At 37.4% G+C, this 288,358-nt stretch overlaps 1 protein-coding gene across 10 annotated transcripts; it reads left to right on the top strand.

Annotated features, from left to right (window-relative positions):
- Nucleotides 1-167,592: 167,592 nt before the first annotated feature.
- On the top strand, nt 167,593-285,988 carry MEF2C (myocyte enhancer factor 2C). 10 transcript variants are annotated; one of them, XM_039383671.1, is made up of 12 exons: nt 168,536-169,026; nt 212,436-212,633; nt 225,176-225,379; nt 252,630-252,773; nt 252,835-252,972; nt 259,368-259,554; nt 260,739-260,786; nt 274,770-274,942; nt 276,159-276,182; nt 277,104-277,233; nt 278,071-278,206; nt 285,020-285,988. In XM_039383671.1, the coding sequence occupies exons 2-12, from the start codon at nt 212,580-212,582 to the stop codon at nt 285,339-285,341; spliced, it is 1,560 nt and encodes a 519-aa protein (XP_039239605.1). In that variant the 5' UTR covers nt 168,536-169,026; nt 212,436-212,579; the 3' UTR covers nt 285,342-285,988. The 10 variants fall into 10 exon arrangements, with proteins under 10 accessions (XP_039239597.1, XP_039239605.1, XP_039239600.1 ...); XM_039383663.1 differs by lacking the exons at nt 168,536-169,026; nt 252,835-252,972 and adding an exon at nt 167,593-167,721; XM_039383666.1 differs by lacking the exon at nt 252,835-252,972 and having other exon boundaries at nt 168,538-169,026; nt 259,368-259,545.
- Nucleotides 285,989-288,358: the final 2,370 nt, after the last annotated feature.

Below are 288,358 nucleotides of genomic sequence, written 5' to 3'. Positions count from 1 at the left end.
CAGGGTGTGTATCAGTCCATAGCTAGGAACATCTGAAAAGGGAGAAAAAAAGCCAGATTTCCAAGATGCTGTATCTTCTTTCAGGGCATGAAAGGATGAAAAAAGAGAGTCCACTCCAAGCCATGGGGGTACTAGGTCCTGCAAACACCCTGCCTCTTCTCTTCTTCATCCTGCCACACCATGGCGATGTGCTTTGTCTGCCATCAGCTCCATTCCCTGCGTACAAAGGATGGCTGTCTGAGCATGGTACCCTAAGGGATTTCACACCATGTTAGCCGGATTAGGTACAGGAGACCATTAGGGGCACCTGGAGACAGCTGAAGTATGCAGGAAGGCTCCATGCTTTGCAGAACTGCATCCTCCATATATTAGCTGTTCCTAAGCATAGCTGTTAAAAAGTGACAATAATATTGAAAAATTGCACTGATGCCTTTTGGACAAAAAGGTGCAGTTATGTTATAGTACCCGCCCTCTAAATGACACCTTTTGTTTTATATTTCAAAACCACTGCAAAAATAATAACACTATCATCCTCACAGGTTATTACTGTGCTAAACAGCGTCCCAAATTTACTTAGGGTAGAAGCTCTTTACTTTTATTTGGGCTTAACAAAAAAAGGTGCTAGAAAATAACACCTTCCATATCTTTGTGCTGAGTGTTTTAGGTGTGCTTTAATTAGAACTTTGTTTTTTAAGGTTTGTAAGATTCCTCTCTGCTCTTCCCCAATAAAATGCACATAGCAATACTTATATTTACATCAGCTGCAAAAAGCTTAGCAGTGGTTGCTCAACACTACTTCAGCCTCCACTTATCATAACAAGCAAACAACCCTTTCCAACAAGATCTGCTGTATGCTAATACAAGGGTTAGAAACTTTCTATTTGTGGGTATGAGTGTTATTTTGTTCAGTAGAATACAAACTAATTTATTGCCTATGGGAAATTCAGTAGGAAATGTACAAAAGTCTGTACAGGTATCATACTCATCTTTATGTGTTTCAGATATGCATGTTTAGGTTTGCATGATGCTGTGCCCCAAAATTGGCTCCTGATACTTTTTCGAGGTGCACAAAGCTGCGTTAAGGCAAAGTGTTATTTAAAATCACCCCAGCATAGTACTCACCACAGGTATTTACAGTCACCTCCAGGCCATTCCTTACCATTTCTATTGGTCCTTAGAAAACCTCTTACTGAGGAAAAACAGAGAAAAGAAAGAAGACACTTAAATCAACACCTGATATCACAACTTTCTGCTTATGTAACAGGCCAATAATAATTAAAAAAAATTCTAAAACCAACATGGTCTAGTCATCCTGACATCCTGAAAGTCATATTTGCTGATTTTTTGTAAGGTTTATGAGGTGAGTACTTAGTGAAAAGATAAACTTCAAACTAAGAAGTAATTCCTGTTTCTGGGAGCTTTCCAAAGACCTGTGAATCTAGTAGAAACAACTCAACTCATCACAAAGCTTTTGAAACATATCAAGAAAGTTAATCACGCTATAGCTTCAGTGCCTTCCTCTGCACAAATATTACATTTAAGCTCCAGCATGAATTATTAAATCTTCTTATGATGGTTGTGATTAATCTTCTACCAGCTAACCACTTTCAAGCCATACCTCCTCACTACCTGTATTATTTTAAGAATGGCTCCTCTTTGCATCCTATCCTATCACTACAATCTGTGTATCAAATAAACTCACAACTTTAGGAACATTGTATAAATGTTAAGTTGTTTTCCTAACAAAAATAGCTTTTTTTCCTCTGCAGCATAAGCTGGGGTTCATCAACTTCAGCTTGTGGCTCTTGACGCAAAAAGGAATACTGCGACCAGCCATGTAAAAGGACATGAGTGTTGGTGGCAGTGGCTGGAAGGGCAGTGCAGTAACTGTCAAGCCCTTCAAACTGAAGATGGTAAACCATTTGATGAACTTTTACCCACCAGGTCTAAGGCTGGCTGAACTTCTCTTTTGTTCCCTACTGCATTTAATTCACATTTTGTTTTGCCCAGCTCTAGGCACAATGAGTGAGTTATCTTACTGTTCCCTCATCATATTATTTGGCTGCACAGATGTCTCATGACTCTTATCTGATGTATAGCAAAGTTCCCTCTCATTATGATCCCAGTCTAATTTTGCAGAGGAGACAGCTCACTCATCAAAAGTCTGGAAAACCAAAGATTTCTGTGCCTGTGGGGATGCTCAGAGCCTTGCACCAGTGGCTATGAGAGCCTACAGCTACTGTGCTACCCTTAGCCTCCAAAACTGGTGAAAGCTGAATGTGCTACACTTTATAGGATCTTTCCACAGCAGAGACAGAGCCATCATCCAGGAGGGCACTAGCCAATGTTTTGTTCTGGAAAATATTTCTAATTACTTCAAAGAGACTTTGGTTCAGTCCTCAACTCCCAGCTTCTGTAGATTTATCTCTTCAATGGGTTTAGGACTTAAATGTGGCTGACATATGGATTTTCTTCCTTTTTATTCTTTTTGTTTTAAGTGAGTGGTTTCTAGTAAAATATTTTTATTGGTTTTTTTTATGTAATGTTTATATTGTACAGCAACACACCAGATCCCAATGGGGAGTATTTTGTATGTTCAAGCTTATTAGCAATACTTATTATTATTTCAAAAGGTTTGATTGGCTCATTTGTAAGCTAAAGGCACAAAAGTATTATGTGCTATGTTTTGCCTAAACTTTAGATTAAGAGAACAGAAGCGAAATAGGGTACTGGATCCTGAGAAGTCAGCCTTAGTAGTATTATGCATAAATAGCAGTGTTATGCAAAAAGTGCTGTAATTATGTATAAATAAATAAAATCTGCCCTGAAATGAATGCCATCAATAGCATTATAATAAGGACAACCTTGAAACAGCCAAACAGAGAACACATTCCTTGTTCCTGAAAGGTCTGAGGAGTTTGGAGAGACAAATGGCAGTTGGTCAAGGAGGAGAAAGGAACAGATCATCCTCTGTGTTTTCCAACAGGGAGAGTCAGACAGAGATGAAATGGCTTAGAAGAGGCAACAGTAGAACCGTAAGATATTGATTCCAGGTCTTTCTAATCCCTTTGGCACGTGACCTGGCACAGGCCTGTTCCATGAATTCTGCTTCATGAATTTGGGTTATGTTTCATACTTATTTGTGGCAAAGGATGCTGAGCGTTGGGGAGGAGGAAAGAACTGTTGGTTTGATATATTGGATCTCCTCATAAATATGGTCTCTGCATTCAAAGAGCAAAGAAATTTTCTTATAATCATAGAATTATCACAGAATATGCTGGATTGGAAGAGATCCATCAGGATCATTGAGTCCAATTCAGAGGGCTCTGCATACCCCAAGAATCACACCATGTGCCCGAGAGTGTTATCCAAATGCTTCTTGAACTCAGACAGGCTTGGTGCTGTGACCACTTCCTTTTATGGGGAGCCTGTTCCAGTGGTCAACCACCCTCTGAGTGAAAAACCTTTTACAGATATCTACACTGGTCCTCCCCTACCTCAGCTTCATGCTGTTTCCTCGAGTCCTGTCACTGATCACCAGAGAGAAGAGGTCGGTACCTGCCCCTCCAATTGCTCTCATGAGGATGTTGAAGACCACAATAAGGTCTTCCCTCAGTCTCCTCATCTCCAGGCTGAACACACCAAGTCACCTCAGCTGCTCCTCATACGGCTTTGCCTTCTAACCCTTCACCATCCTCATGGCTCTCCTTTGGATGCTCTCTAATATCTTAATATCTTTCTTACACTGTGGTGCCCAAAACTACCACAATATTTGAGGTGAGGTTGCCCCAGTGCAGAGCAGAGTAGGACAATCCTCTCCCTCAACCGACTGTTGATGCTTTGCCTGATGCCCTTAAGGACATAGTTGGCCCTCCTGGCTGCCAGGGCACTGCTGACTCATATTGAACTGGCCATTGGCCAGGAACCTTTGCTCTGGTGTGGCCTCACCTTGAATATTGTGGCATTTTTGGGCACCACAATATAATATTAAGCTATTAGGAAGTGTCCGAAAGAGATGGTGAAGGGTCTTGAGGGGAAGTTGTATGAGGAGCTGTAATGGTTTGAGAGCCCCAAAATCCAGTTCCCTAGTCCAAACCCCCTCCCACATCTCAGCCCAATGTGAGATGGGTTTTCCAGACACCACACGAGGCTCAAAATGGGGGGAAGGGAATATATATTACAATGACTGTACAAAAGAAATACTACAATACATTATATACAATCTTAACTATCTCTAACCATGACAAAACAGTATTTACAATGGATCAAATCTCTTCTCCCTTCCAAATAAAAGTCCAGGAGGGAAGAAGGAAAAGATCCTTTCTACTTTCGGAGCAGCAGTGTCTCTAAGGCAGCAGGCTCTCTCTTACCCCAAAACTCTGTCTCTGTAGAGCTTAGTTCTCTCTCTCGGCTGCTGGCTCTTGTCTCTCAGACAACTCTGTGTCTTCCTGCTCGGCTGCATGCTTGTTGCTGCTTCTCTCTTATCTTCTGGCTCTCTGCCACCGTTTCTCTGTCCACTGCTGCTGTGCTGTCGCTCCGTCTGCCCACTCACGGTGGAGAAACATCCCCCGGCTCATTAGCTACAGACACTTAACCCAGTTTAACACTGTTCCAAGTCCCTGTAGCTCCCCAACCGGGGCTGGGGAGGCTCAGAGCCCCCAAGGGGCTCCTGCCCCTTCTCCTTGTGGCCCTACAACATGGCTACTTCTTCAACAACTACAACTACTTTTCTTCTCTTCTGGTCTGCTTGTGATATGTTTATATTTTGCAGAAGTGCTCATTGGCTCAAACCTCAAGGGTCACCACCCCCTGGGGATTTACCATTTTATAGCTTCAGGGGGAAAACTGTTTTCCCCCACCACAGGAGCAGCTGAGGTCACTTGGTCCCAAGCATGGTTGGGCAGTGGAACAGGCTCCCCAGAGAAGTGGTCACAGCACTACGCCTGACAGAGTTCAGGAAGTGTTCGGATGATACTCTCGGGAAGATGTATGACTCTTGGGGATGATCCTGTGCAAGGCTAAGAGTTGGACTCGATGATCGTTGTAGGTCCCTTCCAGCTCGGCATATTCTGTGATTCTGATATTCTGTGATCTTATCCAATCTCTCATTCCTCAGTCTATGCACACAGCCAGTGTTGCCCTGTCCTAGGTGCAGAATCCAACACTTGCCCTTGTTAAACTTCATATGCTTGGTGATTTCCCAGTCCTCTAATTTTTCGAGGTCTCTCTGCTGGGCCTCTCTGTCCTTGAGGGCAGCTTCTCCCAATTTAGTGTCATCAGAGAACTTACTTAGTATTCCTTCCAGTCCCTCATCCAAGTCATTTAGGAAGAAGTTGAAGAGAACTAGGCTGAGGATTGAACCCTGTAGAATCCCACTGATGACAGGTCACCAGGCTGATGTCACCCTACCCCTTGTAACTCTTGTGCCTGACCTGTGAGCCAGTGTCTGAGCTGGTGTCTCAGGCGTGATCATTTCCACAAAGGGACAAAGGAGATCTGGGTCCTCAAGTGGACTCTTGATATTATGCAGTTTTAAGCCTTTCATCAATTATCATTTAGCTGGTTTGTTGAAACCCTTTGTGGTCTTAATTTTCCTTCTCTTTTTAGGACATGTAGCCAGCCATGGAAAGGCAGAGCCTCCTCTATGCAGGATGAGAGTGCTGTTTTCTACAACTCCTGAAGCAGTGATTGTGTTATCAATCATAATAATAAGAACACTTAATTTGGTGACCCTTAACAGAAATCCCTGACTTCACTGAAAGCCAAACCTAGACCAAAACATGAAAAAACAAACCCTGCATGAACTCACTAGAAGAAAATGCCAGCTACTCAGCCTTTCTTTTGTTGATCATTTTCCTTAATTGCCAAATCCTCAAGTGTCTCTGCAGGCAAAAATTATTAGTATTCTATTCTTAGGATGAAAGGAGTCTAACTGACAAAGTACTAGGCTTTCATGAAGTTTAACAGCAGCTTTTTTGTTGACCTATGCATAGTGTATGATCTTAAAAGATGAAATTAATTTCTAAGTTTTGTTTAAATCAAATGATTATCCAAAATTGTATAATAATAGTTCAATTAATAAAAAAGTCTATGTTGCAGGGGATTTATAGAGACACTTGTTCTGACATGGTGACAATCAAGCTTAGGTGGAAAATAGGTGCCATACTTGCCCCATCATACCATGACATGGCTCACATTTTATCCTAGATATGGTAAACAGTCATCGGTAAAAACATTGCATAATAATCTAAAACACCAACGTGCTGAGTGAGTCTCCCTGTGTATTTTTGTTTTGTTAACTCATCGATATTAATAAAGAAGGGTATATGACTGAACTCCATGTTGGTTTTTTTAACTTAAATTTGCCATTTTTTAGTTTTTGAGTGCAAATTCTAGAGGACAAATCCTATTCAGATAGTCTAGTCGAATTCGAGAAAGCAGTAACTTCCCTGAACAATCTTAGTTATCTGTTTTTTGAAAAACAAGCTGAAAACTTGACATGAATAATTTTTTTTTGCAATATCATCTATATTGTGGGATCATTCTGTGCCATCTTATGATGAGGCTTGAGAGTCCTTCTGAGACACAGAAATGAAGACAAGGGGAAAAAAAGATGGACAAAACATTTTGAACTTAAAAGACAAAATGGACTTCATGTAAAAGTTTGCATCAGCTCTTAATTTACCTTTTGCTGATCCACATTACAGATATTAAAAAATATTCATGCATTGAAGATACCATAAGTCACTTATTGCACTGTGTCTGTATTTGATTGAATCAGAAGGAAGTACAGAATAAACGTCCCTCAGCCCAATCTACATAAAGAGCTAAGGAAACTGTAGTGAAAGTAGAAAAAAATAAATAACTGCTACCTCCGGACTGCCTTACCACAAAGTTGTAAGAAAAATGGACCAGGTAGAAGGTTTAACAGGAAATAGTAAGAAAGGAATAAAATGGGCCCAATAAAATGGGCCCAAATAAATTAGACTAGCAGCAAGTACTGAGGGCATTGACTGAGACATTCCAGTGGATATCCTCTGGGATGAATTTCCTCAACTGAGGAATCTCAAGCAAGAAGTATCTGCATTGGGGCTAAGTCTGAATGAACCCAAAGATGGCATTGGACATTGGTCTCAGCTGATCAGAACTGCTGCCTGCAGTTCAAAAATGTTATAAAATAAAAACTCTTAGAGCCCCTGGCTAGAACGATTTTCCAGCTTAATGTTTGTTCTTGGCATTCAAAAACTTTTGTGCCTTTTTTCCCTTCTTCCAAGGGATTCCTCTTGCTGCACTTGAAGATCTTGCTCCCACTGAAATCAGTGGCAAAATTCCTGCTGGCTTTAATGGGAGTGGAATCAATATGACAACTTTTCTGTCTCTGACACACTAATCAGATCCTTTTCCTCTTCTGTTAAACAGTATCTGCACTCATTAGTAACTCTACTTAAGGAAGGTACTTTCAGAAGAAAATATCTTTTTTCTGAGGATAGCAGAGTCAGTTCCAAATCAACCTCCTAATTTCAAAAGGGTTTTGGCTTTTTTTTCCTTTAAGGATTTGTTGGAATGAATCCATATTCTGGGAGGTGGGAGAAGACAAGCCCTCGTTTCTGTCCATTTGCCTTTATGCCCCTGCATTTCTCTTTTCTTGAAACCCTTTCAGGTTCCTATCTACTAAATCAGGCCTAGTTCCATTTATCACAGCATCATTATTATTCCTCATATATTACTCCTCATTCTTCTTTTAAAGGCTCAGAATTTTTACAAACTCTTTGCTGGGTTTTCTTGTTGTGTTACTCCTGGCAAGTATCTCAGAAGTCACTTAGTCCCAGAGACAGGTATTTAGGAGTCTACCTCCACTTTTACACTAAATCCTGTTGAAATCAAATGTAAATTAGCTGTTTGCATCTTTTTTTCAGATCAGATTCTTATCTCAAATTATAAGGTAAACTCTTTCCTATCATACTTACTAGCAAGCTTCATGTTAGCTGTTTAAAAAAATGCATGTGTCTGATGGAAAAGGAGTGTAATGGATGGCTTAGGAAGACTTTGGCATAGTATCAAGTAAGGTAGGGTCACAATCCTTCAGAGACGAACCAAACAGGAAGAAGAAAACATTATGTAGTCAGATGTCTTTTCTAGTCTCCAAGTAAAGCCTCTTTCAGCTAGGAAAAATCCATCTGGTCCTGAGAGACTTTCAAGAGTGGGGAAAAAGGCCTTCTCAGCGCCATTAATTCATTTCTCCAGGTTTCATGCCCCTCAAGAGTTGGGATGCTCAGGCAGGAGCCAAGAGGCAATGAAGCCACTCTCTACTCCCTAACATGCTCCTTGGCTCTGGGCAGGTCAAAGGAAGGCATATCTGTGGACCAGACATCCTCTTCTTCCTCATCTGCACTCAGGTGGCCCTGAACCTCAGAACAGGTTTACTTTTTGGCTAACCACTAGCTTCAATACTCTGTATGTTTTGTTCCAGCTTCCAAGCTCTGTGCTATTCAGTGTTCTCAGTTAATTAAGCCTGAATCTCTTACAGACATTGTGTTGGCAGGTTTTTTTAGGTACGGTAGCATTTAGTAAAAAAAGAAGAAGAATATAAATGCTTAGTAAAAAAATATTTTGGAACACATATTTAGTAAAATTTAGTAATTTTTGAGTGAGAATCACAGAAATGCATGGCTTAGAGTACCAGTTATAAAGAGAAAATCCAGATCCACTTGGTAAGCAAGTGACCACTCTGTTGCCTCTGGGAGCACTGGAAACCATGTCCACCTTCCAAAGCCCCATCTTTGTGCACCGCGATTTTCATAAATCACATATTTCTCCTGTTCCTTTTCTACAGGTTACAAAGGCTGTGTTTTTTCTATGTGGTGATAGCTGCTTGTGGAATACGGTGCAATGAAACATGAGCGAGGCTGGCATAACTGTTTCGTCAGTGAAGAGAGTGAAAGCGAAGCTTGTAGGCTCTGTGCCTCAGGACAGGGAGACAAAGCCAGAGTTTTGCCTTTCTGTATTTAGCTCCAGGGCAGCTATACTATCTGCATGCCACTACTGAGAGGTAGGATTGTATCTGTCCAGTTTTCTCCATATGGTTTCTTTCATCATCCCCATTTGTAAGGGTTCTGAAGTAGGTAAATAGGAAAACTGGCGACATACACTCATCCCAAGAAGGAATGGTCTGACATCAATTGTGGTGTTGCTCCTCCAAGGGGCATATTTCCTGTTCACAAACATGATGACAGATCCTGACTTGTTTTCTGCCTGGCTCACTTTTGGATGCTAAAGATCACATGCCAGGGAGACAGTGAATTTGCACCAGCTGAGAGCAGCCCTTGCTGCAGGAGCATCTCAGCAGTCTCTGTAACAGCCATGAAGGACAGAGTCCGCTGCTGTGAGTAGATTTTTATGTGAGATTTGTGAAGAGAAAGAGAGTTTCTCATTTCTCCCTCCATCCTGGCAACTGCAAGGCTGGAAACCAGCCAAGCAGAGCTTTCTGGGGAGCAAGGGGTCTGCTCCTGCAATTTCAGTCCTAAGCGACAATACCCATATGAACAAATTAAAAAGTAATAAGTTCAATGACTTTGACACAATCTATGGATTCAAAAGTAATTAACGAGGATAATTAACTTTAAAAGGGAAACCAGATGATTTGTAAGGAAAAAGTGGAGAAGCAATTCAACGTTTTTTATCCAACTAATTCTTTTAAATACATAAGCTTACACATCTGTAACCAAGATACAGTACCAACATCAAGAATATCTTCATATTCTCTGTCCTGTCTCTGTGGTTTTAGAAAATGCTTCTAACTCCACGATTTTAGGAAAGCACCTGAAAATTTCCAAAAAATCAATCATTTGTTAAACAAATATTAACTGGACCTGTAGCTGAAGTAACTGATGCATAGGTTCACTGAAGAAATCATATAACATTGTAATTGTTGATCCAGTCATTACCTTAACTTTACACTGGCTGACAAGATCTTAGTATCTGAAATGCATGTTCAAATAGAGATTTTCCTTCTTTTCATACTATTTTCATATGTATGATGGCTGTATGGATGGATGCCTGTTATGGACCAGCATTCATCTGTGTTTGTGTTTATATCCCACCTCTAAGCTTCTGAAAAGGTAACATTGTCCTACATGCCTTTTTTTGCCACACAAGAAATCCTCTTAAGCTCCTTGCAGTGGTCCTACTAGTTTCCCCATTGAATACTAAGAATATATGGCAGCACAAAATTAAAAAAAAAAATCTAGAATCTCTTTTTCTGACAAAATCCTGTCTGTTTCTACATCCAACATTTTCTGAATGAGGTACATGCCTGAGATGAGATTTTGTGCAACCCATCTGCCAGCTTCACCAGAACCCTTATTTCCTGGATTTCTATTCACTTCAAAATATGTTTTAGATTTGGCATGTCTCTGCCCCTTCTCCACTCCAGTTTACTGCTATCTGCAGCCACTGCAGGACCTTCATTACAGAAAACCAGTATTTCTTCTAATTTTCATCTCTATTTGATTTCATTTTTTAAAGTCTTTTTATTTTGGTGAAAAGTAGCTTTTCAGAAATTTCTGCCCCAGTGGTTTTGGAGTTTTTTCCATAGTTGCCATCCAGTGTGGTTATGCTATGTAAGACGACTATGGTTTCAGAAATATTCATAAGAAATTTTCCTGAAATTACTGGGAGTTGTGAAGGAGGCAAAATATGATGATTTCCTCTTCTTAGGCTGTGATCATTAGGGCAGTTCACATTTTTTATGGTGTGCAGAGAATAAGACTGACAATATCAGATGGAAAATGAAGCAACTGCCAGATATTTTCCATCCCAGTTAAGAAGCCCCCCCACCCTCTGTCAGAATGAAACTTATACTGAGGGCAAAAAGGATTTTATTGCTGGAAATATATTTCTAGTGTTCTTAAAAAAAAAAAAATATGAGCAATTCAGTCTTCTCCTTTTTAATTCTTAAATTCTTTCAAAGGCTACAAGTGGCCCGGGACAGAGTGTCAAGCAATTACATAATATAAGTCCAGCCTGGAAAGAGTGCAGAAAAGCAAAACTATTTGGCTTTGGACCTTCTGTCACTACTTGGTGTAGTGACATTACATTGACTAACAGTTAAGGTACTGAAAGATGGCCAGCGCGGTAATTCAAGGTTTGAATAAGCATGTTACTTGTTAGGTGAAACTGTGGGTATTTCGTGCTGTGTTACACGACTGGTTTACATACAAAATAATGATATATATGCAAAACCTAAATCCCATGACAAAGTTTCTGACTCACTGAGTTTTACACTGTTTCCTATTAAGAAATTCTTCTTCTGTGCATGTCAACAGCGCTTTCAGTTATTATGTTGAGCTTGCTTTTACAGGATCCAAAAATAAGTTCCTCCTCCCCCCCCCCAGTTCTTCATATTCTTTCTTCATTTATTGATATGGTACTTACCTACTTTTCAAAACAATATGTAATAACATAAATTATTAATTTAGTTTGCCAGCAGTATCAGACATATGCTTTATTGCCGATTGGTCCAATTTGATATTCATCATATGGTATGTTAATAAAAATTATATATTAATAAAATTTATATTTCACAGGCTGGTATAAGTGCCTTTTATTCCTTGTTGTTGCAGACATTAGAGGCAAAAGCACTGCAAGACTCAGATAAAAATTTCAACAAGACTTTGGTTTTTTCATGACTTCTTTTCATTATGGCTTACTTTTCTGGTTTGGTTGCTTTTTTATGTTTTGTTTTGTTTTCGTTGTTTTATTTTTCTTTCACTATTTTTTACTCATTTACTACTCATGGAAAATGCTGGATTAGGTGCTTCAGTATGCCTATCTACTACTGTTCCCAGGGTCTCCACAGGAAAATACAGGAATCTAACTTTGGATATGCTAAATCCAGGCGTAAACTCTTTTCCATCATCACTTTTTTCCCCAGTGACAACTGTAAGAAGCTCCCTGTCTAGTTTCTGACAAGACTATAGCTTCCTACAGGTAGTTTTTTGAAAACAACGACGAACTATTTTTTTCATGTAGACTAGGACAGATCAGCTCCAGACAGTTGGATTATTTACAATTCTAGTTTTGCTGGGATAGAAAATTTTGAGAGGAGTATATTACAACTGGCATTACAAATAGTGCTGGCCACCTCCAAATATAAAGTGCATTTCTACAGATAATAAAGACATTTTCACCAAAATAGCTTTCTGATCCACTAAGGTGAACAAGGTCCTTTGATCTTTCCAGATTCTTAGGCCTGAATCTCTAATATGTAGATTTGGGGTGTTTGTGATTTTTTTTTTACTTTATTCCAGTGCTGAGTGCAAGAATGACAGTATTTGACTATGCTTACTTACACCAAGAAATATTAGAGTTTTTCACTCATACAAGTTCCCAGATATGAAATTCTTCCTTTCTGTTTGTGTTTTTAAAGGCTTCGATAGCTGAGATTTGCCAGATCCAGGATTTTGTGCAAGGGCCACAATTGTCACCTACTAAAAACAAGTCCAAGATGCAGACAGGCTAACTTTCATTTTAAGTTAATCTATAGTCCGTATCAGAAGGGCAAGACGGAAGATATCATTGTAGAGATGTACGTTGCATTTATTGTACAAAAGAACTTGTTGTAAAAGAGGACGTGACCTATGAACAACTGAAAAATTAATATTATTACAGAAGTAACAGCATGCAAGCTGAAGGTATACAGGCTGCCATCCTCCCAACCAAGCACACAATTTTCCTATTACCCAAACAACTTTGAGATTTCAGCTAAGAGTACACTAGGTATTCCGTCTACCTGCTTGCCAAAGTTCACATTACTTGGTAGTCCGGCTTAGCCCATGGCATTGTAATAGTTGATGGTGGTTGATGGTACCATAGTTGATGGTATGGATGAATGAATTTATTGAATTCTTCATTGCCTCTAATTAAGTTTGTCTACAAAGTTTTAATGTGGATTCATGAAATACGTCTTACAAAATCATCTTGGGACTTGAATGCTCTGTCGTAGTTTATCTTACACGGATGAATCTTATACAAAACAAAACCTTTTGCACTTTCATTTTTTATACATTAACTTTAAAGTAAGCAGCAGGAAAATGTCAAAGAAACTAAAGAGAGTAAAACAAGGTACTTAAGAAGTTAGCTTCTTTACAAAGTGATGCATGGGTGGTACTATGTAAATTCCTGTTTGTGAATAAGATTTATGTGTGTCTCATGTACCATTTTGAAAAGATACTCTCAGTCTTCTAACATTTATATTTGTCTTTCATTAAGAAAATGTAACACCACAAGTCATCTATTGAGAAGAGGGCTACAGAGCCACTAGTGTCAAAGTCCAGAATTGTTGTAAGAGGGACTGTGCATGTGAAATATCACATTTGTAAACTGTGGAAGCATGTTTCTTGCTTCCTGTCCCAATTCGAAATATATAATATATATGTTTAAGCACATATAGTTTAAACTCTTATCTCATCATTGATATTATTATTGTCAGTCTTACTGTTATTGTTTACTTATTTGTACTGCCCTGAAGCCTACTAGGTACTTTGTGTATGGGTAAAATGCACATTATCTGCCCATGAAGCACTGTCCCTAGATACTGCACACCATTAGATAAAATTTCAAATATCATAAACACGAAATTAGGATTTCAGTCAGGAAGAAGAAAAAGATATAAGATTGATTCGTAAAGTGCCTCTTTGCAGATAAACACCTTAATAAGTAGCACTTACACGAAAGAATAAATAAACTAGACTTTAATGTTTAATCACTTGTTATACACAAAATGCATTTTTTAAACTGAATTTTAAAAAGTGTTCATGTTTAAGGGTGAGGTGGATCCTTGCCCAACTCAACAAATTAAAATTCAAACTTTGGTATGTGTGCAGGTCCCAATGGCAAAAAAAAATTAATCAACAAAAGAAAGTGAGAAGACAGTGATCCTGCTGCCCAAAGCACCACTAAAACCGATGATGTGTCTCATAATGATACATAATTTGTGGACTGCTGCAATTCTCTTCTCATCAGTCCCAAATGGCACTTAACATCTGAATTATGCCTTGCTAGTAGCAAACTAGCTACTGCTGTGTTCTTCAGCAACAGGACCAAGTAGAGACCCTTACCTGAAACTCACAGAACAGACACCGTTCTGCCCAAGGTACAGAGAGAAACTCAACTCAGTTATTTTTACCAAATTATTTTTACCTCTGTGAGAAACTACTGAAATACAAGTGCATACCTGCTCAGCAGACTTGCTGCTAGGACCTATTTGTTAGTATCTATGGGATTTAACCTATAATTTTTAATTTTTTTCCCTCTAGTAGAGATTTGGCATTTTTTTCTATTTTGGTTTGGTTTTCTATTGACATAGTTTGTGATGTTTAAGTTATAATCAGTTATTTTGGTGCAACATATTTTAAAGACACCATAGTCGCAACACATATACTCAGTATTGGAATCTATATGCAAAGAAAGTTACTGTTGTAAAAATATTGCTCTTTTATGCTACTTTGAAATTTAAATTGCATTAGGAAAAAATATATAGCAAGCCTAAACAAATACATCCTAGGGAAAAACAAACAAACAAACAAACAAAAAGATCAGCTGTTTTATGGAAGTGATGTCTGGAAAGAAAAAAGCTCTATTAAAGTGACTCCATAGGAGTTATTTTCTAATCTAAGAGTTCTATGAGGGTTTTCAGAGCTACAGTCCAACTACATCACTTACAGGGGATGATAAGATCATTGCAGTTTAACATCTTTGATATAATGAGCTCACCTCACACCACAGCTCCCACGAAGATCTGTCCAGTTGCTGGCTGGTAAAGAGATGCTTGTGCAATCCTTGCACCCCATTTCACTTGAGACAGCCTGCAAGCTGAAGCAGCACAAGTCCCATCTTAAAAGCTGAGGAGATGCACAGCTCTCTAATCTCTGCTAGACACAACTCCCATCTCCTTGATTTGCAGTAGCTTCATGGGCATAGTCAGGGACAGATGAGCAACCAAACAATGAAGGTTCCACGCTTCACTGTTTTGTATTCTCTGCACATACCTGGAGACTCTATAGGCCAGTACAAGCAGACCTTTTCAGTCTTTTTCCTACTGAAAAGTTGCAAAAAATCCCGAGGGAAAAATAGCAGGTGTTTGTCCATAGTGATCCCTTGGAATGGCTCCTCAATATGTATGGCAGAACAGATTAAAATCTCACATATTTACTAGGTATAGAGATTTACTAGAAAATTTCTTTGTGGTGACTGAAAATAAAATATCTGCCTGTTGTACAGAAAGGTTTTCATTGGTAGACTTGAGTCAAATGGAAACACCCTTTGGAGCCTAACTTATTTCCACTACATGACTGTCTACCGTCTCATCATATATCATACATCAGTAGTCAGCCTTTTGAGCAGTGCAAGATAATATTCATGCACAGAAACAACATTTTAAAATAAGTAAATATAGTCCACAATAAAGCCCAAATTATGACAAAAAATTAAATTAAGGTAATATACTATTAGTGTGTTCCTACATACCAAAAGAACATTAAATCTATTTAAAAGTGAGAGATAGGGATCAAATATTGTCAAATATTTATGTCAAATGTTTAAAGGAGGAAAACCTCTCCTAATAGTTTTTAATGTATGTGTTTTCTTTTCACCGGTTCTTTAAAAATAGTAACCACAGAATTTGTCTGAATGCTAAAGATTTACTAGTACATATAAATGTGAAGAGGTTTCTATTACTATAGTCACTATTGCGTTTAGTTTTTTAAGTAAGACAGCTGTTCTACAGATCAGATCTCTCAGGAAAGGTAAATATTTTTGCCCACAGTTTCTCTGTTTTCAATAGTAATAGAAGTTTTTGTAGGATGGGAGAAAAGCAACTCTGCAAGACTTCCCATGGCTCAGTTCAGTTTCTCATGCACAGTCCCATAGTTCAGGGCAGTTGTTGGTCTTGAAGTGTAGTGGTAGACATTCTAAAGGGAGAATTTCTTTTGGGAAAGACTGTAGTTCACTATGCAGTGATATAACATAGTCTACCCAAACCATCTTCGTTATATACATTACATTTAAGTTATATCCTTGCAATCAATAAGTATATATAACCAGCCTTCAATTATTGTGGTAGAGGCCTGCTCTGTTCATAGTCCTCTGTACTGTGAGAAAAGAAATCATAAATCCTTTTTCTGACTTTTATAGGAGTTGGATTGGTTGGATTCAAATTGGTGATGTATTTGCAACTAAACTGATCTCATAGGACAGTAATGTTCTGCCAGAGGACTTTGCAATTGCTGTGTTCCTACATGTCAAAGTCATAATAAGGCAGGTCCCTTTGACCAGATGTCACAAATACCTTTTTCCAGGTGTCTGTATCACCTATTCTCCAAAACTTGTTTTAGAACAAAATTGTTTCTAAAAGTTTTATTGGCATAATAAAGGCAGTTTATCACATAATTCTGTAATTCATCATATGCACAGCACTGTTTGATGAATATATATTTTCTTGCCAAATACTTGTATACTTGCCAAAGTTTTACAGTTAATTAGATATTCGGCTTTATTCATTGGCTTCAATAAAGTTACCCCAAAGATGAAATTGGTGCAATGTTTATGAAATGCTAAATAAAGAACTAAGTAAAATGTTTCCCAGTTAGAGGGGATGTATCTTGTGGGCTAGGTTCTACTGTTAATTAGACAGAAAGTATCAAACCCGCTTTTGTATTACGACCTAATTCAGTATAAAACAGGGTTTGAGAAGCATTCCTTGATTTTCTGTGAGCTGCATCAGTTTTATTTTCATTTTCCAGACCAGAGCACATCACTTTTTAATTACATTTTTTTTCTTCTAATTCCCCATTTTTTAAATCTAATTTAAAAATCTATTCAAAATAGTAAAATGTTTGGAAAACTTAAGAGGCAAAGACTTGAAATGGAATGACTTGAACTGGCTGTTTTTCAAAAAAAAGCTAAATTAGAAAAGCAGATTCTGTTTTTGGAGCGGGCATAATGCTATTTGAGCAGAGCTTTGGAATAAGGAAATAAAATGGCAAAGGACAGGGGAAGAAAAAATTAAAAATCTCTGTATAGCAACCCTTGTTTACTTTAAATGCAAAGGATATTCTTTTGAACTGATTATTGTGTTAAGCCAAAACCAAAATTATGTGAATGGAAAGAAAGTAAAGACTTTAATTCCCTGATGAATTTTTTTAAATTCCTGTGGATGGTTTGATGGCCTCTCTTTCTCCTTATAAATAAACTATAATGGTTTTAAGACGTGTTGAGTCCTGATTCATTTAATTCAGAATATCTAGAAAAAAAACTGAACCAGTTGATACTACAAGGTATATGGACAGTTAAAGTAAACTGCAGCAACCGTAATACATCCAGCTTATGCTGGAGCGATAGAGATGTGTACATATTTCTACAGAAGAAGCTTGTATGTACATGGCATTTTTTCAGCAACTCGGGTGGCAATATGCCGTACGTTGTTTGGGGCTCCTACATCACAAAGGTGGCTCCCAGAAAGGAAAGATAGTCACGGCAGATCAAATCTGCTTTGTGTAGTTTGTTGGTTGCTGATTGGTTGTTTTTGCCTTGTCCCTTTATGTCTTTTCTCTTTAAATCATAAGGCTATTGAAGTCAAAGGCTATTGAAGTAAAAGGCAAAAATTGTCTTCATTTCAACATGGTCAAACTGCCGCATTGGTGTCAGCAGCTTTGGGGGCAGTGCAGAGTGAGCCACGTGCTTTGCAAGATAGAGATGACTCACAAAATGAGTTTCTCTTTTTTTTTTTTTTTTTACTTTTTAGAGTTAGGTGATATTTACCTACCTGTTCTACTACCCCACTCATTTTATTCTTTATTTGTACAGTGAGGGTCCTTCCTTTTATCTATTCTGTGTCTTTCCTGGCTGGTTGAAAATATTCTCTGATACTTTTAGTTGGCTGGAGCTTGGGGATGTTGAGTATTGTGTCAGAAAACGAATCCTGAAAAGAGGGTCTGCACATAACTCCTGTGGATAGATGAGTGGAAGTGAGGACTGTGGGATCAAGAAGAGGAGCTTTGACTCCAACATATCTTCTAGCAATGCTGCTCAACCCAGTTGAAATTGTCCTACCCAAAGCCTCTGAGGCTCCATGTGTATTCCTCCAACCCCCATACAGATCTGTGCAGCCACACAGTCATGCAGCTGAGCCAGTTCCTCAATCTGGCTCTGACACAGCTGCACAAACAGCTGCTGGGCCACAGGGGAGGCAGTGGCATGGGTCAGCGTGGGATGGTGGTCAGGACCATCAGCAGAAACATTCATATTTGGGAGGCAGGGTAGTTGATACAATATGCAGCCACCGGTGAAGTGGCCAAAAAAATGTCAGTTCTGGGGAAATTTATACATAACTTTGCTAAGGCTGTACATTTACTCCTATTTGAACTCTAGGGCCTTATCAGCTTCCTCCTAGCACATCTTGGCACCTTTAGTGTTGCTCCTTAAGCACAGCTACTACTGACCAGAAGATTTCCTTCATCATGCACTTTCTTGGAGAAGAAGATAGAATGATGTTGGAAATACAGCATGGAAACAGAAGACCTTTTATGTAAAGCAGCAACAAGAGTTTGGGACATAAGGGTTTTCTTCACTAGCAGGAGAAAAGTAGTGATGGAGAGGCTGTGGCTTCTCATTTTTGTCTGTTATTCACAGTATGTCTATAAACTTTACCTTCATTAAACTACTACTTTGGATGGACAACTCTGCTTTGATTATTCAGGGTGTACTGATTCTCCATCCTTCACTTTTCTGTTGGACTTTTTGTGCACCTTATCACAGCACAATGTTAGCTCCTTTTCCCACCACCTCTGGTGTTTCATAGGTGTATTTTACAATTTTACTGAAGACAATACACTTTTTCAGTGAGGCAGTGACTTTATGGAGTCTTGGGTTATGCAAAGTGTGTAACACCACTCATGCACCAAGACAGGTTTCCTTCCTTGTTCATCATGTACCACTGAACACCACCAAAGGCTGCTGCATGGACAGGGCTCTTTTCCCAAGTTTGCTAGGGAAAAATATCATTTAGATTCATGAAACTGGGTTTGGATTTCTGCGGAGGGAGAATATGACCTGTACCACACAGATGGCCCATAGGAGTGATCTCAGCTCCAGGGTCACAGCGGTGGCTTCAGAGTATGTCTGGAGGAAGCTTATTCCTCTTCCTTCCCTGCAGAGCAGATAGAGGTGAAAACAGATTGTGCTGGTGAATTTGCCCCTTAAAGCATCTAGCTCTTCTGTGATTGACAGTGATAGCATACATACTTTAAAAGCTCTAATGTGGATGATTAAGCCTTAATAAAAGCAAATAAGGTGGTGTCTATGTGTACCCCAGTCAACCAAGCAGATATCTACCTGGCATCTTGTAAATTAATCTGGGTGTTTATGCTGTAGAACATGATGAGTGGGTTGCTATAGCAACCTACATTTCTTCCATTTTTTTTTCTGCTAATTATCCTAACATCACCACCAGCTACTAAATCTGAATTCCTAATGAACGTGTGTGGAAGGCAGTTTCTTGATATATCTCTCGTACTACATCAGCCGAATGAGATAATTAGAGATTAGTGGATATTGATTATTTAGGGTTTATTGGAGCCTGTCATTCTGATACACATGAACTTGTGTACCCAGAAGATCTGCCTGATTGTGCTTGGCTCATTCTGCCAATCTGCTCCAATTGTTGGTGAAATTGTGCTAGGAGAGTGCGCTTTCTGTCAGATACTCAATGCCCTGCTCCCACAGGCTTCAAGGTTTTGCCAGCTTGGGATTCGGGGCCTTGAATTCAGCTCTCCTCACTAACAGCACTGTCACAACAACTTCATAGGTGTTGGTTTACTATCAGGTTGGGTTTTTTTGGTTTTTGGGGGTTTTTTGTTTGTTTGAGTTGTTTGGACTGGGGGATTTTTTGTTTGGTTTTGATTTATTTTAGTTTAGTTTTTATTGGAAGGGGGAGTTTGGGAAAAGGGGGGCGGGTATTGATTTTCTGGGGCTTCATCTTCTTTTGTTTTCTTAACTACCATGTATAAGCAAAATATTGTTACCATCCCGAATGGGTGAGTGTTCTCGGTCATCTCTCAGATACTGGATGTTGTCAAGGCTGTGAATGTTAGGGAAGATACTGGGCAAAAGCCCAGTCTCAGAGGCTGACGTGTCAGGCCACTAGCACACTCAAATACATCCTGATGTTACCATCTGATCTGCAAGCTTTCTTGGCAAGGTAGTATGAGAATCATGATGAGCCCTTAGTATTGGATCCTTCATCTGACCCTAGTGAACTCCCCTTTTCCTCTAGAAACCTAGTGTTGCTCCAAGGATTGCCATCTGTGCTTAATGTTGTTCAGAGTTGCTAAAATCATTGAAATCTGAAAATGTACATAGAAATATGGCGTTTGGTCTTTTCCCAAGGACATAGTTAAGGAAGAAAATTTTTTGTGTTTTTTTTTCTTTAATCTGATTTTTTCTTACAGCTGGACACTTTATAAATTTTACTTACTTTTTTACTTCAGACCAAACTGAGATACAGGTATGAAAAGTGCTTCTATGAGGTATTTGTGAATAAGAATCTAACTGACTGGAGGACTAAGAAGAGTTTGAAAAGGTGATGGCATCCGGAAAATCACAAATGCATCAATCTCTGTGTTTAGGGTTCTTTTTTCCTGTGTTACATCATATTTAAAACTCTACTATGTATACTGTGTGCTGTTTTTATTGTCTGGTTAATCTCTCTGTTTCACTGCTATGCATACACTTGATAGTCTGGAATTTGATTCTCACTGAAATTTGCATTGGTGTAAAATGTGATAAATTCCACTGAGACCTCTGAGGTTCAGATCAGAGTAGTAATTCCATATATTAAAAAGCTTTAAAATTTCTATAAAGTAGTGGTAAAGGAAAAAGTATTGCTGAAAAATAAAAGTTTTGAAGATAATTGCTTCCTAACCAAGACCTTGAATACCAGTTTCAGCAGCTTTTCAGATTTACCAAAGCTCAATAACATAGAAAACTTTTGTTCAGTTTTTGCTATGTGGATCCTGAAAGCAGCACAACAGTGATTCATGCCACAATTCTGGCTTAAAAATCCTTTATGCAAAATAAGAGAATGAAATTAGGTATTCCTTCTGTATTTTTTGCATATGGATTAAGGATGTGCATTGTGTAGTGGAGTTCCGAACAAAGGAAAAATTCCATTTCCTCAAAGTGAACAAAACAAGTTAGTGCCAATAATACATTTAGAATAGATGTGTTTTTTCCTCCATGTACAAGAAAATTCTGTCACATATGTATTGTTATGCTTAACAGCCATATTAGAAAAACACTGTGAAGCCACGCAAGTGAATTTTAGCCTTATATGGATGTTACCAGGTCGTTTATTGAGTATCTTCAGTCTAAAAAAAAAAAAATAAAAAACCAACAAATTAGGTTTGCCAAAAAGTTCTGTTGAACCTGAATGCTAAATCTAAGACAAATTTATTTCAAACCTGGAACAAGTTATTTTCGGTAAAACATAATGTCTGTCTCTGTTTTTGCATACCTTCCACCATAAACCAAGAAAAGAGTGTTCCAGCTGAGTTTTGCTTTGAGTTTCTTAGTTCATATAAAACTCAAAATGAAACTCACGATTATGTGAACTGAAACTGGAAAAAAATGTGCACAGCTTTAGACAGCATGTTGCTTGCAGAACAACTGTGTCATCACAAACGTTACGGGCAATGCTTTGGTTTACCTTCCACGGATATAGAAATGAAGAGGGGAAATTATTTTGATTCCTCTTACATTTTTGGTGAGTTCCTGTGCAAAAAAATAGGCAGAATTCCATTCACCTCCTAAGTTTAAGCTTTGTGCAGCTCATAAATACATCTTTGGGATTTATACATAAGGAAGACAACTCCGACTTGCTATGAAGCTAACAGTTTCACAATCTTGGAAGTGATATGCTACATAAAAGTGCAAGCCTGTTTCCCTCACGCACACTTCAAAGTATATCTAGAAGCTATTAGTCTTATATATTTTTCGTGGACATGTGAAAATTATGCGAAAGGTTGAATACCTGTAATAATAATTCCTCTCAGCACTCCATCAACCTTCATACATATCCCTAATTTCTCTCACTGGTTAGGGCACTAGCTATTCTTACTCTTCCCAACGTTTTCCTATTTAATTATGATTCATATTACAACAGCACCAAGAAGCCTGCAAGGGTTTGGGTTTGGTTAAATCATACATCAGTTGAAAACCTCTCTGTCTCTAATACTGAGCAGAAGTTGAGGAGAGGTGGACTGAACAGAGGGAAAGGCACAGCCCCAAGACTGTTAAAGCCAGAGGACAGCAGGGTTCCTCACGTGATAGTATACAAACCTATGGGAGTGACACTTCCTAGAGGTAATCTGCCTCCCCAAGCCTTTGCAGAGACAACATGTCTCCAAGTAAATCAACCTGTGCAGCACCTCTCTCTGCCCTCCAAAGCACTCTTCTCCCAAGCCCAGTGCTGGGCATCACATATTGTGTTTGCCTGTAAACATGTCAAACAAAGCAGACCCACCACTGGAAAAAAAAAAAAAAAAAGAAAAAAGGAAAAAAAAAAAAGGATGAGGGGAAGGAAAATAAAACAAAGGCTCATCCTTATAGATTCAAGACTTTATGTTAATTTTAATTGAAGAAACATTATAAACATTAATCCAGGCTTTCAAAAGTATGTATTAATCATTGACATATATTCTTCTACATGTGCTCAATATTTAGGCAATTTACTATTTTTATCTTAATTAAGATAGATCTTCTCAGCCAGCAACAAACTAAGTCATCTGTACTGTCATAGCAGTCAAGCCGCCGGGGCACTGAATTTTGAGATGTGTCTGCCTCAGTGGGAGGATTCCTAGAAGAAACATTCATTTCTGTGCTACTGTTATTTAGAAATGAACATACGTAAACCTGCGTTGTGAAGAAAGGCTGAAGAAGCTCAGTCTACCCAGCTTAGCAAATAGAAGGTTAAGGAGCAAAGTCCATACAAAAAAGTGTCAGGAAGGGCTTTTCAATCTAGCAAAGACGTGACAAGATGCCTGTCACCCTAATCTATTCAGCACAGAAGATGCATTTTCTTTTCCGGTTATTTAACCGTAGATACAACGAATGAAATGTTCACTGTCATATGATGTTTCTGAATCAAAATAGGTATATTTTGAAAGATATTCACTGTCTCTTTTGTGTGTTTTGGGAATACATTCTGTGGTGAAACTTCATCAGCTCTAGTCAGAATAGGTAGTCATGGTAGTCTTTTCTAGCTGAAACCATTATACAACCATGCACATTTGCAGCATCAGGTGTTACGTACTTTTGATATACAAACATTCTGACACCTAAAGATGTGATTTGTGCTCGATCTGAAGCATTTTCGTATAGTCTGGATAATACAATATGTAGAAACAAAGTTCATAGCTCATCTTTCAAGATCATTTTAGAGTCTCTAAAAATAAAAAAGGAAAGTTAAATTATGTTAAATTAAATGTCCATAGTAAATGTCCATGTTCATGGTAACAAACAATCAGTAGCCTAATAAAAATTAAACATTTTAATCTTATTTTTCAGAGTTTATTGTAACATGTCCACAGACTTTTGCTAGAGTTAAATCTAAAACTGTTTACCTGGTTCTGGCAAGTAAATTTCACAAGTTCTAGAAATTCCATTTTCTCAGACAAATACTTTGGGACTAATCAGAAGTGGTGGAGTTTGACAGGAATTCTTAGGTAATTGTTAATATTTCTAAACTTATGCAGGTCCCACTACTATAAAAAATCAATTTATGATAGCTTGCTAGTCCTCTTCCTGTTTCTAGTAGAAACAAAATAATACGGAAAGAAAAGAGGAGAAAGAAATGAAGAAAGATAGCTTTTCCTGAATATTAGAAGAAACACTGTGGGGGGAAATTATTTTTTTTAAATATTAAATAAATAATTTTTTATTTCATTCAGAGCAGTTCTAATTCTCTCTTCTTTTATTCATTAATGGTACAGAGTCTACTTGGAAAAATTCCCTGAGGTAAACCATCTAAATGCATATTTCCCCTTTAGTTCTCATTTTTCCATCAAGAAGGACACACAAGACAGGGAAGACCACAATGTCCTGTGGTTAATGGTGTGTTAGCAAGTATGGGAGGCATTTCCAGGATCAGACATTCTTCTCTTCTAGTCCACTCTCCATGCTTTTATGTGCAGTCCTGAAGTGTGTGGCAAACACAATTCCTGCACAGAATCTTGTACAATTACCATTTTCCCTTTTTAAAAGTCCAGTTGTCCTGTTACATCTGTCTTCCTTTAATCTGGATTTGCACCCTATGTTTAGCCACAATCCTTACCATCCGAAAGGAAGATGATGCACATAGCTAGACAAAACATATATAGTTATGTGTGCACATATGCATATAGACACACATATATATTTATATATCATACATATATACATTTTATATATATATATAATTTATTTCCAGTGATAACAAGTATAGTAGTTTGTTGGTTTTGGTTTTTTTTATTTCCTACTGTTGCTCACAAAGAAGACTACAGAGAAAAACAGCCTTGAAATTGCCAGAACGTAAGTTAAACAACACCATGTTTTGTTACAAAAATACAAATTGTTTACAGCAATTTATAATAAGCAGATATGTTTTAGATGGGTAAATTCTATCATTGCCTGCTTGAATTCCAGCAGCTAAGTATAATTCAGTACTACTTTAATTTTCTATTATATTCATGCTAAGTGATTTTCATGCACATCAGATTCACTATGCAGCCTAAAGTAACAGTGGCCAGAGAAAAATAAAATCCTTCTAGCTGGTACCGAGAGATAAAGAAACTAAGTTGGTTTTAACATTAGAAGAAGATTTATGGTAAAATTAGATGATGGACTAATCCCTAGACACTATCCACATTTCCCTCATAGAAAGAGCTCTTTTCACTACAGGCTTTGCCTATGTTCATTTCAAGTATTGTCTTGTCAACTTATCAGTCTCCGTCTAAGCAGAACTTGATCAACAGCAGGAAATATCATGAATTAACTACTGACACAGAATACCCAAGCACCTGTATCACACAGATTTGACTATATCCAGGCCCAAATTTGTGGTTTCATAGCAGATGTTACCATTAGGGTGTGTAAAGCATTCTTGTGCTCTCCATGCAAACCCAGAAAGCCCCACTGTTCTGGACATTGCATCATAAAAAGAGTTGAGTAAAGTCACAATAGTAAAAAGCACAAATATAAGGATTCTACCATTCTTCTGTTGGGATAAAGGATCCCTGGTGGTAAAAGTCTAATCTCACTGAAATCGGAAAAGGGAGACATTTACCCCATAAAGACATTTCAGTAGGACTGAAAAAAAGAGACATCTGTCTATCAATTACTTGATTTTGTTTGTATAGTTTAACTGTTGCTGTTACTAAAAGCCCTATTATTTCTGTCTTTCATCAATGACTGGGTACTGAGAAAAAAAAAATCACAAAGAACTTTGTCCCCAAAGTGCCTTACCACTAAACAAAATTAGATGAGGCTGCCCTTGAGAAACATCCAATCATACACTTATGGCTTCCAAAGGCAATTTTACTTTTGTCCTTCTTAGGGACCATGGAGAGGTTAATTTTCTGTGTAGTCTGTGGGACTACCAGCATCGCCACAGAGACCACTAGGGCAATCGCCCCAGTAACAGGTGCTATTGTGATCATAAAGGTATTGAAGTTTTATGTTAACCCCCAGTTTTAATGCATAAAAGGTATTTTGCCGCACTGTTCTGATCAAGATAGACTTGAACTCTCAGCTATGATAAGATCAAACCAGCTGTATGCACAGAATTTACATCTTTTTTTAATGTATGAATTTAACTGAAAAAAACCCAAAACATTTTTCTGGAGAGGCTATACTGTCATTTTCTGAACTTTTATTACAGGAGTTCTATACCTATCATTTTCATATGCTTCCTTAACCAGCAAATGATGTGGTAAAATTGTGGGTAGTGGCAGCATGAAGAACAGAACCATTTTAATTTGTCCCATCTGGCACATTAACATTAATAAAAGATGTTTAAAAAGAAATGCCTTGAAAGGCTTTCACCTACTGATTTAACAAGATAATAAGTAAAGCTTGCAATCTGCCACTAAATATAACTGATAAGAATAAGAGTGAGTTTAAAACAATGATAACAGAGATTAACCTCTGAAACACTGATATAAAAAGTTAAAAAAACCCTGCTGATTGCAACATATGAACATTAAAACTGGCAACAAAACTGTCTATTATTTTTGGCTAATGGGGTATATCCAAGTACAGACTATCACCAATTTAACAAACATTGCAAATCATCGAGGGACTTTACACCAATCAGGTCAACACAGAGATGGAGCATTCCTAACCCTGTAATTGCCCACTGAGGGTACCTCATGCTGGGGAATTAACTGCTCTTTGATTGTTCCATTAAAATTTAACCAATGAATCATCCTATTTTCAGGCTGCTCTAAGGGGGAAAGTAACATTTTTAATTTGTCTATAATAATTATACCATTACTTATTTTGGATATTACTTATTTTGGATATTACTTATTTAAATGCTCTGAGTGGTTTGTCAAAGGCAGAGATCTCAGGTTGGCCACAGAGACCAGTACTGACAATTCCTCCACTGCCCCACTTAGTACCAGATTTTAGTTTTTTGTGTCCAAATTTAAATTCAACAAAATAACTGGAATACTCAGTATTTTAGCAAGTGCAGTACACCCAAACCTACCAGAGTTCAAGAAGCATTTGGACGGTACTCTCGGGCACGTGGTGTGACTCTTGGGGATGGTTCTGTGCAGGCCTAAGTGTTAGACTCAATGATCATTGTGGGTCCCTTTCAACTCAGCCTATTCTGTGATTATGAAAATCCCTATTCCGATGCTGAAAATGGGTCCATTCCTCTATGTCTCCATCAGAGCCACCTTTTCATCCCTCCTTTGCTCTATTCATCATAGCAAAGCAATATTTTTTGCTTTCATTGTTCCCAAAGAGATTTATATATAAGTCTGCAAGAAGGTGTTTGCTCAATTTTTGTTCCCGGAAAAACAACAGTTGGTATATGCTATGTCTGATACTGCAAGGGCAAGATTCACCTTCTGTGTTCCCAGCTGGGATGAGAGATGCTGGTGACATTCAAGTATGACTTTTGAGGTCATGAAGGTGTATAGCAAAGCAGTATTTAGCAGCTCTGTACATTTCTGTGGTTCAGAAATGGACATTTGGATATGACTGATCAGGATGTCTTGCCAAACCCCACAATGCCCAATTAGGAATCTACAGATCAAGAAGCAGGAGAAAATCTTGTGAAAAATTACTGAAAATTATACAAATGTCAAAAAAAATTAAAATATAATAATTTCCATTATCTGTATATAAATATAACAGCAAGGGAAAAAATTACAATGGGTGTAACACACCTGTGACAGAGACAGTGAGAAGTAATATTATATATCACTATTTACAGAAATAATGGGTTTTACTTAGCATATATATTTTCAACCAGTGTATGTATTTCAATTTGCATGTCTCCAAACTGGGGAGCAGATTACAAAATGTAACAGGTGATGAATTAGACAAAAGTTTATTAAGAGGTTTAGAGCTCCTAAAACCACATTCAATCTAGACAAATTATGCCAATGAAGGCATGAGAAAGCTTCAGGAAAACTGCAGCTGAGAGAGGTTTTTAATGCTCTCTCAATGCAGGAAAAGGCTACCTGAGTTATAAAATGGCTGGCATTGCTGGTTATTTAACAAGAACCTGAAACACAAGGATTTTATGAACTTTTTCCTTCTGTTTTCTCTCTGATGGTAAATATCAAATATTGATGTAGATGAGAAGAAAATACTATAAGTGGCTCATGTCAAAGTAGAATTCCTAAAATCACTAAGCACTGTTGTAGTGGCTCAGATGTTTCTAACAGCACCTTACCAGTGAAGAACCAAGGCTGTAACTGTGTCTCTGTGGGAAGTATTTCAGGACATAATTCTTTTTACCGGTTTCTGTGATATTTCCTTTAGGGTTTTTTGTGTGTGTGGTTTTTTTTGTGTTTGGGGGTTTTTTTTTGTTTACTTTTTGGTTTTGGTTTTGGGGTTTGGAGGCTTTTTATTTGTTTGTTTGTATTTCTGTTGTTGTTTTTTGGGGTGTTGGGGGAATAGGAGTAGCGGGGAGGCAGGAGAGTGGGGCGTCTTCCACTGCTTCTGCATTCAAATGAGTAAATGTGGGCCTTGGATGCCTTTTTGCTCACCACACCAAATGTCTTAATTCACTGCTACCGGTGGTAACATTGTCACATGTTTCGCTTCATAGCAGATGTTACTATCTTCCTATATTTTTAGCACTCATGTCTAAACTTGTCTAAGCCTCGTTAAACTATGTGATAGCAGAACTCAAGCAGCCACCAGTATTTTGATTGTACTAATGTTCCCACCACCGCTACCACCAGAGAACTTAATTTGTTTGACAAGTCCAATGAATTAGAGAAGTGATTTGTCATATCGTGTCATATTCTTTCTCTGAGTATTTGTATCTTGCATAAAAAAAAGAGAATGTGGTCCAGTTCTAGGGCTCAGTCACCCACTCCCTCCTCCTCCTCAGCATCACCAGCACTACCCAACACCGTCATTCAAAAAGGTAAACACATTTTATTTCATAACATATTCCAATATGTTCAAAATGTATTTTGACATGTTCTTCTTCCCTAGCTATGCCTATTTTCTAAACACCCTGGCACGTTGTCAACACTGCTGATTCACTGTGGTCTTTCTTTGATTTTTGTGATATCAATTAAAATTGGAAAGATGTCACAAAGAACTGTAGGGGAGAGGAAGGAATTGCATTTATGTCCTACAACACAAACGTATGTGCACATCTGATTTTTCACAGGATTACAAATTTATAATGTAAATTTAACCAAGGCCTACATACTGACAGTTGCGTAACTGACAGCCAAACTCTTAAAAATGCTGCAAAGACTTGACTCACCTAAATGAGCATAGGTGAATAATCAAATATTGACACTTTGATCTGTCAGTTTCTTTCTTTCTTTCATATGAGCCTTTTTTGTTAAAGAAAGGGGAAATACTTGACTAGAACACACTTGTAACTGTCATCAATAAAATAAAATAAATACTTAAAGCACAAGTTAGAAAGCTCTCCCTCTAGTCTTTAAATAGAGATGAACTTCACATGGGAACTAGAGTGGACAAAGAATTCAGGAATCTCCGTCCTCCAATGGGATATAGAGGTTTTCTAGAGGCTTCCTCTGGACTTTCTGTTCATCCAAGCTTCTCTAGATCCAATGAAGTCAGAGTCACACGTATGATAAGCAGCTTACAACATAGCCCGCAATGTTTCTGTCTGTTGTAAGAACATTTTGCCACAGTAGTCTGATAATACCAGTTCAGCACAAATTTTTCCATCCTAAATCAGAATCACTGATAGAGTGGGTGTTAAGTGGTTTAAATGAGATTCACATTGCATTATCTAAGAATCTGCATGTGGGTGAAAAATGGGATGTTAAAGACCAAAGTTTATTAACTTTCCACCCATATACATGGTATTCCCTGTTTTCCCCAGGTAACTTTATCCACTGCAAACACTATTCATGCATAGTAAATTGTACGTGACCTTACTGAAGCACAGACAGAACAAGCTATGTTTAGAACTTCGTGGTGAATTTCAAGTTGGTGACTTGAAGTAGACAAATCTGTAATGCATGCAATTAACTTTACACAGAAGACTCAGACTGAATTAAACTTGGGGAGCTTGGGTCAGTGGAGGGTGTTTAATTCAGACCTTTAATTCAGACCAGGTTAAGCACATGGTTTTCTGCATGTGCTTAATATCGATACTATCACACAAAATTTGATCAGTGCATATTCACAACTCGCAAGAAAAATGCCCTAGAACACATGCTTAGAGGAAGCATTTGTAATGCAGTTATCCTCTAAGCACATTGCAACCTGAGCATGCCTAAATAGCTTGAAGACCTGGACCTGAGGCCTAGGACATAATCCAAGCTCACAGCCCTTAAAATTAATAGTTTTCTCTTATGGGCAGAGATAAGTTCCACACAGATGGTTGTTTGACTATTAAAATTCAACACCATAATTTCAGTCTAATGGGAAGGAAAGAGGTATAAAAATAATTTATATATAATTGTAGACTTTTCTAGATATCATAAAGAAACAGCTAAACCATCCATATTCTAAAGGAATATAGAAAAATCACACAAAGTTGCAAATGGCATAAAAATTCTTGTTTGAAGCTGGAAAAATTTAGTTCCAATGAAATCCTCAGCTTACTTCTTGAAATAAGCTTGAAAATGGAGGATGGAAAAGAACCTCGGAAAGAACAAATCATATTTCATCAGGATTTTGTAGTATTTTATTTTAGTTTAAAATTATACAGAATAGCCTTGATCAACTGTCTTTTCTCCCCCCTCCCATAAGGGGATAAATACTTTAAATACTTTAAGACCTCCATATGCTCAATTTTAATAATTTGCTTCCAAAACCCAGGAATGATTCCAAATATGAATTATGGAAATATTATGCTTTTTAATTAAAAAAAAAAAAAAAGAAAGAGAGAGAGAAATCCAAAGCCCAGATATAAAATAGTTGAAATACATGATGTGGAAATAATATTTTTAATCACATTTGCAGATTCTGTCCCCTTTCCTCTGGAAATTCTGTTTTCACTCCATAGCAATCTACCCCTCTAATAACATTGCCCTAAATGCTGTAGGGATATTTCCTCTTGTTACTGTGTAGGTTTGTGAGTTGCCTCAGTAAGTGCATTGGTAGTCATCACATGCCATGCAGCTGCCACTCATGTTTTTGCTATAAAAACGGTGAACTGGAAAGTTTGGACAATTTTTTTCCTGGAAAATGGGCAGGCATCTTTTACAGAAGTCATTTCTATGCCAGGAGGAAATTTATAGGGGAAGATGAAATTTCTTGTTTTGCTTTTGTATTGGGACTAGGTACTACATCATTTGAAAGGACTGTGGAGGATGAGTCACGAGGATCATCTGTTTAAACAGAAAGAAAAAGAAAAAAAATTCATCAAATTTGAGTACATTGTTTAGTGAAATGTTCTGTCTACTAACTTATCAATGCATATTAACATACAGTCTAGATATAAGAAAGGATGAAAGGATCTTCTCTGTGTGGGTGAAGGAAGACTATGCACTAAGCATAGTCCTAAGCATAGGACTAAGCGTAGTTCTGTACAGCCCATCAAGGTTGCTGTGTTCTTGCAGAAGCTCTTGATACTGAACACCTAACTGAGATTTAAAAACTTTTATTGCAGCTGCAGAAACTCTTTCCTCTACATGTTGAACAAAACCTGTATTTTAGCCATCTTCACTCAGTATTAGCAAATTTAGATGAGAGAGGGAGGGATTACTTTGAGGTTTTACTTTAGAGAACAGAACCAGATCTGTCCAGTGCATATAGGCATGGAGGGAGCCCAAAATTATGGTACCTCTGCTGCATAGTGTGTTGTATTATAATGCACAGTCACTGCTATCCCAGACAAAACGTATCAGTCATCTAGAACAGTGGAGTCTTTTCCTATTTGAATCACTCAGTCCATTCTGAGCTAAGACAAAATTACATGAGGATTTTCAAACAAAGTAACCCACTTCCGGTATTTGCTATTATGAGCATGAAGCTTTGTAAGTTGAAAAGTGCTCGAGAAATACATTTTGGGGGTCTGGAAAAGCTGGAATAGCCATCTCCTGGCAATGTCAATGGGAGGTCTATCAAGCTGCTGCTGGTCATTGTAGCAATGATGACAGAAATTACTGAAAGATGGAAGGCACCATACAGAGCTTGCTGAAATCAGTAAAAATATTTCTAAAGATTTTAATAGTCTTTGGCTTAGTCCTGGAGAGAGCAAATGGGGAGAAGGGAATTTTTTTCCGAGTGGAGTTGGAATAAGGGAGTGTAGCTGGAGTGAACACATATGTTCCTACCATATGGGTGGAGAGCTCTGGGATTTCTGCCATATTGATCCTGAAGTCAAATACAATTTGTTTTTCTAGTTCGGATAAACTAGATCCTCAAGTGAAGAATATTTAACTTCAGATGAATGTGGAGCCCTGTGTCTTCAGAGAGCTATTTGTAAACCCACGAGCCCATCTAGACCATGAGAGTGAGAACACAGCCTAGGCTGACTGGACTTGATCCATAATTGAAAAGCTAAAGAGAGTTCTACGCAAACTGGTGTGTTCTCTTTCCTGTATTCGTTATTTTTAAAGACAGCTGATTTGATTAGTTTTATTTTTCATAGATGTAGAGGTTACATTTCAGTAGTTGGAAATGCAACTGTTGGAACTCTATTGCATATGAGACACTTTCAGTGAAAGGAGGGTTTTAAAAGGGTGCATCACAGGGTATGGAACACCCCTACAGAAAATTTTACAACTTTTCTTCAAAAAAGTACTACATTTATTTACTTAAATTAATGCTAGGACTGATGTGCAAGTTACTTAGTTATAGGTGTTTGTCAGCCTATCATCAAGTATGTGCCCTTGTAATAGTTACTTTTAATTATTTCAGGACTAAGCCCTTCACTCAACGGGGTTTTTTGGCATTAATAAACTCTATCCAAGAACTTCTGCTTTGGCCAGTGGCTCATTCACAGTTCATTTCAGGCCCACAGAGTTAGTAATGGGTGAATCATTAATAGTCAGAAGATGACTTTTAAAAGTCCAGTATTTCTATGCTGAAATATGTCAGAGTTCACAGAACAATAAATTTCATTATTCTGAAAGCTCTCTAATACCCTTTTCGTATGAGGGGTACTATAATTATCGTGCCACATAGTATTAATTTTGTATATTTTGTCTTCCAGATATGTAAAAGATACATGAAATTTTAAAAATCAATGCCAGTAAAGAAGTTATCGAGACTTTTTCAGAGCTGAAAACTTTGATTTAGTTAGAGAAAAATCTCAAATGATTTTTTAGTTGTCTAAGTCTGTCTGTGTATAAACAAGCATGGGCTACTAGTACTTTATATTAAAAGAACATGTACAGATTTGCTTAGATTAATTTAGACATAATTCAGATGGACCAGGGTGTTGTTTGAGAAAGTGATTAGCATGAAGATTACTAGCCGCAAAGGCATTTGATTGACATGTGTTTCAGACTGCAATTAATTAACAATATGCTTCTCTTATGCCACCAAGAATTTTTACACACAAAGACAAATATGTAACTTTAATTCAAACAGCACCTCTCAGGTAGGATGACCCAAATAGTTTCCACCTCGAGGACTGTTGCGTTTCTCCTCTGACCTGCCAGCTGATTACAGAGCAGCAGCCACTTACACCTCACTTGAGGAAGGATGATAGGTAACACCTTTGGTATCAAGTGGGTGGGATGGAGAGAAAAAAACAAATGCCTGGCCCATGCAGATAACCCTGGTGACAGTAGTAAGGGAGGCTGATAATATGACACAGAGAAGAATAAAATAATTTCAGGGAGCCTTGACGATTTATTTTTTTTTCTAATAGTGATGATCCCATACAGTATCTCTTGGTGGGACCGTATATTTTTATGTTAAAGATTTGATCACTGAGCAAAATTGCAGAAAAGCCTAGATCAGCAGAAGAACTTGTTAGAGAGGATTTTGTGATGCTTTCTGGACACAGAACCAGTTTGTAAATCAGCTCATGAAGCTGGTGTGTTGGCTGTGTGGAGAGAGCTGGATTGGAAACTGTCATTTGGAGTGCTGAAACCCCATCAGAATTGCACAAATATTCCTGATTCAGTGCAAACAACTCCACAGCTGCCCTACCAATCCCGATGGACCACAACTGTCCAAGGAGTGGTCTGCAAGGCAGCTGCTCTGGGATACAATCCTGTCTCAAAAACATGATTCTTATAAAAAAAACCATTTGAGGCTTTTACAAAGCAACTAAAAGAATTGCATCTCCTACAAAATAAGTAAAATGTAATGTTACTCTGTTTTTGAATTTTAGTTTCTCCAAGCTGCATGAACACGGGTAAAGCATTTGCCTTCCACAGGAATTTTCAAGGTTTTCCATATCAGTTTTTTGTTTGGAGATTGAGAAGACAGGAGTCTCCTCTGTCTGGCATGAGCCGGCAGCTAATGGGCTTGCTATTGGGGCAGCCAGTCCCAACTCCCACACTTTGGTTGTTTAATGCTTCCCATTATGAAAGATACTTGTGAGCTTTCCTGAAAAGTTTGAGAAGTTTTAACACCTCATTTGGAAACAAACATTTGGATTTTGGCAAGGAGCAAGCCTCTGGGCTGGAGAAGAGCCTTTGTCCCAGATATAAATATCTGAAATAAAAATATCTGTTGTGGTTTGTCTTCCTCAAGAAAATTTTGGGCATCGTGTCAAAAGAATAGCTGCACATTAATATGTTCATCAAAGCCCAGACCTCTGCCACCACCAGAGCAGTTAGCAGCAGCACTACATGCTGCAAGGGAAAAGCACAGATATGGCCTGGATGTTCTAGCTGGAGTGAGAAAACAAATGGAAACAAGTCCAGAGCTGCTTTGACTCTTCTATGGACACTCCATTGGGAGAGTAGGCAGACCTTGCATGCTCTGTGTAGACACGTCCCAAAACAGGGTTTGAATCAGCATTCCCTATCTATACTGAGGCTACATCTCTGGCTTTGGGAAGGGGAAAGGAAGTAAACACCCACAGGCAGGTTCTCTATGATGAGAAATTAGAAGAGGGAGAGAGAAAAGTGTCATGTTCATCCTCAACATATGCATGTATATTGTAATAGAGTTTTGGTTACACTATAATGCTATATTTTTCTACCAGATGTGTATGAAACAGAATTAAATGCAGGGGCTCCCATCAGTCTGATGGTTTGAATGTCCATGTATCCAGAGAGACATCTCACTGTCCTCTTAGGGTCTTATAAGCAAAGGGCTTTTAAGTCCTTAACCGCCACTTGGTTGATCATCAGAGCCAAACAGGAGATACCTTCACTCAACACCTTAACCAAGGCACATCTTTTCTAGCAGTGCAGTTCTCCTAGTATTACACTGCAATATTAGCATTGGATATGAGCCCAAATCTTCATGTGGGATTTAACTCACTATTTTGGCCCACAGGCAAACAAGTAATCCTGGCAATATGTTGTAAATGGGCTAAATGCACATAAATCCTGGAATTAACATGTATAGTATCCAAAACTGTCCTAAAAATACAAAGCCTATGCCCTTTCCTATTAGCACTAGAAAATACTCATGAAGGAGGTAGCCAGCCCATGAAAGCTGATATTTTATCCATATAAATAATCTGATATTTATGCTTCTGCTGTTCAGTTTTGTAAACAGCTGGTAGCCAATTGTAATTCAGATTTTAACCTGATAATTTTACTTGTCTTGTTTGTTACCTAAAAATAGCAAAATTGTTGGATTGTATTTTCTTAAATCAAAGAAACTATTGAAATTCACATATTTCTCCTCTTAACATAACCCTCTGAAAATGGCCTACAAAGCCACGTAATGAAGATTGCAACTGCATTGTCAGAAGGAGCCCAGTGCTAAAATTTGTTACAGAGACATTAGGGTAAGTGTTCCCAATTGTGAGCAGGTGGTACAAACACGAACCCTACTGCGATATAATGAGATGTGTATACATGGGAAGTTTAGGAACCTCCTGTGCATCTTTTTGAAAATGACATAAAACAACTTGCAATTAAACTCTATTTGATGCCAGATGAGAAACAAATGTTTGGGGGAAAGTAGTTTTTAATACAATAATAATTCACTTTACATGTGCATGCCAGCAACTTTGCATGCTACTTCCCCAACCAGTGAGAAGCCTTACAATCGTTCAGCAGGGGATGAGATCTTCCACTTCACATATCTTTATAGGATCATTGCCTCTAAATTGCTGCTGTTTGCATGATGACAACTCAATGGGCCAGGTCTGCATGAAGACCCTAGCCAGAGGCTCACTCCAGCACACATTTAACTTTAAGGACATTGGTATTGCTCATTAAAGTAACAAAAGCAGCTCTATTGAAGCCAGACACAAAATATACTTATATGGACTGAAGTCAGAAGGTGAAGGACACGCCTTGTTCACCCTGGTTTTATGAATGAGGTACAATGGGAGGTGTCACCAGCGTTTCCTATAGAACTGATTTTTTTCTCTTCTAGAAGCACATACCTTCAAGTGGCATATATGACCTTGTAGTGGTTTGAACCAGGTTTTCCCTCTGAAGCTAAGAAAATGGTAAAACCCCAGGGGGTGGTGACCCCTGGAAGTTTTGAAGTTTTGTCCAAGCTGCACTCCTGCGAAATGTAAACATACCACAAGCAAACGGAAGAGAAGGTTAGTTGTAGTTTGGTTGTAGAAGTGGTAGCCATGTTCTGAAGCCACGAGGAGCAGAGGGCAAGAGCCCCCTGCCCCCCCGGCCCCGACTGGGGGACTGCAGAGACTTGGAACAGTGTTAGACTGGGCTAAGTGTCTGTAGTTATGCTGGGAGATGTTTTCTCCACCGTGGGCAGCAGCAGGAGTAGTGACAGACCAACACTGACCGGAGAAATGGTGGCACAGGGCCAGAAGAGATAAGAAGCAGCAACAGAGGCATGCAGCACTGCAGAGAGGACTCCTGGAAGGAGAGCCGAGAAAAGAGAGTCAACAGCAGAGCTACAGAGTTTTGGGGGTAAGAACTGAATCAGACCCCCCAAACTCCTTTGAGACCTCCGAGAAAGGAGGGAGATGGACTCCTATTAAGGAGAGGAGTCTTGGACATACAGCACTAGAGAGAGAGGAGCTGAGAAGCTCAAAAGCGTCCTGAAGCTAGACCGGGACGGAGAAGAATGCAGAGGGGGGTGACCTTGGCTTTTCCCCCTCACCCCCTCGCCACTGCAACCAAGGTGGCAGCCTGAAAGAGAGTACAGGAGCTCTGGTAGAACTCTTGAGGCAAAGGCTTTCAACTGAACGCTGCCCAAGATGTTCTGACTCAGGGGTGAACCCCCCTGAGGAAGGGACTTTCACGAAGATGCCCCTGCACTTCGTGATATGCCTGTGGTGAAGCGAGTTTTGTCCCTGCTGGCAGTCCACAGGTGAGGCCTTCGCTTGGAGTCGAAGGAGAGCCAAGAGGAGTGAAAGGAGACCCCCTTGTGTCTTGAAAGACCCTCGTTTGGAGACGACGGGCCAAGGGGCTTGGAGAACCCCTTGTGTGTATTGAAAAGAAATCCAGCTATCAGCTGCTGCATGTGAAGAGGACAGATGACTGCTGCCTTAGAGACATTGCTGCTCTGAAGAAGGGATCTGTCCTTCTTCCCTCCTGGACTTTTATTTGGAGGGGAGAAGAGATCTGATCCATTGTAAATACTTATGTCATGGTAGAGACAGTTGTGATCATGTTTATAATGTATTATAATATTTATTTGTACAGTCATTGTAATATATTCCCTTTCCCCCATTCTGAGTCTCGTGTTTTGTCTGGAAAAAAACCACATCTTATACTAGGTTGAGATGGGAGAGGGGGCTTAGACTAGGGAATTAGATTTTGGGGATCTCAAACCATGACAGACCTGCAGAGAGACATCTCCATTTCTCAAAGCACATAGTTCAGTCTGTGAGTGAAATTCCCTGCTCCAGTGGAAGACGTAATTTGTCTCCAATCCAATATAAATGTTCCTAATGGGGTGCTAAATATATATATATATTTAGCAGTTACCCTGTTGTTCACATATACATACATACATACATACATACATATATATATATATATATATATATATATATATATATATAGGGCCAGTCTCCTGCACTAGGGAATTACATGACTAAACAATGCAGTAATTGCAGCTGTGACTGGTTTGTGATAAAATCATTAAAAATATTGCTTTCTTTCCTGCATTTTGTAACTAACTGGAAAAAAATAAACCAAAAACCTAGGCAATCTGACATGCTGACAGAGGATTAAGGATTAATATGTTGCTGAAAATCATGCTTCAATAAGCAAATTTTTCCTTTAGTTCCATGTAGATCTTTTGTTATATTTTCATGCTTATAGACACTCCTAAATATCTGGAACTTTTCTCAGCAGTGTGATACACTAAAGGAAAAGAGATAAGAATCTGGAAGAAGCTTCTGCAATGCATCATTTGACAGGAAGTCAAGTTATCAGAACAAAGTCCTATAGGTATCAATCTTACACCCATATATGGTGTATGTCCTAGCTACCATACAGATATGAAAGGGCCATTAGGGCCTCTTATCAGCTGTATATTGGTGTAATTAAAGGGTTTGATAGCATTAACCTGAACTGTGAAAGTCTCCAGACAATGTAACTCTATCAGTCATCTGACCCTTGAGTTTAAACAGCTACAACAAGAAGACTTTCTCCTCTGCTTTCCAAAGGACATGCTGAGCTGCTGAGTTCACTGGCCTTTAAAAGGAAAAACCTTGACTTTTTTCACTTAAAAAAAAAACCTGTTCTTTTTCATCTAGTCTTCAACAACAGAAGGAAAAAAAAGGAGCATCTTCTCTTCCCCAATACAGTGCTATATTTTGATGAATATCTGATGTAGAGTACTGTAGAATTGGTGGGAGTTTTTTACATGTCTTAGTAGCTGTACTATGTTTTTCATTTTAGCTCATATTTTGTGGTCAAATGACATGTGAGAATTTAGTGACAGCACATATTTCTAGGATTTTAGTTCTTTGCCTGGATACCCAGAAAGGCTTATTCTTTATCTCATGTGCTAAGAAGTCCATATTTGATCTGGTATTCTAAGCAAAATATGGAACTAGGGATTTAATTGCTTTTTGTGCTGTTGTTTTGCAGGGGTTTCTGAAGCAAGCTTATTATTTGCTATGCCAAAGGCTTGTTGAATTTACAGCACAGATGATGAGGGACAATAAAGCCGCTAATCATCAGGAATATTTAATCAACATTTTACTTTGGGGAATTGGAATATATCTTTATTCTTTGCAAAGACTAGTCCATAATATGATTTAAATACAACATTTAAAACCAAAAAAAAAAAAAAAGAAAAAAAAGGCAGAAGGAAACAAACAGACAAAAAAGCCCAGAAAATAAAATGGGTCTGCTTATCATTGTTCCTAAAAGGATTTCTAATTTTCAACTATGATACTTTTTGCATCAAAAATTTTAATCACTTCCATGAAAATATCTCTTTATCAGTATTTTTGTTTCACACATTACATTTTTTAAGGACTGTCTGAAACAGAGCAAATAATGCAAAATAATTTCCAGTTCAGTAACTAGGTAGCTGCCTTTGGATTATTCTCACTGCAATCATTCCTAATTTATCATGGTGAAGAAAAATCTCAACCTGTCTTGCTCCCAGTTGGTCACACTTCTGAAACACCTTCTACTCTAAAACTTCAAACAGTTCATTGAAATCTAAAGAATATTCTAAGTCCTGCAAAATCCCGCTTTTTTATTTTTCCTCTTTTTTTATTTTTTTTCCATTTCTGTTCTCCATGAGATTGATATTTCATGGGCTTTTGCCCTTTTTGTGTCTGTTGCATTGTACAGAAAGTCTTTTGTTTGTGTTACATAAAACTATGTATACCACCATTTCCTCCAAAAAATCACACCAAAGACTGTTTTCCTTGATATATAGAGGGAACACCAATTTTAAATTTGCAGAAATCCTCTTTTCCTTCAGAAAAACTAAAGTCCAAATATCATTCACCAAAATCCCTTTGTCTATTGATTCATCCTTCTGTGTATCTATCTATTTCATATTTATATTAGACACAGTACTGACAGGAAATGTAGGAGAAAAAAACCCTGGCATAAACTCTTATAACCAGATGTAACGTATACTTTTTCCATATATAGTAGTGTAGTAAAAACATAATTTAACTTTACATTGAACTAAACATCGTGTTTAAATTTTTCTCTAATGGAAACCTTATTCTAAATCAGTTACTATAGATCAAGTAGCGTGAAACTTCAGAAGAATTTTAATTCAGCTGGAAACCAATGAAGAAGACTTTAGTAAATGTTCATGTTATCTGTGCAATAGGCAACTTCAATGTTTATGAATTAATTGTAAATTACATTAATAAAACAAATAGGTTGTTCTTACCAGATTGAGAAGGAACCATCATGCTGCCCTCAGCTAAAGTACAATATTTGTCCTATTTTACCCTATTTTCTAGACAGAGCTTGATAGACTTGTCACTGGTGTGGTAGAAGTGGTATCAAGAAATTTAGTCAAATGAGTGTGCCTGTATCTTGGTCTTGCAGATAACATGGAGCAATAACGTTCCAAGCAGTGAATCTGCAGGTAACTAAATGAGTTTTAGTGATCTGATGGGCTTTGGATAGGCCCATTCAGAAGTATACTTTGCCTTACACAAGCACAGGGAAATGGAAGTGAATATCCTTTCAACATGGGTTTTTCCTCCTTTGAATGTATGCTATACGGTAGTCAAACTTATTCCAAAAAAAGGTCAGAAGAATATGTCTGTGGAATCCAAGTACTGAAGTTGTTTGTAAAAATACTTAATGACAAATGACTTTACCCAATAAGGAACATGAACCACACCATGAGACTTATCTGCCGATTACAACTAAATAGTATATTTCAAGGAGTTATGAATATATATTAAAAAAATCTCTTGCCATTCATCTGTCACATTAAGGGATAATTAGTGAATGGTGTCACATTAAACCATTTGTAGAAAGAGTATATTTCTTCTACTGTGAGTTCTTTTGGAAACCCCAAAGTTCACACACAAAATTTTGGTGTTTACTGGACACTCTGAGTATCAATTAGAAAATGGAAATTCATGTGCAATCATCACAATTAGTATTGATAAAAATAGACAAAAGACAGACTATTGCCATTCTCCCAGCAGCTACCACTTCCAAGCTGCAAGACTCAATGAAGCCCATTACTCAGACTGCTGCAAGTGTTAACCTTGAAGAGGGAAATGGGCATTTTCCATCCTGCCATCTGCTATTCAGGTTTGTTGTTTATGTTCTTGCACTTTGATTGGTTGGTTGGCTGCTTGGTTGGTTTAGCAGTTATGAAAACATAGCAAACTCCTTGTGTCAAGTCCTAGGAAATACTTACTAAGGATCTGAAATATTTCTGGTATCTCAAAAAGCTGCATCTACTGTCTAAGTAACACTAGAGTACATCTGCATCAACACAAATCATGCATCAATGAGTTGGGTACCATTCCCTTTCACTATAAAACCCATACCTCATGCCGAAGGCAATGGGAAGTTTGTGGTATACAAAGGAATTCAATGACAGTCATACATCTTAAAAAATTAAATAACAAGAAAAAAGACATTTTGATTGCTCAGGGGGAATTTTTTGCTTTAAAAAATGTATTGCTTCATACTACTAAAAGAGTTAGTGTTATCTTTGTCAGTTTTGACAAGGGATTAAAGGTATAAGTGAGGAGAGAATATTTTTTCAGTTTGTACTTTATCTAGGATTTTATCTAGGAGGGGAAGTCCTACAGTTTGTCTGAGGCTAGCTAAAGCCGTTTTTGTTATTTCTATAGATCTGAAGTTGACCTCACTAACATTACCCATCAATAAAAGGTAGCTAAGAGCAACAAGACATTGAAAATGTAACAATTTTTTAAATAACTACATAAAAAGGATCTCCACTCTAAATTTTAAGAAAAAGAGAAAAAAAAAAAACAAAACCATAAATACTGTATTAAGTACTCTAAATAATTTGGGTCTGCCCCAGAATCATTCTAAATCTGGAAATTAGTAGACATGGTGGGGGGAAGGATGAATTAGAGGAAAATAATCACATATAAAGAGTATGATTAGAATCACTTAATATTGTAGTTACCAAAGAGTGCTTAATATTTAAAATCTCCCTGCTGTTTATCATGGTTAGTAGAGAGATGTATGAGAGAAAAAATTAGTATGTCAATCCATTTTGTTATCTAGAGCAATCACCGTGTGAAATCTGGGATTGAAGAAATTATGTTAATTTGGGGCCTGCAGAGAGAACAACAACACAACCTGTGACTACTATTGACCACAGGCTTGTTCAGGTTCAGTTGGGGCAGAAAGAAAATGGTGTTTTTCTTTGGAATATCAAGTCAGGGGTCTAACTCAGATAACATAATTCAGAGCAGCCCTCAAGATGTTCCAAATTAATTATTTTTCTAGAACTTTATTTTGAGATTTATTTTTAATCTAAAACTTTTATTATTTCTCCTGATTGACTTTCCCTTCTTTTTTCTGCTGCCAATGCACAAAATCCTGGGAAGGCAATAAATTATTTAAATTAAATACTATTTAAAATAATTTAAATTATCTTAAATCTGTTTTAGTAAAAGAATCAAATGGTTTTAAATTTTACTTTCCTTAGCTCTATCTTTATATTTCAAGGTAATTGCAGGTAAAAGTAGCATAAGAACCTTTGCATAGCTTCCTACTTCTTCAGAACTGGCTATGAGGTGAAATATAGTAAAGCAAATTTATCTAACTTCTTAATTTCACAAGTTCACTGGTAAGCTCTGAGCATCAAAAGTTTCAGTCAGGTTCATGCCTTTAAGAATGCATGCTATTTTTTGTTCAACCCTCTGTACACTTAACCATTTATATTATCTCATGTGCAGAAGAAAATCAAAAAAGTTGAGACCTGCAATCGTTTATACTACTTGGTGTCTGAAAATTATTTTAGAATTTTCAATGTGAAGCATAATATAATGTACTACTCTTAAAGCCCCTATTACTACTTGTAGTGATACAGTACAGGAAAAAAAATTCTCAGAAAATTTCTTTCTAAATCATTAAACAATTAATTATATTGCAAAATGTTTTCAGAGTCTACAGCCATTTCACATATTGAGTTATTTGTTAGTGACTAGAGATGAGACAAAAGCTGAACATCAAATCCAAGTTCTTGAAATCCATCTCTGCTGCTGACACCACATTATCAGTTACTCCATGCAGTTCTTTGTGTGTTTTTTTTTCATGCAAGGTATATCATTTTTCCTAATGCTCCTAACTTTTCAGGGTGACATGGGACTGTTGGGAATAAAAAGCAGGTTCATAAAGGAAAATAGAGTGATGAAAACACTAGCTTTGATTTCTCTGTCAGTAAGGTAAGGACTGGGAGCTCAAATAAGTTGTAGGAGAAAGATGTACTTTTGATGCAGTTTAATCAAAACCTACAAAATATCTGCATTGTCAAGTGTTATATTTTTAGTAAATTCATTTTAGAGTTAAAAAAAAGATTCCAAATAATTTTTTCATAGCCTGTAGAAACAATGCTCAACCTGCTCCATGTTTGAATACAAAACTGTTTAAGAAATTAGGGATTGAATTCTGTGCTTAAAACAAAGGAATCAGGCATTATAGATCGCATAAATGTTAAATTGCAGATCTCTTAGTTACGGTTCAGAAGCAGCACATCAGTTTCAGAACTGTGAAGTCTAAAATATGTCATCTGAACATTTGGGGGGCTTAGTAAATCTACTAAAACAAACACAAGATATTATCCATGGTGTTATTCTAACTGCATGCATTTTACAGGAAATTTGAAAACATAACTCCGTTGGATGACCCCTTTCTTGACCTTGCGTATCTTGAGATGAATGTTATTAGCTATAGGGTGAGGAAAAGTGGGTCTGGAGACCTATAACCCCACAGAGCAATATGAACTCAAGCTGAGCACTAACAGACATGTACTTCGAATTTATACTTGCTTATCTGAGACTGATACTAGCCCACAGATATCTTTATGGTCTATAAAGTCAGGACTGGACTATTAAGGTTATATTATTTTTACTGTGACACATTAGAGAGAACACTATCCAGTAAGTCCTGCATAAATCCCAAATAATTATTTGAAATCCTTCCCTATTTCACGTGTATTCATCAGTAAAGTAAACTTCTGGCTGTAGGATTTTGATTTCCATGCAGAATGATTTTTAGAGCCAAGAAATATCTTATTTCTGTTCTCACAGAACTTGTCACTGTGGAATCTGTGCAAATAGATAAATTATTTAACTGTTGTAAATGTTCTGAAACCCGAACATGGTCTGAAAACCCAGGTGTCCCCACACTAGATGTCAATGTAATTCATTCTAATAAGATTGCATCCCAAACTAGTTACAGCGCCGTTTGATATTATCTTTGCTAAAGTGGAGATCTAGCATCCCAACCTCTTCAGAAGGGCATCACTTCAAGAGGGACTTTAATTCTCACACACATGAGATTAAGGGCAGACAACATAGTGAAAGAATGTCATTTGCTATCATAGATTGAAGCCTTCTTGACACAAGATGTCTTCTTCCATATGATGATAAGGCCTGGGAACTTCTTGCTTGAGTTGGATTTGACAGCATGCAGACCTGAGATCCAGGTTATGTTTTCAGCACTTACAAGGCTCTGCTCTCTTCATACTGTGAAGTATGAATCCCAGCATTTTCCAACTATTGGCTTCAACCTTTTATAGGGAAAGTATGGATAGTGGGCTCATCACTGAAAGATTTCTGTGCCATACTAAGTGGATTCCAGATTTACAGTACTCAAAAGATAAAACCAGCAACAAAATCAATGTGTGTGATTCACTCAGGAAAGGATCTCATCCTTCCTTCTCTGTTTTGATGTTATGAGAAGTGAAATATCTTAGTATTGTATTATCAACCACATCAGCAGGTTGTACAGATATGTCTAACTGTCTCCTAGATATCTCTCCGTGGTGTGGTAGGTGGCAAAATGGAGGTCAGCTTCAGAGCTTGCCTGAGGTGCTGGGTAAATTTCAGATGGTAAATTTAAAGAGAGAGCCATGTTGCCATGGCTACACTGCTGTTAATTCAAGCAGACAGGCTTGGCGATGTTGTCGTGATTGGTGGTGGTGTCTTTTTATTTTTGTGGATGTACTTTTTTATGCCTATCCATGCCAAAGGGCATCAGAGCCTCTCCAGGTGGAAGAGGACTGGGGCTGGAGCTGGGTAGCTGCTGGTGAGGAAGTAAACAGCAGCAGCCTATGCAAAAACCCAAATGCACACTCAGTGCCTGCACCCTTATACCAACATGGCAATGCTATAAACTGTACTGGTCATTTACTTCTGAAGGACTGAGCTTCAATAAAACCAGCTTTTCATCCTTTTTTTTTCGAGGGTCTGTTCAGTTAAAAAGCTTCAGCTATGTGCGCTCACAGATAGAAACAAGTTCATTTCCTTGCATTCACTGCTTACAGCTTTCTCTCTCCTTATTCCTGTAGAGGCAAAAATGCCACTCCTACCTAGCACAGAGCAATCTGGGAGTCCAACTGCCTTTAGGAAACAGGAAGATAAAAGAATCATCTAAAGTGGTAACTGTTACATGTATCTGTTTACAATAACACTCTTAATATGTTTTTATCAGACCAACACTTCAAAAGCCATTAATGGAACTCCAAAAATGAGCAAGAAATGCAACCCATACAAAAATAGAGGTAGCATATAAAAATAAGTTCTCTTCTTTGAAATATTCAGGAATTTTGCCTGAACAACAGGTATCAACAAAGAAGCCAGGAGAAAAGAAAAACTGCACTCAGAGTTCAAATTAAAGTGGCAAGTGACCAAATGAAAGCAAATGCTTATTTTGTATTGCTTAACATTAAACAGTCTACTGAGGCTGCTGGACCAAAATGGATGTGAGATCAAGGGGATCTCAGTGCTGTCAGCTGGAGGACCATGACTGCGAAAATGATCAACTCCCAGTCAACCCTGCAACTGTGCAGAATCTGCTGCTCCAGCTGGTTCCAAACAAATCTAGGGGACCTGATGGGATTTGTCCCAGAATCCTCAAAGAGCTGGCTGATGTCATCACAAAACTTCTCTCAGTGACTTTTGTGTAGTCTGGGAAATCCAGACAGGTCTCAGCTGAATGAAAGCTGGTGAACGTTGTCTCGATTTTCAAGAAGGACAAGAAGGAGGACCCCAGAAACTACAGGCCCGTCAGTCTCACTTCAGTGCCTGGTGAAGTTATAGAGAAGATTATTCTGGGAAGTATTGAAAAACACCAGAAAGACAACACTGTCATTGTTCACAGCCAGCACAGCTTCAGGAGAGGAAGGTCCTGCTTATCTAAACTGATTTCCTTCTATGACAAAGTAATCCACCCAGCTGATCAAGGGAAGCCAGTTGATGTAATCTTTTTGGATTTCAGTAAAGCTTTTGATATTGTCTCTCACAGGATCCTTCTGGACAAAATGTCCAGCCCATAGCTGAATAAACACATCATGTGGTGGGTGAGCAATTGGTTCATGGGTCGAGCACAGATGCTAACAGGGAATGGGCTAACATCAGACTGGTGATATGTCACTAGTGGGGTTCTACAGAGATCCATCTTGGGCCCTATGCTCTTCAACATCTTCATAAATGACTTGGACATAGGAATGGAAGGGATACTACACAAGTTTGCAGATGACACAAAACTGGAAGGAGCTGTTGACTCCCTCAAAGGCAAGGAGGTCCTTCAGAGAGACCTCGACAAATCAGAGAGATGGGCAATCATCAACTAGATGAAGTTTAACAACTGTTGGATTCTGCACCTCGGATGGGACAACCCTGGGTGTACGTATAGATTGGGGAACAGAAGGCTGGAAGGCAATGCCACAGAAAGGGACTTAGGGGTCCTGGTCAATGGCCAGTTGAATCTGAGTCAGCAGTACCCTGGCAGTCAGGACAGACAACCTTGTCCTGGGGGACATCAGGCAAAGCATCGGCAGCCGGTCAAGGGAAGGGATTGTCTCACTCTGCTCTGCACTGGGATGGCCTCACCTTGAATATTGTGCGCAGTTTTAGGCAATATAAGAAAGATATTAAGCTATTAGAGAATGTCCAAAGGAAGGTAATGAAGATGGTGAAGGACCTAGAAGGGAAGCCGTATGAGGAGTGGCTGAGATCACTTGGTCTGTTCAGCATGAGGAAGAGGAGAATGAAGGGAGATACTGCAGTCATGAGGGCAAGAGGAGGGGCAGGCACTGATCTCTTCTCTATGGTGACCAATGACAGGAGCTGAGGGAATGGCCTGAGGTTGTGTCAAGGGAGGTGTGTTAAGGTTTTTCACTCAGGGGGTGGTCAGTCATTTGAACAGACTCCCCAGACAGCACTAAGCTTGATGGAGTTCAAGAAGTCTTTGGACGATCTCTCAGGCACATGGTGTGCCTGTTGGGAACGGTCCTGTGCAGGGTTACGAGTTGGACTCAAGGATCATTATGGGTCCCTTCCAGCTTGGCATATTCTGTAATTCTCTGATTTTGTGATATTTTAGGCCACACAATTTTCAGTTTGTTATACACAAAAGAGGTGATATAACAGGTTATGATGGGAAAGAAGGCTTGGTCCTCCAAGACTAAATGTTCATGGTCAACAAGTGGATTTTCATTCAGTTCAGAAAATTTTGGCTGAAAGTATTTTGCTGTAAAAACACAAATCCTTATGAAACAGGTTGAGTGTGGAATGTGGCAAAGTCATTCATTATAAGGGAGTTGGTTGCAAAGCATTTCTCCTCTGAGCCCTTTTTTGCTGCTCACATCTTTCTTCAGTGGGTTCAGAGGGTCTCACAATGTACCTTTTTTCTCCCAAAATTCAAGATGAAGGTTAAGGGCTGTGTGGTGGGGGGAAAACAGTTTTCCCCCTGCAGTTATAAAGTGGTAAAACCCCAGGGGGTGGTGACCCTGGAAGTTTTGAAGTTTTAACCAATAAGCACTTCTGCTAAATATAAACATACCACAAGCAAATGGAAGAGAAGGTTCGTTGTAGTTTGGTAGTAGAAGTGGTAGCCATGTTCTGACACCGGGAGGAAAGGGGCTCGGAGCCCCTTGGGGCCTCTAGGGCCCCCCAGCCCCTGGCTGGGGGGGCTGCGGAGACTTGGAACAGCGTAATGCTGGGCTAAGTACCTGTGGCTCAAAGTTAAAAAAGTCTTCTCCACCGTGAGTGAGCAGAGACAGAGCAGCGGCAGAAGCAGCGTCCAGAAACGGTGGCAGGGAGCCAGAAAAGATAAGAAGTGGCAGAGGCATTACAGCCAAATAGGAGAGACACAGAGATGTCTAATGAAGAGAGAGAGAGAGCAGGACTAAACTCTACACAGAGTTTTGGGGGTAAGAACTGAACCAGACCCCCCAAAACCCCTTTGAGACCCCTCTTAAGTTGGGGTGGTGGACTCCTACTGGATGGAAGTCCTAAAATGCAACATGCAGCACCGGAGAGAGAGGAGCTAAAAAGCTCCGAGAAGAATGCGGAGAGGGGTGACCTTGGCCGCCCTGCTGCTTGACAGCAGAGCACAGGAGCTCTGCAAAGGGACTTGAATTCCCTCAAGATACGGACCGTCACGGAGACCCCTGAGCTTCGCGATATGACATAGTGAAGTGACCCTTGTCCTGGTGAACACAGCCTACGGAAGAAGACCCTCGCTTGAAACAAGTGGCAGAGGGGGGTTTGGATTTCCCCCTTGTGTGTGCTGGCAGAGATCCAGCCACGGCTGCTGCTGTATGAGAAGAAGATAAACTGCTGCCCTAGAGAGAAACTGCTGCTCTGAGACTGGAAAGAATCTTTCCTTCTTCCCTCCTGGACTTTTATTTGGAGGGGAGAAGAGATCTGGTCCATTGTAAATACTGATTTGTCATGGTAGAGATAGTTGAGATTGTGTGTATAATGTATTATAATATTTATGTGTACAGTCATTGTAATATATTCCCTTTCCCCCATTCTAAGTGTCGTGTGATTGTCTGGAAAACACATCTTACACTAGGTTGAGATGTGGGAGGGGGCTTTGACTAGAGAATTAAATTTTTAGGAGCTCTCAAACCATGACAGGACTGTCAACTATTCAGAGTTCATTATCTGACAGGGATCTTACGATCTGTAATTTGTTTGCTTAGTTAGAGACTAGAAAGCATAGCACAGTGTGAAGATCACACCTAGGGTTTTCAATCCAGCTTTTGTTTACTGTCAGGTGCCCTGTTCTATCTTCATTGAGGGTAACTGTAGTCTTTCTCTTCAGTATCACTGGCTTTTGGATTAGGCTGTAGTATATCCTACTTAAGAAGTCACAAGCTTACATCATCTCTAAGGCTGCTTAGGCACTGCTGAATTGATCAGTAATGGCCAAGGGCAGAATAATTAAAGCAATATCTCAGTGGACTTAAGGAATTAGAACAAAATGGAGATTTATGGGAAAAAATCATTGTAAGAATGAGAATAATTGTCCTGCAATTGATCTGATATGCAGATGAGTGCACCTTTACTCAAATTCATCTCTGTCTTCTCTTACTTAACCCAAGGACTTGACCCTAAACCCATTAAAAAGAGTGAAACAGAAGGGTAGGTATACCCATAATAATTTACAACTTTCTAATTCCACAGTCTGATTTTGTCATTTTGCCATCTTCATCAAATACTCATTTGGTGAACAACACATGCCCATAACTGTGCATCTTTGATGCACTGTTCAAATATCAGCTATTCTTGTCCCACACGTATTACAATATCATGCTTAAGGAGTATACTATTTCATCTGGGATTCCACCACCATTTCAATTTTACAAACAACGTGAGAACCTAAAAACAGTGAAAAAGTTCTGTGAATTTATAAGCACAGCATCCACACCAGTACGGAATTGTAAGTCTTGGTTACCTGAAGCTCAAAGCCTTGGCAATTCAGCAAGCAGTGCTATAGAAGATTTTGGAAATCTGCTACACAGTAACTCAGAATGCAACTTAATTAATTATGAAGAAAAGGGATACCTCAGAAATATTCACATATCTAGACCAAGTGATTAACCTGACATGAGAAGTATGGTGCCTTCTCAGTAACCAGCAGTCAGGTGTACCAAAGAAAGCTGAAAGCACAAATGAAATGTGCACACATGAAATATAAACATGTGTACGTATGCTTGTATTGCACGCCCTGTGTGGGTAGTTTAAATATTAGTATCTTAACTCCAAACCATTGATGGGAATTAAAGGGGTTACAGACCAAGGATAATTCACAGAATCACAGAATGGTTAAGATTGAAAAGGATCACAGTGAGTCATGTTGTTCAACCTCTCTGCTCAAACACTGTCGTCCTAGAGCAATTGCACAGGATTCTGTCCAGATGGTTCGTGAATATCTTCAACAAGGGAGACTCCACAGCCTCTCTGGGAAATATGTTCCAGTGTGCCGTCACCCGCATGGTAAAGTTTTTTCATATTAAAGGGGAACTTCCTGTGAATGTGTTCCTGCCAATTACCTCTTGTCTTGTTACTTGGTGCCGCTGGGAAAAGACTATTTCCACCAAGAAAAGCCTGGCTCCATCCTCCTGACACCCTCCCTTCAGAAACTACAGACATTAATGAGTCCCCTCTCAGTTTTCTCTTCTTGAGGTTGAACAGATTCAGTTTACTCAGCCTTTCTTCATAAGAGAGATGCTCCAGTTCCTTAATCATCTTTGTACCAGTCTGCTGGACCCACTCCAGGAGCCTCATGTCTCTCTTGTTCTGTGGAGCCCAGAACTGGGCACAGTACTCCAGATTCCCCTCACCAGGGCTGAGTAGAGGGACAGAATCACCTCCCTTGACCTGCTGGCAATGCTGTTCCTGATGCAGCCTAGGAGTACATTGGTGCCTTGGCCACAAGGATGCATAGCTGGCTCATGGACAGCTTGTTGTCCATCATGGCCCCCAAGCTCCTTCTCTGCAGAGCTGCTTCCCAGCAGGTCAGCCCTCAGCCTGTAGTGGTGCATAGGTTTATCTTTCCTCAGGTGCAGGACCCTGCATTTGCCTTTGTTGAATTTCAGATGATTCTTTTCTGACCATGTCTCCAAACTGTTGAGGTCCTTTTGAAAGGTTGCACAGCTCTCTGCGGTATTGGCCACTCCTTCCAGCTTTGTGCCATCAATGAACTTGATGAGAACATCTGCCCCTTCATCCAAATTATTAATGAGTAAGTTAAACAATACTAGTGACAGGCCTCCAACTAGACCCTATGTTACTGACTGTGACCCTCTGGGATCTGCCATGTGGATAGAGAAGGCCTCCAAAATGAGGCACTCCACAGATTGAGGTGAGGATGACTACCAGCAGTCCCCTGGGTCCTCCTTCCTTCACTTTTTGTATGCTGGGGTGACATTTGTTTTCTTTGGGTCCTCAGGCACCCCTCCTGATTGCCACAACCTTTCAAAGATGATTGAGAGTGGCCTTACTATGCTGTCCCTCAGATCTGTCAGCCCTCATTGATGCATCCCATCAGGGCCCACGGACTTGGGGATGTCAAGTTTGCTTACATGTTCTTTAACCTTGACCAAAGCAAAGTCTTCCTTCCAACATTCTTTTGTCATGGTCTGCTAGGTAAGAGATCCCTGAGGGCTATTCTTGTCAATGAAGACTGATGCAAAGAAGGTATTCAATAACTCTGCCTTCTCTGCATCCTTATTTTGCCTTCTCTGCATCATTTTACCAGGGCCCCCCTCCATTTAGTAGCAGGGTCATATTATCCTTAGTATTCCCTAATTCCCCCACATAAAGACTGTGATGTGGGTAGTCACTGAATGACATATAATGATGCGGTGTTATTCCAGACTCAGAAGCCGGTGTGGTTTACTGGAGATGTAAGTCAATACAGCTTCCAAAGTACAGCAGAAAAATGCAATCACCCACAAACACATGGTTTTCTTCCAGGGCTACAGTATTCCGACTGCCAGGTCAACCACCTAAACCTGTCTAGATTGGTCTGGAGAAAGCACAATACTTTGTCATACATTGCATCTGAACTAGACTTTTGCACTCTTTAATCTGTTTAGTCTCTCTAATCTAGTCCCCTTAAGCTGGAAGTTTCTGAAGAAAAGAGTTTTCATTTCAAAAGCTGGAATGAAAAATATATTTTATGTTGCCAGTCATGTCAGCCATTACTGATTGATTTGTGCAGTAAAGAAAACTTAAAGTTGCTAACTGCTGCTTTCTGCTTGTGTATATTTTTATGGTGTGAGCTAGCGGCAAGAAGAAATGAGGATGGTTCTGCTGAAGGCCGAGAAGAGTGAGGACTGTTAAGCAGTAGCATGTGTGAGCAGAATAACTGAGAAAAGAAGATCTAGCAAGATGTAATTAGCTTTGAACTACAGCTTCCTCTCCATTTTCAGTATGTGCCTTTTACTGGGAAAAAGCCAAGTAAAAACGGGTGGTAGCATTTGCACAGCAGTGTAGAATGAAGCTGAGCAACATTTCTAGGTTTCATTCCAAGATATTTGGACAAACATGAAAAGCATTTTGAAAGTACTCATGGGCATAGATTTTTTTTCCCATGTTAAAGTTTTGCACATTCTTAAGAAATTTTATTCTGTTCTAAAAGACAGGTTACCTATTTCTTAAAAAAAAAAATCTGGAAAACTCTAACATAATAATTTTTCTGTTTCAATTTTTAAAATTCCCATGGCTTCAAATGAGTGATGCGGGTGGTCATTCTGATTGCATTCTCAACAATCTGAAGAACAGAGTATTCAGTTGTTATTCTAGGATGGTAGCTTTTCCTTCCTTGGCTTCTCCATGTTGAAATCTCCTCCATATTTATTCTATCTTCTATTTACACTTCTATTATCTCCCATTGTTCCTCCTTATTAGGGAGTTTTATTTCTGCCCATTGAGCAAAATGATCCAATAAAAGAAAATTTTGAATAATATAATTTTTTTCCCATAGGAAATTATTTTCCATCTCTCAGGCCCAGGTGATTAATTTTATTTGGATGCATTAATCACAGTATCCTGTTCAGTCACTGATAAAAATGAAATCTTACACAGAATTCAGCTGATACCACAACATTTTTCCAGCTGTGTTCTCTCTATGTCCTCACCAACATTCCTTTTTCCCAGATGCCAGTGGAATTCCCTTTAAAGAGAAGCTTTCAGGAATGGAAAAGAGTTGTCTTCTATTCACTCAATAGTGACATTTTCAGTTGGGAAAAGTGAAGACAAAAACCTTTCTCAAATCTTTTAGAAACTCCTAGTTAACAGGTCTACCCAAACATAAGGGAAGCACATATTGATGTTATGAGTTGAAATAAATGTTCCAGATTCTCTTCATCCATGAAGATTTACAAATCTGGTTAAACCAGTTGTATGAGTCATTATGCTCTTAAGAGCAAGTGGTAGCAAAGAAAAACTTCTGTTCAATTTCCTTTTGACAGCAAATCCATTGCTGTGATGCACCACAATGTTCACACAGGCTCTGATGATTGGTTTTACCATTGCAAACTGTTTAAAACACTCACACTCATAAAATATTAAACAACTTTACTTTCTCCTGCAGGAAAAGAGATGTAACTTTCCTAATTCATTTATTTACAAAGGTCTGACTCAACTGCCACATTCATTGCATTACTTAATCGATTCCCACACATAAAAAAAATTGTTTCCCACCAAATGTGTCTACATTAATTACACAGTTTAGCATAAAGTACTTTAAATCTATTGTATATAAAAGGACACATGGCACATGTATTCTGATACTAAATGTTTTTCCAAATTATTTTAAATTCTTTCCAGGAAATTATCTATATGTAAGGATTTTGAACTTTTTCAAAGAAGTCAGGCTCTTCAGCAAAGAATTTTATATAATCCTGTTAAACCAAGTTTTTAAAAATTATCCAATCTAACTACAAACAGAGTTTATCTCTTAGAATTCTAGCTCAACAAACTATAGTCTGCCAGTAAGTGAGCTCTCTTATTGCAAGGGTTAACTGTAAAAGTTAACACTTACCATGGCACATGATGTTATGAGCCAACTCTACAAATTCGATGCAGTTAGGAAAGTCTCCATAAAATCTGAAGTGGAAAAGCATATTCCCTCTCTACATACAGGAATTCACACACCTAATTCACATTTCCCTTCTACTTTATATTTTATGCTTGTGCATTGGCTCCAAGGAGGCTTACTGTGAAGGCTCACTGGCATCTGGATGTATCACTCCAGAAGGCAACAGAACTAAAGTCTTATTCCCATTGACTTCTGTGAACTAGCCAAAATCAGAATTGGGCTGAGTTTCAGACTAGAAGGCTCCTCAGGTGGTCGTCAGGTTCTGTTCTTCCTCTTTGGCTTGCAGCAGTGTGAAGGTTTATGGAGGATTTGAGCACTGTTTTTAATGAAAATCCTGTACCTGGAATTTGCAGCTGTCTGTACAGCATGTATGGTGATTTCAGCTTTATATTTCCATTTACCATATTGTGAAAGTAAAGCTCTTTTCCACCTCCTTCTCAACTATGATTTCTTTACATGCTATGAGATCTTCTCCCATCATACAAGAGAAAGAGTCTTTCTTAGTCTAATTGTTATTATTTAGAATACTAATTTAATCACTTTAATGCCATGTTGCTAGAAATTCCAGGAAATTCTCTCTCTCTCTTTTTTTTTTAATCTTTCCTCCTTTCAGAATAAGAAGGATATCAAGGTATGCATCAAAGATCTCAACACTTGTCATGTTGGACTAAATCAAAGTCCCAGCAGGGAACTTGAAGGAAAACAAAAAAGTAAGTCTAAAATTTATGGGGATTTCTGCATGCATAATTAGAAATAGGTGTTAAAGGTTTTAGCTGGTTTATTATCTACGCATTCACCTAAATTGGCAATTACCGGTAACAAAGAAGTGTGACAAATTCATGTGTGTCTGTGAGACAGTAAATCCCAACAGCACCTTTGGAGGCATCCACCAGCTCCATATCACTGCTTAGTGTCCACTATCAGCTACCTGTTTGTATTTTATACCAAGGGACAGACTCCAAGGAAAATGGGCCTCACTATTCTTGAGAATTGAACTACACTTGTTGTCCTTCTGTAGAAAATATTTCACTTATTTAGAGTTCAGCCCAAATAACAGATAATATTAAAGAGTGTGACAAACATATGGCCTCTTTTTCACTGAAAAATTTCCAGCAGGTCTAGAATGTTAAAAAAATTAAATTTGGAGGCTTCTTTTCTCTTTTACCATTCCTGAATGCCCAGCACAGAGGACTTATGCAAGTTATTAGGACTTTACACAAAATAAGTATTCTTTTTAAAAGAAATTGAAATGGAATGTAATCCTTTTAGTGTTGCCACTTTTCAAGAACAAATATATATTAACTGTGCAATTAGCTGCCATTTCTTCTCTGTAATAACAAAAGGACTCACAGATCTTCAGTTGCCATTGAAATGTCTCTGTAAACTGTGCACCCTTTCACACAAAAGATAATTACAAAAACACCAACAGCCATTTGACCACAAACAATAAATAATTTATGAACTGGATGCTTGAAATTACGAAAATATTATAAATACTTTTTGTTGCCTATATATCTGAGTAACTGTGATTCAGAAGAAACTGTGCTATGGATTAATAGATTCAACATTTAACAGGTTAGCATTTTTACAGTGTTCTTTGCTGGTTCCTACTATCTTTAGTATCATAGCCCAGAAAACAACTCCTGACAATACAATCTCTAAGTGAATATCCTGGCATCCCTATTCATTAGCCTCTTTGATGCCTAAAATACTTTTGCCTTCCTTTCAGAGCTTTTTATAAAGGGAGAGAGAAGAGTTAGAATCAAACTAACCACAAGTCTTTTGTCCCACCTATCTCCTACATTTATTTAGAGATGCATAGATGGATAGATGGATAGATGGATAGATAGATAGATGATAGATAGATAGATAGATAGATAGATAGATAGATAGATAGATAGATAGATAGATAGATAGATAGATAGATAGATAGATAGATAGATATTCTTGATTTGTATACTGTTTTATGGTAAAACTAGTTCTGGTTCTGCTGCGAATGTAACACTAGCCTGTGGCAGTCCGGCTGCTGTTACCTACACTGCCAAAGTACTGTAGGATATTGATTAATATATTTTAAAACCAGGAGAAGCCATTATGGTCAACTGATCTGACCTTTGGCATGATGCAGGTTGTGGAGTGATCCTCAGTAATTCCTGCAACAAGCCCACTGATACAGAAGTAATAGGCTGTGGTTGCAATAATGACACTTTTTGGCTACCACACTCTCACCCATAGTCATGCAGAACAAAAGTTCATGCAAATTATGTCTGCACAGAAGAATATTGGAGCTGAGTGCTTAAGTAAGTTTAGCAAATTTGTCTGTGCAGTGTGGCCTATTGCAAAGGCCAGAGAGCAATTTTTTATGCCTTTTCAGCACTGTGGATAATTATTATTTGATCTTCTGGCCTTCAGTCATATTGACACAGTGAAGTTTCAAATTCTAGTTGTCAAATATAGGAAATATGCAAGAAAAAAAAAGTGCATTTACAGTGCAATTTGCTAAGATATCTGACAGAGCCCACAAGCATTCCCTTTTTCCTTTCAGGATTTTTAATTTGCCTGAGCAAAATAACTTTCCAGTTCCAAGCAAATGCTTAGAAATATATACAAAGACTACATACATTCATCATCCTGTGCAATGCATTTGCTGCCAAACCCCAAATCACAGGGAACATAAGTAGTTTCATCTTCTTATAGCAACAAAGAGTGAAACTGCGAGAACCACTAAGGCTTTATAAATTAAGGCTGTGCTTTGCTCCATGTGACCACAGGTCTGCTGGTTGTCTTTGGACAGTTCTGTAAGAAATTCATGCCTCCTTTTGGTTTGCTTCATGTTTCCAGCCCAGCTGGAACTGTGATTCAGTGTGAAAATCCATACGGATGCAAAATGGGCTGGTGTTGAGGAAATCATTCACACAGAACCCAGGACACTCCAGCTTGTCAGATCAGCCCAAGAAGCTGGGTGACAGGAGTGTAGTATCTCTGCTCTAATCAATTTTCCTGTTTTGCTCCTCATCCAGTAAAAGGAAGGTGCCATGATAAAAAAAATACTCCAGCAAACAAATAAAAATGATCCATGGAAATATAAAATTCTCTTGCAATATGAGTTCCATTTTTTTCAGAGCCTGTTGTTGACTTGTGTGGGAATGACAGAGCTTACTGTACACAGAGGTTTGGTCTCTAACTTAGCAAAGGTAATCACTTTGTATCATGAAAAACACTAAGGAACAGAAGCGATCCCAATGAGTATAAATAGTTTTCAGCGCACATTGGGCAACTGTTTGGAGAACAAAAATAGTCTGTGTGAGGCTGTGGGGGTTGGTGAGGGTAGTACAAGTACCAATTCAAAGCCAGAGACTGGCTGACCTAGATAGGCTTCCTGACCTTTTTCCATCCTGAACCCCCCCCATTCCTCTCTGGACTGGAAATCATCTGTCTGTAATTAGAGGTGGTTGCTGCTTTCTCTGGCTTCCTCCTTCTGCACGTTAGTTGCGCTTGGTGTCAAGCAGCAGCAATGGGGGAGTGCTTGTGCTCACCCCCCCTACAGCATTTGGTTAAGCCAATCAGTGGAAAAAATGACAATACTGTCTGGCATAGAATACAGGTGTTAAAATACCTTTATTAAAATAGAGGAAATAACACCTATTAGGAAGTGACCCCGAATTCACACTTTTTAATATAGGTGGGAGAAGGTATTTTCCTTTCAACATACTGTAAATGCTCTTGTTTGGTGTTTAAAAGTAAGAGTGGACGCAATCTATTTTTTTTGCATCCAATTTTGTTGTAGACTCATGAAGCACTGACCTGTGAGTTAGCAGGTTCCTTTTTTTTTAGTGTGTTTTTTCTTTTTTTCATAAATTTAGCCAAATCATAAAAGCAAACTTAAAAAGAACTCTACTGGTCACTTTCCAGTGACAATGTGTGAGGTTTTTCCTGTAGACCTATAAAGAAGAAGAAGAAGAAAAATCATCAAACAAATCTGAGCTCAATGACTTTCTGCCAAATGTCTTCTGAGGAAGGACATTTTTTTCTCTCAAGCAGGAGTGAAGGTGCTCAGGAGGAGAGAGTAAAACCTCACTCGTTCTCTTCTGAAACGTGTCCTTGCTGCTGGCTGTGGCATGCAGAGCTGTGGGTGCAATCTTGCAAATCAAGCACCCACAACCATACAAAACTGCTTCAAAATCATAGTCAGTGCCCACTCCTTCATCTCCAAATGAAAAGCACACTGGGTGATTCAAGTTGTGTGTTTCTGCTTTGGAGTTTAACAAGAGACCATTATTTCAAAATGATCCCAAAATATGTTCCCAAAATATGCAGAGATGAAAGAGTATTTCACATACAAGAGGAAACATTAAAATGTACATCCATTTAACTTCACATTGTTAAACACTCGGACTCTGATTCAGGAAAGCATTTTAGCATGTACCTAAATGCTAATGCCTAATTTGGAAGACTTGGAACATCCAAGAAAAGGAGGTACAACTTGCAAACATCAGTTAGTGTCTGTATATGTGTGTGAGTATACTACTCACCTAGAAAGTAAAAAGTAGAAATCGATGGTACTTAAAAGACCAGGAGGTGAAGAAAACACCAAGTTAGGTATAATTTTTGCAGCATATTTTTATCCAGAAAAGAAAGAGATACTAAAGGGAAAGAAAGTTCTGCTCTGCATTCAACCTTTATGGAAAGAGGAATAGTTGTCCAGAAAAAGACAACAGAGCTGGGGAAGAGACTGGAGCACAAGTCTTATGAAAAGCAACTGAGGGAGTTGGGTGTGTTTAGCCCAGAGAAAAGAAGGTTCAAGGGAGACCTGGCTGTGCTCTACAACTATCTGAAAAGATGATGTGGCAAGATGGAGTTCAGCCTCTTCTCCCAGACAACTGAATATAGGACAAGAGGAAACAGCTTGAAGTTGAACCACGGGAGGTTCAGGCTTGACATTAGGAAAAATTTCTTCACTGAAATAGTGGTTAAGCATTGGAACGGGCTGCCCAGGGAAGTGGTAGAGTCACCATCCCTGGAAATGTTCAAAAAACAAGTAGACATGGCACTTCATGATACGGTTTAGTGGGCGTGGTGGTATTCAGTCAAAGGTTGGACTTGATGATCGTGGGGATCTTTTCCAACCTTTACAATTCTGTGATTGTCTTCTATGATATGATTCAGAGCTATGACACCCATCACTAGAAAACATTGGTGAATTCAGTAGTGTTCATGGATCAGAAAAACTGATGGCTTTGGTGGTAATTTCTTACTGAAATGGGGGTCATAAAGAGCTTTGTGATTGCTTTCTCTGTTGATCACAGAGGGGCTGTGATCACTCCCCTCACTCCCTTTCTGAGAGACACATAAATCTATGAGGTAAGGAAAATAATTAGGTGACTAGGAGATAGGGATAGGGAATAGTTCAGAGTTGCCTTGCTAACTGAGATATGGGAAAAATGTGTTGAGAGACCTGTTCCATGACTGGGTGAGACAGGAGAAAGAGCAATGAAAGGGGAGTAATATGGGAGAAACAAGAAGGTAAAGGCTACCATGGGCTGCTGAGGATCTATATCCAAGGTACCTTTGCATGGATTAGCACAGTTAAGGACCGCTTGGCCCTGAGAATCAGGAAGACATAAACAGGACTCAAGAAAAGAGTGCTCCAACAAAAGGGCTCTGAACATCTTAGGATGTGCACATTAAAGGGTTTATACTTGACTGTATTTTCAACCTCCTGTTTCTCTCAATGGAAAACATTAATGATCTTTTTTTTTTTCCCTTCCTATTATGTAATTACTACGTTCAGGACTCTTTTTGACACAAGATACTTCAAAGAAGATTTTTTTTAAATTTGGTTTCTGTTTTGGGAGAAACCCAATCAGCTCTGAAACATTAGAGAGGAGCTAGGAGCAATGGCAGACATACAGGGAGGGCTAAAAATGCAGTGGTAGTGACTGGATGTGTTAATAGCTCCTGGTGTCTCTAATGTCTATGAGTCTGAGAGTTTGTTTTTTGTGAGCTGGGGATAGATTTCTTTTGAGGGGGGCTGATTTTTAAAAATACCCTTTCCTCTACCAACATCTGAGTGAACCTTTCTTGACAATCCCTTCTATTCTGTCAGGAATAATGCACTTTGTTTGATTTTTAGTTTATTTATGGGAATGTAATACAGAAAAGATGATTCATTGTCAAAATTCCAATATCTAGTGGTGTGCCCATATTTGTAATTCAATATTGCTCAGTTTTGTTTCTTTTACTGGTTTCCTTCAACTGGCATCTCCCTAAAAATTGCAGTAGATTCACTTCTTCAAAATGCAGTACATGGTAGGATTTCCAGCCTTTCCACAACTAACCTAGGTGTGCAATTACAAAAGTAAGTCTTCAATATAAAATACTGTCTAATGACCCCAATACTTCATTTAGTCAAAAGGACCAAAAATTTATTTATGTTTTTAAACATCAGTCTATAATATTATTACCTTCATTTCCTAAGCACAGAAAATTTGAAAAGGGTAAAAATTATATTAGAGTACAATATATAGTCTGCAAAGGAAAAAGTAACTTTTGGGAATATTAATTTCTCTAGGTTTCAATGAGATAAAATAGTCTCTGAAAAACTGACTATCAAGTTTTGACTGTGAGCACCAGAAAAAAACCACAAATAAAAAATTTGCATAGCTCATAAAACAGTCAAGTTGAATATTGAAAGCATCTGTTTTCAATTAATGTACTATAATTAAAAGTACTTGAAATGAATCAGAATTTCAGATTCCCCAAACATAAGACATGTCATAAACAAGTCAATTAATTGGTTCAATATACAAAGTAATAGATGGACTGCTGCATTGCAAGGAAATCATCCTCTCCCTGGGCTCTGTGCCTCTCGTAAACCACATCAGTAAGGTAGAAATGGTTTAGCCTACCCTCCAAGATTGCATTAAGTTAGATTACTACTGTAGCATGTTATGGAGGATTATTCTGTCTTTCTGTGTGTGTATTTGTGTGAGAGTATATATGGGTTCTGAAGCTTTACATATTTGAGTCCAGAAGAGAAGCCAACATAGGAAAAAAAGATCTACCCCATAGAGGGTATTTAGCATCAGCATGGGATATAATCTGTCACGTGGGACAACAGAAAAACAAAAAAAAACAAAACCGAAAACAAAACAAACAAAAAAACCCCAGCAAACAACCCCCCCAGCAAACACACCAAAAAAACCAAAAACAAACACACCAAAAAAACCAAAACAAAAACTCCAAACAAAACAAAACAAAACAAACAAACCAAAACAAAACAAAACAAACAAAACAAAACAAAACAAAAAAGAAAAAGACAAAAAAAGCAAAAAAAAGAAACAAAACAAAAAACCAAAAACAAACAAACAAAACCCAAAAACAAACAAACAAACCTGTAAAAAATAACATTACAATACCATAAAAGAAACAGATGGATGCCTTGGTTTGTGCCCTGAACCTCTAAGGTTCTACAAAGAAGCTCTAAAAATCAGTGAAAACCATAATTTCAGTTTTTTTCCTGTAGCTCTAGACTAACATCTGAAGGTTGCAAAAGAAGCAGAACTGGCAAATGATAACAGCAATGCAGTTTTGTCACTGCAGTACTTGCTTCCTGTGGGTCTTTTCTGGGTACCCAATGTCTGACATACGCTCCTGCCAGGAAACTTTTATGGAAGGAAGATGGCAAACTTCTTCCTCACCCATGAAAAGTATCTACACTAATATTCAATGTGGTTTTGTTTGTATGTGGTCCAAAGAGAATCATGTTTTTTGTGAAAAATCTTTCACATTATAAGGAGACAGCAGTTATGGAAGACTTTTTAAGGATTTTAGAATACTCTTTGGAGGGATAAACATATACATGTTTCAAGCATGCCTCATTTTCTCGTGTGCAAGTTCACTGGTGCTCAGATTGTGAGTCACCTAGACGTTTCTAAGCCCACATTCTTCCACCTTTAACTTTTGCCCTTAATCATCTTTAAGACCTCTTTGCACTGATACTTACAAGTTTATGTGAAGGACACAAAGAAACATGATGCACGTGAGCAACACACATCCCATTTAGTTTAACTTAAACCTGTGTCGTCAGGTCAGCCAGAACACTAGCCTCACCTGAGTCCTGGGGACCCTTCCATTCCAGCAGAATCTTCTTCTTCTAGTTTATATCCACAATAAGTAATATCTCTCACAAAACTATTGCAAAGTCTCAATTCATTTTGGGGGGATCTGGCCTCAATTTGTTCATCACAGCAATCTGAGCATCTGCACAGTGAGAACACAGCATTGCTGCTCATATACAAACTGTGAAATGTAATGGGAAAGGGGTTAGCATTTGCAATTGCCATAATCCTAGACCTAATCCTGGCAGCAGCCATTTTAACAAAGCACTGGAAAAGGAACCATTTTGCAGAAAACTGTTTTCTGTAGTGACAGGGGGAGAGAGAGGGAAATTTTGTTCTTGCTTTGAATAGGAGTTAAAGAACAAAAGTATATTAAAAGGATTCAGGCAGCTCATAGAGCAAATATAGCAACTCTTTTCTTCTCAGTAAATTTTGAAAGGAGTTATCAGATACTAGTGTGCAAAGAGAGAACCTGATTTTAAAATCTGTTTAAATTGTTAAACTTATGTTAAATGCAAAGGGATTCTGATTTGCACTGAACTCATTCCAGCAGTATAACTGTTTTATACTACACTTCTAAACGGTTGTTACCAGCTGTGAGATTATAATGAGTCTGTAGTGATTATAGAGCCTGATCCAACTCCTCATTGAACTTAGTGGCAATCTTCTTGTTGACTTCAAAGGCAGTTGGACCAAGCCCTAAGTTAGGACTTCAAAATGTCAAGTCCTCTGAAAATTCCATTGTATAAGCCAATGATAAATGCAAATGCAGATAATGCACCAAAGAAATATTAAAGTTGAAGACTTAAACCCCCCAAAAGCAAGAGAACTGTAACTTAATCCTATCATAGCAAATTATCCCAGACCTCCTGGTGGCACTTGAAGGTTATATTGCAGTCACTTGCTTTTTTTTTGTTGAAATTTTAAATGTATTTCTTCCCCCCCCCAATTTTCCCTGATATTAAACAACATATTAATTGGCTGCTTAGCAGAGCTTTTTATATAGCTGACCTTTGGAGCATATCAACACGTAATGATAGCAACGCTCTCCAGCTCAAGCAAGATCCGCCCGAAATTCTAATGACAATTTTTGAGCTCCCTCTCCTTGAGCTTCTTTGATGTCACTAGCTTGACTGACAAAGGAAACAAAGCCTTTTTCATGACATAGTATCTGTGCAGGTGCAATGGAGAAAAAGACCATTCTTTAAACTCAAGTCTTATTTGATGAACAAGTATTTACTCCAGAAATTACTTTGAGGAATAGGTGTCTACTGTGAATGTGCTGAGACAGTTACGGGCTGGTTCAGAGTCAACAGCTGTCCTGCAGCAAAACTGGTACTTTGTGATAAGTACATGAGACTACACTTTATGGAGAAAGACTAAAACATAGTACAGCCACTCACTTGATACCTGCCCTTCCAGGCATGCAAGCACATCCTACCACCTACAGCCACCTACACATTCCACATAAGCTTCCTGCACCTTAATTCTCCATCCATAAAATGTGAGAACAGCATGGTACTTCTTCTCAGAAGGCTTGTGAGATTAATGGCTTTGAATCTTATAAGCACCCTGATACTGCGCTTAACAGAGCCACATTACTAAGATAGATTTGAGGCTTCTCCCTGAAGGTTCTGAAGAAGAGAGCACAGCATACCAGTCTGTCTTAATGTACTAGAGGAAGGGAAAGGGTCTTGTCCTAATGTTCGTTCTTAGTTAAAAATCTGTTCTTGTGGTATATACCAGCACATTATGTGCCATTGATAAATAGTTTCTCTTGGCAGTAAACCAAAATGTTCAAATTTTTCAGGTCTCTCCATATGATATAAGTATTTCAACAGGCTAGAAAGACATGCTGTTCAGAGGGTATGCGTGACAGGACATATTAGCAATTCATCCACAAATTATTTGATTTCATCTGAACCCCGTTCTGATTAACTAGTGAGAAAAAGATTTTATTAGATAGAACATTGCTCAAGACTGAGCAAAGAATTGTATTAGATAAAATTCTCTCATGCTTTTTCTTTTTGTACCTTACTAGTTTTTTTTAAATAATATTAGCAACTACACTGATATATGTTCTCCCAACTCTTTTTGTACCTAACAGTGTGCTAAACAGTGTTACAAGTAAATCAAAGGCTAACCTTCTAACAATAACAACTTACACCTGTCTTCTTATCTACTGCTTTCTGAAACCTAGATCAATTGACATCATCTTTTTCTAAACATGAAAGGAATTCTGTCCTCCTTTTCTGTTTGATATTCTTCAGCTATCATTATTATTTGTTTGTATTACAGTAGACATCAAGCCCCAGACATAATCAAGACCCACCATAATATGCACCGAACATAGCACAACATCAAACATTCCTTTTTTCTAGACATTTATATAATAGTAACCAGCAGAAGTGCTATAAAATAATCCTTATTTTAAAAGTGGGATAGTAAAGTGTAGGTCTTTAATGATATTTAGGTATTTAATTCTCTTTGCACAAGGATGCTGTACTAATGCTGGAGTCCACAGGCTTTCCATTGTGTACCACAGGCTGTGAATATGTGACACAAAGACAACTCAGAGCAGTTGTTGGGTATCACTTGGAAGTACTTCAGATATAATGATTAATATGTATACTGCAGCCTGGTAATTTCTGCTTTAATGCTATCCTTTGCTCCATATTGAACAATGACTTACTCAGTGAAAAGCTTTTTTTGCCTGTTCTATCTGAAGAGCAGCTGGATTTCAGCAGTTTTCAAATACCTTCAAGAAGGCAGGCTGCAATGTGTGAGTATTTCAAAAAATGTCTCTAGCTAGACTGGACATGAACCTAGATCATCAGGCCTGGTGACAGGCGCATCTTAAATATTTTCCTGATATACCTCTTCTGTTCGACCAACTCAAGATAATTCTTTACAAAAGATTAAATTCTGTCTATCATGGACGACAAAGATTTGTCACTCAAGCATTCAGAAACCTGCATGTCTCCTTCTTGCTGGTATGTTATTTTATTGCTGCTTTTTCTTAGGAATCCCAGTTGCTGTTGGGCATTTGTGCCTTTCAGCTGTTACAGAGCTGGGGTGGAAGAGCCAAGGTTTAGGGGCATGGGGTGCAAGAATAGGGGTGTAAGGTTATGGAGTAACAGTGTCAGCCATTTGGCAGCTATAAAGCACACAAAGTACCTTTCTGCTCAGAAAAGCCACAGTGACATGGGAACAGATGTCGCTGGTACATATCGTGCTGAACTGGGTGGTCAACTGCTATTGCTAAAGGGCAAGTGTTGTGTTGGAGTTGCTAGTTAATGCTTGTGTATACAAATTTTTTATTTCCTATAGGACCATCTTTGATTGATTGCTGCTCATTTCACAGAACCTGAATGTGATTTGGATGGACAGAAACAAATCTCATATATGAAGCTCACATGACAAATTAGCCCCCAGTTCTGTCTGACAGAAGCTTCAAATCTAATGAGACCTTTCTGAGATTTCATTGGCAGCTACTTAAACTCAGAAGGCAAGGTAAAAGAAGTGGTGAAAGCAGGATAATGTGGAAACTTGATAGAGACATTTTAGAACTGTAGTGGTGTATCACTCTCTGTCCCTATCATTTCCCACAGTGGAGATGAAAGGAGCTTGTTGTGAATGTCTGTCAGACAGAAGAAGCTGATATGGTGTACATCATAACTCTGCTTTGCAAAACATGGCCATGCAGAAGGTATGTGACAAAACAGATGTAAGTTTTTGAAGAGGAGTGAGCAGATGGAAGCAAAATGTATCCAGAGTCCATTCCTACCAGTTAGACCTTGGAAATGTGAATCAGGGAACAAGTGTGCCTCTACACCAACTCAGGACCCTGTTGTGTCACGGTGCAAGAGTTGAAGAGCAGCATAGAGCATCCTAGTTACCATATAGCTCCTTGAACCCATCTGAAAACATTTCATGCTGGCTGCTGGGTCACCTATGTGTGCAGGCTCTGCTTGCTGCTACTGCAGGTTTTAGAACAACCTGTGAGCAGGGTATTCAACCTGCAGGCTTACTAAAATGAACAACTGGGTATTTTCTGTTTTGCTTTGTGTCACAAAACACACTATTTAATTCACCAACCAAATATATTTTGGTCAAATTTTTATGTTGTCAATATAATATGCAGAGTATGAGCAAGCTGATCCTTTACTGTGGAACCACTTGAGAGTGTTGTTAATGCATTTGGAATTTTCCCTTTACCATCAGCAGGAATGTTCACCTAAAAACTTGGTTCATAAGACAAAGAAATAGAACAAACAGATACATTCAAAATTAAGATTAACTACCAATGCCCTGAAGATTAGTCTGTGGTCTTGGAGGTTGGTCTTCAGTTTCTACAATCTTCCTGGAGGCCACAAGACAGTCACCATTGTTTACATAATTTTACCTCTTTTAGTGAAATGACAACAAAGTCCTCCTCATCTCTAGTCTTGGTTATTTTGATTGTGAACTCTTTGGACTCAAGCCGCTTATTACCTGCAGTAAGACTTTCATGTCCATCGATGTCTCTTTGAACTATATTCTAGCTCTTACCAGGTATCCTTGCTCAACATGAATTTTAGCTCATACATAAACTCTCGTCATTCTTTCAGTGCTTCCCAAACACACGGAACACCACTTTTAACAATTTTTAGAATTATGAATTTTGTACTATTATTCAATTTTCTGAAAGTCATAAAGAAACAAAACCTAGTTTGAAATATCAGCACAAATTGTCCTCAATCTGTGTTTCCTTTAACCATGTGATTTTGAGCAGAGTTAAGTAAATGCGACCATTTAACTTTCAGAGTATTACTTTTTTTTCATCACTTTAGCGCATATCTCTGAAGGAAATAATAAAAGATGGGCTACATCGTTAACTTGTGAAAACTTAATGATAAAAAGCCTGTTTACGATAAAAATCAATTTGAAAAAAAAACCTGTTTCTTTTTCTAAGAGAGGTTGCCTACCTGTAGATACTTTCAGATATTTGAATTGTACTTTTTTCAACCCCTGGCCCACTTTCAAAGAACTTTAAAAAATTGTCAAAGCAAGCAAATATGTGTTTGTCATGGAATTTGACGTCGTGTGTCCAGTATGCTGTAAAGGAAAATTATCTGTTATCTGTTCGAACCTTTCTCTTGCATCATGAAGACGAAAAAAACAGGGGGTTAAAAGCAACAGAAGTGATTGATTAACCCTGTGTCGTTATCTAGCAAGTGTCAATAACAGAATGCTACTGAGCTCCTGCATTGTTTCCATCTAAATTTCCAGTCTCACACCTGTCAAATCTCAAGATAACTATCCATCACAGAGTCAAAGTGGCAAACAACTGTGTGGTCCCTTGATAAGGAATAGTGACACAATTTGTCTTCTTCTCCTCCCACAGACTGCAACTAATGGGCTAACAGCAGGTTACAATAGCACAAGATGGATTTGAATGACTATCAGTGTTAGAAAGTGAGCACAGCTGCAGCACAGCCTAAAGAAACACTTCAGTTCAGATGAAAATCTGAAGCAATGTACAAAATTGAAACCTAATCTATCTGCTTTAAAAGGATTTAATGGCAGTCTTAAAAGTTAATTATTGCATATATTGGAAGTTTATTTGTTAAATGCTTTACCCTGTTAACGGCAAACTATTGCAGGAGCCAAGGTACAACTCCTGCACAGAAAATATTACAGTGGAAGAAAGCACAGTAGGATAGAAAGTATTAAAGACTACAAAATGTCTGTCTTAGAACACGTGAAATTTTCCAAATGGATTCCATGGCACAATATTTAGAAAAGTTGAGTTTGTAACATGAAAATATGAAATCAAATGTACAAATAATGAAGCAAGGGACTTGGAACACATTCAGCTCTGGTTCAACAAAATTTCTCCATAGGTCAGTTTATGGAAGGTTAGAACATATATTTTCACAAAAATGGCTTATTGAAATTTGTTCTGGCCCTCCTTTTTGTCAAACATCCTTTGCTAAAATCTGCTTTCATAATGGGGGGTGGTGTTTCAATCAGAGAGGCCAAGGAACAACATTAAAATGGGTTGAGACATAAAGCAGATATCAGTGATCTAAAAAGAAAAACAGCTGTTTTGATAGTTATTCACAACCCAGAATTACAGATACAGTACATTCAGTGTCATGGTTATTCCAAAGAGAAATACTAGTACAATAACATAAATACAGTCTGAGAAATACTGTCCCAAGTCAGTCAAATGACCTTAATTTGTTACCATAGTGAGACCATGAGAAAAATCCTAAAGCCCAGTTTATCTTCACATATAGTCTTTTTTCTTCAGACTCAGTCCAGGAGCTGAAGAAGGAGCTGGAACAATTGTCCTGGTTCCCAGGTCCCAAGCTGAAACAAGGTGACTCATCTCCATTAGCACCAGCACATCCATCACTTCACCCAATAAAGCATATGCCCCTCAGCACATCTGTAAGGGAGCAGGAAAGGGGTTAATTTTGAGGAAGGAAGCATGATCCCTGCTAGTATGGGAACTTTGTGCTGCTGCTGCCTCTGATCCTGTTCTTGGTTTCCAGAGTCCTGTTCACCTCTCTTTTTGGCCTGACTTCAATTTAACATCTTCCATTTCAAGCAAGGACTGTGTTGAACAGAAGCCAGCGACATCTGGATTGCATGATACTGACATTCATGTAGGAAGGTAGGAGGCATTAAAAAAAAATCCCCAGGATGGCTTAACACCTGAAAATTATTGTCCTTCATTTGCTAGTCACTCCCTTGCTCTGATATCTTTTGTTCTCAAACTACCAAAAACTGCAAAGGAAAAGGGTTTCCTCAGAGAAAACAATGTAGTACAGTTCCCAGAAGCGTCCTTTTTCATGAATATTGCCAGGCTGCAGAGCTATGAGACAAGCAGATGATTTCAGCAGCAGGTTCAGCTTGTAACCTGTTGTGAGAAAAAATACATAGGCCTGCCTGTTTAAACAGTAAGTAGTGCAGTAAGCCAGCACTTTTGCGATGCCTTACTAAGAGAAAGAACTGGATGACCTTGAAGAGCGAAAATAAAGAAATGCAATGAAATTTAATAGTACAAAGTGCAACAGCATGAACTTGTGGGCTAATGGCAGGAATTTCTGCTATCAGCTGGAGTTCATCAGTTGGAAATAATGCAGCGGGAGAAAGAATTTTTTATACTAATTATACATTGTATGATTATGAGTTAGCAATACTGTGGCCATAAAAAATACTAGGTGATTTATTTCTGTAAAAATTCAGAATTATTCTCTCCATTGTGCTAAGCACCCTTGAAAATATGTTTTGGATATCATGCACAGCTATGACCAGCCAGGTGAAAGGTTCACCAGGGACCGGCACATGGACAGGGGCAGCCTGTTAAGGCAGACAGGAAAACCAGAAACCTGGCTCATGAGTGAGAATGAAAAGGGTCTGTCTTCTTTTAGTTTGCAAAACCTGTGAAGGGATATGACTATAGTCTATAAATACATTAGTAGTAATGAACAACTGCTAGAGAAGAACGTTGCTGGCACAAGAACAAATGTATATAAGCTGCAATGAGTAAGTATGTGCTTGTAATCAGAAGAGTATTCTCAATCATTACAAGACTCTGAAAAGTCTTTCAGTAGCAGTAGAGAAGCCTGAAAACTCAACTCCTTTCCAGGTAGACATTTTTACTCATCTCCTAAAGTGGCTGCATGTCCTAAACACATAACCGTCCAGGAAGTACTTTTCCGAGGATAAATCCAGTAACACAGTGAATGGGGGATTGAACCCTCAGCCCTCTGTTACAAATCTGAGGTTCACACCTTTGCCAAGGCATATACTTTACAAAAATCAGGTTTCATTTGGCTATGTTTCAATGGGCACGCAAGGTTGAAGCTGCCCTCCAGGAAGCTTACAAGTTTCAAGAAGCTTACGGGAATATTACAAAAAGCTTACAAGATCTGCTAGGGGAAGTAAAACAACATTTTGGTTTCCTTCCTCAAGCAAACCCCTTCCAATTTATTAGCCATATTCCCTCTCTTCTAAGTGTACTGAAATTCCCAACTAGTAGTCTAGAACTACAGCTAAGGTCTAAACTCAGTTCAGTTTTAACTGAGTCAAAAAAACTACTGGGAGATGATAATTTGTTTTCTTCTCCCGAGTCCTGCTTACTACACTACTGTCTTAAATCATTTAAAGGTGTTTTATTTAAAATTTCCATGGTTCTTCCATTCAAAAGTGACACTGATTCAAACCCTTGACTTCTTTTCTACACTTACTCAAGGAAGGACAAAAATATGAACCTGACAAAACGTGGGAGGAAAAAGTGTTTAGTTGAATTAATTTAATCAAAGTCTACAGCATTGAATAAAATAAACAATCACTTCCCATGTGACCTTTGAAGACTATGTAGAATAAAATTCTACCTTGTCTGGGTGAAGTGATAATATAAGCAGATTTTGTAAAAGCAACTGACCCTTGTTGGGACAAATGAAATAAACAGCAGCTATGCTCTAGCTCTCAAAATCATTATTAAAGATTTGTGTAAGCTGTGAAGATATCTTTCTGATAAATGACAGAACCATGTGATTAAAAAATGCATCACATAATTTTGAGGCTTATCATGACAATTTGATCACCTGAGTTATGTCTACCATTTCTGATCACAGAGCAATTTCAGAGAGACAGTAACTTTTGATCATATGCAGAAGTCATAAGCAGCTTCTTCCCCTTTTCAAATATATATTTTTTCTTCCCCAAAGCTGGCAATAATTATTAACTCACACTGAAAAAATACCTGTTTCAAAATCCTACTTGCTTGAATTTCATGTAGCTAAAAAAAGATATTTTACATCATTGGGGAAGGGAAACATGGTGGCTCTATAGACTTCAGTCTTGACTTAGAACTTTTGAGAGATCCAGAGTACAAGACCTTAAAATTATATTTTCTGTTCTATTTGAGCTATTTCACTGAAGTTTCTTAAGACAGCAAAGGCATCAAGATGCTGTTTCCAAGGCAGAAATCCCTCTCAGAGAGGAGTATTCCTGTCCCAGTATCTCAGCTGAGACAGGAGGAAGGACATAAAACATACAAGGTCCGTGCAGAATACATAGTATGGATATTTAAAGATAACCTGAATAAATCAATTATATCTTTTCTACATGTGACTAATGTGGCTATATACCAAAACTTCTTTCTGACAAACCTTCTTATTGCACCCACTATCACTTTCCTTCTCTTCCTTTGAGACGTTTATGCCTGTAGCAATAACCAGGTGAAAAGCACAGTACAGCAACAGACACAGTTACATTTTGCACTTCATTTTATGAACTGTTTCATAGACAGGATTAGAAAATTTATATTACAGTCTTAGGATCCCCTATTATGTTCCATTTTCCTGTATGGAAGCTTAAAAAACATCAAAAAAGGGATTTTTAAGTGTTTTTACCAGCAAGCTGTTACAGTGTTAACATTGTCTGTATTGTAGAAACGGAAACTCCAGGAAAGCATCTTCTCTTTCTGTCTCTTTCTCCCTTTAAATTTTATTTATAGCCTTGCAAAATACTTGCATCCACATAACCCGCACTTGCCAACTTGACAGAAGATTAATGACATCATGGTGCTCTTGAGAACAGAAATGTGTCTACCACCCTGGTGAATAATCTCTCCTTTTACACGTTAGAAGTGAGTTGGGAACTAGGCTGGAGAGAAAGGACAGTGTGCCATGAAGAATTGGCATGCGAGCAGCTGTCCCCCCACTGCTAATTATGACATGCCAGTCCTGCGACGTTAATCAGCGCTTCCACTCTTATGCCTCACTGATTTTTTCGGACAGAGCCTGACTCCCCATCAGCAGCTCAGAGGATGCTAAAGAAATACCTCTGTATCATGCAAGGAGGGCTGGACCGGCACAAAAAGGCACTAAAGGGACAAAGACTACGAAAATTTGTTTGATGCATGCAGCACACCCATGGTGCAAAATATGAGAGTTCCAGTGTAAATTTTTTGCTCTGTCATCTTGTCTAATCGCTTCACACATCTTCACCACAATAATACACCTGAAAAGTGCATTTTAAATTGATTTCTCTTTTGTAGCCTTTCTAAGAGCATAGTTTGGTGGGGGCTCTAGGTTTTTCTTGTCTGGGATGGAAGGAGAATATTCTTGTCCCTTCTTCATGTTCTTTTCCCTTTGTTAATACTCCCTGCTTTTTGCTCGTGGATGGTTTAACTAAAAAAACTAAAAACCCCACAACTTTTTTTTCTCATCCTTTTCTTTGTTGTGAACCTGGTTCCAGTTTTTACTCGTCTCTCTCTCACTTCCTTTGACCTTTTCCTCTCTTATTCTTTTTTCTTTATCCACATTGGCAATAGTCTTTAGCTTGTGTTCTTTTATGAACCTTCTGCATCTTCTCGTTTAAACTCTCTGGACCTGATTTGCAGCTGCTGTGTTCTTCCTACAGCCGTTTACACATGTGCGACACAGGTGTAAAATACTACCATTTTCATTTATGCTGCTTGTAAATGTCAGCAAAGGAGAAAGCAGAACCTGTCCTTCCCAGAGTGAATCAGCAGACTTTCAGGAGTGTCAGATACATATGAGCAAAGTCTGTGTGAGTCACCAATTACCCCTAATCCAAGCCTGATTTCTCAAAAACCCTCTTATGCTAATGCTTAACCCTCCAGCCCTTCATTGTTCCCAACGGCTCCTTTAATCCAGATTTTTCTTTAAGCAAGAGGATGTTTCACTTTGATTTGGGGAACTTTTTTCTTCTCTCTCTTTTTTTTTTTTTTTTTTTTTTACGGCTTCCAGACCCTTGGACAACTGAGCTAAAAATACACACATGGAGTGAGGTATCCACGTGTCCTCTTTACCCTCTCAAGCAGAAAACAGCCCAAGAGCAACTGGAGATAGAAAGAGAAACCTTAGTATATTTTCATTTAATGAACAAAGCTACACAATGTTTTGCTTATTTTAGAGCTTTTCTGAATTCATTGAAACAACTGACGATCTCACAGGGTCATGGTTTTTAGTGACATTCTGACCACTTTGGGGTCAGATATACCCTACAAAATAATAAAAAGTCTCCCCTCTTTTTTTAAGGCTAAGTTCAAAATCACCTAAAAATAAATAAATAAAAGGGGGAAGAAGGAGTTAAATTGTTAAGTGACAGCAGTCCAGCATCAGATTGTTTTGAGTGCTTGCACCAGCCTTGCTCTTCAGTTGCCTGCTCCTGCTCAAGGTGTGTCACAAGGCACAGCGGAAAAGCAAGCTCTTTCAGAGGGTTCAAGTACATGACACCCTACCCTCTACTCTGGGTCTGGGGACAAAACAGCTCTAAATATCTCAGTAAATAAACCCAACAGCTCACAAGGGAAGCCTACCTACCATGTTATTAGGCCTTTTTTTCCACTGTTTCATCATCAAGCTGCAGCATCCCTTTAGATATTAAGCTGTTGCACGTTTCACCACAGGCTGCTTTGCTAAGCTGCTCATTCCTATGTGTGCCCCTGTGATAAATTTTATCAGTGCTCAGCTGGAGAGTTTTCTACCAGGCAGCTGCACAGTGGCTTTTTATCTGCTATGACAACCCCCAGCGAAAACATAACTTTCTTTTTTATTTTTTTAACCTTATTGATGTTGTGGCATTTCTGCCTCTAGATGTGGAGTCTGCAGCTTGTGCTTCCAGAGGAAGCTTATGTGGAAACAGAGAGCCTAGCCACAAAGTAAAATATGTCAGGGATAAAAGCAACAACAAAATCATAATTAAAAACTATTAGCAGCTGTCTGCTTCTAAACAGCAAAGATGTGATATCTGCTTTCTCACTTGGCTCTCCAGTTGCAGTCATACACACAGCTGTCTGAAGTGGCAACAGGATCATTTTCTCTACATTTTAAATCACTCATTTTAAGTAAAAACTGCTGTCAGAAACACCTTCATTTATTAGAACTGCTTACCACATTCTGTGGCAACTCAAAACTGAAAGACATTTTTGCCTGTAACCAGTGATGTCTTAATATCAATCTTCCTACCTTTTTTTTTTTAATCTTTATTTGGATTTGATTTTTAATACTCCTTTAGATGGTTTCCCATCAGTGGTACTTGCCAGAATACATATTTAGTGTTTCTTCAGTGTTCTGTAATCACTCTGAGTTCATAAATTAAAATACCTTTCTGCAAAGCTCGTCTGTCAAGAGCAGTATTTTAAGGAGGGTGAATAATGACATATAGTAGGTTTCTGGTGCCCATAACAGAAAATTTTAAGCATCACCTGCAGGATTAATTTCACTTTTTTTAAACTACTTTTTGTTTTTTTCCAAATGGAAATAATTCAGTTACAAGGGATTTTTTTCAAGTTTCCTTTCTTCAATTTTATCATCCAAGAAAGTATGTGACAAGTCAAATTTTGCCAGCTATTCATCTGCCCGGTGGACTTTAAGGTGATGCCTATATAATAAACTAATTACAAAGGAAACAGCTGTTTAAATAATACCAATTTATTTCTAAGTTGGCATCATCCAGATTAAGAAGTTGTTAATGTTATTTTGATATTCTATCAAATATATAAAGTCTTATGTCACTGAACAGAGAAAAGATTACTATCCATGTTCTGAAATTCTGTAATTTTATAGATTTGGGGTTTGTTATGATTTGTTCAATTGAATTTTTAAATTTGATTCCTCCAACTGCCAACTTTGTACACCTAAGAGCTGCTATGGTTCTGAGGCAGTATACCAAAATATATATTCTTCAGGTACCAATACATATGTGTGTATACATGAATATATTTAACTCAATAAATAGTCCTCTAAAACACCTCAATATTTAGCCTATCCTGGATATGTATTTACCCAGTCTACTTCCCATGTTTACATAAGGGATTATAAAATTCTCTTGGGAAAACAAGGTAGGTCTTATAACCTTCCATTGAAGTTTTTATAAGTTTGCTTTTTGAAGAAAAAGATTATTTTGGCTTCTTATGATATTAATTTCCTTTTTTCTTTTTTTCATATATAGAATTTTCCTCCTTGTCCTTCAAGGGAAACCAGATAAATAAATGAAAAAAATATTCCCAGTGTCTGGATGGTTTTGGACCAACATTCAGGAAGAGATTTAAACTTTCAAAGAGTGGCCCTACTGACTGCAAAGGGAATTACCACCTGCTCAGAGGAAGGCTTGTACTTAAATTCCTTGCTGAAGTAGAAAAGGCAGCGATATCTATTGCTAGTGGGCAGCAAATAACCTATAAGCATTATGCTAATAACAATGGGAAAAATTAAAAATTAGGAATCTTGCCAGAAAATACAAAACTAATGTCTCTACTTAAAATTTCAGTCCACTTGTTTAGGGATAGATGCTTTAGACATGGAGTCTTAGCTGATTCAGTTGATTTTTGATTCACAGTGTCCTGGAGTCATCTTCACTTTCCTATCTAGTGAAAGTAAGGCCATACCCCGCGGAGAAGAACAAAACCTAAACAAAACAAAATGTCTCTAAACTAGAACCAGATTGAACAAATAAAACATGGGGGCTAGCTGTTCAAAATATGTTTCAGCAGGAATTGTAGGGAAATGGAACTTATATAGTAATGAACTCATGGTACAAAAGCAGGCTTACCACAATTCAATCTCCAAACAATAGCATTTTTTGTGGGTTTGATCCTCGGAACTGCTGGGCACTACAAACAATTTCCATTGACTTCTAGGGGAGAAGAAAACAGTCAGTACTTCACAAGACTGAGCCACATGTTCAGAATGAGTACACAAGAGGTAGCCAGGAGACCCAGCCAGAAATGCTGGCTGTGTCTTGTTATCCACAGCAAGAGCTTGGATGTCAGACCTTGAGTGCTGAGCCAATTGTGAGCTTAGAGAATTTACAGTCTTTATGGAAATCAGCCTGGAAATCTTTCCTGAGTTCACCTTCAATTGCTACTATCTTATATTATGCAAGTGCTTTAAGATACTTTGAGTAATTATGGACAAATAAGGGATATGAGCCAAATCTGAAACCTTTGCTTTCTTCATTCATCAATAAATGCTCAACATGCCTCAGATGGAAAACAACAGGGGGCTATCTTCATCTTACAACAGCCTGGTTTGTTAGTACACTTTGGCAATGGATTTTTTAATAAGCTTGAGCCTTATCAAACTTTGCAAGTTGTACTAGAAAAGGATTTCATGTCCCTAAACACTGACCTTAGGGGAAAAAACAAAATTTTGAAAGATATTATTTGTAGAGGTATTTCATGAATTCGGGAGCCTACAGTAATCAATAGGTCTCTGCAGCTACCCAGCTCATATCAGTGTTATCTTAGTATTGTAAATGAGCTCTTTTGAGTACCAACGGCAGTCTTCCCCCCCCCCAAAAAAAAAGTGAAAAGGTGGATTAGAATAATCTACCCTGACTTGGACACAATGATCCTAATGGGTCCCTTCCAACTTGAGTTGTTATATGATTCTGTGCTCTATATCAATGTGATGATGATGATGCTAATCCATAATCTTGGTGTTGTTAATGAAAGGCAGCAAGATTTTTGTCTTTTAGTCAACAATAAAATGTGTAAAACATAAAAACACATAGAGTTCCACGCAGAATCTACTACCTGAAAGCAGAAAAATCTGATAGAAATATTGCTAAGATTATTATATTTAATTCAGAAAACAATAGGATAATGTGAATGGTAAGAAAGCTTGTGCTGTAGTAATTAATGACAAGCACATATGAGTCCTACTTTCAGAAATGTTTTGAGACTTAACCCATTGATGTTGGCAAAGCATTTGTGTGATCCTTGAGTATGAGAGATAAAGGAATGCAAAATATTGTAGTTAAATGTCAGATATGGTTGAAAGGCAGAATGAAAAAAACACAGAAGACTTGCCCTATATTTGCCCCTCAATGAGCATTCATCTACTTGTGGGATATTTATATTATACTTATTAATATACATGTGGAAGCTTTCTCCTAGAGTGGTTATTTGCAAACCTTCTACAGCTTATGATTTCTAATGCTCAGAAAAGCATCAGAGAGCAAAATTGCAATACATTGAATTCATGGCTTTTGATAAAATTTTTCTAGCTATGTAGCACAAGGTCTTCAAGTACATACAGTATCTCAGGTGCATCCTCTTAAAAAATAGCAGTGTATTATAAACAAATGCAGCTGTGTTTGGAGCCCCTTTTGAGCTGCATATGAAGTCTATAAAGCAAGCATCTTTCACTTCTTGAAAATTACAATGCTAATTAAAAACTGCCTGGTTGATTCGTGGTTGCATTAATAAATGAGGAAGGCTTTATTCCACCAAAATGGTTTTCTGAGAGATGGTATATATGTCTTTTGCAGAACAGGATCCATATAGAAGACTCTGAAGTTATTATCTGTCTTTCCAATACTTCTTTGTTGTTACTTCCAAGGTTTTCTTTCCAGTTCAGGACCTTGTAACTTCTAAAACTTTTCAGCAGCATTTTAAAGATAAACAGATTGATTCCAGATTGTCTGCCAGTCATGCTGTATCCTGTGTTAAAACAGATGATATATGGATGAGAAGAGATGCAGGTAGGACCTAAATCACATATGGTCAACATATCTTGTATTCAAAGGAAATAATTAAAAATTCAGTAAAACACTCTGCCTTTTGAGTCTATTGGTTTAAACTGCACACACTTCCTCATTGAAAATATAACATAATTATTTTTACCTGTATTTCTGTCATTGCAAACAAAAGATAATAGAATTGCTTCTAAGTGGCTGAATTTGGGAACTGATGATCAGTGGCGTGATAGTGGCAAGTATTTATCAGATGCCTCATTACTCGCTCTTAACCAGACAAATCCAGTCTTCACAAAGTTACCTGCAGTCATCAGCAGTGTCTGGATGGGATGTGAGATGTCACAGTTTTGCTAAAATATACAGTCCTGTGATCTCATGGCTGAAAACAGCAATCATATGTCTTCTTCTCCATTGGGACCTACCACTATCCATTCAGTTTGCAGTGTACCCAGCTCCATCATGTAAACCTTCCCAATACCTTTCATAAACTCTTGTAAGTTTTTATATGACTGCTGGTATACTAGTCATAAGGTCCTAGCATTTTTTTAACAGTATTTTATTTAAAGCAGCAGTATTTGAAAGAATGAGTTTTGAATACCTCCTCTGATTTTGATCGCTCTGACTAAAACACCAAGTGGCAGTGGTAACATGTTTGTTCTTCTCTCACCAATACACGGAAATGAGGGAGTGTAGGGATTAGAAACCCTAACTTTTGCACAAAAAGCAAATATGGAGTGACTATCTACCTCAATTAAACTACTAAGACATCTTCTACCTCATAATTTGGACCACAATCATACTTTCTGAACTAAAAATCATCCACTGTGGTCACCTGATCTCATCTCTGAGAGTCTAAACTGTGACCACCCGTGTGTAAACCACCTTCAGGTTGATGGTGAAGGTAACAAATATTATGACTATAATGTTTGCAATAATTGATATTTGCAGGAGATAAATAAAGACTTTTTTTCTAAGCTAGAGTTCACAAAGTTCACTCTAGAAAATGTGTATAACATTACACTGCTTCATCACGTGGAAAAAGTTCATTCACATTTTGCACATATGTTTGCACATTTGTTTTGTTAAAACAAATGATGATATCATTCACCTATAGCAAGATGAAACTCAGCTGTATGACAAATAGCTGCTTTTGTCTTAAATCATCCCTGGCCTCTCTGAACACATTCCTCTTGTTTGAAGGCCATTCTCTCCTCAGATCCATAGCTGCAACATTTCAATTCATGAATTTAACCTCCCCAGTGCAGTAGAGGAGGATGAATTTCATTCTTCTTGCCTTAACACCCATGACAGGAGTTTATGGTGTTTCAAACAGAAGATATACACTATCACATTCACAGAACTTGCCAAGGCAATGGGTGGGCGCTCAGACCTCACTGAGTCTTTCCAGGCCTTACAGATCACATCTCAGTCCAGGAAAATTTAAACAATCCCAAAGTAGGAAGCCTTATCACCAGCATAACTAGGTAGATACATATACCCAAACATGCTAGTCATGGAACATATTAGGAGGGACAGTTCTTCAACTACCAGAGAGCAGATCGGCTTCTCCAAAGTGGTGAAGGAAGGGGTATTTTCAGTGTATCTTGGGATGCCTGGTTGCAACTCATAGAAGAGCTTAATCTGTTCACTTTAAGATTGAAGAGATGAGGAATAGAGCTTTGGAAAACAGAGGTAATACTTAAGCATAGACACATAGATGAAGGAGAGCTAATAGTTAATAAGTGAAACTTTACAATGATAATATTTTTTCTTGCATTTATATTAAGCATGCTAAGAATCCTAGTGATAATTTCCTTCTTTTAATTTTTACAGAGAGCCAGTACACCTTACTGTACAGAAATTCTTGACTACAAGAGTTTTATCAACAAGGGTTTTGAGTGTCACAGCTCAAAACAGCTACTGCCTCTAATAAGGATGGGGGCACTTAGGAAAACCACATGGACAATGTTTTTCAACCTAACTCTTGCCTTTTCATTAAACTCATGCCTGTCTGTGGTAAAGGTAGTCAGACAGACAATCTATTCCTGGCTCGTAGAGATTCAGGATTCATTTAGGATTTCAGCCCCGTGCTGTGATCACTACATTTGATTGCTACCGGCTAATGAGATATATTTTGCCAATCAATTCAATTTCAACCTGAAGAACACTGGTTTGGCTTGCTTTGTTTCTTTGTTATTTTGGTTTGTTTTGGTTTGGTTTTCCTCCTTGCGTTTTAAATGGAGATAAAGTTAATATGGCCACATTTGTTTAACTGCTTCTTTTTGCCAAGACAAGATATCTCAGTGCACCAAATCCTCAGTACTTTAATATCAGAATCCATGCCACTGACACTATGAGAGTAACATTAAAAAAAATTTTTTTTTTAACCAACCATGTTTTTTATAGATCTTACAACAATATATTTTTATAAATATATTTGAATAAAAATAAATAGTTGTTGAAGACTCTTGGTATTTGGACTATCAGAGGCTTCCCATAGTATTAGTAAAAGCAGGCCAAAGTTTAGGCTTCACTCTATGAATATTATTTCCAGGATTCCCACTACTTCTGCGCACTGAGTATGTATCATTGAAATATTTTCTTTCACTTTCCAAGGATGAAAAAACTGAACACAGAGTTCTCAAAAACCAGCTTTTTGAACTCTGAACTGTATGACCCAAGGAAAAGATCTGAAACACTGAGCCAAGGCAACATTTATTTTTCCTTCTCTCATAATTGTCAATCATTCTGTTCACCACAAATTTCCAAATATAGAATTATTTTGTCTAGTACCCACCACCTTTTGGCCAGCAAGACAAATTCCTCTCCTCGTTAGCAACACTAATGAGGAATGCAATCTTGGCACATGATTTCAAGTCCCTGCTTCATTCTTAGTCTCTTTTATGTTACCGTCCGTACACACTCTAGTATTCAACTAAGTAATTGTCAGAGCACCTAGAACACTTTCAGATAGGGTGAAAGATGTCCCATATTGGTGACAGTCTGAAAACATGCTCTTTGGTGCAGTACCTCTGCCTGATGTATGTATGCGCATGTATGAAGTAGAGACAAATTTTTCTACAATTACTAGTCATCTGGAGGGCTCCAGTTTTCAGATGCCCAACTTCAGGAAAGTAAAGGTAAGCAATTCCTTGCCTAAGAAAGAAAGTATCTTGATCTCAGCTCTCAGAAGAATAAGGCCCTGTAATGTCATTTTAGTTTCTTGCAACTACAGAGCCCTTGGTTGTATCTGGTGTGGAATTTTGGGGACTCTTCTACAGAGAGAAAAAGTGGCAAAGAGAGAAACATCTCTCTCCTTTTAAGAAACAAAAGTTTGAGCATGGATGCATTCCCTTTCCCACTGTTCTGTTTCCCTGTTTCTCTAACATTCTTTCACAAGCTGCATGTCCCCCATCTAACATGGGATGGCAAAATATCTTTCCTTTCCACACAGGCTATGAAGAGAGGTATGGTTCTTCAAGAGAACCTTTAACATAATTCTTCTGCACCTTACTCAACACTTACCCTCTGCTGAGGCTTTGAGTGTCTCTTATTCCCCACAAACATACACAGAAGCACCAGTGAAAGGAGGGTATATAGGATCAGATTTGGGATTTTTTTCTTTTTTTTTTTTTTTTTTTTTCAGGTATCTAAATTTAAAAAAATACTTTGACAATTAGACATATGTTTAAAATCAAAAGAAACTGTAATGATTGGGCTGATCCATTTTAGTTTGTTATTTAACAAGCCCTGTAGCTGTCCTTTAACAATGACAACCGTAGTATAATGGAGAAAGAAGAATGACAAATGTTTTCTGGAAGCATAAAAATATGAAAGCAAATATTGTATTAAGCAAACTACTCACTTCAAAAAAGATACAAAATATTGTAACAGTTTGGGAGGAGTGAACCCTCAGGTTTTTTTCTAGCATGTGATCCCTTCTGTCAATAAGTCTAGTCTCTTGACATGGTATTTCCTCCATCTCTTTTTCCTGCCAGGGTTAAGCTCTAATAAAATGATTCTAGTGTACCTCAATAGCTGGAGGACCATGAATGTAAAAATTATCATCTCCCAGTCTACCCTGAACTTGTGGGGGATCTGCTGCTCCAGCTGGATCCCAATAAGTCTATGGGACCTGATAGGATTCATCCAAGAATCCTCAAAGAGCTGGCTGATGTCATCACAAAACCTCTCTTGAAGATTTTTGAGCAGTCTTTGGAATCCAGAGAGGTCTCAAGGCAGCCGGTGAACGTTGTCCCCATTTTCAAGAAGGACAAGAAGGAAGACCTCAGAAACTACAGTCCTGTCAGTCTCACTTCAGTGCCTGGTGAAGTTATAGAGAAGATTATTCTGGGAAGTATTGAAAAACACCTGAAAGACAACATAGTCATTGGTTGCAGCCAGTACAGCTTCAGGAGAGGAAAGTCCTGCTCATCCAACCTGATTTCCTTCTATGACAAGGTAACCCACCTGATTCATCAAGAGAAGGCAGTAGATGTAATCTTTTTGGATTTCAGTAAAGCTTTTGATACTGTCTCTCACAGGATCCTTCTGGACAAAATGTCCAGCACACAGCTGGATAAATACATCATGTGGTGGGTGAGCCATTGGCTCAGGGGTTGAGCACAGAGGGTAATGGTGAATGGGCTAACATCAGACTGGTGACATGTCACTAGTGGGGTTCCACAGGGTCCCATCTTGGGCCCTATGGTCTTCAACATCTTCATAAATAACTTGGATACAGGAATGGAAGGGATACGACACAAGTTTGCAGATGACACAAAACTGGGAGGAGCTGTTGACTCCCTCAAAGGCAAGGAGGTCCTGCAGAGAGACCCAAAAAAAATAGAGGGCTGGGCAATCACCTACCATATGAAGCTCAACAAGGGGAAGTGCCAGATTCTGCACTTGGGATGGGGCAACCCTGGGTGTATGTACAGACTGGGGATGAGATGCTGGAAAGCAGTGCCATGGAAAGGAACTTGGGGGTCCTGCCCGACAAGACACTAAGCTCTTAGAGAGAGTCCAAGGTAGGGCAAGGAAGATGGTGAAGGGCCCTGAGGGGAAGCCATATGGGGAGTGGCTGTGGTCACTTTCGGCATTTCACCCTGGAGTAGAGGAAACTGAGGGGAGATCTCATTGCAGTTACAACTTCCTCATGAAAGGAAGAAGAGGGGCAGGCATTGATCTCTTCCTGTGGTGACCAGTGACAGGACCCAAGAGAATGGCCTGAAATTGTGTCAGGGGAGTTTTAGGTTGGATATTAGAAAAAAGTTCTTAACCCAGAGGGTGGTCGGGTGCTGGAACAGGCTCCCCAGAGGAGTATTCACAGCACTGAGCCTGACAGAGTTCAAGAGATGTTTCGACAATACTCACAGGCACATGTTGTGACTCTTGAGGATGGTCCCGTGCAGGGCCAGGAGTTGGACTTGATGATCCTTGTGGGTCCCTTCCAACTTGGCATATTCTGTGATTCTGTAAAGAGAGAAGATTCAGTGGTTGGTCTTGCCATGTTCTAAAAGGTTCTCTGAGGTCAAGAAAAGAAAAAAGAGTGGGTTTCCTTTTTGTCAAATCAGTCAAATTCTGACTCAGCATCCACTTACTATCCAAGTTGCTGCTTCTGTGCTCCAAGGTTAGGAAGGATTTTTAGCTCAGAAGTTTATAAAAACAAAGCATTTTTAATGAAGTGACATAAAAACTGACGTGATAAGAAGGAAGGAAATTTAGAGAGGGACTTGTGTATCCCAGGTGTGCCAGCCTGTCAACCACAGTGGATAACAAATACCATTTACACTCTTTACTACAAAAGGTAACGTGCTTTTCCTGAAATCACAAACTGTTTAACAAACAAAAGACTGAATGTTCTTTGAAAGTTACATGTTACTGGTTATTCTTTGTCACTGGAAATAATCCTGGATGGTAGATGGCTTGACGCTTTTTGGCTGCTGCTGCCACAGATGACAGCTAATGGATCATGCTGGTGGGAAGGCTATTTCTCATAAATGTCAGATTTCTTGACAATAATTCTTTCAGCTAGAAAAAAAAAAAATCTCTTCCCTGACCAGCACTTTAAATACTACTGGAAAGTAAAATCCAGAGCAAAGACTTTGGACCAACTTTGATTTATTAACTATCATGGAAGTTGTCAAGTACTATAGATTTTAGTATAGGAGAATATCAGAAAATATTCTGATACTAAATACGTTCTTAAAAAATAACAAAGAATATTACAAGTGTGCGCCTTGAAAGCTATCCACTGAGTTCAAAATTTTATCTTCTTTCTAAAAATGTGGTTACTGGACTTTGGTAACAGAAGTCACAATAGGTCTTTCAACAAATAAGGTACTTTTGCATTAACAATTTATTGAGTCGGGATCTTTCTATCACAAACAAGTGTCTATTTGCTGTACCTGTTGGAATCCAAAAGAATAATGCAGGTGATGCCTTTCAGACTGAAATGTACTTATTAACACCGTCTCACAGAGCCAGTGAGTGTTGTTAGTGAGAAATGACAGCATGTGGCTCAACTGCACATACTCCACTGCTGTCAAATTGCTCAGTATAAATTACATCAGGTAAAATGGGCACCCAGCTAAGTGAATTCTTTGCTGATTGGAGTTTCACTGTCTGTTATTCTGGAAGGTTTTTTGCAACATGATCCAAACCTTATTAAAAGCAGCAGAAATGCACCCTTTGATTTCCATTCAACTTCAGGAGCCAATGAAAATGTAGGGCACCAAGCACATATACAGGTTCTGGTTCAAATAATAGTATAGCAAATTATACTAATGAATGTTTTCAATCACCTATCTAATATGGCAAGAGACAGGTGATTGATTACTATTTGCTTTTAAGATAAATGTCCAGTGCAAATGGTCAGCATTTTTTTGACTAATTCTTTTCTGAGAAAAGAAAATAAGATTAGTTATAAATTTTAACAACTGCAATTAGTCAAAATTCTGGGGACTTACAGAGTATTCCAGCTTGGAATAGGATAACTGTGATTCTTGGCAAACAGTTCACACTCCTAGATTAATAGAAGTGAAACAAGAGACATGAACTTTGCTCAAAAGCATAAGCTCCACCTTAATGCAGAAGTCAGCCAAAAAGCTTCCACTGCACTTGGAATAGTACAATACCACCATGACCAGGTCACATAATATCTTTTCAGGTTTTTTTATTGTTTCTGTAGTCTCTATGCTAAGGATCAACCAAAGCAGACAATTTCCCCCACCGGGGTCAGAGAAATAACATTTAACATCACAAATCTGTCAAATAAATCTGTCAAATTTGAAACTAAAAAATGTATATTAACTCTGGCAAATGTCTTTATGGTGGTTTCTTGGGTTTGTGGAGCCATTCTGGATCTTAGCAGAGTCTTCATTCATTGTCTTTCTCTCTCTCTGAAATCATATGCTTTGTTTTCATAGAAAAAAAAAAAGGAAAAGAAACCCTACCCCTGAAAACGCTGGCATTTTTGCGTAATGTAATTCTTGTTTTGTGTCAAGCCCCTGTTCCCCATCACTCAGAATAAGATCTTTCAGAACTACAAAATAAATTATATTCTAGCCTTAAAGAAGTTTTGATAAGACCTAAGACTGCACTGGCAACCACACTGTTAAAAAAAAAGACAACAAAACAAACAAATAAACAAACACACAAAAAAAAAACCAAAAAGCAGAGTAAAAAAAGCTTTAAAGAACAATAAAAGAACAATTTGTAAGCACTGTTTTGAAATGTGTACATAGTGCTGTCAGGCAGTGAGGGTTTCTCTTTTTCATTTTGAAAATTTACATTTTCCAACTATAGTTCTAGAACATTTCACTGCATGCTGCTATCAATCATCCTTAGCCTCAAAATGTACTGTACATTAGTAATGCTTAATTGGCATATTTAAAGTAAATAGCTACTTAGTTTTGCTGTAAAATCTTTGGGAACAATTTTATGATACCACATGGCATTGTTTATTTCAAAAGCAAATAGTCAAGTCTTGAATGTTAACTCCGATAGGAGACAATTAAGAGTATTGAAATACTTAGCTTGCCAGGCTGCAGCTAAATACAGTTCATCAGAATACTGCCTGACAATGAAATAAATGTCTCTTATTGTATGCCTGAAAACTAAGAAGAAAAGGTTAGATGTAAAACAAAAGTGATGATTGAACTTTGTCAAGAACAGTGAAAAAGAGGAAACAAACGTATAAAAACGAGACACTAAAAAAAATAATGAGAAGCTGTAAGAACAGCAAACTGGAGAGCAGGAGGAGGATAACAATGGCATGAGGCCAGATCCTGCTCCCTGCTACACCCATCACCATCGTAGGCTGAGACTGCATAGGTGTAACTGAAAGTAGAGTGTGCTTCCTGATCTGCTGCCAATTTATACCAACTCCCAAGGATCTATTTCCACATCAGGTATAAACACCATCCTCTGCACATGCAAAATTTCTGCATTTTCTTCTGTGTACCTGTAAAGAGGGAAGCTCATTGTAAGCAAGCAAAATGGAACAAATATTTAGGAGCATATAGCCAGTCCACTATCTTTTCCTAGACAAATCTTGGCCTGACTCTCCTGTATGATGTCCTGTAACCATGACACAGACTTTCTCTCTGCCTAACAAATTTCCCTGCCACCCTCCTCTGTGCTTCCAGATAAAGGAGGATCCGTGAGGCACACGCCGTGCTGTGCACTGGCAGTCAGACCGCTGCATGACTGGCAAAACACGGATGGCACTCTCCCCACTAAACTGGTATGTGATGTTTCATTTACATTTGCCAGCTGGCTAATAGTAGCCAAATGTTTGTTGCAAAGAGCGAGTGAGAGAGAAAAATAGCCATATCCTTTGGCACACAGAATAATAATAATCCTCCTCCAGAACAGGCTGGCACTGCTCGAACCAGAGCCATCTTTCCGACTCTGAGACACTATTAGATCCTCCACCCTTCTCTTCTAAATTCTGCAGCAGATTGTTTGGGCTGGAGAGAGATGGAGACAAGAGGTCCCATCTGGTACCAGTTCCTTATTTCTTTGTAGCTCTATAATAGCTCCAGGTTTTTTCACAGTTCATTCAGGAGACGAGGGGAAGAGTTGGATGAGGGGAGGCAGTGGACACAGATATTCTACAGGCTAGTCATGTTTTTATTTTTCCTTTGTGTTTCTGCTCTTCTCTTTCCCTCCAGATTGACGGGAATTAACAAGCATCTGCTCTCTTGCATTCACAGCTCTATAGTGCAGACCTGTCAATACTTACCACACCTACTGAGATTATTTTATGGGCAAGACATTATACATGGCTAGGCAGAGCTAGTGTGAAAAATAACTTTCTACATTGCTTTTTTCCACACACCTCTCACCTGTGACTGAGGGGGGTTTTTTTTTTCTTCATAAGAGCTAGAACAAAACTTTTAATTCTTCTATATTTTTAAGTGCCTTTTCCAACAACTTATCTTCACAGAGGATTAACTGCATGACTCCAACACCTTAATTTCAGACACAGGTTCTGTCAAATGACAATCAGTTTCTACAGGTTTGTTGGATGAGAGTAATTTTTCTTCCATAGATTTCTGTTTCAATACCATGTAGGAAGAGACAATAGAGTAGACTTGCAAGATGCCCATGTAAATACTCAGCAACTTCTTCATCCCTCTCTGTTCAAGCACTGACATTCATCAATCTTGGGTGAATCTAGAGTCTTAGTAACACTGAATCCTGTCACTGCAATTTGACAAGAAATGTCAGCAGAGAAAAAAAACCCTTCCTGAGGAATGCTCTGATTCAGACAACAAGATGTGGGCTTACAGGCTCTGCTGGAAAGCAAGAGGCAAGCACCGCTATCTAGATTTCTGTCTCACCTTTCACAGATGAACCCACAGACACTGCTAGATGCAGATCAATTTCTAAGCTCATTACTCTTCTTTTTTCATTATTTCCACCATTTCAATTAGCTGAGAGAGCCTTGCTGTTCAAAGGAAGATGCTAGACACAGAGAGGGAATTAGCAAAACTGAATGGAGATTACTTATTGGCTAGAGATCTTGAATTTGGAAAGTGGTCCCCTCTCCAGACCAGACAGGATGAAAGGAGAATGGCTGGACTGCTCCTCAATCTCCTTCTTGATTTTTGTTTCTGTATAAAGTTTCTTTTTGGGAAAAGGTGGGGGGAGGCAGGGAGGCATGGGGGGGGAACAGTGAAAACCTATTTAATGCAACGGTATTTAATTACAGTAAGGAAAAGCTTCAGTCTGATTTCTTTGGCAGTTAATATTGTGCACTAATTATTCATAGAGGTCCTGAGACATCACTTTGATACATTTAAATTAAAAGATGAAAGGCTGACAACATATTTTATGAACAGGAAATCTAAAACTTTATCCCCCTCTCACAACTGTATCCTTGAAAAGTAGAGGTTCAATTATTTATGAGCTCTATAACAAATATTTTGGATGAGCAATCCATTGCTGCAGGAAGGAAGGAAATAGAAGCAAAATAAACACAAAATAAATTACAATTCAAGGAACTAATTTGAAAGATGCTGAGTGCATTCTGAGTAAAACTGAATGTCCTAAGGATTTACTGGATTGGGCAGGATTTGAAGTTGTTTACCACACTGAAAGATCAGAGTCCAAAAATACACTAAACCAATTTTTTTCTTAACCTGAGATGGCAAAAGTTTTGCGTTGAACACATGACAGTTTCCATTTAACCAAGTGTTCAGCTCCATGTACTCCTGAAAAGGAGTGTTCAATGGTGACTCAAAATTCTGATTTTTAGGCCTGTACTTTACCATATTCTTAGTTATAAAAGATGAAGAGAAAAAAAGTAGTCCTTTGTTGTGGTCTTAATTTACAGCATGCAAATGATTACACCTTATCAAAGCCTTGGAGGGAGGTGAGAGAAGCAGTAAATCAATTGATTACATTTAGGACATGTGTATATCTTGATTCACAGCTAGATTTTCCCTCTTTAATGACTAGCATTGACTTGCATGTGGGTTTAGTGATGATATTTAATTCTGAACTTAAATGCCAATTAAACGATCACCAGCAATCAACTAGTGATATTTTGGTTATTAAATTGAAATATTTTGTGCGTATTAAGAAAGTAGGGACATAAATACCATATGTATGGTAAAAGAAAGTGTAGGTAAGAGAAAGGAGTGAATCTATATTTGTCCCCCAAGCCAGTTGCTCTCTGATTTGTAGGCACTTCTCAAATATGCCTAATATTCCATCAAACATATCCAATCTAATATAGCTGAGAATATTTTTCAAGTAAGAAGGCCTGCTATTGATTATTGAGTCTGCTGTAATGCTGTAACTCAATGAGACAAAACATTGCTGGGAAGTAATAAGAGCTGGAGGGCACCTGGCTTGTGTAGGGAACAGAGGAGAAGCATGCTTTCTGCCGCTATCTGATTTAAACTGACCACTTAAAAGCTATGTTTTGAATGTGTTTTTTTTGGAGGAAGTGTGAAAGAGCTCTGGGGAGGGTAGGGAAAGTAGAAAACAATTATAAATATATCTAATGTTCAAAGAGAGTTACGTGTTGTAACCATATGATAAATATAAAGAATTTGAAATAATTTAATTATATCTGAAGAACAATTTTCTATAAATATCTACAGGACCAGATAAAACTACACTAAGATATCTCACTCCAAATAAAACGTTATGATAAGAGGTTTGTTGGAGAAAATACTCGTTTTGATCAACCCAAACTCAATATCCCTCCTTATGTCCCCTAAAATTGGTGAAGAGTGGAAATTATTCTTTCTTTTACAAAATACATTTTTTTTCTGGAAAGCAGTATGTTAGTGACATAAAATACTGATATCAAAACGAATAGTTAAATTTGAGTGTTTTGATGTAGGTGTTGAAAATTTTAAAAACCTATCAAAATAAGCATTTGTTCTGCCCTAGAAATTTGTTACCATGGAGCTGATCTTTTTAATAACATTTAATATCTACAGTCCTCTTTTTTTATTTATTTTCACTTCTTACTCTGGACAGCACAAGTTCAACGCCTTGAAATTTCCACCGATGTGAAACGTGCCAGAGTAGGCTAAATTTCAGAAAAAAACACTCGCAGGAGGGTATAAGGCAGAAGCACAGTTGTCTAAATTGCTCCTAATTGCTCAGCAGATAGAGCAGAGCTATATTTCAGTGCACACAAACATATTTTACCTCTAGCACATCTGATCTCTTCTTGCCTCTAGCCTCTGTCAGGGAGATTTGCTAACTATATCCCCTGCGAAAAGTCATATGAGTTTGACTTGACTCCAGCTCTGACAACTGGGATTCCCTGCAGTCACAACTCCTGTCACTCAAGTCCAGTGCTCTGTCTGCCCTAAAGAAAAGATTCACATCTTGCAGGAGAAGCATGAAAATTGCTGACTGATTTAAGTCTGAACCTTAAATGGTACCCAGAGAGCCAGTTAGCAATGTAAAGTGAGTGGTAATGCATATATCAAAGGCAGGTGCCTTTACCTTGTTATTTCAGATGGACAACTGAAGGTGCAAAGGGAACAGAGGTTTCCAACAATGGAGAGCCAGCACCTTCAAACCTTAATTACTTTTTCTAGTAATCTTATTTAAGTGCTTGTTTAGAAGAGCTAAAAATACAATTGTGCTGGTGAAACACCATGGAGACGTGGGACTAGGCTAGTACTTAAGGTGGTCACTCATTGTGTAGTGATGCACTGACACTTGAAACTTAATGAAAATTTAAAGTTAGTGTTGCACTTTGGGTGGAATCTATTTCACCATGGTCCATGAAGTAGTTTTCAGAAAGGTAATCTCAGCCTTTCTATGAATGTCTATCTCTTTCTCTGAAATACTCTCATTTTGCTCCAATGGAGTGATCACCAGGAGCTCCCTAAGCAATAGTTAGTTTATAGGCTTAATATTTTCCTAATTTTTTTTTGTGTGGCGTGTCTTTTAATCCTTTACAAGTCATAAGGTAACTAGATGCATCTTTTCTGGACCCAACAAGCTTATAGTGCACTGTTGGATTTGTTTAAATTGTATAATAGGAGTGTGCTCATAATTTTGCTGCAGCTATAACCAGGCACTTCTATTAACTGTCTGTTTCAAATCCTGATTTGTATAACTCATAGGTTTTCAGATCTTTCCAGATTTCAGTTGTGTAACATCAGTCCTTATGTGACTCTACATAGTGTCTGGTACAGCTGTTAACATCATTAGGATTTCAAATATATTTCCAAATTAAAACAAGAAAAAGACTTAAAGAGAAAAAAACTCTTGGCCTAATTAAGAAGAGTGAACTAGATTTAACGATGAACAATTTATTGGCAGTTAATAGAGCTCATACATGGTAGCCAGGAGCTAGATAATTTATCATTAAAAAGAATCTCCATTACATATAAAATCCCTTCTCTCTTGATACAGTTAGCAGCTACACTTCACAATTACCATTTTTATAACCCTGATTCACTGGCAAATGAAGTTGTATTTCACAGAGTAGCAGCAAAACTTGTAGGTGCTGTGAATATTTAAATATGCAGGATTCAAATTCTTCGTCAAGCAGTTTATGTACTTCAATCAATGCGCCTTTGAAATCGTGACCTTGATTCTCAAAGTTTTATATTTCAGCCGCCAGTAACTTCATTATCCATCTGGAAAACTCCTTAAAATGCTTCTGGTTAATGCAGTCAATAAAGTACATGATAGGAAAACGTTCTGTGAACACCCAAGTACGCCCCAGATGTTTCAGCATCCTGCACTTGCACATGAGGCAAACTGCTGTTCCCATGATCGAAGTGGCCACGTCCAGCAAGTCAGTGGGAGTGGTGCTTATGTCATTCAGGATACGTTATGACAAGAATTAATTTGGCTTCTAGTTTTGCCTTTGGGGTTCAGAAGTGGAGGAATTTGTGCTCCACAAGTTGGTTAAGATGTGTGTGCAGATGTGTCAATGTCTGCACCTGCGATGCTGCCTGTTGGCAATCATGCAAAGCCAAACCAGAGGCTTTCCTTTTGGCAAGCAGAAGTTCAGAATGTAGAAGTTTTTCCAGCTTTGTTTCTTCAGGCACTGTCCGTCTCCAGGTAAGGGAGAAGGCAATTTCACTCTGCAATAAGCTAACCTATGTACAGCAGCGTTGAAACTAGCAACTTTGTCCTATTTGGACTTTTGGAAGCAATACTGAGGTCAGCAGCATAACCCATCAGCTTGATGAGTAGAGGCGTTCTCCTCCACTTACAGGCAACATAAGATGGTCTACCTTGAAGAAAGCTGCATCTGCTGACAAACACTTCACCTCCTTGTGGACAGCACTCCTTGAAGAAGATTTGAGGCATCATAAAGTTCACTCAGATGAAAGGCACTGGTGATCAGGATATGAAAGACATGTTTTCTGGCTGCTTCTCTGATTCTTTTTCCCCTCCTGTTTTCTTCCAAGCAGATCTTAGAGATCTGTAATTCTGAATGTGCAATGCCACTGCTCAGCCCTATTACATGGTCAGTGGTGAGAGGGATATGAAACCTAGCAACATGAAATGTAGGATCAGACCTAGGATCACTGAGTGGCTTGAGCCATTTTTAAAGAGAGGGGTCCAAAACTGCAAGAAAGCGTTTATAAGACCATTTAAAAGCTCTCCTTACAATCGACTTCTTGCTTACCTAGAGAAGACCACAGTCCAGGAAATTCAGCAAAGGTAACCTGGTGCCATTGTGGACAATGAGAACCTTTGCAGAAGACCACATCAAGAAGACCAAAAGAAGGTGGGAAGAAAGACCCATGCATTGAGTAACAGCCAGATAAAGGCAGTCTTTTCATACCGTCTAATGGAAAGAGTGAAACACACTTGCCAAAGCCTGGTTTTTGATCTCAAATACGAATAGAAGGTCATGAATGCAATGGGTTCCTTTTTTGTGGAGATCTCCACATTTAGGGCATCTACACTGACACCTTTTTTCACAGAATGTAAGATGAAGACAAAAAGAGCAGAAGCTCCTTGGACCACCTGAGTGCATAGGGCAGCTCACCAACTAGCACATTCTTCATAATTTGTATGAACTCAGGTTAGCATCTCCACAGAGAAACTGTTCAACTGACACAGTGTCCTTGATGGGGCATATCTTTGACTACAATCCTGTGACAACTCTCTGAGTAAGGTAGGCGATGTATCATCACTCCTGTCACATCTGCAGTACAGAAAAATAGAATTCTGGGAGAAGAGTTTACGTATTCAGGCTCCTAAGCACCTGAAATATCACCTTCTATCAGGTGTTTGGTATTTATAAAGAGGTTGGCAACATTAAATTGTATGCTAAACATATTTTCCATCATATTACTTAGTTAAGGTGAAAAATTGTTCTTCAAATAAAAAAATAAATTTTCCTTCTGTTAAGTCTTATCTTGAAAAAATTAGTATCTGTCAACAGGCTTAAAGATTGTTTTCAAACGGTAACAATTCTAACCTCCTCTGTTATATAATACTGGCAGAATACATATTTTAGAGGTCTAACATAATCAGAGATAATTAATCTCATCAAGGTAATAATGAACAGCTGCATCAATCTGCAGAGAGATGACTGGTATAACAAATGAGGTGAACATGGGTCAGCCACAAAAACACTCCCTAGCACCAGCAGCCCATGAAAATTCAGATCTTGAAAGACTATTCGAATCTAGATTTCCAAACAGAATGCATTTTCCTCTTTCCTCTAAATTTAAAGATCACACTCTTTTAATATATAATTTTACAATAATTTATGAAAATGGACAGCAATGTAGAATGCAATCAATCATTCATACTTCTGAATGGGAACCCGAAAATAGCAATGCTGTTCTGCAACTCTGTCAAGAACTACTGCTGACATCATGTTCATCCTGCCATCTTGGTGAACTTTTTGCTTCATCAGCACCTAAAATAAAGTTTTACTTCACAAAAGCTTTACATTTAATTGTGGGTTTCAGCCATTTGCAGGAAAAGAGGAAGAAAACACGCTTTGTAAACATATCACAAGTCTGTGTTCATTTTTTCCTTTGAGCCAGCTCAACATTGCCTTCCATGGCAATGGAATGAAGGAAAAAACGATTATAATATTTATAATAAAAGTAACTGAAAAAAATGTAAAAAAAAAAAAAATAATCAGGATTCGCTGTCAAAAATGAGAGATTAGAGTTTCAAAAAAGTCATATCAGCATCTTCCCAGCCTAGAGATGTTGTCCAGCAATGGAAAAACCCAGCATGTTTTGTTCTGACATTTTTAAATTGGAATACGTTTCATTGTGAAATCAAAACAGAGTTCACAATGCAAAACTCAAAATCAGTGCACGTTAAACTATTTAACAGTAAAACAAACTATTCATGAGGGTAGCCCAAAAAATTTTCACTAAAAAACAAGGGAAAACCTTCATTTTAATTTTACTCCTTTCCTGAGTTTTTCCCTAGTTCTGAAGTTAATTATTTACCCAGTTTCATAGTTAATGGAGCAGCACAGATGCTTTATTCTTTAAAAGTTTCACAGCACAAAGAGAAGGATGTCATAGTGAAACCCTATGTGAGCACAACCTACACTAAGTATAGTGAAAGTTTTGTCCCTGTCAGCTGTGAGACAGGAATATCATCTGGCCAGCATCAAATAAATAAGACAACCCAAGGCATTTCCCGACCCGTAATGCCAAGGAGGGATGTAATTTGCAGTCAGCCTGAACTAGGGTGGTTTTTAAGTGCTATTAATGAGAATTTAGTTAAGCAAGAGATACCATCTATCCAGTATGACTGTGCGGACCAAGTCCCAAAACAAAGCAATATTTTTAAACAGCAGTGCTCTCTCCTTTAAGCATCCTGTGACTCTGAAGCTAATAAAGAATTTCCAGTGGCAGGCAGATGTTCTGAATCAGGCCCTGCATGTGAGGAAAGAAATCAGACCCTGAGCAGTTCAGGAAAAAGCAGTCTGCCTGAAAAATAGTGCATTCACATATTGGGAAAAGCTTTAATCCTTTCACAGTTTGCTTGGACTCACGCCATTTCATTTCACTTAAGAAGATCTACCATTGATGGTATTCAGAAAAACAGAAGTTTGTTTTGTTTTGTTTTCCTACGTATTACTATTGATCCTTTTCATTCACAATTTTCAAAACCTTTTAGTTGAGTAAATTGCTTTCAACAGTCTAAATTTTCCTGATGTTTCTCCTACTCTACAGAGAATTGGCAGATCAATTCTTCGTAACATCAGTGTCTTGCCAGAACAGATTTCCAACTCTATATATTAGGTTAGTGAATACCAAAAGAAAAACATTCACAAAAGTGCTTGTTGATGCCCTCTATTCTGGAGGTTGATAGAATGAAGATGTGATACAAACTTGCAGTCAAAGTCTGTCAAAGAAAGCAAATGTGTCTGCTTTTGCTGACTGGTTTGATGATGCAATTACAAAGCAAATCTCATTATTTTCAGATAATTCTTATAGAAATTAAGGCCTGTATTCTTGGGAAAGGTGAAAATAATGGTATTCTTATAAAAAAAATTATTAGCTAGAATTTGAATACCAAGCCTAGGTACATAAATTAAATTAGCACAAAATTTTCCATTAAATATATTAACTTCCTTATAAAATTGTTCTGTTTTCAGAGCTTCGGTATTCTTAAGTTACCCAAACATTTGTGAAGTCTAGAAGAGAGCAAAGAAGAAAGAAACTGTATTTATAGCATATATATAGGATCACTGGCAAATCACAGAAAGGAAAAGAAAATATATTTTTCCAGATTTTTACAAGAAATTGTCTATCTCCCACCTATTTCTGAAGGAGCAAAATAACCCTCTGACAAACTGTAACTGCTATAATATCTTCCCAGTAAGGACTCCTCATAAAATAGGGAAGACATGTAGTGATTTGGAGGCAAGAGTATATATTCAGTCTATTTTTATAAAAGTAGCCCACAATAGAAAACTGATTCTGGGGTCACTATGAGTTGTCAGTCATGGTTTCTTCTCCAGCACTATCATTAGATGTGAGACACATGTGTGACTTGCTGACCTTGAAGAAAATACAATTTGCAACACTCTACAATCAGAGAGAAAATCAGACTATAAGATGGAAAAAGCTGAAAAGGATTAACAGTGCATGGGGTTTGACTATTTGCCCCAAAAGAGAGCTATACTGGAAGTAGGGAGATACTGAAGCCATCATATCTGACCGAGCATCTGGTCTGCTTCCTCCATTCTCTTTGTGAGAGTCTGGAAATCTAACATGCTGAGACAATAAAACCCCTCATTCTATCAGCTTCTGTATAGGAAAGCTGAAACCTTTCAGCATGAAGGAGAGTAATGAGCAGATTAAAGAGAGATCTGTTAGGAACAGAATGGAAATACAAGACATATCACACACATGAAGTCTCACTGTGTAAACTTTCACTGTACTTCACTGTCATGGGCTGGCCTGCTACCTAGCATGGGTTCCACGGATAGCTTTTGATGCGAATCATTTCTATTGCCGAATTCACCCAACTTTGGTGAGTAGATCTGCAGAGAGCTGCGTATTCCCTGTTAAATGTAAGTTAATGCTTTCAGCTAGTGCCTTATGGTCAGTGCCTTGCACTATAAACAGCCACGATGAAACAGCTATCTGTGCCTCTGTGGTGTCACAATAAAGGGAAAAGTGAGCAACTGTGGTTTTCACACAGGAATTGGGGCATTTACCAAGGATGATGCATCCTCCCACTCAGTTTTGTTCTCTAACTTTCTAGCAGCAACTTGTGGTCAGTAGAATGAAAGACTGCATGTAAAAGAATCATTATGTCATAGTCTGCAGCCAAAAAGAAGTAAGTCAGCAAAATGAGCCCAGTCCTGTACTCCAGTCTGTGCAGAAAATGAATGTGAATATTGCAAAGGACATCTGTCAAAACTTAGTCTGCTTTTGAAAGAGGAGCTCAAAATAAGTGGCACCTGGAAGTTTCAACAGATTATTTCTTGTGCAGGCCACCAGCAATCATTTTCCTTATGGAAGCCATTCTATTCTGTCACAGTATTTAAATGTCAGAAAAGTCATTGACAATAATGATGTTAGTGTTTTCTCTATGGACAGAATAAGGAGACTGTGATTCCTGCTTCAGCAGTCATCCGCAGGGTCCATAGGCAACACTGGTTAACAATCATGATGAGAAACCTGTTGTTGTCACCAGCAGAAATATCTCAGGTGCTGTGGATGCACAGCTCCAGACTGTCATTCTCTTAGTATATAAAAACACAGGGAAAACAACATAAATAATTATATTTTCTTTGTTTATTGCCTGCTTGTCTACCTTTTACTCTAACTGAAGAAAACTGATGCCCAAGGAATCTCCTTTCATGAGTGACTAGTAGTTAGATTTGTATGTTCCTTCTTGGGAGCATCACTTAGCTGCATTCCAACTTCATTCACCTCTCCCTTCCAGTATGCTGCAGTAGCTGCAAAAAACAGCTTTTCATGCTTTCCAAGGGCTGACCTTGGATTACAGACACTTTTGCTTTTTTTCTATAGATCTTGGGTTTCTTTCACCTTATGTTTATTCAAATGGCAATTAACAATGATACAATATCTTGTTTTGGATGCTGTGGATGCTCAAGATGTTCAGGTCACGACTGATTGAGATTATACAAGTATAGCTCAGTAAACCACCCAATGGAGACCAAACACAGCTCTAAATCTCCAGCACAGCCTGGTAACCTTGCGGCTGCATCCTCCTTCTCAGTGTTAATATTATTAATAACATTTTGCATAAGAAAAAAATGGGAAAAAAAATGCAGCTAATTCCCAAGCTAGTCAATCTCTCAGTTTGTTGTCTGATCCTCTAATGCCTGGTTCTTTTACTCTTTCTGGAGTTATCAACAAAAACATGTGAAATAATCCTAACTCTTACCCTACCATCCACATCTGCTTCCACTAGAATGAAACCTCTCTAAGAATCAACGAGGCACACACAGAGGATCTAATTAAATCCCTATGTCATTTCCTTTGAAACTGTCACACTGCAGCTCTTATCATGTATTCATTCACCCCCAGTGGTGGTGTGGTAATTTTAGCAGGGTTGTACTTAAGCAATAAGGCAGGGCAGCATGACAGTCCTGCTGAGATCACACCATACACTGAATTGTTAGACTGAGCACTGAAGACCGAGGACACCAGACAGTCAAGTTCCTGTGAGTGTATAAGAAATACTAGCATGCCTGAAGGATATTGTAAATTAGTCTTGTGTGTTATGGCAAGAAGCCAAAATCATGGAGAATAATGAAATCGAATAACATGGGGTTAATATATTTTATACCAACATAAGAACTTCAGATAAGAGAGGCCACTCCAGCTTCTTACCTCCTCTCCACCAGTCATGGGAAATTGGTGTCTGCAGACAGATGGCAGAACAGAATGTGTGGCCAAGGCTTCCCCAAGTACTCCTACAGCTGCTGGTGATTAAAAAATAATGTCCTTGTAATTAGTGGCCCAGATCTTAAAACCCTTACAATGCATGAATACAATAAAATGCTACAAAACAATTGTTTGAGACATTTAATTTTACTGTTCATCTAGCGAATGCAAAGAGAACCACATGCCACTTTCACATTTGATCTTTTGAGGAACATCTCTGTGCTGACTGTGCTTCATGAGCTTACCACTACTGTATACTCATATCACTGTAAGCACAATGTGTTTTTAATGAATTTAGTGAATTTAATGTTACAGAGCCAGAAGTATCCACTTTTTTTTTTTTTTTGTCCTTCCTTTTCAGGAGGATCGTTTATAATCTCTTTGTGCAATATATACACTGAGAATGTGTCTTTTATTGTCTTTCTCCTGTAAGCAGATGTGGACATAACCATTCTCTGTTATATCAGAACAAATCTGTGGCTACTCTTTTATCTCTTTCTCATGAATCCGGGTGCCTCTTGAGGACAACCTGCTTCTCTTAATTGCCTCGCTTTAGATTACTTGTTTTACAGTTTTTACCAAGAACCTTTGCAGAGATCTATATAAACCGTGAACAGTTTTCTTATAACATCACAAGGTCATGAAATGAAATTCATTAAATACTATTCATAAACTGCTCTCACCTGCTTTGAATGTTCTTAGGGCACAATATAAAGTAACGAGTAAATTATCTAACCCTGTGCAAACCTGTAAAGCAAATACCATATACTAAGGACTCCAAAAACTTATGTCTGAGTATTTTACTGTGAGAGCCAGAAACCAAGAAATCAGTTTCAGAGATGCAACCTACACTGTAGAATACTTAGGATTAAAAAGCCTGAAAATTTCTATTTTTGAATGCTTGATCAAGTCACTTTATAATTTTTGCCTCAGTTTTCTGCTTTGTAATATGAAGTTATTATTTTTTTCCAAATTTGAAAAAATGTTATGTGGATTTTTCTTATTTTATGTATGGTGCTTTGAAAGCCTAATTTAAGACTATATATGGTTAAATAAAAATTTTCCTGAGAAGACATTAGTAGACAGTTTTGGAGATTCTGACGGAATAAAGAAAAAGGAGAAAAAAATTTCTCAGTATTGCAATTGAAAAAATATTTTATTTGTATATGAAGGGGCTTTCTAGAAATATTAGACCAGAACTGTTTGAAGTTCTGAGTATCACTCTGCTTCCAGCAAAGTTGGTGACTGATTCCGATGTGAACATATTGCTGAGGATTTTTTGAGTATTCACCTTTAAAAAAATAGAAACTAATTGAAATACTTACAAGGAGAAAATACTAACTATGCAATTGTGCAGCTATCTCACGCTAGGATTGGTTATTACAGATTGTGGCATAGTGTGGAATCCCACTGCAAAGAGACATTTGCCAAAAGACTTACTGCTCATTGGCCACATCTGAGGCATTTACAACCATATTCATGAATAACTATGCAGTCCAATTGACTGTGACTGCTTTGCAACAGTCTGACTGTATCTGGCTAAATTTGGCTAAGAGAGTCTCAGTAATATCTTAAAAAGAAATAAGCCTGCTACAATGTAAGCTGGTTAATGATTAAAAATAATTGGCCATGCAATTACTCTCTGTTTGCATTAAATGCATGCAAAATACATGCAGATCCCAAGATAACACCTGAATTATGTAGATAGAGACAAAATAATGTGAAACTTGTTAAGAGGTCTGTTCTTTTAATAAGAACACTGTGGAGTATTGAAATACTTTTGGTGTGTTATTTGACTTCTGGCACTAAAAACACCATTTCTTGGCTGAATTCCAAATATATATAAGTTAGAAAACAGCTAACATTGTGTGTGACTAGACTTGATTTCAGCACAGGATAAAAGTATTCAAGTACTTATTTTTAGGTTTGCCATATTAATAAAGTAATAACTTTTTTCAGCATGGACAGCAAACACCTGTGCCATCAAAAAGGACTCCTGTACCAATATCTAGGCTTCTTTGGGAAGATAAAATTACAGTTTTAATTAAAAGATTTAGTACTTAATAATTAATCTATTTAACACAGCTTCGAAAGGCCAAATATTGACTGAGCTATGAATTTCCTAAGGCAGAGTTTAATCTTCAGAAGAATTATAAGGATTCCCAGTATTCATCCTGTTAAAAATAAATTAAAGAAATATGTACAAAAAGAAAATAAGATCTCCCAAAAATTACTGTGATAATTTTGTTTTATTTAAGAAGTTGTCCACTACTGTCAGACAGTAATTTTTACAAAGTAGGGTCAAACCAACACCTGTTTCAGAGGTACTACAAGGTGCAAAGGGGAGGAAACATTGGGTGAGTTAAAAATTCCAAGTTTAAATCCAAGTGCTGGAGAAGTTTATTTTCCTTCTTTACACTCTTACAGTGGTATCATAAGGGACTATGAACAGTGTGACAGCATCTGCTCAGGATGTGGAAGCTATAAAGGGCTCCAGACTCTAAAACATCCAACTCCTCGGACAACTGAACAACATCATGTGTGGTTAACCCTCACTGAGGAGCTGTGATGCATGAACAGGACTGTGAGGGAAGCAGGGATAAAGTTAGGAAAGGCTGGAAAATTTCCCTAACTCTGTAGGGTTCAATGTGGATGAGCCACAGGGCATGCTCAGTTCCTAGAGGTGTTGCTAAAAGCCAAAAGTGCTCAGCACCTCCCAGGGAAGCTTAACACCACAGATTCCATCTTTCCAAGTCAGTTATAGGTTGTTTCACCATGCCTTGATTTAAGTATAAATATATACGAACTCTGACTCCTAATCATGTAAATGAGTCAATGTCCTGGGGAATACAGGCTTCCTTCTTTCCACTTACATGTCTTTTTTTTCTTTTCTCTCTCTCTTTTTTTTTTTTTTTTTGCTGCTGCACATCTATTGCCTGACTTTAAATGCATATGACCGTAATAGGGGTAAAGCATGACGTATTGAGCCATGGCTACTCAAACAATAGATATATCTTCTCTCCCAGGCTAACAAATATTTTCCTCATCTATTTTATAACACACCTCTCTGTTTTATCCAATCACTTTGAAATAATTCCTTTTAAACAAAATCAATTTCTGATCTCTGATGTTGCCTACTACCTGACTTCAGGTCTAAGAGGCCTTGGGATACTAGCATCCTACAGACCCTTTTCTGTTTGCACTTCAGATAGTAGCAGCTCTTTAAAAATACCTACATACCTTGCTCCTAAAAAAATAATACATGTATGTGCCTATGATCTATACAGCATTTATTTTACTTTCAAGTTTCTGCAGTCACAAAGAGTTCTTCTAACATTAATTTCATTACTGGGGGAAAAAAATACTCAAACAAATAAACAAACAACATATATATACATGTCTTTTCATCAGGAAAAATGTATGATCTTCCATTTACAAGAATTATCTCGAAAGTGAAAATCCCAGTATACCAGTTTCATCTATCCATGTCAGATACCATTCAGATACCATGTCAGATACTCAGACATAAAGTCTGAGTACTGCAGCTCCATGTGCTCACGAGCTAGGAATTATGGACACATCCTATTGTTTCCTTTGCTTCAGAAACTCTCTTGAAGAACAACGAGTTTGGAGGAAACATTGCACACATGGCATCCGAGTCCCCTGGGGATCTGATGCACATTTGTTTTAATGTTGCTGGTATGCTCCCCATAATTTTAAATGCTCCACACTGAAAGGAAAAACTTGGTCTGCATCTTTCAGGGAACACATAAATCTTGTGTCTCCACAGAATATCATCAGTTGAGAAGATTAATTTGCAGAGAGGAGGTAACAGCAGAAGGGTTAGGATGGTGGAGAAGTAAACACACCCTGATGGAGACAGACTCCAGCAGGTTCCCTTTACTCGTGATGTTCCTGGGAGACACAAACCCGCAGCCTACACATTTGCAAAGACTGAAGGACAAAGCATCCATTCTCCCTTTTTTCATCCTCTAGCAATATTGAAACTTTAACTCTGAAATTGTTGAAGTGTTTATCCACTGGGGGGCAAGAAATAAAAAAAAATAGTACAAAAAAAGGGAAAACCATCACAGTCTCCAGCTTGCTGCCAGACAGCCTTGGCTGGAGACCTGGAGCTTCACCGAGAGCCAGCACAGAGCACAGCAGCCTCTGCTGTGTATGGCAACAGCTGGGCTGTAACATCCACCTCTCACTGTAGTAACACTTCATTAAAAAACATAGAAAATGCTCAAAATATTTCCAAGCCTCAGAGCCTGTATCTGGTAAACTGATTAGAAAATTAAATGATCTGTTTTCTTTAGGTTTGTTGGATTAAATATCTATCATAAAGTGTGCAAGAAACACTTGAGTGACATTCACATCCCAAATTCGACACATGAAGTGTAATTAAGTGTGATAGTCATGAGCAGAGATAACACTGCATGTTACAGGCTGCATTTGAAGAGATACAAAACAAAAAGAAAAATGTGGCTTGTGTCTTCAATTTTTAAAGATATGCACAACATCAGATTACACATCAGGCAGTGATGGGAACTGTGTGAGGGCACAAAATACCAATCGCAGGTTCACTCCATGGAGTAAAAGATGACTCCTAATGAGTTGCTACTTGATTCACCACCAGCTGAGACTAGAGAATTAAATATCAATACACTGATATTTCATCCTGACTCTAATCCTAACCTGATATTGTTGGAAAAGTCCTCACTGGTATTCATTGAACTTTCTGTGGACAGGGCCCCAGTTTTTCCTAAAACAGCTGCTTCTTAGGGGCATTTAAAACATTATCTTTCAACTGTCTAAATGAACTCATTCATTTAATATTAAAAAAAACCCTTGAAAAATAGTTTAGAAGAATTTTTGGAAATATTTTTATTTGCTATTTTAGATAAATGAGGTACAAAACCAAAGTGCATCCTCAACTCATTTTCAAGAGCTAAAGAAAACAACTGTGATTGGAACAGATCTCCTAAAATGACTAAATCAAAAGTGACTTTAATATGTCATTCAACTTGCCAAACAGACTGTAGCTGATCTTTCCAATTTAAATTAGAAAGTCTTTTCTTGGTTATTGCTGAGATCTGCACATAAAAGATGTGCCATTTTCTGAGGGAATAAAGATGCACGTACCTAGAGGTCAAAACAATTGCAAACTTGAAAACTAAAATCTCCTTTTTCTAATGACAGAGTTACAAAATTATCTCCTGATGTTTGTCAATGTCAGTCTTTAGGATTAAGAGTAATGCAATCCCTGTGCAAACTGAGTTGGGTGGCTTGCATTAAGCAGTGCAAGATAAGTTATTGCTGAGTGCAGTCTTCTTGCTCACACACCAGATCTGGAAAATCACTGCAATTTCTGTATCTCCAAAGACAGTTGTTTAATTGTCTCCATTTCAATCAGTGATATAAAGTTGACTTAAAGTTACACTAGTTATGTGAGTTTTATAGATTAAAACAGAATGCCTAAGAGCTTTTTTTTTTTTTTGCCATCAAGTTTCATACAAAATTTCAGGAGGAAAACAGCAACAAGAAATTTTGCAACAGATTCTCTGGCCCCCATTTTGGCTTAGCCATGCAGCTTATCTACTTGAGAGTAGATGCTACTCTCAAGTTGAATAGAGGCAACAGAATCTGATCATGTCCCAACGGAGAGGGTGGGGATGAAGGGAAATCAGTGCAGATCTCCTCACACAGTTGTGATGATTTTTAGGGCAAAGGCACCTCCTGAACATGGAACTGTATCTCCCCACCAGGCAGCCTGTTTCCCCTGAGAGTCTGATGAGTATCTTGGGGTGCATACCTGATGATTTCCACTCAAGGGGTTTTAATTAGGAAGTGACCTGAAAATGCTGGATAATTTGGGGGCATGTATATTTTTGAACCTCACATTTCAACATAGATACAGCCTATAAAGTATTTGCTACAGTAGCAGCTCTTTGCACAGTACCAAAAATATCTTACATTTAAGTACCATAAGCAGACTCGGACTGGGCACAGTGGTACTGATTCCAGTCTCTCACAAAGAAGTCAAATGCTATCGAAGCGTCACAAGGTTAAATGAGAGCAGGATGGATCCAATACCCTACATTTTGTTTGTGATAGAACTGTGTTGCATACGAATTGGCACAAGTATGAGGAAATATGAACATCTCAGCATCCTTCAGTGCCAAGTACAGACATGATGCAACATAGTCATTTTCTCAATTCAGTGTAACATACAATATGCCACTCTCCATCATGCTACAAGCAACTGAAATGTGCTGCAGGCCAATGGAAAATATCCCTAAAAATAGCTATGCTGTTTCTGGGTAAAAGAAGAAATATTCGACATTTCCTTGAAAATGTTCGCACCTGGATTTACTAGAACAGCAACATGGTCGTTCGGTGACAGGGAGCTCACTAGTAAGGAGCTTTCTCCTTGATATTACCCTGCTTTCCAAAAAGCACTGCAAACATGGCTTGTAGCAGTTCTTTAAAATACTGTACATGAAAGCTGCACTTTAAACTGTATAAGTGCTCTATTGTAAAACACTGTATTAGTAGCTTTCTGCTGCTCAAGCAACCGCAGATTGTATTATAATAGTGTGCTATTCTCATAGAGATCATTTTACAAATACAACACAAAAGATTGTCACATGAGAATCTTCTAAATCATGTCAAGGAAAATAAACACCCACTGCAGAGGGACTTGCTTATTTTGCTGAGACATTTTATAGCATATTAGCATAAAAATACTACTTCTGTCTTTCAGGTTCACCCGCAGCAATGTTTAAGAGCATTAGATGTGTTACAAATACAAATTATTTTGGCAGCATGATTATTTGTTAATGCATATTTGCAAACTTTCTATGCCCCTATTCAGCCCTGACATACAACCTGTGTAAATTACAGCATTTTACATAATTGAAGGGAGAAGGAGAGATGGTCCCATTGGTTCTCCCACTTCACATACATGACACAGGAACACAGGCTCCAATCACTAATTGCACAGCGTATCTTGCCAGGTTTTGGCTCCTCAGAAGCTGATGGATGTCCTGAAAAGGAGCTGCCTTATTTTCCTGATGTATCTGTGTAGAACCAAAGCAGTGATCATATCAACCCTCCCTGGTGTTATCTAATAAAAGATAGACTTATCCCACACATTCTTTCTTCCTTCCTTCCTTCCTTTTCTTTTGCAAATATCCTTGTCCTCGTTCTCTTCAGGGCTGTTCTCCTCATTACGTGGTCAACCACCTGCAACACAGAGTAAGAGATATGCCCAGAGCTTCACCAGAAACCAGCAGCAGGAGAGAAACTACAACCCAGATTGTCCGAATTTTAAACCGTCGCCTTTATCTACTGAGCCAGTCTTGCCCTCATCCTCTATGGTGCCACTAATGCCTGAGTCCTTTCCTTCGATACAGAGCCATCCTGTCACAAAAGTTCCTGTTGGCTTTTTGATAGGTCCTGGAATGGAGCAAGGTCTCCTTGCAAAGACCCTTTTAATGAATGGGACCCACAGGTACAGTCTGGGTGGATGAGAGGAACTACAAAGAGCTGCAAAGCTCCTCAGTTTTCAGCCTCTTTCAGGTTCAGCTAGCTTCACTACAGAATGTAAAAACCTTGCACAAGATTAACGTTAAAAATTTCCATTTTTATGGTATTTTTAGATTGTATTTCATTTTCCAGTCTGCAGTTGGCTTGAACCAGAGCCGCAATGCTTGTGACACTCCAAACACAAAAAAGAATTACAAAATGTGACAATTCCTAAAATGTGTTTCTTGTTGTATAACAAATTCCCAGTGTTGCAGATTAAACTAGAGGGAACAGGAGACATAACATGGGGATTATATAGAATTTCACTTTGTGCTGTGGCAAAAGTTAATGCCTGCCTTGTTCTAGTTGGTAAGGAGAAAAGATATTCTGCAACAGCATAACACATAGCTTAGGTGATTGGAAAATGCAGGCATATGTAAATCAAAAATTTTCCTGCACAGTTTATTGAAAGCTAATTACAGAAAAGTGTGAAATACTCCTGCCCCTCATCTGTTCTGCAGAATTTAGGGCAGAACTACTGGTACAAGTCCTCGTAGTTTTATCAACCTCTTTCTACTCAGTGTTGCTCTAGATAGCTCATCCCAAGGAACCTACCTGCACACTTTAAACACACAAAATTGAATATATTAGTTATTAGCACTTTTTTTTTGTGCTAGTTCCTTAAAACCACACATAGTCCTAGTTCCTATGTGTGCCTTATAGTCAATGTTCTGTCAACAAGAAATTTGATCAAGAGCTGGAAATCACGCTTTTTTTATTATAAACCTAGTCATTTCTCTTTAGGAGACAGAAGCATAAGTAGGTAGGAAAGCTAAAAGTGAAAATATATTTAGTTTGAGCTTTTGGGATTTTTTTTACTAGAATACACTTTTAATCACATCCTGAAGTCAGGTAATAGCTGAAAAGCTAAAAGAGGGGTTGAACCCAAACCTTGCCATGAAGACCATGGAGCTTTTCCATGCCTGTTTACAGATGAATGGATTCATTTGCCCATCTGACTTACAGCAGCTGCCCTTTGGTTGCCTGTTTAAGACAGTCTTCAATGCCTAAATTGTCTTTGAAGTCTAAATTGATTTAATCAAACAACTAATTCTAAAGTTTGTATTAAGTAAACATGGGCACACTGTTGTCTGACTGAAAGAACTTTGAGACTGGGGCTGTTCTTTTTTTGTCTAGCTTGTATGTGCTTTCAAAACAAACATAATATAGCCCACTGATCGTGAAAAGTACCTGGATCCTCTGTCTTACACCAGCAATATGAAATTAAGAACAACAAACTGTTTTTCAACTGCAGGAAGCAAGCCTAGAAAAGTAATGTTTCGGATACTTATAGTGGCAGCTGAATGGACAGGAACTGAATTAGCAGAAGCTCACCTGAGTGAATTCACATAGAAAACAAATTGCTATGAACATTTTATTTTTATTAATTTTTTTCTTCTCAAGTCTAGGAAAATTTGGGCTGATGTGAAATGAGGTGGAAGTCCAATTCCCATTTCCCTGTGTGTGTACAATCAACAACAAAGGTTTGATTTACTTTTTTTTAATAAATCTTTCATTAGGTGGCATACGCGTGCATTTTCTTTAGGAGACTGACTTCGCCCTCCCTCTTTAACGGCAATCCCTGTGGAGGAAATTCCTTGGGTAGAAATATCTGGCTTCTTAGTTAATGCCAGAGGACAGCATGAGCAACTTTGGGGTTGGTCTGACCTGTGGTTAGGCTGTTGATGGACTGTCTGGGATAAAGCTGGCCACCCATCTAGTTTTGGATCCAAGTGCTAGTTTTGTGGGTGCCTCACTGCCTTTGCATTCTTGAAGGTTTGTTTGATTTCCACTGCCCTCCTATCGTGCTGATCTCTGAAGTTAAAAGGGAACTCCACCTCTCACGTGCAGGATGAAGTGATAGAAAAGTAAATTAAGTAATGGAAAGGAAGGGAAAGGGGTTTAACCTTTGAAATGTCAGCACAAACTGGCCTACCAGAAAAAAAAAAAAGTTATACAGAGAAGCCTCACTAGGACAGAGAAAACACAAGACTTCCAAGGTAGGCACTCACTGCAATATTTGGCCTTCTAAGAAGCTGCATTTAAGTGTTTGTTTTTGAAAAAGTCACTTACGTATTTCTTCCACATGTAGTGTGGTGCCTGAAGGCAGGATGGGTCTTTACAACCTCTGGAGAATAAAGAAGCTTTAGTTGTTTTATTCTGTGGGACCATCTAAAAGCTGTATTCTTTAAGTAGAGACAATCACTTATTTAATATATAATTTTAATAATAAAGACTACATGCAGTTAATTACAATACCATGATATTGATAGAGGGTAAGAACTAGCTGCTCTTTGATGGAAATATTTAGGCATATATTTACAGTTTCGTAAACTGTAACTTTTCCTCTAGCAAGTCCATCCACTACATTGTTTTCTAACAATACCAAAAAAGCACAAAGACCAGACATGAAGGTTGTATATTCTATAATAAAGAACTTTACTCCAGCTGTTAGAAGTTAGTAAGTTACCTCACAATGGTCTGAACATATTTAAAAGGTGGATGTGCAGGTTAGGTATCTGCCAACAGCGCTAACAGTCAGTCTGTGGTTGCTGTATTATGTCATCTAAGTTTCCTTACCTCTAATTTCATTCACTCTCCCAAATGCTGAGAAATATTCATCTTTTTGTCAATAATTTCTGGATGCTGGGGTTTCTGGATGTCTGACAGCCCATTTAGAGCAGAGCTGTAGCAATAGCTGTAGTGCAGAGGCACACAATTTATGCTGTACCAATGGAGGGAATGCATCCTCCCAGGAGTAGATTTATTGCATAGAGACATGATAGAATTAAATTGGTTCTACAAAGTTGTAGGATGACACAGACAAAGCTATTCCCTTGGGCATGTGTGAGTACTTTGTTTAGAAGTGACAGAGTTTAATAAGAAAGTTTCCAAAATGTTCTTCCAAAATAAGTGTAACAATGTACAAAATTTTTAACAGAATTTGTTATGCACGTGTTCCTTGGTCAAGATACAGGCTACCTTGGTTATTGCATAAGAAGAGGATATTTATTCAAGAAAGACAAGTTCTACTGTGTATTAGTAGTTTTTCCATTGAAGAGCAGTTGAACAGTTCCTACATCTAAATAATTTCCTGCATATTACAAGATTTTTGTACTTGTTATACATTTTAAAGTGTTGAAAACAGAACATATTACTTTGCTTAAAGGAAAGCATTAACGTCTAACTTACTGACATCATCTTGTGATTTATACAGCATCCCCAGTTTTTAGCTGATTTGCAAAGTTCAACCAAGAGTGACAAAAGAATTACTCTTACTCAGACAACCAGTGTACTAAGCAAACTGACAGCCTGGTGATGCGGGTGCTGAGTTTACCAAAGCAAAACAAGACAAAACATATTCAAATCTGTGTTAAATACTCTTCGTCACGTCTTGTCCTAAAGGCCTTCAAACAACAGTATCAATGAGCTCTGGTGTAGGAACTTGGTACCATTTATGGCTGATAATGTTCCTATAGAAGTCTGTACCACAGAATACACTGCTGACATTGCCCTTACGATGTCAATAAATAACATAATCAAAACAGTCTTTAGTACAGGTTTGATGATTAGCTTGTAAGAGCCCTAATTTCCCTATTCATAAATTTGCTAAAGGAGTTTGGAGAACTCTTTAAGAAATACAATACCATTAATTAGTTATTACTTCTTACATGAAACTGCTGAAAAAAAAGCCAAAATTCAGAACCTTGCTTTTAATCAGATATGTTAGGCAGTCATCAAGATCTAACTGAAATCAATAGATTTCAAGAGCTGCAAAAGCTAAGAAGTCGTTAGGCTGGATAATAAATCTCAGAGGATGGACTGTCTCCCAAACAGAATCACTTCACATCTCATGCACGTCAGTATTTTTTTCTCTGTGAGATCTCAAGTCTGACAGTCTCTCTGAGGTCTTAGAGTTTGCTTTTGCTCTTTAAAGCAAACAACATTGTGTACTAACACCATCACTAGTATCAATGGTGACTGCTAGTTCAAATATTTGTGGAACCCATCCTGTTTACCACGTTTATTTGTGTCCTGGACAAATTGCCGGAGAGCTCTCCCATGAAGTTTGCAGATTTCACCAAATGAGAGTGACCACTGTGCCCAGGGGCACATCCAGGAAATGGAGATGGGTCCTCCATGATAGTACATGGAAAGAGGACAAGACATAATAGGAAATGTTCAGACTGGGTATGGGTAGAGACTTGCTACATGAGGACACATGAGGACATCGGGCACTGGAGTGGGTAGCCCAGGAAGCCTAACTGGTATCCAGCCTCAGAGGTTTTAAAGATGAGGTTGAAAAAATACCTAAACATGCCCCTTTGGTCCTCAAGTTGGCACTGCTTTGAGAGGGAGGTGGGGCAGGAGACCCATTTGTTCAATTCGTTTTGATGTTGCATCTCCTATATCTCTATCAGATATAATTTGGTTTTATTCTACTGCAAAGCATGCTAAGAGCTTTGGGATGTGGAGAATAACAGGGCTGACTGATTTTGACAGTTGTTGAGCCTGTTGTTACCCTCAGTCTTGGTTATGTGCTTGGTGCCTCTGGTGTACACACACCACATTGCTGGATCCTGAGCAAGTCCTGACAAAACACATTTTCAGCAGTTTTCCAGCTTTTTTGAAGATTGAACACAGAAGTATTGCTATGTCCATGAGAAAATATCACAGAAATAGAGTCCATTTTACACAGGGGCCCCACCATTGGAGACTGTCTTATTTCAAAAACATATTCAAATTAGCCTTAAACTCTTACTCTGCTGAGAAAATAAGAGTAGTAAGCTGCCACAGTATCTAGACATTGCTCAGAGAGGCATCTGTCTGCGATTACAGATCTCCCTCATGTCATGGGTCACATCACCAGGAAAGTGGGAAGGTTCAGAATGACAAACTGAGAGTAATCTGTCACTGTCAACTCCATGGGATCAAAGGAAAAACAAACCATATCTGTTTTGGCAAATGGTGAAGGAAAGAGGAAAAGTACAGGCTATTAGGTTAATGTAGACAGACAGAACTGACCTCTGCTATCTAGATTAGTTTATTTTGCTGCAGTATTTTGCATACTGAAACCACATTTGTCAGGGATCTTCCAAGCGCTTTGCAGAAGATCTAATTTAGAGCTGTGACACCTCTATGAGATATGATTGCAGTTGTCCCACAGCGGGATCACTCTTGGAGACATGCTAAGTGTCTCAGGTGAAAAGTAACTGAGGTGTTTTGGCTTCACTAACCATCAGATGTAAGGGTGACAATGGCATGGACATCACAGGGGCATGGTGACAGTACTGATGAGACCCCATCTCAGGGCCACGAGTGCACAGGTCAGAGCCAAGAAGAAAGTTCAATATTGGTGAAGAAGTCTGGAGGATGACAATCTCTATCCAAGGGTGGAAAGGAGCTTTGGTTAAGGTGAGAAACTTCTGACACCAGTTTTCAAGCAGCTGACAGACTTTTACAGTGCTGTTTTTGTTACTCTTTAAATATTGAATGAAAAACTGGAATGAGTAACACACAAGCTACATCTGCTTCAGCAATACCATGCATGCGATCACCATTGCCCAGCATTAGTCAAGAGCAGTAAATTCAGCTTCCAGAATACAATCAGTTCTTGTCCTCCACTTCTGGGAGTTCATAATTCAGTCTTACTGTCATTTCTTTCCTCTTCTATGTTCTTTCATGAAAAGTAAACCTACACAGAAAGAAACCAGAGTCATTAACTGTTGGAAACTTTAATGTGCTACAAAACCTGAATTAGAAGTGATAATGAAATTTCCACTACTGAAAGCAGACTTTGCTAACGGATGTATGTAGTGAGAAAGAGGGTCATATAACCAATAAAAATAAGAACCATGTTCATTTTTAATATGCCTCATTCATCTTTGCTTGAATTGGCAGAAGACCAAATTAGAGTTTAAGTTAAGATGCTCCTTTTAATTTGCAGTAATTAAAATAAATATATGTTTAACCATTTCCACTGGACTCTATTAAATCCAGTATATTTGACAAAATATCTTTTAGAATGATATCTGTTAAACTGAATAACATTCGTAATGCCCTTTGAAGAACATAAAATTAATTAGTCCTAAAAATCCAGGTTCTAATCTGCAAAATCAGCCCACCACTAAATTACTTGCACTTCCATGGATAGACACTGCTGTTACTGAGATTTTATTTTGTTTTCCCCTATGAGCTGAGATTTTATTTTGTTTTCCCCTATGAGCTAAGTTACAATGAGCAGGAACAACTTAAATTGAGAAGGCTGATGAGATTAATGTCCTTGACAATCTGTACCATCCCCACTCCACAATCAGTTGGGCTGGGAATCAAGCAGCTCCAAGATTTACAAAGCAGCCCCAGTTCACAGGCCAGCAGCACAGGTTCTTGCAGTATGAACTCTTGCAGGTTTTTTTTTAAATCTTACAGGTCCTAGTTTGCGGATCCTGCTTAGTGGACCCAACACTGCTTCCATTCAATTAACAGGAGATCAATAGACAAATTCAGAGGAAACAGTAGTGAGCTCAGAAGGACTCACTATACAAATATGTAGGTATTTCCACAGAAGTCTTCAACATAACACTAAGAAGTTGTGTCCTAACTTAGCTGCTAGCAAGACACAGAAAATTCTCTGTTTTGGTCCAAAATTTCTTTCCCTGTGACAAAAAACTCTAACTGAAAATATTTGTTTCATTTTGCTGAAGAAAGTACAATGACAGATATTGTTCTCATTTCCATTTTCATTAAAAAAATCATTAAGCGTCCTCTAAATCAGTAGGAAGATGAGAAGGTATTTTTGATTTTGACATGAATTCGAAAATGTCTAGTGAAATCAAATGTTCATATTTGTTACGGAAACTCAAAAGTAAATGGCAATAATTGAAATATTAATAAAAGATTTAAAAAAAAAAAAAAACTAAGAGGGAAAAAAACCAACAACAACAGGGGAAAAAACCACTCAACCACCCAACCAACCAACTAAACAAACGAACAAACCTGAAAAAATGAAAAAGAGACAACTTCACTTGAAGGAGTACATCTTTCCAAAAAACAGCATTAGCAGCAAGGAATAACAAAGTTAAAATGGAAATTAGGAAAGAGAGATAGAGAAAAGGCAGACCAAGTGGCAGAGGTGCGTTGCACAGGGTCTTGTCCTAAGGAAATGAGTTTGCCAGGATGTGCAGAAAAGAGGGCACCTAATAGTAAAGTAGGTGAATTATCTTGAAAAGGAAAAGGAACTAACAACTGAGACAAAACCTAGCAGCTAAACATAAATAGTGTTATGAAATCAAAGAAAATGAGACATACACACACAACTCTAAGAGAAGTGAGAAAGCCAAACCACAGAGCTCTGCTAAGGGATCAAACCCTGGAAGATTCATCTCGCCAAGAATTGTGAGGAGTCTTTTTACTTTTGTTTTCTTATTCTTGCCAGAAGACATAAACTATATCTATTTATGGGAGGGGGGGGGAGAAGTTGTGTTGCAACACTCCAATTTCTCTTGGGGGAAAAAGGACGCTATAACAAAAAATGCCTGAACAGTTTTTTCACAGTATATCCAAGGATACTTGAAGTGCTTGGCAAAGCTAAAAGTATACAAAGTCTCTCTACCAGACTGATCTATAGAAAAGGTGGAATCATCATGGGCCAGACTCAAATATGCTTGTGAAGTCTGAGCACCTGTGACAGACTCAGACCCATTGCAATCAATGAAACTATTCCCAATAATGAATTTGAATCAGGAAATTGTAGTCAGATTCCAAGAAGGACCAAGAGGTTGATGATATAGCTCTTCCTTTTTAATAACAGTCTTAAGTTAACTTTGCAAATGTCGAAATTTTACAGACCCTTATGAAAAAGGTAAAGCAATAGGAATGGATACACTTTTGGGGACACATTTGGTTGCTAGTTGCTCATCAGGATCTAAACAAGCACCTGTTTGCTGACATGTTAGTTCTAAAAAAATGTTGGAGATATTAATGGTTAAAATTAAAAAACAAAACCAAAAAAAACTAAATAAACAAACCCAAACCAACAAAATCCCCCAAAACCAAAAAACAACAAAACAAAAACAGAAAAAAAAAGAAAAGCTGTCCACCACCGTCTGTGCAGTGCTCCAGTACGAGCACTCACTGTACTTTATCTGAGCTCTGAGTGCACACAGAGCTTGGTGAGTTCAGCTGATGGCTGTGCAGAATTGAGGCCGAGTGGCACAAAGGGTACGGCTCCTCTCTCAGCTCCAATCCTGTGAGATTTTATCTGACAATGTTTTCCCTTGCCTATACGTTCCTTCACACCCTCAAAGCACAAGAATAAGGAAGAGGCATTGCACCAATTAATCTCATACAGCCTAAGCAAAATGCTGGCATGGGAGCTGCTCATCAGGGCCTGGTTTCAAAACAGTCTCTTACCTTACTGCCCTACTCATTCACTTTTTAAGTATTGACTGATTTGTGCCTAGCCACAAGACCTTTGAAAGTGGAATAAGACTTTTGCTTATGCCTTATTTTAACTACTCATATTTGTGAAGTCACTTAATTTACATTTTTCAAAAACTAACTCCATTGACATTACTGAATCCTTCATTTGAGGCAGTTGTAAATTTTCCAGGAGCAAGTGCATTTCTTCCTCACTGCACTTCTTCCTCATTGTAGCCCTCCCTTTTGTAACCTACCCTCTTCTATGACTTAAACCATGATGACATGGTTGTGAACTTTAGCTTCACACCGTGCTATAAAACATTGCCACAGTGCACAGGGGTATTTTCTAAATAAAACTGTGCTCTAACCCAGCTCTCCTTTTCCAGCTACCTATTAAACTGCCTCATTACTGTGTTACTGATTTGATCTTGAAAAAAGCGATGCCAAAGTATGTGGGAATACAGGTTAATGATGCACTGCCTTTAGGTAGAGTCTCCAGAAGCAGTAAAACCAAATCCAACTATTCTTAAATTCCTTTTGCAAGCAAATTGCCACTAAGAAATAGGAGCATTTTAATGAAATACTTCCCTAATATACTTTAAAGATATGAAAGGCCTAAGAAGATTGACAGAACACTGACAGCTGAGGGGAGGAGGGCATTCCTGACTAAAAGTTGGCACTTAACCTTTGCATACTCTTCCTTGTATAGTGTAAGGGCTGGTCGTCGGATAAGGACAGGAGCAACTGGAAGTTCTGACCAGGTACAGTACAAGGTACCACATCTCACGCTGTTTCTGCAGCTATTGTACATATGTACTTCCTGTTAATGTACACACAAAGCACAGATTTCCAAACCTGGAAAAGCAAAAGTCTAACACACCACTGGATTTCCCCAAGTATCAGACACAAATATCCAGATGAAAACACTTGCTACTTTTAGTAGTTTTATCATTTTTGTTCCAAAGTTTGAAGTCAAACATGACATTATAAATGTATGGGCACTTGGACAAAGAGTGGCTCTGAAATTAATCTGCATCTCATATATATATATACACATACACACACACACACACACATACACACATATATATAATGTCAGACCTAATGTACAGGATAAAGGAGGGGTATATACTCAGGTCTAGAAGATGGAAGTAGAGAACAGTCTGTTACTTTCTCAGACCAGAGAAACCTGTTCCCAAGGGAAATTCAAATTTGTGCAAAGTGAAGCTCTGCCAACATGTGTTGGCATATCAGGAATCAAGGTCTGGGAACTGCCTGCACTGCCGTAGCTTGGGGAAGGAGGAGGGGACAGAGGCTTAGGAGGTATGCAGTTGTTGTGCACACAGGACAGATATCTGAGAGCTGCAAGCTTGATCTTTTTCCATGACCTAAGCAATGGTTAAAGATTTCCATTCCTCCTAGATTCAAGTCTCACCCTAAGGCTAGCCTTCATTGTTTCAATGGCTTTGAATACACACCAGAACTCCTGAAATCTCTGTAATTTTAAGAGAGATGTATATGAGGTTATACATGCAAGGTGGGAATGGGCAAGTGCCTTCATTATCAGACCAGTCCTGATTTCCATTGGAATAGTGTGTCTCCCCTTTTAACTCAGTTAATAAATGCATTTACCAGTAACTAATATATTAAGTAGCATTAAACTATGATAATAGCAACTTTTTTTCCTCACAACAGCAATTTGTAGACTTGGAGAGGGAACAGTGCAGTATTACGTTACACAGCACATGTTTCTGTGGAATTCTTAAGGGAAAACAGAGCCACATCACCTGCCAGGAGGTCTGCTGGGGGCCAGCAGACGCATGCAGTACCCAAGTCCCTCTAACTGGATTAAGCAAGGACTGCAAGAATTTTGAGTAATGTACATTTGCAGCCCATACAACATGCATATTTTCTCATGTAAAAAACAATGGTAATCAGTGAAGAGGTACATGGCGACACTTACTGTTCTGTTGCAGTAGATTTACTATGGCAACTTGTGATATACTCAGGACTTACAATAGTCTGAAGTTTTGCAATACCTTTCTTTAATATCCTTTTCAGGGAGAGAGTGTCTCATTCCAGCACAGCTTTCAAGAAGCAGGATAGAATCACCTATGACAGTTATGTTCTATGTGTATGGTCTGAGATGAAGGCAAGCTTTGCGTTAAAACTTCCTTGAACTGCATTAGTCTCAGAAAGGATAGAGTTTCAAGAATGGGAAACTCTCCTAAAGGACAAGCAAAGAACAGGAGACGTTCTGAAAGGAGAACAGAGGTAGCACTGCAGGAGCACATCGGTTTGTTTAAAGAATGCAAGCTGACCTTTTTATTTTTCCTCTAAATTAAGCTATAGTCAATTTTCAGATAAAACTAAGTTTAAGGTGCTTGTTTTGCAGAGACCTACTGTCACTTAATAGCACCAGTCACTCTGTCAAAGAACTAAAGGCAAAAGGGCAGCTCATGTGGTACAAACAAGACAGGGTGGTATACTCCTACCCTGATCAGAGTGTATATTTGTAAAATTCTTGTCCAAGACAGTTAAAGTCAGGCATCCAGGGACAGTAGTTTTTTAATCATAAGAAGGTTTGTAGGTTGTGTTTGTCTTGTCAAGATGATATCTGCTAATGACAGTTACCTCTGATATTCCTCTCTGGGGTTCACTGTATTGATACCAGCACAATGTAAAAATAGTTTGAGAGACAAATCTGCCTCCTTTTCTTTCAGTATGTGTGAAAAAGAAAATCATAAAAGGGTTTTTCTTTCCTGACTTACTTGACTGCTTCTGTGCACCCGTCACATAAACTACACTCAGGCTCACATATCCCTGGCTGTGCCAGAATCAGGAAGAAATTTCTGAACAACAACACAGCATGTTTCTTTCGTACTTACTCCAAGAGCCCTCCAAATTGGTTTGACAATGCCTGACAGAGAACCCCATCACACATCATGACAAAACGATGAGGAAACATGTCTATCCTCTTCACAGCAGTTCTCAGAAATGCCCAAAGACTCATTTCTCCCAGCATGATGAAATGCAGATGAAACACCGGTTAAAATGGACTGTGCATCAGTGCTAAACTATTCACACCTCATTGGAGAGCTAAATGAGGACAGTAAGCTAATCATTGTGACATGGTATAACTCAGTTCATGGTGGAACCCAAAAAAAAAATAGAAATACAGAGTCCGAAGCTTCATCCACAGCCCATGGCAGGCGTAATTTTTGTCTTCTTGACATATGTGTTTATGGGGAATTTTTTTGTGGGTGTGATGTTAAGTACTGTCACAGCTCAACACCTTTATTTAGAAGGGATTTGGTAGATTTTATCTCCTAGACATTTAGACCAACCTTGTTCTGTGCAGAGGAATGTACTGCTCAGCCATACTGCCTCACCCCATAACCCTGCAATCTCCTACTTCTTCTAACAGGGCATGGTGACCTTATACAACCACACGTGTTGGTGTATCTTTCTGTGTGCCAAGCCCACAAAGATCAGCAAGAAGCAGCAAATGACAAGCACTTTCCACTGCTTCTGGAGGTGAGATCTGGCTCACAACTGACTTCAGAGTAGACAATCCACCCAAAATTCTGCCTGCAGAGGAGAACATAACCAATCCACAATGGTGCAATGACTCGTGAAACAATGTCATGCCTTTGGGCCACAATGGCTAGCAGTGGCCAGCTTCAGAAGAATTTCCCCAAACCCAAAGATGAAGAGCCAGTGCGTAGTTAGAGCTGCTTCAGCTCCAGGTGAAACATGCTGCCCTCACTCAATCCTATCCTGCTTGTACTTTTGCACAGGGTCATCTGCTCCAAAAGCTTTTTGTGATGGACCATGAACTACTATTGACTTGTTTTCACATCATGATAGAGCTGCACTCAGTTTTCTATTCTATAGTCTGTGTGCATCAATACAACCAAGGCTGTGTTTTCTTTTCAAGGCTTTTAAAATTTTGGGATGAGTTGCCAAAGTGGCAAATTTCTTTGGCGCTAATGCTTCTAACCAAGAAAATGATTGGATATTTTCGGTTTTTTCCATCTTGTATGGTCACCACTCCCTTGGACTCAAATGACTCAAACATTTTCACTGTCTGTTGAACAATGATGATTTTGTGGTTAAAGTGTTGACATAGTCCTGCCCCTGGTAAGTTTTGCTGCCCAGAAATTACTAATTACCTGTGTACAATTCTGGAAAATTTTTCAGGGTACTTAGTTCTATGTGCTGTAGAAGTGTTTCAAAATAACATTACTTAACCCTCTCTCGGAGCTCACATGAGGTATTACAACGCCTTTATTTGTGTCAACGTCTAAAAATGGAATTAACAGCAAAAAAACATGACTTTGGGCTATTCCACATCTTGCTATTATTCGTTTTTTCTCATTTTCATAAATTTGCTTGACAGTATTTACTTCACTGTATTACTTTAAAGTTATGAATCCTCACTCACTCCTTAGTAAAACAACTTGAGTTTTTTGAGATGTCCAGATGAGAGGGACAGCAAAAGGAGATCCTGAAATGTCATATTTAAAAATTGGAAAGTATTAATGTTGCATCATTTAGAGGTCATTCTAATCTTGAACTGCTGGCATAACTGTTATTAAACATTGTGAATTTTGCTTAATTATGGCAGTATCTCACCAGATATAGCTTAAATCTTCAAGTGCAGTATAGAAATGGTAGATATTAATAGCCCTTTCTTTTTAGGAGACTTTAAGGAGACTAAGCTACAACAAGGTTTAAAATTCAGGTTGTCACTGCTTCAACCAGTATCAAATATTTAAGGCTATCAAAAATAGAGTTGAAATAAAATTGTATGTGGTATCTATAACTACCCTTTAAGGTCTTTTGCTAGCTTCTAACTTTTACATACACCCACTTTAAAATCCTTTAAGCAATCTTAAAGATTTTCTCATTTTTCAGAATAACTGTCCACCCCTTGAGAAGGACAGGGCAACATGCCTTTTCTAACTATGTTCCCTTTTTCTTCCTTTTTGCCTTCCAAAAGCATCTTTATGCTTATCCTTTCTAGCTCTTCTGTACTCCTTGTACACCCCAAATACAATCTTATTTCTTTATGCCAGAATTAGGTAAGCTTCAGAAAAGATGCTACCTGCTTTGGCAGACTTGTAGAGTGTTTTGGCAGGTGACACTTAGGCTTGCAAAGTTAACCTGAAAACAATCTTTGGGCAAAGGGGAGTGGGTTTGTGCTCTGTGATGCCTCAGAGACAGCCCTCACAGCTCCCCAGCTATCCCACCAAGCCATGGCCCAGAGCCAGAGAGGGCACATGGATTTCACAAGCAGGGACAAAAAGGGCTCAGTTGTTCTCCCTCCGAAGCCAATTGCCCTTTCAGAAACAACTGCACTGGGATTTCAGCAAACTGCCCCACACAGTTGGGGAGGCACACCCTCCATGCATCCCAAGTCAGCAGTGTCCCATTCCAACAGGGCTTCTCATGGCTCAGTTTCCACATCTTCAACCTCATTATCAAACAGCATTCATCAAGACCACACCTTGTTCTCCCTTCAGGCAAAATAGTGTAAAAAGTGTACCATAGAAAAATTTGGAGAGAGTGAGATAAGTGGCAACCATCCTTTCCCTGTTTCTGCAGACCTGGCATCAGAAGTGCTGACACTACCACTGATGTTGTGTCCTGGATCAGGGATGTGCAAGGAGGCTGAGGTGTATTGCTTGAGCATCCCCTAGACAACTTTGAAGCCTTTTCTGGTCATCCTTCTGGACTAAGTGTACATAGCAGAATGGAAGAACATATCTTAAAGTCACAAAAGATGGAGAGTCAACATTTTAATTTTATAAAACATTGACTCTCCATCCTTCATTTTTATAAAACATGCAAATATTTTTTTCTTCCAGCACAACTGCACTCAGGTGCAGCAGTGCCCAGTACCAGAAATGCTATTCAGTGTGAGCTGTTTCCTAAAGGAAAAGCGCACATGGGAGTTCAGATTATTTCATCTACCATAGTTGCTGCTTGTACTGTAAAAGGACAGCTGCAGCTGACAACAAGGTGGTGTGGAGTGTGGCACCTCTGCTGGCCCCTCTCCAGGAGCACCAAGGTGGTCTGTGACACATGATAGGTTTCTTAATTGTTGATAGCATACAATTAGGACAATGTAAGCCTTGTTTAAAGATTAAAGTCAGTTTAATCAAAATGCTTGGGTGGACCTTAGTGATGTTGGAACAGGAGTCTACAGAGTGAGGCAGAATCAATAATGTAAAATGGAGTCCTTCCTCAGTAGACCACAGGGCTTGGAGCTCCAGCTGGATTTGTTCTTAATATGCTGCCTTCATCATCATAACTTTTGGGCTTATCTTGGGGGGGCAATAAATGACATTCAGATTCAGCCCTCAACACACATTCAATGTGCTCTAGACAGATATGCTCAAACCATAAATGATTGACAGAGATGTCATCAATATTTCAATATCATCAATTACCTTGACCTTCTCACAGTCTACTTTGCAAATAGTAGCTTAAAAACCTGCATAACTCAGAGCGAATTATTTCAGCCCCAGTTTTACAAAACCTTTCAAGATGTTAACATTGGCAACACAAAACTATTTGTTTACAGCACAACAAAAGAGAAAAGAGGTGTAAAAGATTACACAAGGAATAAAGATCTCCTTATTTATTCATCATATACTTTCTAGGGCTTTTTGCTCTTTAAATTTGCTCTAATATTATCAGAATTGACTTCTAGTCTTTCTGATCCCAGAGGAAATGTCTTCAGTGAAGCTCTCGGTGGATAACTGTAACAAAGAATCAGCTTGCAGAGTTGTTACTATGGTGCTCTTAAGTGTAGAGCTTCTAAAAAATCAACTGATAAGAAAATTCCAATGCACTATATTTAGAAGCACTTCATTTTCTAGCTTTTGACATAAAATTATTTAGCAACTGAAAATCTACATAGAAATTGTTTATTCTTTATTGCAGCATGGTATCTTTTAAAACCTGTTTTTATTAGCTCTTAAATAGGCACCAAATCTAGAAAAAAATCCTGCTTATTATATTCGTAAAAAATAAAATTTGAAGCAAGAATTATACTGTTAATTTCTCTGGGTTTTGGTTTGGGTTTGGTGGTTTTGTTTGTTGGGTTTTTTTGTCGTTCTGAGAACCAAATCCCTTAGACTCTACTAGAGAATATAAAGAGCTCGACATGAATGTTTACCTTTACTTTATACTCTAGAAAGGCATTTTAATGGCAGTACTACTTTCTAACTCTCTCGGAAAAAGCTCAGGTCTATTTTTAGATTTCAGTGTCCTAAAATGTGTACTGTATCACACAGGGCAATGCAAGCAAAAACGGAAAATTCTGCTTCCTATTATTTTTGAGCACAAGCCAACTCTGACCCATTTCTGTAGGACAGCTCAGCTAAAAGTCCTCTATAGTCACCACTGAAACGATTATGAGGAATACGGGTTTGTTACAGGCACAACTGTTATTTCATATATACAGTTTAATACCACCTGAACAAGACAGTGGAAAATAACAGAAAATAACACCGAAATGCATATACACCTTTGCAGAAATCCCTGTACTGTTATTGCAAATCAGTTTATACTAAAAAAGTTGTTTGAACGATTCCTATAAAAAAAAAAAAGGGTAAAAAAAAGGAAAAAGTCACCCCTTTCCACACTGTTTATAACAAATTGCCTGTCAGCACACAGTTAATTTCCTGCAAACCCTGCTTGGTGGTGCTCTCCCCACTTCATGGCCGGAAGGGTTGAGCAATTTGTTGCCGTAATGGCTTTCTTGTTCCACTTTTAAATGACGTAAAATGCTTGACAATGACACTTTTTTAGTGCTGACCACCTGCACTTGTCTGCAGCTGTAACTCTACTCACGGACCTGGCAATAAGATTCCACTCTAGTGATGTTTCATAAATACACAGCTTCACAGGCAGGGCAAGGAAATTGATAGGAATGTAGCTACTGTTGATAATTAGATTGATAAAGGTAATCTGAAAGCAAAAAGCTACTATACAAATGACACTTTGTGTCTTTGCACCTTTGCAATATATCTGGCAATAATTTTACCTTTAGTGGTTTCACAGAAAGAGGAGATTTCATCATAAATAAACAAAGGTTTTGCACTTTTACAAAGGCTTTGTATTCTCAAAGTCATGTGGAAACAAAAATTAACTGCATGGCTTTGTAGAATCCAAGTGAGGCAAGCATTACCAAGAGAGGAATGTCCCGTAAATAACTCCTGAAAGGTATCTAATCTGTGGTTAGAATAATATTACTTCCCTCCTCTGCAGAGACCTACAAAACAAGTAATGAAAAGTCCTATATAGATGATTATCAATTGATTATATTACCACCATGAGTATTATAATCTTATTATGAGCTATGAATTATTTCATGCTGTTTTCCCTTCACTAACTTTTCAATAAGAGAACTGTACTGCCATTTGTAATTAAGTGATTAAATTCTGCATGAGCAAAATTAACCTATTCTCCCCACTGTCTACCCAGAAAAAGATGCAGTTGTTTGGATGCCCACCAGGCAGATCATGGGAGCCCTGTTCCAGCCCCCTGCATGCTCCTAGCCTGGATAAAACAGGATTGTATTACAGAGTATTTTGTGTGGTTCAGAAGCACTGACATCACTTCAGTGGTGTGGCTACCCTGCTCTATGGCCTCTGCTACAAAGATCATACTGCATTTTCCAAGCTCACTCTTCATTCCTACTCACCAGCCTAAAATATTGGGCTCTTTGAAAGGACAGCTTTAACTAACTGTGGGTTTCCATGTCCTGTTTCTTCTGCTTTACATAAAGAGAAGACACCAAGGATGGTTACTTGAACATGGAGAACACAGTGGAGTTATATAGGGGGATGAATCATGAAGTTTTAAGGTGAAAACTCATTTATATACGTACATACATATATATATATGCATAAGTATGTTGGCACGTACACATTGATTTTCTATTGCTTTATCTTATTTAAAAGATTATTTATTTATTTAAATATTTCTTTCTTTAACTTTTCCTCAAGTTTTTAACATTTCTCGCACTAAAACCAATCCAATCTATGCAGAATTGCTTGTAGTAAATATCAAGAGCATAAGCTTATAAAAGGCTCAAGGCCTAGAAGCTACCGTACAGGATGGAGAGTCAAGAGTGCTTAAATCCAAGGTTGATTTCTTAACTGAATTCCTGAGTAAAGAGTGGTATGTCATTTCACCTGTTTCCCTATTATTTCACAGGGCTGTTTTGAAAACTGAATTTTGCAGCCTCAAGAGACAGGGTATGAGTTTGCCAAGCAATTTTCTGGCTGTTGTTGGAACTATCAAGAAGCCTGAAAAACCAAATCCTTAACAAAGAGTTTTCCTTCATTATTTTTACTCATTGTTTAATTATTGCAGGGAGTGCTGAGGTGTGGCTTACCAAAGTTTTCAGTTTCTGATTTTTCAAGGGGAGAAAGACAAAAAATTACACAGGTTTGTATAACAACACAAACCAAAACTTTTAGGGTAAGTTTTGTCTTCATTAAATGTAACTTTTGTTCCTGTACACATAAAGAAATCATGTGTATGCTCCACACATGATGCCATTCATTCCGCTAGCCATGGAAAATGGCACTGATAACAAATGCTCAGTCCGTAATATCCATTTTTATGAAGATTTTTTTATTTATTGACAAAATAACACTTCCTCCTGCCCTACAACAGGTCTGAAACCTCCTACTGGAAAGTGGAAGATACTTTTCTCCTGCTGCTTTTGGAAAAGATTTTTTTAGAAAGCCATTTTTGGACCTGAGCTTACCCATGGACCACAGAATATCCCATCAGATCTTCCTCTGACATAGAAGTACAGTGATCCAAGACTCCAGGTCTACCTTCCCTGGGCAGCCTGGTGCTTTCACGTTGAGCCTTAAGACTGCAGTTGATCTCGATGGTTTTTGATCAAACTCAGTTGTATAAAAACAGATGTGTACACTCTGCCTCACAGGACCGACTTCTTCGTCAGCAGCGTGCACAGTTCCCATCACACCCAGGGAGAGAATAGACTCCTGGGTGTGTAAGCTCATTGTCTGCTTCCTCCTCTTTGAAATATTACATTTTTAGAAGCTTGGTTTTAAACACGCACTATAAATCTGACAGCTAGTGTTACTGAAGTCCCAACTCTAAATAAATAGTTTAAAATAAAAATTGTATAACTACTCATCTGTGCCAACAAAACAGTTTGAAAGGGAGCACAGTAAACACAAAGTAAATTAGATGGGATCTACTTTCGTGGGGTGGATGGCTACTTAAACCAGTTATTATAGAGAAGATTTTGTTGTGTGGTGCGACAGCACGTACCCATGTGGCTAACCAAGAGCTGGTTGAAAAAACAATCCCCACCCATACCCAGGAGCAATGCCATGACCAGACCACAATTCCTGCGAGGCATAAATTTAATTTGCTGAAAATGAAGTACAGGCTCTGTCGCAGCTCATTAGACAGCAACAGACATATTGCAACAGAAGAAAGTGGAATTTGGTGGAAGGTCCAAATTCTACATATGCTGTGAATAAACCAGACTATTGTTTTTTGATAAAGGGGTATTGTTTTGAGTGTGCTGGGTAACTAAGTAAAGCCAGCAGAATTTTTTGGCCAAATATAGTCTCTTTCTCACTGCTAAAAATCCTAGCTTTTAAATTAGGAGCTGAAGTAATTGAAAAAAAGTTTACATTCCTGCAGCCAGCTGCAGCAAAGCCAAGCAAATGTTTGGCTTAATATTCATCTCTTTCATGAAACCTTCTTAAACATCTAAGACAGAAAATAGCATTTCTATTATATAGTAATTTAATGCTTAAAGCACTGGGTTTCTTCCCTTTTTTTTCCCTTCTCTTATTTTTTTTTTTTTAACTTGTTCAAAAGACCTGATAGAATCACTGCTGTGGTATTAGGCTATGTGAAGCATATAATAACTTAAAGAAATCATGCTTTCAGTTTCTGGCACCAGCTCCAGTTATAGCTCACAGTTACTAATAGAATGTTTTTTGTTGTTTTGGTTTGGGTTTTTTTTTGTCATATCCCAAGCCACTGTAAAAGAGGAAAAGAAGGTGTTGTTTTTCACAGTAGCTAGCTGCGGTGGTGATAAGGGTCTAGAAAAGTAGCAGAGCTTAGGAGATATGACTGTTAAAAACAGTGCAAACTGCTACATTACTTTAGGGCAATGCTCTGAGAATGACATGCTGTAAAAATACTAAAAAGGATAGAGCAACTATGGAAGTCTGAATTGTCTTCCACATCCTTTGATATCTTTGGTGCTCAATGCTTTTAGCCACTCCAGCAGGCCAGTATGGTTTTTTTGGATCTTGAATCTGGATCTGAATGAGCCAGACCCATTCATGTCCCAACAGCAATGCCAGGACTGAAATGGAGGGGTGCAGCCCATGTCTTGTGTCTTCAGGGACATTGGGAGTGTTTGGCTCCAGGAGGTTTAGCCCCCCAGAGGTGCCACAGCTGGTGTCCCCCGACTGTCCCTTCTTCCCATCCACAGGTTAAGGTTATCATCCAGGAAAACAATCTTCCTAGTAAGTTAGTTTTTGGATACATTTCTATCCAAACAAACAAAAATCAATTTCTCTATTCACTATTTCATCAACCTTCTCTACTTTTTATTTCACATCTCTATCCTCTTAATACCTATTTTTTCTGCCAGTGTTTCCTCCAAAAACAAGCTGTGATGGGAGATTGAGGATCAACCCAATGAGAATCATCAGCGCAAGCACAGAGACGAAACCAAGACCATGTTGGGGTCCAACAGCTGGGGTGCTGAGCCCAGCTCCCCTAAACTTCCAGAAGTATAGCTGCAACATGGAGGGAGAGATTAGCTGAAAGTAGCCAACTTTTTCTCCTTTTCAGACTTTTTGGATGCTGTACTAATACAATATTCATGCTACCATGTTGGTACTTTCTAATATAATGGGGTATGGACAGTGCCCCAATTAGTGTCTTGCTTTGCCTCTTTGTTAACCATACTAGAACGATTTGATTTTCAGGTGAGAGGTACCTCTGAGCATGGAGCAATGGAGTAGTAAGGGAACAGAGAAAGTGGCTGTATATGACCTGGTCTGCTGCTGTGATCCAGTTTAGTAGGGCACACAGGGATTTCCTCATAGGAGTCACATGGCAGCAGGTAGACTTTGTTTTCTAAAAAGTAACAGGCAGGCACAATCAGAGCTGAATTGTCTTTTTGTCATCTTTTTTTGGTGTGGTCATACCTCTAAAGGGTGGTCTGACTGAGCTAAGCCCCTCAGATCGCCTCTCATCTCCTCTTGCCTGTTGCAAGATGGGATAACTTGTCTTCTCATGCCTATGGATTAATTTGTCTGTGATTGAGGTGTCCAAGTATGATGGACCCTTACAGTGCACATTATCATGTTAATAGCACAAGAAGTCTTGCGATTTTTAAAGCGACATATTTGCTAGGAAGTCATTTAACTTGATGTGCACTGTGAGCAGGGAAACCTACTTCAACAGGCAAATCTATTACCTGAAGAATGTAAAATTGGGATATTGTTTTATTTACATTAATTTCCAAAAATGTACATTTGATTTATCTTCATTTCTTTTCCTTCCATTACTTCCCTTTTCAAGACACGGGAAGTACAAAAACATGTCTGAAAATACCATTTATAAAAACGCCTTTTACCCCAGGCCTGGCATGTGTGTTGTGAAGCCTCTCTTACCTCACATACTTGATTACCAGATTTGGAGTTTTGAACATCTCAGGTTCTGAAGATGACCCTCAACATATCACAGTTTTGGTGGTTTAATGAAATTACTTTCAAATATAAGGACAAATATCTGCTTAAAACATTTCAAAAATACAGTTTTTAATAGATATCACATAAGAGTTACCACACACACTGAATAGTTGAATTTTATTCTGCTGTAAGTAATACTTTTTTTTTGCTGGATGCCGTAGAAGGTAGGATCATTTTAACATTCAATATTTCCCTCTCTTCGATGCCCGAATGATACAACAGTTGCTAATCATGATTTTGACTGAGAACCACACTGAGGATCAAAAAGTTTTCTTCCAGTCATGTGCAACACTAATCAAAGAAAACAAAATATTCAATGTATTGAACTACATTAACTCAGTTAATATATATAATAATATAATAATGTTTATCCTACTTAGCATTGGCAGTACTTGCAATCTTATCACCAGTCACTGGATATTTACTGGTTTCCATAAAATCTTCACTCTTTTCCTCAGACAATTAAATCCAGTATTTGTAAGTCTCAGTCCCTTATAGCTATTGAAAAAAATCATGAGTCCTAACAAGTGAAAAACCAGAAGACAAATGAAAAAAATTATGAATAAATTGAACAAAACACTGACATTTCTGGCTTTTACTAGCAAATGACAAGGTTTCTCTCTCTTTCTCTTTTTAGTTTGGTCATTGTTTTTTTTTTATCCTGAAACCAACCTCATAGTTGAGGATCTAGTTTACTATTTCTGAAAAATTGGGGATTGCAATGTTGCTGATTTAATAACAGTTCACTGGGTTCCAGCCTCCTTCTATTATTTTTTTTCATTTTCCCCCTTTCATCCTTTTCTCCCTCTCTGCCTGCCCCATTTCCAGGACCAGCACTGGAGCTTCCCTGCTATTCCTGGAATGTCTGACCAAAGACCCAACAAAAGGCACCAATGTCTTAAAAGCTCAAGTCTCCTCAGATTACAAGTAACATCGAGGTAAAACAAATGCTGCTTGTGCCACTCACAGCCCCATGCCAAACTTTCATTGACAGAAGCTGATCTCTGACAGGCAATGGAAAACTTGGAGAATTCAGAGGGGGGAAAAAAGAAAAAGGAATAAAAGTACAAAACCAACCAACCAAAAAAAAAACTCAAAATCCCCAATCCAGTGTTAAAAAGAGCAAACAAATTGATAGTGACATGGATCACTCACATTGACTTAATAGATTGCCCTAGTTCTTCAGCATGGATGACTTTATAGCCACTACTATCCCAGCATAACTATAGCTGATCATGTTGCTCTGCACTTTAAGAAAACTAGGAGTTCAGAAGGAAGTGTGGTGGAAATTTCCAGAACACAGATGGTCTGTTTGGATAAAGACAGGCTTTTTATACTTAATTGCTAGGCCTAGGAGTCTTGGCTGCCCTGCCCACTGTCTCTGTCTGGTACACTCGGATGGGTTCATGTTGGTGGGATCCCCTGTGTATAGGGGTGTTCCCTTCCCCTAACATTACTTGCTTCTTTCTTTTTGCTGTACAACTATTGAAAGGAAAAAAAGTATTTCCATTAGCTTTGTTGCTAAGACTACTGGTTTTCTTAGTTCTGGATGAGGAACCATTTTGCTGTTTTTTGAGGCAGTCAGAACAAAAGAGAATCAACAAAATCAACACATCTCCCACCAGCTTAGAAATTAGTTCTATTAAATATTTAAGTGCTTTTCAAGTGTTGTCTGAAGAAAATAATTTCTGTGGCATAAACAGGGCTTGTCTTAAAGGTTCTGCAGAGGGAAAGGACCTTCACCCATCAGAGATTAAATAAAACAGTAAGCAGTCTTCTGAAGGCCGTGGGATATTTGTATGTAAAGAATGTTTCTAAACCGTATTAAAATTAATCACGTATTTTCAAACATGTTTGAGGTTTTTCATGAAGGCAGTTGCAAAGTTCCAACCTGTAACAGCTCTGGGTTATCTAAAAATAGACCATAAGGTTCTATTTTTAGCAACAGTGGTATAAATCCAAAGAAACCTCAGTAACTTCAGAGTAGCTGCCTTCTATTTACATTTGAATTAAAGATGTCAAATCAGTCTCTATTTTATTGCTGCACACTACTAAATGCAAATCTCTGATTCTGCAAACAAAATCTCTACTAATTCACATGACTGGAAATGTCCACATTGATTCCGTGCAGCAGGCACAGGAGTGAGAGTTAATATTCTCTACCAACAGTCCTGGCTCACTGGGGAGGTCCCAGATGATTGGAAGTTGGCAAATGTCACGCCAATCCACAAAAAGGGCTGGAAGGAGGACCCGGGAAACGACAGGCCTGTCAGCCTGACCTCAGTGCCTGGCGAGGTTATGGAGCAGATCATCCTCAGTGTAATCACGCAGCACCTACAGGATGGACAAGGGATCAGACTCAGCCAGCACGGCTTTAGGAGGGGCAGGTCCTGCCTGACCAACCTGATCTCCTTTTATGATCAGGTGACCCACCTGGTGGATGAGGGGAAGGCTGTGGATGAGGTCTGTCTGGACTTCAGCAAAGCCTTTGACACTGTCTCCCACAGCATTCTCCTGAAAAAGCTGCAGCCCATGGCTTGGACAGGGGCACTCTGTGCTGGGTTAAGAACTGGCGGATGGCCAGGCCCAGAGAGTGGTGGTGAACAGGGCTGTGTCCAGTTGGTGGCCGGTCACTAGTGGTGTCCCCCAAGGATCAGTGTTGGGCCTAGTTCTGTTTAATCTTTATTGATGATTTAGATGAGGGGATTGAGTCCATCATCAGCAAATTTGCAGATGACACTAAGCAAAGGGGGTGTGTCGATCAGCTGGAAGGCAGGAGGGCTCTGCAGAGGGACCTGGACAGACTGGAGAGTTGGGCTGATTCCAACGGGATGAGGTTCAACAAGGCCAAGTGCCGGGTCCTGCACTTTGGCCACAACAAGCCCATGCAGTGCTACAGGCTGGGCACAGAGTGGCTGGAGAGCAGCCAGACAGAGAGGGACCTGGGAGTTTGGACTGACAAGAAGCTGAACATGAGCCATCAGTGTGCCCAGGTGGCCAAGAAGGCCAATGGCATCCTGGCCTGGATCAGGAACAGCGTGGCCAGCAGGTCCAAGGAAGTGATTCTTCCCCTGTACTCAGCGCTGGTGAGGCCACACCTGGAGTGCTGTGTCCAGTTCTGGGCCCCTCAGTTCAGGAAGGATATTGAGGTGCTGGAGCAGCTCCAGAGGAGGGCAACTAGGCTGCTGAAGGGACTCAAGCACAAGTCCTATGAAGAGAGGCTGAGGGAGCTGGGGCTGTTCAGCCTGGAGAAGAGGAGGCTCAGGGGAGACTTCATCACTCTCCATAACTCCCTGAAAGGAGGCTGTAGCCAGGTGGGGGTTGGTCTCTTTTCCCAGGCAACTATCAGCAAGACAAGAGGGTATGGTCTCAAGTTGTGCCAGGGGAGGTTTAGGTTAGATATTAGAAAGAATTTCTTTACAGAGAGGGTGGTCAGACATTGGAATGGGCTGCCCAGGGAAGTAGTGGATTCTCCATCCCTGGAGGTTTTTAAGAAGAGACTGGATGTGGCACTTAGTGCCATGGTCTAGTAACCGCAGCGGTAGTGGATCAAGGGTTGGACTTGATGATCTCGGAGGTCCCTTCCAACCCAACTGATTCTATGATTCTATGATTCAGGCAAAAAGAGGCTGTGAGTGTTTTTTACTACCAGTCTGTTTTCATATCATTTTGTGGACTGGGATAGCTGAAACAGCAATCACTCTGAATCCTTTTTAAGCCACCATTTTTTTGTTACCTCACTTATCTCAGAATATTTTCTTCTGCAAATTAGAAACTGACTTATTCCTTATGTAGTTTTCAAGTATTTAAAAGATTTGTTCATAATACCAAGCTGCAGTAAAATCCAGCATAATGTAAATCACTCTCTGATACTACTTTTCCTTTCTCTTTCTGCATAGAGTTATAAATGCAATTTAAAAAAAAAGTAGTATTTTGAATGGCATCAGTGGAGAAACTGGTGTCAGGGATGGAGTTTAAAAGTCATATCATCTGATTAATAGCTAAATAACGTATTTCCTAAGTTGGAGTTTGGCTACACTGGTCTGAATGTTTGAACATTTTTTATTTTAATAAGGAAAACATTTTAAACTGCTGAAAATGGGGATAAGGTAACATTATCCTCTTGGCACATTTAATAATATGTACTAATGCAGCCCGTATTTCCAATGCAATCCCTCTTCCCTGTCTAGCATTAATGCTTCAAATTGATGTATTTTTCTGAGCAGCAAACCCAAGCAGTAATGTGGTCATGGGAAACTGGAACAAATGACCACTTGCTCTGGAAAGCAGCACACTGTGAGTTTGAAGTCCTTTGTGTTTACATAGTGGCTTGACTCTCAACAACAGGTCATAGCCGCAGAAACAAGAGCTGCCTGAAATATCATGTAGGGCCTGTAAACCCAGGAATGTGCTGCATGCTGCCAGCAGTCACTACAGGATCTCAAGCAGAGAGATTTCTGTCTTTCCTAGACCTGGGAGGACTGAAAACATTTCTGACCAGACCTGCTGGTCTATGATGGCTTTGGCAGAAGTCAGCTCATTAAGCTGACAAGGAAGCTTGAAGTCTTTCAACTGCTAAATACTGTAGTAACTCCAAGACAAAGATGTTGCTTACAACAATGATCCCACTATCACTGTTTCCAATGTAAAAGTTAATTAAAAATTAATCCATTTTGTTTTGATGTATGTTTTTTGGAAAGCAAAAAAACCCACCAAAACCTTGACTAAGTTGGTGCATAAATAACACAAGATGCCAGTCTGTGTTTTCTCTCCAGATGAAAAGATAAAAGTTCACAAGATTTTATTCAATGAGTTATAATATGTGTAATTATGCAGAATGTTGTCTTACACCATGGGAATCAGTATTTTGAGAGGGGTGTTATATTGAGTCCTTGAATCAAAATTCTCCTTTCCTAGACTTTCTGCGTACTTTTCTTTCCTTTTCAGAGTACAAAAAGATGACAGGCAATTCAATACCGTTATAAAAAGTGATTCCTTTTCAATATATGGACCCCCAAGACAGCATCTCTGCAGAGCTAGTTTACCTATAGATTCAGCTAACCACCTCAAGCATTCCTATGTGTGTTCCCCAAAATCCCTGCCACAAACCTTGTCGATGGCCTCAAAACCAGGTCTTGGCTGATTTGGAAAACACACGTCCTAGTTCTTTGGTCCCTCCTAGGTCTGTCAGTAGACCCATTTTATTTTAGATAGACATTTCTACCTTCTCCACTCATACATAAATCTTACTTGTTATGGTTAGCTATCAATTGGCATTTCCAAAAACACCCATCTCCACCCACCCACAAAGTAGTCCAGGATAGCAGGGTACCTATTACACAAGCCAAACCAGTCAATCTGTTCAAGGGTGTGAAATTCTGAGCTGGCACTGACTAGTAGCAAAGAATTATTCAGAAGCACCACAGCATACACAGTTTAAAATACATTTAAATTCTCAGTTCTTAGACTGCCTGTAAACTTTCTGAGTTGCAGAGGCTACACTTGGATGTAATTAAATACAAGGTTGCTGTCTATAATTATAAGACTCTTTTAAAGGTTTTCATTTAAAGGCATAAATGCGGTGGCCTTGAAACAACCAGCAATAGTGTGTGTGGTTTGATTTCAAATTTCTATACTTACACAAGCAGAGATCAGAAGAAACAAGGAATCTTGCCACTCTTTCTGTGCCAAATGAAGAATGTCCAATCTCATTTCTACAATAAAATCAAAAAAGCACATTAAATTGTTTTTCATACTTGGGATTGCAAGAGAAAACTAAATGCTAAGGGCCAACCCTGAACATGCTTATCTTCCTCACTAGTGTAACGGAAGGAAGCAGTTCTTGTGATCCACTGGAACTTTTCCTGATGTGTGTGTGAAGAACTGGGCCATTAGAGTTTAATTACAAAATGTGTCTGATCCTTTCAGAAAAAAAAAAAAGGCCATAACAAAGTACTTTCAAATAGTTGATGCCATCCTAATTTTCTATCAGAAAGCTTATTATCATAAATGTAAATAAATAGTATTGCCATGCAACAAATGTAGGTTTTGCTGTTGCAACGGGATCCCTTAGATCCCTATAGACTGCTACCTACTACAGTTCAAGATATACTTTTTAGATTTAACAGACAGCTAAATTGTACTCTCATTAACAAAGTGCATTAGGCTACACACTAATAAAAACACTTTATTTTGGACCAGCAAATCTTCCATTAAAATTGAAGGATGTTTGTGCTGCAGAGTCATAAATTATGCACTTTGTACAGGATTCTTTCAAATCTCAGCCTAGAGAAATGTATGGATATACTTCCATTGGCTTTAATGACTTTTACATCAGGATCTAAGGCACTGTGTGTATTACATCTTCTTAATGGGGATTCACAGGGAAGAAAAAAACAGGTTTATTATAAATGAAGATGTTCTAAAAGGGTTTTTTACCTATATTGGAAATTAGTGAGTGGAAACTAGGTTCATCATAATGTGTAATTCTTTATCTTACCCCAATCAACAGTGCTAACCTGATTCTCCACACCTTTGTCAAAGTCACCTGAAGATTTGAAATCTTAAGTGAGCGCACAAGGTGTTGAATTGCCAACAAAGAAATCTGTACCATGACATTTTTAACAAAGAAAAAAATCATTATCAAACCTTTCAGACAATTGAAATAAAGAATAATTTCCATTTCAATTAGTAGTACTTCTGTTCATTATAAGGCAAATCTTAGAAGACACGTAAGCTAAGTTTCCCTACCAAACCTGGGTAGATTGGGATCCACTACTCCATGTCAAGCTCTGTGTACAGGTAACAATAATGGAACATAACAGTGGCATTCCGGACAATGCACATCATCAATGCACACTCTGATCCCCAGTGCAAAATGAATACAATAGTTTAAAAGCGCAAAAAAAGGCTTGGAGCTTAGAAAACTTGTGTTCCAGCTTGCCACACTTGAGGGAAAATAAAAAAGGAGTAAAAAATATTTAATAATACCCCTTTCTGAGGTCTCAGGCAGGTGATTAAATTCTAAGTTTCCATCATAATCCTTCCGTTACTTATTACCAAATCATCTATTGACACATAAAAGCACTGTATTCTTGCTGTTGCTTCAGACATATGTAGAGCATCTTGCTGCTAAAGAACAATTTACATAGACCAGGAAAGTGCAATATAATTTTGCACAAAAGGCAAAATACATTCTTTGAGTTATTGACCCCCACCAGTTTTGTTGCCCGCACAGGGGGCCAGTATCAGATGTAGCAACGAGAGATTGCTACAGCAAAGGTCAAGAGACTCAGTACTGCATTTTCCTTCATCTTCCATTTGCTGGAATTCAGGATAAATTACTTGTCTCTGGTCCTAAAATGGTCCAAATTCTGCCTTAGATGTATTTTCCTGAAACCATGCACTGGAGTCAAGACGGTATCATTGAAATTATCCTCTACACCATAACTATTAGCATCATTCCTGGGACTGAGGTGTTTTCTTTCCTAACAAAACATCAGCAGTGTGTAAATGGATTGATTATCTGAAAAACAGACCAAGGCAGTGGGGTGATGGCTGTGATTTTGAGGGTCACAGCAGTCTTTTCACCACCATCTGTGCCCAGTCATAGGAGAGTTGCAGCTCCTGTGCTATCACTGCTCAGGGATCAGGTGTACTAAAGAGGGTCAGCTGGGCAGCAGAGTGGCTGTCTCTTCTCCCTTCAAATCAGCCAGAAAAGTTGAAGTATGTGCACTCTTCTTTCCCAAAGTCATATGTTATCACCCATCTGATGGACAGGGATATCCTGGTATTGGGCCTGGGGTTGTCACATTTACACCAGCATTACAAGGTATAACTTCAGTAGCACCCTGTGCTCTGCAGCTGTGCCCCAAACATCCTGGTAGGCACCCCTCGTGCCCCAAACGTGTACTTTTTTTATGTACTCAGTTATGTTTTTACCACCTTCCAGAAGAAATGTTGCCGATTTAAGCACATCTTCAGCTCTAGTGTTCTCTCTGATCACAGCCAAGCGGTATCAGCTTTTTCACAGTATCATCAAGATATTTAGAAGACCTGGCACCAACAAAGCCTATCCATTTTACTAGGCTGTAATAGGTCTGGGATGGCTTTATAAATCAGTGTACAAAAATCATGATACTTGAGGAAGAAATCTTCCACAGACATTCTTGTGAATAAGTTCCTGTTTTAAGTACAGCTGGATTTCTGAGGCAGCAGAGATTCAACTAATTATGCAACTATCGAAACGAAGAGAGATAAAATGAATATACCACACACACACACATACATAAAAACCCCTCATGTTTTCTATGCAAAAATTTTTTTTTGTCTTTTTGCTTGGTCACATTTGCAGTTCTTGAGGTGGAGGGCAGATTTTAAAGACTGAGATGCTGCTTCCCACAGTACATAATTTTTAGATATGGATCACAACAGTGCTATTTCAAGATTTAAATGAATCAAGCAAGACAAAGAAAATCTTGAAACTTTGCCTAAAACCAGGTACATTCAAGCTTCTAAAGAATTTGGGAAAGTGAACCTCTTGTACATGTAAAAACATAAAGGAAATATTTAGCAGTTATTTTGCTATTTTCACTACCAGCACATAAACACAAACTCCTATTATTGTTCTTCAAAGGGCATTCTCTTATAGACTACCAATCTGCTCCTTCATCCTGAAAGCCTGCTGCATTTCTCTGATCACTTTGGGAAAGATGAAGAGTCCAGAGATCTCAAAATCCAAATAGCTGTAAATCAATATCTTGCATACCTGCAAGTGTGAAGAAAACCCTAAAATGTAGCTCAAATTATGGTATGCATCTTCAATATTTATGATTAGGCCTTAAAGTATGAGCAGCAGTGATTGAAAATGAACTTAAACAACAAGCTTAGACTCAAAATTTTTCCTGCTAAGAATCCCACCCACTGGGCTCAAAATGCCAGCAGTGGTTTAGTATCCTTTCCACTGTTCCTATGGCTTCAGCCAGGGAAAATGAATGGTAGAGGTGGAATATCTAAACAAACCTTGTGCAGGCATCTCTAGGGACTTCCCTCCTTTGCTCTGCAGTGCAGGTTCAGTATGGGTTCATCCAACATATGTTAAGAGATTTATCATAAAGCTCGGGAAACCTAGCTTCAGTGTACAGAAAGTAGAAAAAAAATTGGCTCTTTCCCTTATCATTTGTGGTTAGAAATTCTTGAATGTTTTGTCTTTCACTTCAGGTATGGCAAGAAAATAAATATTTCTTTTTTTTCTTTGCATGCTGTTTCTCCATAATAGAGATGTTATGTCTTCTAGCATCTTGGCCTTGAGTACTGAGAAAATTAAAGCCCATGATAATAATGCAACTGAAGAGAAAAGAAAAAATGCAGACTGACTGTGGTAGAGCAGAGATCTGGAGGGGAGCTATGTCTGGACAGGCCTGATTACAGGATCAGGGCCTTATTTATCCCATTGTACACTTGTATCTACAGTTGCTGTGTGTCAATCTCAAGCCCTCATCTTCCTGGTGATATCTAGGCACAGTTTTTTGGGTGAGAAAAAAATGAAGTTGCAAGCCAAAGCTCATTCATTTAGCTGGAAAGCTGACGGTGACCCATGTGGACTTCATGTCATGTTTCTTGAAGGTAGGGATTTTTTGTTTTTTTTTTTTTTTTTTTTTTTTTTTTTTTTTTTTTTTTTTTTTTTTTTTTTGGGAAAAGTAGACAAAAAAAATTGTCTAAAACTTCAGCTCCTTAAAACGTTTAATTGACAATTGAAGGGAAACATTACGTTTAAAGGTTATGTTAATTACATTTACTTAGACTTCTGTTCTATAAGCAAAATTTTGTTAACTTTTCAAATTGTGCAGTGTTACTTTGACCTATTTTTTTAGATGCCTGAAAGGATAATAAAGGATCTGAAAGGCAGTAATTATGGACTTACAGTTTGAACCTTCAGTGCACTTATTTTTAGTATATAATGTAAAGGATGCTTAAAGAAGGAGGAAAAAAAATAAACCTAGGTCAGGAATGAAAAAGTTTTGGGAACTTGTTTTGGGAAAGGCAGCAAGATCTTTTAATTTAGTTTATTGCTCATCTTCTACTTTTTTCAAGGTGCATTATTGCTTTTTTACACGAATCCTCATGCAATATCATTTACAGTCTGAACAACAAAGACTGGTATTACTGCTAGAGTTAGTGGGATTTCATAGTCTCTTCAGAACTCATGAATGCTCAAACTGTAACAATGAAAGCACATGTATTAAAGACAGCAAGCTAATATAGAATGAAATAATTACTTTACAATTCATTTTCAGAGCCATCTGGCTTTCTTCTTGCAGCTTGTCCCACCAGGCTGAAGATTATCTGGATATTCTTCTGCTAGCCACTTGAGAAATATTTGGGATTCAGGAGACAATTCAGGAGACAGACGACATGCAGTGTTCTTGGAAACTATGTGTCAGCCTCAATGGCTCCAAATGGAAAAAAAGTCTGCAGAGAAATCTGACCAACACCAAGCAACTGTTCTGAAGAATGTGGCTTTAAGTTTTCAAAGTGGAGTCAGCCTGCTAATGCCTGCAGCTGTAGTGGGGGAGCTCACAGAAGCAGAGAGCAGACGGGGTACAGGGAGAAGCACTCCCCTTTCATCAATTCTGCATAAAAGATTTCCCTTCATAATATGTCCAGATTGAAAAGTTCTTCACTCTAATTGACCTTAAATAATAATCACTGATAGAGAGATTTATTAGCTGATAATTACAGCCCTTCATTTACGAGATTTAGGTGTTCGACCATAGAGCCCGAGAAAGAAATATGAGCCAAACTGCTGTTCTCTGAGTCCAGAGTATTGGGACATAACTATTTATGCAGACAGTGGGAGGAAAGAAGTGTATCGTCACCTTGCATTTCAAAGGGGGACATAAAAATGACCACATCTTTCTGCAACGTAGCTTTTAGTGCTGCACTTCCTTTTACCCTAATGACGCAAAATACAAAACTAATACTGGTTTCTTTTAAGAGAAAAGCCCTGCTTCTTACACTTGTTATAACTTTTATTTTAAGCATGGTAATTATAGGAGGCACAGGTGGTGCTGCCCATAGCTAAGTCTGCCCATGATCTCCCATAATAAGATTCTTTTTTATAAAGATGTTTATAGCATAAACTCTTGAAATACAGGGAAACATGAGAATTAAGATGAGGACTACATCTTTATCTCCTTCCCTCCTTCATTGCATGTATTATGTCATGCTCTTCAAATACCTTATCATAAACTTCTATGTCAATCAGATTCCAGCCTCATTCAGTATAGAGTAGACCATTTTGTGGGCTTGAATTGGGATTTTTTATTGAAGAAAGCTTTTGTCCGAGGCAGTTATTTTTGAAATTGGCTGGAGAACAGCACACGTGTCACTGGGTTACAAGAAGAGAAAAGACAGTTTTGTAATTAAACACTATCAAATACTACAATATCAAATGTTGCCCTTCAGTATTGCAATCCATCCCTGTACAAGCCTGTAAATAAAAAAAAATGTAGATAACTTCAGTTCACAGATTTTCCCAAATCACCTCACAGGCATAGACTCATCTACAATATTCCATGATGTCCAGAGCATCACACGGAGTACCTGGGGAAACATGGAGCTGGTCACACCGAGACAATCTGAAATCCACGTCTTCCTTTCCCTCAGGGTTTTGTCAGAAACCCAGGTTTTTCAAAAGAGTTTTTGGTGATGCAGAGTGGAAATCTGAGTATGTTTAGACTAATAAAAAGTCTCCACTAATTTATATGAGAAAATCCCCATGGGTTTGTTTTGAGATTACGTTGTTGAAATTGGCTTCTTCCCACTATTTCCACACCCAGACATGGCAACAAATTGCTGAGTCCCATGGCTTTGACATCTTACATAAAGAATTCAAGGTCAATAGGATGGAAGATATGACTGTGTTAACTCAGGCCCGTTTTCCTTGACAAAGTTTTGCCTAAAGAACTGAGTTTTTCACTCTTTGCATCTAACTGATAGTGAGAAAAAAAATACGGAAAAGGTGACCGATGTTCTAGGTAGAGCACATGCATCGATTTTCATATATAAATATGAAATATTCTCAGAAGAGAATACAATATGGATTATTTGTCCAAATTAAATTCAACAGAATGTGGACATAAATTGCAGTGGCAAGTGACACTAAAGGAATAGTGATAATTCACTACTGTAATGCTTTACAGAAGTATATCATGCTTTAGACTGCTGTCTAGACAAATTTTTTCTTACAAAGATACTTCAGTAAACTCCTTGTAAGTGCATCATCTAACCAAGTTACGTGAATTTGAGTTACAAATACGAGCTGTTCTTATCTAGAACTTAAGGTCAGTAGCAGATGTTGCACATTCCCATAGACGCATGCCCAAAGACAAGGACTTTATTTTTTTTAATGGCAGAAACCTGCTAGCTATTCTTGCCTTATCTGCAACAGCTGAGCAATCTTTCAGTGCCATGAGGAGATTGAAAACTTGGCTCATATCTAGCATGGACAAGCTTGCCTTAATCACATTGCTCTTTTACATGTACACAAGGACATCAACATTGACAGTACTACAGTAAAGCAGCCATTTGCTGAAAACAACTGTCAACATTGTCAAGTTTTTTGGAACCTTTTATAATGTGATTTCTGTGACAAAGCTTGTATAATTCTGTTTATCAGCTGCAGTAACAAATTTCCATAAAGGGGATACATGGAGAAACACCCTGGAGATGGATTTTCCATTACTAACTCCTACCTGATACTCTAAAGCAAATGGATTAGAAGACATTAGAAGATAAATGAACTGCAATAGCCAGGGCTTCCAGTCCCATTTAGACCAATGTTGAGATTTTTTGCAAAAAGTTGCAAAAACTAAAGTAATAAGATTTTGTCTTTGGTTTAAAAGTCAGGCTTTTTCTAAGTTCTTCGTGCGTTTTTATTTCCATACTAATCTTCCCATTGAACTTGCAAAAGTATGCTTGAAAAAATAATAATTGAATTATTTATGGTGCTAATTGATACCTGGGTCTTTAAAAATCCTCACATGTAAGACTCAGAATAGGCACAAATGGGTAAATACTACAATGTGCATAGTAAAATGTTGCAGAGGGTGGGAAAGAAATGTTATTTGGGTTTAGATTAATTTAGTCTTGGGACTGGTGCCTAACCTGGGCCTATACCAGTTATTGGCAGTTCTTGGCTCTTCCAGCACCTCTCAAGGTCAGTCTCTCAGCACCTGCCACTGTTTCAGTTACTGGATTATTGACAAATCTGCAAATGGGTCTTGTTATCCCTGGCACCACAATGCTTTCAGCTTACTATATTCTGCTTCCACACTTTTCTATGAGTAAGTATTATTTAAATAAATCATAAAATTAATAGTATTAAACAGAAAGAGTTTTATTAATTACAACATGAAAGCATATGAAGTTATCTCCAACCAAATTTCATCCCACAGGCTTAGTGTTATATCTGATTATGCAAAATTCTAATTTCTAATTCTGCAGTTTGCCTTGCAGAAGTAGTTTTTTTCTCCCCTTCAATGGACCATTCTTCCTAATGATCCATAAAATAGCACGTAAAGAAGATCAGAGTATGTTTGCCGAAGATCCTGTCTCACATCTCAGATGGGTTATGAGGACAGCTCTGAGTTTGTTCCTTTAGTTCTCTTCAGATTGAGCATTAATGCCGTGGAAGGCACTGGTCCCCGAACTGTCCCTGTTGAATGCCAATGAGGGCTCTAAACGGTGCCATTAACAACAAACTTTCTCTATATCATCTTAATCACAATTTCTAAAGATGTCTTCTACATATGTAATAGCTGCCAATGATTTGAGCTGTTCCATTTCATTTTTCTAACAGATATTTGCAATGTCTGGGAGATAACTCAGTACAAAGTGTGCAATTACTGTTATTTATCTTGAATTAAAGTGGAGGGGGGGAGGAGAGGAGGGATTCTGGCACAGTATGCATTAGACTCAGAGAATTTGATAACTCTCAAGAGAATCTAGTGCACACTGTCAAAGTAATAGTGACTCACAGTTAATTTGGTTGGTGGCCAGAGGCTACAAATAATTTTCTTGCCCACAGCCCAGGTTATTCAGCTGTATAAAAAGTATGAAAGCCTTATTATGGCTTCTGCAAAGATTCAAAATCATGGTTATGGTTCTGCCATGCAAGGGAATCATTAAGTGATACAGAATTGTATATGTGTTGCTCTGAGCTTATGATGTAATGTGTTTCTAACTGTTCCTAAAGTTTAGAAAAAATAAAATAGTTAATCTTCATGATGACAAAGGAAGTAGAAAAATAAAGTGACACACTTGAATGAACTGTGAGGAACTAAAATGCACAACATGTGATAATGCCATGACTCTGTGTACTGTGCATTTCTGGGCTGAAAAGATATGGCTTGATGGGTAATTTGTCATGCTGTGCAACAGAACACAACAGTAAAGAGACTTCAGACAGAAGAAAATTACACAAATAGTAGGGTGGAAAGGTATAATTGAAGAGGTAAAAATCTGAAAGAAAGACATTTAAAATTACTCTACTGACCTACTAAATGCACTTGGGCGTGGAATCCTGGCCTCACAAGAAGAGGCATTAAACGATTGCAGGCTGTGACACTACTACAGGACACCGTCAATCCTATGGAGCTATTATAAGATTAAAAAAAAAAAAAGCAAAACAAAAAACCAAAACAGTTTTAGATTAAGTAAAACAGACCTTTGTTTTACACTTCTATGCACAGTCTGAACAATCAGTGAACTTACAACTAGGGAAAAGTTACCTGTGGCTAAGCTTGCAGGTGCTAACCAGACCCATAGAAAAAATAGCTCATGGTCTTCTCATGAACTGCTCAAGGATTCATTCTCCACCATCAGGATGTGTGTCTGTAGACAGCTCTAGTGACCTAAGTGACTATTTGCTGCTACTTCTGATGCTTTGTCCACTTGCCTCTGAAGAGAGAAATTATACCCAGAGATACCACTGCTCACTCCAGAGAAGCCAGCAGAGGCAAGAGCCACCAGAATTGTGTCTTTTTCCATTCAACATGTCCATTGTTATTCAACTCTTGGTTCTTTAGCAAAAGCTGTTGAGAATCAGACAATCATACTAGGCCACCCTCTGGGTGAAAATCCTTTCCCTGTTATCCAAATTAAACCACCTCTGACTCATCTTCATGCAATTTGCTCAAGTCCCATCACTGATCTCAAGAGTGATGAGTGATCCTCCACTTACCCTCTTGAGGATGTTGCAGGCTGCAGCAAGGTCTCTCCTCAGTCTCCTCTTCTTCAGGCTGAACAAACCAAGTGACCTCAGTCACTCTTCGTAAAGTTTCCCCCTCCAGACTCTTCAGCATCCTTGTAACCCTCTTTTGGACACTGTCTAATAATGTACTGTGCCCAAAACTGGACACAGGACTGGAGTTGAGGCTGCATCAGCGCAGAGCAGAGTGGGACCATCACCGCCCTTGACCAGCCGGCAATGCTGTGCCTAAAGAACCCCATTAAGAAGTGTTTGTGTCTCTCCCTAGGACATAGAATCATTTGCTATAGAGACAAAATGAGATGCCTTCCCATAGGGTATCTACAAGTAACCTTCTTTCATCCTTCTTTTCTTCTTCCCATACTCTCCCACCACATCAGTGAAAGTACACTAAAGGAAGCAGAAGACCTTGCTTTTCCTTTTGATTTATTACATACTACTTACTCATCTTGGAAAGATGTTGTGATCTGAGCCCTTCAGAACCATTAAGGTGAAGAAGATTACCAAATATTGAGATAACATCTATCACTGACTGCCCCATATCTCCATGAATTTGAAATGTTTGTATTACTAGCCAACTTCTTAGATTCACTGAATCAGTTCTGTATTACACAAATACCGCCAGCATGCTAATAGCTTTGTTTTCACTTCAGGAGACTTTTGAATTCTACTTCATAACTTCACGCTCTTTTATTCAAGACAAATCACTGAGCGATTCTTTCTTCCCTCAGGGCTACTTGAAACACCAAAAAATCATCCTGAAATGAGCTTCCCAAGGTTCCCTCCTTGTGGGTACAGCACACTGGACAACATGGAAAACTTTGCTAAATTAACAGTTTCACAGGTTCCTGAAGCACCCACTCCATGTGAAGCCTCAACTACAAAAAGCAACAGCAGATGCAGAATGAGGCACTATCCCGTTGCAGAGATACACTAAAACATTTTGCTACTGTACAAGCATTTGGACCATAAAAATAAATTATCTAAGTTATGAACCTGCAGGTAGCCTGCTCTCAAGTTAAATAAACAATTGAGCAATCCAGAGACTCCAATAGAAATTGTTGTTCCACAACCTACACTATTCAAAAGGCTACTTGCAGTACATTTAAGTAGTAATGAAGAGAATACTTCAGTAAAATTAGCTTCTGTGTTTGTTTTTGAGGCACCATTTGGTAATAGTCAGGGTCTTGTGTGATTCTGTGGCAATTAAATTTGCCAGAGAATCCACCCACTGCTGCAGACGTGCATTGCAGGATGCAGACTGTCATTTTTAAAACTAAAATAGGACCTTTTTTCCTCTTAGTAGCAAAGAAAATCTTCCAGATGTTAACTGGAAAAAAAATTAATGTGGAGATACGTGCCTAAGTTTGCAGGCATCGTAACACAATGGCTCTAATAGGCATGAATTGCCCTTTGGTTTGAATTGTTAATTAAACCAGAATACTTCACAGCCATTATTTAAATGGTCAGCGATGCTAAGTATTTCACAGCTGCTTGTTATCCTAATCTGTACTTCCCAGACTATCTTCATAGTCTTGCCAAATTTTATAAATTTTGCCATATCTGCTCCTCAAACCTTCTGTTTATTGTGTTGACAGCTCTTGGTAAAAATACTGCAGTCTGAAGCTTGCTTAAAAATGAAAAATTAAGTCTGGCATAAAATTAATAGAATGGAATATAAGATTAAATTACATACAAGGCTGAATTCATGGTATCATTTTTTGGTAAATACTTTAATTTTTTTTTAACTTACTTGCAGCAGTGCCTGAAATCTCAATCTTTTGCAACAGAAAGCTGTAACATAATTTAGGTCAAGTGAGCTGCAGCATAAGATAGGGTCGTAAAAAAAAAATATCATAGCATGCCAGCCAAAAGTAACAGTTCCGATCCAAGTCCTCATGTAAAATAGTTACGTTATGTTCATATATCTTATCCATTTCAAAGCCTGTGCACTTTATTGACATTTCCCAGGCTCTGGTGTATGAATATAAAAGTAACATAAGATCCAGGACCTCAGCTGGTGTAAATTAGTGTCTGTTCAGTGGGAGTGATGCCCATTGCATTGGCTTCGGGTTGGTGCATAGAAAATGACTGGAAAAATATATATCTGGAATTGTGTAAAATGCTTCCTATTAGCAATGTTATGTTCAAGCATTCCTGAAGAGATAAGAAGCCTTATCTTTGTCCTCACAAAACCAAAAAAACTAAAAAACACCTTTCCTCTGAGGATACCCTATCCTTGGAAGTGTACAAGGTCAGGGCTTGGAGCAACATGGTGTTGGAATGAGATGATCTTTAAGATCCCATCCAAACCAAACCATTCTATGGTTCTCTGATTGATTGATTCCTCAAGCTTACTTCTTAGTAAGATATAAAACCCACAGTTCATCAGTGAGGGGCATTTCCCCATGTTCTGTTATTAGGACAGAAATTATTACTCATCAAACTTGAAAAAGAAGTTATGAATGAGAGAGAGAGTTGATTCTTGACAGGGCACAATCCTTCCCTTGGCAAGGTGAAGTTCCCATCCCATTCCCCTAGCACAACTATGTAAAAAGGTATGCTTCTGGCCTGATTTATGTAGCCACAGCTATAGGAAGAAGTCATAACATGAAACCTTGGACAACTCTCACTAGGAAATCTTCAGCTTAGAATTGTTCTTAGCATTTAAGGCTGAATACTTCGTTCACTGTAAAGTAGGCCTTCATGCTGGATTTAATACTGGAAAACAAATTCTTATAATTGACATAAGTGGTAAGAACACATCAGGAGTCATAGAACAGCTCTGGCTTTGCTCTTCTTTCAAGTGGGGTCAGAAGCAAGATAACTTTTACCTAAATAAATCCGTAATGTTACTTAAAAGAAAACAACAACAACAAAAACAAACAAAAACCCCCAAACAGAACAAAACAAATGAACAAACAAAAAAAACCAAAGCAAAACAGAACCAAAACCAACCAATCGACAAAAAAAAACACCTGTTTGCAATTATGAACTGCTTTTATACAGAGTTGGTAAAAACTCATTCAAGGCAACATAGAGAAAATATGGGATTTCAGCTCATTTCACACTGTTTTGACTATACTTATGGGCTGGACAGTGGTGTCTTACCCTTACCAGAATGATGGCATTTTCAAGACTATTAATTTTCATTTGAAAAGGGAAAAGAGCAATTGCTAACTAGAGAGTCACAAGTTGATCTCATGGATTTATACTGTAAGTAAGTCTTAAGTTGTCAGAATCATCCAGTAAAATAATTGCATCAAACCTGCAAATTCTGCCCCAAAAAACATCATTTGTAAAGTGTATTCTATAAGCCTGAGGTTTTAGTCTCAGCTTTATTTTCCCAGCAGCATTCCAATTCCCTTTCTAAAGCAGCTACATCCATAGCCATTGCCTGGAATGATTACAGGAGGAAACTAAGTTGAAGTTATTTCTTTCCTCAAAAGGATGTCCTATGACACTTCGTAACCTGTGATTTCTGTTATAGAGAATGGAGCCCTGAAGCTTTCATAATGATGTTTATATGTCTCCAGGTTTGTATTTGCAGAACAGGTGGGTCAAATCCATCACTCTGTCGTCCCTAACTCATTTGTGAGAAAAGCAAGTGTGCCCAAGCCATAGTCAGCAGATCTAATTTTTACTAGGGAGTTTTCCTCTCCCCTTCCTGCCATCATTACTCTGTACTAGGAGTCATATCAAGTGATTGGCCTGTCTGAGATACAGAAATTGTGACTTTTGTGCTGAGGGGTAAGGTGATCAGGAGCAGAAGGTCCATTTCAGGCATATCTAATGTCTACTCATGTCTCTGTAGGTCAGAAGGCTCCCCAGCCAAGCAGCATTTTACACAGGTCATGAAAAACGGGTTTTTCTGACAATGGAATTACATCACTCTCCACATATGGGAAGATCAGCTGCAGGTATAGAAGTTTCCCACGTGAAGAGTCACTTTTTTATGCCCTGTTCTGGGAGGTGGCACTCTCCTTCTACCATTGATGACATCAGAAATACAGCCCTCTGCAGTTTTTCTTCTTTTTTGTTATTCATTTGTTGTTTTATCTATGCTAGGACAAAACCAGTTTCCCCCAAAATTAACACTTTCACCTGGACTCATGTACTGGGAGATGATGAATTGGCTGGTGCAGGCTGTCCTCTACACATGCCCCAGTTCTTCACTCTGCTGACATCTTCATCTTGTTGAAGAAAACTCCCCTGTAGCCCAATGGAGCTGTGCAGTTATATCATCAACAAACATCATATTTTCTCCTAGTTTGTTGATAAGGGTTACAGCCAAGCTTGAAACAAGATGAACTGAGAACACTTCATCAAATATGTGTCCTTCCTCTCTCAAAAAAAACTCAGCAAAATTCCCTGGAGTCTGCATGTATGGCCTATACTGCATTTCTATGAGCACACATGCAAGATGAGGACTTTTTCCACTTCCATTTGTAGTCTCAACCTGAACTCATCCAAAGCACATCATTCTGTAGAACCACCATGAGGAAAGGTGAGTTAGGCAGATGCATTTAGTGAATCCTATGTCTGCAAGCATTAATATGGGAAAGAGAAAGGAAGAAGCTGTCAAGGCTCTGATTGCCCTGACAGGCTGTTATACCCTGATATGCCTCCCCTTCACCCATGCCCCCAGACCCAGGAACTCCCTTTAAGTTCAGTACAGGCCTTAATTAGTTGTTTCAAGAGCAGTAGTCTCTGGATAGACACCAGACTCCATGGTGGGTAGCTGTGTCCTGTTCAAACTGTCCCCTGCTTTGTCACCAGTCCCATCTTTGCCCTGCTGCCTGGATGGGCTAATAAGCCATGCTGTAACCTCATCTCAAGCCTTGTCCCTGGTCCAGCTCCTGCTGGTCCTGACTGTGCTCTCAGGGTGGTCCCCGGACCTGTCTGATTACTTCACCTTGTGCAGACTGTCTGGACTAATTACAGTCTTCATCTGGACCATATGAAATTTCCTTAAAATCTAGTTAGAGCAGCTCATCAAAAAGCTGGAAGAGTTAATGACCAAGCAATATTCACCCAAAGTGAAGTCATCAACTTACTAAGTTGATCACAGTAAGCACTGTAAATTTCCGATTAATGCATCTTATCTGATGTATTTCCACTGTTGTAAATTTATACACTATTATAATCACTCCAGTTTCATGGCAGCTGATGCGCTATACATGTTTGAGAGTGGTATCAATTAACTACGTTATCTATAATGCCATGTCTGCAATTACTACTACTTCACAACTTATCATTAATGCATTTGACAGGGTTTTTCCAAAGTAACATTTATTTAACACTTATTTAGAGGTTAATCAAAATTCCTAAGACTGCCATTTATTATAATCTGATTTTGGATAATTGTTCAAATCAGTGGCTCTTAGAGGCAGCAGTTTTGTTTCATTTTCAATGAATATGGTACATCAATGCCAAAAACAACAGAGGATTAGAATTGCATTTTTTGTACTACAAGTGGCTACGGCAAAACTCAATTCTTCAGAATATTTGAATCTACTAGAAATTTTTCTGCCTACTACTTTGGAACACTGGATAACGCTTGCTGCCAAACTAAGAGTGGGAGGGTGGGACAAAGAGAGGAAGTCAAGGTGAGGTTAGCTCCCTGTATCATTTCAAGGAACAGGAAAAAGGAGTAAAGGGAGAAAAAACATCCTGTGTATTCATTCCTTTATACTAGAAATTGTGACCAAGCAGACAGGGAGCAGCCAGCAGCCAGCACGTGTGTCCATACACAATGCAAAACTTACACAGTTTAGTGTGCTCTCTAGTAATGCTCGGATTGTGTGATAATATTAAGTCCAGTGCTTAAAATACCACAAATATCAGAATTAGTTGCCATGCAGCTCTAAGCAAGTTGGCTCTATGTATACAGGCATGACAACAGCTTTTAATCACTTCCCCTCCTTGGTGCCAGATTTCCGACTGAAGTCTCATACAAGCATACACAACCTAGTATTCTCCTGGCAAACTTCTCCTTGGCACACACACTATTTGAGCAGGCAGCAGGTATGTTCCCAAGACTATCCCTGAATTTCTTCCATTATTCTAAAATCTGTAGGTGTTACCGATTACCAGTGAAACAACTTCACATGGTTTTTTAACATACATTATCTAGAATATCACTCTCCTGTTCATTTCAATTTACTGTTGATTCATTATAGAAAATCCAGCATACGGCACATACCTCAAAAGGGGGTAAAATTAATTAAATATTAAATTGTAATTGTTGACATTTGACAACACACAAACAATGAAAAATCTTAATGAGAAATGTTAGGCAACCGTGTCTATGTCTGTGGTACGAAAACTACCTAGAATAACAGACTTCAAATTAACTACTCATATAGTATGAAAACCCTAAACAAGAAGGACACCCATTTACTGGTTTATTAGTAAGCATCTAGTAGTCACAAGGTCAAATGCAAAATAAATCATTTATTTATTGAACAGAACATATTTTTAAAACTGAAGCTTGCATGAATTTGGGAGACAACAGCAAAATATGAAAAATGGTTTGCAGGAAGACTAATTGAGTCATTTTTACAGGAAACTGGAAATGCTTAATGAAACCCCTTATTCCACTGATCCTTTCCAATGTTTATTATAAACACTCCTTTTCAAATAATTAATTTGACAATACACCATATTGCTGATTTGCACTAAAATGTTTTACCTCTAAAAGCTTGTAACATTTTGAGGTTTTCGGTTTGCTTTTACTGTCTATGAATCACTATCATATTTATATCTCAATTCTTGGGCAACTATACTGGCAATGACTATGTGAAACAGTTGTACAAAACAGCATATCAATCTGTAACATCATACTTCAGCACAGAAGGTCACTATTAATTCATTACTTTAAAGTAACTTATAATCAGTGTAACTGTTCTGCAGTAAACATTCGTGGGGAAGCTCTCTTCTCTTTCCTCTGTTGACAGAATCCTGCAGTACATTAAATTAATGGCATACATGTACCTGAGTTCCCCCAGACTGCAGCTGCTCACACTGCTTTCACTCCAGTGATATAGATGCAGTCACATCTATCTCAGAACTGTTGTTTGTTTTTTTTTTATTTTAACTATGAAAGAGTCTAATAAGGAAGGTTTGATGTGAGTTAGGTATTTGTAGTTCCTGGAACAAGCCTTCTTATGTCGTCAGCCTGTCACCTAACACTTGCATGTGAACATAGTGTGGCTGAGGCAGCACTGTAACCTGCACAGAGGCTGCTCTGCATGAGGCAAGTTTGGGCCCTATAATGCTATCTCATCTCTTATTGCCTCTGTATGCTTTGCATATTAAATCACACAAGCACACTGGCTACCCAGTGTTCCTGCACGTGTCAGAAAGTACTTCCTCTGCCTACAGTAGTAACTTCTCCCCATAGTTTCTTTTTAAGTCTTTTAAAGAAAATATACAAGTAGGGGCATTCAAGGTCCTTGTGTAGGTACACATACAGCTCTCTCAAGTACAGCAGAACCAGTAACTCACTTCAAGGTCAGATTCTTCTCTCTCATTCACCCATCCACACTTCCCCATCAGTGCTTTTAATTTTCCTTTCTGAAAAGTTGCTTTCATTTTAGGACATAAAAAGCGGAAAAAGTGGAGAAGCATGTTTCAAAGTTTTCTTTTTACCCCCACCTCATAGACATGATTTTTTTCAAGAAAGGTTGGGCCAGATGATCCTTGATATCCTTCCAACTTGGAATTCTATGATTCTGTGATTATCCTTTCCCCTGCCTTTAGCTGCATTTATGTCAAATATGACTGTTTCTGCTACACAGCATGCATCTGCCTCTGCCCACAAACAGCCTCTGCCACAAACAGAATTATTAAACACCATCTCTTCCCTCTGTCTTTCACTACCTCCTCTCTCACTCTGTATTTACTCCATTCTTCTCCTAAGGTTAAGGACCTCCGTTCTTCTGAAATATTATTGTGCAACTTTTTTCCTAAAATTCTTCCACTTTGAATTTTTGCTCTCCACCACTGCTAACAGCCATTTAAATGGACAGACACCTCACCTTATCTACCTTAACCCTGCCTGACATCCTTTTCACAAAATGGTTCAGAGTGCTGTAGCTAAACTCACTCTTCCCTACAACACCTCTACTGTCTGTATGCCTTTCAATTTACTTTTTCTTGAGGAAAAAAATCTCAGGTCCTCTTCTCTCCTAGGAAAACTTACATAACATTGCCCTCCCTCTCATTTACCAAATTTATATGTACATTCTTTTTGGTTTTGGACTCCGCACAGTGATACAGGGGGGCCACATGCAACTTCACACATGTATATTTAGTGCTGTATTGCACCTATTTGATTAAATTTATGAAAGGGGAGTTTCACACTCCACCGCTTCACTGTTGTGACTGTGTACTTCCCTCCTGGCAAATCTCTGCTCCTACCACTGGAAGCAGATTCTGTGTTTTCAGCATTTTCAGCATTTCATGTTTTCCATCCATTTTCAAGCCCATATTTTAGCCACTTTTGTTGTGTATGAGTTCTTCAAATGTAGCTGCTTTTTAGTCAGTCAGATTTCTTTATCCGTCCTTTTCAACTGGTATGTTTCAAGAATGGAAGGGTCAGCATTTAAGGCCTGTTTTTGCTCTGATGACTCCAAAATAATAGGAGGTGCTCCTTGGAGAATACCGTGCCTATATTTTAGTTTGCGGATGATCCTTAAAAGCCTTCACACAACTTAGCTCATGCTTGTTTTCACAGCAATGCTACCTACTCCTTTGCCATATTCTTAATTTTTTCCTTTTTTTTTTTTTACCACTTATTTGTATTCGATGCATAAATTCAAAAAAGCATTCAGTGAGCCTTCATTTTTCCAAAATACATCTAAGCTGATGATGCTAGAAAACTGATCTGTGGAATACTAAAATAGTAATAATAAGTTAGACATATGATGATCTAGAGTTGTATAATATGTCCATTATCATACGATCTGTGCAGTTTTGTCATAGCTATTTAGCACCTGAAAAACTGAATATAGGCCAAATGTTGTATCTCTATTTTACGTGATGGAGAAAGGAGACAGATTTTATCTGCAATATGCTCAGGCTGACTTTCTAGCATTTTGGAAGTGATTCTTTAACAAATGCTAGGAAAAAAAAAACATCTTGGATTAAAAAGCTAAAAATCACAAAGCTGAGAACATATTACTTAGATTTATGTGCCTAAGTGATACCACTTCCAATTTTCCTCATCCCTTTCTTTCCCCAAGGTCTGTGGCTAGGAAGAATTGGATTTTTGCCAGTTACACAGAGGCAACAAGGCATGCTTCCCCCCATTTCGGCATAGCGGGGTCAAACGCAGCCTACACTGTATTTTGCAGTGCACCTGAGCAATCCTGCCATTCAAGTATGTAACTGAAATTTTATTTGTTCAGGATGATGAACAAGGTCAGAGTTTCCTTGTCTACATCGGGCTGAGAGGGCTGAGCTGCAACCAGGCTCTCTTTCTACTACCCCATTTAGTATCCCAGCAACCTTGTAGCAAGGTCAGGCACATGATGAAAGGAAATGAAAAAATTGTCATGTGTGCTGCATCCTTCTCTAAAGGCTGAAAGTTTCACCTCTCTGATGTGCTTAGTTGCCTCTGAGTAAAAGTTCTTGAGAGCAAACATGTGGCAATCTGCAGAGCAAAATGGGCCAGCTCACAGGCACATTACTCACTGAGGATTTCACAGGAGGTCAGGCAGCTTCAACTGGTCCACACCACAAACATACTTCCTAAATGAAACCTTTACACATTTGTAAACACATATACATAAATAAAAGTATAAACCTGGTACAGAGAATCTGGCATGTGAAAAGGTAACAACTTTCATCATACAGTTGTACAGAGTTTCTACACAAAGACTGTTCCAGCCAAATCAGTGGAGAGATCACTTCTGCCACCTGCACTCAGCAGGGACTGCGCTGTGGAGAGCATGTGGCAAATAAAAACAGTAACAGAGGTAAATGAAAATAATATGAAGACATATCAACTTAGCCAATCAAGACTCTAAACCAGTTGGATTTCAGTGAGAACTACTGGATCTTTCCAGACAGAAATATGTTTTTCTGATAGCAGTTGTAATTAGCAAGGTATTTTAGTGTTACAGTCTGGCTCAGGGGAAGAAAATGTTTTCTATAAACAAAGTTAAGAGAGGATTTTTAGAAAACACATACAGGATATTAAATAATGGATAGCAATAACTCATTTTCATACTTTTTAAATCAAGATACATTGAAAGTGTGCATCAGTTGTATAGGTGGAATTCCAAGAGAGTTTTGAATTTGAGCCAAGGTAATGTTGAAATAACTACATTTGTTCTGCAAAGGACCTTGTTCAGAATGACAGTTTTTAAAACAAAGGTAGATCTTTTTCTAAGTTTCTTTCTCTGTATGGGAATATGGAGACATAAAATCTCCTGTTTCTCTTATCTTTATGCTTTGATATTTTACCTAAGTCTTGGGGCACACGTCTTAATAGGAAAATTATTATTTTGCTTTCCACTTATTTCTGTGTGAAAGCACCTCCTTTATTTTCAGTCTTTTGGTTCAGTTTCAAGAACATTGTTAAGCTCTTAACTTCTGTGACCCACTAAACAGTGACATAGGTGGGTGTGGCTGTTGCCAAGAAAAAATACTCTATTTTCTTATTAATTTTTTCTATTTCTTTTTCAGAAATACAGAAAACCAGACTAGTTTAATGCAATTAGAACAGCAACTAAGTCTAATGGTAATGTGAACTACGATCATTGTTTTTCAAACAGTAATGGATAATGAAAAGCTTCAGAATTTTCATTCATTAGGACTTTCAGAACATTAATTTTAATATCAGAATAAGAGCTCATAGGGGCTTAAAATGAAACACTTGGTTTTATCAAATATGATGAAAGTGCAAGATCTCTATTTTGACAGATATGAACCCCAAGAACCAAGCTTCCACAAAGGAAATAATAAAAACACTTACTTATTCGGTACTCAGCTCTTAAATCCTGAATAAGAGAAGCACATATTGAGAGAGAGGTACTTAAAACGTTTCCATGGATACAGGATGATGCCAATAAGGTCCATGTTTCTATCTGAAAAGGTGCCCCTGCAGAGACATACAGCTTGGTGAGTGGTTGTTTATACAAGTAAGTAAATAGGAACCTTATTTATCTTACAAAGAACTCCTGACCCACAGTTTTTCTCATCATTTTTTCAGAAGGAACATTTTGATCCTTTTAAACAGCATATTCTAGCAAAGTACACACTTTTGAAATTTTTTTCCTTAAAGCCGTTTGAGTTTATGGCATAGTTTTCAATTAGAAAATGGAGTATCTAGGTATGCTGCTACCAATCCCAGCAAACTTATGTTGATGACTCTTTTTTTAACTCTGTGAGATGACACACTGATGCAAATTACATCTTTCTATTTCAATTACCAGAAACCACTTCCAGGAAGGGGAAAAAAAAAAAAAGGCAAGGGGCACATATAAATTTTAAATACCCTCACCTTAATCCAGTAAGGACAAGAACACCAAGTTTTGATTGCTTCTCTCAGAAGAGTCTCCATTTACTTTAGCTCCCATTTTAAAAGTAGATGGTTCCTAGATTACCACCGCATAAGTGCTACGAACATCTAATTTTGACATCCAGCCTCTCAACACTGCATGCTTTCTAATTTTAGGAATACCTCCTATTTGAGATGTTTCAGTCTTCTAATATTTCTTTGGATAAAAAAGCACAATGAGTGAGTGAAAAGAAAGGCAATAAAATTCAATGCTTAACACAATTTAATAACGTGAATTGAAATCTGTGTGTGCTGTGTTCCCACTTAAAAAAAGTTTCCTTCCAGCCACAATTAATAGTACAAAACCTCATCTCCTCCAGAGACTATTCCTGGAATACTGTAATTTTAACATCTATGTAAAGGAGGAAAGTTTTTTGCCATGTACAAGCCATTTGGCCTTCCTTCTTCTTGAAGTGATTTCTGGATAAGATAACCAAGTTGATATTTTCCATTTGAACTCGCAGTGTACTTCTGAAGAGGGATGGCAATGCTGTGTTCATTTGCCAGCACTGACAGAGGTCTGCTTGTCAGTGATACCTTTTACAGCTAAATTTACTCAGGAGTGACAGAAGCAGGTGCACCTTGGCCTGCCAGACACTTGTGCACCCGCATCACGCAGCCTACAGGTCAACTTCCAAAGGAGAAAAAGCCTTGGTCTGCAGAGCAGAGGGTGAGTGAGGCAAACACAACCCAAACTGGGGGGCTTCTCTTCAAAGCCAGCTGGTCTGGCTTTATTCTACAGGAATTTTTTTACCTGCCAGTTTCATCAACAAAGCCCTCAGCAGGTGCTGACGGGTACAACTTCCTGGAGAAGCAGAAGAAGGGCACTGGTGAGTTTTAATCAAAAAAACAGTTAAAAAATAATTATTATGCCATTGGAGTGTTCTGCTTGTCACAGCCCTGGGTGATTCAGCTCTGGGCTTGTGGTTACACTCACACAGCGTTCTTCATGAGAAAGTAGATAAATTTTGTAGCCTGCTTTGTATTTTATTTGATACGGTGTTTCATTTTAGCTTCTGTTGCCAAGAAAAGTTTCTTGAAACTGACTGGATATTTATATCCAGTCAGTTTCTTTCAAACTGTTTCTATGATTCTGAATGGAAAGAACATAGAGGATTACATGCAGGAACAGCAGAACCCAGACAGTGCTGGCTAGGGGTGCACTCTGTGCCCCCCCCCACCACACACCCCCCACACCCCCAACCCCCCCCCCACCCCCCCCCCAAACCCCCCCCTTCCCCACCACTCAACACACCCTAACCCCCTCCACACCCCCCCTCCCTCCAACCACCCACCAAACCTAACCTACCCCACAAACCACACCCAAACACCACAACCCGCCCACACCACCCCCCTCCCCCCCAGCCCCCAACCCTCCAACCCCACCCCCCCCCCCCCCCCCCCCCCCCCCCCCCCCCCCCCCCCCCCCCCCCCCCCCCCCCCCCCCCCCCCCCCCCCCCCCCCCCCCCCCCCCCCCCCCCTCCCCCCCCCCCCCCCCCCCCCCCCCAATCTGCCTCCTTTAAAATAAATGAGTTATCCTGGTAACTTCCAAATAAATCAAAAGGATGTGTTGTCTGTAGACTGCTCATGGTCTTTGGAGTTTCAGCAGACAATTCTGAGCCTCAGAAACTCCTTTTGAACATCAACTAAATTAACAGTGTTTAGAGCTTTTTACAAGACTCGATAATCAAAAGATTATCACACAAAACTGTTGCCTTACATTAAAGTGAAAATGTAAATTATGAAACAGAGGCTACATAAGAGCACTGCTTGACACAGTCCTCTTTAAAGATATTATGAATTTACACATTTCCTTATTTTAAAAGCCCAAATTATGCCTTAAAATATACAAATTATGTGTGTATTCTTTAATTTGCATAAGAACTTAGAAACTAGACAATGGAAAAAAAAATATTTATTTTTTTTCTAGAACAAAAAGATTTCAATTAATGTGGAAATGCGGGAAAGTGTGACCACATGCTAAAGTAAATATTTGGAGGATAGAAAAGCATTTTTATTATGAGTTCTATTTCAGGAACTCATTCTTTTAACTTTGTTTCACAGTATTCATTACGAATTGTTGTGTTAAATTGAAAACATTTATTTAAGAGAGTAAACAGACAGAAAACTCGACCATACGAATCTTTTTCAGTAAACAGATTCCATATTCACAATTCACTGCACACCATAGAAGACACTAATGGGGGAGAAAAAGGAATCATATGTCAATATACAGTTAGATTGTTTCTGAAGTTGCTATACTCTACATGTGAAAACAAATTATTTATCAGCAATAGATAGATTGAATAGTAATACCTAAATAATAATGTCCTTTTAAAGTTCTCTGATCTTTGATTTTGTTTCTGCTAGGCTGCTTGATGTGGGGAACTCCTACCTCAGTAGAGGTAGATCAGACATAATCCAAAAATAATCAATTTTCTTCATTTGGAGAGACAGAAAACTGCAGGAGATATTATTTTTGTTTCTGAAATATGCAACATGAAAATAATCACAATTTTGTTTGCTGCAAAGATATCCTACCATAGGTGAGAATAAAAGGCCAGTAGAATAAAACATTACTAGTCAAAACGCAAAGTAAACCTCTAAATATGAAATATACTTTTTCGGATGGAGTATGAAATGTAGAACCCCCAAAACTAGAACTGCCTTTAAACTGAGCAATGCCTGTAAAACTCTGCTGTTACACACATAACGTTTGTAATGTATGGAAACAAAATCCCCTAAACAGTCGTTAAAACCAAGCACTGTTAAATCCAAAGTCAGTAAATAGGAATGGCAGTTCCTGGAGTTAACTAGACATTGCACATGCCACCCTAACCATGAAAAACATTGGTTTAGAGCCTTTAGTTCTGTACAGTGTAAGTTCATCAGCATTTTACTGTATTGATTGTAAAGGCTCAGAATCAGTAATTAATGTAACAACCTCCTGGATAATAGCTTAAAATTCCAGTTAAGTTAGTCTGTATTTCACTGAATTTAGGGAAAAGAGTATTTTGTAAAATGAAAGTTCAGTATAAGACGTTTTGCTTTTCTAGTAAAAGATTGTTTAATGTTTCAAAATCTGGAGATTACTGACTAGATAATTTATACCACTAAATTTAAGTGCGTGACCTTTATAGGTCTTTCTGTTTTTTATTTTTGTCATCAACAGACTTCAGCACATTAAGTGAAATTCTACAATATTTCTATTAATGAAATAGTGACATATTAAAAAATAGGAAAACATTATTTAATTCACTGAAACTTTATAATTATTTCAGCTAGAAATAGAACTAGCCCTAAAATGGCTGGTACACTCCTTTATTTTTGTACCAACTATTCCCTATTAACCATAATCTCTGTTTTCTGTTTTGTAAACTATGGTAATTTATTCTACAACTATCTTTTTATCTTTTTTTTATTTTGAAGAGCTACAGTGTAGCTCAGCTTTCAACCACATGTTTGTCTTTTCCAATTAATCCAAGCTTTAGTGTCAGGAAGACATCTATATTAGTTATTCCATACTGCATGTAAATAAAAAATGGGATTTAACCACAGAGTTTTGGCAAAAAACACATTTTAGTGGCTCTGGGTTGTGTTCTTCAAAAGTTAATTCACGGTTTTTCATATGGTGTTATATGGTATTTTGAAAGTATCTCATGCCTTCTCCTTTCACTTATGCTGGGGAAAACTAGACGCTTTCCACCAAAGGCAAGTTGCATATAAAAGTTAGATAAGAAGATGAGATGCATGATAAAAATCTAGGGTGGAAAGTAAGATGAATTGCCTTAATTATTGCTTCATACAAGAGCACTTAAAACATACAAATTTTCCATTTTATATTTCTATTATAAAGTGTATGAGCAAATGTATTATATATCTACACATATTAAGTGTGTGTATGTCCATATATATATATATATACACACATGTACACACACACACACACACATATATATATTAAAGAATACATATATACACTTTAAATTTGTAATTATTTTCCCCTTGGTACAGTAAGCAATATTCTTATTATACAAAGTATATAGCTTTCTTCATGGGCTTTCATTAAGTAATGTTTTTGTTCGGACATTCATTGGTTATTAGTCTGAGATGATCTCCCTGGAAATCAAAGGATGAGGCCACGTCAGGAAGCAATGGAGAATTCTCCACCTTGCCAGTGTGCAGCCACGTACGGAACCATTGCCTTTCTTGGGGGCTTCAATACCCCTGAGCTGTTCTGGTGGCTGCAAAGAATGGCTCTGAAGCCACGCCCCACGCCTGCACCCCACTGTGGCCCATTCCCAAGTGAAGACACCCCCAGCATTCACATACCACTCCCCATGACTGCTCACAGCTCCTCCTTCCTATCCCATTTTAAAAATGCTGTTGCACTGTACATTCACCACAAACAAGGAAGGTCTCAAAATATACCCCTTGTCACAGTGTATAGGTACACAAACTGTTAATAAAATTATCTTCTCCAATTAAAGTATGGACAATTTATTGCATTGTCAGATATGGAGTTTGTTCCTTTGAAAGAAAACTAGCATTATAAAGCAAGTTCTGAAACCACCATTTAAGAAATTTTCAATAAAGACAAAAGCAATGGTGCATTCTATGCACAGCTCTAAATGCACTGGATTCTAAATCAAGTTCAAAAAATACAGCTTACAAAGAATAAACAACTAGATTTAAGCTCAGGTATATGAGTTTGCTGGAAACATGTAAAATAACTGCACAGATAATAATAATAAAAATAAATAAAATAATACACAGAGTGAATGAAAAAAGCAATTACAGCTTTATATATATACACAGCATTGCAAATATATATATATAGCCTTATAAATACATATATATAGCATTACTAGTTCTACTTATACACTTGAAAGTTGTGCTTATAGCATATAAAGCACATGAAGTTCAATCTAATATTAATGTAGCTAATGCACTGTACCCTGAAACATGCAATCATCTGTCAGAGTAAAAAACTGAAAGCTGAATAGAATGATATGCAGCTGCTAAGGACAAATCCTCCAAAACAAACCTTTCTGTATCTGCGTTGATGGGGTTTGTCTTCTGTTTTGTTTGGGGTTTGTTAAACAAAAAAGCTCTCCCCCAGTAATTTTCATCTCTCTCTCTACTTTCTTTTTGTTGCTATAAGAATGACAATACAGAAGTATACATAATGGATGCTTTCTATAGTTTTTGCTATAGATATCCGGAGCACTTGTTTGTTTTCTTTGCTTTTTTAAGTGGAAGCAGGATACTCTCTATATAATATAACTACACTGCAAATAGCCCTTTCTCTAGTATCCATCCATCTCCCGAACCTGAAATTATTGTAGAAAGAATGCTTGGTAATGATAAATTATTATTGTATTTAATAATTTTAAAGGAAGAGTATACTAATGTTGAGAAAAATAGAAGGGATTGTCAAATAATATACTTGTATATCAGGAAATAGTTCCTACCCTTGGAAAGATATGGCTGTCCATTTCATTATGAGTCCTTGCATTAAACCAGTTCATTAGCCATTTAATACTCCACCACAATCTCACCATAGTGAGATTTTGGTTTGTATTCTTCCTCAGAAATACAAGGGAACTAGCCCCCAATTAGGGCAAAGAAGCACTTGGTTCCTTTGATCCTGGGAGAAAACATTCTTTAAATAGCTTTAAAACTGCTGGGTTTAATCTGCAAAAAGGATGTGGGAACTCCTCACTGAATCTCACTTTAATCCAAAAATTCTTAACCTGTCTACCCCCACTAGTAACAGCCCTCTTAAATTATTTCTTCCCATGTGCCTTTTGCCTCATCTTCCCCGACATGAATATCTACACCCCAAAAAGACACTTCTGTCTCACTTAAGAGCAAGAAAATTTCATAATCCCCTTCCAAATATGTACCCATTCCCCATATCCTGCTCCTATAGCTAAGCTACAATCAAGAGAACAATTAAGTCACATCCAGAGATAACGAGGTTTTACAGCACAGACCTTCCAACTACTATAGATCTAAAAGGTAAAGACAAATGCTAGTTCCACCATATTTATTTGTCAGTCAGAATTTAAAAATAAAGAAGGTAACAATATATTAGGTCAATTAAAGAAGTTTCAATACATACTCAAATGGACTTAACTGAGTTGTTTAACAAAAAAAAATCCTGATGTTGCCTTTGCATGGTTTTTAGTTGCCTGACAAAAATAATAATCCCCCAATTGCAGGAACTTCAATTTAGCAATCAGGTTTCTTCTCCTTTAACCATGTCAGCGTAGCTATCTGTAAAGTCATTGCTGAAACAGGATCTTGCCAGTCTTATTGGTGCAGGCTTGCAGAACATAACAGACCCAAAATGGGAACTTAAACCTGTTTGCATCATACAGGAGCTGTAGAAAGATGCTCAAACTGGATCATATGACAGTAACAGCAATTTCTGACAAAATACATCCAAAACAAAGTACATATCCTTAATGATCTGAGGCTTTAACCTCAGTAATGTCAACTTTTTAAAGTGTTTCCATGGGAAGAGTTATAACCAATGACATCACAGCTGGAGGCTCATGGAAGTTTTAAATACATAAACATAGGTGGCACAATTACATCCAAAAGCTGACCCAACCATTTTATGGTCGCAGAGGTTACGTGGTCTTCTTCACTTATCAAGAAGAGCTGCCAACCTTCAAAAGGCCTCCCTAAAATATCTAATAAAATTTTTATATTAATTATTGTTTTTATAAGAGAAATATTAGTATTACAGCAGCACTTAGAAGACATATGGGTCAACACTTGTGTTTGAAGCTGTTCAAATGCAAAACAGAAACATGAATTTAGTACTGAAGAGTTTGCAAACTCCTAAAACCAGTGCATTTTCCTAAAATGTCCAGAGAATAACCTATTAATTCTTGATATCTGCATGCAAGCATATCTGTACAAAATAGTTTGCCAGCAATACCTTCATCCTCTCATTCTACGTACTAATCTATTGCTATTGTCTTCTATATTCAAATATCATAAAACATACTCTGTTACACCTGGTCAGATCATTGACCATTAAAATTTGAACATCATTTGGTCCAACTTGGGCTCCAGAAAGTGGTATGAAATCTGAAATAGAGGCAAATTATCAGAGAAACAGCAAAAAACTGTGCAGTCATCCAAAATATAGGTCAAATTCTAGTCTGGAAAAGACAACTTGTTTTTAGGGGAAAAAACAATTGGGAATACTGTAACAGCTGACTTTCATGTTCTACACTGGAATATGTATCTATAGCCAGAATAGGAAACCATAGTGGCTTTTAGCAAGAGGACACGAAGTTGACCAACCTTTTTTTCCCCTCTTAGAACATGTTTGGTTTTGAATTTTGTTTGAATTGTGGCTAAGGGTCTATCCAAAATAAACCTCTACTTTGCTTGGCCCTCAGAATTACCATGAATTTCATTGTCTACACAGATGCAGATGCTGATCTAATTTGTAGCAGCTGTAGAATACTTAATTAAGCCTTTTCTGGCCATCTACGGCTGTGTGCTTCTGTATTGCATCATCATGCAGAGCAAGACAGACAAAAGCTTGAGTGTCACACAATTAGCAAGGGAGTGCAATCATATTTTTTGGTTTGGGTTGTGGATTTTTTAGCAAAATATCTGAAAACATCACAATACCTTAGTTAGGCAATTCCATTTCTGAAAAATAGAAGGAATGCACAACCGAAAAAAATCCATTCCCTGCTCCCAACCAACTTTTTACAAAATGAAAGGGAATCACAGGGAGATCCTCTGTATTCAATGGAGGGCAATCATATGGACAAATAAATGTGGTAGCAGGAATAAGAGGGGTGGACCTTACTTAAACACTCATTCTGAAACAATTTCTGGGAGCCTTTCCTCTTGGACATAAGTAAGAGGAACTGCCCTAGGAGAAACTTCTTTAGAAATACCCAGCTGATGGTGAAAAGGTTTAAAACGTCTAAAGCTGCATAAATTACCAATTAAATACAAACTTGTCTTGGTTTGTATCAACTCTAAAGGCTGCAAGAGATAGCTCTTCTGTATTGGCAATCAAGTTGAATAATAAAGATATTGTATTTCTTGGGTGAAGGCTGTTTAAAAATCGAGGTAGACTTCAATCACAGTTGTATTAAACCATACGGTAAATTACACTGCCACAAAATGCCTTGCCTTTAAAAAAAAATATTCCGATGCTTCTGAAGCATACAAAGATGCAGAATTATCAGACTGATGAATAACAGTTCAAGAAAATGACAACATTTCCAAAATTATTCTTCAAATACATTCCTGTATTTAAACCCTTTTAGGATGGGGAATTGATTCCAAATTTCCACTCCAAACTTACATTTGATCTATTTTTATATTTTTGCATAGGAAAAAAAAATTTAGCTTAGAATTTTACCTCATTAACTTTATGTCAGAAGAGATAGGGAAAGGGGTGTAGAATAGAAACTAATTACTGAGTTTGTCTGAGACTGAAGGTTTGCTTGCCAATTTCTGACTAGCACTGAAAAACTTCAAACCCCCCTGATGCATTTCTTTCATGCAAGTCTAGACTCACATTTTTGGAGTCCCTAAATCTCAACAGGGGAAAGGTTAGTAGGTTAAATTCTTCCTTTAGTTACACTCAAGTAAGATCATTGACTACAAGTGTTACACCCCTAAAATACGTACATGTATATATAAACTATACACATTTGGTGGAATGTTGTCATAGGATGATAAGGACATTTGAATGACTTAGAGAGTAGTGGCTAGTACAGGAACTGGAGTTACAGCATACTCAGATTAATTCTGAGGCAGAAATAGGATCTGGGTGGCCATTGACATAGGGCTGAGCTTCCAGTTTAGTGTCTCATCTCAACCTGTCAGAGTATACTGGATTTCAACAGACTGCAGGGAACTTTGCACATGCCACATGGGTTTCACAGCATCCATGTTCCCCGCCAAGCACAAGATTCAACATTTCTATAGCTGTTAATTTCCTTCAGATGCAATTTCAGTCATATTTAAAAAAAAAAAAAAAAATTACATACCATAAGTATTACCTATTTCTAAAATGCATATGTGGCAAACAAATAGAGTATCACTAGGCCCAAATCTGATTCTAGTATTAGTCTGTGTTGTCATTCACAAAGTAATAAATACTATTTTTACACTCTTTAGGACAATTTTACTAATATGTAATCTTTAAAAGAAAACAGTTGACTATGTTCTTTAAAAGAAGGAAGTTGACTATGAAGAAGTTACCTCCTATCTCTAGTTTGAAAACAGTTTAAAAAGAAATAATAAAAAAAGGCATTACACTTAAAAGAATTCCTGCATAAAAATAATCCTTGGGCAGCTGTTTATGAGATATTTAAAGGACAATATCAACTTGCAAACTAAAGTTTCAGAAACTGCCTTTGGTAACAATGAAGCACTCCAGATTACTAGAACTGGATCAATTTAGCAAAACAAATAAACCCCCTTTTCATTGTTGACTTAGTGCATTCGGCAGTCTTTTTCCCTCTATAATCAGTCTCTTCCCTGCAAAGGCCCTTGAAAATATCAGCAAGGGAGCATTAAAAATCTTAGTTTTCTTTTCTTTCTTTCTTTTTTTTTTTTTTTTTTAAAGGTAGTGGAGGGGAAATTGAAAAAACAACTTTCAAAAAGCCTGGAAAGTAACAGATAATGCCCCAGATTAGTTGACCTCCAAGCCCTCCATCAAGGCCTAAAATAAAATTATGATGCCTTTCCAGATGTTGCTACACCCCTCACCCCACGGCTGCGACGCTGGCCTGCTGGACACCCATCAGTCCGTGTCGGAGCACTTCCACGTGCTACTGCAGCCTCACCAGCCTGGCCCTATATGTTGTCGCACTCCAGCCCTCACCGCAGCCTCTGCGCCCAGGCTCCCACTGCGTTCCCACCCGCCCTGCTCCAGGGGAGCCTCTGTTCCCGGTCTGAGCTGACACGAGTGGCACCCCGAGCCTCGCTGTCACTGCAGAGTGGTGCTCCTGCCTCCCAAACCAGTGACACCCATTCGCTCCAAAGGTCGGAGCGGTGGGCAAAGGCTGTGAACGGGCAAAGGCTGTGAACAGGCTCGGCTCTGAACAGGCTCCGGAGGGGGCCGATGGGGGCAGCTCTGCGGGCGGACGCCGGGCAGGTTTCTGCTTCCAGCCTCCCCTAGAGCCAGCCTTTGTCAGGACTTTGCTATTCCCGTCCAGTCCCAAACAGCCACGGCCCTTCTGGCTGCCCCTCTCCAGCCGCAGTGGGACAGCCCCCGCTCTCCCTCCCTCCCCGGGACCACCCGCCCTGGCGTCAGCCCGGCCGGACTCCCACCGCCCCCCGCGCCGCCTCATCGCCTTCCTAACGGAGCGGGGAGGAGGAGGAGAAAGAAGAGGAGGGGGCGGTTGCTGCCGCAGCAGCCGGCACCCCAAGGGAGCTCGGGGACGCCCCGGCAGCTCCGGAGCGGTCCCAGGGCCTCCCGGGCGCTCCCTGCCCCTCACGGCTGCCCGGGGCCACCAGACGCCCGGGCTGCGGTGCGTGAGGACATGGGGCCGGACACCGGAGTCATACCTGCTCCTGCGGTGCCTCCCGTGCCACCCCAGCCCCTAGAAATAATGAGTCAATAAATAAATTAGGAGAAGCCCCGGGGAAACAATGTGTCTGCAGGTGCGAGGGATCGGGGCAGAGGCTCCTCCAGACCGAGTCGTTCCAGTGGGGACCCCCTTTCCACAGCCATAGGTGCAGAGAAAAACGATCATCTTGGGGTAAAAAAGGTTCTCCCAGTGATACCCAGTGTCGCCTTCCTTGAGGCAGACCCGAGGAGATACATGCCTGAGTGTTGGCACCATATACACCTGCAGTTAAAAGGAAGAAATTAATATACCAAGCTTTAACTTTACATTTTGGCCTGGACTTTCAAACAGGCATTTATTAAACAACAAGATGGCCGTGTTTTCCAAAATGCATGTAAAATCATAAATGCCAACTGGAGGGTGGAGGCTGCAATCAATAGTTTTGTAATTTTATTGATAGTGTAGCATCCCTAAGGTAGGATGGAGTTTATAACAGCTTCTGAAAACATCAAGTTGGAGTTTATAACAGCCAAGTTACTTACAAGTAACTTAGGCCTAAGTGCACATCAGTAAAGACTCGTATTTTTTTTATAGAAATTGCTTCATAAATCTCCTTAAGTATATTTAAGTATTATAGGTTTGCATTTTAATAATATACTACTTTTTGCTTTTAAACATCCAAGGTGCCGAACAAGAAGTGTAAACTCTGAAGTAACTACTATGGGAAAGATTAAGTAAAGCATTGGAGGTGGATGATTTTGACAATAAAGAGGGTGTATGTGGTGAGTGTTTAATATTTATTGCATTTATATTACAAAGTACTATTTATTATTTTGAGATTTATGTTAAAAGCAAAACCTGGAGAGCAAAACTCTACTGTGTTATGTACTTACAGGTACTCCTGTGACAAAGGCTTTCTGTAATCATTGGTTGATGTATATAACACCATTTTAGTAATCACATGCCAATTCATTTAAAGTTAATATGTCAGCTGTGCCTACCTTGCAGATATTTTTTTGCAATTAAATGATTTTGCAAAGAATCATGTGCATGTTGTTTCTTTGCAGTGGTTTTCAAAGCATTTAAATTGTGCTCCTGGAATATATATCCTATTATCTTTGAAATTATCTGAGTTTATATCTTTCTGTTCATTATGAAAGCATATGGATTGAGGGAATATTCTGAATGAATGAAGAATAAATACAGTACTGTTGAATAATCATGTGGGGTAGATTAATCTATAGCCTGTATTTCTCTCAAGGTGGGTTGCTGTGGCAACCACCCCAGCTCACTTTAAAATAATTTTGTAAAGCTCACTTCAAGCGCTGCACCCAGCATGGGCCAAGTTTAAAAGCAGCCAGACATGGGAAGAAGAGTTATACTGTGTTGCTCTAACAAATAGGGAGGTGGTGGAAGAGAGCAAGGCATGGAATGGAGTGGGGTTGAGCAGAACTTTAAACAGAAAATAGAAACCAAGCCACCCCAGGGTTAAGATGCAAAGGAGGTGGATCATTTCGTAGTAACCTCAATGCTTTTTGGTTTAAACGCCATTAAAGGATGTAAGCTGGCAATTTCATGTCTCCTTAGGGAAGGATATGTTCTGCATCCTCAAAAGAACAAAAACGGACTTTGATAATCACCTTCAAAGGAAATGTTACCTTGAGATAATCACACTTGTAAGGGAAAGAGATGCTTGGATACCCTCTTTGATAAAGCTTTGGAGATCTTATTCTATAACTATTACACTTTGATTGATGTCTCATCATTTAAAACACTGCGTGCCTCAGGTGGTGGATTGAGAAAAAATAATTTTGTCAGCAGTCCTACACATGAACTGTGGACAGCAGAAAAGGGCAGATTTAAGTCTCATGCCAGAAATTTGAAAATGGTGCATTTGTGGAGCATCAGTAGAAGTGCATACACCAGAACAAAGGTTTTTCACTGCTTGAAATTATCCCAGATTTTTAAATGAAATGCAACAAATGAGAGGAAAAAAAAATCCTAAACACTTCAAATGATACTGCATAAATTCATGCCTTACCTAACCCTGAGATGAGTGAGAAAGCCTGATCCCTCCCGTTTGTTTGTCCATCTAGCGTCTGAACCCTGTTTTAAAAATCGAGGAGTCTTTTACATGGGCTTGATAAATTGTACTCGTGACAAAAACTTGGCATGGCTTTAAGGTGCTCCAGTATGTGAAGGTCACAGCTATATAAAGATTAGGCCACAAGTGCCCACATGGAGGTGTAGTTGATGTTCCAAGCTGCTCTATACTTTGATTTTCTGAAATACTTGCTTACTCTAATAATTACTTTCAGAATATGACAGTGCTTGTCTTCTGTGCTGCCAATCGAAGGGCTGTGTTATCAACTAACCAGAAACCAGAAAACTTACACATCCTGCACAAAATAAAACAGATGACAGTCATTTTCAATTAGAGCAAAAAGTGTGAAGTCTTAAAAGAGTTTTCTATTTTTGCCACTAAGAATATACAAATATTACTGGATAGTTGGAAGCCGCGCTGGGAGACCAAAATTGCCTGCAGAAGAGGCATAGCAAAGGTACAGCCCATGTAACTGTTCTGCGTTTCTTTCCTGCTGTGCTTCCCTCCAGACCAGAGGCTGAGAAAGTATTTCTCCCCAGTGTTTTTTGGGCTCTGCTGCTGCCACTGCAGAGCGTATGTGCCTCTCACGACCATGTACAATGTGCTTGGCTCGCGTCTGGCTGCCTGTAGGTTCTGGGCACATCAGTATCACTATCTTTGTTGGTGTGGGTGCATCTGTAGCGTGTCACTGCCTGCCCATGGAGAGTTGTGCACTCTCACCCAGACGAAGCAGGGCATGATGAGATCCGCAGTATTCTCTAGGGATCTGCGTTTAGAGCAATTGCAGGGTGCTTGTTAGAGCTGCCTGAGCTTTGTTTTGCTCTGACCATGCTTTGAGCATCCATGTTTTAATAAGTATAGTTGTACTGAAAAGGTATTTATTCACTGTCAAATATTTTGGAAGTAGGTCAGTGGCCCAATGAGATGTTTATAGGGGAAAAGACTGCAAGACCTGTATTAAAATAAACCAAATATATATTTATCACTGTGTTTGAATTCAGTCATTTGGGTTTATCATGTGTGCTGTTCCTATTTGCAGTACCTTAATCTATCATAAAAATAATGGTCTGTGCCTTTACAAACTCCCCTGCTGCTCTCAGAGGATTGTAAAAGTTGGCTATCTGCATGGAAATTAAAACAAGTATCTGCAAGGTCCAGTTTTACTCACAAATTACCCCATGTGCTTAATCTGGATTCAAGCTCCTATACAGTGCAGTCCTTTCAGTCCGGTTTTAGAAGTAAATGAACCTATTAAAAAAAAAAAAAAAAAGAGAAAGACAAAAAAAAAAAAAAAAAAAAAAAAAGCCCTGTCCTCTCACACAGCGTGCTGCCAGTGCTGCATTTCTGCGGGTAAGTCTGACACGAGATCGTCTCCAGCAGCCGGCCGTGGCCAGGACCCGCGCAAGAAGGCGAGCGGGCCGGGATCCGGTCGGTGCTCCCCGTCGAGAAAGGGCCGCTGCGCCGGCACTGCCCCGGGACCGCTCCCCACGCGTCGGGACGCCGAGCGGCATGAGTTGGGGAAGTTGGGCTGCTCAGCGAGCGAAGGGCTCGGGAGGGGGAGCCCGGCCAAGGTGCGAGGGGCTGGGCGGCAGGTCTGTGAAAAAGGAGGGGAGGGCCGAGGGGCCGCAGCACCGCTGCGCTCCGGGGGCGGCGCAAAGGCCGGCGACCTCCAGGCCGCCAGGCGGCCGCGCGCCGGCTGTGCCCCCTCCTGGCGCCGGGCCCGCCCGCCGGGGGCGAAGCCGCTCCAGAGGTGCCGTCGCCGGCACACTGGGGTGGCGACTCGCAGGGACGGCTCGAAGCCCCTCTGCCCCACTGGCTCGGCGGGCGGGCGGGCGGGCTCGGCCACCGCCGCGGCCCCCGGGCGGCCCCGCCGCGGATGTGCTGCTCCGGGCGGTGCGCGGTCTGGCCCGCGGCTGCCCTGCCCTGCCCCCTGCCCTGCCCTGCGCGCCCTCCGCTTTCTGCGCTACCGTCCCCAGGAGGGGGGAAACGCGCACTGGGTCGCCGCCTTTTCTTCGCTCGGTATAATAAAGGATTGTCATTAGGTTTGCGTGTGGCATATGCCATTACCCCCACCGTAGAACTAAAATTAGCAAAATGTCAGGAATGGAAAGATTGATTCACCCAAGATGCAATTATCATTTAAAAAGTGCTTGATTGAGGTGCTGATGCTCGGTGATTTATTCTGCATTCCATATACATAATTAAAGTAGTGTAGTGGAGCAATTTATCAATCTAGTTTAGACTAGAGGGGCAAGGAGCTGCTGCCGCTGCTGCTGCTCTATGTTTGTTTTATTAAAACGCTTTAGGGATCTGATCCCGCCCCCTTTTTGCAAGAGTGAAACTGATTATTTCTCCAGCTCGGGAGGAGAGTGTCATTCGTTTGGGATTGTGGGAGAGGGAGAGAAATAGAGACACAGAGAAGGAGAAGAAAAGGGAGGAAGAGAGAGCGAAGCAGAAAAGGACACTTCATCAGGCGTGTAGTTTGAATCCTTTCTCGCCTCCCCCTTCCCGTCCGCGATGTTACAAAGGCTGTGAGCTGTTCGCCTTTTCCCATTCGCCTGCTGTCACTTCCTTCCTGGACGATCTCAGGACGAGTCCGGTTACTTTTAATCCGACCAGCAGCTCAGCCACTTTCTCCTCCTCCACGCTGCACACACGCGCACACGCGCACACACACACACAGATACACCAGGCATCTTTCTGGCTGCTTATTGGATTGACTTTGAAGGTTGTGTGTGTGATTCAAGGCGGCTGCATGTTGAACCAGGTGGTGAATATTTAAGGCTGGAAGAAGTAAAGGGATTTTTTCTTTTTCCTATAAAAGGAAAATATCTGAAGGACTAGTCTGATCATCCAAACAGCTAAATTTTTATAATGTAAGTACGTGTGAAATTCAGCATTGGAATAAAATATAGTGGGCATGGTACAAAAGTCCTAGGTACATTTCCTATTGCGTTTGAAAAATGTATCAGTCATTTTATGTGGACTGGGATTGAGGTTGCTTGCAGACGTTTTAAATGTATAATTGCGCAGTTGCTTAACAGTAACTTGTTAGACAAATAACATAGTTAAATCAATATCTAGTAAATTATTGCTGACTTGTCTGTATCAGTGTCATAAGTGTTTAAACTTTGATGAAGTTAGTTTTCATTATTTGTGTGCTTGATATTGAAGTGTTGGAATCTTATTTGATTTAAATAGTTCACTAAAAGCCTATTTGATTTAAATAGTTCACTAAAAGCTATGACCTTGTAGTGCATGCACTCTGATTTATCAAACTAAGGATCCAGTTTGAGTGAAATGTTCTTAAACTTCGTTTTATCACAGGCTCTTCTGTTCTTGAGTTTAGGTAGTGCGTGCTTGCAAGTGTTTAACTTTATGCATCTTTCACTTGAATACTTACATTTGTGATGGAAAGACCCCTTGCACTGATGTGGGAATTTAAGTCATGGACTGCAAACCTCTTTTGCAATAGTATGCTTTGGTCTTTATGCAGTACTTTGAGTAATCTTTACATTTGTTGACACAAAGGAGTAGAGCTAATCAGCCTTACAGAACTGGCTGGTGTAGTTGCAGTACAGTTGCATACAGGCTAAGATAAAGTTTAATGTAAATGATAGACTTATAAGACTATTGGTGCATTATGTAACTGTAATACTTCGTGTTTACCATAAAACTTAGTGTGACCTTCTGTCAGCCTGAAAAACAAAACAAATATAAAGACAAACTAATAAGTCCCTTTCTCAAAAAAAAAAAAAAAAGAGGAAAGCAGCACATTGCAAAACAAAACTTAATGAATCATTGTGGATACCTAGACATTGTGTTTTACAGAAAAGTTCTATTTTCTTTATTGTATATAATGGTTATTATTACCAAATACCTGCATTCTCATATTAAATAAATACCGTAATACACAATTTAAGACTAAAGATATGAGAATTGAGCAGAAAAAGGCACTTCACCAGTATTTTACTGGTGATCAGAAAAGAATTGCTTTGACACAAAATTTTCCTAGCACATATGTGGCGATCAGTTTAATAGCAAATGCCCTAGCTTCATATCTGTACTTTAAAATAACTACAAGATGAACGATAAATTATATTAGATGCAACTGTGACTAGATTTCATTCATTCGCACTTTCCTGGCTATTGTGGTTGAAGAATAAAGATGTTTATATGGAGTATAATAACTAAACCCTAGAGGCTTGGCAGGGCATGAAAATATTACCACCTGTGAACGAGTACTAGCCTCTGTATTTGAGGCTGTGTACATACATACTGATTTCCAGTTTAAATGATCTGACAAATGGGTACTTTTGGGGAATTGTTATTTTGTAAACTACTTTTGTTACCTGATTTCAGGTACCTTACATGAATTCAAAGAACCTGCAAAACTTTCTTACTTTATCAGTTTTCTTAAAATACCTATTATATTATTCTTTCTATACCAAAGACTGCATAATTCATACTGTGTCTAACACTGAAGTCTCTGATCATGCTTGAGTTCCTTTGGAAGTGATAGAAAAATTCCCTGAAGAAGAACTTAAGACAGTGGCCCTGAATTCAGGGTGTTTATGTTCCTTGTCACACACGTACGACGCACAAGTTTTTTATTTTAAAAACTTGTTCATATATATTTTTGCCAGTATGCCCTACATAGCTAGTATGAAAAGATAGTTCTGGGACCTGAACATGGAAACCTTCTTTCATGCAAGCAGTTCCTACAAAACTAGTCCCACTGTCAACACTTTTCTTGTGTGAAAATGAGCAAGTCACAGGGATAATGATTTACAGGATCAGGCCCAAGGAGACCTAAACCTCTTGCCTGTCCCAAAGCTCTCACAGGACAGGGATGTAAAGAATGTCACTTTCAATGTCCTTTAAAAGAATGCAAGGATCAGATACTGTCTGTATCCTCTCAAGATTAATTGACCAAGAAAAAGGAAACTTAAGTTTAAGAGCCTTATAGAAATTGGCACTAAATGATGAATAGTCTTTGAGAGAAGTCTTTTAGAGTAGTATATTTCTGAGCTGCTAGTTTTGGAGCATCAGAAGAAAATTCCGACAAATACTTTCTTACTGTGATTTTTTTTTCTAATATGGGATCAGCAAATTTTTCTTACTTTTTTTAAACAATTCATCTACCTGCCACATGTATATTCAAAACCAGAGCTACCTACCACTCTTACATGGTTCTGTTTTTAAAACACCTAAAATATTATTGACAAAGAGGAATGAAGCTTTCTGAAGCTTTTCCCAAATGTTTGCCTAAGAGAGGTTTTGATAACTCACAATTCAGTAGTTAAATGTAATTACATAGAAACTTAGGAACTGAGCAGGAGTTTTTAATAGAATACTTTTGCGACCTTATTTTCTTTTAATTTTACTTCTCTGTAACAGGTTAATTTATTGTTAACCGGAATAGTTTAGTTCATCTTCAGAGGCAGCTAAAGATATTTCTATATCTCATTGAGCAAGAAGTCATTAAATGCTATTAGTTACTTGAAAGAAAAAGCATTTGATACATAGGCTTCATTTTTACCTGTTTGACATCACTGCTCTACATTGCATGATAATTTATCAAAGAATCAAGTGCTGATACTCTTTTGAAAACACTAATGATGAAGATGAACCTACATAAGGTACTATGTATTTTCAAGGATTTTATAGTCCTTGCTCCAGCATTTTGAATAATAACCAGAACATTTATATTTGTGATGTATTTTAAGTTTTAAAATTTTGCTTTATGATATCAGCAGAGAGATTTTGCTATGTTCTCATTTAGGCTCTATAGTAACTTGGATATAAAATACATAAAAATTATATATGTAAATCTCAACAGCTAGAAAACTTCAAGTTTAAGAGTAGGGTTAGAATTCTGGTATTTGAAAAGGTTGAAAATACAATTTTGCAACCTATTGCAGAAACAAAATGGGCTTAGAAGATCAGAGTCAGCAAAACAACTGATGGTGCAAGTAAAAAATTGAAAAATTGAATTTCTTAATTTTCTATTTTTAAAAGTAATTGTTCGGGTCCTCTGACCAACTTTAAAGTCATTTTCTCAGAACTGATGGTCAATGCTGCATGTGGACAGGTGATTAAAAGCAAGTGTCTTCAGTCCTCCACTTTAATGTCACTGTCTCATTGACTGCAGTGCAGGAGAGCTTGTCTATTCACTGGAATCTGTCATCTTTAGGAAATCAGACCAGCTTATAGAGGCGATTCACAAAACCAACAGTGACAACAAAGTCTTATGTGCCTTACAAAAGAAGGATTAGGCAGTTCACATGTCATTGTGATTGGGCAGAGATAAAAGCTGATTGCTGCAACATGGCAAGGCACACTTCAATTTTAATCGATTATTTTATGAGTATAACTATAACTCTGTTGCTTAGTAATTGTTAAATGCAACTCAAAGCAACAAAAACTCAGTTTTGACATTACTGATTTTGCATGACTATTTTGTGAAAGGTAGAGCCACTTGTGGCATTGTTACGCAAATTTTATAAATGCTGTTTAATACACCGCTTTTGGGAAATATAATTAAAATGTAGTAGATTAGTACTCTGGGTTTTTTTTAAAAAATATTTTTGTCTAGATGATATTGTCTAGAGCAATTAAAAGTTCTTAAAAGTGCCTAGGACTTAAAAATGCCTAGGGACTAAAAAGTGCCTAGAACTATACTAAATTCACTGCACTTACCCTATTAAGAGCTTACAAGAAGATTTATCAAAAATTATAATATTGAAGAACAAATAAGTCATTTTATTCTGTTATTTTTAAGAATGTAACATGTTGTAAAACTATTCTTTGTGTTGCATATGTGAACATAGTAGTCTGGTTTAAAAATAGTTAAGAAATTAAGTGTTGTCCTTATATTATTATGTCATTTATCAGTGAGAATAGAGTTTTGCCTATTTGCCTAATTTAGTTATAATGTACAGCCTTTAACATTTGGAAGTATGAAACTTGCAAGCTGATAACTCCTATGATAATTTCTTACCATTTTTCAAAGGAACTCCTTTTTTTACCCAACTGATGCCTCCTAGTGTTTCACATAATAAAACACTAATGAGTCAACCATAAATGTAAACATTGTTTTTGTCATTGTCTTCATCTTCTGTGATACATAAAATTAATATTTATGTATTTAATTTTGTATGTGTTATTGTAATCAGGAAACTCACATAAATTCAGATGTTTCATCTTAGTGGATACCGAAGGTGCATTTTTATTTTCTTTCATTCTCGCTTTGCCTAGCTGTATATTGAAAAGTTTAAGTTATATTTTAAGTAAATTTTCTTTTTCTAGTTTTGTTTCCTATGTGCATTAAACCAGCTTCTCAACAATGTATTATTAGGCTCAAATGTGAATTTTAAAAATTTTTACAGGCTTTAAAAGTAAGCCTTCAAAATAGGCAATAAATGCAGTTATAGAACTGTTTGAAATATCCTGAAGTACCTCATGGCCAAATAAAATGAAAAAGACTGATCTGAGGCGCACTCACTCACTACAGTCCTCAAAGAATAGTTTCAGATAGTTTCAAATAACCAATTCCTGGTTATTTTACTGCTTTATAACAAGAAAACTGTATTAAGACAGTCTTCAAATTCACAAAATGTGCACCTTACTCTTTTAATGGTCTATTTGCATGATTAGTACTTTTGAAAAGGCGATCATGTGCATAAAATATTGAAACGGAACTTGAAGTGGTAAAGACTGAAATACAGTGTCCTTTTCTTACAAGTGCATTCTGGACATATAACTCACTAATATCTCAAAAACCACTCAGCTGTATCATAAAATCGTAGAATTATATATATTTTTTTTTTAATTGAAGTATATAATTTTCAAAAAGTTATCTAGCATCAGTGTGACAAAATAAAACATATGGTCCTCAGTTGTATATTGAATCTGTCAGGTTCAGTCTTACAATATAAAGAAGCTGCCAAAACTGAGCACACTCTTGCACAATTTAATGTCACACAGTTTTATGTAAAGTATGAGATCAATTTGATGATTACACTGATAATAAAGTCTATTATTCTAAGGCTTTCAAGAAAAGCAGTGGAATTCCTAGGTACTTGTTCAACTCGGGAAGTTTTAAAGAGAAATACAGTGCATTTGCAATTAAAATATCAAAGTTTAACAGCTAATACAGGTAATAAAAATTTGTATCTTTTTCTCAATGAGTGTGTGGTAAATTTAGGGACCTGCCTACAGATAAAATTCTCACTGAATACAGAGAGTTAAATCTATGTATGCAGATCTTGGTCATAGGAATTAGTATTTGGTTTTAGAATACTTCAAAAATGCAGATTTTAGAACTGTGTTTTGCCACCAGCCCTGTTAATATCACATTTTTCTCCCAGTAGCTTTGAAGTGCAAAGAGACTTTTTCGATATCTGTCATTTATTTAATCCACTAAACATCACATAGCCTACATCACGTAGCCTTTACACTTCCTCACATATTGAAAGTATTTCAAAGTATGCAAATGGCACCTGTTATTCAGCCAGGAAAGCTAACGTACTAGTAATAGAATTTTCTCATGTAGTTACGTGGCTTCTTCCCTTGCAAAGAGAAAACAAGTCTGGAAAAAAAATAGAGGGAAGCGTAGAGAAAAAGAATCTTTAAGGAATTTCAAGTTGTTACTCTGAAATACAGCCCATCAGAACTCCATCTGGCATTTTCACCCCTTCTTTCTTTTTTTTTTTCTTTGAACAACTAAATGCATTTAGATTGCAGAAATATGTCCTAGTAAATTCTACAGGTGCCTTATCCCACTTACTTAAAACCAATTCTGGATAAATTATCTGAGAATTATTTTAATGCTGTATGGAATATGCACTGGCACAATATGGATTCAGTAATCATACCAGTGAGGTCTGTAGCCTAGGCCCCATTTGTAATCCCCTGAACAGGTGATTTAGCAATCTCCTACTCCAGCGGGGTGGATGCACTTATCTCTGCCTTCTGCCACCTTCCATGGCATTGGAAGGCTACAAGAGTTTGAGTGAAGAGAGCTCCAGAGATTCTGACCAGTACAGCCGATCCACAAAAGTCAATCAGTATCTGCTGCCTTCATTTAAGTTAACCATAAGGCAGCCCACAGATTAGGACAGAATTGAACAGATGGCATAAAACTCCTCTGCCTTCTTTTCCCAGGTTATAAAGCCGATATGAAACTTAGAATTAAATCTAACAGGTCTTCTCTGATTTGTATTTCTTCATCTATATAATTGATCAAGTGAAGTTTATAATGAAAATTATTAGCCAAATACCAGCTTAGGAATTCCCCCCTAATGTTTCCATCTTTTACCTCTCTTAGTGTAATCACAAGATGTACAGCTAAGTAAACTGAATTAGAAACATTATTTATGTTTGCTTTTATAGATACATGATGCATGCCACTTCTGGAACCCATGGTCAGTTAAATTTCACTATTTACTTTGAAGTGGTCAATCAATAGCTGTTAGCAAGGTATGTACAAAGGACAAGGAGGAAGGATTGTGAAATTGTTTATAAAACACATCTGCACAAGTAAACATAGTGCAGAACATTGCCCATGTGTAACATTACTTCTAGTAATATAAAAAATATGTAACATAGTAGCATGTGGTATTTATGTGATTTCTAACAAATTCTTCCCCTTACTGATAAATATATTTTGTTACGACATTATATTCGGAACAATGGTGCATTATTTTAGTCCGTATAACTTAGTTATTGTTGGATCATTAAAGAAATTATAATGTTCCAGAACATATTCACCTGTGTAAGAAGCTAGACTGCAGCACTTTTCATTTAAAAATTCAATATGGAGTTCTCAGTGAAGATTATTTTAAATCTTTTCATTGCAGCTGGGTGGAAAAGCTGTCCCTAAAGATGGGGGGGAGGGCATTGTAAAGAAGCAACAGGACCGTGAGGTTCTGTGACCATCCTGTAATGCTGGCACATGCATCCCCTTCAGCCTTGCATTTTAGCCTCAGACTTGTGCTGCCAAGAACTCCCCTCTGATTGCCATATCCCACGAGAATGCCTCAGCAACTACTAGAAAAAATTTAGTACAGCCTGAGGATATTCTGTGAAACCAGCAGGAGACAGTATGTTCTCTAGACTTATCCTCAGGCCTGCTTTATCTCTGTCCATCTGTGTCCTGAGTGTGTTTCTGAGTATGAGAAGTGGAAGAAACAGCAAAGCAGGGAGGCTTTGAGGAAGGTTAGGAAGAATGTTGCTATGATATATTTGGTAAGATAGTATACAAATGGAGGAGAGTGGACAATACATAGTAGTTGAACTTAAAACCTTAATCTTGCAGAGTTTTTTCATCAGAAATTCCTGTTGAAGTGTATAGAATTTGTCTTGTTGTGAATAATCTTTAATCGTTGCAGATGTAAGGCAGTGTTCTTAATAACAATGATTGTTGAAATATGTTCGATAGCTATAAGGAACAGATCTTTGAAGCAGTATTTGAAGAGAACCTGTTTTGCCCACAGAATCCCGGAGAAATGGTTAGTTCTTCTTTTAGCTTGCTTATGTGTATAAGGTGAAGACAAGGAATTGATATAGCAGAAGTATAAGAAAAAATCCAGGTTATTACCCTGGTGCAATATATGAAATAAGTGTGAATCTGTATACTTACTAAAATTCTACATGGCAAATTTTTTATTTCAGAATACTGAGCTGGAGGATTGCATCCATACAGTGGCATACAAAATGTACAGCTTTTGTACACATAGACAAATTTTAGAGATGAGAAATATGACCATAAATGTTGGTAAGAGCCTCTGGACTGGGATGGTCATTTAAAACTAAAGCAAAATTTCATTCATGTTTTTGGGTACACGCATTTAAAAATGTGGAAATAATTTAAAGTTACATTTAAAATGTATATTAATTGGAAAGTACTTTTCCAGTTTGTTCTTAAAAGGAAACTTGATTAAATGATTGACAAGCTACCTAGTTAAAGCAGAACTGCCCGTAATAATACCTATATGCTTGGTAGGTATAAATCTGCATGTCTTCACTGGGGTGACCATAGGGTCTGGTGTTTCTGTTTTATTGTTGATGTTGCACTGAAAAAGATGATGCATGGGATAGAAACAGAAGAATGCTCTTTTATATATCCTATAATATTAGCATACAAGTTGAAAATTGGACAAATATTTTTGTAGATTTTCAAAAACTTGTCATTGACAAAGGAAAATGAGAATCTATCTTCAGTATAGGTTACAGTGCTTAAATCCTCATCCAGAATGTTGCATTTAGTTCACTTATGATTCCAGTATATAGTGTCACAGGCTCAGTATTACATTCTGTGGTGATCTGCAGAATAGCCATCCGGAAAGTGTCCTTACTGGGTGCTATCTTTTCTGGAATTTTGTGTTCTTAAAAATTTTATCAGAGGTATGATACAGTGGTCATAGGCATAATGCAAATCTTTATGACAACTACAAGGCAAGCAGTAGATGAAGTGCTATTTTTGTGTGGCATTTTTAATGCTATTAGGATTTTTTCCGCCTACTTCTAATCATGTAGCAAAATACGTAATTTAGAGCACAAGGATTTTTCAATGGATGCTGACTGTGTTTTTTTATTTAACTTCTGTTTTGTCACTAAATAACAATATGAAGTAATATCTGATGTAGGAAGTAGAGACATGACAAAAAAGAAAGATATTGTGGTCTGTTCTGAAGTGCAGAACTTGTCATGCATGTGGACAAGTGGTGATTTTCTGTTACAAGTTGCTAAAAGTCACTACTGTAAAACAGTAGCACTCTATTCTACCACATTTTTATGTACACAATTACAGGCAAACCCGTAATGAGACCATCACCACTTGGACTACTCCAACAGGGCATGGAATGCAACTCGTACGGATTTCTGATACAAAGTAATTTTGAGAATAGTCAGGAAGAAAGTGTTTGTTTGCTCCTTTTGCTCTACTGTTTTCCAGATGCGATCGGAGGGAGGAAGCTGTTCCACTAATGGATCAAAAGATTGCTCTGTGAATTAAACATCATCCTAAAAATCCTAACAGCTTCCATGCTTGATAGACATAAGTTCAAAATACAATATAGTTATATCAAAAAGACCTCTTTAAAATCACAAGGGGTCTAAAGATGTATCATTTTGTGAGATTCTGCTGCTGATACTTGTGAAAGAAAGAATCATCAGCATTCTATTTTCATACATTGGTCGAAATCCTATTCTTAAATGCAGAATAGTTAATAAATACCCACTGCTGTGTCTGTTCACCGAGCACATTTTAAATATATCATGATCTAAACTAGATATCTAAAATACAGGTTTTCTACTGAAGAAGTCAACATACAGCACGATCAGTTCCAAAGTGTGTTTCAAATTTTGAGCGAGTTTCTTGAGTGTAAAAATCTCCAGCACCACATGCAACCCATAGGTAACAATTTCTAAGAGGACCAGGAAGCAGAATCCTTCAGTATGAATTCCAAAACTTAAAAGTAATGGAGAGATTTAAAAAAATATATTGTTCATCCTTAATTTTTCAATTCACTAATCATCATCCCCAAAAAGATACTTGAACCTCATTTGAGGCAGCAGATGCAAGGTGAAAAAATCTGCAAATGAAGCACAGAAGCTGCACAACAGTCCAGTGCATACAAAGGGACTCAGAACCCCTAAATATAAATTTTAAATGGAACTGCAAACTTTTTTTTTTTTTAATGAGAATCTGTTACTTAACACCTCAGTTCTTCAAGGGCAAAACATGGATGAAAATTTTCAACTCTACTAAGGTACTCTAAAACCTAAAATTTGTGCCAGTATGTATTCACATAATTAGAAAGGACTTAGGGCAACATAAATAAGGAAAAATCAGGTTTTACTTTGCTATGTCCTGTTGTCTACTGGAATCCACATCCCCAGATTAAGTCTATAAAATCTTTATAAAAGCTGATTTAATTTGTATAGTAGAAATTAAAAAATTGAGAAACCTGATTGGAAATACTTCCTACCGTTAATTTAGAGCGGTTAATGGAAAATTCTGTCTTTCTCGAAAGGTCCTTTATCAATTTGCTATAGAATATTCTGGGAGAAAGCTACTCAGTTTCCAAATGTGATGCCATCACATTTTTGTATAGGTAATGAAATATTCATCAAATGAAGGACTGTAATTGAGTCATGTTTCACTGGAATTGAGTCATGTTTCTTAGCTATTAAGTTAGTCTCATTCTCTGTTATCTCTCTTACTAAAAAAATGCAGGTCTTTGTGTGTTTCTCATCTGTAAGGTAACTTAAAACTAGTTTAAATAACTGCAATTCCATGGCATCTTTCCTATTACATTGTCAGAAAATTTTGATTTTACTTTATAAAATAAAATGTATAAGAAGAATATTCTTTTTGTTTTTACTATACATTTGCAAGTGTTTTTATCTAAATATGTGAAACTGGATTGTAAATACCTGTGTGACAGTCTTTCACAATTTTTAGTGACCTCATTCTTTCGATTTGTTTCTTGAACTAAGATATACTATGCCTTGCAAAGCTCTGAAATCTAGGATGGGAGGTAGGAAGATGAAGAGGTGTTTAAATATGAGGACAATGACCATGCTGTAAATGAGTAACTGATTGATTATAGCTTGATTGAGACAGCAAATACAGCTTCAGGGTGCAATAAATCAGCCTACTGAAGAGTGTTTAATAAATCTAGATAAGAGCAAATAGTTAAAAAATAGCCATTATGTGCATGTTTCACTCATCTTCAGGAGAACTTGGGTGGTCCTTTAGGAAAGACTTTATGGCCTAGCCTGCATACCTCTTCAGCCAGTTTCTTGTATAGCTAATGTACCTGCTGTATATATGGGTGTGAATCCTAACCTATTTCCTGACCACATTATTATGCTTGAATAAATGAAGAAGAATAACAACTGGTTAAAAAGTTGTGCCGATATTCAGTCTTGACTAGTATTTATCCAAGAGCTTGAAGCAGCTTATAAGTTACAAAAATGTGCTGCTGCCTTTTCCTTTTCTTTCACTATAATTTGGAAATTCTGATTTCAGAAATACAAAGAGAACTGTTATCCACATATATTAATATATTTATTTTTAATATAGCAGTTTAACAGTATTCCAGATGTAAGTGAATATATGACACTATGTCCTTTGCTCGTGCATTCTAGCATAACTCCACTGACTTGATGACCTACTAAAAACTGCTTTATATACAGAATTCATGCTGTTAATTAACATCCACCTCTTTTTCTCAGTTCCACTTTGACTCTCCAGACTCATTAGAAACAAAGGTACCATTTGAATAGAATATTTCAAAAGAAGATCTCCTTTTCTTTCTTCTGGACCACCCTGGGAAGATCATGTAAAGATCTACCACTTCTTTGATCAGGAATATTATAAGCAGACTTAAGCAGTTTTTTGAGTCGGTGTTGGGGGTTAAAATCTGTACATGTGCGGTTGCCATTCGCACATCCTGAAATGAGATGGTACATGAAGGTTTGTAATGTGCTGTTCTAGAGCTTTTCTTTAGCAAGAAGAGTATACCTCATCTTCTCTCTTCTGGATGTTAATTGTATTATGTAATGATCTGTATGGGTTCTATAAAGTCAAAAGAATTCCATTTTGCTAATGTGATTCTGAAGTACTGTCAGAGTATTGAATAGTCACTCTAACAGAATACATACAGGCTGAGACTGCTGGCTTCATGAGACTTTTAGGTGCTCCAGATTAGCTGAGATGCTCAGGCTATTAGGTGCTATATTAATCTTCACTCAGCTGGCAGTCACATCTTACTGCTGATGTCTAAGGCGAAACAGTGTATGGAACATCAGAGTAAAATTCAGAAGTGCTTGTATGTCCTTGTAACTGGAATAGTGTTTTCTTAAAAAAAAAAAAGTTCTTTCATGTTTATTAGGTCTGTCTTCCAGTGATTAACCTAAAGGGAAGCAATGTAAGTTACTTTACAGCTGAAATAAAAGATTTTACAGACTCAGCAGAATTTCTGAATTCTTTCCTGTGCATAAGCATGTAGTTCTGCTGGCATGATGAGTCAATAGCTGAGCAGTGCTTTTTAACACTTAGTGAAGATCAGGTTCTCCTTTTATATGCAAACACACAGCTACCACTGTTCGTAGCGGCAATTCTGTTCTGTACTGACAACTGTAACTCACTGATTCTTTTTAGAGCCTTCTTGGACTCTCAATCCACATAATCAAGAGTGAAACTTGAGAGGACACAAGCAGCAATAGCAAAACTGACTCAACCACCATTTGTGCTAATTTAACTTGTCAGTCACCCTAGTCCTGTAATGCTAGAGTACTAGCAGGTTATTTGCTTCATGTCAATTTTAGGTACAACGGTATTTTTGTCTGAGAGCGTAGCTAAGCACAGGAAGGGTATTCTAGCATCTAGGATGGCAGCCTGGACTTGGGCAGTGTGGATTTAACTTTTTCTTCCAGAACCTATTTTAGATGACAGTGAGGATTTCACTTTGCTGGTGCATCAATTCCCTGTCTGTTGAATGAGATGGTATTTCCCTGAGGCAAATTCTGTGGGACCCAGACACTGTGGTAATGGTGTCCATGTGAGTACCATAGGGAGAAAACAAGATAATGTAGACTATAAATATGTAGTGGCTTTTGGAGAGTTACAGTCTAAAGCAAAGCTACAGACTCTTAGATAACTTCACTTTTGTTAGAGAGCCATTTTAATTAAAGTTGAGAAGTTTCTGCTTCTTTCTGTCCATTTTTCCTCTACTTCTTTAGTACTTGTGCCAAGGTATCCATGTGTGTTTCCTCCACTGTCATCTGGCTCATTCCCAGCAGATGCACACAATCTGTTTTGCTGTCACTGACAGGGCTCAGTTTATGGAAAGAATGTGGCAGAACGTGCTGCTGTAGTCACTTATACAGGATTCTCTTTTCTAAAAAGTAACTGAGAATAAATTCATTCATTTGCAGGTTTTTTTACATATTGTTCAGTGATAGGGTTTTTTCCAGGCTACTTGGATTAAACAGAGTATTTGTTTAATCTTAGCTTTCTTTTTAATTTCTAGTTTATAAAATATAAATTTGCCAATAATGTGTATGTAGGAAATCATCACAGAACATTGACAGACCTCAGTTTCAAGTGGTAGCAGTAATCTCTGCCATTCTGGAATATGTGTAATAGTCCCAGCTATTTTATAAAATATTATAGGATTTACTTTAAATTTTATAATACAAATATTCCAAATTATAAATAATCCTAATCATCCAAAGATGTGGACTTTTAAGTATCCTGAATATATCTGAATAATACAAAAGAATTTTTTGTGAGTTCATTATGTGTTCCTTCTCATGCAAAGTACTGGTCAGTAAGAGGCTGAGTAGATACAAATAGAAAAATGAAATTTGACTATTTTGGACTTGGTTGGCAACAGAAGGAAAGCTTTAAACCTTATATGTTATCACGTGTTGTGGTAGCGTGGTAACAGCTACAGGTCCTAGCAGAGATTAGGGCCTATAGTGCATGATGCTGTGAAAGTACACATTAATGGACAGCTCTACCTGAGGCATTAACAGTATGAACAAACAGGATAAAGAAAGGAAGGTAGATGGAAAAGAAGTGCCGGTCCTTTTACTATTAAGAGTGTCTTGCACTTCAATGTTCAGTAGGAAGACTCAGTGTGTTAAACTTTATGGAAGGTATCTAACCGGCAGAATACTGTTTATGAGGTGATGGAGTGTTCCCATTGTCTTTGACAGAGGAAAATTAATCAACAGCTCAAATTTTGAGTTCTTCGCTGCTTTCTACTTCTATGACAATGAAGGCAGGGATGACAATAGCAAATTACACACTGGGTTACTAAGGTTACAACCTAAGCTGTTAAAAAACTCTTAACATTAAATACGTATGGGCATGATACATGTTTATTAAAGAACAGAATTTGTTTTACAAGCTGATGTTACCTATAATCCTGTTATTTTTCATCCATAATGATCTAACTTTTGTCTTTGAATTGTACTTTATTCAGACGGGTTGACAGATCTGACTTTTTTTTATTATTATTATTATTATTCTACAGCTAAAAAAAGTCTTCAACAGTGAAAATCTCTATTGATTCCCCAAATCAAAATTAGTTTAGTGAGTTTAGTGACTTGGCTGCCTTTGAAATAGCTGCATATATATGTTAACATAAATTAAATATATTTAAAGAAATTTGATCTGTGTTTTTAGGACATATTTTTAAACACTATGTCATTTTGGGAAGTGCCTTTGTGTACTTACAACTCTGAATTCATATCATTGTATCTTACATAATATCCAAATTTTATGTTACTGATAGGGAATTATGTTAAAAAGGCTATGTGGAAATGTGCTGCAGTGGTAGAACTGACATGTTAGCTAGGCTTGTGGTTTTTCCGTAAAATCATTTCCTGTGATCATCTACATATGTACAAATATATATGTGTGTGTGCTTTACATACAAATATATATGGTTTCCAAATTATGATTGCATGCCACTGGGTATGCCTTACACTGTAAATAAAACTGTCAAAATGTCTCTTCACAATTAGACCTCATAAAAATAATCGGTTCATAAACATGTGGTGTTCTTTATTCACATGTATACTGATACTATATAAAGTGAAAGCCTTTCTCCTGTTGTTCTAGACTTAAAATCCTTCTGTATTATGGGTTAGAAATGTAATATTTTTAGTGGGTTTTTTATATGCATTTTTATATATATTTGTGTATGCTGGGATCAGAACAATGTATGTAAGAATACCAATACTTAAGTTCTCTTGGTTTTATAGACAGGTTGGATTAGAAGACGTCTGTAACCCCTTGTTTCCATTAGTACTTTTTTTTCTTTTACTACAACTTAGATCTCTCCAGGGTTTCTGAAAATAATGTCAATTTTTTAATTAGTCCTAAAATTACTTTAGGATGGGAATCATTAATCTGTGTATCTCTAGGAGACAAATACTATCAGTAAAACAGGTATCGCACATGCTGTAAAAAGAAGACAAAGAGAAAATGGGGTCCTAAGATGATTTCTTTTACTTCTTCTCTGCCTTGATTGCTAGGCTCAGTTCAGCTCCAGAAATATTGTTACCACTTAGCTATTACACTTTTAAGACCAAGATCACAGCACACCTTTTAGTTGTTTGGGCAGCCAGATATGAAAGGGATAATACACTGTTAAATATTAGAATTTATGTCCTAATATTTGTCAAAAGAATTGATACTTCTCCAAAGTGTCAAGAAAGATGGCAAAGACCAAATGAAATACTGGAATGTAACACTTTCTCATTATGTCACCTGTCAGCCTTGATTTTTTTTATGCACTTTCTGTTAAAATTAAGCATATTAATTATTCTTCCTTTGTAAAAAAAAAAAAAAAAACCAAAACAAAAACCAAAACAAATCCAAACAAACCAAAAAAAGAAATTAAACCCCTATAAACTGAACTGCATCTCAGCATAGCACTATATTGCTTTTAGATCCAAATGCTAAACACAAGAATCTCAAAATTTTTTGATAAATTCTGAAGCTGAAGACTTACTATTTAAAACTCTATTCCATAAGTTAAGCAGTTGCAGAGTCTGTTTCAGACATCAGTGCTGATCTTAGCTGTCTATACATTACAATTAAGATATGAAGTCAAGAGGGTGTTTTGCTTTGGTTTTTTTTCATTTTACAAAGCTGATAAATTCCATGTTACGAAAAAATAAAAGTAAGGAAAGCTGGTCAAATGTTTAGCAGAAGAACAATAGACTGGGAGCTGCTTTTTCGTAGGCGTTGCAGGTTTTAGTTTACGTGGAGTAGAGCACATACCTTTGTATTCCCCTTATTTTCATCACTGTTGAATAAGAACTAGTATTCTCAGTCTCCCAATAATGTTTGGGGAATGAATATTTTTACTTAAGTGATAGTTTGCAGGTATCTGTGTATCTTCAGATAAACCACTATATAGAACATGTCAGTACATCCTGTATATGTTTGCATTTTATGCTAACACTTTGGCAGTAGTGTAAAGAACTGGAAAATATCCTTAAGGGTATTATTTTGATGTATGATTATGCACTGGAAAACTAAGATAAAGTCAATACTATAAGATTATGTTTTCTTGGTATTCACAAGGTGGAACAGTCGGGGCCTTTTCCCTTGAAAATACTTTCTGGTGCCTTGCCAATAGTCTGTTTCCAACAGGAGAACCATCCTCTGTTGAGAGGTTCTTCTGGGATGAAGCAGATTTTTTTCCCCTATCAGCCTACATGTGGACTTTTCACAAGCAGAGGCAATCTATTTTTGTGACGTGAGCTGGCCCCAAAAATGTGTAATTCGTAGAGCAGGGTTCTTCATCAGTAATGACAGCTTGTATTTGTTGGGCTAGTACTGCCCCTAGTGAAAGCACTAGTTTGTATCCGGAATTTTTTTCTTTTTAAAAATACACTTTTTAAAAATCTGTTTGCCCCTGGACAAACACATTAGTTAAGCACAAATTATCCACAGTCTAAGAGAGAAAGAGACTGTCTATATAGGGGCAGAGTTGACCACTGACTCTTAAACAGCAGACAGATTTGGCTGTAATATACAGTCATACTCCACCTGCATAAGACTCAGAAGTTGTGTGTATTTGTGCAGTGCAGGAGATACCTTGCAAATGATTAATTTTGAATCTTATCATGATATTCAAGAAATAAAAATCTCAGTAATTGATTCTTTGGTCAATTCTATAATGTCTTTCTATTTCTGTTATGATTTGTCCTTGGCAAAAATACAGACAGTGCTTTAATTTTAAATTTATTATTTTGAAGAAAAATACTGTATTTTTGAGTGTACTGTTTGTATTATTAAGAAAATTTAAGCATGTTAACTGTGTTAATACGTCTGAGGTCAAAGCAGCCCTTAGGTGGTAACACATCTAAAATATCTTAAAGCGAGATCAATCCACAAAGCTATCTAATACCTTTTTTTTTTTTTTTTAAATTGGCATTTCTGTTTTTCTAAAAAAAATGTTTGTTATCTAAAAAATGTGAAAATAAAAACAGGCAGATAGCTTTGTCATTTCCAAAGTCTTATAATTCTACTTTAGTTTGTTTGAAAACTTATATATGAAAATACGAAATTGAAGCAGCTGAAAACATAATATACATTATAGCTTTCTAATTGTGTCAGTTCTTACTGTGTAGAAAATATGCATTTGGTGGGACAAAATGAAACCTTTGTGTTAGAAATTTAGCATTTAGCTAAACATAATCTTTAGTTAGCATTTTATGTTGCAATATAAATTGCAATTCATTGTATAACTCTACTTTCTTTATATTTCTGTAACAAGGTAGTAGTAGGACATAGAATTCCAATTCTGAAAAAAAAAACAAAGAAAGCTTTTATTCAAACAGTCAGTTAAATAATTTGCATCCCAATTAAAGTCAGACCTATACCAGACCCACTGGGCAACTAAAGCACTGAAAGATATTGACTTTTTTGAACAGGAAGAGGCAGGGCAGTTCTGGAGCTGAGAAGAGAAACAGTTTACTATGAGAAGGTAAAGCAGATGTTTTAGAAACCTTTCATCTTTTGGCAACATGCTCATTTCCACATCTTCAATATTTTCATAATTTTTATGGTGTATATCCATATAGGGTATGTGAGGCAAAGAGCTTTTCTTCTCTTGTGTATAGAGCACACTTCCTATTAGCAGAAGTCATGTTCAAAAATATTGCATATTTATATTTTAAAAACAACAAAAACAAACAAACACAAAAACAACAAAGCAGCAAGCTGGTTTCCAGTTTGTATCATCAAAAAGATTTGTCAGCTTTCAGTCAGAAGCGCTACACACAGTAGCTTCTCATTAAATCAGGAAACAGTTATGTGTGTAGCTATTTCAGCATTATATTAAGCTAATATTTTCCTTCCCTAAATACCCACTGTTACTTAATAAGATTGAAAAATCTTTTCTCGAGACTGAAAAATAGTCACCTTGTTTAAACAAAATTATCTGAGACATCTCTTCCTCTCCCACTGGTGACAGTGGGAGATCTTTTTCTGAGTGATTAGAGTTTGCCTGGTTTTGGTTTCTTTGCCTACCTTGCTTGCTAAAAAAATATGTAAGCAGATTTGTACAGTTTCTATTCTGAATTGTTGGAGTATGAGAAGACACTCTGTGAAAGCCATTTCTCCTCCTAAATTGGACCGGTGGTATGGGCAGTTAGTTGCACAATCAAGAAAATTGTGCTAGATCTCCTTAAGCTGCTTCTCCCCTCTTGCTGGAGTCTTACTGACTTAAGAGAAACTATTCCACGTCAGAATATTCATCAAACATGTTCTACCTATTTCCTGGCATCCTGAAGTGCAAAATTTTCACTGTGAAGTAGAGCACATTACAGAAAACATTTGATACTAAAACCTCGGACCTTCTTTATCATGCATGAAGCCATGATAAAGATACATCTTATGAAGGTGGAATTTTGTAGCCATCATGTACAAAGGTGCTCTGAATGACATTTTGGGGACACAGTAATCTGGGTGAATTTTCTTGTTGTATTAAGGTAAAGGATCAAGTCTTTAATAGAAGACCAGAATTCTTTTCTCGTCTGCTTCTGTAGACCTGCTGCATAACTCCAAAAATTCAATTTGAAAATTCCTCCTTTTGCTGTAAAACTTCACTAATGACTGTAAGTCAGAAGTGAAAAGTGGGGAAAGAAAATTTTATTTTATTATATACATTATTTTATAATCACTGTACTATTTTCAGAAGCCTCTGAAAAAAATAACACTTGTCATTTGAGAGCTGCAGCTGTTAGTCTGTTGAGAGTAGAGGGGATGGGGCATATAATGAATTATTCATGAAGGCTACTGCTGTAGTTGACAGAAGTTCATCAGCTAATTCCCCCACTCCATTCTGAACTTTCTTTCAAACTCAGTCAGGCTGCAGGGGTACAAGCTGTTACTTTTAATAATCATACTACTAGAAGTTTTGTAAACTGTACATATCACATAAGCTTTCTCTTTTAAGGAAGTTACTTACTGTTCATTGGGGGCCAGTAAGTGCTTAATTTTGAATACTTTTAATTCATGGATAATGCAAATAGTTTGATATGCTTTCAAGATGTAACTGTTACATAAATGTATTACAAAATATATGTAATAATGCTTTTTTAGCTTAAATCGGTTTGATCAACTAACTGCTCCCTGACATTTTAATTATATACATATTGGATTTTTTCGTTATCTAAGAACAAAAGGAGGTTTTGTGTTACTTAGAGTACATTTTTCAGTTTATAGGCCAAATCAACATGTGTAAATGCAAGAAAGTCTTAGTTTGCACAATCATGGGTAAATCAGTCATATTCCAAATGCTGATTTGCTTGCCTGCATGAGGGAGTTGGACTAGGAGATCTCCAGCAGTCCCTTCCAACTTAAGTATTCTGGGATTCTGGGATTAGCCAACTATTTTGTGGTGCAGACTATCAGATTAATGATGAAATATTTTATGCTTCTTCAAAGCAGTGCTGATGTTCAGGGTTGGTTTGGCAGACGCTAGAATCATGTCATAAAGTGAGTGCTTGGGGTGGGTGTTGTAGGAATGTTAAATATCAAAGACTTTGTCCCAGTTGGAGCAATAAGGAGCTGTGTGCCTCTCACTCAAGGGATTCGACAAGTGTAGCTCTACTTTTCACACAGGCAGGATTGCCAGCTACCTCTGCCTTGGCCACAGCAGAAGCACAACTCTTCCCAGTATCTTTAGGGTATTTTTCTCTCTTTTTACGCATCACTACATCTACCCCCCCCCATCTGATTTGGGGGATTTGAGTGTGGTAGGAAATCGTAGTAAAAATTCTGATGTCCAGTTCATCCCCCCCTCCTCTGTGGAGATTTCTGCAGTGAATGAGATTGAAAAATGTCTATTTAGTGGTGTGCTTGGTGAAGACAGTGCCCTTATTTATCCTGTGATGACCTCATAGCAGCAGCACATGCCCTCTTGATGGAGAGGATTATTGTAATTCCCTCCTAGAAAGGCTTCCAGCAGCTCAGCTCTGTCACTTGCAGCCTGTTCAGAATGCAGTGACACACTCCCATCCCGTCTTGAGCAAACATGATCATCTGTCTTGTACCTTAACTCATTTACTTTGTCTGCTGTGAAGTAGCTGTTTGATTTTAAAGTTTTCTCTCTTAGTTTTGAAATCCTTAATGGTTTAGATCCTGGCTATTTTCAAAAACTCCTCCACAAATATCATCTTGACAGATATCACCACCCCCACAGCACATTTTAGGAATCTCAGCATCACATCTTAGGTTGGCAAGTTATGTCCTTTGCCGTGATAGGTCTTCAGTTAAGGAACTCCCCCAGGAAATCTGTCTTGAACCATATATCCTTATCTGAAAACATTAAAATTAAATATACATTCTTGGCTACTTATTTTTTCTCCATTATTATTGTTTAGTGTAATTTCTATTAAGACCATTTTATTCTGATTGCTGTCAGTAATTCATGTTGGAGATGTTTTAAATTTTCTTGTTCCCTTATTTGTAAAGTAACTTAAGCATGCTAGTGGTGTAGTTACTGATAGGGACTTCTTAATGGTGAAGTTTCGTGGTTTGTGACAAGGGCACGAGCTTTTCCATATTAACATACAGTTATATATGTCAATATAATTATTTACTAAATAAAACACAAGATTTTATTGTGTTTTCTAAAATTGCATTTAAATCTTTATTCTTCTTCCTTACAAGGAATTATCCCTTTCTTCTTCCCATTCTGCATTGTAAGTCACTACGCTTCAGCTGCACAAAGCTTTAGATGGAAAGGAATCCTCTTGTCTGCTTGTCTTTCTGTCTATCTTGCTACCTCTATTATCATCCCTGTAATTATGATGAGATGTTTATAGCTATGTTTATATGGTGCAAAATTGTCTTCATTGATGATAAAGTAATAAGTCTGTGTTTGAAGAAGCTTAGACTAGACGCCAAATGTTGATGGCTTCAGTGAGATCAGATGGATTCTGCCCTTGAGAGCATTCATAAATTATTTTGTGCAATAGACAAGACTTCTATGTTTTCTTCACTTCCATGTCTGCATTTTCAGTCTAATAGTTAATTCCATTTTTCACACCTGAATTAAGTTGTGGAATTGGTTGGAACATTTTTTATCAAATTGCTCTAAATACTGTTCTGTGCACTGATGGTACCCCCTTTCACCTGAATACAGTGCCATATTTAGATGCACCAAACTTGTATCCATCAAAGATTTATGAACAGCACGATGGATTTGCTTCTTTATGTCTCATGTACTCACTGATTTCAGATTCTCATTGACTTGCCTGACTTATTGGGATGCAGTAACACCATCTGTGATTTTATTCATATTAACCATTACTTATGTAATTAATTTTAGGTACAAGAAGAGTTTTGCAGCCTTCAGTGAACTATCAAGTGTTTCAAATTAGGCATATAAACTCATGCTTGTGGGTTTGGGGCTACAAACCATAGTACTGCAAAGACTTACGCATTTGTTCAAGTTTACTATTTTTGGATGTTATACCTATGTCAAAATTATTTTTATACAGTAAAATGCTGTTCCATTAAGACTTTACTTGACTGTGTGGTGTGATGGTGTCCTCTTATTTTAAATCTTTTGAATTTTAAACTATTTCATGGATGCAAGTTACTTAAATAATACAATTAAAATTATCAGTATTCAGAATGTTTTCTAGACTGTATGTATTATTACAAAATGAAAGCTAGTCTTAAGGGAAAAGAAGGTTGATGGTAGGTTGTTTTCTCTTCTTACATCAAATTTTACAAATTAGTTATTTAAAAAAAAAAAAAAAAAAAGGAAGTGGAGGAAGTTGACATGCATACCTGAAGTTAACATCATTATATTTAGATCTTTCTAAATTTAACTTCAGTGCAAAGTCCTTGTTCTGCAAGGTCAGCAAATTGATGACTTTTTTAACATGCTTTTTTGTCCTGTTATTTTTAGTAGTCTTCTGATGGATTACAGTCAGTGACAATACCAAGGAACATTTTAGCCAAAATAATTCAGTCTTATGTATTATTAAGCTGGGAATTTACAAATCCTCATTACTGAATAGTCTTCAGGGTAACTTACTCTTAAACATTAAGCCTTGAATCACAATCCTAGTAGAATGTGATACTTTTAGTAGCACTGGTTCCTATGAGCAAATTTTATTTTGGCATCATGGAATACCATGCATTCTTTTGCTATATGATTTATTCTCCCTAGATACAAAATGGTAAAAGAGATGTGTTAATCTATTTTTATTCAAAGTACAGAAATAGCTCTGTTACAGTTCAGCGATTGAATAACCAGTACAAACATACTACTCATTCTTAGTCATGCTGTACCTGATGCTCATAGTAAGAATATTGATCAATAACTGGGCCAGATTTACAGCACATTTTACAGATCATTGCTAAATATTACATTCTTCTGTTTCAGTCTGTTTTCCCAAAACACTGCTGTAAATCAAAAGCATAAAAATGCTAAGTTAAATAATAGATAATGTGCTTCAGTGCCGGTTGCAACTCTATACTAGAAAAATACTCACAGGGAATTGACTCAAAATTAGCCTTAAAGAATGAAAATATTATTTTCCCCCTTGTTTGGATACTTGGGTCACTGTTCTTCAGGGATTTATGCCCTAAATATGTCTGAATTTATACAACTGAAAAAGAAGTGTGTCAGAATGCAACATTTATCTCAAACTTGAGGGAAACTTTGTTACCTGTTCGTCAGCATGCAATTAGAAACTGGCTGTTAGGCCGTGCAGAAAGGAGAATAAGGCAGCTTATCTTGCTTGTCTGGCACTTACCAGTTCACGGCTGATAACCCAGGCTGACCCTGACCTTGGCAGCATTGCACAAGTAATCTTTGGGGGAGGATGAACTGTCCTTTAACAATTTCTCTACTATATTAGACACAAAAAAGCTTTCCTTTTAACAAAGAAATGCGTGTTTTCTTTTTCCTTCTTATCTTGAACAAATGTATTTAAACAAGCTGCTTTAAATTCTGTGTTTCTCCTTTGATCTTAGTCTTTTTCACAGTACCCTTGATGGAGTGCATAAGTGAAGGTTACTTCTGCAGTATTTTCCTATCATTTATTTTGACATATTCAGATTGTGGTTTTTAGTGGCCTGAAGCTGGAATGTTGCATTAGAATTAACAAGGTGGCAGCAGGGACATATTTTTAGTGTACTGGTATAAGAAGAACTAAAATGATGAACTTTTCTCCTTTGTCAAAGGAAATACATGACTGCTAACAGAGAAGGTAGGGTAAAAGGAGTGATGCCATGGGCATTACTATGAGTTCAAATACTAAGATGGAAGACACCAGATAACTCAGATGACTGAACAAATCAGAGCTCTTCTGTTGCTTAAATTTCTGTGTGTTCTAATGGAAGATTCATCTCTTCTGAATGCTGCATATAATGCTCATTTAAACTCCAGTTTTCCTTAAAATATATGCAAAAGTTGGAAAGTTATTGCACATTTTTGAAGTGTTTTCCTTTTCTCATTCATTTTATGTAGCTAATGCATTTATCTTTTTTGGATGGCAAAAGGGAAATAAGATCCACATGCATGGATGCAAAAAGACCAGAGACTTTAGACTGTAATAAGATCAAAGTAACCTGCTTCATAATATCAGATCAAATCACTGATAAGCAGCGAGAGATTAAAAATTCAGTTGTAGAATGTATTTTCTGAAGGGCTGTGCTACAGCAAATCTTTAACAATTTTTTTAAATTTACTGAAGACAGCAAGGAGAAAATGTTACACTACAGTATTATCAGATTTTCAGTTACAGAGAATACGCAGTTACTCCTAAAATGCAAACTAGGAATGTTTTCTTTATTGTCTAGATGGTAGAAGAAAAGAATGATGTAGAACTAAATTACTTATCCTTACTTATCATTATTTCATGAATAGGGAAGAATTAAAAGAAGTCACTCCACAGTGCACCAGGTGCACAGCACTGTTGAGATGAGCCACTATTTCAATACAATGCTCATATTTACCCTTCACACTTCTTGGTTTCATAGTGTGCATGACATGTAATCCTACTACGGCAGATAGAACACCACAGCCACAATGCTGGGCCTGTTTTCTGCAGTAAAATGCAAAAAGTCAAGCAGTAGTCAAAACCAATGTGGCAGTTGATGTTAGTATTCATTATATAGTTCACAAAGGATTCAAGTTTGTGATGCATATAAAAAATCAATCTCACAATAGATATTGACTAAAATATATGTAATTACTTGCTAATGGTCCTAATGTACTGAGTATGTTTCATCATATTTTCACAAAGTGATTTTCTTTCAGTGGCACTAGGCTCAAAATATACCCTCTTTACACATAATTTTAGGTCTTACTGTATTCCGAAATGATTTTAACCCTGTCAAGTGGAAAGCTCCATGAATTCCAGCTGAAATATGGCCAAAATTCATGGAGAAAACCCCATAAGTATATTAGCAAATAAATCACTACATTCTCATCACTACATTCTCATACATGTTTGACAGCAACCTGGAATCTAAAATGTCCTTCCAAAAGTAATGATGACTTATTTTAAACAAATGAATCCAGTGACCTGTATCCTGGAAAATGGAAGACTGATTTGGTTAATTATAGGCTATGATTTCAAGCTTAAGAACTATTGCCAGTAACAAATATTAAACAATCTACTCCAAGTCAGTGTTATTTGGCAAAAGTGGACAGAGACTCAGCCATGGAAAGACAATTTTAGGTTTATTCAGACAAGACTCAAGAATGAGGTGTTATCATTCCTTTAGGTTTAGTCCATTGTTTTCAATGCAATTTATTGGTAACACACTCCTTTCTGTTAGCATAGAGCCTTCAAAACACTCTCTAATTCATGTATTTCCTGCACAGGTTTGGAGTCTTATAACTAAAGGCTGATTATTTTTTCTGTTATTTTTTGTAATGTAGGAGCTTGTAGGAAGATATTGCCCCTGTCCTAAAGAATTTGCAGTACATAAATCTGACCCAGCTTGATCCTGATTAGCTTGTGAAAATCAAGAGGATCACAGCACATACTGGTTTGACTGCAATGATTCAGGGAAGTGTCCTTCTCATTAACCAGGGTGACCATACAGGTTAAGAGTATCTGACACCTCTTTAATTGAGGATGACAAGTCTTTAAAAAGACAATCATCTAATCTCACCCTCTTACATGGCAGCAGAGCATGGCACTGACTTATGGTTGGGCAAACAGGCAAATATTACTGCTCTCCTTTCTGCATATCTGACTTGATGTGGAATATGCTTTGTCTGTGACAGGTGCAGAGCCTGCTTAATTTTGAAGGAACCCTTAGAGTCTGTTCAAGGTAGTGCCAGACTCTCTTCTTGCTGCTCTTCTGCTTTTTGTCAGACAAGCCAGGTTGAGCAGAGTGACCTGTGGTCCTAAACCCCTATACTTCAAAGCCTTCTAACACCAGCCTGTCATGGGCATGACACTGTATGTCATGATCAGCATATTTTTGACCAGTGAAGGGAAATGAGTGATGCACTGGCTTAACCAAAATAGCAAAAGAATGTCTGATGTCATATTTCCATGTTTTTTTATCAGACAAGGTATTGTACTGTAAGACTGACAACTACCAGTCTGCACGCACCTGAATCCATACCACAATGTCTTGCATATGTCTTGTCAGTGGTTATTTCCACGGAGTCATGCATCAGTGGAGTTTCGAGAAACAACCTCATGTAGATTTGCTACGGTCTCTATTTATCCCTGCAGAAGGTTTCAGCAGGAGCTACAGACATTCTAATGTGTAGCTCTCGTCTGAAGAAACTGCTCTGGGAACTGGAACAAATTATGGGGAAATCTGACATCAAAGGATAATAGACAACAACAACAAAAAGTATAAAAATAAAAAATTTGGCCTAAAAAACAGCCCCAAAGACACGCTAAACTTATAACCCAGCAAGAGAGTTGCTTCCATCAATTAAAGCCAAGAAAAAAATGACAACTGAGCAGCAAGATCTTCTAAGATGGAAAATAAATCTGTTAGTTCTTGTCTCAGGCTGCTGGTGTAGAAAAGTAAATCCGTGAGCTGGTATGGGAAAATACTGGATGATTAAAATTACTGGAAAGTATCCCTTTAAGTTTTCAGTAATTTAGGAATTTTAACAAGGAAAGCTGTAGTTGTTGACATTCCTAATTTATACTTGAACGTATTCAACGTGTTCTATAGTTTTTTCATAAAAAATCATATAATGAAGCCTTTGACTCCACGGTGTTCAACTCTAGGTAACAACATGTTAAACATGTTGTTAACATGGCTCATACAGAGTCTTTATTATTTTGTGATGCTTTGTTCTTGGATAACATTCCTGTAATCTATGAGGATTTAGAACCTTCTGCATCATGGTAACTCATTTCTCCTCTCCAGAATCAACAAATGGACTTATCAGAGAGTCTTCAGCATATCTATCTTTTATTTAAATGGGATAATGCCATAGCGATGTGTGGGTTAAAACCATTTAGAGTCTGCAGCCTTGATACTAGAGTGGTCTTGGGCATTTAGTAAAGTATTCTCAATTTTTTCCCAAAGCCTCGGCATTTTAGAGTACATAGAAAAATTCCAACTGACTTCCATAGGCACAGAAACAATCAGGAAGTGGGATATTGTTTTAATAAACTCTGTTTCCAAAGCCTAGATTCATATTTTTAAAATAATTGTAACAAAACCTATAAAATTTTGAAGTAGGTTATGACATGCTATCAACATTTTCATTTAGTAGAAGCCATTACTGACTCAGATGGTTTTCATTTTTGCAGCACAACACAGACAGATAGCAGGATGAACATATTTAAAGTAGTTCATCATGCATAATTTGTTATATCTAAGTAAAAAAAACATATGCTGGAGATTTCTTACCTAGAGAAATCGTGATGAGTAAATAGCAGAACAATTTGATAAATTTGTTTGAAAAATATGTTGCTTAACAGCAGTGCACTGATACTTACTGGTCATTTGAGCATGTTCTAATTGTAAAATTATCTGATTTACCTATGAAGAGGGGAAATTTAGTTTTACAGACTAGGAAATCACCCTGACACGATATTTCCATGCAATTAAGAACTAGCTTTTAATTAGTCTACTGTTACTGTTAGAAGTAGTTTTTTAAAGCAGGTTTATTTTCAGGAAAAAATAATAAACTTGAATCTATCTTGTTCAAAACGTGCATTTATTCTAAAAAAAGTATGAGAAAAAATATACAGTTCTCATCTGACGCTTGGTTATTGTATTATTTGTTAAGTACTGCTCGTTTTGCACATCAAATATTATTATTCCCTTCTCAAACTGTCTCTAGGGCCAAAAGCGTATTTTATGTTATAGACATGACAATGTAGTTGACATGGAATGTATTTTGTCCAGTCTTTTTATCTATTCATCACAAAATTGAAATTAATCTCTTTAGCTTGAGGCTGCATAGTTTATTGTCATTAGTTGGGGACAGCCAAAGACATGTGAAGTTTCAATAGTAGAGAAGCTGTGGGATTTTCAGCTATTTCTGAGATCTTAATCAAAAATATTACTGATTGCTTGGGAATCAATGAACACAGTCCTGAGGGAGAAAAAAAAAAAAAAGCAGCAGCATAACCTTAACGTTATTCACAGTGTTTTGTTAAAAGGGACAGTGATTCGTAATGATTTTTTTTTATCATAATGAGACATAGTGAGGAATATTAAAAAGCATTATCTAGTTTTGCTCCATGTAAATGGGTCAGAAATATCAGTGGTTTTGATCTTTTTGAGGCAGTCTTACACACATGAGTAGCTTTAAACACTTAGGTTTTCCTTTTGACCTCTTGGCATATTACATTTTAGCATATTCAAAAGTCTCTGCCTATTCAGGGCTTGTGAAACCATAGCTTTGAAGTTGCCAGATACTTCAGTAACAGTATAATAAATACTGTTTTAAGAGAATTAACTTGTGCTGATGACACTAACTAGAGCCTGTAACATTAATGGAAACGGCATTTCTGAATTATTGAAGGATTTAAAGGTGAGAAAAGATGCTTAAAAATCATCACATTTCACTTCTGGAGAATACCATCTCCATGATGTTGTTCTTTGTTAGCACTGACTAAAATTTGTCCCTGCTTTTATCCATCAGCATATGATTATGTATGACTGAATAGGAGTTAACACATTTTTTAAAATACATTGATTAATGTCCAGTCAGACTACTGAGTTTCAAAACTTTGTTTTTCTTGGGTCTCTTTCAAACAGAAAAGAGGAAGCACTTCCTTTTACAACACCATGTCAAGACAAGGACACGCACGCTCACATAGACACACACATACAAACAGAGTACGATTCAAGTCACTTAAGAGTTTACTGACTGCCACATAGGATCCCAAATGATATGAGGAAAAATGCATAATGGTTTGTAAAAAATAGCAGCTTATTTATGCAGTGTTTCAGTAATTAGAATATTGTTATGCAAAATGCAGGGAGTAGAGACAGTTGTTCAGAATAGGCATCACACTGTTCTGTCTTAATAAAGCAACAGGCTTCACTTTCCATGCATATATATGTGTAAACTATTTTAAATCAACCTCTTTATCTAAATTAAGGTTGCAAGGAGCATTCAGATTTCATTTTCTCCAGTGTAAATGTGAAATAAAAGGACTGGCTGGGGTGCAGTTTCACTCAGGGCCATGCATTTGAATAGCCAGGATCACAGCGCTGGCCCTGGGGCTACAATGCACAGCTTTACAGTGCATTTTTGGTAGCAAAAAGGACATGCTGTTTTTCCAGAGGATTGTGTTGACAGCAAAGTACATCAGTGAAGGCCACCACACTCGCAGTGAAGGTCTGTCTTTTAAAACAGCGCTACAACAAAATAGTGGTTGTGTTTTGACAAGGGTCTTAACTATTTACAGGAAAACAGCCAGTGCTGTAAGTAGTGCTGTCTTACCTGGATCTCCCTAAGCTCTAACTCCAAACCTGGAGCAAATACTATAACTAGGGGCTTTTTTCCATTGTAGCTTTTTAAAATACAGTATCCATTGTCCATGTAAACATTCAGACACCCAGGCTGATACTTCTTTTTAAAATGCAGAATTTTGATTTGTGACAGCTGCATTGGATCGTTAATCATATATTATCTTTATGGAAGCCTTTTTCTAACATATGTTAATTGGCTGTTTTCTGTGACAAATTATGAGCTCTTTGATGAGGTTCAATTGCAATCATGTTGGAGTTGAGTATGTAGAGTTTCCAGCCCCCGCCGGCTCCTTAAACCACTACAAACATCTGCACATCACTGCAGTGCTGAGTAATGGCAGGATTTGGGTTGATCTGATCTCTGTACAGAGTTTTTTCCACAGGATATTTTCAGCTCTTTGCACTAAATCTGTTACAGCATTTGCTGTTTTTAGCAAAAGAGCTAAAATTAACATCTTTTATGGGATCATTGGAATACAATGAGAAATAATTAGTAGTGTGGTATACCGAAATCTTTTTTAATATTCAGGCATTTCAATGTCTAATTAGAAATTCTCGTTAAACTGTTATTGCGTGTTAACATTCAAATTTACTGGTGTCATATAGCATTTCCAGAAGTAAAAATGCTGCCTCGTTTTTGAAATCAATATTTTTCTTTAATTCTTAAATGTAAAATGTACAAGTTCTTTAAAAACAAAAAATTGATTTTACTTCCAAAGCAATTGGCAACACTTTAGTTTTTTAAATTTTTACTGAAAAAAGTATCTTTCCCAGCTCAACAGGAAATGTGTCATTATGTTTTACATAAACTTGCACATTAGTGAAGAAAATTGTGTAGTGAAAGTTACTATAGAAAGACACTGAAAGTGTCTTTCTATCTTTTTTGTATTGAAGGAAAATCATGCTTACATTTGATCAGTATGTAAATTAGGGAAATGGAGGAAAAAAATCACCACAATGGAAGCAATGTTCCTGCATTTTTACTTGGTACTTAATCTTTTGATAATACTTGTGCATGTAATCTTATTTTATATAATGATTCATTAGAAATGCTGAGACAGAAATTGTGTGCTGTATTTTACTATGTTTTTACTCAAAGCTGTATTTAAAGCGAATGTGCAGAAATACAAAATCTTATATATTTTAATACTGAGAGAGCAGTCTGGTCATAAAACTGTGTCAAACAGTATCAATTACATTGCAATTAATTTAGCAGAACACCACACAGCTCAGCTTTGACCTAAACCAAATGGCAGCAGATAAATCTGTCCCATTTGTTCTTCAGAGAAAAGATGAGGGTTAAGTTTCCAGACAGGTGTTAGAGTTTAGAATAAGAAGAGCCAGATGTGTATGGAAGCTACTTCAGTCTCATGAGGATGGTTTTAATTCAGCTATTTCCCTGGAGTACCACACAATCAATGAGTTCCAAATCCTGGGGCTACCTGCCTTTGTGTGAAATCATGGGAACGTTTCTTCACAGAACACCACTGAACATGTGTGGAAAAATTAAAGCACAAATTAAAAGCAATAAAGGTTAACCTCAGAAGTTACACGAACATCACATTTCTTTGAATTTCTGAAATGGAGAGATGATAACCAAGTGGAAATGCTTACAGAAGAGATGTATTACTATAAAGAGGACTGTAAGCAGTGCAAAACTGGGACCATGGATATTTAATATGTTTCTCTAGTCACCACTCATTGGAGGCAGTATTTTACAAGTAAGCATTTGTAGGTCATATGCAACACAGTGAAGAGCATTAAAGTGAGGTGAATGGAGTCAGAGAAGGGTTTCAAAATGATGATTTTGAGTGTGTTGTCCCCATTTCAGAATGTCACTGAAAGTAAATTGATGCATTGAATCTTGAATTAGTCTACACAATGGCATTCAGATCCACTTGCTAAGATGAGCTTAATTGACTTTAAGAAAATAAAGCAAGGTAAAGAGAGATATACATGTAATAGAGAGGGCTTGGCACTTTATTGGATTTTGAGGCCTGTGAGCCTTGTGTCTTAATTGGGGCCAGTTGGGATCATTTAATAATTGCTGTCAGAAGATCAAATTTAATTCTCTTTATAAAAAGATCACAGTGGGATAGAGTTAAACAAATTGTCATCTGAGGTTTCAAATGAACTAAGCTTTAATTAGGTTGATTAGGATGCTGTAAGAGAGAGAGGGAAGCAGGAAACTGATGAATCTGCTGTGTAGCATGGTGGACCTTATATGACAGTACTGTCAAATATCTTTATTTCAAGAAGATGTAAATTAGCATAAAGGATGATAGAGCTAGAACAGCATGCATATATAAATGCATTAGTATACCAGATAATTATAACTTTCTGAAATTAGTGATTTTAAATATAGATATTAATATATTTATTATCATAATCTTGCCCTTAACATTGATTTTGTACGTTTTTAAGTCTCCTACATTATCTGCTTTATTTGTTTACATACTCACTAATTATGCCAGATGAAAAGTATAGGATTTGACTGAAAGCCCTTGGAATTTCTCTATTGTGTAATAAATATTCACTGTCCTTAGCACATTTGCACGAGCAAATCCACAGGTTTCTTATCCCCATGTTTCCAACAGAGAAACTGAGTAGAAAATGAAGGTGACATTAAATATTTTTGGCAGAAGAGGGAGCAGATCTCAGCCATGTTTGCATCCCAACCTTGAATCCAATTCTTTACACTATGCTGCCTGCTACTTTTGCCACGACTGCCTGTTTCTAAGAATATATTTCATCAGAAACCACCTTACATATCAATAGAGCTCAAAAAGTGCCATTTCTGAGAAAACGTAATGTACATTCAAGGCCACAAAAAGATTTAGCTAATGTATCTTTTTATTGATTATGTTTTTATTTTTTCAGTATGCTTTTACTGAATAATAAAATGAACAATGCTGGCAATGGTCTGTTTAGAAAAACAAAAGCTCATTCAAGATAGAATGGAGACTATCAAGATAATTCCACTGTATTTTCCCTCTGCAAATTAAGAACATTTTATATGTCTGTTTTCTTCTGATATTTGTCAAGGATGTTGACTTTTTATGTTGGCTACTGACAAATGCATTGTGTCTTATATGTGTAAGAAATAAATAAATCCAGATGCATGTGCTAATGGAGTGGTTACAGCTGAGGTTCAGTAAGCAGGATGTGATGCTCATTTGTGGCTTTTGTAGTTATAGACAGTGGTAGGTGTACCTGTGTGGTAAACACCATCCCTTTCAGTAGAAATTTTGCTTTTACAGATCTTGAGGTTAAAGCTGTTAGACTTCAATTCTGTGAAAAATTAGAAGATCAAATCCTCATGTGGAAAGTATGAATTAGTTACCTAGCACAATTTTCAAAAACTGAATGTGAACTATGATGTGTTTAAACAGGCTATTTATGTCTTTGTAACTAATGCAGATACGAAGCTGCAGTTCTTTTAGCTCTTTGTCATATCACAGCATAGCTCCTCAGTGTGTTGTATATTTTAGGTTTCTCCATTTTCTCTCTTTTTCTCTCTTCATGAGAGTATTGTTAACAGAAATATATCTATTGCTTGCCTGTCTGTCCCCCACCAAGGACAACAAAAAAATTTGTAGAATATGCCACTAATCCAGAACAGCAGAAAACTTCTTTCTGAACAGACAGCATAAAGCCAGTTGTTTCAGGCAATGTTTTTTCTCCCGTATTTTTTTACTTTTTTTTTACATAGCAAATTCTTTACTTATAAGCAGCCTTATCTGTTTATGCATTTTTTCTGGTTCCAAACCAGTGAGAGTTCAGTTCAGATCTTACAGCATAGAGAGATCCTCCTCATCAAGATGCAGCCAGGAGGTAGAAAGTAAATAGCTTTAGCAAATGATTATGGTGTGCTAGCACTAAGAGATATGGCCACATACTTTATTTCTTGCTAGTCAGAACCTTCCATTTTTCCAACAGATGCTTCGTCCTGAACATGCAGAATTCCAGACATGAGGCACAAAACAATGTATGTGCAAGGTTTATTTCCTATTATGTGGCTTGTAAAAGGTATCAAGTCTTTGTAATCGTGCTACTTTGCTATACTACCACCGTACTTTTCTTTTTTTTCCTTTTTTTTAGAGCAGATCTGTTCTGAATTAATGTGTTTCTATTTAAATTGTGTGTATTTTATATGTTTAAAAGCAGCGACCTGTCCTAATTTATGAGCTTTGCCGTTAGAAAGGACACATTGCACAGAGGTGGTTCCTCACCCCTCTGCAATGAAATGCAGGTACTATCTTTTTTTTTTTTTTTTTAGCCTTATTATGTACCTGACACACATTTCATCTCCTTTTGTCCTTGGGAGAAAAAATTATCTGAGTGGGATTGGAAGCATTAATGATGTAGATTTTCAGCTGTCATGGTCATTGGGAAGATTGATACATTTCCCTTGCCTTTTTTTTTTTTGTTTTCCCCTTCTTCTTCTTTCTCCTCATTTTAAGCCTGCATCTGTCTCTGGGCAAGCAGTTGAGTTCAGGGAGTGTCAATAGTTTTTATATCATATTTATCATATTAGCATTCGCACAAAATGAATGAACTGCTAGCAGCTCAACAGCTCTCCACAATGTTGTGCAGTCTACATTTGAGAACAACTGTATTTAATTCTTGACATTTCTGGGAAGAAATTAAAGCAAAAAGAGTGTGTTTCTAGCATTGAGTATACCAAAAAAAAAAAAAAAAGAGAAGCAAGAACATCTCTGTGTCTAAGAATTCCCCTTTAAGAAAAAAATTACCAGATAAAGGATGTACAGATGTGAGGTTGCATTAGAAAACTAATAAAGGTATTTACACATGACAATTATGTGTTTAGGTCTATGCTGTAGGAAAACCAACATTCTGTTTCTGTGGTAGTATAGTTGTAGCTGAAATGATCTAACACCACAGATAAGAGATGATTTCTGGGCAGAGGTAATATATTTAATTTCCAGCCTCCATAGCTGAAATAAAAGGATGAGATTTGGGTACATTGAGCCAAAGAATTATATACCATAAAGGTGATTTATTTTTTCCAAATTGGTTAGTCTACATGAGGTACTAACTCTGCTTATAAAGCTTGTCTGACTTCTTTTTCAGTACTAGTGGTGGATCTATTCTCATGTTTGTATTAGTAAAAAGGAGTAGCTACATAGAAATCAGTAACATTCTCTACATTTTAAGTGATGTCTGCCTGAGATTCATTCCATCTTTGGTGAGTCAGTGATGGGCTTAGGTGACTGGTTGCATCATACAGTATCTAATAGTGGAAAATAAATAAATAAATACCTGAGTCATTATAATCAAATTTTTCAAGCCTGAATAGGTTTTATCCTGTTATTTGAGGAATTTCCATGGCTCAGGGACACCTGCATGAATCCTCTCATTTTTAATTACTTCATTTTTCTGATAGGAAGCTGAACGACATTAAAGTACAGGCTTAAGAGACTGTCCCGTTTTGGCTTGAGTAGCTAGCCAAATTCAGGATTATTGTCATTAGGGCAGGGAAAGTGATAACTGAGTCAAATATTTCCTTAATACTTTTTGTTTGTGAAGATTTATTATATCTCTAAATGTAGCAAGACTTGAGAATTGATTCATTATACATTATCAAGTATTAATGTTTGAGTTCCCTATCCCATCAGCCATTATTCCAAAGCCTGTGTTAGTTTTATTTCCAAGCTCTACTCTTTGTATTTTCTATAACTGAGCTCTCTCCCAATATCTCAACATTTTCAGCTTCTCCTTGTCCTCACAAATCACAAACTCATAAAAAATAATTCTTTCCTATATTTTTTTCAATGTTCAGGACTATAGGAGCACAGAAGTTACACTTACCAGCAATAATCCTATTCCTTCTATCTCTTTCATCTTCCATTCACTACTCAAATTAATCTTAAAATGGCAACACCATGAGCCACACTTCCCATCCAGTAAAAATGTTTTACCACCTTAACATATTTATACAGTTTTCCTGTCAGGATATTTCCCATCACTAACCCTAAACAGTTTCACTTTCAATCAAGCTTTACCTTGACAATTTTTGTCACTCACTTTGGTTGTGTTGGAAAGGATTCCTTTTATTAACCCCTTCACAATATTTCTATGGAATCTGTTCTCTGGTAGAGGTATATATTTTCTTTTAATGAGGAACTTATTCATATCTGAATTTTTGTTAATTTCTGCACCTATGTTCTCAGTTTTAATGTATTTTCATCCTCAGTTGTTTCCCTATTCTACCTCCTTGGATGATCCCTCCTAATTTTCATCTTAGTCTTTGAACCAAATACAGTGCTCACTCATTTATTTGCTCGGTAATTTAAAGACACTTCGAGTTCTTATCATGGTTTGTCCTGTTTATTCATGCCACAAAAATCGTATTTCTAAAAGCTTTCTCTTTTCTCAAAAAGCTTCCTGAAATGATTCATTTGCAAATTTATAAGACATCCATTTTCAGAATTATGTTTATGAGGTTTCTACAATCCAAGTCTTTTTCCCTCCACACAGGGGTGAAGTGGTGGTGCAGCACAAACCTGCAATAGGAGAACTCAGCTGCATTGCTAAACATAGATAGGCATGTTACAGTGTCCTTTGAGTGATAAAAGGGAGGATCCTGGGTTAGAGTGTGTAAAATTTCTCTGGAGCTTGTTGGATGAAGATGAAGAACACCAGGTCTATGTAGATATCAACAAGTCCACCTGTTCACCCAAAATTTAATTCTCTTCATCCACTCCATCTGTTGCTTCCAGACTCATCACTGACCATAGTTCAGACACTGTCTCCATCTCCTTTGTCTAAGTGCCTGTACCGAGCTTCCTTGCTTTCTGCCATTCAGCGAATTATAAGCAGAAAGTAATCAAAAGTCTAATTGAAAAGGATCCTTTTGAGAATCAATCCGTACTTTTTTCAATAGAGGACAATCTAAAATTTTCTGTCACTGATACCGCCATTGCCAAGTGCTTGTGCCCAAGTTCAGACTATGATTTGATATTTGCAGTACATAGCTTCTTCCAATAATACCTGGAATTATCTCCTGATTCTTAATAGCCATTTTGGGGATTCAAGTTCCTCACCACAGACTTCCTCACATACATGCACTAGGAACAAATCTGTACATCTAGATCTAACCAGTCAGAGACTGCTTTCAGGTGATGCAATGACTCAATTCTGTAGATCTTAGACTTTTTCTGTAATAAGCCAACACTCTCCAAAGTCCTTTGTATTTGTGTGTAAGACTGCTCCCAAACTGTAACGGTAACATCTTACCTGGTATGCAAGATGTCTTTAAATACAGATAGACCCAGATCAGAGTAGCTCTAAGACACCTTTTCAACTCACAAGGTGCTAAATCTTACCCTGTTGACTACTGAATTGCTTACTCATCTCCTCCAGCTCAGTAAATGACAGACTGAATTTGTAAAACCTTTCCTGATATTCATTACACATCTATTAACTATAATGCAATCCAATCAAATTATTATCTCAAAACTGTCAAGTCTCCTAGCTGGATTTGCAGTGGTCCAATTTCCCTACTCCATTTTCAGACAGGTTCCCATTCCTAGGTACTGTCTCCATTTCAGATCAATTAGGGGATTCAGTTTTCAGTTCTTTATTTTTTTCCCTTTTATTATCAGCTTGTCTAATTGGATAAACTGCTGTACTTGAGACAGTCTCTGAAGAACTTCATGGATCTTATTCCGTACATATTGGTCAGACTCCCATTATGTCTGTCTAGCTGCTAAGGGTACAGCATGAACCAAATCATAAAACTTTTTCTTCAAACTATTTATTTTCCAATTTTTTCTTCTGGGTGATGGGTAGGCATGGAAATACCACCTGCTGATCATTGTAGTTTAAAAACAACCAACTGTTCACAGATACATATTTTATATTAACATTTCACTTAAAGGTTTTCCTTAAAATATGCATTAGTGTATGCATTCTTTGCTTTACAAATCAAATATTCTTCTTCATCATGGCCATCTTCAAAAATGTTTTAACTTAACCAAGTTGTCCTTTCTTCATCAAATGTAGCAGGCACGTATCTTACTGGGGTGGAGGCAATCAGTTTTCATCTAGATTGCTGTTGGTTTCTTCTTTTGGTGCACTGCTGCAAGGAGTGACTCACTATCTGTGGCAAATTCCACAGTCACTTGGAAGGCCTTTGGCCTCCTGTCATGTTTTTTTATCATGGTTTTTTATCAGCATGACCAGGTTTGGTATAACATGCATGTAATATTCAGAAAATCCTCCTGTCACTGTGCTGGGTGGATGCCTCTCAACTGGAAGGTAAGATAAAGTTACTCCTTTCTTTTTCATATAGGCATGGATCTGCTTAAATTGAGAGGTGGCTACAGACTGGGTATTCAATGTCTCAGTAATTCAGTCCATTAAAAAGCAGGGTGTTGTGTGACATAGTGAAGCAGGGTTACTGTTAGGAAGTGCCATCTTTTCCACTATTTTGGCAATGATGCTTAGTTTGCCCAAAAAACTTTTCAGGGGAACTTTGCAAAATAAGAGCAAGTGAAACTCTTCCACCCACGTTGCACAAGTTCTTGCTCTGTGAGATAACTTGTTTTGAGTTACAAGTTACAATGACCACAGTTATCTGAAGCATTCTTACAGCTAGTATTCAGAAGTCCAAACTGAAAAAAAAGAATAATAATGCTAGAATTCTCATGACACTTCCAAGGCATGCAAATAATGGTATTGATTGACAGTCAGTAACTTGGCTGCAAGAGGAACTTTCTGCAATTCATGGCTACATTGTCATTGTATTGGGAATATGGTAAAATATAAACATGAAAAGCAAATAAGGTATAACTCCGGAAGTTCAGACTTAAAAATAAATACATTCTTCTATCCTTTACACATGAACACATTAACTAATAAATGGATTATCAGTTGAAATAATCTTACAAATCCAGCAGATACTGTCAAAATCAGTAATAAAATTAGTGAAATATGACTTCAGATCAAATGAGTCAAGTTTTCTCTAAAACCTTTAACTAACAACTTATAAGGAATGATTTCACAGTTAGCAAGCTTATGAACATTTTACTCCTGCCTTGGTGCAGAACTTCATTGCCCTTGAATTATTCTCCATTATAAATTAAACTCACACCATAAGTCAGGAATGAGGTTAGATAACTGAAAAGATGAATAAGTTTTGGTAGTTAAAGTTTACAAATATTTTCTTCATGTACAGACTTTTTTTGGTTTGACTTACTGTCTCTCTAGTAATCTGTAGTACTTCGTCTGTTGCAGTGTATCCATTATGGCTTAAATATTTGGTTTATATTTCCTGTAGCAAAATGCATGATCTCTTGAGTTAAATTTAGTAGATTAAAATGAACTCCCTTCCAATCTTTTCATATGGCAGCCTGCCCATAAGATCAAAACACAAGTGTAGGTTAAGTTTAATTTCTAAATCAGAGTGTTGTAGACAGATGTTTGAAAGCTTAAGATGACTCAGATTCATTTGTTGCATGGCTTTCTGCCTGGATAACCATACTGTAGATCGTACCACTGCTGCTTTACTGATATATTGCCATGATGATGACATATATAATTTTATCATAACCTTTCTGTTAATGGTCCAAACTGTGTTTTTTGTAATGACTATGCAGCCAAACCACCATGTGAATGTGAAGAACCACTTCTGTCTTTAATATCAGCTGATCTCAGTCAGATAACATGATAGATGATCATTATTTTCACCCTTCATGCTTTTCCTTCAACTATATCAAGCTCAAGGTGATAGACCCCAAATGAGTGATGTCTTGAATTGCTACAGTATGTCTGTCTTTTCTTCACTATGTAGTTGTCTTCATCTGTGTATGGAACATAGTCAACCAGGGTTTTTACAGAAAATATTTGAGTGACAGTGGGGAACCCATATTTGAATAAAATGGGTTCCCCACTGTCAATTTTCATGTTTACATTGCAGTTTTTGCAGCTAATTTTTCATCAGAAAAGTAACTGATGTGTTCTTACTTAATTCATTCACATTTTTTATTTAGACAATGATTGAAAACTTGTTTGAGAAAACAGGCTTACATAAAAAGATTTCATAGACCTTAAAAGCTACTTTTATAACACCAAGAAAAGAATGGTAAGAGAAAGGGGACAGCATTTTTTTATTTGTTTCCTTATATCAGGATAATAAAAAGAGTGGGTTTTTCTCAGTTTTAACCTAATTAATCCATTCAGAATGCAAGCCGCTTAATGGAACAGGGACATCTTTATGGCAAGTTTGTTTCTTTCGTAAAGCAACCATGAAAATGTTAAATTCTAGCACATTTTAACTTTGTTTTTCTCTGGCTGCCCTCTTGTTTATAAGTTAAATATTTTTCCTGTCTTGTTTTGATACTTCTTATTGCCCCTGGTGTAACTGCTCAAAGGACTCTCTGTCTGGGGTTTGCAGCAGAGCAGATTCAGACAGTTCTGCTTGGAGAAGGAAGTGGAGAGTTTTGGTTCCCATTTTGCACTTCTGGAACAGTTTAGGGAAGGAAGCACCTTTACACCTTTTATTGTTCGTGGTTGCTGACATCATATCCTTCCCTGACCGCTCTGTGCGTGTTTCCTGCCATTCTGTCAAGATTCTTCTGTGTTGCAGAGCAGGAATAGTGGGTGTGCATATGTGTGTGTATGTGTTGTGCCTATATGTCTGTGTGTGAGTGTTCAAAAGAGAGATGGGAGCAGTCAACTGATCTGCTGCATTTGTCCAATAGCTCTTTGCCCTTCTCAAGGCTCAGATCAATCTTCTGTCAGCTACCACTGCCTCTGCCAAATCACAAAGTGAACAGAAGCCCGCCAAAAATGAAGTTCCTCTTTTTGTAAGCAGTCTGTTTTATTTATTTTTTTTTAATGTTTGGCTTTGCAAAAAGAAAAAAATGCAGATGACTGTAACACAATAGCATCTAACACTGTGTTTCTTTAAATGCAATTTGTTTGCATGTGACCTTATCATTAAGTTGGAAGGTTTCTTTTATGTGGAGGTACTTCAACAAAGTTCTTTTTAAATTCTCTTGGATAATGGAAGCCTGCAGTGCTATTTCAGTTTTGTAGTACATTCAACTTTTCTAGTCAATGTGCTTTATTAATGTTAGGGAAATAATTTATGAGTTAAGAGGAACTTTAAATACTTGATAGTGCAATTTTTAACCCTGCAAGAACTTTCAAAAAGTGTTGAGAACACTGGTGAAGACCTAAAGCAGCCATGGCAATTTTTTAGTCTCCAGAGGTCTTGACATTCTGTTTGACTTAGAAATTATAGCCCTTGAACAATAATATAGTGAACATTATAGCCCTTGAATGAAATGTCTTGATTTACTTATCTGTGTCTCATTGATTAGGAATTAATCCAACTGTTTGTTTAATATATGTACTAATGAAATAAATAGAACTACACACAAAAGCATAGTAAGAATAGCACTTGAAACATTATGTGTTGATAGGTATATTTATGCGTATATGTGTGTGTGTGTGTGTTGTGTGTGTGTGTATGTAAAAGAATGACAGATATAGAGAATACCACAACATTCCCAATTTGTCTCTCGTAGTGGTAAGAATAGCAGAAATTATTTTTTTAAAAGGAAATAAGTTTGCTACAACAATTGAAAGCTTATATTTGACATTAGAGAAGTAAGAAAAAAAGCAAATGGAAGAAAGATTTTTTTCAAGAAAACCCGTGGTGTGTTGAAACAAATTTATGTTTCTTTGCAAATTGTGTGGTTTATACATATGACCTAACACAATTTGTCTTCTCCTTCAAGTTCTCTCAAGTTGCATGATAATTAACAATTAAGTCATCCTTGCTCCCTTTCAACTTTATTTTCCTACACATCTCTTTTTCCACCTAAAATAAAACTAGTGTAGTAAAGCAATGAAAAACAAAATTCTGCTCATCAAGTGTTGCGTGAATTACTTTAAGATAATTTTGTGTAGATCACAGAAATTTTAAGTGTTCTGACTTTCAACTGCCTATAAATTTTTTGTTGTTTAAAGACTGGTCTTAAATGTGGAACTGATAAGTATGTGAGAGAGATTCAACATATTGCTCCTCCACTATGATTTCTCTCCTTCCTGATAAGATTTTTCTCAGCATTAAGAGATTTTTTTTTTCTGAACTCACTAAGCATGAGCATCTTGATCTGCAGAACAGCTCATCCTCACTAACCAGTCACCACTGCTCTAATCTGTCCACCCTGACCTTCCACCTTGCAGTGAATAGGAGCTTAGGCAGACATAGTGCTGTAAACTGATAGGGCCACTGATTTCAGTTGAATGAAAGGAGAGGAAGTTGTTCCATATGCATTTGCTGTGGATTAGTTTATGGGTTTACTGTCACAGAGAAAGCCTGTTAGACTCCTTCGAGTCCTGCATGTGCATGGGAAACACTATTCTAACTTGGTCTTTTTGTTGGAGGTAAGACTATAGAAAAAAACAGGAAATAAGCCTAGTCCAAGGAAATTTAAAACTGTTTCTAAAAATAGACTGGGTTTGTTTGTCAACACTGAATATCAGATAAGACTGTCTCCTAGTGTTTGGGAAAAAAGATTTTAAAAATACATTTGATCAATTTATTTCATATTTTTGGAATTTTTTAACTTTTTTTGTTGCAAATATGGTCAAGTACCTTTGTGTCTTTTTAAGTAGTCAGAAGTTACTGTTTTCAGCTACAAAATGTAGCAGCAAAAAAAATATTTTTAGCCCACACTTTATTATATTATCAATATGAATTGGCCCATGTTCCATGTTTTGCATTATGTTAATGATATATAAATATGGCTAGAAAATAATATAAAAAAGCATTTTTGTGCAGAAAAGTAATAACTACTATACTTGAAAATTTGTTTTGCCCAACAGATTAAATACATCATAGTGGCTAGTTAAAAAACTCAGACTATTTATTTGTTAACTTTTTTTTTTAGTCATAAAACATGAGCAGCTTAATATATGTGAAGAAAATAAAGTGACAATTGAAGATCAGGAGTGAGGTCTAGCTTTTCTACCTCAGTAGCTTTGAATCAGAGATAAATAATGGAATAAATGGCCACAACATCAGCTTAATGCTATGTAACATATTGTGATAATTTATCAGGTTGGCTGACAGACTACAATCTTAGAATAAATATGGAAACACTAGCTCCTGTTTTAAAATTACCAAATTTTTATTTCCAAGGCAATATTTTTAACACTCTGTGAAGCTATCATGAAAATGTTAAAAACCATTTAAATTAGTGTTGTTCAGATTTTTTTTTCCTCTTCTGTATTTCAAAGAACTCTGTACTGTTCTGTTCAAAATACGTAAATCTAAAAATATTGTAAACTAAGATTATAGAGGGGGAAAAATTATGTCTTTTACCGCATACTAGACTAACTAATTTCTGTATTTTCTTCTATTTTCATCTAGTCTTTCATTGCTAAAAGCACTTTGGATATGATAGAAATTAATTATGTGATTCATGACATTTTGTGAAATATAGAATGTGTCCTGCATTGTGTATTTTTTGTATATTGCATGTAACTGTCCTTAGCTCAGCGAGAGAGCCAGTATTGTAAAGATCAGTGCATTACTAAAAAAGTAAAAATATTTTTCAGAACATTCATAAATTATCATCTGTCTCTATTATTCCATTTTTATAAGGAAAGATATGTTTGCTGATTATAACTTCTCCATCAAAACATTTTAGAACTTACACTGAGATGAAACGAGGGGAAAATGCGCTAGTGTTTTCTTCAAGTGTCTTGAGTGATACTTTCATTAATCCATATTCTTAAAGAATAAGGTTACAAATTTTGGATTTAAAGTAGCTGACATCCCTTATATATCAAGTAACACTTTAATAAAGGTCTATCATATTTGCATAATGAGGGACATTATCACCTCTGCTGTCAAAACACAAGATTGTTTTCCTTTCAGAAATGAATTAGCTGGCCTACTTTGCATACATAGGTACAGAAAGGTTCATTAACTCTCTGATTTAGGTAATTTTTCATATTAGATCTGTGAGTGATATTTGAAATTAGAGGCACCTAATTCTGTTAAAACTTTCACAATGTGTATTTCAGCCCTTTTCTTTACTTGATATATTGGTGGTTTGTTTGTTTTTTTTTTAAGAAGCCTTTGAATTAAATTATTATTTCTCCATACATTACTTATTTTATAGATGCAGTAAATTTTTATTATAATTTACGTGTGCACTAAATTATATTGTAGATGCTTGGGCAGCTCCATAGTAACTTTCATCTGGTTATCAATTTCATAATAACATTTGATTTCCTTTCTGTGTTTAGCAGGAACGGATGCAGAGGACTGTGAACTGAGTAGAGCAAGTGCTGAAGAAAGAGGTTTGTTTTGAGGAAACAGGAAAGAGGAAGAAAAGAGAAGGGAAAAATACGTAATTTTAAGGAAGAAGGAGAGAAAAAAAAACGGGGACTATGGGGAGAAAAAAGATTCAGATTACAAGGATTATGGATGAACGTAACAGACAGGTGAGTTGCAAACATACCACATTTGATCATCATATATTTATAAGGTGACATTATCAAAAGTGATAAAAAGTTGATAATTTTGTGTGCCTATGCATTTACCTACATATATGTATGTATATACACAATGTATGTAAGGCCATCAAAGAAAAAGCCATCAACAAATATTTGTTGATAGGTCATTTTATAAATGACCAGAAACCTCACACACAGCGTTTTCAAGTTAGTAACATGCATAGTTAGTAATTTATTACTTCAGGTCTTGGTTCTACAAAGTCTGATATTTATGCTCTACTTTGGGCCCCCTCCACACTTACTTTGACTTTCAGTCTGGAATATACATTGTTAAGCACATCTGTGAGTTGTTACAGAATGCAGACTTTTTGTACTGTATTTTGTGAACTGTTATGAGTTATTATGATATGAGGACTTGCATTTAAATACAGAGCTCCCAACTATTTATGTTTCTACACCTTTGCAGTGTTTTTATTTTTACCTCCTTCATATAAAAATGACACTGCATCATAAAAAAAATCTCATCTTTTCCTGTCTGAATTTTAAAAATAATTTAGGTACCCTCACATATTCTAAAATTCATATAGAATAATATTAACATGTTGTAGTTATTAAGCCAAGTGACCATCTCTGATGCTAGGTCCAGCAGGACCGGCTAACTAATTATTACCTCTCCTTTAGATAAAATGGCTGAGTCACTGTCGCGTATTATCAACACTGTCTCTGCTAGTTAGATCATGGCCATAAATTAGAGAATCTGCTTTCCTGTTTTCACAAAAATAAAATTTAGCAATTGACATCTTTAAATAAAATCAGTGAAAATACTGCTGTTTACATTTGAAGTAAATGGATAGATGTTTTGTTGAAACTGGAGATTCACAATTGTGAGAAACTCTCCATATAATTATTTGACACTATGATTAATGTTCTTCATACACCTGGCTGCAATTTAGGAATAATCTTCAGTAGCTGATTTTAAGAGCTTGATACCCAGTTACTGTTAATATGGTAGTTCTATTCATTTGATGTATAAAATTCTTTATATATTCAGGTTGTTTTTTAAGAAGCTTAGAGGATTTTGTAAAGCTGTAAAAAACTCATCCTAGGCATAACAACAAATTGTAGTCTTTAAACATGCTTCCCAAGAATTTTTAAATTTTGTAGTGTTAGTAGTCACTTGTGTTCTTCATGGGGGAAAATCATATGTAAAAGCAAAATGATACATTTTGTGTTTTCCCTAAAGGTTGCCAGTTCCTGTGGGACAAGCCAAAAAGCAGTAATTCTAGCAATATAAAACTATCATCATGTTTATTTTAATTGGCTGATAGCTTGAAGTTTAAATTGGATTTGAAATATTGAATTGAATTTATCATTAAATGTTAAGTCACTAGCTGTTTGAAACTTGCCCATGCTACCCTGGTTTCTTTTTGAAGGGAATCTGAATTGTTTTGTAAATGATACTACAAAATTTTGCCATTAGTAACATTAGTTCATACAATAGCTTCAATGTCAACTTGCTTACTCAAATAAAGCATTTACAGAGACCTTAGCCCCAGTTTTGCCAAAGAGATATCTTACTAAAGATAATTTACTTTTAAAAAGTCTAGTCTTTCAAGTCATGCACAGTACAGTTTCAAGAATTCCAGCACCAGCTTTCAGAACTAATGATTATGAATAAAACTGTAACGCTAGAGAAATAACAACTGTAGTGATAGTGCAGAAAGTGTTTATCTTGCTAGCATTTCACAGACACATAGAATTATAGAATGATTTGGGTTGGAAGGGACCTTAAAGATCTTCTAGTTACAACCCTTCTGTCATGGACAGGGACAACTTCCACTGGACCAGGTTGCTCAAAGCCCCATCCAGCCTGGCCTTGAACACCTCAGGGATGGGACATCCACAGCTTCTCTGGGCAAGCTGTTCCAGTGCCTCACCATCCTCACAATAAACATTTTCTTCCTAATATTTGATCTAAACCTACTTTCTTTTAATTTGACTACATTCCCACTTGTCCTGTCACTCCATGCTCTTGTAAACAGTCCCTCTCCATCTTTCTTGTAGGCTGCCTTCAGGTACTGAAAGGCTGCACTTGCGTCACCCCAAGCCTTCTGTTTTCCAGGTTGAATCAAATTCAATTTAATTAGCAAATTTAATTTGCTAATATCTATGATGGTGATCAGCCTCTGTGAGGCTAGAGGTATAGATTTGCATTATGCACCACATAGTAAGCCTGACTTGATTCCATTTCTTATTTCTACTAATATATTGTATGACAATTTTAAAAGTGTTTTACTGGTTTTATCCTCTTTGCATTTAGTGTCCTGATTTAGATCTCAGTGAAGCCAATGAAAAGATTTCCATTGATTCATTTGGACTGTGGGATCAGGCTTTTTAATAGTGACCATATATATATGATTAAATACAACTGGATTTTCAGTAATAGCTGATTGATCTTTTAACTATTTGTATGAGATGTACTCTTTCACAAGCCTCTCTGGTTCTTAAAATATAATGTATCCCATGCGGTATTGCTGCTTCAGCATAGCAGCATCAGTTTATTTGTTTTCTAACTTGTACACTTCCAGTAATCTTAGAAGATTACCTTGTTTATTTTGCTATATTGTCTTTTTATTTGATTGTATTAATATATACTGAAAAAGATTAAAAGGTTGCACTGGAAAGAAAAAAAAAGATTAAAAGTTTTCAATTAATACAACTAAGATACCAGCTCAAGCACAGTTCCTCAAAGCCTATTTGTAGTGCCATTTACAGGTGGAAAATTTTTCTTTCTACTTCATGAAAACGTGTTTGCAAGAACAGCAGCAAATCAGTTGACTTGAAACTGCCTTATTGTTGCTTATATTCATATGCAGTCTGGTTTCATGACACAAGGTTTGTTAGATGGAAATATGATATACCTGGATGGTGCATCCTCAGCTGTTCTGAAGCACGTAAATTCTCTGCAGGACAGCACATGCAGGGAAAAATACATGGAACACATATCAAATGAAGAGATATAGCAATAGTTTAATTATTCTCTCCCAGTGCAAAGGTGAATCTATTTGGAAAGCAGAATTTCTGAAAAAAGGTTTAAGTTGTTACAAGACCTGGGGAAGGTGGTTTCTGTCCTTGCTTTCCCACTCACTTGCCCAGTGTCCTGACAAGCTCTCTACGTCAACCATTGAATGGTGTACTTATTCTGTCAGTATATCAGCTGTTTTCCTCCACACTACTGTCTGATATAGTAGGAGACTCCCCTGCTGTTCAAAGTGCTGTATGACTGGATTGGGAAGGACAAAAATAGTGCTGACCTCTCTTCAAGAGGATTTTTTCTGAGCAAGTCTAATTGGTTGGATTTGTGTACTTCAGTACACTTTGTGTACTTATTACCACTTACTGGTAATAAATGTAAGTTGAAACTGTCCAGAGTAAGATATCTGGCTGCAAATCTCACAGAAATGTGCAATATGGGGATACAATGTGCAATTTTCCAAAAACTATTTGAAACTTTGACATTTTGGGATAAGTTAAAGGGAAACTACTGCAACCTAGTCATTAGAGGCCCAGTCCTTTTACCCTGACCTGCATAAAAGCTCTGTCATTTACTTCAGTGATTGCAGAATTCAGGCTTTTAATTAGGAGAAGCCATTAATTAAATGTTGTTTCATGTGGACTGCAAGTTGGCTGTATTTTTCTAGCCCTCGTAATTACTGTGTGGTGACAAAGGTGGCAAGAATGTTTGAGTCTTCTATGAGTGATCACAAATTTTCTTTGGTTGTGAAAGTTTAAAAAAGCCAATCTGAAACATTCCCTTTCACGCTACTTTTTGCCACAGGTAAAAGGAGTATGAATAATTGTCAGAGCTAGAGGAATAATACCAGCTCACATGGTATTAGTTGCACCACCAATAGGATCAATAGCCAAAAATATTAGCATTGATATCTCATGCTAGAAGCTCCTGACTACTACAAGTTCTTTCTGCAGAAATTTCAATCAAGCAGATTGGAGAATCCTTCTATGAAGACTTCTAGGTTGGTTAAAAAAAAAAAGAAGAAAAACAAGGAAAAATGTGTGAACTTTATTTTCCTTTGGTTTCTTATTTGAAAGAAATAATATAACTACCTTTATTATGGTCAAGACATGAAGGAACAATTGCATTCATCTGCCTCAGAAAAGTCCTTGAATTTTTTCTGGTTTTAATCCGTTTGTAACATTTTGTTGTTTTAATGAGAGCCTTTCATGGTCTGCTTTAGTCTGGGATCATCTGAAACTCTCTTTGCAGCCATCCAGGCAGGGCTGTCCAGGTCTAAAATAAATAGTTGTAATGACATAAATGATATGGTATTACTGTTAAACAAGGTCACTAACAAAATATCTCATTAAATCCATGGACTGTGGGCTAAATCCAGAGGTACATTGACCCAGGAATGAGGGTATATTGACTTGATAATATTCTGGTATCAATTCTGGTAAACCCTCTTGCTTTTAATCCCCCTTTTTTTGCAGTTAGTATTAAGAAATGTGAGATCTCACCATTTTTTGTCCCTCTGATCATCTTACTCATTAGTTCCGCAGTTTTTTCCTTTTTGTGAAGGTTCACAGTTAAAACTGAATTGACCTGACTAATGATTCTGCACACCATTCAAAACACTTCTTTCAATTTTGTAATGAGCAGCTGGGACCTTGTTATTAAATACCATAGGAACTGTGCACTTTAATATGAAGGTGCCTAAACAGTGGTCCACCCTTTTTAAAGTATCGTGTGTGTGTGTGGAATTCAGTGGGGTATAACAGCAACAAACACTTGCTGTGTAACTTTTTCATGTACAAACTTTTTACCAGTCTTTGATTTCAGCAAATCTGTAAAGCTGTAAACCAAGACTTACTGAAGTTATCAGCTCAATAGAGAGCAAATCAAAGCAGATAAGTAAAGTGAGGTTATGGGGCAGTGGAATAATATCCTAGAGGGAAATGACCATTTGCAGGAAGACCTAGATTTGTTCTACTGACTTAGATACCTAATGCTGCTAGTTTCAAAATTAATTTCAGCCCCATGTATCTATTTATATCTGTGTTTCAGTTCTATTTAAAAGGAAAGGGTAAGAGACTATCGTCTAAATCAGAAGCTCCCCTGTAGAAATAGTACAGAACCTTGAGTATTACTGCTAACATGAGCACAAGTTGGATAGAAAAGTTTTTTCCACCAATCTCCTTATATTCTCAGTATTCCCTCATGGGGTGTCTTAATTTTATCCAGTATATGAGATTTTATTTTTTTTCCCCCAGGCAAATGTTATCATATGAAAGCATAACTGCTTGACTATGCAACTAAGCATAATTTTGTTCAATGAACCTTTGTCTTAAACATCACATTTATCTTTCATGTATTTTAATTCCTTCCCTTGCTTATATTAAATTGCACTGAGACATATGCTTGGAATGTAACATTAAGGTTAAGCCTTGGCCCCGGTTTTTCAGAGGTAATGTTTCTGTAAGCAAAGAATTACACCCCAAGTTTTCGTGACTCCTAATTTCTTGTGATCTGTACAATTCTGGCAGCACTTTTCATGTTAAGCCAGACTACCTGAGAAGTAAAGTTTTAAAAATGCTGCTGAACTGAATTGTGAATTTCTAGAATGCATTATATTTAAGGTTTAAATGTGCTTGTATTACAAATGTGTGTTCTGAGCATAATTTAGAGTGAATTAGCATAAGGTAAATATTTAGGTCAAATTACTTTTAATTTGAAATGTGAGCAAGAAGGCTAAGTAAAGAGAGTGCAGTGGTAAATGAAAGATCTGCCAACATAGTAGAGCTGAAAAATAGTGTTGACACAGGCAACAGCCTTGCTGTCTTGCAAGGAATGGTTTGGAAAGCCCTGGGGAAGAAAGAGCTGGAGGTGGGAAGCAGAACTGAAGCCATTGTGGAGAGGAAGAAGTTACACTCTTCCTGTTATGACAGGAAATGCAGACAAATGTGCTTCCTGACCATTTGCTCAGCAGGGAATGAAATATTCTTTGACCTTTACCTTATGAACATTTTAGCAGTACAGATCTAGTAAACATGTTTTTTACAATAAACATCTATTTGTACCTGCCAGAACTGGTGATAGCATACCAAAAAAAAAAAAAAAAAAAAAAAAAGTCAACTTTTTTGTGTATTGTGTTAGCTACTGTGTTTCTAAGATGATTTTTTTTGACTAAAATATGTACATATCTGTAGATCTGTCTATAATGAACTTAATCTTATCTCTCTGATTCAACAAAAGGAAATGAAGTATCAGAAGTTTGACCCTGTTTGGTTTTAGATCTTAATTTGTAAGTTAAAATGGGAAGCATATTGATACTGGCTAACCTACTAATTTCTGACTTGCTGTATATCTGTTAATTAAGAAATCTTTCAATTATCTCTGCTCTCTTTTCTTACAAGGGAAAAACTCATAAGAGAGATCCACCAACATGTACTGGATTTGGGCAGACTGAATAGTATTACTATTTTAAGTATTTCATCCGCTATTTATGCACAAAGATTCTAAAAATGTGGTGTAACAAACAAAACCTTCTTTTTTATATGAGTTAATCATGAACATTTTATTTGTTATGGTTGCAATTTTAGGGCATCCTCTTAGAACTCCTCTTTGTCTGGACTATTCAGCAACTCATAGCTCAATATGCTTCAGGCTTTCCGGGACAATTGTTCTTTTACCAGCATAAATTACTGCTATCTCATCCTGTAAGTTATGCTGGAGGGTTATAAGGACATGGAAGCAGTCTGATCAAAGTCCTTCACTGCTCTTTAAAGGGTCTTCCATTTAATATGGCATGGCCAGCTTTTGCATAAAGGAAGGTTTGTCCAGAATGAATCCTGCACTGGAACTGTTTCCCAGTCCCATTGAGGATTATTGTAAAGGTTGTTGCAGTCAGACTTCTTCATGTGACAAACAGCTAAGCAAAAATCAAATAAGAGGAAAGGGAAGAAAGAACATGACAAGAGCAATTGCCTCTCCAGTAGTTACTTGGGGCTTCAACAGGATAGGTTTAGGTGCCTTTTAGTGACATTTTAGTGAAGAGCCCCTTGGATTACACATGGCTTTGTTTACGAACATAACTTATGTTTGAATTTAGGTAAATTGAATCACAGAATCATAGAATCAGTTGGGTTGGAAGGGACCTCCGACCCTTGATCAAGTCCAACCCTTGATCCAACACCGCCGTGGTTACTAGACCATGGCACTAAGTGCCACATCCAGTCTCTTCTTAAAAACCTCCAGGGATGGAGAATCCACTACTTCCCTGGGCAGCCCATTCCAATGTCTGATTACCCTCTTTGTAAAGAAATGATTTCTAATATCTAACCTAAACCTCCCCTGGCACAACTTAAGAGCATGCCCTCTTGTCTTGCTGATAGTTGCCTGGGAAAAGAGACCAACCCTCACCTGGCTACAACCTCCTTTCAGGGAGTTGTAGAGACTGATGAGGTCTCCCCTGAGCCTCCTCTTCTCCAGGCTGAACAACCCCAGCTCCCTCAGCCTCTCTTCATAGGACTTGTGCTTGAGTCCCTTCCCCAGCCTTGTTGCTCTTCTCTGGACCTGTTCCAGCACCTCAATATCCTTCCTGAACTGAGGGGCCCAGAACTGGACACAGCACTACTTGAGGTGCTCATGTAGTATCTGGTATTTGTCACATACATTGTATCTACCATGCCTACTCTAGTCCCTACATCAGAAATTTAGACATTCCAGATGAAATAAGGACAAACAGAATAAATTTTTTTTTGATGGGGTAGTGCCACTATCGGATATTTCTGTGCATCAGTGGTCCCTGTTTTTCACATGTTTAATGGCAGGAAATGTATATGGAAAGGACTATGTGCAAATTCCCTGTTTCTCTCATTTTTCTGTGTCAGCAGCTATATATCTTCATAATCAGAATAGGAAGAAGTAAGGAGAGCACTGATATTTTGACACTGTCTGGACTGAATTGCTTGAAAGATCACAGGACTGCTACTTTGAAAACATAAAATGTTAGCACGCATGCTGTGACTATTAGTGGCAAATATGGAGTGATGTTATGGTTCAGCCTCTCATATTATGTGAGATTTCAGAAAAATTACTAGAAGGACCTGAATTAAACCTAAACCTAAACTAAACTAAACTAATCCGAAACCAACTCCTATCAAAAAAAAAAAAAAAAAAAAAAAAAAAAAAGACCACATGGTGACTGTTTCTTCACTGATCCCTTAACATCTATCAGAAGTATTGTTGTTACAAATTTAGTTAAATAAAGATTATTACCAGTGGCCAGTATAACCCATAAAGATAAATTTAAATTTCAACAGATGAAAGATTTGTACTTGCAACCAGGCAACATTACCTTCTAATTTATATAGTTTAAGTAAGTTGAACTTACTAGCAATTAAACAAGAAAGTCTCCTCTGCTCCCTTTAAATGGAACATAGCACAGTGTGTGATACACACACTTGATTTCAGGCTGTTTACAGCTCCACTTGCAGATATTGCAATGACTATGCCATGTGAGAGGCGTTTCCATAAAATTTAAGAGCTAGAGTTGAAGTGGAAAAGCATCCTTTTAAAAATCCTCCTTTGTCAGTGCCTTTCCTTTAGCACATGGGTTTCACCTTTAGTTAGAATTTCATCCAAAATGCATAAAAAGCTCGATTTATATCAAGGAAGTTAAAAGTTGGCTATTTCACTGTGAGTATTTTCTAACCAAGCACCATCTTGATTAGCTCACAGCATACCAAGTCATCAGAATTAATGCTTCTTCATATACAAAAATGCTGCAGGCTTTAGAAACTTCTTGGTACTGCTATTCCTGTTAAGAGGGCAAATAAATTGAAAATAAATAGTAAATAAATAAATAAATAAATAAATATTAAATAACTATCATAACCGTACAGCTAAGACAAGTGCAGTAGACTAGTGGGTTTTCAGCTAATATGAAGGGATGACTTTAAGGTATTTTTGTAGGTTTCAGAAATAATTGTGGTACTTTCTTCACACTACTCCTTTTGCTATACATATGAAACTATGCATAAAAAAGCACCTCATACCAGTATTTAGAAATTCATTGTTTAAAACCCAGTGCTTTATATACATGGGCTTAAAAAGGTTTTAAAGATCATTGATAAATGATTGATAACGGATAAAAGCCTTTTATCTGTTCCACTTTGTCCCTCCACTCCACTTCCATTTTTTCCAGTTCTCACACTATTATAAAGTATCTCAAAAAGAGAAAGACTTCCTAAATTGCCTACTCTTCTCCTAAAGAGAAGTGAATTTGTGAACCAGGTAGCAATATTATTCTTGCTACTGAAAAAACTTAAATATTAAAGAAATATTGAAACGTAGGCATTTTTGGATGCCTTTTTTAAAATATGTTGATGAATTGTCTCGTATGTGTATTTTCACTAGTGTTCTTTATGCCAAATGACAAAGTAACATTGTCAGCTGTTATATGACGCTATCAAGACAGAACTTTGAACACAATATATAATAACAAGACTATGTAAACACCTAAATTTTTGGTACTGTAGCTACAGCTTGTATTCATGCCAATGTGTGTGTCTTGTTCATTCTTAGCACTAAGTCGGTTCAAGTGTAATCAGAGCTTCTTAAGTGTAGGCTGCACACTGCCTTCCAACTATACAAAACAGAACAGATGTTTTAAATAATTTATACTAATTTTTACCACTCAGGATAACTTGTGCAATACTAGAATATTGTTAACGATATTTATTAGATACTTTTAGTGTAGGTGAGTATGGTTAACATAGCAAATAATGAACAAAGTCATAGCCAAAAAATTTAAGTAATAAACATGCTTTTTACTTATATTGCTCACAAAAATGTTTTAGCATATGGTGTATTCATCTTATGTAGCCACATAGAAGAATGTATCAAAAAAGATAATTTCTTTTTTTAAAATGGCTTGAAGAATATTCTTAATCTCTTCTGAAGTTACTGGCCTGACCTTTCACTATACATTCAAAAATACAAGTTCACCTCTACCATAAACTGGTGTAAAAGCATAATAAATTTATATATATACAAATATATATATGTATTATATATATGTAAAGATAAACCACTATGAATGGCACATTTGAAAACTAGTATTCCACATCACCACAGAAACAGTAATAGATACAATTGTTTTAAATTCATTTACCAGCAGTTAGAGAAAGCATTAGCTGATACGTTTAGAAAATATTAGAAAAAATCAAGGAGTTAAAACCAAATCAAATTCAGATCAGTTAAGATTATATAATGGAGAAAGAGAAAAGAAAGATCTAGCTGATTTATTTTTCTCTTTTTTTTTTCCACTTTCCAAAAAAAGGAACTCTAACCAGCATCATTCTGGTGATAAGTGTTATGAAATAAGTATCTGCTGTGCAGCACAGCTGTGTGGTTTTTCTAAATGTTTAGGAGCACCTAACAGTAAACACAAACAGTGGCTTTAAGGATATTTCTGTACTAGGGTGTACTTTGATGGTGAAAAGCTATAACATGCTAAATGCAGAGGTTTCTGCGCAACAGAAACCATATTGTACAGAGACACTCCACCTAACACACTGTGGTCAAAAAGTTGATTGAAAGGCATGGTAGAGGCAGAAAATATGTTGAATTAGTACATTTTATTTTCTGCAAGTTTAGTTATTTCTAAAACAAGCTTATATATATATGATTCAACAATTGCATTGCAATTTTCTCTAATCAGAGAAAAGTTTAAAGGAGTATTTTAAAGACAGGATTTTTTTAATTTATTTTTTTTTTTTAGAATTTGAGTGAAGTTTTATTACCTATCTCATTATTCATTCCAACTATCAAAAGCCATGATAGAAAAATTTAGAAAGAACTAACTATTAATTATGCATACTTGAGACCAGTGCTGTGGAAAATGTGTTTTTACAATGCTTGAATAATTGTATTTAATGCCAATCCACCTTTTTTTACAGTACATTGACAGAGGCTAAAATGAAATTTACAGTAAGAGGAATAACATTCAGTATACATTTGGGAGAATAAGTGTTCATAGTATTGGCACAGAGCCTCGTCTTTCTAAGATGGTCTAGCAAATAGGGATTGGCAATACTTAAAAGTCATGTTTTCCATGGCCTGACATGCTGGGATTTTAAGGTAGTCTAGGATTGCAGTTAGCATTAACTTGCATTAGGAGTGTGACAAGATAAAACAGCAGCCATATGACTGGTGTGCAAATGAATCTTCTTGCCTCAGTATTAAAGTGCAGTGATGCCACTGCTTATGGGTGTACAGGTAATGGTAGCAACAAGTGCAGAATTAGGCAGACCTATAAACTTGGTTGTGTGCCTGTCCTTGACCTATTAAGTACCTTGACTACATGCTAAATTTGATTAATTATAGGCTTAGCAAAGCCATATTTTTTTCTTAAAAATCCTTGTCACTGAAAATTATTAGAGAATAAAATATGTGTAAAGAATCACATATATTTAATGGAAATTGCACATATGAAGAAACAGAAGGAGATAAATTTAACCATATAATTAAGTTAAACAGCTTTTCGTAGTTTCCTATTTCGAGTCACATATCTTACTGGAACTTGTAAGCTAATGGAGAAAAAAAGAGGAAAAAAATTGTTTAATGTGCAGGTCTTTCATTGTCAAAGCAGTCCCCTTGGAAAATTAGGGTTTTGAACTGAATAATTGTATTTTTCATGCTGCCTGGATTTTGCATGATGTCTGGGCATTCACTGGCATTCTGAGAATTTATAAGCCCATCCCTATTTTTTTCCTGTGTAATATGACCCCTTGTACTAAAAAATGCCAGTTCATATTTCTAAGGATATAGCTTGAAATGAAATAAAATCTACTATGTGGTTAGAAAAGACCTTTTTTCAAAAGTCTGACTGGCTGACCAGCTTTTGTTTGTTCTTTGTTCATGCTTTAAAACTCTCATTTCTCATATGAATGTTTGAATTTTTAACACTTTATATTTCTTCAAAACTATTGTGAACATGTTTACATGAACAATGTATCTCTTTTACACTACTTAAATGCTTTATAAAATGATTTCTTTGCTTCAAATCTAGCAGGAGTTGAGGAGTTTGCAATCAAAGTCAATCGCTATCAAAAATAAGAATTGACTGCACATGTTCAAACTATTTACAGGTGCTTATCTGAGATGCAGTTTTTAAATATTGATGGGAAAGATGTATGCGGTCTAAAGGGTATCTGAATTTAGAAGTTAGAGAGAGATACAGCATCAACACTTCATAGCACCACTAAATGAAAATGTCTCATTCTCCTTACCTGTACCTCAAGTTTTGTGCAGTGATAATTACATATATTTACTCCCTTATGTGACACACATACACACACATATATATTCTATTTGTAACTGTAATTATATTTATGCATTTGTCTTCTGAACATATTCTATTCAAAGACTACCGCAGTCGCAGTAAAAAGGGAGAAGGACTACAGACTGTAACTTGTAGGGTTCTGATGGACTTTTGCTTTTTTTCCAGGTGACCTTTACAAAGAGGAAATTTGGGTTAATGAAGAAGGCTTATGAGCTGAGTGTTCTGTGTGACTGTGAGATTGCTCTGATCATCTTCAACAGCACCAACAAACTGTTCCAGTATGCCAGCACTGATATGGACAAAGTGTTGCTGAAATATACCGAGTACAACGAGCCACATGAGAGTCGAACGAATTCAGATATTGTTGAGGTAAGACTTCATGTATTACTCTGAGATAGAGGTGCTCCAAGTGAGTAGATCATACCCTCAGGTGACATAGCAGCAGGAGAGCAGAATAGGACAATGTATTGGTTTGGGGGTTGGAGGTGGTGAAGCCAAGACTAAAAGAAAGCTGTGTCTTGTGAGCTGTAAGTTTTATCCTGCTGAGTCTCACAGAAACTCCTGCAATGGGATCTCTGGCTCCCTATTGTCCAGCTTTCTGTGCTGCTTTGTTCCTGTGTCCCATTAGTCCTCTCCATGCCTTGACCATTACCTACCAGCTGAATTTCCCCTTTGTCTCCTAGTCTCCCCCAGTCACATGCTCTCCAGAAAACATTGCATACCTTGTCTCCACACTCCAAAAGTTATAGTATTGTCTGTCCAGGAGGAACTAAAAATACATTGTAAAAGATGTGAAAGAAGATTAAGAGCCACTGCTTTAAGGCATTTAACTACCCTTTTAAGCTTTTTGATTATTTACAAAGGAAGGATATTTAATAAAATGCAAGAAAAATTTACTTACAATCTACACAATAAAAATGTTTCAGCTACAACATACAGAATGCTATTAATATAATGTAATAGTAACGATATCGAAGCAGTAGTGTCAGAATGCTAGAAACACTTTTTAAATATTGATTTTGTAAATATATATGGAAATTTTTAATTACAATTACTGAAAATTATTAAATAAAAATTAAAATTTTAAAATTTAAGCTTCTAATATTTGCAGAAAAGTCAGTTTACTTTAAAATCATGTTGGGATTCAAGCCATGCAAAATACATGAAGCCTTCAATGATTTTGTTGCTATAGCAAGGCTCTCACAGTGATATCTAAGAAATGGATTATATGACCTATACAACTTCAGTTTTCAAAGCACCTGAGTGATTAGCCATCCAATATTATAATATTATAATTTTTAAAAGTATTGGAAGGTTAAAAGTCAGTGAAAATTTATTCCTGAATACCTTGGCACTTAGTTTTTAAAGGTTTTAGTTTCAGATTTTTAAAGAATTTATATGTTGTCTCAAATGAGATTTTGATGCTTTTGGATTCTTCACCTCGGTTAGTCATGTGTTTGAGACTAGCAATGTAAGGAAGTTAGTTATTTCCATATAATGTTTTTTATGGATAAAAAATGAACATTGCTACACGTTACAAAGAGTCAGAGACACACCACCATAGATGGGCAAAAACTGCACCCAGGAATATATATCACTTTTCTGTCTATACATATGTCACCATCTAGGAAGATACTCTTTTACTTCCTTCATGATTTCCCCCCAGATTTTCTCCCATATTAGAAGAGGGTGAGGTTCTGACAGCAGAACAAAAATTTATGTGATGTAAGACTAGGAGGAAAGTGCATAATGTCTTCCTCCTCTCCATCATCTCTTTTCCTCTCTTTGAATCTTCTGTATAGACATGAAGCCTTTCCTGTCACTTAGATTTTTTAAGCCTATGTCCAACAGAATTCAAATTCTGTGTCCAAAATAATGTCCCGTCCTCTTCTAGTGGCAAAAAGCCAGAGTATTCTTAGCAGAAAAGTTTCCTGTGATATCTTTACTTCTTCCTGCAGGCTTTCTTGTGGAAATAGGTGAGTAATCCAGTTAGGGATTTATTGCTTGCTTTACGATGAATGAATACTTTTGATCTTGAGGACTGTGGTTTTTAAAGATATCTGAGTTAAAATTTAAAATTCCAAATAATGTCTATTTTGTTATAACTTTTAGATTTTTCTGAAAGAGCACTCACTACACCAGCAAAATTCCTTTCTGCATTAAGAGTGGGCCAGTTTGGATAGGCTGATAGGCAGTTTTGAATGCAGATGTGTAATTTTCTGGCTATACCCAAGGTTTGATGGGCATCCCTTTTTACAGGGATGAAAGTAACAGTACGTAATTTAAATTGAGCAACCTAACAATAGGCAGAAAAGGCCAAATTAGGTGAATGTTTATAGTTTTTCCATATGCTCTGTCAGCTTTGAATTTGTTTTTCTGTTATATTTTTCAATGTTTTGCCTGAAACATAAAATACTTAAGCTTCATCCATACTGATATGGTTTCAGGATCCAAGGAGTACTTCTGCAGGGTGTAGGTTTTGAACGAGACTATCATGCCTTTACTTGGTATTTAACATCGCAGTTACAAGTATAGAAGAGGAATAGAGCCCCTGAAAATATACAGTCTGATAAATGGTTTGACTCTTCATGTAGTTTGGGTATATTTTTAGGTACAGGATAGAAATCTGCCACACATTTAAATATTTTAATTTATTAGTTAAACTGACTACATTACACATATTTTCCTTGTAAGGAGTCCATCTTCTTTTCACTTTCAGACGGTTAGATTACATACTTACAAGTTCTTAATCTTGTTCTTCCAGAGCAATCAACAGCAGCTGAGAATCAGACAGTATTACTAAATCTGATCATTTACAATTGTTCAATAACTATATTTCAGCAGAATAAAAGGGCATAGCTGTACTCACAGATTTCTGGACAGAGAAAGAAAACTTTTTTATCTAGATTTATGAAAATTTGAAATATATCTGTCAACTGTATAAAAGTCTTCAATTTAAAATCCAGTTTCTGTTCTCAATCAGCATAATATTAACTATTTAGTTACTATTCAGTTGTGGTAGAACCATGTTATCAGTCATCAGAAGGTGTTATAGTTTCTTGGAAGAATCTGTATTCAAAGAAAATTAAAAGCTCTCTAATATGTAGCTAATTACTTTTAAGTTAAACCACTGTTATTCAAATAGAAAAATTGCATAACTTTTCATGTAGATCTGGCTAAAGCTGTTAATTTTATTAAGCAAATGTTTTCAGTTTAATTACTGGGATTAATTACATTTAGCATTTCTGAAGGAGTGAGTTTTCAGACCATATCTTGTTATTTAAAATATCAGAAGACAACAAATGTCATACATCTAACCAACATTACACATTTTTCATTACACTATTTTTCAGGGGAAAATTGGTCCTACCCAACTTATAGATATATGATCTCAATAAATCTGTCTTGATGAAAAATGGAGTGGCTAATATCAAGAGAATTGTAAAGGCCAGTTCCTGTTATTCTTTGAGCTCTTTTCTTTTAATGTTTTAAATAAATATCTCATACTATTTTTACATGTGGAACAATTTTATTTGCATGTAATAAATATAAGTGAGATGATGTTTTCCAATTTCTTCATTCAAAATGGTGTTGATTAACAGGCAGTTTGTTATATCTGAGTTTTTCACATCACAAAAATTATCTACTAGCCTAATGTGTTTCAGTTAGTACCCACTAAATATTCTTACAACATACACAGGTAACTAAAAGTCATTGTGTACTCATGAAGAGGAACATATTTTTATTCAACACTCAAGTTTATCCATTTCAAGCAAGAGTGACAATTATTTTGAGTCTTACCAAAATCTGTATGAAGATATGTATTAGTCGGGGGGGGATGGGAAGGGGAAGGTATATTCTGAGACTTCTGTATTCTGAGGCTTCTGTTTAGAGATAACTAGATTCTTCACACTGAAACCTTTATGTCCTCCACCACCAAACCACTCACACCACAGTCATTCATTCATTCAATTTTCCTTCAATTAAAAAGTGATTATTAGTTGCTGGGTACAGTAATTTCTTTTAAAGAATAGCAGAAACTTTGCAGAGTTCCTTCAACACTGGGGAAAAAATATTAATTTATTATTTATGCTACCTTCCAAGTGTGTATGTAAATACAATAATATATTCAGCACAGTTGCATAGAACTAGGCAATAACTTTCTTATGGCAATAAGGAGATGGGGAAGAGAAAATGTCAGAGTTTTACAGCAGTTGAGTATGTGCATTATGCATTCTTTGTATTTATTAAAAATGAGGCCAGATCCTCTCCTTGTTTCTGTAAAACATAAGTGGTTGTAACACAGCTTATGTCAGTGATATTTCACTGCCACACTCCTCTGATTAACAAGAATCCAGTACTGTAAGCCCACTGCTTAGGAGCTCATAAAGGACATCACCCTTAGATTGAAGGGGGCAGATTTCATAGCAGGAATACTGGGAAATGTTTGCATCTTGACTTCCAGTGGAATTAGAACCCTAACGATGTTACAGAAATATGCTGTAATTCTTCAGCTAAACCATCAAGCCTTTGCTGATTTAACGTGAAACTTCCTGCCTGTTTTCTCTCTCACTGTCCCTTTTTCCTTGACATTTCTTTCATGTCAAAGCATCAGCTACTGTTTCAGCTTTAGCAGACCTCTAGTGAGTTTTCACTAAGTCCCGATTTTGATTCAGTTTCTCAGATACTGAGTTTAATGCCCTGGTCCTTGCTCTGCGTGCACATAAATCGTTCCTCCACAAATCACTCACCACTTTATCTTTCAGCTCTTTTTAAGCCCCCAATCCATTAATTTCTTTGACCCTGCTGCTATTATTGTCCCTCTTTCTCCAACTGGTTTCTATTCCTCTGCTGATTCAGTGGTCACTGCCTTTAGTTCAAGTTCTCCTACTAGGTCAGCCCTTTCAAATTCATCCCATTAAACCTGTCTTCCATTTTCAGACAAACATCCATCCACCTTCTCAGTTCCCCTCTGCTATACCACTAGTCACTAGTAGAGAAAAAAGAGGAACATAGACTTCTTTCATCTTTCTCTTTACTAACTGAGGTTCTATGTCATGAGTGTTGATCACCTGCCAAATCTTTTAATTTTGCAAAATTCACTGTGTAAAACTCCTACTTTGTGCACATGCACACACATCTGTCTGATCTTTTCAGCTGTCTTTTACCTTACAAAAAGCTCTCCCATGAGCTCAGTGTCTTCTCCTTTTCTGAAATATCTCTCTTGTTATCTGCTTTTGGCTGTATCTTTTTCTGGCGTCTGGTTTCAACTACTTCTTTATTTCTCATTTTTCTTTTTTTTTCTTCCACCCTCCCCCCCAATTCTTAGAAGGGTTGCAGGATCCTCAGCATAGACTTTTACATATAGGAAGATGTCAGCTTCTGCAATACAGTGTGATATCTTTCTGCTTCAGTAATACCTTATCCTCATTTGGTTTCTTATCTGTACATTGTCTTCCTCTGCATGTTTTTTTTCACCTGAATATATATCAAGTGTATTATCCCTTTTCACCCACCTCTCTGCCCACTCTTACAATTTTGATGTATTCTAGTGTACTCTGACAGGTCAGCTCAAAGTATTTACAGTCCTACTTCAGATATGGCACAGTAGAACATTGCAAAATAAGGTGATAATACAGTAACATGATTCTCCATGTAATATTTATCAATACTGTTTCTGTCAAATAATGTTTATATCTCTCTTGCCAAGGACTGACTTTAGACAGTTTTTGAGAGTCTTTTGATCTTCAACTCATCCTCAGTTTCATCCTTCTTAATCTTCTCCCAATTGCATGCCAGGACATACTTGAGAGTGTCATCAAGTTGTGTTCTCCTTTGTCTCTTGTCTCTTGCTCTTTCAGTCTGACTGTTAGGGATTGATTTTCCATTACACCTGATGCTCCTCTATCCTCTTTTCCCTCTCCTTTCTCATGGAAATTAGGTAAGTATGGAAAAGTTGAATTGGGTGAACTCTTGCTTTTTATTGCATAGTGATAGTGAAGATTTCATCAAGAATTAATCTAAACTACTCTAGGAGATTAATTATCTTGGGGGCATTGTGATGCAGCTGCAGGTTTGCCATGGCAAAAAAAAAAAAAAGGGGATAGTTCTAATTTGCAATAATATGTCACATTGTTAAATAATTTACACATTATAGACTCTTTTTTATGTATAATGAACATCTAGCATTGTTCTTTTAACCTGATTTGCATAGGATCATACATCTTCATTGCTCTAGTAACTGCTGGTGAATTGACCTTTTACCTTTTACAGAGTATTTTCCCTTTTCCAATGGACTCCTGTATTTGGAAGAACAGTCTGAACATAGCAAAAGAATTGTGTGCCATTTGCAGCAGCATTTTCCCCTAAGAGGAAGAAGGGAGTTTCTGAACATGTGAAATTCTCCCTGCAGATTGCTCATCCTTTGTGTTTTACAGCACACAGGGAAATCTTCACAGACCTATATGTTAAAATGGCAGGGAACAAAGTAATACCAAGCCCTATAGGGGAGTGGAATTTAGAATTTTTTTCTTGTGTGTGTTTTGCTTGTTGAAAAAAACATTTTTGCTCTGAAAAAAAAATCCGTCAAATGAAAGCGTACAACCAGTGATAGATAGCAATAAATTCTTCCACAGGCTTGTAGAAAAACTAGCTTGAAATGAAAATCCAGTCACTTTTAGTATGACTAGCCACAACATGTTAGTAAGCATGAAATACTGCTAAATTTCCTTGAGGGACTTGAGAGTTAAAACTTAATACGGCTTTAGCACATTAAAAGGTTGGAGTTGATGAGAATGGTGCTTGGGAGTCCATGGGCAGTACTTGTGCCTGAGAGGAATACCATGGTCGTGTTTTGCTCATGGACTTACTGCACATTATCCCGTCAATCCTTACAGATGTGCTGTGTGTCCTAGAGCACATGTAGGATTAGTCACCTGGTGTGGAAATTCTGAATGAGATGAAAAGAAAAGAAAATTTCTTCTGTCAATTATTTCTAAAGGTCACAGAGCTAATGACTAGCTAGGAGGTTAATTAGATTCTGAAAGCCTCTTCATATCAATTAAGACTCTTATATGTATATTTGTAGTAAATAAGCTCATATAACTCTCTGAATGTTCTCTTTTTAGGAAAATTAAGGCAACTGTTGTAGCTTATTTAATTTAATAAGTGTATTTTCTTCTCTTGTCATCATAACTTAATACTACATATAAACAAGCTGTGAAATATACATCAAGTCAGGTCTTGAGCTGTTGAAATCAGGGGAATTCTTTCAACTACCATGGGCTGAAGATCTGGGACAGTATAGAAAGTAAGCCTGTATGTAAGAAAGGTTATTCAGGGTGATCTAAAGACAGTACAGTGTATTGGATACTGCCCTGGACTAGAACTCATGAGACTTGGATTTTATTAATAGCTTTGCCAAGTACTGTTGTGTGACCTTGGATAAGTCACATTTCCTCCTAATGCTTCAGTTTCCCTGTCTGTATAATGGGGATAGCACTATTGATTTCCTTTGTAAATTGGTTGAAGATCAGTTGTTCAAAAAACAGGTACTGTTACCAGTACTACAGGCCAGGAGATGTTTGGAAAGGGTCAGCTGGCCAAAGAATTTCCTTTGGATGATTATTTAGGCTTTTTAAATGCCTTCACCTTTTTTAATTTGTAGTAAATATGAGCCAAACCACCATTATCAACATCATGTATGACAAAATCATGGGACTGACTTCAAGATCTTCAGCATTTTTTAAATATTCCTTTGGTCTTTCTTTGTTTTCCATCCTAGTATTGAGCCTTTGGAAAATATGTTCATAACCTAATATGTGAGTTTTTTCTATGTTTTTCCTAACCATGATTACTACAGAAAAAAATCTTATAGGGGAAAATATCTCATTTTCAAAAGTACTAAAAATCTGTCCATTTTATCAATCTTAATTTAATTTTTTAAAGCATTTACTTTAGAAATATGTCTCTTTTAAACAGAAACTGATATTCTCACCTAATCTTATTATTCTGTCAATTTGGGCTTCATGTAAATAATAGCTATTACAAGACCATAAGAGAAACTTCAAAGCTGGAAAACTGTGGAAGGCAATTCTATTCTGTCCAAAGTAGTCCCTCAGTGGGACTACTGTTCCTGTCAGTGGTAGTGACCAAATTAGTCCCTCTACTGCACCCAATAGGTAGCAATTTATTCCCTTCCTTCCACTTATCCTCATGAGATTTTTGACTCTTTATCTTTCCAGGCTATTGTTAAAGCTCTCCTTGATAACTCTGCAGCTTCCTGTTACTGTGCATTTAATGAGTGACAGACTTTTGTTACTTTTCAGGCTAGATGAAGAAAGTCGGAGGGACAGATGTGGACACTGTTCTTTTATTTTTCTCTAATATATTTCAAATTAATTCAGTATGTGACAAATGCAACTAAGGGAAAGTTGTCATACAGCTTTGGTTTTTCTCAAAAACACAAACAAAAAAAGTGATTTCCATTATGATTTATTTCAACAAAGATTTGGTTAACATAAAACATAGTTTGTAATCCTAATGTTTCCCAAATGAAAGTGAAGCCGCTCACCTGAGAGCTTGTTTTTCTGTGTTATGGAAGAAGAGAGTAGGAACAGAAAAAACTAAAATGGGTGCAAAGTTAGTTACTCTGACCCCATGGTACAGCAAAAGCAAATTTTTTTGATGGATTGTTGTAAAAATGCTGTGGTGACAAAGGTGAAAAATATGTGCAGAATATAAATGTATTTCAAACTCTGTTCATACTGTCTTTCTTTGTCAGATTGGGATCTTAAAGCGGTATTTATTAAAACAAAATCTATTTCACAGATCACTGTTTCTTTCTCCAAAACATGATATATAAGAAGCTGGAAAAATCTTACCTGTCTGTGTAACATTCTTATAACTTAATAGTTCCAAAGTTTTATCCCAATGTAGACACTGGAAAACGTTCTTTGTTTTTATAGTCACTGTTTCACATAGTAACAGCTTGTTGTATTTTGGTGTGTTTGCCAGAGGGTAGGTTTATTTTTAAATCCCTGAACTCTGAATTTTCTTTATTTTTCCAAGATTGGAAACAGCTGAAATGCCTGGAGTTACAGGTTGAAGGGCTTGCTTCACAATATGAGATGGGAAGCCTCATCCCCACCCCCATGTGTTTTTCTTCTTTTAAATTTTTCCTAACAATGTCCCTTAACTGATATTTGTCTAAAAATAGAAAACATTCTAGCTAAAAATAGCTTGGCGTTCAGTCTTGCCAAGGAAAATGGAGAGGAATAGGCGTGGAATAGAAGGCTGAGTAATCCAGCTCTATTCATTCACAGATCCCTTTGAGAATGCAGGCAATGATAAAGTGCCCTCAAAAAACCACAGGCCTGACTTGCTCTCTTCAGACTCCTAGGTGCCAATAAATATTTTAGCCCAAGGATATATTTTTTTTTCACTCATAGATCGTAAACACTTTCTGAAAGACAAGGCTTTGTTTCACAGAAGCTAACTTACTGTCAAAAATAGCTGACTTTCCTAAGGTCTTTTTTTTTTTTTTACTTTCCACATTTTTTAATTTATTTTCAGATAAGCAATGACTTCAGTGTTCTGTCAAGAATTACCATGAAATGTCACATATCTAGCATGAATGAATAAAAAAAATAGATGCTTTTCATTGATTTCATGTGCCCTTAAAACTTCACATATCAGTAATAAATAAAAATTTATTACTCTGATTCTGAACAGTAAAAGTGAATGAATAGACATTGTGTATTTCACTGAAAAATCAAAATTTAGCTGCAAAGCACTTCTGCCTATATATAAGTGAAATTTTTCATTTATAATTGTTCTGAAACTCAAATTTCACCAAGAGGGAAAGGGAGATTGGAATGGAAGGAGACAGAATCTAATTTACTACAAAGCAGGAAATTTCCATCTGAGAAGCTGTCATATTTGAGAAAGTCAGTCTTGTTTTGTGCTGCAGGTTTTCATTTCACATCATTACAGTATTGCAATGTGAGGTATCAGTAATACTACATGGCAGAAAAGACACCAGGAAGGGCTGAGCATGTTATTTAAAACAAGAACCTGTGTTGTTGTTCTGTATGGTGTTTTTTTACATTTTGGATTTTGAGTTTTTGTCTTTTACTTTTTGTTTAAATCTTACTAGTGGTCAAACACAGCAACAGGGTGTGGAAATGTCAGCACAGTTCACAGGATTATTTGAGCCTGAGTATTGTTTTGTTCGGTTCCTGTAATGCTGCTTGTGATAAGACTCTGGAGACAAAGGACGATAATTGATGGAAAGTGACTTAAATCACTCCAAAAAGAATCAAGGTCCTTGTATTTGGGTACATCGACTCTTCTGGTCTCCTTCCTCCTTGTAAAGCATTTTGTCTTCTTGCATGTTGGCCCCCCGCTGCTCATTGTAACAGGGGCAGACCACAAGTGATTCCTTTATGCAGCACACGGGGTGTAATTGTGTCTGTGTGGTGTATTAGTAACTACCAAGGCTGAATTCAAGTATTGTATCTTCACTGCAAGCACGGAAAAATAGGACACACTACCGTGCATTGCCATTTTCAACCTAGATAGTGAGCTACTTATAGCTGTGTTCCAGACACAAAGGCTTTTCTGAGCAAACCCATTTTTCATTTTCATCACTGAAATATCTCTGCTTTGTAAGGTAAATACAAATGTGGTTATTTGCCTGGATTCCTACACAGTAGTAATAATCACAAGTGTAGAAATACCACATCTTCTCTTACCTTACAACTATCTTTAATGCAAAGTCCTGACCTCGCCCCCTTTTTCCCCAAGACTTTTTGTTTTATTGGGCTCCCATAAGCTGTTGACTGTGCTTTGTCAAACCAATATTAAAGATTATGCAACAGTGAGTTTCTAGCAAACTCAATAAGTGATGCACAGTTTTTCATGTGCTTACACATGAGCAAGGGTTTTATTTAGTGTATAAGTATTTCCAGATGTGGGTCCTTAGCCACCACTCATAGTTGCATTAGGTTTAAAGAGCCCTACGGTATCAGAAGCCAAAAAATTCTGCTATGCAAAGTCCATCATTCAGGTTTTATTAGATCACTGATTAAAGCCTATAGTGGCCAATGGAAGCCTTCTGACTTACTTCACATCTGTCTGGTTACAGTTCCTGGCACAGACAACAAACAGTTTCTACGGATTCTGTCACCTTTTACACTAAGCAGCACTAAAATAGGTCTCAATTCTAAAAGGATTTGTCGGAGTCCTGTTTCAGACAGTAAAACTATTCATAAGAAGAAAATTGAATGCTCCTGCAAATCTGTGCAGAATCGTGGCTCTTTCTTTGAAACAGTCCCAGTGTCAGGAAGGGTGGCAGAGTTAGGACCTAAATAGTTCATACTATGAGTAGCATTTATGTATCTATACTGAGAAGTAAAACGCCCTGCTACAGAGCTGAGAACAAGTGAACCCCTTCCCTGAGTAACAAAGGCACTCTGCAAGGGTAACTTCATCACCAGAGAGGATCGGCATACAAAAGTCAGTGTAATCCTGGCTTTTTGCCTACTTCAATCACCTGCTAGGGACCTGGCGTGTAAAATGTTCTTCTTAGGCCAGAACACCTTACTCTTTTCTTTCATATGAAGCAAAATACCTACATACCTCTCCTTCCCTGGACTGCACACAGTTAACACTGTATGTTCTTGAGATGCGTTTCCACAGTTTTCATAGCTGTGGCAAAAGTTCTGTTAAACTTCAAAATCTGCTGACTTTTCTACCTTGTTACAGTAAGAAGGTATAAATTAATTATTTACTTGTGTACTATAAAATTTGCATCCATCCTTTATGTATTATGTTCTTCATATTGATTAGAATCCATTTGCCCTCAATTCAGGGAGGCATCTACATGTGTGTTTATATAAAAGACAATTGAATTGAATGTGAGTTACCAAATTTGTACAGCTATAAAACCTCAAACACATATGATTTGTTTTCTACATTTTTAATAATTACAGGTCTAGTGGTCAGCTGTGAATTGATGTCCATAGTCCAGAACTGTTAAGCCTGTTAAATCTTAAATAGCCATTGTTTTTTGCATTAGAATACAGCCTTATAACAGAGCTTCAATCAACATTTTCTTTATGAAGAAATTTATAAATCCAAAACTTTATGTTTTGGGTTTATGTTTTCCTTACTTAATTTTGCCGAGAGTGTTTCTTTATATGGTTACCAGTTAATGGAGGAGTAAAATTATTAAAAGTTGCATAATCTGCCTTCTAAACATTTCATTGATTTTTCTGTATGATAGACAATAGTGTTAAAGGCCAAAATATGTCATAGGTTGGATATGCTTGCATTTCAAAAATCTCAAACGCATTTATTTATATCATCCTGTATAATCTATGGACAGCTATATTTACATTTTATAATACAGAGTTGTAAAAATGATCATTCACTTTACTTTGGGTTTTTCAAGTAAAGGTTTATTTCTTTGATCAAATGTTCCAGCACAGAGGCTGTTCAAAGAAAGCAAATTATAGAAGAGTTGATAAGAACACTTTAAACAACACACAGCTGATATAGATTGATTCAAAAGAGATCAAAATCTTGACAAAGAAGCAGTTCCTAATGGACTGCATGGTGTATATTTAAATTACTACAATAGAATCATGGCTATAGCATGAAAAACATAAAACGTGTAAATTTTCCTTTCATTTTTACACTGCAAGGCTTGGTTATTACATACTTCTAGCATGTTCAAACATATATCAGTAAGCTGGAAGCTTTACACTTTCTCTCTTGTGCCTTAGCAGTTAAGCTGTACTTTTTTAACCTATGTGAGAAGCTTGCCTCCTTAGATGTAAATTTTCACACTACCCACATAAATTGTTTAACTCATGAATAAAAATTCATAATTATGCTCATTACTTTTCATCCTATGTCTGAAAATATTTCACAGATGTGACTAAACAAAAACTTTAAGAAGTGACTAAACACAAAATGTTTAAAAAATTATCCAAAAGCCTCATCTGGATGCACATGAACTTTGTGAAGGATCTGTTATTTAACCTTGATTACTATGGACCAATTTTATTAATCCAATCTGATCCAAAATTGAGTCTTTTCCAGTCCCACTTCAAGATCCAAAGGATTTCAACAGACTTTCCTCAAGCAAAAATGCCAACAAGCCATAGAACTCTGTCCTCTGTCTAGTTCTGTTTCTCTGACCCAACGAACATTGCATTTGCTAATGAACAAGAACAAAATATTAAAGCAGAGTTAACCTCTTTCAAGAGCATGGGAAGCTGGGTAAATCCTATCCCTTCTAGAGATATGGAAGAAAATAACTTTGAGTCCATTCAGATCAAAGAAGAAACAGAACCTGTGTTTCCAGTTTCCAGTTAGCATGTTTCTAACCACTATCTGTTATACAGAAAATCTGCAACAGCAACCTTTTATTAAAAGGGAAGAGTGAGTCTTCCCAGGGTTTTTGAAAGGTTACCTGTAGGAGGGGGCAGTATGCTTGAGTCAATGCCTGAACACCCAGTAGGGCTTTATGGACGAAGGTGTCTCTGCAGCCCTGGGTGAACAGTGTAACTTCTGATGAGGGATAGGATTTCCGAAAACCCACTTACTTGGTCTGGGTCACTCACAACTTCATCACATGCTGCAGGTTTGGATCCTGTTCTGTAGCATCAAACTCTTCCTGTGCCTCAGATCCTAACACAGTGTGAATTCCACTCTGAAGATCAGGTGCCTAAATAGTAAGTATTGCCAAATTGAGCTTTCTATGTCCCTAAGTCCTTTACTGGATCTATTCCATAGCCCTTCTTTGTCACAAGACCCTTCCTTACAGCAAGGGAATTGCAGCAGGGTGTGGACTGCTCTTCATGGTTTCAGTGTAAGCTCAAAGCAATGTGGCTAAGGAACACTCCTCATTGACCATTTGCCTACCCTGTCACTTAAAAAAAGTGGGTTTTTTCCAAAGAATGCTTGCTATCATTTCTCTGTCCTGGAGACATCTTTATTTCTGGTTTTCAAGCTGGGACAAGGTGGAGGGGTGGTAGTTCTTCCTAACTGGCTTCATTAGCAGAACCCTGGAACAGCTAGGACCCCTAGCTGTAGATACCTATATATGTGTAAATATAATTTGACAATTGTGAATTGACCTGTATCAATAGTAAACAGATTTAGTAGGACTAAACTCACCTGATAGTAATGCCCATGAGAGATTCACAACTGTAGCCTGAACAGAAGGGAGGTGATTCTGAGCTTGGACTTGAGGTGAAACACTGGGTCCCAAGGGTTGTAGAAACTTCTTTTGTCTCTCCCACAGATTAAACTTTTCATTGCTTTCTGTTAAGAAGTCTGAGAAATCCTCTACTCCTGTACTCATGGGAGAAACGTTCTTAATTCCACCTCCTTTTTCATGAAGGGTGATTGAGTAACAGAGCTGACTAAACCTAAACATTAAGTCTGCTTACTACTGATCTCCACAATCAACTCAGTGGCAGGAATAAAAGAAGTACTCGTTCAATTCTTGCTATCGCTATGTTATTCTGTTGTCTTGTGATATAGCATACCTCGGGGAGAAACAGGAATCTTGCCAACTTTGTAATCAATGTCAGTAAGCTTTGCTGCAGCTTATTTGAAATTTTCACGTTGTGGAGAAACCCTAGGCAAACCTCAAGACTGTGAACCTCTCTATAAACACAAGGACCAAAATTTTGCACTTCTGAGCTGGAAAAATTCTTGTACTCTGATTGCTTATATACCCATTGGCCTCTTCATGAAAAGGATCTTCTAGCATTACTGACTTTCATTGAAATTTTAGTTATTTAAGACACTGCTGGTCCCTTTCACTACAGTAAGTGCTGTTTCAAAGGCTGGGCCCACTGAAATCAGTCAGGATCTCTTTGCCAGATCTTTGATTTTAATATATCAATAGTAAGAGGCAAAGTGATGTGTATTTTGAGGTAATCTCATCTTCAATCTTATCACAGTCTCTGCTTTCTTTGGCACAGTTAGCTTCTGACTGATTTTAAAATAGAATTTTTGTATTTAGACACAGAATACATGTTAGAAACCCTGAAATTTTCCTTTATCACCCCCGGTAATACTCTTTACCTTTCCTCTAGGTTGTTTTCTTGCACTGTAAAAGCTCTACAGAGCTTACGAAAGAGCTCTCACCTCTGCGGCAGCAGGCTGCTGACTGCACACAGCTCAGAAGATAGCCAAGATAATAGCATAAGAGCTTGCCAAAATAATTTCTGTAGGAAATGCTGTTGTTCCATATCTCGTCATGATGGTTTCAAGTTTGGTCTGTAGCTGGTCCAAGCCTCCAGCATGGCAAGAACGGGAGTAGTACTTTACTACCTGTGGATTTCAGCTCCTTGTTAGGTAAGGATCCTGTATTCCTTGTACACAGCCTGAGCATGTTAGAAAAAAAGTCAAAATGTTACTGACTTCTGATTGTTTTTCTCAAGATAGCCAGAAGTCAATCAGGATTACCTTTTTTTCAGGAACACAGTCCTCAAAACACTGTGTCTGTGTTGCAAAACACCGTGAAGTGACATCACATAGGAGGTCAGTTCTTTAAAACAAATGCAGTCCTTCAGGCTGCTCTGTATTTGGGATTTTCAGTCAGAAAAGTTCCCCTTCTTATATGTGACATGACTCTGTGAGACTCTGAGAAACAGCTGTGGTATCTGGAGTTGTGAGTGCCCCCACGCTATTTACTGCCTTTCCTGCGTTGGAGGTCGCCACCTTCACAGCGGAGTCAGAGGAAGGGAATGCATGCCCACCTCTTGGCTGCTCCACCTCTGCAACTCCAGCATGGGGTGAGCAGTGGCAGGTGGCAGGGCAGAGCAGGCAGCCCTGCACAGTGATTTTTGCTGCAGCAGCAAGAGATGCCAAAGCTGGTCAGAGCCCACAGCTAAGCTTTCACCAAGTGAAACAGAACCTGCTATGCCCACGTTCACAGTGTCCTTCATGCCTATCTCTACCAAGTCTTAGAAAAGTTAAATAGGCTGAAATCTTATTTATTTGTCCAGATTTTCAGCAGAATTAGGGGACTCAAGTGGAGACATCTTTTGTAGCCCACAGAATTTTCTGCGTGTAAAGACCATATGATTAAAGATTTTAAGATCTCAGACAGTAAGACTTTGGCAGGCCAATATACCAATTCATCTTACAAACCTGTAATTGTATCCAAAAAAAGAAATCCAGTTTTACAATGAAAAACCATAACGTTTAGAATGTTTTAGCTGCTTCCAGAAGCAGCTGAAATTTTCAACCAAGACATTTAATTTCTGAATTAAGAATTTTCCCTTCCCTTCCCAAACCTTCCCTTCCCAAACCTTCCCATCTCTTTTTCTTTTTTTCTCCTTCTCGCCCATGATTTTTCTAGTATCTCTGTAAACTGTGTCTTGAGTCTGCTTCTGACGCTTCTGTTTTCTCAATAAGAACTAGAAGCTACTCTTTTTCTAAGGTTTTCTTCTTTCCCAAGCACAACACCAAAACTGACCATTATGTTGTTAATTTAACTTATCTTCTGTTCAACAACGCTGCAGAGGTCAGCATGTAAAGCAAGTTTTGCAGGTGTATGTGAGGGTCTGTCTGTCTATATCAAATTTAGACTCCTGGCTGAGTACATTGCCACTTGCTTGGGTTTTTCCTTCTTATAGCATGCCAATCATACTGGTGGATACTGTCATTCGGCTTTTTATAGAGGAAGAACTATAGTAAAGTGAATTAACAAAACCCATGCGGGAAGTTGGTAAGAGAAGTGGAGCTAAACTGCATCTTCTGGAGGTGCAGTACCAGCTTAACCCTTGAATAATCTTATGTAAAGGGGCTTTTGCCTCCATGATAGCACAGTTTGCAATAATGGAGATTTAGAATTCCCTTGCCTGGAAACCTTCCTAAATTATCAAAAACATTTTCAAAATCTGACAAGTTTTTGCTAAGTTGGTCATTTTTGATTCTTTCCTTTTGTGAGAAGTGCTTACTTCTCTCAAGAAAAGAGCAGAGTGCTAGGAGCAGTATAACATATAAAATTATTATTCAGGAAAATACTTGTTTGAGGGATCAGCTTTTGGGGATAATCATCCAGTTCTGGAGTTTCATCCAGCTACTCCATGCAACTCCTTACTGTACTTTCTCACTCCTTTTTTTTCTAGTGTTTAGTTAATTTATCTGGAAATTTCAGGTTGCAAAGTTTCTGTCTGCATTTTACCACCCCTGTAGGATTTTCCATAGGAAAACAAAACCCGGTTCTTTGTTTCTAGCAGATGACACTTTGGTAGGCGTATCCTAGTATAGAGATTTTAGCAGCTCTTTAAGGATAGACACAATTTGCACAAATATTTCAGGTAAATGGCAGAACTTATACATACAGGGGAAAAAAGCCATCTTAAATCAAATATGAAACTCTGCATTGTTTATCTGTTTTCATAGTTTAATCATGGACCAGTTTGGATTCTCAAATACTGCTTGCTTACTCTAAACTTCATTAAGAGACTTTCTTCTCTTTATGCTTGGTAACAACTTGACTCTATTAGCAGAACAGTCAGCTGATGGGTACTGGTTTGTGCTATTTAAGGCCTTCATACTGCAATGAAAGAGGAGGCTAGAGTTTCAGAGATATAACCTCTATTGGAATTTACTATTTTTGAAAAATATATTGATTTGGCCATTTTTACCAATAGATAAACAATTATGACACTATAAAAATAAAAGTAAATGTTCTTCTTCCTTTAAAAGGAACTGCTATTCAGCAACATTTACTCATTGTCATACTGGTACCTTTTTTTTTTTTTTTTTTGGTGATACCCTGTCATTTGATCCACTATAAAATAAGTGTTCAAATTGTGGAGGAAAAACAAAGCTGTTCAGAACATTGATACATTCAAGATTTTTATGGGAGACCTCCAAAGAAAACTCAGGTGCTGAAGGAAGTGGTATTCTTGTCTTAGTGGGTGGTATTTTCACTGCTGAGTCAGTACTGCAGAGTTTAGTGCTGCTGGAGGTGCCCTGTTTCAGATGAAATAGAAAAGCAAAATGTTGTGGTTATCAGAGATTCCCTGGCCCCATGGTTGAGAGTGAAGGTGTTTGCCTCATGGTCTAGGAGAAATTCCATCCCAAGTAACTTATATCATGTGTTACAATTTTATTTGTCTGAGGTACCTATCATTTCTGCTTCTGAAAAGTTCACTGGCTCTTTTAGCTACAGATGTTGGTGCTATATTCTCCCCGGGATGGTTACATTTTAATGATCTGTAAAGCAGATCCTAAATGTATAATTTCACAATCTCTGTGGAATCTTTTAGAGCATAAATAATGCTCAAAATATATGCAAAGAATAATTTGTATCAGCTGTCATTCTTTCTGGTAGTAAATTTTTGTGGCAGAAGATTCTGTAAATATATGTGTTACTCTGTATATCAAATTCCTCAAGTTCCGTATTTCACATTTTTTACGTATTTTGAATATGGCATTTAGTATTAAAGGTTCCCATTTATAGCATGGAAAGGCACCAGCTGCTTTGAAATAGTTATTTTTTTCTGCAGACATTTATATTAAGTCCTACATATTTCAAATACTGTATATATCAAGAGATAGTAACACTGATGTAACAAACTTGGTAACACCACTGTACATCTAGAATAACTTGACTGGTATCTATCCAGCTGTTCCAAATCCAGCTACAGATTTACACTACTGTAAATGAGATCTGACTTCAGCCTTGTATTTGTGTATATGTCTGACTAAATTAGACACAAATGAAAATGTTGAGGGTGGTGCTCCATCTGGAAGTGCTGGAGCCAGAGGAGGATTATGATAAACGAACATAAAAAGAAAGAGAGAAATAACCTGTTGATGATTATAGTGTTTATTTTTAAGGGGCCTCATATTCCCTAAAGAAGTTGAAATGAACTACTGTAAAGTTTATTTTTCCATTCATACATTTTTGTGTCTGACAGCAAAACCTAGTACAAATCAAATATACGATGGCTCATCAATAACTTCTTCTCTCAATAAAGCTTAGAGAAAACCTGGCCACTTAAATACTTCATACACTTCAACGGTTTTGAAAAATCAGTCAAAGATGTTATGGACTGATATTATGCTGTGACCAAGGGGCAAAGGCGAGTCAGGGATGTAATTACTCTGGCATTAGGTCATCTTTGCAGCATTTGGCAATCCAGGTCTGGTTGCAGACTGGTTGTGCGCCTGACAGTGAAATAGTGGAAGGAGCCAGAATATAGAAGCTTCATCTTCATGGAGTTGTTCCACAAATACTGAGCCTTGAGAAATAGTGGGGTGCTATTTTCTGTAAATCTGCCTTCCAAGACAGGTGATGGAAAATCAGATATTTACCACTAGGCTGTAGTGCTAATCTTCATTCTGCAGAAGGCACAGATTCATGGGAGGGCAGCATGCAGAAAGAATGGTGGGAAAAGCAGAGCAGTAACCTGAAGGTTTTTGTCTTTACCTACATCTTCTGTGTTTCTGTAACTCAAAGGCAATGCCTGTGACAGGCCTTTGAACTCTCAGTAAGGGGTCAGAACCACTGAGATACTCAAAAGGCACTAAAACATGAATATCCTGAGAACATCTCTGATCTAAGTAAATAATCTGCTAATTTTGTGCATAAAGTACTGACAGTCAGTCTCTGGAACCTTGTCAGATCTTTTTAACACAAGAGAGCAGAATTTGACTGTCTTTTCAAATACACGTTTGAAAAACGGCTGCACAGAAGTTTCGTTTTAATACAGTCTTTGGGTGTAAAGGATGCATTCAACAGTAAATTTTTAATAACAGTTGAGAGAAATTGTGTTTGTCCAAGGCTGATTTTTTTTCTTTTTAAATCTCACGTATCTGTAGAGTGGATTTTATCAGAAGCTGTAATCACAACTAGGTCAGTGTTGCGTTTATGTCACTAATCTTAACACCTCTAATTAATCTCATTCACATGAATTCATTATTTAGGAAATGTCAATCTTGTCTGGAAAAGCACATCCCTTTTTTTTAACTCTGCTAATCCACCACACTAGCAATATTAAGCTGGTATTAAACTGCACCATAACAAATGGAGACTGATCATGAGTGTGTGAAGATTTCTGAAAAATCCGTCTAGATCTGAACAAAAAGATGCTGGGAAGTGATCTAGTAGAGGGTGTGTATGCATATATATAGATATATGTATAGATATATATACACATATTTAAGTGTATATATCTGGAAAGCACAATTGCTGTGCTCCTGTAGGCTGTGACCGCATGAGAGCCAGGAAGTGTGACAGCAGCATGGGTGAAGAGAAACACACACCCAAAAAAAAGCCCCAAAGGGAGAGGAGCAGAGCGTCCCAATCAGCACTGCAGCCCTGGGGACAGCCATCTATGGCCATGGGGCAGCAGGTGTCAGTGGGAACAGGTGCGGATGGCAGGGATGTGTGGCATTGCTGGGGACCCTCTCCCCACTGACTGCAGCCACGCCGTGCCAGCCAACACGGCCGGCCACTTGATGCTCCGCTCCTGTTGTGGATTCCCAGGCAGCCGGACTCAGCGGGTGCTGCTGCCTGTCTACTCTGTCAAGGCCAAGGAAACACAATCCCCTCCATTGAGGGTTGGCATAAGAATCCTGTGTCAGCTGCCCCGGGGGATTTTTGGGGGTTTCACACATTTTGCACCATGACAATGGATGGGAATAAGCCTGAAGGATGAGGAAATGTCCTTAATTAGAACCTCAAAAGTTATTCTGACCTAAATTCTCCTCTTAAAAGCAGTTTAAAAAGTGAAGTGATGGACAGAAGTCTTTTGCGTGTCCCACAAAATAATTGTGAACATAGGAAGTTGAAAGTTTAGTTGCATACACTAACAGAAATTTAATATAAAGCTTTAATGCTGGAATCCTCATGTGATTTGCTTTTGTTTCATTCAGAGAAAACCCTGAAGGATATATGGTTTAGTTTAGCTACTGTGAGATCTCTGAATCTGACATATACTTCTCTTTATATTTAAAAGGCCAAAATTGCCCCCTGTAATTTAAGTCAATACAAAACAGAAAAGCACTGGCAAGTTGGTAAGACTGAACATTAAACAAAGGGATTGTGCTTGATCGCTTTTAGAAAGTAAACAAACCTCTTCCATCTTCCCATCTCCAGCCTCACCATCTCTCCATAGGGGTGACCTGGGCACAGCAGCCAGACAGCAGGGTGTGCTCTCTCACACGGATGCAGGAGATGCACTGTGGAGAGGCAGAAGGAGATGTGGTGATTCTGACCAGTCTGCTACAGGCTGCAAGGTCAGCACAAACAGACAGCACCTCCTGAGGACTTCGGGGCTGCACCACGTACACTGCCTTCCAAAGCTCCCCCATCCCGAAGTTATGTAGTACAGCTATAGGGAACAAAGAAGCAAAAATCCCACTATCCCAGTGCCCTTTTGCAAAAGCATGGATTTTGTTTGGTTATATACTGACACTACAAAATAATATAGAGGTCTCTTGGCCCACGTCAAGAGCGTGAGTGGAAGAGGATAGGTAGGAACCTGGTGCGCTGATGATCTTGCAGCACACATATACAAACCTTGCCAACGCACCGGTTGATCCTTCGTAAGCAGAGAGAAGCAGGTGTTACTGGCAAAGGGTGTCGGCACTGTTTGGTTTCACAAGAGGTGTGATTAGAGAAGGTACTTGAAGGAGGAGAGAATAATCACTTGGCATGCAAAAATGAGAGGAAAATCCAAGCAGAGGGTTTGGTGTATTGTTGTGAAGAGCCCACTTATGTGTATTCATCTGAAGAAGGCAGGTGTACAGGACCAGACAATGGATTTTTTTTTTTTCTTTGAAACTTCAGTGAAAATAAAGTAGTAACAAAAAGATTAGCATGTGGTTATAGAAGTTCAGCTTTATATAAGCCCTCTAGCTTGTTTCAAAAGGATTACAAACCACAAAAGCATTTTATGATTTATACAAAAGAGGTAAGAAATGTTCCATTTTTCTGTGTTACTAGCATGCAATTTTTTTTGTGTGGAGCTTGTTAGATAACATAAATGTAATAATGTTTTATCTGATTCTCCTAAACATACAGTTAAAGTATATTAGAACCAGCATACTAGTTTATGTTCATTATTAAATGTAAAAATTTAAGAATTCTGCATTAATGGAACATAAAATTTGAGATTTTAGTTACACATAAGTCAGAGAATTCAGATACGTGGTTCCCATAGCAACCTATCTCTTCCTCTGTGTTTTTCATTTCAGTAGAACCTTTCATTACTTGATTGCACCATACATTGTATTGTGCAATTTCATCATAAAATTTCATCATTATATAACTGAGAGGAGAGTGGAGGTTGTCTTCATGCAACATTTTCTAACTTTAATGTTTCTGATGCACAGAGAGCAAACAGATGCTTAAATAAATCAGACCCGTGATCTAAATGTTTTCTGCTCTTTTGGCGGGCCTCCGTAAGTTTGACTGGGTTCTCTGGAATCACAGAATGACTATAACTAATAAAGCAGTTGAATACAATAGCACATCATTCTTTTGTGATTGGCTATTGTCTGCCTTGCCACATCAATATGTGGCTCCAGTGAGAAAAAAAAAGAGACAAAACCATTTTTCATTTGTGGCTAAAAGACTTATTCCATCCAGATATAGGAAAGAAAGCGATAGTGAAAATGAAGGGCACTTGAGGTTTTTGTCTTCTGACATTGGAATATAATTTACCAGATTGCAACTCTGTGGATTGTCATGGATACTAGTGGGTCTGTCAGTAAAAGACATTGTGGTGGCTTCTAGGCAACGTAACAGATATGGGAATTTGTAGAAGTAGACCTGTAATTCTGAATTTTTCCATACTGTAAAGTTTGATTACAGTTGAAGACCCAGTGAGATCACACTTTTCATTACACAAATGAAGATAGTGATTAACCTTACAATAGTTAGGTCTTTGTTGCAGAGAATATCAAAATGGAACAGAGTGGGTGGGTCTGAACCTTTTGGGAACCTCATCAACCAACCAGGTCTTTTTAATTTGGCAGCTATACTATGAGCATTTCCAAGCCCTGGAGTGCTGAGAGGAGCAGTTCCACAGCAGATGAACCTATTAAGAAGAAAGATAAGCAAACTAAATGTTAAGATGAAAAAAAAAAAAGAAAATAATTTCTAACCTTCTACACTCATTCTGCTAAAGAAATGTTAAAAAAAAAAAAGGAGGATATACAACTGCAGAAACAGAGACTAGATTAGGAAAATGAAAGACTTTTCCTTCTCAAAAGACTTAAAATTGCTATGATATCCATTGCCTTGATAAAATCAGACCTGTCTGTTAGTGCCATATTTTCTTTTGTGCTTCTGTAGTGATGATACATTTTGCATGAAATGAATGTAAATAGTTGTTTATACTTCATTTTACTGCAAGCAAGCATGTCACTAAGTCAGCACTTCTCCTCTGAGATTTACAGAATAGGTTTTAGCCTAAATTGCTGGCACATGAGATTTCAGCCAAAGGTTGTTTTCCTTTAGCCATTTTCCTTTTCAAATGCCTTGGCTGATTTTAGGTTATTGGAGTCCAATTGTTTAATTGCTTGGAAGAAGTAGAGCTTCTGTAGTTGAAAAATGGCTCATTTTCTTTAAAAATAGCTTAAATCTGGCTTGGGGTTCTCTAGAATGCAATGCACTATACAATTGTGTAATTTTATCCTCTTAAAAATTCCCTGAATAGTCATTAAATCTTTGGAAACTAGCTAATCTTCAGAAGGATGTGATAGATCTGGCTATTTTCCAGGGTTTGCAAGAGGCTATGACAGCTTAACATCAAAAGAAGAATGGTTTCTAAATCACTGAAGGACTGGGTCAAAGACTCCAGAACCAACCTCTCCTTTCAAGAGGTGACACAGAATAGAGGAGCAGATGAAAAATTGACACAAAGTCTAGAGAGCTTGTGAATAAGGATGGATCAGTTTGATATTGGTCAGTGCAACTTTTAGTTGTGATGTACCAGCTTCTGTTATGTTGAAGCACAACAGTGAAGGAAAAAAAAATGAAAGGAAAAAAGAGAGGGATTTAATGTGGTAGTTAGTGATATGGAGGAGAGTAAAATAAGAAACAAGGCAATAAAATAGGGAAAATTGTAGCCTGTGTGTTGAGAAGCCAGAGAAAATGCTAAGATATTCAGGATCATTATTTCTGTCCTAAATACCACTCAGTACCTTAGTGCAGAGGGTATGTATGTCAATTCCAGCCTCCTCTCCTCTGCAAAGGAGGACTGTGATGTGAGCGTGTCTTCCTGTCCCTATGTAGTCTACCAATCTGTTCTTCTGTCTTTTCCCTTACTACTTAATTGTTTTATTCAATGCCAAGCAAATCTAATGCAAAGTGAGTGATCTCAAAGACTATGCAATTCCAACAAGTTTCATGAAAATTATATGTTCTTGTGCAAAAAAAAGAGAAGAAGAAATTAATTCCAGAAAGGCTCCCAGCTGAAGGCAGCATTGCAGCATGAGTCTTTACAGACAGAAGCAGCAAAGGATCAGCAGAAGGATGGGTAGGGGACAAGAGAAGTCTCTGGAGACACTGACACAGGAGATCTCTGTGTATTGCACTTTACCCCAAAATGCAATTCACGGGGAACCAGGCATTAGTTCCAGCACTCACAAAGCAAGGAGCTGTGCCTGTGACTCCAGCACACATGTGGAAATTTCTGTTGTCTAACCTTACCAGCTCAATGAAACATGTTTTTGTTGGGGGTTTGTTTGTTTGTGGTTGTGTGGTATTTTGTTGTTGGTTGTTTGTGGGCTAGGTTTTTTGGGTCTGATTTTTTGTTGTTTTGTTTAGATTTTGGTTTAGTTTGGTTTTGAAGTGTGGTACACAGGGAACAAGTGCACTGCATTTGTGAGCTTGATTTGCCATATCAGGCAAGGTACCAACCAAACACACTAAACTGAGGGGGTTTGCAGGGGAAAAGGTTACCTCTACTCTTTAGGGCTAAAGTTAATTTTGGCTAGAATACCAAAATGATTTTACTAAATTTAGTCTTTGGCTTTTCTCATGAAAATGGAGACTGCCTTCTCTCTGCCTGATGTGGCAGCAACCTTTATGAAAATAATATAAAAATAAATATGTATGAAAAAAAAAACATTTCTATGCTGGGAGGGAATCTGGTTTCTTTGGAGATTGTTGCAAGACATATGTTGGCTTACATTACATTTCCTCTTCTGTACATCTGAAATATACAATAAATCCCTGAACCTCTACAAACCACTGTTTCACATGACTGCTAAGTAGACATTTGAGAGCTTTAGGCCATTGTGAGTATGCTGAGGACAAGATGCATCTGCTTTCACCCAAATTGCAGCAAACAAGGAGTTGGGAATGATGGGAGGGGAAAAGCTTCAAAGAGGCTGCGAAACATTCACCATCTTGTCTTTTCGTACTGCTTTTTATCTGGGTTGTCTAGTAGGATGATGATTGTGCAGCTTCCTTCCCTCACATATGCCCATTCATTTGCAGCTTTGTTGACCTCTGGGGAAAAAAGAGAAAGAGGTCATTGCCATTGTAAATAGAGGAGCTGAACTGTCATCTCAAAGCCTCAAAAGGAGGCTCAAAGGAGTTGAGGATGCCATCCAGTCCAGCTCACATCCACATCAGTCCTCAGAGACTCCATGGGAATCAGCAGGACTCCATCAGTGAATCAGATGAGCTCAGGGAAAGAGTGCTGATCTTGGTTTCATGTCCGGACAGCTTGATCTAATCTTGAAACAGAATATTTTATGTATTCAGAGGACAACTGTTTTGTACTTCTATGAAGAGAAGAATGTTAGTTGACATTATTTAGATGTAAAGGAGACATTTTACTTTTAATATGTCATATTGTGTCTGTTAAATCTATCAAACAGCTGATTGCAAAACCCTCTTTCTAATTGGCTCGTTTCAAGCTAGCAGCAGTAGAAATTTTACATGATTATGTCTGTTCTGCTAACAGAGCATTTAAAAGACAAAAGAGACAGAGAGCAGAAAAGAGATGTAGAGAATCATTCAGGTTGTTTTAGCATCTTAAGGTTTTATTCCAATAGATTTATAATTTTGTTGGTGTGGCAAAAGTAGCTCATGGGATTAAACTTCAAGTCTCTATAGATATGAAGTTTGAAAAGAAAGTTCTACATTGAACCAGCCTTGCACAAATAACTAACTCTGTTTCGGAGTTCTACAATATGGTATTGGAAGGCTTAGATCTCTTAGTGATGATCTCAAGTGACCATCATTTCACTTGGTTGATGAAAATGTGAGATTCAGGGGGTTTTAGTACATAACTATTAAATTAAATATATAGTATGGAAACAAGGTATGACATTATAATAATTGAGGACATTAACAGTATAAACTGGACATTACCATAAAGAAAATATTTAGGAAATGTACAATTCCCAAAGAACAAAAAGCTCAGATGAGAAGCAATGTTTCTGAGAAAGCAAAAAGAAACCAGAGTATCCCACACTAATAGGCAGCACAGGCATAGCCACTTATTAACACACATTATGTGTTATGTGATCTTTTTGTTGAAACTGAGCTTGCTTAGCCAGGTTTCAACTCAGAATGGATGGCAAACTGACTAATAAAGTTTGTAGACAGCCAAATGGACTTGGAAAAGTTTTCAAGTAAGACGTTCTTGAAGCTAAAGTTGAGAAATCTTGAGAATACTGGCTTTATGTACTACTGCTTGTATATGGGAAGTCCACACTTTCTTCTCATATTCTTTTACCTTAATATAGGCTGTGACTGTTCATCGGTGATCTGTCAAGGTAGATCAGTTAAAACCTATTTGAAGCCAGGCAACCATTCTGAACTCTAAACTATTGATTTCATTCTGGGTTTAAGCTTTTTCATCTCTGTTATTTGTCTTTGTGATGATAATCATGGTTGTGAGGGTTGATTTGAGCTGCTAAACATGAAATTCTGCTGGTTTGACTTTTCACTGAACATCTGTTTTAGCAGTGCTTTTTCCCGTACATTAAGCTTCAGCTCTGTGCATTTGTAGCACTGTAAATCAGTCAATGAAAAGTAAATACTGTGTCTAGATGCTCTTAATTGGTATTTCACAGCCATATTATCAACTCCGTTCTCCCTCTTGTTCTGTCAAAAGTGTACACTGAGGAATGACACTGCTAATGTCGTCTCTTGAATTCAATTTAGGTAATCCTTCTTCTTCTGTGATGAAATTCCTAAATTTATTTCCTGTTGGTTTTTTGTTGTTTCTTTTTCCATTTCTTCCTCCTGTATCTTTCTTTAAAGACACCAGTGTATTCCACTGTAAGCAGTATGCGTCCTTTGCTTTTAGTGTTCATTGACTTCAAATTAATAAATATGTTAGGTTTGTTTTCTCTTAAAATGAATTGCATTCTGGGTGTGTAACTTAATCCTTTCCAGCTTCAGAAGAAAGAGGTCTGCATGATCCTCACTTGCTACTCATAATTGGAGACCTACAGCACCAGTGTGGTGGATTACTAGTCACTTTCTTTCCTTAAAGTATAATCTAAAACCTTCCTCTGACGAACAGTTTGGGTTTTTTTAACGCTGCTGACTCTTTCTTGCAGCCTGTGTCAAGGATTGAACTTTCCAAATTATGTATTTCAGACGTTGAGAAAGAAAGGACTTAATGGCTGTGACAGTCCAGACCCCGATGCAGACGATTCAGTAGGTCACAGTCCTGAGTCTGAGGACAAGTACAGAAAAATTAATGAAGATATTGATCTAATGATCAGCAGGCAAAGATTATGTGTAAGTACTCTGAGCTTCCTTTCATTTTTTTTACTTTCTGATATTTCTCTGAACCTGGCAGGCATTGAACAAGAAAGAAAACAAAGGTTGTGAAAGCCCTGATCCTGACTCCTCTTACGCTCTCACCCCACGCACTGAAGAAAAATACAAAAAAATTAATGAAGAATTTGATAATATGATCAAGAGCCATAAAATACCTGTAAGTACCAAAGGTTAGATGGCTGTCTGCTGATAACTGCTGCAGTAACAAACCATAACCCTTTCAGTTCTGGCTTAAGGAAAACATTTGGCTTTAATAGCCAAATATATAACTAAACACTGTGGTCAGAAAATTTCACACAACATATTTTTCTTCCAAGTCTCTACCTCTGACACACAGACAAAGCCTACTATGGATGAAACCTACAGAAGGAAGTGAAATATACATATGTACATTATATTCACTTGATTTACAGAACCGTTTTACCACACCACTTGCCCAAATTATACGTAAAAAATAACAATGGAAATCTTTCTTTGTGCACAGGCTAACAAACCCACAGAACACTTTCTGAGGTGATATAGAAAAAGTTATGTAGAACTGAAATTCCTTTATATATAGTAATGAGTGTGTTTTGTGCATGTCACTTCAGTTCTCAAGTGTCTCTGCTAAACTCAGTTGCAGCACTGAAGGGTTACAGCTACTTGCTCGCTGCAGAGAAACAGACTGCATGAGAGCCTAATGGCAGGATTCAGACATGTTTGTGTGTTGGGGTGATTTTACAGCTTTATCAGAGAATTTGCTTTGACCTCATCATCATTTCTTTAATGCTTTAACATGAGCTAAATTTTGTTTTAACCAAGTCAAAATTTCTAACAATATGCCTTTCCAGATATCTAAGAGAAATAACTCTGCATGTGCTATTTCGTTTGCACAAGGTATACAAAGGATGAATACTTTGTGATAATGTTTGATACTACATTTATAAAGTCAAGAAAAAAAATATGGATGTTTGGAGGTTATATTTGGTCTATTTTCCAAATGTGTGTGGAAGACAAAGTCAAAAACCAAAGATTTACCTGGGTCCAAAAAATCATTTGAATTTGCATAGATAGCTGCTTGTTTCTGAAAGAGAAGAGATGATTTGTATGTGTTCATTCATTGTTCCCACATAAAGGCTGCATGGTTTGCTACCAGAAAGGTTATCTGTATACCAGAATGAGCAAAATGTCTTCTGTAGTGCTAGTCAATTGCACACACGAAATCTGACACCTAAGATGAGGATACCTCTTAAGGATGCTCAGATTCTGTCTCATGCAGTGTACGTGTTCTTTCCATTAATTCTCACCAGATAGATTTTCGCTCAAGGTAATTAAAATTTGAAGTTCTCACATCATGCCCAGTACATTTTGGAAAAAAAAAGTAAAAATATAAAGTAATACTTTCCCAGAGACTAGAATGGCACCAAATTAATATTTAGAATGGCTGGTTAAGGATGTCCAATGTGTATATAAAATATCAGGGAGAAAGACATATATATTCCATCTTTTTTTACCTCTATTTTTTTTGCTTCTTTTGCAAAGCTGGTTTTCTCAGAATAAAAAGCACTAAAGCTGTCGCCATGAATTTGGTTTCTCAGGATGGAACTCAGTTTGACAAACAATGACTGCAGCATTTAGGAAGACTGTTATAAGCTGGAATGCTTAACCCTTTTTCACATCAAAATCTCACCAATTGCCATTCTTCCATTCCTTTCCTCTTTCAAGGATGACTTTTGCCTTTTTCAAATCAAACTGACAGAATGTTCACCAAACTACTTTTCTGCCTTAAAAAAGTGTTTGAGATGATCCTTCAGAACCTCTGTTTATCTCATGCTACCCCTGTTTTTGTTCCAGAAAAGCAGCTCGTGTTATAATTATCTGAAATCTTAACACATGAAAAAGAACCAAAACTTGGAAAAGACCCTCATTCCTGTGGTAGTGAGATCTATCACTATCTTTACCTCCATAAGCATTTGGGAAAATTGTCTTTTCTATAAAACCAGGAAACTTATAGGAATTAGGAACAACACGTTAATCTGAATGGAGTACATCAGTTTTGTCCTCCCAAAATTAATGGAATTTCCCTATGACTGCTTTAATTAAATTAAACCTTTTGATGTCAAATATAGTCCTACTTCAGCAATTACCATGGTGATTTAGGGGATAATGTAACTTCCTATGTATGTTACAAGGTATGGTGTATTAATTGTTTTGTGAAATTACTTCAGAGATGTTTCAGAGATACAGAACTGCACAGTTAGCATTTTTTTTCATGTAAGACAGAATATCCCTCCTCTGAATACTTCCCATGCAGAAGTCAAGGTCTGTGTCCTCCATCAATCTGCTTTCCTCAAAAGGAAGAATCAGTAGATACTCTCCCCTAGTGCAACAGGGACTCCTTCTTGTGGCATAAGCCAAGATGTAATGGGCAAGATGGTGCTCACAACTAGTACGTAATAGAAATTTGTAAGTCTCTGGTTTTATATATAAATATCATATATTACATGGTATGCAATAATGCTCTTAACTGTACAGATCAGTATAACCTAGTCAGGGAAGTTATATTCATTCACTTTTGATCCTCAAAGGTAGCCAAGAAAGTTGAGGGGAAAAAAGCAAAATTAAACAAAAAGTCAGCAAGTCAAGTCTCTAAATCACTACTTACAAAATATATAAAACAATGCATTGCCTGTGCCTGGTCTTGTAACATAGTAAAGCTGCTGCCAAATGAAAATAACATTGGCTTTTGCTCCTAAGAGCTAAGGCCAATAATGTTTCCTCAGATAATTTTCCGGGGATAAGTATTTGTATTGTTCTAAACCATCTGATAATAATTAGACATTTATTTGTAGTTTTCATAAGAGTGATGAAAGCAGAGGAGACAGAAATAATCCACTAGAAGGGAGCTATAAGTATCTCTGTCTCTAAGTAAATGAAGGCCTGGTTGAACATGGGAGGGATAAAACTAATATTTAACACAGTTTAATCCATTAATTTCCAAGGGGTTTGAGTGTCCAACATTTTCCTTTGCACCACAGATTTGGAATGCACATCTTAACACAATGTGGTATCATCTCCAGTGAGCCATCTGCCCTCTTTGGCAGTTGTGTCCCAGGGAGAAAAGACGGGGGGGGGGGGGGGGGGGGAAGACAAAATGTGGCAAACTGCACACACGTTACAGTAAGACTTTGTCTATGTCAGAAAATTAGCAAATGGCAAAGAACATAGTGAGGCAATGGGAGGTACTTATCTCTATGCTGAACGCTTTAGCACCAGCCAAATAACATTCTCTCAGACAATTTCTTAGCTCTGTTTGGTTGTTGGCCCAGGCCAGGAACAATTCCCAATTGTCAGTTTATATGTAGTTATGACTTTTTTGAGGTTGAGAAAGCTTAATGGTATGGACACGGAGTGCTCTGTGACCTCAGATGGCCTCAGTTCCTCTCTAGTTCCTACTAATATAGATATTACGCAAGTGCACCAGAAGCTTTAATGTCCATCAGGCCCAGTTGGAATCGATATGCCTCGTGACTTACTACCAGGAATGACTAGGGAATCTGCAGGAGGTTGCAGTTCTTGGTGAAGGATTTATAAAACTGTAGTAAATTTGGACAAACAGAGCAAACTGTAGCTAGAGACTTACTGTTTTGTACTGGTGTTTATCCAGTCAAACTTCTCTCTCTAACTTTTGACTACGGAGGAGAAAAAATAAAAACTACTGTATTCCAGATATAGTGTGTATTGTGCTGCAAATCAACGAGCAAAATTACTTTTCCCTGATAAAATTGCCTATGAAGAGCTCTGTAAATAGATGTAAGTAGACCCAGACAGTAGGTAAAAATGAAATCATTACTACAGAAATTAAGAAACTAATTCAACTTGTTTAAAAAAATATTTTTTAAATTACAAAATAAAAGCTAAGCAACTGTTCACATAACTAGAGAGATTGGCAGCCCCAAGAGCACCCAAGGCTGGAGCTCTTTTGTCCTGCACCGATGTAGAAAAAGAAGAATCTAGCTCTTCATGGGTTTGGTCTGTACATGGAAGGAAGAGCATAATGGTGAAAGCAGATAAGCTTGTTGAGGTCTAGCAAGACCTTCAGTTTTGCATTTGTACCAGTGTTTTAGCTTGGGTAACTCAACAGAAGTTTGGATAAGGAAAAGATATTAGAGACAATAATAGTCTCTACCCAGGCTCAGAGGACAGATTTCACAGATCTTGTATCATAGGTGAAGAAGATGTTCTGCAAAGTGTTCTCCAGTGGGTGACGATCTGACGTAGACTGACACTCAAGCAGGCAGGATCATGGGCTCAAAGCCACCAGGCAGAGAGAACTCCATCACAACCCTGAATGTTGCAAGAATCAGAAATTCCATGTTGGCTTATTTATGTCTCACGTCAGGCTGGAGGGGGAGCTAAGACTTGAGGAGCTATTCACATCCTCGTGTGAATTCGCTGGCTAAAACCTTTTGAAAAGGCAGTAACCAGTAGCAGTAGCTAACTTTGAACACCAGGAGCAGTCTCATGCTTCTGACTTACATAGGATTTAGGAACATCTTGTGTCCTTCTGTGGCCATTGAAAAGAATGTCTTGCTTCAAAACATAGCTTCATCTGATAAAGTGCTTCAGATTATGCTATATGAACCTATTTCCAAGGAGTCTTGACCTCAGTCATGAGGATGTAAATTACGTGTAGGTTCTTACATCTGTAGATTAGATGTAGAACATGGGGATTCACAAAACACCTTACCTTCCTGTCCCATCTCTAGTTCAACCAATCAGGTCTGTGGAAAATACAGCCCTTGGAGTGCATTTCAGCTTCTCAGCAGAGGGAATCAAGTTCCTACATGAAGCCCCCAGGCTGGGGAACAGCAGATCCATCTATTCAACCACTGTTGCTATGGCCAGCTCTCACAAAAACCAGGCCATAGGCTACACAGAGCTAAATTAACACCTTTAAATAATTCCCAAGGCATTTGTGTAATGTATCCTTCACATCATACCCTGAACTAAAATCTTGCTCTGTGTTTCAGTGGTTAAGCCAAATGATTCCTCTATATTTAGAGCAAAATTTTTTCTGCTTCTAGAAATGGGAGAGGTTAAAAAAAAAAACAAACCACCGCCAACCTTAATAGATAACTGTAATTTGATGGCTAGTGCTGTAATACACAGGGCACAGCCAATAGTTCCAGCCAGAGAAGAGACATGTGGGTGCTACAAGGTCAGGGTGCCTCTGTTGCCTGGCAAGCAAATGATGTGCCCAGCTCTCCACATACTCCCTCTAGGTCCTTGAAGACTTACAAGTCCTATCAGCTACCAATAACAAAATTAAAACCTCTGATTTTCTCCCTCAGAATATGTTACAAGCCTCCTTCAAAGAATTTTTGGATGTGTTTAAGCTCTTCAAGCTTATAAGATTTATAAATTTATAAATTGAGGAGTACTTAGTTTGCATTCAGGTATTGAATATTTAAAATGCTGTCAGGTAATTCTGAAAAAGATTTTCTAATTGAAAAGACAAGAAATTAATTATTTTAAAAACAAGTAAATTAAATACAGATTTCTAATATGGTTGTAATTTTTATAGAAATTCAAGCAAGCACTACCTGAGAAAACTCCAGCCAACAAACTGACAACCAACCAAGGAAACCTGAACTGGGCTTTCTCAGAGCCTAATGAGAATTAGATTCTGCATCTCCTCACACCCTCTGTCAGAGTGGTACATTATTTGGTTCATTTTTGAAAGGGATTCTTTCAAAGGGAAGTGCATAAGGAGACACTCCTGCCTTTAAGTATGAAAACAGTGTATTGAAAAGTTGTCACTAAACACTACCGCCCCACCCAAAAAAAACCAAAAAAACCCCAAAAATAAAATAAAATAATAATAATAAAAAAAAGGAACACAAACACTGGTGTGTATCTAAGGTTCTTGTATTTGTTGGCTGTCCCTGAGTAGAACTTTGTTTCTTTTAAGCCCTTCCAAGATAAGATAGAAACTTTAAAAAATGTAATTTGCTGTGTTGGTGTATTTAACATGATTCGGGATCATTCTGGTTGCTAAAGCAACATAAGCTGAAATTAAAGCCTTCCCTTTTGGATTCCACTCCTTCTAATTTTTCTCCATGCAATGAAGTCATCATAATCATGTACCTTTGATCTTGCAGTCATCTATGACACTAGATTAAGGTATCATAAGTGAACAATTATGATGTCACAGAATGAAAGAAAACGAAAATTAAGCTGCATAAAGTAGAGGGTTGTTTTAAACAAGAAAAAGAGAAAAAACTAAAAAAAAAAAAAAAAAAATCTTTCCAGTTCTTACAAAGTAAATGCGCAAGCTGCATTAAAGGAAGATGGGATCATGATTCGAAAAATCATATTTAAAAGCTCTTTTGAAACTCTTCTCTTGAGTCTTGTGGAAGGAGGCAAGCATAAATATTTTAACCACCATCTACAGAATATTTTAACCACCAACTACAGAATATTTGAACTAAATATAGAGTAACTGTACTTGAAGGCTGTTGTGCTTCTGTACTATTCTCGTCTCTGTTTTCCTTTTTTTTGCTTGTACAGGCTGTTCCACCACCAAACTTTGAGATGCCAGTTTCTATCCCGGTGTCCAACCACAACAGTTTGGTGTACAGTAACCCAGTCAGCTCACTGGGAAACCCCAACCTTTTACCGCTGGCTCATCCTTCTTTGCAAAGAAATAGCATGTCTCCTGGTGTGACACATCGGCCTCCGAGTGCAGGTAACACAGGTAGGATCTGTTCCATCCCATCCCTTCAAGTGCTCTATTATCACCTCCTTGCATGCCTTCCATCACTTTAAACTGTACTCTGAGAAACAAGAAACTCTGCTTTTACCAGTCATAACAGTTTGTCGAAAATTACTGTGTTGAAAAATGAAAAGAAGAGTCAAAGGGGTTTCTATTCTCAATTTAGAAAATTTAAAATAAATTTAAAAAATTTAAAAAAAAATAAAAAAGGTTCTAGAAAAAGCTGAATATTTACTGAAATTAAAGAAAGTCAATAAAGGATAAAAGGGCAGACAACTTGATGTTTCATAAAAAGGCAGCTTATCTACTTTATTTGTACAAGAACTCACTATACCATAAAGCTTAAGAGGGCAGGGAAGAAAATGTAGCCAATGCAAACAAGTTGAAGCAAGTAAATTAGGACATTCTTTATTTAAATAATCAGTCTCCAGGCTAAAAGCAGAATTTATTTTTATTTATTCATTCACAAGTTACTTGATTGGTTAATGTTAGTTGAGCTCTGTACTTGAGTGCCTTGTGTAGCAAGGGATTATGCTTTGTTCTGGTGATGATGAGGGCTCACCTCTGAATAGGATAAATGGGGATTAGGTTGTTTCAATCTGTCTGGCTGCAGCAATATCAAGATCCTTAAGAATACCACATTCAAAGAACTGTTTGAGGTCTCCAAGTGCAAAGAGAACTTTTAAAAATACTTAGTGTGAATGTCTGTAAAAGGCCAAGGAAATTAAAAACTATGGAAATATATATATCTTCTGAGTTACATTCTTGTCTAGCAACCTTCAGTCTCTTCCTCCCAATCCTATGTGAAAGCCTTTACTTTCCTGACTAACATTCAACTAAAGATAGATTTCAAGTGAAGGACTACTATACATAACTTTCACACATAATTTTTCATATGCTCTGGAAGTATGAAAATTAAAAAAAAAAAAATAAAGAATGAAATGTTATGTACTACATATTTTTGTTTATCCTTGAAAGGCAAGTGTCTCAGACAGGTAACATTAAACATTATGATTTTATGACTATGGGTCTGATTCAATGCCAGTTGAAGTCAGAGGAAAGAAGTGGTGGATACTGGAGCAGACTGAAGGTAGAGAAAATGTTTTGCATGTTTGTGTGTTATAATATATTGTGCTCATTTATTGTATTTCATTTCAACCCCCTAGGTAGCCTGATGGGTGGGGACCTCACAACCGGTGCAGGCACCAGTGCAGGTAAAGAGAAAAAAAATGTATTTCTTTAAGTGAATAAAGGACTTACTTCAAAGACTGAGTCCTAAAATAGCTCCATATTGGAGTTGATGTATTAGAAATTGATTGGCATCAATTTAATTCTCCCAACTGGGGGTGGGGGGAGTTGATACTTGTGGTTCTCTTACTAGTAGAAAGAGGCTTGTTTTCCAACAGTGTCAAATATCTTGCACCTCAACAAATTCCACAGACACAAATGTCTGGTTTCCTTCACATCAGCCTTTGCATACAAACTTTTGGGTACATTGCATACCCCTGTTCAAGCAAAACTCCCAGTGGAGTCAGTGTCAGAAACCATGATCCTTTTTTGAGTCACAGGGAGTTTTTCCTTTGACTTTAGTGGAACTGGGGTTTCAATTTATGAATTTAAGCTTGAGTAAAGATTTCAATATTGAGTCTCTCATTAGACTTTAATGTACTGAGTGCAGATGTGATTTCAAGCCGCTGCTCTAAGACCATTGCTAGTCAGCAAAATCTGTTGGCATTTACTTAAATAATCAGTAATTAACTTAAGTTTAGTTTTATGTATTTGCTTAAGTGCTTTGATACACAACAGGGAAAGGATTTTCAAAATACCGAGGCAGAGAAAAAGATTAGCCCATTTAGTTCTGCTCCCATAGAACTAATGAGAACTGAACTTGCTAAGTTCTGTGTTATCAAATCGATGTTGTCAGAGTAGTCCCCTTTGCTCAGCAAACTCAGTGGTTTGTTAGCAACGTCAGCAATGTTGCATTATGACAAATACGGATTACAAAAGACAATGGCAAGATTACTTTTGCAGTTTTAGGAGTAGACACATATGTTCAAAGAAAACAACCTGAGTGGTAAAACATTCAATTTTACCGCGTTAACTACTCTCAAAGAGAACTGTATGGAAAAACAGTTGGAAGATTCATTTTGTGCACTATAAACCAAGGCTGATATATGTGGCAATTCCAACATTGTCTCTTAAAATTATTTATAAAGAAATTTTGGATCTAGTGATTTTTTTTTCTCTCCTTTGGCTCTCGTCAAGCCCCACCCCCCCTTTTATCTTCACACATGGATGAATCACAGATGTTTGTATGATGCATCCATAGTAAAATTGTAACTGCACAAAACTGTATCAGAAAGGCACTTTAAACAAATACTAAAGCTTTGAGGGGTCATTTTGTATTAACTTCGGAGTAGGGAAGGCAGACCACAGGAACTTTGCTATTAGTCTTCTTTGTTTTCTAAAAAGAGAAAGCATGATAGAAAATTATATATTTGTTCATTATCTCCTGTTAGCCTGCGAAACACAGCCAAAGGCAGATTCAATCTGGTTGTGGTCGCATTTCATCTTTCTTTTTAAGCTCGAGTAGAAACTTAGGAACAGCGGCAGACGGATAGCAATTGATCGCCCTATTAAGGGGCTCCCTCTTCTGGCTCATTTAGAAATATCATTGCCTGGTTACTGGTCTCTCGTTCCTTTAAATAGACGCTGGAAAGCAATTAGTAAAGACGGCAACGTTTTCTTTTAAAAGAGGAGCATACAAAATTAAGTGTCACCTACATGTTCATTTGTCTTAATAATCCTTGTGCTTAATAAAATCTGTACATCAGTATACCGGTTTAAAATTTATATTCTTTCTAAATATATTTTTTTTCCCTTGGAAATATATTAAAAACATATATAAGCATAGGGAGCCAGATAGCTTGATTATTTACTCACAAATTAAAAATTTGCAGTTCTGGCACACTGTGTTATGCATTAAGCTCTCAAGCAATGTAACTTTGGAGTAGGCAATTGATTTCAGAGGCATATATACGAGGGACATTGCTAGGAATGCATCATAAATATTTAATTGCATGAATAGTCTTTGTTCTTTATCTGGCAATAAGTGCCTTAAACACCATTAAAGAAGTGTTTTCTAAATCTCTTCAATGCAGAACAGTAGGAAGAATTTGATACAGGGCTGAAGAAAAATGGAAAGGTCTTAGTTGCATTGTTCCACAACAGCACTGTTTTGGACAGTGGGTGCAGAAGAATAAACATCAAAGTTCTCTTTGTTCATCATTTTTCACAAGAACAGAGACCTCTGTATTTTCTTCTAATTGGCATCTTAGAAGCTGCTAACATGATCATGTGCCTTAATCTCTTTGGGTTCATATTTCTGGACAAATTAGAACATTATGAATTTGCATTTTTCCGCAATGCTTAAAAATAGCATATATTCAAAATAATATACTTCAAGAAGAGTCTAAACAGTTTCATTTCTGCTGTTATAAAATGAAACTACTTTTTATTACTAATGCCTGGCCTCGGTTTCTTCACTCCTTCAACAAATTACATTATAACAAATTGCATTATGATTGCAATATCAGAAATGGGAAGAGATTATTTAAGCCCATGTTTTGAGAAGTATGTTATTTCACTGGTTTGGATTATTTCAAGTATTAACCCTGGAATCATGCACAATTTACCTTGGGAGTCAACCCAAGGCATAAATAGAACTTAAAAAGCTGACTACTTCTTTATTATCTTACACAACTAAATACCATCAGTGGTATTTTTAAGTTGAACCAAGGTTATCTCAGGTTTGTTAGAGTAAATTTGTTCTTAACACTGATTAAATAGTCTCTGTCATGTGATAGTAGCAACTTCCAATAAAATCAGAGTGAACTTCACATTTAGTAGCATTGCTAAATTATAAACACAACAATGTCTTTGGCACTATTCTCTCAGTGGCTTTTGATTGAAAGAGAGAACAAGAACTTTTTGGATGCAAATTGACGTGCTCTAAACCCGTTCTATCTTATCCCATAACTAGTATGAAGACTGATTTATTTACTTGTTGGCATCATATACTATGTGAAGTTCTTTTAATTTCTAGAGAGTGTATTCTTTAACAAAACCACTTAACAGTACCTTTACCATAAATAAATAATGTTGATGAAGTTTTAGTACTGTAAATTATCTGAACTCAATTTTTATTCAGTGGCTCATTATTTATGTTGAAAGTTTATAAAAGATTAAAACTTATAAAATATTTCAAAAGTTTTAAAATAGAAGAGTATTGGGGGATGTCTTTCTTTGCATCTGTACTTCTAACTTTTGATTTGCAGATTAAATTCTGTTTTTAAATTGAATTCTGGTTTTCATATTTATATTTTTTCAGATTAAGACATTTTATAATTAAGTTTTCTTTTGAAATAGGCAGGATTACTATATGCTTAAAACTACTATAAATAATAAAATCAAAAGAAAAATTCCATCTTAAGTTTTAATACAGGATGGGTATAAAATAAAAGATATACTTGCTATAACTGTTTATTTATGTAATTTTTTGTTTCCCTATTTGATTTCTCTACTGCCTCCATCGTGACATTAATATTAAACTAAAGAAGCAAGTTAGTCAAAAGTACTTAGGACTCTATAAATGCTGCCAGAGGAACTAAGTGCTTGGTCTCTTTTGATCTGGCATCCTCAAACTACCTTTAATCCTGTTCTTAAAAAAACATTAGAAAGATCATCAATGCATTTTGAAAAATTCATCCGATGTCTCTTTAAGAACTGCATCCTGTATTTACCTATAAATCAGTGGCTAGTCATTTCCTTCTAGAAATTAACCACAAGCTAACAATTACCTTCTCATCTTCTGAGGGCTGAGGTCCTGAAATGCCAGCCAGTATCATAATTTTGTAGTGCTTTCCTTCTCTTTGTTCTTTTCTTGGACATGTATTGACTGTGGGTGAAGGTATTATACATTCTACGAGTATTTCAAGACACATAGGAATATATGTAATAGTAGCAGTTTTTAACTTATAAGCCTTCGGGGCAGAGGCAATCTGGATGGTGTCTTCTCAAAAAAGAGTGGTTTACTAAAAAGAAGCAATCTGCCCAAATAAGCCAAACAGCAGTACCAAAAAAATAAGCAAGACTTTCAAAGGCATCTAGCTGCATTAATGTCTTTTGAAACTATAAATATAAATGAGAAAATTAATATTAAAAATTTTTTAAAAAGCTATGTAAATATTCTCCACTGTGCCCTGAAATCATGCTTGGCATAGTCAAAAGAAGGTTGGGCTATAATGTGTTAAATAAACAAGTGAGCTTGGAATAGTGATTCTCAAACCGCAGTTTATGGGCAGCCTGTTCAGATTGGATTTGCCAGGGAGAGCATGATAGGTTGTTCCCTGTCCGTTATTACTTGATGAGTGCACTAGCCCACAGACTTCTGATCCAAAGATTGGGCAAAATGTGGTACAGAAGCATAGTAAACAATAGTTCTTGTCCAAGGAAGCTTATAGTCCCAAAGAACACTCATTCATAACAGAGTTTGTGATGCAATAGTGCCAAATCAAAATAACAAGAATTCATAAATTGGCAGCTTGACTTAAAACCATGGAGGGGGATACTAAATGAAAAACATAGCAGCTCTCTTTTTCTCTTTTCCACTTGTATTATGCCATTAAATGTTCCTTTTCCAAGCTTTCCTCCATATAGGGAGTATATATATACTTTTTCTTCCGTGTTTTAAGGGAAGTACCTACAGGTAGGAGATTTTGATAAAGCAGGAAGAACACTAGAACTTGTTTGACAGGTCTAATACATAGTAGAAAGACAATAGTCTATCCAACAGTAACTGAATTTCATACCTATGTAGGGAGACAACACAGGCCTTTCCAAATTTAACTTCTATTTCTGCCCTGAGCAACTGTTTTATATGGCTTATTGAAGCTCTTTCATACATGTGAAAATCACAAAATATGTGAAAGGATAGCTGCTGCTATCCATGTAAAAATTAAAAAAAATCTTGCAGTGGGTGTCATATGCAAAGATAAACATGTATCTTCATCTTACTCATGTGACCTCTTACCAGAGATCCACGCAAGCTCATTCTCAGAAGACATCATTGAAAATCTGTGAAAATTTGGCCTTAATTAGGTTTCCACCTGTTGTGAGTGTTGACTTAGTAATTTATTTAGTTATTCCCTGTCTCTTCATTGCTTTAATCAACAATGTCTCAATATTTGTATTTATAAAAAGACAGCTTGAAAAAATTGAAAGGGAGAAAGCCCTAAATTCACATGTAATGAACAATTAAGTGAGTCATACAAACTGGTTCTTTCTAAGTGGGATTTTAAAGACAGGCATGATTGACTTCTTTTATGATAAAAAGTTTCAAATGTTCCTCAAGACTAATTTGGATTCTTTAGATAAAATCCTTTTCCTAGTGAAGTCTGGGGGAATTTTATGCTTTCCTTAAGTGAGACAGGAATTTCACTGTTTTTTCTGTCTGTGCATTCTTGCTCACTAAGACATCACACAGTCTTCTGTTGCAATCCATACTCTTGTTCAAAATCAGAAAGCACTGCTTAAATTTCAAACCAAATTAAGTAGTATTATGTATGTGCAAAATACTTTACTTTTGCCTGCGTATCTGTTCTAAAAAAAAAAAAATAACAATTATTTCTAAAGTTTCTTTCAGGAAGCAAGAAAATACATTTTCAAATAAGGTCTTCTCTTTATAATTGGAATTATTGAAATATTTTTCATTGAAAAAGCAGTTTCCTCAAAATGGTAATTGATTTCAAATAGCCAAAAAAGGAAATTATTTGTCATCAGCAAATAATTTGTTAAAAGCAGATGATTGACAAAAGGGTTATGGCTTTAAACTGAAGGAGGGCAGATTTAGTTTAGATATTAGGAAGAAATTCTTAACTGTGAGGGTGGTGATGCACTGGAACAGGTTGCCCAGAAAAGCTGTGGGTGCTCCACCCCTGGAAGTGTTCAAGGCCGGGTTGGATGGAGCTTTGAGCAACTTCTAGTGAAAGGTGTCCCTGCCCATGGCAGGGCATTTGGAACTAGATGATCTTTAAGGTCCCCTCCAGCCCAAACCATTCTGTGATTCTGTGATATGATTCGTCAAAGTCTCTCACAGGCAGTCAGAAGAGAGAAGTCCTCTACTCTTCTCAGGCTTGTATTTTTCTCGTCAGCAAATATATTTTTCAGCAATATAGTTTCTTCTCTGACATGTCACATTCTGGTTTGTTTTTAATTATTGAAACTCTGGATCAATCCATATGCAAAAAAAAAAGAAAAAATACTGTTTATTTTTTGCATAAACTGAACTAGAATGAAGCATCTTTTCAGCTAGCATACTTATAAGAGGGCAGCTAAGTCCTGCAAACATATTTTGGAGAGGGGTTTATGTCAGACCAGTGAGGGCCAGATAGGAATTGTGCACATTTTAAGAGATCAGGTCTATGCCAGTAACTGCAAGATCGTTGGAAAAGCTGTGATGCAGGCTGAGTTTCAGCTGACTATGGAAAACCACCCTCAATATCTGGTGTTGGCCTCTCCTATTAGACTAAACTTTAGTGTGGAAGACCAGTGTATTCCTAGTGCAGAGGATGGACTAACATTTGCAGATGTGAGCAGTGAATGAGGAGAGACTATTACACGAGGTCTGGGACATTGCATCATGCCAGCTCCTCATGGTAGCAGATACAACACCAGTAACAGGGACAAGATAGCTGTTTCACCATGGTAAGACACTTCTGAATGACTCTGATCCCTGACATTTTGTTTGGACCTTATAAAACTGTAACACGAGAGTATATTCCTGTTGCTCATTGTGCAGTGCCCACATGTCTAAACTACAGACACATAATATTTATAAAGCACAAAACTGAAGACCACTGTGTAATTGCCTTAAGTGATTTTTTTCAGGAATTACAACTTAGTTACTGTGCTGATTAGGTGAAGCTTCAAGCCAAACAAGATAATGTGAAATATACGGATGCTGAGATGAGCACAGCTATTGATAAAAAATGGTGTTAGAACAAAATAATGCTGTGGAAGTTGAGATAAGTTAATCAATACAATCAGAAGTAAAGGAAAGATAATGTTTCTACATGAAAGCTGTATGATCTGAGATTCCTGAAATTAGGTGTCATTAAAGAATTATGAAAGCAAATAGTACTATGATGTCCGACGCTATGATTGGACATTATATTATAAACACAATGGCAATAGTAACTGTACTGCAAGATTAAAAAAACACAAACAGGACCTGGACTTGAATCATCTATTGCCCTGTTTCCTTGCTGAGGGGAAAAAAAAAAAAAAAAAAGAGAGGAATGATAATCATTGAAGAAGAAGAAAGAGCATTCCTCCATCTCTCATTGTATAATTTGCCACAGACCCTCACTGCCTATGACATACACCCCTATTCCAAAGGCTGCAAGGAGTGAGTCCATGGATGTGCTGAAATATCTTCTTGCCACTTGGGAAAACTAATTGCAATGAGAAATGTTGCGAAACGTTTCTCACAGTTCCTTGTGTGGGTAGCTGCAGGCTAATTCGAGACAGTCAGGTGCCACCTTTGCATTTATTTTATTAAGGTGTGAACTTCTAAAGTGGGAGAATAGTTAGTGCAAGAACTAATTTAGAAACATTTAAATATGTCTTTTTTTATAGCAATAAAACCTAACTGCAGTGTTGGTGATCAGGCTAGCTTCCCCTGCACTCGACTCAGCAGTAAAGTATTTGCATGCAGGTATAGCGGTCTGTGATGCACAAGTCAGGTTTATGTCCTCATGTTCTTTCATCCTCCTTCTAAATAAACTCATTTATTTCTTCATTCAGCTGAAAAATCATCTCCAATTTCTAGGCTCCTAGATTTGCGACATGTCCTTAGATTTTCAGAAAAGTATTTTGTATATGTTTTGCATTGTCAAGTGCCCAAAGAGCCACTTCTTTACTTTCAGCCTCTGCCTGAGAAGCATCATCACTGTCCAGAATGAAATCTGAGCCCAGTTGCTGCAGTATTGGAGAAAAGTGCCCTTTTGCAGCAATAGTTATGTGCACCAGCAAATACTCCACATACAGTAGATTGTCAGGATGTTCCAATTTTTACATGCACTCACCCACAGATCAGAAATAATTTTGGCTAGATCATCCATGTATACAGTTCACTAAGGTAGCTGGCAGTACTCGATATGAATATTTTGTAAGGAGAGTTAATTGTTACATGTGGGACATGCCACCAGGACACGCTGGGGTCAGGAAGCAGCTGGAGACCTGGAACAGCAGAGGTTCCTGGGGGTGCAGAGCTGGGCTTTACAACCTAGACCCATCCCACAGTCCCAGCCAGGGAGTAGGGCCAGGGAGAGGCAGCCCAGGGCAGACCCAGACCCAGGCATCAGGCACCTCCATGGAGATGGGGATGGAGCAGAATGTCAGCCTATGGATGGGCATCTGGTGAGGCAAACCATTAGACTGGTTAGAGGACTATTCATGGCACTAAACACAACATTTAGCAGTAAGGCACATGCTGTCTCAATATGTTGCATAAGTACTTGAACCAGCAAAGGGACAAACCAAAACTGAATAGTTTGAGCCACAAAACAGAGAAGTCACTTTCTTCATAATATGCTACAAATATAAGGAAATCATACACAGAGTTTTCCTTGGAAAATTTGAAGAGACCCTTTACCTCCCCTGCAGTGGAAGCACTGGAGATATACTTGATTTCCAAAATGGAAATTCACCCAGAATAATTAAATGGGATGCACAGTCTGACTTTTAGCTTTGTGCAGTCCCAGTACAGGTTACATGTACACCTAAATTGCCTACAGTATTGGGAGTATTTTAGTGGTTCCCAAATACTATCTTTTTTCCCACATAGGACAACAATAATGCCATTAGTGCCCTTTACATCTCTTTAAAGGGCAAGAAGTTCCCACTGACAGTTATGCAACCTGCTTGGCAAGAATGGGTGACTAGGGAGGGACAGCTTAGTCTTACATTGCTGTAGAAATCTCTACCTTCTTATTTACACTATTTCTAAATGATTAGTTCTAAAACTAGCAAAAAAAAGAGATAGTTTTGTCCTGGTTCTCCTCCCATTCTTCCAAATGCCTGTGTGTTCTTCAGACTGCCATCCTGTTTCAACTCAAAATGCAGCTGATACTTCCCAGGATGCCTGAGAATTCTTCCACACAAAGTCAGTAGGTTTTGTATGACTCCCCGTAATTCAGTAAAGAATTAGTTCAATGTTGTGGGAATGGGCAGTTACTTTAACATAAAGATTTCCTTTTTTCTAGACGAGGATAAGTGCAGATTGGTTTTCTTTTCCCACTTGCAGTTAGTAAAGATTGTGTACTGTGAATGACTAGCATTTAACGTGTAAGAACATTCAATTACCTTTTTTTAAAATTATTTTTAGATGAACACCAATACAGCTTCCTAGCACCAATGTTTTGTTGCTAGCATGTGTTTATTTTGGGTGGTAAACTACAGCCTATTCCAACAGTGTGCACGCATTAAAAAAAATAAAAAATAAAAAAAATACATGATGTAAGAGAGAAAAGAGAGAAATTTGCCTCTTAATTACTGGTAGGAACAATTAGCAATCCTTCAGAAAGTGGAAAAATTAACTGAGTGAAGAGTGCAAAACTGTGTATAAATTTAGCAAAATTTCTCCTACTGCATTGATTTTTTTGTATACACGTGTATTTTGAGGTGGAGTTGATTTGTGGCATAGTTTGCTCTGATGTATATATAGATTAATTCTACATTTAATATTCTTTATAAGAGGCTTGATGGTCAGTCAAAATGTCATGTATATGGAATATGCATTTAACATAACCCAGTAAGAAGCAGAAATCCTCTATGAAATTGAAAGTACATATTCACCTTAGAAGAAATACAAAACTTTTCACAAGTAAGAAAATACACTTGTTGGAAACTTGAAAGAAGCATTGAAACCCCTTCAAGAATTTGAATGTTCTTTTCCTATTAAAAATAATGTAGGTAGACATCCCAGATTCCTAAAGATCTCGTAAGTTCTCAATACATATGGTCAGTGAAAAACATTAGAGTAAAGAAAAGAGAAGAAAGGACGTATAAATTGTATGTCTTATTCTTTGTGCTTGTAGGACTACCATAGAGGATTTTTCATTCAGTATATTTTTATATCTTTGAAATCACTAATTTTAAAAAACAAAGAAAGAGTAGGAACATGACAGCTTCAAAAGTCCAAGAAATCAAAATATCAAAATTTTCTAATTTTTCAAGACTTAAGGGCTTTGAATTATGACAATACTGTTCAAGAATGTTGAGAGATATGGAAAAAAAGTATTCTTTCCTCATTTGTGTTACCTTAACACATGGAAAGTTTCCTGCTTAAATGCTCAGTACAAAATGATTACCTTAACTCTGAGAATATCAAGAATTGCAGCCACTTGGCAATGCCTATAACTCTTTATAAGATACAGGTGTTCCTAATGAGGGATGAAAGGAGAGAAGTAAACTTTGCTCTCTGTCCTGTCCTGTTCTGAGTAAACTTGTGCTCTTCTGGTATCCTTAAGTTCTTAAAATATGGAAGGGACTGCTTAAGGTAGTATTTCATGAATTTGTAATACAGTTAAATTTGTAGCTTTCCATGAGTAAATGGATGTTTTCTTTTTAATAATTCTTCTTGATTGAATAACTCTTGGTGCACAAAAGTACATTTTCTGAATGTTTTTAAAAAGTGCTATTGCAGGGATTAATCATGCATTTTGTACTTGGATGGAATTGCTTCTAAAGTCAATGGCATCCTTGCCTAAATGCACAATGTGGGAGCATGCCCAAGAAGAGCGTTCAGTGCTCATAAGGCACTTGTCCTTATATTCTGCTGTTAGTCCAAATGCAAAGTCTGGCACTACATCTCTTGACATGTGCTGCTCCCCTAACTCTGTCTAGAAACAAGCTCTTTTCTGTGTAAAATATTTTTACTCTCTCAAGTCAGTATAACAAATAATACAAGGAAATATAATTTTCTCTGAAAACTTATTGATTTGAAGATGCTGTAAATTTGCAAATTCTTACATATGCCCTTTAAAACTTGTGCATCCACTGTTTTTATTTTCATTATGCACTACAGAATATATTCATACTGTTTAAAAATGTTCTATTCCAGCAGAAATATGGCTTTTAACCAAATAAAAATGTAAAGCCAACTTGCTCTAAAATCCATCTGGTTTTCATTTTCTTATAATCTATAATCAGGAAATCCATTCATCCACGACATATAATTTTTGCGCTTTCAAGTGGATAGTGAAATGCAATGTTCTGCATAGAGTCACATCTAAATTGATAATTGTCCAGGCAAAGTGTAATTTTAAAGTATAGGATGAATGAAGATTTAATTTGTACATTAGAAGTCTTATACTTTTTTTATTGCCTCTGAATGTAAATGAGGCTATTCTGTTCAGTCAGTTTTTCTGAAGGTGGGACAACTGCCTCAGAGCAGGCCACAGCCCTCTTGAGTTAAAAGGATACAGTTTAAGGAGCTGGTTTAAATGCAGACTCTTCTTAACTGTAAACCACATGCATGCATTCATCATTGATTTCCAAATGATGGGTTTCTGTATCGCTGGTTTAAGGTCCACAGTCTTACATTCCTGAATCCTCATTATACCAGAAGAATAACAATTTGGTGACTGGAAAGAGGAATGGTTATTACATGGCTCCAAAATGCTAGATGGCATAATATGCCATGAACAGCAGAAATCTCCTGGTAAAGAGAAGACTGCAATAGTTCTTTAAAAGAATTTGATGCTTTTAGATATAAATGTAAGAAATCTGATCACTGTTGAAACTATTTGACATCAGTAGGTAAATAAAATAAAGGTCAGATGAAAGTTTCTGAAGAGTTAAGGTTTGTACAGAAGCATTCTGTCTTTTAGTGTTTAATAGTGAATTAAATTAAGTAAATCTTATGTAGAAAACGGGAGTTCTTCTTGTAAGAGGTTTTATTCTCCAAAAATCACAATTACAAACAAACATATAGAGTACAGTGCATTCTGTTTTGCTATATATCTGCTTCAAAGACTTTTATTGTCAGTCTGTGAACAAATCCTCGTCATACAACAGATTTAACAGGGAGTTTTACGTCCTGCTGGTAAATATGTCCTGTATGAAACCAACACCAGAGAAAATCTACTTTTGCTTCAGTTCCTCCTGTTGATCACTTCTCAACACATTACTTTTTTAGTATTCAGTTTGTAAAAGATGAATTTTTAAAAGGCTCTGTGGCTTCTAGCAGAAAATATTGTCATACATTCAAAACGCCCCTTCTAATCTCACTGCCTCTAGTAACACATGGCATTAATTAGAGTATAATAGGTAACCAATCCATGTTGAGACCATTGTTTGTTTTTAAAAAAAAAGCCTACTGACACAAAATGGAAAATTCTCCACAGCGTTCTGCTGGTATAGCTTGATAAGTGTAAAATACACTTATTTTCATTAACATTTTATCTTACTAACTGTAAGATATTAGGGAAATAAACAACAGGATTAACTATGAAAAATATTTTAATACAAAATCTCTGAAGTGATCTTTGTGCTTTTAAGTTTTCATTTTTTTGTAAAGGCATGTGAGATCATGGTAATAAAGAAGCATGCAAATAAACAAGCCAGGCCAGAGCAGTTGCTAAAGGTACATCACAAATACAGAAGTCAAGCACTGTTTGATAATTTTCCTGTGTCCTAAGCCTAGTGTTCACAGTTCAGGGTCTTCCACAGCCTGAAGTGGTGTTTTTGTATTTAAAAGCCTTTGACAGATTTTATTTCTGTGGATTTGCTGATCTGATAAATACAATTAACTGATATGCTTGAGGATTAAAAACACGATTTAATCTTAATCATGCTTGGACCACTTCATTATCCTTAACCAGAAAAGCGAATCACTCTCATGTACTGTCATTTTTATGCCCACCTCATAGACATTATCGAATTTAGTTCCATAATCCATTTATGTCCTTTAGGGCTGTAAACTCCATTACATTGGCAGGGCAGGGGGAAGTGAGATGCTTCTTTTTCACTGACATTGGGATTACAGAGGAAATTTGAAGGTCCAGGTTTTCTGACCCGCAGGGCTCTGCCACTCTCACTAGCTCATCTTCTCACACGAATTCTAGGTTGTGTGTCACAGCTCCCGAACTATGAACAAAAGCTGAGCACAGAACAGCAAGTCTTCCCTAGCATGTTTTTGCTAGGTATTTGTGAAAGTTTTCTCTTTCTGTACTGGTTTTTGTTCTATTCCCGCTCTATGATTGGGCCGTTTCTGTATCTCTCTTGAGACTATGCAGACAGAATTTCAAGGTTAGGCTAAAAATCATCTTTTCCTCCAGACTTAGAAAGGTCTCATTTTAGTGGAACAGTAGGTAAGTAACCTTATGGAAATACAGTTGTCAGTCCTACGTGGTGACAGAAGGAAACCCTTTTCTGAAAAACGCAAATGAAGCATTTGCTTGTCAGAACTGTTCCTGGGGCCTGCAGCAGAGAAATGAAGATGAAAGATATGGTGGCATTTTCCAAATAAAGTTCTGATCTTGCTCCCATTGACTTTAGTGTTGACAGAATCAGATCCAAAAAGTGTTGTAAAAGAGAGCCAAAAGCATTTACAAATCTTCTTAGTCCTCCCACTGCCTTTTCTGGAAATTATAGCCTTGCTGTACTCATCCTTTGTTTAAAAGCAAAACAAAATCATGACCTACAAAGGGCTGAGTCAGTAAAGGCATGATGCTCTGTAGTTGTCGAGAAAACATGGAATAACTTTGACTTTTTTTAAGCCCTTAAATTATCTGACTTTCCTGATTCTCTTGTAAGGCAAATGTCAGATGCTGGCTGCTACAAGGGCACAGTATAATGTGTTATATACCACAGTGCTGTAAACAGAGTCATATAATAACATTAATTTCAGCACATCTCTAAGTTGTCAGCAGCCATGAGAGAAAGCATTTGAAGAACAATTGTTCCAAATATAACATGTGTTGTATTTTTCTATAAAGATATATGACATAGGTATTTACCGTGAGGTTTTTTATTTCACATTTTTAGTGTTGAGGTTTAAGAAATACAGTGGAGTGGGGTTTCTTTCTCCTTTTTTTTTCTTTATTTTTTTTTCTCTTTTATTACCTAAACAGGAAATGGATATGGCAACCCCCGCAACTCACCAGGTCTGCTGGTCTCACCTGGCAACTTGAACAAGAATATGCAAGCAAAATCTCCACCTCCGATGAATTTGGGAATGAACAACCGTAAACCAGATCTCCGTGTGCTTATTCCACCTGGCAGCAAGAATACCATGCCATCAGTGGTAATGCATTTTCAAAGCTTTTCTTTTTTTCTTTAGATAAGAGTTACTTGGGAATTTCAAGACTGGATCAAGCAATTAAATTATTGCTTGTTTGGTCTTTCTGTCTAACCCTTAAGGTTTGACATCAAGCTGAGAATGTAGGCTGAGCCTCTTTAATTACTTTTTTGAAGTCATATTTACTTCCTCCCTTTTTTCTGTTAGTTGCAAAATAGGAACTGTGTCCTACACAGTCTAAACTTCTGCAGTCTCTTTCCTACTAGCTGAAAGAGCCTTTCCAGGATTTGTTATAAAGGCTGAATTTAACCCGGAGTATTCCTAACTTATGTTTTTCCTAAATATTTAGGCACACAGACTCTCAGCAAATGGTATATTAGTTGTAAATAAATTAATTTGAACTCTATCACTCTGAGCTCCAAATTTTGTAATGATAAGAGGTAGTACATAGACAGAGCAAGAGAAAAAGAAGCATGAAATTTTGGTATCTCCTACCAGGATGAGTGAAATTTATGCAAGATATTGTGCTAGAAGGTTGAATTTGGATGGTTTCATGTGCATGTCTTGTAGTTCCCTTCCAAAAGTCAGTTAGTGTTTGCAAGTAAATCTTTTGTGAGTGATTTAATATTTAAAGTGAGCTTAATCTAAAAAGTATCTTGATGGTAAATTTAAGCAACAGTATAAATGCAGTTTTCCATTATATAACAGACATTATTAAAACAACTTCCAAATTGGTTACTTTATCTTGATGGAAAATAAATTAACCATCAAACTAGAACCCCCATAAATGTGATGCTGCCTTCTAAGTGAATAAGTACGAAATAGTCCTACAGGGCAATACTCAAAGTCAAACAAGGTGGTAATAAGCTGTCTGCATCAAATTATTTATTTCAGGGCCCTTAAAACAGATATTTTCCCTGGGGATTTTGTGAGTGGTCAGGTATAGTATGACAGTCTGCAACCGGTGGGACTGTGGAAGAAACAATGAATTCTTAGAGAAAGTCTTCTGCTGAAAAATGGATAAATTGCCCCTACAGCTGAGACAAACATTCCATTAGAAGGACAAATAAGAGATCTATGAGGTGTTATTTTTCCAAACTATGCTCTGAAAGTGTTTAATTTGCTACCCCTATCAGATGAAACTAAACCCTAAGCTAGAAACCTGCATCCTGGTAAATATTTATATTCACTAATTTTTAACACTCCTTTCCTATGCAATCAGTCTGAGGATGTTGATCTGCTTCTGGTAAGTGGTAATGATGTTCATCTTAACAACAAGGAAAAGAAAAACAGTTATTTTTCATTATGTAGTGAAATGTTGGTTGAAATAAAATGGAAAACACTACCATAATAAGTATATTGTGAACAGAAAGATCATTGTAATTTTTTAATACAACAGTATAGAAGACCAGATGTAGTTGTTGCACATATTCAAGTTATACCTGCTAGAATTAATCTTTCTTGTTACTGGTGCTTTGAAAGCATATAAACTTGTATTGTTAAAGGTGGTGCAGCCTTATGGTGGCTCTCTGGTCATTTTATCCTGCCGCTCACAGAATTAGAATTCTCTAGTGTAATTTTTACAGTGCAACATCTAATGCCCTTGAGTTAAAGCTAAGTGTGTAACTGCTGTGCTACCTAGGAGTCTTGAAGGTTTTTTTAATGACAAAAACTACTCTGAAATAGTCAGAGCACCATCTACTGGTAAGACTTCAGTGTTCAGCAGTCTGGACTTTCAAAATCCAGTGGAGCTGGGTTTGGGGGCTTTTGTTTCACCTTTTTTTTTTTTGTTTTGCTTTGTGGGTTTTGTTGGTGTTGTTTGTGGTTGGTTTTTTTCTGTTTGAGTGAAAAGAAAAACACTGGGAATTGAGCTTATATATTTCATAAGTTTTTCACGATCTGTTCTTCTACCCACAATAAAAGCAATCTTACAAGTTCAGTTACCTAGGAGATACTGATGTAATGTGTTACTATGGTGACAACTGGTCTCTTGAAGGCTTGTAAATGGTAGGGTTGGCAGAGTTCATCAAAGCCACATGTTAAAGGATTAATTTCTAGAAATTTGTATCAGCCTGTATTTCTCATGCACAGAACATACACAGAAAGCAAATACACTCAACTGACTTAAAACTAGTCAATAATATGTTTATTTTACTTACTTTAAAAGAATCAAAGGATAAATAACTCCCAGTCTGCTCAGTCATTGGCTACTCCAGTGGTTTCCGTAGCAACTCCTACTCTACCAGGGCAAGGGATGGGAGGATACCCATCAGCAATCTCAACAACATATGGTACTGGTAAGTATGCGTGCAGGATGCAAAGGATGGGGGAGGGAGCAAGGTGCTGACAAGTGTCTATCTTAGTACTAATGAATTAGCTAATGTTTTTTGGGAGAAACTGAAAAATTCATAGCTGATATGCTTTTGCACTACATTTGCTTATTCCGTACCTGTCACTAACTTCAGACACATCTATTTTGAAGTCAACTGTCTTGTTTGAATGGAAGACTGATTTGGTAGCTTTCTTTCCTTGGCTTTAATAAAATTATTAAAAAAAAAAAGTAACTTAAAAGACAGTTCTTAGTCTTCTTTAGAAGTAATTTCATGTGGTTGAGTGCACCATCCTAACACCATGAGGGTAGTGGGAAGGAGCAGCTTCAGTGTCTCCACACCAGAGTTCAGTAACTTTGTGGGCTATCACAGAGTTACCTGGGAGGGCATAGAAATGAAGCCTCCAGAGATCCATTCCAATTCCTGTTGTGTATTGCTACTGTTCAGAAACAGGCTTCCTGCTGGGTTCTGCAAGGAAGACTGTAACCAAAATATTATGTTCTTCAATTCTTTCTGACAGTGCATCTGTAGTTATGGTGGATATACAGTCTAAGAATGCTTTGGATCTTTCAAACCCAATAAAGCCCTGCTAAATTACAGAATAATTATTAGTGCATTATTTGCTCCCAAGTTAATGAGTTGAGGGAAGAGGAAGGTTTGCTTTTTCTGCTGCAACTTAATGTGATTGGTGTAATTAAAATTAAAAGGCTTATAAAATGACGCGAACATTACTATGCTAGTTGTTGTTTAATTGCTTCCTCTTTAATTCTCTCTTAATTATTGTCTTTCTGTTTTCAAATCCAGAATATTCTCTGAGTAGTGCAGATATATCATCTCTCTCTGGGTTTAACACAGCCAGTGCTCTTCATCTTGGTTCTGTGACTGGCTGGCAACAGCAACACCTACACAACATGCCACCATCTGCCCTCAGTCAATTGGGGTAAGCAGTGTTTTCTTTCTTTTACTGTCCTAGAATGACTTCAGACTCCCCAGTAATTCCAAATGTAAAATATGTCAAGATAACGTATCAGCACATATTTACTCTGTGTAAAAATTCCATTTTGCAAAACTGGAACTATGTATTCAATGTAAAGTTTGCTAAGTAGCTACTCTGTGTCCATGACATTTTCTCAATAGTGTACTCTCTATGTTTTAGTTTTTATTTCTTTAAATAGCATTTTTTTCAATACTAAAACCAAGCTGAACACCTATTGTACTATTGCTATATTTTGCTGTTTATGCTTTTTATTTCCAGTTACTGTAGCACAAACATTTACAGTAAACTTGAAATTTTTCTAAATATTTTTAATCAAGTAGGAATTACACAATTATTTGACCTGAGATTAAGCCTTAACCTAATCTAATAATCACACACTCCCTTCTGCTCAACTCTGACATTCAAGTTTAATTTCTTTGGAAATTATTTCTATGAGAAAATAGCATAATTAGACCTCAGAACTGCAAGCCCACAAAAGTCATTGTGATGTGCTGGTGTTGAGGAGGACAGGTATTCCTGTCCTCTAGGGGCTAATTTTGAGGCATTTATTCAAGTTTTGGAGAAGCACTCTGCTCAATCATTTCACAATCTTTAGAAGTATGAAAATTCACAGAGAGAGATCACCTAATGCATTCTTGAACATGCAATGTCTTGGCTCATTGAAGTGAACAGGTGTATGATTTTCAAAAATTCTGATACCTTCAATTTCTATTGAGTAAGAACGTAGGCAGGCACCAGTGTGGCACACATAGGCCTGTATGAGTAGAAATGTTTGAATTTTAAAAATTTCAGTTACAAAAATAGAAGCTGAAAACAGCAGAAGTGTATTTATGAGGGGTAATTTAATTCAGATGCATTTGAATTTTTTTTTTCAGAAAGAGGTGTTTGCACATATGCTATTTTTTCTTCAAGATGGTTGCCATAATGTGGAACTGTTTAATACTATAAATGTGGCTTAAACTTCAAAATTCTCCTTCTAGTTTATCCAAATGTTTTTTGTAGCTTATTCTGATATCTTTATCATGTACAGACAATCTGGGCTTTTAAGGACAGCTGGACAAGTGTCTCAAAGGAAAAAAAAAATTAAAACTCATTTCTATGTAAATAAGTATATATAGATACTAATGATATAAAAATATACAATTGAAGTAGTAGCTGAGATAGGAAGAAATAGTCTTAATATCTTTCTCTTACACTTCTGTTTTCTTTTTGAGTTTGCACCGTTTCTGAGGCAGCATTCAGACTAAAGGTTCAACTAAAGACATAAATAAAGTCTTGGATTGAAGGCTCACATTCGATATTGATGTATAAATTTACAATAAGCTGATTGTTTTCAGTGGCATACCTAAGAATGTAATAAGGCTATTTGGTTAACAAAAAAAATGTATAAATTAAATCCTAAACTAACTACATGCCTTTTCAGATATGTCACACATCATGATTTGTTTCTAATCCATATCACAGAACGTCAAAGTGTAATGACTGTGGCTGTGGAATATATTCTGAGTTGCTATTTTTATTAATATTCTTTCAGTGATTTGTAAATGAATTCAGCTATGAAAGCTGCTTCACTGACAGTTCTGGAGAAGTCTTCTATCTCTGCAGAAAACCATAAACCTTTATTTTAGTCACTGAGTTCTGCATGCAAAAATACCTGTGCTAACTTTTGGATTATTTGAAAAACTTGAAATTATATAGAACATATTCAGTCCATGTCAAGCTGAGCTAGAATTTGCAGGAAGATTTAAAAATCAAACAAAATTACAGTCATCCTCATATATTTGATAAATTACATCTAGAAAACTTTTGACAACTTTGCTGTCTCAGGTCCTATACTGAACAGATTTGGCAACTGTGAGATGTTTGTTGTTAACAGTAGGCTGTAAAGATCTGTGGGAAAACCGGTGAGTTAGTGGAAGAGACATTCTAGTTCTCCTTCAGGTTTTGTTTTTCACCAAAGTCTAAAGGTGAAAACCAACTCTACTTCTGCAGTGCTTGACAGAAGAATTTGGTTAGTAATAGAATAGGACACGGTTAGATGTATTAGCATGCTCCAGATAAGTCCCCAACAATTTCAGCAGCATTGTCAGAACCATCTTTAAGGTAATTGGAAAAGATCTCTGCAACCTGGCTCTTAATTCAGGTTGACTCTGCAATTAACAGTCATACTAGTGCTGGTTTACTTAAGGGCAAATACCTGAGGACAGGGTTCATTTTCCCTGTCTGTGCAGCTTTTGGCGTTTTGCAGAGCCTGGTGAACAGCATAACGATGTAGAGCCTGGATATAACTGGAACATTAAAACAAGATAGACTTTTCAACTTTTTAGGTTAAAAAGCAAAATGGTATTTTCATGGTCTTTTAAATGAGTCTGCATCTGGAAAAAGATACACAAATTCTATTGAAAATCATTCCCTCCCAGACTTTGGGATTTGATCTGAATATTGCTTCAATGTCTCTTACAGAGAGAGTTACTGCTTGTTTCACATGTACCAAAGAGTCTAACAGAAATTAATTGCTGATAACCAGAAGAGAAATTCATTCCAAACTTTGTAATAGAGGATTCAAATTTTTTAGTCACAAATCCATTACATGGAAATTCCAAATTTCCAAACATGGAAATTTTCCAAAGTCATATGTACTGTTGACTTATTCTGTGACCCTTAGATAGCAAGATTATTACTTAGCAATGGTTATTTTTGTTTATATAATAACTGCAGCTAAATATAGGCAAATATCCTCCACTGAAGCATTTTTACTGAAAAATTTATGTACAGTGACATCATGTTTAATGAATTTGTATCAGTTCTGCCAATCTGCTTGTGTTGAATAAAAAGCTCATATATTTCAGGTTGAGCCTTTTATTCTTATGCCTGTATTGGAAATAAGATGTTCCAGTGATTCAGTTTCATGTTACTATTTGTTTAGAAAGGTCTTCTTAAAAAGTGTAAATCCTAATGTGTGAGAGCTAATCAAAATACCTTGACACAGAAATTCTTATTCTGCTGTTACTTTGACCAAAAAAATATATATTAAAAAAACACAAACAACAACAACAAAAAAATCTACCTTAAGAAAAAACAAAGGGGAGAAAGATTGCATTGTTAGCAAGTCAAAAATATCCTCTGTTCTCCTACCTACAAATTAGCACGTAACTAAAGTTGCATAACTAAATTTTGCAGTGAATTTTCAATGGTTCATTACTTGTATTTATGGGGGAAAATTACATGAAATGAGAAAGTAAACTAATTTAGAGATGCAAGTGTGTAGGTATGTCAGGCTCCATCTTCCTTCAATAGACTACTTTCTCCTCCTGGAAAAGCCTACCTGGTGCATGTTCATGTCCTCACTCGTCACCTACTCAGACCTGCACTTCTACCTGTGCATGCTGAGCTTCAGTACCAGTTGGAGATTCAAACAGGTGGAGACACACACAGAACTGATCTCACTGGCATCAGTGAGGACCAAACTCCCTTCCAAGCTCATGACACCCTGTCGTGCTCCCCACCTCTCACACAGCAGAGCTGTGTAGTTCTTCCATGTGGAACCCAGATAAGAACCAGCATTTCTCCATGTGCCCATCATAATCTAAATAAACATCACATTTTCACTACACTGGTCTCAACAGGAACTGCTGTGCCAAATTAAAACATTCATTTTCTTCATTGTCCCCATGAAATGAAGTATTTTCATACAATATATGGGAAAAGGTGATGATGTCAACATGAGTGGACTGCCAGGCACCTATTGAGTGCACATAATTATATGCAAACATTTGAAGTCATTTCCTTTATTTTCTCAGTGGGTTTCCTGTATTCAAATCTTTGTTTTCCAGAGAATTTAGTGTAGGTTTGAAATGATAAAAACAGGTCGTGCTTGAACAAAAATCATGTCATTACATGAAGCAACAGTGTAAAATATGCATTGATACATATCAGCTGTTTGTACACTCACACACGTATATAGGAAATTAAATCATTTTGTAACAGGCACAATTCTCTTTTTTTATAATAGACCTTCTATTCTAAATAGAGATCAAGCCTCTGTTTAGAATATGGGTCTAAAGGCTGCACCTAAATATGTATTATTTCACCATTCACATATATGTGTAACAGTAGGTTTCCCTTGTAAGAGACCATTTTAGCTTAGATGAGATTCTCAGAAAAATATTTCAGAAAATGTTAATGAAATAATGTAAATTGCAGTCCAATAAATAGATATTAAAACTCAGAAATAGTTTCAGCAGGAAAAGACTATATTTTAAAAGAAAAAAAAATATTGTGAATAAAAATAATTGCTGCAATTTATTTATATTGTTTTAAACCTCAAAAATTCAGTCCTGACCTGCCAAAATGACTTCTTAAACTTTTTAAAATTTATTTAAAAAAAAAATGTTCAAAATGCAAATCAACCTGAAGCATTTATAAAACTGCCTCCAATTTGTATGCCGGGTATTTATGTAACCCTGCTAGTGAATCACAAGGAATCTGTAGAAAAGTCTATAGAAATGCATTCTCATATTCACTTCTGAAGCACTGTTAAAAAGGCAATATTGCAGTACAGCAATACTAGCTATCTTTCATTGAAAATTCAGCTTATCCCTCTAGATTTATTCCGCTGGGGGCTGTCACACGATAGAATGCAAGTACGTTCCATGTGAACACATTTGACTGAATATGGTTATTTTTATCTAGCATGGGTTTTTTAGTTATCCCCAGCATGCAAAGTGACATGTCATTTGCTCAAATCAAACACTTCTAAATCAAATCCGCAGGCTCCACCATCCTTTATAATGGGACTTTTAGGTTTAGCTATAAACTTAGCATCTAAAATCATGTGTAATCTTATCATACATGCTAAACTGACAGCTTGTTTACTCAGGTAAAGTCCTAGGATCTCCTAAGCAACTGAAAAATTAAGTCACTGGAAATTAAAAGCAAAAAAAAAAGGGGCATAAATGTATATTTGATTCTTGTTGGTTTCTTTTTAACAAGTTTTCAGGAAGCGTGGAATATTCCACTAAGTTGGAATGGCAAAGTCTTATATTTACAGTGTTCTCTATGTGTTAATTTAATATCTACAAAAGCAAAAGCAAAGAAAATGTGCTCTTTACAAAAAAAAAAAAAACAATAACAATAAATGCTACATTTGCTACTGTGAGTGCTATTACTCTTGAACTCCATAATTTATGAAAGGGCTTGTTGCAGATTTGGCACTATCATCTGTATAGGAATGAAGGGTAGATAAAAGCCATTGGAGGTAGAGCATCCTGTTCTCTTTAGTTTCTAACAGGATCCATTCATTATTAAACACTGCAGTAATTCCTGATAAAAGCAGCTGATATCATTCAATATTGAAGCCATGTAGTTTTATTTTAAATCCGTCAGAAGAAAAAAATCCATTTTGTCTTTCATCATAGTAGTAAATGTTGTTTAAGCCAATCTCAGTTCTCAGTTGATGAGATACCAGGAAAAGTGGAGCCTTTCAATAAACGAAAAGACCACATCTAAACTTAACTGTGTCTTCTCTATGCTTAAAAATTGCTTCCAAGTCCCAGGGTTGCACCTTCTTGCATTAAAAATGCCTGCATGTGGCTTTGGGTTTAAAATCCTGTGAAGCCAAGTGGTCTGTTGCCCCTACTGCCTTCCTCCCCATGTATAAATAAAAACTCATGAGTAGAAACCTTGAAACTGTGTTTCTGGGGTTAGACACTAACTTCAGCCTAGCAGATGGTCTCTGAAGTGGAACTTGGGACATGGAACTTGCGTGTCGAGAACTCTATTTTAATAACAAAAGGTCAGGTTTTGCCAGGAGGTGGTGCTTTTGTACAAAATATTTTGCCGATACAAGTGAGCTCATTTCTTCCAGAGATAATGCATGTTCTCAGTATTCACTCTGCTCCCTGCTTGTTTCATCTTTCCTCTACCATTACCTGTCCACAAAAATGCACGGGAAAAAAAAAAAAAAAAGACCTTAGAATAATTATACAGCTTGCCTTGAAAAAGTTAAAAAGTTTCAGTGTAGTATTCTGTCTGCTACCAGCATCCTCTGAGCTTGTCTGTCCTACATGCAAACAGTATAGGCCTCTGACAACTACTTTTCAGCAACTCTTTGGTAGTTTATGCAAAAGTGTTCTGGATTGAATTACAGATTCATAGATTTAAACCGTAGAATCATATCTCAATCCTCACTGTCTATGCTATTTTATTCCTGTTGATGCTAGGACCAGTAATTTTAACTCTATTCTGAAAGGTAAAGGTGTAAAAAGTACCAGGCCAGATTTCTTTTTGTTTCTGTTTTGCATCTAAAGTCACATGTCAAAATGAAGAGCGATAAAAGCAGTTGGGTGCGTTCAAGTTAATTGGATTCATCCCAGCATAAAGCCCATGCCTTCCCTGTCTCAACCAGTGCATACACACGCACAGCATTAGTTACACAGAAACCTGCAGGTGGTTCCAACAGTGCAAAGGCTCGCTTCGCCAAAGTTGTGGTGACACTTGATTTTAAAATAAAAGGAGACAGAGAGATTGAAAGCAAGACGTCCTTCCAAACTGAGGTCATGTCCCACTCAAGTCAACCACATTGTGGTGCTTTCATCTCCTGGAATTTGTGAATTCTGCCTGTGCAACAGTCCTCGTGCTCTCTGTGCACACTTGTCCTGCGCGAGCCTTTACACTGGTGTTTTGTGTGAGTGTTTGTGCATATCTGGGGGCTCCATGCCTCCTCCGTCTGTAACTGGGTTTCCTTTCCTCCTACAGAGCTTGCACTAGCACTCATTTATCTCAGAGTACAAATCTCTCCCTGCCTTCTACTCAAAGCCTCAACATCAAGTCAGAACCTGTTTCTCCTCCTAGAGACCGTACCGCCACACCATCGAGATACCCACAGCACACGCGCCATGAGGCGGGGAGATCTCCTGTTGACAGTTTGAGCAGCTGTAGCAGTTCCTATGATGGAAGTGACCGAGAAGATCACCGGAACGAATTCCACTCCCCCATTGGACTCACCAGACCTTCGCCGGACGAAAGGGAAAGCCCCTCTGTCAAGCGCATGCGGCTCTCTGAAGGATGGGCAACATGATAACATTATTACCTATTAGTTGGTTTTTTTTTTCTTGCAGTGTGTGTGTGCTATACTTTAATGGGGGGAGGGGGGAGGGGTCGATATGCATTATATGTGCTGTGTGTGAAAAAAAAAAGTCAGGTACTCTGTTTTGTAAAAGTACTTTTAAATTGCCTCAGTGATGCAGTATAAGGATAAACAGAAATGCTGAGATAAGCTTAGCACTTGAGTTGTACAACAGAACACTTGTACAAACTAGATTTTAAGGCTAACTTCTTTTCACTGTTGTGCTCCCTTGCAAAATGTATGTTACAATAGATAGTGTCATGTTGCAGGTTCAACGTTATTTACATGTAAATAGACAAAAGGAAAACATTTGCCAGAAATGGCAGATCTTTACTGAGAGAGAAAGCAGCTGTTATGCAACATATAGAAAATGTACAGATGTTTTGACAGACCCAGCAGTTGGGTGGCCATGAATTGATGCTAGAAAGAGACTGGGTCACCTAACATACTGAAAATGCTCACAAACATGCAAGCATATTTTTAGAGTATGGAACTCATTTAAAAAGGATCAAAATGTTTAAAGAGGACCATACTTGTAAAAATGTTGAGTTCGAGGGCTGATATATTTAATTTTAAAAATTCTGGGTCTGCATCACTTATTAAATAAAAAAAAAGGTATACAAATATGTACATTACATTTTGCTTATTTTCATATTAAGAAGTAAGACAGAGTTTGCAAAGCTTTTGTGGCTTTTGTAGTTTCCTTAAGCCAAAATGTGTTCTTTTTTCCTTGAAAGCTTTGCTAATCTTTTAAACAGTCCTGAAGAAACAAACAAAAAAGGACTTTTTGTATAGAAAGCACTACCCTAAGCCTTGAGGAACTCCATGCTTTGCTAACCAAGATAACTGTTTTCTCTTTGCAGAAGTTTTGGTTTTGAAATGTGTATTTCTAATTATATAAAATATTAAGAATCTTTTAAAAAAATCTGTGAAATTAACATGCTTGTGTATAGCTTTCTAATATATATAATAATTATGGTAATAGCAAAAGTTTTTGTTATCTTAATAGTGGGGAATTATATTTGTGCAGTTGCACATTTAACTATTTTCTTTCGGTTTTCTTTTACTGCGTATACATTTTACAGATCAAAGTCAGCTGTTGAAAGACTGATCTGTAAACAGTTAGACTTTACCCACGGTGTAACAACCTAAATCATTTTAATACAGCATTTTACAATCATTTGGGTGAACTGCAATCCATTGTATATACTGATTAGTTCTTTCATGCTGTTTTGTGCATTGTACAAGTTAAGGGCCCTTCTATTACTTAATGTCCTGCGTATCTTGTAGTTTTCCATGGGTTAAATGACAAAGTGGCGTAACTTGGCCCTTTCTCATTAATGAAGCTGGTATTCTGCCTGTCAGAATTGGGTGTGCAGCTCGAACGGCTGTCAGCTACGTGAGTGCAAGTGAATATGTGCTGAAGCAGCAGAGAGAGGCAAAGGGAGGGATCAGCACAAACGTGCCTTGTATAAAGATTACTCCCCTCTCTCACAGACATAAAACTTCTAGAGACATCATCAGTTAGAGGATCATTCAAAGTCGATTGATCTTACACAGCCAATGTTGGCCATCAGGTCCCTGGTTCTCACGGACCTCTGCAGTCACGTCATCTAACAGTGGGCACGTTGTTGAGCAACGCTCCCTGTATGTTTACACCGGAGCAGGACTTGCTTTAGCATATGGCATCCACATTTTGTCCAGCCTCATATTGTTCCTTTGACTATAGATTGACCAGAGGGAATGTGTCATTTTCTTCAAGTCCCTCTTTGTCCCTCTTGTTTATTAGAAGAAAAAATGGTGTATTCAAGTGTTTCAGTTTAATCTTTCTGTTGGAGGGGAAAAGTGTTTAAGCAAAATGTTAGTGCCATAGTAAAACTGTAATATATCTCCTTTTTTCAAGAGTCCTTCCAGGTCTCGCCTACATACACTGACACCATGATGAAGGATATAGCTGCAGCAGTGAAATGTCAACACAAAATATTTTGTTAAGGGAAATCCACACTCTTTTTTCCAGCTATGTGTGCAGTTGCTGTGCACTGCTCAATGATGGAGTGTACCTCTCTGTAGTAGAGAATGATGATCAGACTACGGTGTGCATTAGGACATAGGCTCTTCACTTATCATGACTTTACAGAAGCCTGCCTTCCAGGCACTCTCAGCCGTGCAGGGGCTAGTGTATAATCTGGAAACTCCTTAAGCAGAATACTGTGCTACTAATGCGTCTATCTTATCTCGTGGAGCAAACTGCAGGGTAAACAAAGATACGCATGTTTTAAAAAAAAAAAAAAAAAAAAAAAAAAAAAAAAAAAAAAAAAAAAAAAAAAAAAAAAAAAAAAAAAAAAAAAGCACGAAAAGAAAAAAAAAGTCAAATGGGGCCCGTGATTAAGTTTAAAACACAAAAAGACCTGTTTTTGAAACCACTTTCTTCACCTTCAGATGAATCTATACACATAATCTCTTCTGAGAATTTTAAACTTTGGCGTGTCAAAAATATGCAAATATATCACAAATGTACCTTGTCATTTCAAGAAAAAAATACAACTTTATTGGTATTGTAGTAGAAACTTGTCAGTGGGGAAGGGGATTTGGTCTATTGATATATGAAGAATAGCCATATTAATAGTTTACCTTGCGATTTGCCTCAGCAACGCATGAAAAAAAAAGATATCATATTTAATGAAGATGCAGTGTAATATATTACTGCAAGTAACTAAGCAGAAAGTAGCGTGAAAAGTATTGCCTGGGCAATTTATATTAACTCTGACAGTGATTTTTGTATAAACACAAGTAGAACAGAATCACGTGAAAACAAATGCCAGTCAGCCCTCTTGTTCCTGCTGCAGAGGGCAACTAACTTATACTGGCAAAATTGTGGGGGATAATGCATATTTGCAAACTGATCTAATGATAAGAAGCACAACTTTGATTGTGAAGTCACTTTCTGTAAACTATAACTGTCTACCTTT

Source organism: Pipra filicauda, unplaced genomic scaffold (assembly GCF_003945595.2).
Source record: "Pipra filicauda isolate LSUMZ 115617 unplaced genomic scaffold, ASM394559v2 scaffold31_size4109673_pilon, whole genome shotgun sequence".
Taxonomy (NCBI): Eukaryota; Metazoa; Chordata; class Aves; order Passeriformes; family Pipridae; genus Pipra; species Pipra filicauda.
The sequence above is the reverse complement of the archived record's forward strand: the minus strand, read 5'-3'. Positions and strand labels throughout refer to the sequence as shown.

Bases quoted from the DNA above. Each gene is read 5' to 3' on its own strand.
- MEF2C (XM_039383671.1), top strand. From the start codon at position 212,580: ATGGGGAGAAAAAAGATTCAGATTACAAGGATTATGGATGAACGTAAC. The intron at 225,380-252,629 runs GTAAGACTTCAT...TATGTATTTCAG, and splicing joins CGAATTCAGATATTGTTGAG to ACGTTGAGAAAGAAAGGACT. The intron at 278,207-285,019 runs GTAAGCAGTGTT...TTCCTCCTACAG, and splicing joins TCTGCCCTCAGTCAATTGGG to AGCTTGCACTAGCACTCATT.